Genomic DNA, 253592 nt, shown 5'->3' with positions numbered 1-253592 from the left:
ATGTTCCTACTGAAACCTTGTTTGCCCGAAAAATGGATGATATCTCCACTTATCCGATCAACGACGATGAAGTGCTTGTCGAATACTCTCCTGATGGGTCAACGGTCAGAATCATCGAAAACCTTTCCCTCGATACTCCTCTCACCCAAGATGGAAGTCTGCAATTGAGCTTAGACGAGCAATCTCAACACAACCGCTAAGGAATCAATGGATATTTTCGAGGAAAATACCGATGAAGAATACCTGAAGACTAGCAATAAAGCTCAGGAATTTGCGCTGAAGGACGCGCAAAAGAAAAAGAAAACCTTGAAGAACTCGTTCCCTCATACCTCCATGATTTCGCCGACATCTTCGCCAAAGACGGTTTGAACAAACTCCCTCCCTCAGACCCGGAGTAGACACCGAATCGAAACGAAACCTGGCTATGTCCCGAAGTCAGCGAAAACTTACCCCTTATCCTTGAAAGAACCGAGGCTGTGAAAGCCTTTCTAGATGAACATATTTCGAAAGACTTCATCCAACCATCGAAATCTCCTCAAGCCAGCGGCTTCTTCTTCGTTGGAAAGAAAGACGGTTCCCTCCGCCCCTGTCAAGACTATCGTTACATTAATGAATGGACAATAAAGAACGCCTATCCTCTCCCCTTGATTCCTCCATTGATTGCGAAACTCCAGGTGCCAACTACTTCACGAAGATGGATGTCAGATCGGGATACAACATATCTTGATTCATCCCGACGACCTGGAAGGCCGCCTTCACAACTCGTTTGGGCTCTTTGAGCCGAAGTCATGTTCTTCGGTCTTTGCAATTCACCAGCCACGTTTCAGGCATACATGAATCAGACATTCAGAAAAGAGATAGACGAAGGATGGATGATAGTCTACATGGACGACATCTTGATCTTTTCAAAAACTCTCGAAGAACACCAGGACAGAACCCGGCCGTGTTCTCAAAATCATTCGAAGAGAAACTCTTTTCCTGAAACCAGAAAAGTGCACTTCGACGCTCAAGAGGTGGACTATTTAGGGATGATTATCAGACCAGGACAAATTGCGATGGACCCTGCCAAACTTTCGGGTATCAGCGATTGGCAAATTCCATCCTCAGTAAAGGAAGTCCGATCATTCCTCGGATTCTGTAACTTCTACCGTCATTTCATATCCCACTACTCCGACCTCGCACGACCCTTGATCGATCTAACAAAGAAAGATGCGATTTTCATGTGGTCAGAAGCCTGTGAAGATTCCTTCCGGAAACTGAAGAAATGTTTCCTTTCTGAACCTGTTCTCCGAAACCCCGACCCTTCGCGACAATTCGCTCTTGCCACCGATGCCTCCCTTGTTGCTACAGGAGCCGTTCTTTTGCAAACAGACGAGAATGGTGCTTATCATCCTTGCGGATATCTATCCCAATCCTTTAACCCAGCAGAACGAAACTATCAGATCTATGATCGGGAACTCCTCGCAATCATCCGAGCCCTGAAAGCTTGGCGCCACTATCTTGAAGGGAACCCACACCCTGTAGTAGTTTTCACCGATCACAAGAATCTTCTCTATTTTCGATCAGCACAGAACCTGACGCGTCGGCAGGCACGATGGCAGCTGACCCTCAATGAATTCGATCTAGAACTACATCATGTTGCAGGAAGCAAACTCGCCGCCCCTGATGCTCTCTCACGACGACCGGATCATTCTGCAGGCCAAACTGATAACACCAACATCACCCTCCTCCCTGATGAATTATTTGGACGACTCATTGATATCGACCTTGCCGCAGCCCTGAAACTCCAGAACCCCCTCTCGGATCCCATTATCTTAGCAGCACAACAGGCCCTAGACGGGCTCAATGCCCCTCCTATGAAATCAGCACTGTCTGATTGGCGTATCGAAGACAACACACTTTTCTATAAGAACCGAGCCTACGTCCCCGCAAATCTCCATCATCGCATCTTAAATCTTCACCATGACCATCCCACTGCCGGACACCCCGGACGCTTTAAAACTGAAGAACTAATTAAGCGAGATTATTGGTGGCCCGGGATGGGAACGTACATCCGGAAATACGTCGAAGGATGCACAATGTGTCAACAAATGAAGTCCAATACGCATCCCACGACTCCCCCTCTGAACCCTATTTCCTCCTCCACTTTACGCCCCTTCGCCCAAGTCTCAGTAGATTTGATCACCGATCTCCCACCATCGGAAGGTTTTGACTCTGTCATGGTCGTGGTAGACCATGGGCTTACGAAGGGGGTAATTCTTTCACCTTGCAAGAAAACCATCACTTCGGAAGGAGTAGCCAAACTCTTTTTCAAGAAAGTGTTCCTCAGATTTGGTCTATATGACAAGATCATCTCCGACAGAGGTCCCCAATTCGCATCAAAATTCGCAAAAGAACTTGGAAGACTCCTTGAATATGAAGTTGCCCTTTCAACCGCCTACCACCCGCAGACTGATGGACAAACTGAACGATTAAACCAAGAACTCGAAACCTATCTCCGCATTTATTGCCGGTCAAACCCCCAAGATTGGGTAAAACATCTTCCTATGGCAGAATTCGTCCATAATCACCGAAAACACGACTCCCGAAACACCTCTCCATTCTTCCTCATGATGGGCTATGAGCCTCGAGGAATTCCTTACGCTTTCCCCGACTCCGCTATCCCTGCCGCAGAAGACCGAGTAAAACACCTCCAGAAGATTCGAGAAGAAGCCCTTGCCTGCCATAAACTAGCAATGCAACGTATGGCCGAACGATCATTTGGAAGAAAGTTTGAACCCTGGAAACCTAAAGACAAAGTTTGGTTATCTGCTGCGCATCTTATCACCCATCTCCCATCAAAGAAGCTTGCGCCAAAGCGATACGGCCCCTTCGAAATTGAAAAAGTTCTCTCCCCTATCACATTCAAACTCCGTCTCCCAGAATCTTGGAAATCTCACCCCGTGTTTCATGCTTCTGAACTATCATCCTATCGGGAAACTGAAATTCACGGCCCGAACCACCCTGAACCACCACCTGATCTTATCAACGGACAAGAGGAATACGAGATAGAAGCGATCCTCGCCCACAAGGGAAACGTAAAAGGAAGACGCCGTTTCCTCGTGTCATGGAAGGGTTACCCTAGTTCAGAAAACTCATGGCTGCCCGAAAAGGAACTTCAGAACGCCCTAGAAATCCTGAAAACCTATAAAAACCGCCTCAAATTAGCCCGACTTCTCCATTGAACACTCGTCTCCAGAACCAATTCTAGCAGAACAAACCATGTCTTCGTCCTTCCAACTCGCTGAATACTTCGACCTCGTTAACGAGATTGACGCTGCCTCCCTCGTAGAATCCGCCCTGTTATCCCCACAACATGCTCTTGAAATAGAACGCATCCTCACTGAAAGAGAGGATGACACCACCTTTACCACCGTCAATATCATCCGCACCACTAGTCTCTTGGAAACCATCGCTGAAAATGTAGGCAATGCCGACGCTCAGCGCAGCATCCTCTATTGTCAAAGAAAAATACGGACCTTCGCTCTCCATCTCCTTCCCTTGTATTTCAAGGAGGATGTAACGCAAGCCATACAAACCATCGCAGAACGAGTCACAACCAAGGTCGCCATTCCTCCCCCACCTCCTCCTACTGCTATCCCCGTCACCCCTGAACCGACAATCACACTACCCATCCTTCCACCGCAGAACGCGCTCAGGCGTTCAGAACGTCGTAAAAGCTCCGCAAAGAAAACACCTTACAAACCCAAATCATGCTCCCCTCCAAAGAACAAAGACCGCTGCTCGCAGCCAGATATCGTAACCCCTCCAAAGTCATCCAGATCGCTACCACCCCCTCTTTCCTTCGATGACAACATCATTTGCCGCCACTGCAAAGAAATGGGACATCGTCACAAGAACTGCCCAGGATATTACTGCAGAGCGTGCCTCGTGTTCAAGCCTGGACACCTATCGGTCTTCTGCCGCCAACTCAACGGCGAAAGAGTCCTCCCCATGGAGCACAACGAAGACGGCTTCTATGACGCTCTTGCTAAATGGGAAGCGGACCAAGACGAACTTATCGAGCGAATTGAGCGAGAAGCAGAGGAGCTCGCCAAAAACGCACGGGGGACGATCTGTTGGAGTTTCATAACGCTGACGCGGATCTCGTCTACTACGACGATGCAAGGTTGGAAAGTTGCTGAAGTCGGTGACTTCAGACGATAAACAGGGGGTAATGTTACAGCGGCCCCATCATTTTTCTCATCATCATGCTTCTCCGATCTATTCCTGTTATCTCTGACTGCTTATCAACATGCACTGCATGAACACTCTAGATACTTCCGACTATTCTTGTTATCTTTGGCTGCTTATCAACATGCACTGCATGAACATTCCAGATAGTTCTATGATGATCTTCTTGACTCCTTTCACTTCCATAGTCGGCCTGGTCCGTGCCTCCTTTGCCCATTATAAATACCGCAGTAGTCACGCTTGTATTCTCTAACTTGAATCTACTTGGTTCTCTCTGATACTTGATTATCTTCTGAGGAAGATACTTGATTCCGATCTAGCTCTTATAGAGACTAGCCTATATTCGAACTTCACTTAGAGGGAGAGTCCCTCAAGTGTCTGAACTGAACGTCGTAACACGAAGAACTCCTTTATTGGATTAGTTACGCAAGAACTATCCAAGTCGTAACACAGATAGTGTGCACTGCAGAATCTAAGATTGTATCAACCACTCATGGCTAATTGTAGTGCACTTAAGAAACACTTTGGCCAGCTAGAGCCCTCTAGGAGGAATTATTTCTCAGATTTCATTGTGTCTTACGGTAATAGCAGATTATCTGATGATCTTGCTGAAGCTCTGTACAATTTTACCTAGAAGAAAAATGCTCAAAAGTTGGGCAAAAGCATTTTAATCAGGCAACTTAGGCTGGATCTTTCTTTTTCAGCCAAAAACAACTTATTGGATAGCATTCAAACAGTCACTCTAAAGTCTTTGCCTACAACTGCTGGAAAGATTGGGTTGTCTCTAGTCACTAACCATATTTTCGCATACTCCGCAGACCTCTTCTTCACATTAATTCCTCTAGCCTCCAACTAGTGGTGCATGAAACAGAAAACTGCATTATTAGAGATGCAGCAGATTCTAGCATCATTGCAGTAGTAATTCACAATTTTTGTGGTCATCCTGGAGTATTATTTTGGGTTGATGAAGTTGTCTGTGATGCAGTGCAGGAAAAAAACATCAGGGTATGTTGAATTTTTTAAATATAGTACAATAATCTCTAATATGACTATATGCTTAAGATTAAAGATCCAGGTGTCCTTGCTCAAATAGGATATTCAGCAGGATCTCGCTCTGCACTGAAATTTGACTAAATGCAAAACCTACTGTCAACCAAACTCTCTTCTAATGAGGTGGACGCACTGGACTTTAGTTCAAGTTTAGTGTTTGCACTGTTTTACAATGTGTGGAATGCTATGCTGCTCCAAGAAATTATTGATGATCTCTACAAGTTTCTGAAGGCCAATGATATCTGTCACATGGCTAGAGTGGCAAATTCCACTGACAATCTACACCCACTTGGCTGATAAGTAGTTGGAACAGGAGAAAATAGTGTTTACTATAAGTTTAATGAGGTGGAAATAGCACCTCCAGCTGATGTCTTTGCTTTAAATTATTCTAGGTATGTTTGGTTTTAATAGTTAATAAATCCATTAATTATTACACCAGGGCTACATATTCTGAGCACCAGCCCTATAAATTTACCATCTCATGGACAACCAACTGATCACCTCAAAGTATTGGTAGACATTGTTATAACTGCTCTCGAGGCATTCAGGTTGAAATTGCTCCTAATATCCTTGTGGTCTGGCAGCCAGGGAATGTTCATGGCACTAGTCTTCAAGTCTAAAACCCTAATGATCCTAATCTAGCCTTTGTCCATACTGGAATGGTCATTGTAACTTCAAACAGACTTTCTAATGCATGGAAAAAGTACAAGAATATCAATTCTGGAATTGCCTAATTGGAGTTGAAGCTGCAAGGAGAGGAGGTAGATGATATCCCTGACATTTAGCCTACTATAATACTGTCCTATGTGTATGTATTGAAGGATGTTGCAGTTAGTTGTGTAGTTGTGCCAAGAGTTAAAGTTCTGCCTTTAATATAAATATCTGATATTGCCCCCCCAATAAAACACAAAAAGAACACAATGTATTGCTGGCAATACTTATGACCCTTAGTTTCATCACAACAAAGCTAACAACAGATTCACTCAATATATGCACAAGTCAGCATGACCAACCACTCCCCAGTGCTGATTCTTGGGACCACAATGCCAGCATCAACACCTCCAATGCCAATGTCAATACCATCCTAGTACCCTGCAAGGTCCAGCATACAGCCACCAAATATGTCAGCAAATGACAACATATTGCAAATACAAACACATCTAATCACAAAGCACAGAGATAACAAAGAAGATGGAGAGCCCACACACTATGTCACCTACACTTGTCATGCAATGGCTTGAGAAGATTCTCGTGGAGTGGAGTAGGTAGGGTTGCAACCAGTTGGTTGGACAATGGGGAATGTGATAGTCTAGAAGAAAGAGTTGTTAGTGATTATTGGATTGTTGCACACAACTTACTTGAATTGATTGAATTGATGGTTATTATCTTCGACGATGGCCTCCATAATGAACTTGTAATCATTGATAGACACATCAGAGAAGATCTTTGGGATGAGTCAGTGTGCAAAATTATTGTGGGAAACTAAGCCTGAAGGCCTCATGCCTTAAAATCAGTGTTGGTGCCCTCAGGCTGTCTTTTGCCTCTAAGAAAAGAGATAATCTTCCCACTCAAAACTATCACAAAAGCTCAACGCAGGTTTGAATGCCTAAAGGAAAAACTGACCATTTTTTTTTTGGAAATCTCAAGTTTGGGCTCTTTTGCTGAGGAAGGTGTTATGAGTTGAAAACCATGGAATTTGTGGTTCAATGCTGCAGAATTTAAAGGCGGGATTGCAGCCAAATGGGCTGCTGGAGATATTGAGGTCTGTTTGAGGAGCTGAGGGCAATTCATTTCAAGAGAGATCTCTTTGCATGGTGCCCCAGAAATTGTTGCTCTGTGATTGGCATGGTGAGAGAGGCATAGCGTGCCTGATGTGGCATCATGGTCAACTACACTTATATATACACAGCAGAGCCCCGAGCCTTATCCATGATCGCAGGGGCTGTCACAACCAGCATTTTCTGCTATAAGGGATAAGTTTTATTGTATGTAGTATAGACACAAACTCAAGCTAATATGCTATTTCATGAGCAGGGTAATACAAAAACTTGTTGACATATGTCGGAAAAAAGTTCCCAGGGTTTTAAGGCCTTGCAAGACATTTTAATGCTCTATTTGGAGGGTGTCCTTATAAGGGCTTTTAATCGGATAAGATAATATTTTAATGCTCATTAAAAGGCACTTATAAGGGCCTTTTTGATGACCTTACATTGAGTTTTGCCTCGCCATACCTCAGAGCGGCCCGTTGAAATGCCTTGTAAGGCCCTTTTAAGGTACCGAGCCGACCTTGTAATCCGGCAGTATCACAATGGTACCTAACTTTTTTCCGACATAGTAGGCCAAAACAGCCAACAAAGAATCAGTGTGTTTGAGTGTGCGTGGAATGAATTGTGAGCTGTAAACACCTATCAGGTGTGCTACACACATTATACTGTCTAAGTGAATGATAGACACAAGTTGCTCCCCACTGTGGGTGAAAAAATAGGACTGTGAACTCTGGGAGTCACAAGGAAATATACCTTGAGAGGTGAGCTAGTAGAATCATCCCAAAGGGATGTCACTGATGCTAATCTCTCTAAATGATGAGAGGATTAAGAGCTGGCGGTAAGCCGAAGGTATGCGAAGGCTTACAAAGATGCACCATGTATATGTGATGTGCGTGTGTGATGCGCGATGTAGAGAGTCATCTTTCTACAGGCTTATATTGCATCATTCCCACATCAACCCCATCACTATCCGCAGGTAGGTGTGACCCTGTAGGGACACACACTGTATGTGCGACCATCGGTGCTTATCCGCATCACACATGCCACCTGTGCACCTTATATGTATATTTGCGCTCTACTCAGCATATCTTCACATGTCCTGTCCTGTCTGTCCGGTTCTGTTGGTGCATACTCTTACTGTTATTACTGTCACTGACCACATCCAGGTTTCATGACACATATGTTACATATTGATCTGCTTCCTTTGCGCTTCCGCACTGCCTATCCACTTCCCTTGTACTTCAGTATCCTGAGAGCGCATATAGCTACATACATATCTAGAGGACTTAGGATAATTTGACTTACTTTTACTTTCCCTGACTTGGACTCGGTATTTGTCTTCAGCCGAGTTTGCGTGCAGAGCGCTAAGATCATCACTGTTTCTGTCTATCATCTTTCTAGTCATATTAAGACTCATCTATCATATTCATAAGGATCCCTATCAGGTAAGAGGCGGCTAGCGCACAATATTAGCACTCTGCATGCAAACTCGGCTCATCAGGAAAATAGAAAAATAGAAAAATAGAAAAATCTTAATGAACCTTAGATAAAACTTAGCATCACTTAATAAATATTTTAAGTCAGATTCAGCAAAAAAAAAATTACAAAAATTGTGACTTGCCACAAGTAGGGTCTTTGGATGAATGTGACTTAACTACTCTGATTGCTGTGCTTATTATAGCTAAGCAACTTGAAAGGTACTACTAGTATGCAGTCAACTCAGCTTGAAGTGGTACTTACTACTAGTGGGGAGATTGTTTCAAAGTGCTTTCAGGCCCCAAAGTTTCAAAAGTCAAAATTAAGTGAAAAATGTATGGGTGACTTGGTGCTACTTATTGCATGTGCACCACTTCATGTACTTTATACTACTTTACCCCTTTCTGAGTGGTTCTGACTGAACTTGAGTGCATCCTTAAGGACACAAAGTGAGATAAGCTAAAAGCAGCATGTACTACCCTTCCTGATAGTAGTAGTAGCCTTCAAGTGGTGAGAAAGCATCTGTTCAAGCATTAAGTAAGGCAAAACAGCACAAACAGTGTCTATTTTCATATGGCAACTAAGTACAAAGCGAGTTGAGGTGGCAGGCAAGAGCAAATACTAAGCATGGCAAGAACTATCAAAACATGTCAGAGGTGTGGCTAGTACTAGGCTAGTAGTGGTAGGTCCATGATACTAGTACTAGTATCACCAGATAGCAGCAGCAGCTCTCTCCAACTCAGAGTTGGAGAGCCTGAGGGAAAGGATAGTAGCTAGTAGTAGTACAGTGAACAAGTGGAAGAAACTCAGGCTCATTTACACGCCGTGATGGCAGGAAGACTCGGTCTGGATATTAACACCAGCAGCAGCATTGGCCCACTAGCATTAAACATTAGCCTCGTAGTAGTAAATACAATGAAAAAAAAAAATCACTGTCTGCTTCAAGGAAGGTGCAAACCACGTTAAGGCTCCTACTCCACATCAGAGCCGCGGCCGTCATCTCCCTCGGACTCGGTGTCTGATATATCCACCAACTGAGCACGCTCATCCAGAAAGGTCATCCTCCATGGCAGCATCATCAATGTCATCACCAGGACGACAACTCATCTTTGAGAATTCCATGGCAGATGCAATGATGACTTCGAACTTGTCCTAGCGGAGGTTCTTCATGATAGCCTTTGCATAGGCACGTGTAGATGTACCCCAGGAGACGTTGTTGAATCATGTTTGCCGACAGGACACCTTGCCGGTAGACTGATTCATTGTCTTCGGCAATGAAATGCTAGTTTTGTTCTTCACAGCCTGAACCATTTTAAAGGTGAGCGTACGAGTAGACCAGAGGGCCAAAGCTTGTTTGACCTAGTTAAAACGGTTGGTGAGATTACAGAATAAATAAAATGACAAGTACATACCGTGGCACACGACAATGCAAGACCCTCAGCAGGATTCGCCAGTACACCTGGCTTGTCTACCCCAGGTATCTTCCGAGTGCCACGGGTTGTGGTGAAGTGTGCACCAAAGGTTTGCACAATAAATACACCTTGATAAAGGCCCCACAATTTCTGCACTAAGCATTAGCACAACGACAACTCAGTAATTGATTGAGATGGAAGGAGTACATACAGACTTGTCATTGCCATTCGCCTTCTTGTATAAGAACCAAAGGTTGCTGAGTGCGTACTCCGCAAATTCTGCACGATTGTCATTGGAGTCCCTCAGTGAGTCCTGAGATTTGAGGTACGCAATGACAATCACAATAGCCGCTGAGCCAATGTGGCTGTGGTAGGAGTCGGTGATTCGCTGGACAGCCTATATTGAAGTACATCTATATTAGTACCGCCATTGATAAAATTGAGTGCACTTACAATGTAGTAGACTGAACTAAGGCTTGTCACTGTGTGGGTAATGTTGGGAAAGACCACATCCCAAATCACCTGCATCTTCTCACACACCAGCTTGGTGGGAACCTTCCAGGGATTGGCCAATGTTGTGACATATTGGATGTATGTTGGGATAAAGACACGGTGCCAGATTGTCTGATTGATGCCTTTGGGGAGGTCGTCATTGCTGGGTTTCTTCACTGGTTCAGTTTGATAGACAGGGGAGCCTTTAACAAGAGCCTGTAGTAGTAGTCAGTAGTGAAATAAACACAATGTCAAAACAAACACTCACTGAGCTCATAACTCATTTTTTACCTTTGGGAGGGCTAGTGATCACAGCCTCATGTTCGAGACCGTGGGTCTCATCCTCATCAGAGAGTCCTCCATCAATGATTTCAAGGCGATGATTCTTTTTGGGTTCTTCGTTGATGTGAATCACTGGCGCTGCATGAGAAATCAAAATGTTGTTGGTCAGGACTGAATTAGATGATGATTGAGTGCTGCCATTGGTCAGGGGGGGAAGAACAGATCCACTGTGGTGCGAGGTTGAGCTATTTTTAAAAATGCTGGGCCGGCTAGTGTTGGCCTTACTACCAGGCTTTGTGTTCTTTGGGATGCTTGCGGCCCAATCATTGATGCCAGTTGAAAATTCCTTTATATCGGTAGTACTAGTAGAATCACTGAGAAAAAAAAAAAGGTTGTTTCATCGAGGGTGAGCATGATATTGATGGGACAAGTCACAACAGGAAAAGAAGAATGGAACTTCATACCTTTTCAGCTGAAGCGGTTTCTTATCACATTGTTGCTCGTCCTTCCCCTTCCCCTTATCATTTGGCATCCCCATTGGCATCTCCTTCCTGCTAGCACTTTCTTCAGTCTGATTATCACGAGGCTGTGCCTGAGGTGTGTTCTCATTGCTCAAGACCAGCATTGCCCACTGAGGCTTATCTGGGAGATCAGTAGTATCCATAGGTTTGTCATCTGAGTGATTAACCTGAGCTGGTGGGGCTGATTTTCTACTAGGAGCCTTCTTAGGCACATTCCAAATTGGAAGGTTGGTGACCATGACATCGTCATTGAGGCTGTCAGCTGGGAGGGCTGATCTTTTGGCGCGAGCCGGCTGAGGTGTTGTGTCAATAACCTGGACACTCGACTCTGTATGCAATTCAATACTTATTGTGCTGGCAGGTGGGGCTATCTTCCTCTTCTTATTCTTCTCCTGCTCATTCACCTCTTCAAGTTGCGCCACCTTGATTGCATCCTGTACCTTAGGCTTCTTAGCCTGCACCTTCGTGCCCTCCTGTTTGTCGACCTTCACCTTCTTTTTGGTGGCGATGCAGGATTTTCACTCAGCTCTGAGTCATCTGCATGGGAGTCAGTTGTTTCTGAGGCTTGAGATGGATCTGGATTGAAGGTGCTGGTGTCAGCGACGGTGTCGTCCATCTCGACATCAGAAATGAACATGTTGTCTTCCACAGGCAGTGGGGTGGGTTTGACATGAATCTTCTTCAGAATGGGCCTTGGATGGGGTTTTGGCTTTGGTAAGGCTGCAGCCCTTGGGGTAGCATCAATAAACATGTCCTTGTTGGCTTGGTTCTTCTCATATTTGGCAACTCATTTGATCCCAGCGCCTTTGGCACATTCCTTCTCTTCTTTGATGTCTAACTTGAACTGATGCTCAGCAGCTACTTTTGCTGTTTTACGATGTTTATTCTTCAGGACCACGTCTGGAAGACCAGGATACTGAGTTGCATTCTTGGTGCGGGTAACGTGGTGAGCAGACATATTGATGAGTTGGAGTGTTGAAAGGGGGAAGACTTGAAAGGTGAGCAAATTTCATCAACTTTACGATTGTGGTAGTAGTAATAACTAAATGGCTCAATTTGGGACTTAGATAAGTTCAGGGTTTTGCCATGCCTCACTAGCATGGCACATTGACATTGGACTCCGGGCCCAGTATGTGTTCGATGATACTCTATATGACCACTATCTCATTGATCTTTTTGACCTACAGAGCTGATTGATCATGCTTAGAGTTTAAAAGTCCGGTTAAGTCTGGTCTTTTGCCTTATTTGGAGGCAACCAGACCAGGACCGGTTGCCTTATTTGGCCAATATCAAAAGACCTGGACTGAAACCTGTAAAGGCCGATGTTTTGGTCTTTTGCAGTCCTACAACCAGTTTTAGACCAGTTCTGGTCGCAACCAGTCTAAAACCAGTCTAAGACCGGTTGTAATTCTTCCCACGATTCCAATGGTCTAATTTTTGTAGTAAATGGTGTCTTCTTACTTGAGGGTCTTATATAAAATCAGTGTAAAATGCAGTGACAATCACAACTACACTTTGATAAGACTTGAAGTTGCCAGCTCCTCAAGTTCACGGTCAACGGATTTTCTACTTCTCGGTTGATAATGTGTTGTTCGTGGGTGGTCAAAGAGTAAACAAGTTACCTCTATTTGTTTGAAGAAACTATATAGAAATGCAACTGTGGATTTGTCGTGAATAGAAATATGATAGGTATGTTTCACCCTAGTAGGTCGTGTTTCAACCTATGAAAGTCTGTTTCAACTTTGTCGTGTTCTCCTGTTTCGTGTCTCTCTAGCCGTAAAAGAGAGAGGTAATTGTTAAGTATACGTGGAGCTTAGCTCAATAAAATAGTAATAGCAAGCAACCTAGTTAATCGTATAACTGGAAGTTACTTTGTTGAAATGACACTTGCACCCTCACTATGTCTTGCCTTAATCTCACTCTCAAATAGTGGGATAGGTTTAGAGTGGAAGTTTAACTTAAATCGTACTTCACTGGCACTTTGACTATGTCTTGCCTTAATCTCACTCTCAAATAGTGGGATAGGTTTAAAGTGGGAAGTTTCAATGTCTTCAAGGCACCAATGGCCTGCACTTATGTGTAAAGTGGGAAGCTATATTCACAGGTGTAAAATGGGCTCCTTTTATACCTTTTTGGAGGCCAGATTACTAAGCATGATTCATCACATGGATTGGTAAGAATGTGCTTACAAACCATACCATTTGGTGTGCTGAGTCAGCTTGTTTACTAAGTACATTATAAATACAGTGTGTATCTTACAAAGCATGATAAATCAAAGGTATGAGTCATCTCATGGATTGGTAAGAATGTGCTTACAAACCAAGCCTTGTGGTGAGCTGATTCATCCTGTTTACTAAGAAGATTTTAAATACAGTGAAATCTTACAAAGCATGATCAGTCAAAGGCATGAGTCATCTCATGGATTGGTAAGATTGTGCTTACAAACCAAGCCTTTTGGTGAGCTGAGTCATCCTGATTACTAAGAAGATTATAAATACAGTTGCAAGTCTTACAAACCATGACGAATCAATGACAAAACATGATGAGTCAGGCTGAATCCTTATAAATCACCTTATTTCCCAGTCACATGACATGATTACAAACATGATCAGTCAGCTAGTGAGAAAGTCTGATGAATAAGCCAAGAAAAATAGAAAGATAGAGAAGGTCACAGAACAAAATAGAAATACATGGAAATCCCCGCATCTGACATGAGAAATGAAACACGAGAAACAAGGCTTCAGAAAACAGACTGATGAATCAATGGAAAATGATAGAATCACTTGGTGATATGGTAGAGTACAGTTCATTATACCTTCCTTATCTTTTGTATAGCACACATGTCATGGTATGAACTGCATACCATGCATTACATCCACCTGGCACAAGAAATTACAACTGTCCCCAGTTGTGTGCGTAGTAGATTTTTAATTGATCAGGTCGAAAAAATTTCGACGAAAATTGAACATCATGGACATAAATTTTGATTTGTGGTCTTTGCCGTTGAAGGTGCAATGGTTTAATCATCCGAAGAGAGGGAAGAATGATTGGATTCTGATGACGATAAATTTTCCTCAGAGTGTTGAGCGTCGACAAGAGTGTTGGCAATTTCACGTAAGGCAGGATCACTTCGGCTGACATACGGAATCAATCTAAAGGCAGCTACACCACGTCTAGACAGAGTTCCATTCATTTCTTGTAAAATGTAAGATCCTCCTTTGGTTTGTCTCTCAACAACAAAGGGTCCTAAGTATCTTGGTTTGGTTTTGCGATTCAATTCTTTCTCAACTTGAGTGTTTCAGACAAGGACAAGATCACCAGGATGGAATGATTTCTTATGCATCCTGAGGTGATATTTTTGTTCAAACTGAAGCTTAGACTTAAATCTAGCCTTCTTTAAGGTCTTTGCTGCACGTCTTAAGTCTTCAGTTCTTCTTTCAATTTGGCGTATTTGTAATGCGAGGAAATCAACGGAGTTGATAAGTCAGTCAGTCAGTCAGTCAGTCAGTCAGTATATACCCTAGCAAAAGTCGGTTGGCCAGATCACCCAATCAGTCAAGTCGTCAATCTATTCCATCCATCCATGTATAACAAATAATAAAAACTATAGCTGTCTAAACAGTTTTAAGCAAATCACAAGTTCTGATCTGTCTAGAAGCTCTCCTGGTTGTGTTAGACTCTGACGGCCTCAAGTCTTATCAGGCCGGGATGTACTCCATGAAGGAGGTAAAATGGAGAGAATCCAGTTGCACGACTGGTCGTAATGTTTTCGGCAAAGAGTGCCTGAGGAACCTTCTCAGGCCAACGTGAGATGTGTTTTCCACAACTTTTTACTATTGCTTCTCTGATATTGAAGTGTCCACGTTCAACTACCCCATTGGCTTGTGAATTGTAGGGTGAGATTTGAATATGTGGAATGTCCACTTGTTCAAGTAACTGTTGGAATGCTCCCTTAACTTCAGGGCCATTATCTGTGACAATCTGTCCAATCGCACCATATCGGCAATACAAGTCTTCCCAGAAGAACTTGGCCATAGCTTTGGCGGACGCAGATCGTAGTGCTCTTCCTTCTACAAATTGTGAGAGATCATCACGAGCTAACACTAGATGCTTCATACCATTCCCGGCTGGCATCTTGAGTATGTCGATATAGGTCTTTGTGAAAATTGTAGCAGGTGTAGAGACAGTGATAGGAATGTGCATCTTTTTAACGGTTCAAATTTGACAGTCATGACAAGACTGCACGTGATGCTTGACGTCGGTATACATGTGAGGCCAGAAAAATCTGTAACGTACAGTTTCAAAGGTTGATTGAATTCCTTTGTGGCCTAATTCTTCGTGTGCACCCATGAGTATAGAAATTCGTTTCTCAGGGTCGAAAATGACAAGTAAAGGTAGTCTGTCAAGTAGGTGTTTATACATTTTGCCATTCTGAACGAAAAACCTAGTGGTTCGCTTGACAAATTTCCTTCGTTTTGCAGTACTCTCGAAGGTTGGTGCTTCTAATGTGGTGAGGAATTTAAAAATGTCAGTCAAAGTCTGCTCGTGATCAGCAGCTGACAAGTATGCAGATGGTAGTGTGCTTTCACTATATGATTTGGTGGAAGAACTTGTGATAGATGGCAATAAAACAATCTCATCTAACCAAGAATCGTCTTCGGGTGTGATTTCTTCGTCTGAACCAAGAGGGCGTTGAGATAGGCCGTCTGGTCCTTTAAAATTGGTAGCAGGTACGTGATGAAGTGTAAAATCGAATAGTAAGATTCCTTGAATCCATCTGTTAATTGTGGCATTGGGTTGAAGATCGGGCTCATTAAGCATGCCCTTAATATATTTTGCATCAACTTCAACATGAAGATTTTGTACTCCAATGATGTGGAGTTGATAGTGACGTAATGCACGGAAAAGACCATAGAGCTCCAGCTTAGGTTGGGAATAACGTGACTCTGCTTCTCCCATAGGTAAAGAACCATAGCATGCTGGACATCTTTTTCCATCATCATCGATTTGTGACAAGATGATTCCCACAGCTATAAAGCTGGAATCAACAGAAAGGTAAACAGGGTTTGAAGAGGTGTAGTCAATACTTCTCATGGCAGGGGCTGAACATACACGCTCTTTGAAAGTTTCGAATGCTTCATTTTGTTTCTCTCCCCAAATGAAAGGGGTGTCTTTTCTCCAGAGCTGAGTAATAGATTTTGCTAGCTCAGAAAATCCTAGTATCCAAATACGAACAGTTCCACAAAGGCCCATAAATCCTCGAGCTTCCTTGACTGTGGAAGGGATTGGCCAGTTAAGAATTTTCGATATTTTCTCAGTATCAGGTAGTCTTCCTTCTGGTGTGCACCTTTGTCCAACGATAAGCACACTAGGAAGGCATAGCTGAATTTTTGTAGCTGAAAATGTTGCACCTACGTCTTTGATACGGTGCATTACTCGGTGAACATCGTTCGCGTGTTCCCAAATAAATAGTCTAATCCCTGGGTTTTCTTTTAAGACCATGGGATTTCCTTCATTGTCAGGGTAGATGGTTTTTGGTCCTTTGACAGGAAGATCATCAATAAAAACATTGGCTACTTTAGGGATTTCGTCCTGCAGTACAAAGCTCATACATTTCTGAAATTCTGCAGGCGCGTTCATATATCCCATTTGTAATGATGTCAATCGGAGCAATCCTAATGGAGTTAGGAAGGCTGTTAAATCTCGGCTATCTGGGTGCATTTTACGTGCATCAAAACCCCAGAATAAGTCAAACACGGTGTAACACTGAGCTCCAGAAAATGATTCTATGAAATCATCCACTATCGGAATGAGGCCAGCGTCTCGAATAGAAATTTTGTTTAATGGTTGGAGGTCATGAACTAGTCGAAGTTTACCATTTTTCTTAAGTACACAGAACCATCGTGAGCGGTAAGCAGATTGGCTCGGTTCATATACTCCTGCATTGATTTTTGACTTAAGTAGTTCAATAACTTTCTGATGTATCCCAGGTGGGATCAGAATATTCTTGTATTCCCAAGGCACGTGTGGAACAGTGGGAATAATTTATGGAGTGAAATATGATTCCTTGAGGGTTCCCCTGTCGGTTTCCTCAAAGGCTAGTGTTTCTTGATTTAATAGCATGACATGTTGAAAAAGTTTCTCCTCCTCAGGCCAAAGAAATCCTTGTGAGTTTAATTTTAGACTTTGAAGTCTTTCTTAGGTTAAGTGATCACTAGGAACAAAATTGGGAGGATATGGAGTCAAATGAACTAGATTTCATAGAGGGTCGTGCGGAAAATGACGATCCACGCGAGCTTCCTGAGGAAAGGTACCAGACACGGGCTTCACTTTCTTGTCAACTCGTTTATACATAGTAAGCATGGGGTTTTCCTCAGGTAAACAAGTAGTTTCGGTTGTGATAATAAGATCAGACTCGCTGTCCGAGTCATCTTCAGTTTATTGATAACACAAGTTTTGTGAATCTTTAAGTCTCTCATAGCATTCTGCAATGGTCTCATCCTCCAATAAGTCTTGGGGATAGACTAGACATTCAGACTCTGATACTGTGGCAGTAACATCAGAGACACTAAGACTTAGAATTTTGTTTTGAGTGAACTTAGAAAATTCACACAATTTTTCAGACCACAAAAGATTAGAATTACAGAACAGGTAACTCATATCTAATGCTATCACTTCTTGACCTTTTTCTCCTATACTTCGTAACCTACAAAGCACATGCAGAAGTCTGGATTTTGGATTTTTGATAAGGACAAACAAACACAAAATGGTAAGACAAAGCACGAAAAAGAAAAATGAAAGAATGATAATATAAATACATAGCTTTGAAAGAATAGAGTTGAGCATCCATATTTTTGTTGATAAGATGTTTTCGATGTGAATGAGTAGAAGTCAATAGAGGAATTTACACGATGGAAGGAAAAATGAGTTTGAGGCTGGAGAAATTGATGGTGCGAAAAACGAGGCTTGAGAATCACTAAAGATCGAAATGAGTATTGAAAATGGTATATGATTAAGAAAGTTTACCTCTAGAACACTAGAGAAAAAATTTCTTAGGTTTGTCTTTTGAGGGCTCCTCCTCCTCTTCAGCAATGTCCAGAAGAATGTACCCTTCGAATACTTCGGATCGAAAAGGGGAGGTAGCCACGATTACGAGTCCAGTGCGCGCGATCCTCAATATGAGGTCTCAATCAAACGCGAACCGGAGAATGTCGTGAACGGTCCCGACGTCGAGAAGACGAGACTCAGTGAGTGCGGAGATGGTGTCCTCGTCAGGGAACAGCATGAGTAAGGTGTCGAGGATTTTTGAGGCAAGTTCTGGCTCCCCATGAGCCTCGGCAATGGCTGAATAAGAGTTGAGCCGTTTAGTCTCACTTACTGAGAAAAACAGATTGACGTCCTCGTAGCGTCCGGCGTATGTTGAGTGCATGAGTCCTCCCTTAATATGTAAGGAATTATCACATTTTATGGTCCCGGCACGCATAGATGCCTCTGCGAGCATGCGGGTGGAAAGGATGGTTTCGACTAAGTGAATGAGATGTCGAGAATGTGCGCAATGGTCAATGATTTCGCGAACACGTTCTTGCCAAGTTCGTCCTGAACGCGGACCGCTGGTAGGGAGTCTGACTCCCCCGGAGATGACAGGATGTCCAGGGTAGCCGTCATGGAATAAATGGATGTTCCAATCGTTAGTGATTAGCTCGTCTTGACAGAAACAATACAATTTGATAGTGTGGATGATGTTAGGGATGTATACCGAATGGTAGTCATTATACTTAGCAGGCTCGGTTAGTAAAAAGCTCTCAGCTTCAGACTTGGTGAGCCCTTCGAATGAGATAGTAGTCTTGCTATCGGCACGAGGAAGACCGTGGTAGGGGATAGTACCGGAGGTCGGTACTTCGATAGGATCAGAATCATAATTCATGGGCACATCATTGTCAATCTGATCGTGTTTCGAGTCTCTCACATTAGACTCAATTGAAGTGGTGTTGTTAAGAATGGACTCGAAGAGACGCGATGGCACACAAGATGTATTGGGATCAAGAGATTTGATTAGGCTAGACTTAGAATTCGGCGGCGTGTGAGGAAACACGCTAGAAGAATATGATATGGTGCACTCGTGTGCGAGTACATAGGCGGGTTTTCTGGCATAGGGTGCACAAAGAAGACATCGAGCCTCTCGCTCGACTCCTCGATGTCTGGTTGCGTAGATTCATTATGGGTAGTCTCGTTAGGCTCATTGTTGTTTAGACGGCCTGTACATTTGATGATAGTGGTGAGTGCATCATGATGGATTAACGAATGCACATGCTCACCATTAGGGACATTAACGTTTTGTCGAGGGTCGTGTGTGCTCATGCCCTCGAGATTGGGGTCTAAGATGGGAGTGCGAGAGACATCGGCCTCGTCATTGAGTGCCGTGTCTGCGAGTAGGGTGAGTCCTGATTCGTCAGCGTGAGAAACTGTGTTGATGTTGAATGAACGGTCCTCCCTACCATAGTTCATGGTAGAAGGAGGCAAAGTCTCTGCCAGCAGTGACATATTTCTGAGAGTCTATGACCATCATGCAGAGAGTGATGAGAGGCCTTGTGAATAGCCCTTGAAATAGAGTTAAAAGGATTGATGCTGATGATATGTTTACTTACTGGTGTGAGAAGATGCTCACGGTAGAAACTCCATCTTGTGAAAGAATTCATAGTTGAAACAGTGAGCTCCCTTGCAAAATGCTGCCGTGGGTGTAAAAACTGCATGGTATTGTCCTGGTGGTTGTATCCTCGTAGAGGTAAGTCAACACTGATAAATGTATTGGTGATTGACTCACAACGTATCACCCTCCTCGAGACTAACTACCTCTATATCCCAGTTGGCCTTGATCTTGTTGGGTTTTATGGGGGTGTCCAGTGACCCAGGTTCTGTGGTATACAGAGACTGCATTTACCCAGACTAAGCGCATGGCATTGGCGAAAATTGCGAAGGTCATCCTCTCCCACCCCGAGATCGCATGCATTCTGTTCATCCTCATATTGGAGCGTTCAAAATACAAATCTCCTACCGCCGATTCCGCTACTTATGGTGAAGCACTTGCGGATAAATCTGTCCGGCCATATACCTTCTTTGCACCAGAGCGGGAGCCAGACAAGCTATTTGGTCCCGTTCACGTGATGGATCACACCTGGATCAATGTTTCTAAAATTGAATATTTTGTCTGGATTAAGCCAGACGACAGGCCCATTGACATCAAATCTCCTCACACAGCATACGGAGTGAGTAATATAAATTTCAACACAATTAAGTTAGTATACTGATATAATCTTTTTCAGACCATGTTTCCGGATCTTAACATGGACCAGGTCAGCAACACCTTGAACACAGGCTTCAACAAAGTCAGAGCAGAGATGGCCAGCACTTTGGACTTAATGGAACCTGATGTCGATCATGCCCATGTGCTTACATCGAGTGACGTCGGATTCGACTGGGAATCGGATCTCACTTACTTGTCAGTTGCTGTCTACAGGACAGCCCACTTCCGGTACTGCGCCTGGTACCGTTGCCAATTCACTGGCACAAAACATCGTTGTCAAGACAGTGGCGCTAGCTCAGAGAGACCTGCAACCAGACAGGCGATCACATCTGAGGTTGATGAAGGGAGACCCTCAACCAGTGCATCGGCCAGTACTTTGGCCAGTACGTCGGGCAGCACTTCAGGGAGCACTTCAGGGAGCACTTCGGGTAGTTCTGTGGGTCGGATGAAAGTGATAGTGATGAGACTGAGGAATCTGCCTTCGTGCCCACCACAGACGTGTAATTCTAGGAACTTCATTACACGATACATTTCGTCATTATGTACTTTTACAAGCGGTTCTTGAGTCAGTACTAGGCTACACATGTATATTACCTACGAAGTGACAATTTTGTACCTGTTATAAGCGATCACTGAGTCTGAATTGACTTGTTCCCTTCAACAACTTCGACATGGCCAAGCACAAGAAGGTCGCTTCTGACGGTGAGCGTGCTTCTTTCTATCTTTACTTGCATGGCAGACCTCTCCTCATCTGTGGACACCTTGGTCAGATGAAGAAGCTGGAAAGTGTCCAGACGAAGGTGCAACGATCAATGAAAACAAATCCTGCACAGAAAATTTTGGACAGTCAATTGGTCAACATCATGGCACCAGAGGCCGCCAAACCAAAACCAAGACCAAGAGCAGTCCTGAAGAAGTCCAAACCGCCAATGAGGTTAAAATCGCAAGGTAGCAAGAATCAGCCCCCAGCGTCTGAACTACAATCACAGTCTCTGAGCTCACCGGAAGAGGATATGCCCAGATCCCAGCTTCGTGGTCCTGACTCGCGGTTTGGTTTTGTTCCCCCCGATGTGATCGCAGAGGTAGACAACACTGTGGAGGATAAGGATAGTTCAGAAGACTCAGAGTAGGAGGATAAGAATGGTCCAGGCGATGACGAGGGTGATTTGGATGACGGCAACAACAATGTAGATGATGCAGATACTGACAATGTTCACAGTATGTGCCTTGTGTTTTTTTTACCTTCGTGCTGCTCACTCTTAGCGTGTTGTTCTTCGATTCAGAGGCTTACAATATTCATGGTATGTGCCCCATATATTTAACTCCCTCATTCACATTTTATTCTATGAAGCTAATGGCTTGCAGATGACATCGATGACAATGAAGTCCAGTCCCTTACCCACAGCACTAGTGGCTTGTGCACGAAGGATAAGCAATGTGCACGTCCTCTCTCTCCGTTTTGGTCCGAGGATGACGACACCATCCCGTCCCCTCCCCGGCGCACTAACAACTCTCCAACGAAGAAAAAGAAACATGCACGTCCAACCTCTCCATCTCCATCTACTGATGATGGTGCGATGTTGTCCCCTCCCCGTGTGAAAAAACAGACACACGCACATCCTGTCTCTCGATCCCAGCCTGCAAATGATGGTGCCCTATCTCATCCCCAACGTGCTGACAACTTATCTCGTCCACAACGCGCCAACAACTCCCATGCTCACTCTGTTTCATCAATGGATAGTGGCATCCCATCTCCTCCAAGGCGTCATGAAGCAGCTAACAACCAAGATCGCGCTAGGAGCCAGGATCAGCTGGTGGACAACAGCCCTAATAACGCTGGTTCCATACGCGATGTCCTTGAGGACTATCATGCAAAGAACCATCGTCCTCGCCCACCCAACCCAGATAGACTCAAGCATCTGTGTCAACAGGCAGCAGATGAATTATCTGCTAACAAAGCGGACCAGGTCGTAGACTCATCCAAGAAGTCAGCTAACAAAGTAGCATCTCGAACCATCAGGTTTTATCCCTACTCCTGGAAAGATGTCTTGGAGGCTTCGAAGAAGAAGTCATGACTAGGGTTGGTCATGGACGGCACCGTTTCGAGCCGCAAGACTTTTATCGAGAGGACAGGTATTGAATATCTCACGGAAACACTTGACAATTTTGCAGCGGATGATATCAGCGTCGAGGACGGCTACTGGGATAGATATAAACGTGACATGGCAATTATCGTACGTAAACAGAGTCTCTCATAGTCGATACTAATTGTTTTTGTTTGTTAGTTATGGGATGACCGAGCTACAATGCGGTCCGAGATGAAAAAAGCTGCACGGCCCCTTGCTGCCACCAAGTTTGGCATCCTACCATCGGACATCGACAACGACAACGAGTTTGAGGGCCATGTCAGTCGACGAGTCACAGAGTTATTGGATGGCGGTTATTTCTTGCAGAACGGTGTTGACGAACAGGTGAGTTTCTAACGAGATGCAATTAAATGTGCTGATTATCCTCACTAGGGGAGGACCAACAACCTCGCCCATGACGCACTCGGCGAGTTGTGTACTACCGTTTTCTACAAGGGCGACAACGCACTCGTGAAGGTCTTCCCAGATGTATTTGCTGAGGCTGTTCCCGAGGGTGCCGTGGCACTTGCAGCAACCGCAGTAAGTGTTAATCCCCTCATCTTTTTATTCAGCGCTCACTTCCACTAGCTTGCTGCAGCCATCGACGAGTACAAGACTGGGGTCTATCTGCCGACAAAATTCGCTGCTGATTTATATCATCCTATCTACGATAACGTTGTCGAACTCTACAAGACAGTGCGCCTTGACCATTATCACTCAAAGAAATGCCAAGCGGTTCATAGGAAGTGGGCATGCTCTGTTGTAAACTCAAGTCTGCTGTACCTCCACTGTGTTGCTCTGTTGTACTCTGTACCTCATACATTCAGCCTCAGTGGCACTTCTGTACCATTCTGTACAAGCTTTCATGTACTTGGTACAGCCCTGTATAGGCTGTATATGTGCTCTGTACAGCCCTGCATAGGCTGTATATGTGCTCTGTACAGATCTGTACAATTATGTACAGGCTATCTATGTAATTTGTACAGAGCTGTACAGAGAGAACCCCTTCTGTGGGCTCTTGTGACTCTGTCCAGAGTTGTCCAGAGTTGTCTAGTATATCCCTAGTTTGCTGATGAATGTCTCCATTTCAAATCCGGATGAAGATCCAGGTTTGCGTTTATGGGGGCTGGTTCACCCGTGACAACCTCACCCAACTCCTCCGAAGGGCTGAATTCTCCAAGATTGCTGGTGGAGAGATTGAGAGCTGGCCAGTCAATGTTGCCACTATTGAGACCCGCGATGTCAAGGTCATGACAGAACTTTCATGTATTGATCCCACTACCTCTTCAAACAATGCTCCAGCGCCCTCCACCTGTTTCGCACCACCCATAGACTTACCTGATGACTCCAAAGACCTCGTGACTGATGTCATAGGGGTTCATGTGTCTTCATTTTCAGATACTGTCAAATGGTCCAGTGGGTTCACCACTATCCTCACACATCATTCATATACATCATCATGATTGGTCCTCTAGACCAGATGAGCTACGTGATCTCATTGCGAAAACTCTGTGTGAAGAAAAATGCATCGTGATTCGGGGAGCTGAAAAATCGAGGTTTCTCGCGGTTTATGCGTGTTGCTATACATGGTCAGTATTTTTAGGTACATCTCCCACATCAATCTTACACGGTCCAACAGACATTGAAGTGCGCACCAGGGACTTTACATACCCCCAAGTTGAGGGAACAATAAAAGAGTTCATTCTCAACTTGGACGACCCGAATAAGATGCAGTTCATCCTCGACATTCCATACACAGGAATGGGCATCCCAGAACACTTGCAGTGAGTAAATGTCCGGCGTCCTAAACCATTCCTTCAACCCTCGATTTCCTTAGACTACTTGATCATGGCATTGTTCATGGGTGGAATCAAACCATAGCTGAGTATCCCATTGTCGATCCAGTCGATCCCGATAATTTTCTTGTCAATGGGTGGGCTTTGGCCCATCTCAGCCTGCCGTCCTGACGAATTTTCACCATGACTTAGACGGAGGCATGACTTTCGTTCAGTCAGTACTGGGAGAAAAAATGTGGATTCCGGCTTTTCCAAAAAATCCAAAAATTTCGCAGACCAAATTCTTAGAACATTCTCTAGAGTCGCTGATGGCTTCTTAGTGGTGGGGGTCAATGTGATCTGCAGATCGGGGATGGTGAATATTTCGTTAGATGAGATGCGACCAGGTATGATGTTGATCATCAATAGAGATCGCTTGTACTGGATGCTACAAATTGCGCTCGAGAGTGCAGATGTGATCTCGCTAGTTGTTTGGTCATGAATTGGGTGCGGAGAGTATATGACGAGGGTCATCGTTCATGGAAAATATGTCATCCTATATGATGTTCAAGTTGTTAGTTATTCGTACATTTACAAACAATGTAACTAACTTTGCAAGACAGTACAGAAAATCCCCTTTGTTGCTGATTGCATCCAGCACCATTGCAAACTCGTGGTAAGGGACATTATAAAAACATATTGGCTCTAGTTGTACTTGCTGGAGAGCATCAAGGATGACCTCGTTGGAGTGGTCTGGTTGATGGTTCAAATATTATTGTTGTATATGGCGGCTACCAACAAACCTGATGGCATGAAGACACTCTTCAAACCCTCCAGCACAATTTGGATGGCTTGAACTTCGACTTCAAAGTCGTTGGCCGGGGCTGAAAATCACAATTAAATATCTAATATAACTGTGACAATCAGCCACGGTCAGCATACCTGATTGTGCGATAATGTCTGTAGATCCGCTAAGCGATGGAGCCTGTGGAGAAGGACCTTGCGCTTTGACTCTGGATTTTGGTTTGGTGCCATTGGTTTTCAACCAAGCGCTTGTTGGGGATTCAGATGGCATCGTCTTTGTATCGTTGTCGGCCTTCGCGTCTGTTTTTCTTGCACTTGCATGTGTATAGTAGAATGATGGACTGGTAGATGTCCCAAAAATTGTTGCCATCTCACAAGTACAATGGATACGTGTCAAGACAACAGCACAGGCAGTGACAGCCTAAGTTGAGCGTTTGGTGAGTGTAGTGCTCTCACGATCTGACAGCGCAAAATTTTGGATTCCATAGGTCATCACATCGGCAAAATTACAGCAGAAGAAATATCATCACATACCGTCAAGACCACTCTTTGGCCATTTGCAGGATTTGTCTGCATTGACTATGACTGAATCGTACCTGCCATATGGCCAGTCCTTTGAAGGCGGTTCAGCAAGTAGCGCTTGTGAGGGCTCGAGTCGTTCTGTGCTGTGAAAATTTCTGGATTGCATTCACATCTTGCACCAGATCTGGATCCGTTTGAACGGGAGGGGACAATCGGCATGAGCTCGGCGCCTGCCACCAACGGGGAAGACATCATGTATTGAAGCACAGTCCAAATGATCAGAAATTGCTGGACAAAGGTCAGGGAGCAAGAAATGATGGGCAGCTGTGTCAACAGTCATTTTTGTGAGGCTGGGGTTATAGCCAAGACTGTAAGCTGCGATAGGAGTCGAGAACGTGCGATAAGGACGGGGCGCCTGAGGATGCATACCATCAAGGAGTTCACATGCATATGCAAATAGTCTTTGACAGAACACCGGACCATCCTGCTATCAATATCTTCATCGTCGCTGTCGTCGCCAATATTAGTGCAATCTTCCAGCTCACGAAGTTGAAGCACAAGGTCGAAGCAATCTACTTTATCATGACGATCCAGGTAGCGGCAAACTTGTGCATCGTGGTCATGGTTGTTTCCAGCTCTTGCAGGCTCCTTCACGACAGTGATATGTGCGCGCTCAGTTGGATCTGCAGACCACTGCACGATGGCACCGTGTGAACGAATACTCGGTACCACCCCTTGTAGCAATTCGAGTTTCGGAATTGTCCAAGGTTTAATTCCACCGCCCTTCCCTTGCCGGGCACCGGCATCAATAATAGTTTGCTTGTGCCGATGGAAGAGTCAAAGAGATCCATCTAACTCCAATAATTTTTCGTCCGTGAACCACGGAGCTTGAGCAAGATATCTAAATTCAACGAGGGCCCGGATGGCGGTTGTGAATTCAGCAGGGGCAGCATCAGCAATGACACCAATGATATAGCGCTGGACATTGCGATGGTCTCGTCCCAAGGTTTGCTTCAGATTAGAGATGCCTTCCCCAAAAGCACAGTACCCGATGCACATTTGGAGTAGTGCGAAACGAAAGTCGATTTCCTTGGTGCCAACGACTTTTATGCACCACCTGAGGTCGTGATCCCAGAACATCTTGTGTAGGTGATGGAGAAGCTCGGGTGTCAGGAATGAGGAAGGGTCTGTGGTGAGCCAAGCTGACCAGAACGGTGTAACGACACCATTTAGGAAATATTGCTTGCACTCTCCAAAGAACGCCATGAGATCAGAAGGCGAGACGAAACCAGCAACGGCTCTGATATTGGCAAGTGTAGATGATCCTTTACGAAGGGGGTGTCGAGTCGGGTCACCGAAGTTGACACGTGTGGCCATAGTGACAGGCGATGCATTCATCATAATGCATGCGATTACGAGCTCCTCGGGAGTATCGGCTACATATGCGACAAGGGGCGTGAAGCAATATCTACTAAACCCTGCTGGGTCACTCATCATGACACCCAGGCGTGCGGCTTGCTTCAGTGGCTCGACGACAATGCCAATGCATTGATGGAGTAGCCGGTCCGCCAGAACGCCGCGCATGCGTTGATTCCCATGGATGAACTTCGCAATGGGGAGCAGAGCGATGGGGATATATGCTGCCAGGGATCCTTTGCCACGTATCTCAGAGTTGATATTTGCAAGAGAGATGAGGAGTGGATGAGCATAGCGATTGCCAGAGAGATTGCTGACCTTAGTCTTGTCTGAGGACAAGACTACGCCAAGAAGAGTCGCACCATCAGGGAGGCGTTCCTGCGTTCTTGGTTAGCAACACTAAGCAAGTGAATTGAGAGGCAAACTTACCTGAAGTTCCCAAGCACAATCACCGGTCATGAAACCGTGGTAAATACGAACTGCACGTTCAGCGGACTCGTAGACTTTCCGTGGGATGAAATTGAAGCTGTCGACTAACAAGGGGTGACTAAGAAGCGACTGTAGGCACTCGATGGCATCGTGGTAAAATATATGGAGGGTCTTTGTTGTTGGGAATTCAGTAGTGACGATTTGGTGCTTCCATCGAGGAGGAGGTGGTAGCATTTCCGCACGTCCTTGGAGCTATCTTGAAGAGCGAAACGAGAGGGGTAATTTTCTGGTCTAAAAACATGAGTTCAGACATACCTTCAGTAGAAAGAAAATGGACTTACAAATTCAAGATGAAGATATTGGTCAATATCCGCCATGCTGAGCTCTGACCGAAGAAGAAATGCTGCCATCTCCCAGTCTGGTTTGCTAGTGAAAGGGAAGTAGGGATTGTCCACCCTCTCCGCAGCATACTCATCAGAGTTGAAAGTCTTCATAAATGTCATTCCAACACCATATCTCTTTGCTGCACCATCATAAACCTCTTCATTTCCCCCAAAATCTGCCTCTACACCAGCATTCCCATCTTCACACACGCCCACATCCATGTCCACGTTATTGTAGATGGCTGCATCTTCGTTGAAAGCCAATTCGTCTTGGGTAGTTTGGTACCAGTAGAATTTGGAAGTCATGATGGTGGGCCCGAGATTCGAACCAGGTTGTCACTCCAACTGTAGCATCGTGATATAGGCTGATTCAAGTGCTGTAGCACACCTCGACCGTCCTTGAAATGTTTGCCGCAGGATGGGCACCGCATGTCCTGGACACGAAGTTCAGTCAGTTTCCAGCAGTAAGTACTAACGGAAATTTCCAGAGCAACCTTCAAAATAAACCACAATGTACCCAGAGCGACTTTAGCAGCAAGGTTCTGCAGCTTCAAGTCCCACTTGCCTGAGATCTCATCCTCCTTATGGTGTGTTCTTGTTCTTGACTAAAATACCGTTGGATTTTGCTCATAGACTCTAAATGTGAATCAGGCAACTCTGAATGTTCGGTTCCATCACCTGATAAGGTGAGTCATCTATTTAGGTTACGAGGCGCTGATACAGACTTTCAGCAGAACTTGAATGCAGAAATTACTTCACCAGAGAGCGCTGAGGAAGCAACCTACTTACTTCAGATGGCAAGAGCTGATTTGGAGGTTTGACGTGTCGAACAAGACCTTGCCGAGCAACTTCTCCACCAGCTTCATATACGCACGCATTATTGGCGACTTCAACTTCAAAAAGCAAGAAAAAAATTCGGTGATGCAGAAATGCATGTAGGACGCACACGCGCTCTCGTGACGAGGAGCAGCTTGACGTGCTCAGAGCGAACACTTTGGCGTTCAAAATCTGCTTTAATTTCTGGTCGTGGTATGTCCTTCATTTGTTTACCAAGTGTATGTAGCGCCAATTTAAATATTTTTCAAGTGCTTCAGCTCAAAGACTCGTTTTTGTAGAATATCTAAGAATTTTGTAGTACTGTCTATGTAATCATGTTCCTAGTCAATGCACATTTTCCAAGACTTCGTTTGGTGCAATAAGACTTTGTGTCGTTAATGTACTTATTTATTTATTTTGTTTTTCAAACAAAAAAAAAGGCAGAACTTTCTGTGGGTCTCTGTGAGTCTGTGAGTCTGTGTGGTGTAACACTGTTCACGCTGTGTGGCTCTGTACCGGTTGTAATACTGTGTGAGTCTGTGCGGTGTAACACTGTGCACACTGTGTAGCTCTGTGCCGGTTGTAGTGCTGTGAGAATCTTGTATCCAAAACTAGTAGTTTGCTGATGTTTGGAATATCTGTGGGGGAAGCTCGAGCCGGCTGACAGGAGGAAAATACTTTGTTTGTTGGAGAAAGGTCTATGTTGCTACCATCTCAGCAATCATATTGTCTACCGACCATGTGTGTTTGAATGGTCCACTGCATATGTTGTTGCCATGCTTACAGAAAACATCATGCATCCATTGGGGCCTTACTGTCATGTATATCAAATCAATGTATATTAATACTCAAGGAAGACAATCAATGAAATACATATGGTCATAACCCCTTTATAAATCTTCTTACTCAAGAAGTGCTCCCACATTCGCTTGATTTCTTTTCTGTTTTTAAATTCATTTATGTTCATTGAGAGGTGCCTCTATGTAGGACAATATGTTCTAATCTTAAGGACTCGCTTGATCGTCTTTAGCACTGTGGCCTGCCTGTATGCTGTAAATGAATTGTTCTCCAAGGCAAGAGCAAAATAGTAGTTAATATACGCCAATCTCCATTTCTTTGAAGTACTCAATGGATCAGTGTGGGCCTTACAATGGAAAGCACTGATAATAGATGCAAGATAATGTGTGGTGGATAGGTTAAATGTGATATATCTTCATCGGCTGCGTCAGGTTTCAGAAGCATTCTGAGCTCCATGCAAAATAGCGGACCTATGGCCATCTTTTGTCTTGGCCATTTCAGTGGTAGCAAATGCTACTTCCTAACTTAAAGGTCAAACTCCAGTTGTTGATTTTTTGTCTGGTGATTTGTATCACGCCATTGGCAATTGGAAAGTGGCATCAGGAATTTCTGCTTGAGGCATCCAATGCCTCAGCCAAATCACGACATCTCTACACTCTCTGTATAGGCTGGTGATGCAGAACCCTTACAGGACAATGCTCCATATAGAAAAGATAACTTTTGCTGATGATGTAGGACACCTGCAGGTTCATGCCTCATATAGATAATGATATTTCTATGCTACTTATTTTAGTCACCATTTATATTATCCCATATGAGATATATTTTTCATTACATGAGTGAGGTTGGCTAGACCTACTCCTGTATGGAATCTCATTTTATATTAAAGCATTTAGGACAGCCTGCATAAATATTGAGGTCTACCTACACTCCTTATCTCATATGGGATAATATAAATGCTAACTGAATAAAAAATACAGTCTACCTACACTCCTTACAGGTGACTAGGGAAGCTGGCTTAGTGAGCCAATATGTTATCAATAGGCCGGCTGGCCATGGCCTACATACTGCACAGACTGGCTGGCCCAATGGGCCAATATGATATCAGTAGCCCAGCTGCCCATGTCCTACATACTGCATATACTGGGTGGCCCAATGGCCCAAAAAGTGTTCAGTAGGGTGGCCGCCCCTGCTCTATATACAGCATAGGGCAGCTGGCCCACTAGGCCAATATAATACCAGTAGGTCGGCCGACCATGGCCTACATGCTGCACAGACTGCCTGGCCAATAAGCCAATAAGGTATTAGTGGGTTGGTCATTCCATCTATGCATACTGCTAAAGTATTGTTAGTGCTAACATCAATGTTACTCAAAAAGACATGAAAATTCAAGTGTATATGACATCAAACTGCAAAAGGGGAATTTTAAGGTATTGTGCTAATAATGATGTCTTAGTTTTTAAACTCCTTTGAAGCTACTCTGTCTCAGGCAGAGCGATGGGGAGGATCAGGAAGAGCAGATGTCTTCACCTTTTTCATGACTGAATCATCCACATCTGTTGCTGGGTGTTTACCCTTTCCTTCTCCTCCAGTGTTAGTACTGCTTGCCTTCTTTGATGTGGGAGCCCTCTGATCAGTCATCTAAGATGCCTCAGCAACCCTCTTCTCCTCAGAAACCTGCACCTCTTCAGCCACTCTCTTTTCCTCTGCCACCTGTGCCTGCTCTGCTTTCCCCCTCTCTTTTACCTGCCTTTTGTTATCCAGATGCCTCATGTGAACTTCTTCCCCCACTGTCATCTGCTTCTCATTACCATCTGGCAGCATTGTGTTCACCTTCACCTGGATTCTGGTAATGGCCTCTTCAACCTTGTCTCCCACCTTGATGCCAAGGATGGAGTCGCCCAAATATTGAGGCATATCATCTCCAGCCTCATCTGTTTCATACTCCTGAGCGCAGCAACACTTATGAAGGAGGAGTCCAAAGCCCAGGACAACAATAATACCCAAAACACGAGATTTGATGACATAGTTGCCTAGTTCCTCCAAAGCCACAAAGGAAGCCTGAATATCATTGTGTATATTTTGAGGTAGATATGCCTCAGACCACATCCAAGATGCCCAGACAGACAGATGTTGCTTTCTAGCCATGCCCTTAGAATCAGGAGTTTGCTTTCAACAAAGAGTCAAATTTAATGCTATATCACAAATGTAGTGAATTTTTTTGAACTGTGGCCAATAGACGATGGTATGTTGGGGGGATAGAGGGGGATTGAAGATAACTGACTGTGTCACCACCCATATGGAATTTTGGGCAGTAATTGGAAAGAGATGAGGTGTGGCTTTCCAAGTCTTCATCTTTGTCAGAAGAACCATTGGCTTGGGGGGCATTCTTCAGTACCCCATCCTCGTCTGATGATACTTCAACATATTGTTGGTTCTTCCTTGATTTTTTTCCTACATCCCCCTTCTTAGCCAGTCAATCATAGAAGTCGCCTTCCTTATACACAACAAACTGGACAATTAGTTCATTACAGTACGGTTAGCATGATATTTCCAGAGTGAAAAAATCATAGTGATGGCTTCCTTCTGTAGGTGAGAAGGATCCTTGATGATGACATTCTGAGGGGTACAGTCCATGTCAAGGTAATGGTCTGGATCTTGGGTAATACGACCCCAGTGGACTGCAGCCCTAGGGTTTGTTTGAGATGACCATTGTTGAATGTAAGCTGTCAGAAAAACACAGTACTTCAAAAATAGAAATGAATTACCATGAGCCTTTTGAAATACCTTTTGTATGACCTTCTGCTGGTTCTTGAGCATGAGTGATTCAAAGCCTGTTGGTAGGCAAGGATTGCCCTCATCATCTACCTCCACTGTTAAATCAGGCAACTTCTCATCTTCCTCATCAGATTGGTCCTCAGGGTCCAAGCCTGTTGCTAGATCATTAGCAATTAAATAAATTACTGTATCCAAGACTTACGATACTCAGCTTCATTCAGCCAGTCAGCAAGTCAGTCTTGCGACTCTCCAGCCCATTTCTTGATGTCTTTGTCCCATTCACCCCATTCATGTAATCAATATCATCTAAACATTTGTTAGTTTAAATTTGCACTACTTGTTTGCACGTTGGTGTCCAACTCTAAATTTCACTGCCCCTGCCGCCTAGCGCCGACACAGCTGACATGGCCCTGACCCAACCTCACTGTAATACTCTGATGACATCGTCAATACGTAGTCAGTCAGTGTGAATATGACCTTACATTTTGCACAAATATGACAGGTACATCGGATCCACTCGGGTCCACTGAACCCCTAAACATCAGATCCACTTCACAGTTCATCTCTGTCTCCTGTGATCCGCCTGACAGTTCATTTCTGGTCCTGCTTCTATTCTGTTACCCCATTTGTATAGTCCCTTTGTCCTAACCCCTATATGCCCAGATCTGCTTGACAGTTAATATCTGACTTCATTCTCGATCATATCTCCTATGCCCGGATCCATTCAATACTTCATCTCCATCTCCATTCTCAATTGTTCCTGTATTATTTTCTTTGCGCCTGTCAGTTTAACCTTTGCGTATGTTCCTCTCATTGACCCGGATCTCCACTGACTGCATTCCCGTTGCACATGTCCCTAGTATATAATACATTGTAAATTCATAGTAGTTTCCTCAGTTCAAATATCACCTTAGATCACACTTATTGCTGTTTCCTAGGATCCATATCCATTTCCATGGGCCTGAGTCCACTTCCCTGTCCAAACTCTGAGTCCTCGGATTGATTCCTTGTGATATATCTCCACCTCTACCTTAGGGTAGTCTACCTCTGTCAGTTTCTACTCTAGACATTGTCTAGTGTAGTCTTACCTCTAGCTTCCGCCTTCTTGGATTCCTGTCTTCCTGTCTTTCTGTCCTTACACCTGTCTGTGCTGTCCGCTGTTTCCGCCGGACTAAAGCCCCTATTTTTTGGTGGACTCATCTTCTATTTTCCGCCAGAAAAATCCTCTCCTGTCCAGCGGACTAATCTCCTGTTTTCCACCCACCTTTCCCTCTGTAGTTTTGTTGGACTAATCCCCTATTTTCCAGCAGACTAATCCTCAGTTTTCCACCAGCCTTTCCCTCTGCAGTGCTGTCGGATCCATCACCTATTTCCTGCCAGACTAATCCCCCATTTTCTGCCAGACCAACCCTCCATTTTCCACTAGACTTTCCCTTTAAAACCCACCGGGATTTACTGTATTCCACTGCTGGGCTTTGTTTCTAGCCTTCGGAAATTAAGGGCATGTACTTGGGTAAGGGGCGCAGTGCACAAGCTGAAGCCAAGCCCTTCGGATCCACCCCTGGAGCACGGTCTTAACACCAACCCACCATGGGCCCACATTACTATGTACGCCTTGATTATGGGAAATATTGATGAAGGTGGAAGGTAACATTGGCCGGGGATCATGTGGACCGGTGGGGGAATATTTCAGGCACTTGGGGTGCTGACACAGCCAACATTCTGCCACATTTTAAATATTTCATGGTCAAGATACCATTTTCTTGCTTTTTACCCCTCTTACTTGTGCACTAAGAAATATTGATGAATATGAGAGGTAACATTAGCCCCAGATTGTGTGTCCCAGTCGGTGAATATGCCAGGCACCCAGGGCACTGACACCACCGACATTCTGCCGCACTTTACAGATTTCATAGTCAAGATACCATTTTCTTGCTTTTTACCCCTCGAACTCGTGCACTGAGGAATATTCATGAATATGAAAGGTAACATTAGCCCGGTATCATGTGCCCCAGTCGGGGATTATGTAAGGCCCTTGGGGTGCCGATACCGGCGACATTCTGCTGCATTTTACAGATTTCATGGTCAAAATACCATTTTCTTGCTTTTTACCCCTCTGGCTCGTCCACCGGGAAATATTGATGAAGGTGGAAGGTCGGTGGTGGTTCTTTCCTATCATCCTAATTTTATCTGTGGACTACAAAGAACAGTGAGTAATATCACACTTCAATGTCTATCTGAATTGCTAATGAATTGTATCGTTAACTATGTAAGATGTGTTATGTCACTAATCCAAGGCATCAAATGCCTTTGGCCATGTCCGGTCTATCTTGTTCCGATGTATACAGGAGGAGGAGGAGGAGGAGGAGCGGAGGACATCTAGACAAGAAGGGTCGATGGTGTATGACATGGTAGCGCAGACTAGCTGCAGGGATCCGGACTTTGTGTCGACAGGTTAGGGGAAGCAGGGCAGATCCTGCTGAGGGGTATGTCCAGTGGAGACTGGGATGCGGAGTTATCCTGCCAAGGGGTAGGGATAGGGTTAAGGTATAGCTTGGCTACGTTTCGGAGGTCCGGACATTGTTTGTCGGGAGAGATGGGATATGATTCAGGGGCTCAGTGTACAGTATATGACAGAAACACTCCAAGGTGTCATCCATCGTGTCAAGGCTCTGCGAGCTGATGATGTTGCAATGAGCGATGTAGATGAAGTCAAGTAATGCTTGCAAAGCCTGTACCATTTCTGTGCGGACGTGACCCTCAATAGCAGGTATGTAGACCTGTGCAGTAAACACACATTAGAAATATTAGTACTAGTAGTACTGTTGCTATGAAAAATAATAGAATATCAGTACAGACCTTCATAAGTGCTTTTGAGTCATCACCAGTCCACTGTTTGAACCCTCTACCCTCTGGAAATCATCGAAGGCCTGCAAACACTGGAGCTAGAGCAATGCTAGTAGTATTATACATGTTCAGCAGCAGTAACCAAGTGAATTTGAAGATAAACTTACCGACGGTCAATGTCGTCTAGTATCTTGTTCGCGTTGGCTTCCTTCAATCTAGCGCCTTCACCACCACTTCTGATTTCTCATCAGCGCCTTTCCTACAAGGCGCCGGGATCACAGTCTCCCCTGATGCGCGCACCCTGCAAGACACAGGGATCACAGTTTCCCCTGATCCGCGCAACCTGGAAGACACCGGCACCACAGTCTCCCCAACCGCACAGGACACCAGCACCACAGTTTCCCCATCTCCCTCTGACCACACCAACAACTATGTTGGGACCTTAACTGTCCCCAACTTGCCCTCCATTGTAGCGGCATACACCAAAACCATTGAAGACTCCATCACGCCTCATAGCGCAGAGACCAAACACATGCCCAGGACTTTGGGTAGCTATGATAACTCATTCACGCCTACTCACACTTCATGATTACTGCATGTCATCATTGCATTGCACAGCTCTATCATTATCCCTTGCAGCTGCATCTACTAAGCTACATTTCTCCCATCATTACTGCATAGTGCTGCATGTTACTGCTTACACTGCTTGACATTGTTTGCACTGCTTGTGAGTCATGGTTGGCTATGCCTAGTCATCATGAGTCATAGTTTGTCATGGTTATTGCCTCAATTTATCATCTCCATTCCCTATGATACTACTTTCCTATGCTTTCTGACTCATTCTGTTCTATTTTTTTAGTCCTGCAGTCTGATGAGGATTCCAAAAGCAACAATGATATGGAGGTCAGTCAGCATATGCAAACACTAGTTCTGTTTTTCAAAATTGATCAACCTCATTCCAGGATAAGTTGCCAATCACATAGGAAAAAAAGGCAAAGACACCTGGAATAGTGAGTATGCTAGTGTCTACTGCCATGATAACACTTGCCTAAGGAAGAAAAAGTGTACATAGATTAAAAAGTACATGGTGATAGTGGGTTACATACCAGAGTGCTGTGCTTTATGTTATCGTTATTGAAGTGGTCTAGGAACTTTCTGATATTAAGCAGATTGACAATACTGTCAACATGAAGTTTTTCAATGTATTCCAATACTAGTACTGGAACACCAAAACATAGCAGCTGTTGCCAGCAAAGATATAAACCGGATATTTTGTTTTTGTTCACTTCCTTCAATTGAATGGGTCCACATCAAACAAGCTTTAGGCAAACTATAGTAGTTGAGAAACTGGTGATAGCCTTCCCTGCAAATTAAACATAAATTTTTGGAGTGTTGATCCTGCAACTTACATAGAACATTCCATATCCTTCCTATTAGTGTGGATGAGTCATGGTTGATTTTTTGATGAAAGATGCAATTGATGTAAATGCACTGAGCAGCAGTGGTGTTATAGTGAAGGACTCCAGGAGATTCAATATGAATGGGCAAAGACGAAGGTGAAGGTTTTCATTTCGGAGAAAAGAAGAATATTTTCCTAGAATGAGCATCTTTGCTATCTATGACATTCTGGTAGGGACGGTGTATGAACCGTTTGAATAGGGAATTAAAGGCAGATTGCACACTTTGTTCCTTTAAGGATCCATTAGAGTTAAGAAGGTTTTCTACGCAATTCTGTTTAGAAAAAGGAGAAGGTTATACAATGTTATAAGATGTACCAAAGCTAATAAGGCGAGCGATCACTTTCTCTATTTAGTTGGTGCTCCAAAACAATGAGGCTGCAGTTGATTGTTCTAGAGTCAACCCCTCTATCATTTGTGCTTTGTCTCAGCCATTGGTTGACAATTAATGTGCTTTTTACCTGCTAGAAAACATTCTAAGTGAGCTTGTAGCTCAGTGGCATCAGAGGATTGCATACTATAATGCCTTAGGAAGAAATTAATGTGCTTCCTGCCAAAAACTCGTGTCAGTATCTCAGAAGTTCTGTTCTACCTTATCATCTGGTTCTCACCAAAACTGTACCTCTAGCTCCAACCCTGACACAATCATGGAATGATAAATTTATTCAGAATGCATTCATCAGGGAATAGAACCTACACTTGTGGTTCCACTCTCTCACAAAGGCACACTCCTGGAATAGAAGGTCAGCATTGAACTCCTCAAACCAAGCAATGATGCGGGCATCTGGGACCACGCAATAGTATTCATAGTAGTCTTTGTCTTTTTTTGTTGCAGGCTCGACGACCATATACCATGTGTCTTCCTATAATCGCCTGTGAGCTGTGTCTATCCAGTTCTGAAGATTGTTCAATTGATTGGAGATATATTTTTTATATTGCTTCCTGTATATGTTTTCTGTCTCACTCAGACTGTGAGATACGGCAAAACAAAATTTTTACTCATGGCGAATATTTACTTACCATTGAGACATTGAAATAATACAATACCCCTGAGGGATGTACAATTCCTTCCCAGACGCTGTAGCTTTGATTCTTGTGTAAATCATGAGACCATGTATTCAGTTTGGTTCAGTAAGAAAAGAAGTAACTCATCCCACCTAAAGTCATCCACTTGCTTGCACTTGATGGAGTAGTTGGCACTAAGTGCAGAATCACTAGTAGGTATCATGAAGAAAAATATTATGGTGACTTGGACAGGCCCAGGTAGGAGTCCCAGTCAGGCTGGCACCGCGAATGTGCCGCAGTCAATTTGCACCACATTATAGTGACAAGTACAATGATTCCAGGAGGAAGAGAAGAAAGGGCAACACCATCTCCATACAACTCAGATTCTGGCAGAGGCTAAACTTAGCTAAGCCCTACTCCATGTTGGAGGCACCAACAAGGACTTTGCTGCTGGACTGCAGATGATTCACCAGCACTACAACTGTCATTTAATAAACAGACTATGATGCAAATAAAGAATAGCCACAGCTCAATCAGGCTCCTCAATCACTACACAAAAAATGCAATGTCCATTGGAATCAAGAGGTCATACATCATCACAAACTCTCTCATGGAGATGTAAGCAGGCCAATATGAGAACTTTATCTGATATACTGATGAGGCAAAATATCCTGGTACTGAGATGATTCTGTTCAATAGCAATTACAAATGGACATACATGACCAACAGTTCCACAACTATTATCAGTCCTTAAAGGGGGCAACAAGGAGTGTGGAGGCCCATGATCAGGATGAGGCAAAAGATCATGTAAAAGAGATGTTTTGGACCCTGGCTTAGTATGGTGAGTTGGTTGGAGACATTATCATATGTGTATAAGGAACTTTTATTATAAAATTGAGGCGCTTCTATAGATAAAAATGTCGGATCAACACTTTGCGGATCAATTTTAAGGCATGTACCTTGTCAATTCAAGGCAAGTCTGGAATGTAAGATCTATATTAATTATAGATACTTGTGCAAATCAATTCTAAGGCACGTACTGTTTAAATTTAAGGCGAGTCTCGACTCTAATATTAATTATAAACACTTGTGCAGATCAATTCTGAGGTATGTAAGTACATAGTATTCATTGAACAACTGACACACACATTTGCACAGGCTCAATGGCGACAGTTTGAGGAGAGAATAATCATCATAACAGTGTAAGTGATGGTAAGTTGGTCTTGATGTAACCTAGCATGTTGACAAGTGTTCAGTGCATGTGGGAGGATGGGCACAAGATTTCCAGGGGGAATGAGTTCAGAGTTGCCAAAGGATTGGCGCCACTTGTTCACCAGCCCATTTTGTGATGGCACCGGGGTCTACTAATGTTGCTGGCAGAGAAGAGGGGGCAAGAATTAAGGAGAGAGTAGAACAAACCCATCGAGATAGAAAGGGTGCTGGGGATTAATGATATGTAAGTTGGGGATGCATAGATATCAGATGCACAGGAGAAAGATCAATTAACCTATATATCCACTCATAATTTTGTGACAGGGGAGACAAGCATCAGCACTCACCCACAAATAAATTGAAGCTAGGAATCAGAATATGCATAAGCCACTTAGAAGAGTACTGAGGACACCAGACCTTACATAGATCATTCTTGTAGTGCCCCAAATCTTACGTAGTTCCACCCGCAAAGGCTGGACCCATCTGCACAAATGATGTTCAACACAATCATCGACCCAAGCTGACAAAATAGTGTGGTGGTGGTTGAGGATGAAGGAGAAAGCAATTGATATCTGTACATGACACAGGTGAGCCCATGAACTGATGTCAGCATATGCATGCACTAACTAAGAAGCCAGTTCTTTTTGTGACATTCAGGCTAATGCTGGGCCTCTTAGAGTTTCTTGTCTCGCCCATCATCTTTTCCACAGTGGAACACGCTAGCCTTAGATACCTAACAAAGGACTGCCAGATTATGGACCTCAAAAACAAAAAGGAGCTCTGATTAGTTCTCGCTGTATTGTATAAAGAGTTTCTGCCTGAGTTAATGGCAGAAAGCAATGCACTGCTGAAAGGTTTGCTCAAAGGCCTCATAATAAAGGTCCTGGACCTAGAATTCTCAAAGAACATGTTAAATCCCATGAGTCTATATGGTGCAGTGGAAAACAAAGAGGTCTGTATGTATCAGTTGGCCTTGCAGGCCTATTATTATAATCTTAAGGCTGCCATAGAGAAGGTTAGCAAAGCCGAATTGCTGATATATATCAAAAACACTGTTCAGAGATAGATAAACTGGAAGCTTCAGAAGTCTGATAAAGCAGTGTCTGCAGCAGCTAAGACTCTCCAGTATCGAAAAGCTTCTGCAGATGCTGGTACTAAACAGCTCAGTATGAATCACTTAGAAAAGGCTATTTTTAAGGAAGAAGGTGATATACTGACTGATTCAGAGGATTCAGCAGGGTAAGTTGTTTATGATTTTATCTATTAATAGCATACTCACTAGTACGGTCCAAGAAAAGAGTATATTTGTCATTTCCCTGATACTCACAAATCTAATGAACATTCTACTCCACACATTTTAGAATCTCTCTAAAGAGAGATGACTCACTTAGTCAACTCTGCCAGCAGAGGTAAGACTATTATCCTCTGTTTGTAAATTTATTATTCTAACTATTGTTAGTAACCTTTAACAATTTTGATTTTGGTAAAAAATTGCAAATCAAAGACTACAGACATCCTTAAAGATGTCAAAGTTTGGGATAATAATCATCTCCACATTGCAGTTAGTGCAGATGACATTGAGGTTGTGGCATATTTTACAAATGTAATCAAATCTGCTACACAGGTAAGTGTTGTTTTTTTGCAGTTTTCAATGGTAGCTCATGTTATATGATAGAAGAGGATTGTTCAAGATCTTCATGATTTTGCAGCTACTGTTCTCTTATCTGTGCACAAAACCAAAATATCCAAAAACAAACCTGACAGTATCTACAAGAAGATTCCTGGTCAGATACATAGGAAACACCACCCTATGAGAGATTTACATGCCTTAGGTCAAAATGTATATTTAATTTTTTTATGCTAGCATATGGTTTTAATAGTTGACTTTTGGGGCATTAATAAGTTTGGTTCTGGTGTAGACACAGTCAAAAACTTCAATGTAGTGATGAAACTGAAGCTCAAACTGAAGCTTCTCATTCATCGGGTTAATGTTCTGATGAAAACCTTAGACCCTACTCATTATCAAGATGCTCAGAACCTCAAGAAACATTACATAGACATGCATCCTAGCTATGCTTCTCTTGAGGTGCTATAGAATGTTTGGTCCTAACTCTACTGTGATTGCCAGGATCCAATATTCTTCTGGGCTGCATTGTGTATCTTTAGTGGCACCTTCACTAGGGGAAAGCTATCCATGCTTAATTTAGAGCTGCAGGTGTGCATACAGCCTGGTGACATTGTTCTCATCGAAGGCAGGGTTATCCAACACTGTTTTGAAGAGTGGACTTGGGGACGACAGATCTCTATCCTAATTTTCATTTGTACTAGTGTCTGGAAGATAGTGAAAGAGCTTGCTGACTGCCTGTGATCAGATGAAGCTACTGGTGATGATTTATCACTACTAATTTGACAGTACATAGTTCATCATGTAGTATGGTATACTACATCGTAGCGGTGTCATGCACCAAGTCCCCGACTCTACTGTTGCTTAGACCCGAAAATCATTTGAATAATTTTACATTATGATGAATTCTGCACATTAGCCAATCAGTATGCGTCCTCAGACGCCCCAATGTGCACCACCTGTGATTCCCAAGCTGTGTTGCTGACTCATCTGTGACACCACGATCAGTTCACAGCTTCAACATTTTTCCTTTTGGAATTTGAACCAAAGGAAGACCTACCAGTAGGCATGGATAGATAATTAAATCTGTAGAGTGGTGAGCCACCTTCTTTTGTTTCACCTCTGTGGCTTGCGCTTGCACTGCGCTGTTGCCTCAAGCACCCACAACACTTGGTATGGCCCATTCCTGCCCCAAGCTGAGTGAGCGTGCCTCAAGCGCCCCTGCCGGCCATGAGCAAGCGCACAGAGAAGGGGGGCTTACCTTCAACCTCCCACTTACTGATCTTTTTTAAAATCACGCAAGGGCCCCTCAAAACTCCAAGCTTGGCCAGCATTCTCCTTCATCACCTTGACTGACACGGCTTTGCCCTCCCTTCCTCAATGTCCACACACGCACCACACAAATGTATGCCCATTCAAACTCTTTGCATTCCAGAGTTTCTGCGACTTGGTCTTGCCATTAAGTCAGTGTTGAGTGAACAGTAAGCTTCATGAGAATCATAGTGCTGCCCTAACACAATCCCATTCACAGATTCCTGACTTCAGACCTTGCGGACCCTTCCACTACGTGCACTGGGTACTGCACCCAAGGCATGTCCCTAGAGGACGTGATCATCATGCGGCACTGCTCTCATGGCGATGAGGATCGCAACCGAGATCCCAACGTAGAGGAGATCCTTGAGCACTCCACCGATGGCATGGGGACTACAGAACTTGCTTCCTCCACATGCGGCTACACTAAGACAGGGTGAGTTTCTCATTCTCCCTTTGCATTCCTTTGATAAATCACTGCCAGCAGGCAGCTCAAGCAGGAGTTCTGCAACTACCAAGATGCTGCCACCGGCTCCAACAAGAAGCCAAGGGTGCACAGCATGGAAAAAGCTGATCACAGTGCCCTGTCACCGTGTCAAGACTCCCATCTTCCACAGCTGGTGCCCTCCGCTGTTTCTAATGGTTTGGTGTCCAAGTCCATGATTTTCATCACTCCAGGCATGGACAGCATCACAACCCCCCCCCCCCCCCTCCTTAGAGGAGTGCAGCATGTCAGTCTCACTGTCCATCACTGGTCGCACCACCTCAACATGCCGTAAGTCAGTGGGGAAGGTGAAGAGGGATGCAAGGCGACAGAAATTCCAAAGGCAGGACCACCGGAGAAAGGTAGAAGAGATGAATTCTAATGGGGATGTTGATGCACTTTGCTTTAGGGTTTCTACCATAGGCTGGCAAGGGACTAACTATGCGTCAAGCGAGGAAGGCAGGGTACTTAGAAAGGAGTGGTATGAGTATTCTATCCTGTTCTGCTTGACTGAATTTGAAAGAGTTCCCTACCAGAGGTGAGGATGCAATGCTTCCTCACACAACTAGCTGATCATCCACGCCAGGCTCAAAACCTGTGTAAGGGATTCTCAGGGGCGGTTGTGGCTTGTATGAACATTCATTGGGCCACACATTGAGGAACTTCTTCTGCTCTTTCAAGAGGATGCAGCAATGTTTGTAAGCACTGTCAAACAGAACAATGGCAGCTTCAGTGAGAGTGTGATGGAAGATCATGGGAGGGGGCACCGCTGGTTCTCTATATGTGGGCATGACCGAAATTCTAAATCAGTAAGAGCTGCACCTCTGAGATTTCAGCCTTCTGAATTCCTGTTCCTCCAGAAACCCTCTCTCAGTGCATGGCACCTAACTAATCACAAAGCAATTGACCAGCTGTGGACCCTGGCAGGCGCCATGTCTCAGATAAGGTAAGTTTCAGACACATAGCCCATACGCAAAGGCCAAACCTCACTCACACTGCCCAGTTCAATGATGAACACAGTGTTTCAGGAAGAATTCCCCCTTCTTGCAAGAAGATACAGAGCATGTGCTGAAGCTCTAAGAATTGAGCCGCTGTATGGACATTTTTTCAATTTCTGTTTGAACTCTGCAAGAGCTGGGGTGAGGCGAGTACACTGCAGTCCTCATGTGGATTGGAAAAACATTGCAATAGGTATCTGCATCATATTCATATACGGTAAGTCAGTCTCACAGAGCTTGCAAGAGCATGCACCTGAATCAATTCTAGGAAATTTCAATAGCAAAGAGCGCTCTTGGCTGGTCATCTGGGAGGCAGGATTGGTGATTGAGATGCCTGCCGGCATTTTTGTGATGTACTCATCCTCGCTCTTTTTCCACTTTAATGTGGATATGTGTGGTAAGCTGGGAAGATTCCAAAGACTCATGCCTAACATAACTAATTGGCAATCAAAATCTCCAGTTTATGTGTACCAATGGTGCACTTCCTACTGAGGAAAATTCATCTTGCCTGGACGGAGGAGACGGGAGAGGGTCCTGCGTGTGGTTCAACCAGGCCACGATGTTCCAGAGTGCAGAGCTTGGCTTTGCCACTGTCGCAGATGCGCAAAAGGCTGGTGCTCCTTGCACGTCTGATGCTTCCTTGCTAATTCACCAAGGTCATTTGCCAGCACTTTAAGAACCCTGACCCTGGTTATTTGCTTCATAGTACAAGCTTATTGCAAAGCCTCGATCTGGTCTTGCACGTATGTGTCTGTGCCCACCCTCAATCACAATATATGTATTGCTGTCACTGCAGTTGCTAAGTACGTGGTACTTCTAGGAAATGTTTTTCATCGCCAATTCCATCAATTTACCTTGCTCTGACTTATATGGCCTGTTGTCTTCCTTCCTCGCTTCACTTGCCAGGTAACGCACCAGTTTATCCGAGTCTGCATACACTATTGCCACTGACATGTCATTTGATATTGAGCAGATCATACCTGTTCCAATATCAATAAATAGTTCATCTTGTTGGATCGCACTTACTGGCCATCATATCTGGTTTTGAGAACAGGATATCAGACACGTAAAGGACGCTTGCATTCATTCTCGTTGGAAAGTGTCTATTGCTTGCTAGAATTTCAGCACAGGATTCAATGTGAAATCTGGGTTTGTTGTCCCCCACCCGTTCCACTGGCAATATGTCAGTTGTTGAATGCCATACACAAGTTGGCACAATCTTACTGAACAAGAAAGATCCCTGATTGTCGAAGATCTGCATAAACTCAGAGACAGCAGGAACAATCATTCCTCTCTGTGATACAGTAGTTGGGCACGGATGGCTGGGGTGAATGTATATAGGGATCCAACACCATTAAATAAATAAGCACCAGCCTGCGTGCCCTTGTGCGCATGACTATATGATCTGAGACTGGGCTCTCGATCATTTGCAAACAAGTATATTGATCAAATAACAATCGAAACCAGCACCAGACATGGTCGTGCAGAGCATTAAGCCACGCTACCACAAAATGTATCGTGAAATACTTGCATGGGACCATAATTATTGTACATTAGATAAAATAGTGCTCTTTGGCGCCAAATTGAACATTGTGGTGGATGAGTCTCTGGAGATTTGCATCGCGTAGGCATCCATGAAGCGATCCCTGCCTTTGGTCCCCTCAGCATCATCGGTCTGTTCTCCATCGCACACTTTTTTCGCTGAATGGGCGTTGTCTCCTTCATCCATTGCCTTTTGTTTGCCTTTTTTGTCTGGAAGACCATTCACCATAGTGCTTGCGGTGATAAATGCGACTGGGAGAACCTTCAAGCAAGTCTGAGAGCTTGTGGTCCCCTGTTTTGCTTATGTCAGACATATTCCGTGTAAGATCTCATTAAGTACCATTAGTTGTTGTGGAAGGTGAGTTACTTCCACCTCCAGGAGGCCCTCCGGCTTTAGCAGCTGCTCTAACTTTGGCTGAAGCAATTTAGAATTTATAAGTTTTGAGTGGTAAGAGATGTGCGATGGCTGCTTACAAGGGCTGTACATGGAGTCCCCCTCTGTAGATACATGTGTGTGCATGAGCGATCACGAGACGTAAAGTTAGGGCAGGACACTTACTGCCAATGTCACCATGTTTGAGACGCAGCACAGAAGAATGTGATGGGTCAGGGATGTTCTGAACCAGGGGGTCAGTCGTAAGTGTGATGGAGAAACATTCGTTATCTGCGTCCGGATAGTGTTGCCAGAAGGGCACACCACGAGGGTAGACAGCACTTGAAGGTAAGACTGTTAATGTCCATCAGCTCCAGACTGACACATGAAGTTTCATACCATGTATGTGCGTTCCTCACATCTTCAGCTTCACCATGGAGGATGTTTAGCATATCCATGGCCGCTGAACTGCACTTCATCACTTCCTCCAAATACTTTTCATTGCCATTGTTTTTGAGAGGGTGTACCTCGAATTGAGCGCGCACCTTTTTCCGATGCACCCAAGTCAAGCTAAAATTCATGTGGAGTATGTGAGTAATGAGGTGATCAGTAGTACTTTGCACACATACTCCAGTTCGATGGTCGACCACCACACCCGCAGTCGCAATTTGCAATGTGATTGTCAAGCATTTCTGGACCTGACTGAACTGACTGACTAATCCCTCAAGTGTAGACTTGGTAGTGCGGTGATCTCACAACAGCCAATTTTCAAAGGTCATAGCTAATAAAAAGACAAAGGATCACCTCAGTATGGTCGCCACATTTGTTCCCTACAGACTTTCATGACTTGACTCACACAAGTCATTGAATTTCATGACATTTATTTGCATCTCATCCAAAATGGAAATACTAATCAGCAAATGTGCAAAGGCCTGTCAACACCTGGTTACCACCTGAATGTCCTGGGAGCAACCTGGATGTCCTGAAGGTTTGGTAGGTATTTCATTATCACGTACAACACGCACGACAAATGAACCACCAGCAGCAGAACTGTTATTTTCACAAACAGAATCAGAACATTTACAACAGTAAGGGGGGAAACAAGTAGAATGTTAGTTATATGATCATTCACCTCTACAGTATGCTTTTCTATCCTTTTCATGGTATCTATACGTACATATTCATTACCTATATTTCTCTGACCATTCACTCACTTTCCTGACCTCCCTAGGACTTGTCTAGGTCGAGTTATCCCTTACCTTTGTGTTATGGCTTGTCTGTTTACATTTGTTTACCATACATCGCCCATATCCCAGAGTCCAGTGCTCCCTGCCTCTTTGGCAACTTACTCTGGACTCTAGGTACTGTATACCTTTACTATGCTTGAATACATTGGCAACTTACTCTGGACTCTAGTCCTGATCATCTTTGGTCACTCAGGAGCCTCTAGAAGCGGCCCATTCAGTTCCCATTGCAACAGGTTATGAGCCCTGCGCTATAGCCGCTTCAAAATTGTCATAGCTCAAGATCTACTGAAGATATCGACTTGATTCCTTCACCAATCGATTCCTTGCCCTCGATTACCCCCATCTACGTCTTCCCTACTCTAATCAGCTCTCAGGAGGTCGAGTTTATCTCCCTTCTTTAGATCTGACACATATCCCCTATCAATTTCGACTTCCTGCCCTCATATCTCTCCACCCTTTGACCCGCCGGCTTATCGGTCTTCACCATCGTCTTCTGCGACCTCAAAAACCTCCTGGAGAGAGTCTGAGGTGTTGTAGAGCGTCTGGATCATCAGGGATAAGGAGATCAGTAGCAGATCAGTCAATTTTGGGCCCTTAGTGCGCCCCTTTCCACATCTTTGCCTCATATTGAGGTCTATTCATCACATATCTGACTCGGGGTGTTGCCCATCGCATTCTGCGCCTTCAGAAGCCCCCATCCACATCCCTGTATCGTCTATTGGTCGAGCCTATCGCTCCCAGTACACCCATCTTGCTATCCATCCCATATCAGCAATCAGATCTCTTATCAGTCCCCTATCTAAGGGTCTCCTATCCACTATCCATTCATCCCCTCGTCCTCTGCTGCGTTTCTGCACCTCCTTTCATCGTCTGCAACCCATCCCCACCATCTCTGAGCCTTGCATCGCCCCTACTCCATGTCTACTGAGACCACCAATACCAAGTCACCTTCTGTGTTGACAGAGGCCAACTACTCTACCTGGAAGGGTGAGATGAAGGCTTATCTTCGCACTAAGGGGCTTTGGCTGCTTGTCTCTGGCAAGGAGACTCGCCCTCCAGACTCTCAGGCTGAGGAGCAGGCCAAGTGGGATCAGAAGCAGGACAAGGCTGCAGGTGAACTCTTCCTCCACTGTTCTGCAGACCAGAGGCTGCACTTTGAGGACGTCCAGGACGACCCTGCCTTGATCTGGACTACCCTCGAATCGACCCATGTCCAGCAGCTCCCTGCCACTCGCTTTAACGCCTGGGACGACTTCTTCACCATTAGGAAGCGCCCTGATGAGTCCTTGAGCACCCTTATTGCCAGGATTGAGGAGGGCATGGCCAAGATTCAAAGACTTCGCCCCCAGGACTCTAGTAAGCCCTACAGTCTCCCTGATCTTGATGCTGAGCTCGTCTCTATGGCCATGATCCGTGCTCTGGGCGAAGACTATGCCCAGTTTGCGTCGAGCCTCATCCTACTCAAGTCCTTGGACAAGAAGGAGCTCAAGGCTGCTTTCCTCGCTGAGGAGACTCAGCGCCGTCGACGTGCTGATGCTCTTGGAGTATCCTCTAGCGATTCTGCCCTTGCCTCTGCCACTGGGGCGCCTGCTAGTAGCTGTAAGTGCGATGCCAATGCTGTCTGCGACTTCTGTGGTAAGCCAGGCCATTGTGTGCACAAGTGCTTTGCTATGCAGCGTGCTAGGGATGCACATAAGACTAGGCAGGCGCCCAATCAGTCTGGACAGCAAGGTAGGCGGCCTAGGAACGCTAACAAGGCCTCTGAGGCGTCCTCTACCACATCTCAGCCCTCCCCATCGTCCTCCATCGTCCCTGCCTCTGCACACGTGTCCTCTACTGTCCAGAATGTGTCCGAGTTCGCTGGTAATGCAAGTCTTCGCTCTTTTGACTCCTCTAGTCCTCTATGCCCTCTCCAGCTCGATGCTGACGCTGATTGGAATGCAGACACAGGGGCCACTTCTCATATGACCCCCCATCGCCACTGGCTTCGCAATTATACCCCAAAACGCGTGCCAATTCGACTTGCCGACTCGACCATAGTCTACTCAGCTGGTGTGGGGTCAGTGGTCTTTAATCCTGTGTCTGTGGGCGAGGTAAAGAGTCTTAGAGCGGTCGAGTTCACTCGAGTCTTGCATGTACCTGATCTTCGTAACAATCTCCTCTCAGTTCTGTATCTAACTCGAAATTGCGGCTTCTACGTCGATATATCTGCTTCTCATATGACCTTCTGTCGACCTAAGGGCTCCCCACTCTTCTATGCATCTATCAACGCCCACAACGCCGCATTTCTGGACGGTACCACCTCTCCTATCACCGAGTTCGCTTCTCCTGCCTCCACCTGTCCCTTGGACATCGCTCTCTGGCATCGGAGACTAGCTCATCACCATATAGCTGGTGTTAGGACGCTTATCGACCACAAGTTGGTCACTGGACTTAGGCTGGACTCTAGGGCGTCGCCAGACCCTGTCTGTGAGCCTTGCCTTGCTGGTAAGATGCATGCCAATCCCTTCCCTCCTAGTGAGTGGAGGGCGAGCCGTCCTTTGGAGCTTGTGCACACTGATGTCCACCAGCTCCCCTACCGCACCTTCAGTGGCTATCGCTACTGGGTCACCTTCATTGATGACTATTCACGTTATCGCTTCGTCCTGCCTGTCAAGGCCAAGTCAGATGTCTTTGAGGCGTTCAAGACGTTCAAGGCTTATGCTGAGAACCAATCTGAGCGAAAACTCAAGACTCTGAGGGATGATAAGGGTGGTGAGTACATGTCCAATGCTTTCCTTGACTTCACTACCCAGAGTGGCATTGTGCGTCAGCACACAGTCAGGGCTCGTCCGCAGCAGAATGGTGTTGCAGAGCGAGCCAATAGGGTCTTAGCTGAGCGCATCACGACGATGCTGGACGAGTCTGGCCTTCCGAAGGCCTTCTGGGGTGAGTGTCTTGCAGCTTTGGTCCATGTCTGGAACAGGTGCCCCACTGATGCAGTGGATAATGCCACGCCTTATGAGCTGTGGCACGGGCGGAAACCTTGTTGCAATGGGAACTGAATGGGCCGCTTCTAGAGGCTCCTGAGTGACCAAAGATGATCAGGACTAGAGTCCAGAGTAAGTTGCCATTGTATTCAAGTATAGTAAAGGTATACAGTACCTAGAGTCCAGAGTAAGTTGCCAAAGAGGCAGGGAGCACTGGACTCTGGGATATGGGCGATGTATGGTAAACAAATGTAAACAGACAAGCCATAACACAAAGGTAAGGGATAACTCGACCTAGACAAGTCCTAGGGAGGTCAGGAAAGTGAGTGAATGGTCAGAGAAATATAGGTAATGAATATGTACGTATAGAGACCATGAAAAGGATAGAAAAGCATACTGTAGAGGTGAATGATCATATAACTAACAAACCTGATGTCTCCCACCTAAGGGTGTGGGGGTGCACTGCCTATGTGCATGTGCAGAAGGACAAGCGCTCTGCGCTCGAGTCCCATATGGAAAAGTGCGTATTCATTGGTTATCCAGATGGTTACAAGGGCTGGAAATTCTATAACCCCACCTCCAAGCGCACTGTCATCTCAGAGCGTGCTGACTTCGACGAAAGGTATTTACTTCTCTCAAAGAGGCCTTCTGGTGCGCTTCAGCCCCCTCCTCCATTGCCCTCTGTCGAGTCTAGGGTGATTCCAGACTCTGATGATGATGATTCTGACGAGGCACTGACTCATGGGGGGAAGAGGCGTCCACCAGGTCCACCAGTCCCACCTGCCATCGCTCCAGTGCCCCCTGCATTGGCTATTATGCCTGCAGTTGACCCAGCTGTCCCAGATGTCCATCCTGGTGATAGACCTGGCGTTCTGAGGCCTGATCCAGCGCCTCCTCAGCCTCCTGCCCACGTACCAGTTGTGCCAGCAGCCCCAGCTGCTCCTCCTCCCGCTTCTCCTGTTGGCATTGGTGCCAGACTGCCCACTCGAGCCAGACGCCCTCCTCGTGAGTGGTGGAAGCTTTCTAATGCGCAGTTAGATGATGAAGTCGATGATGAGGAGGAGGAAGCTGATGTGGGCTTTGAGGTATGTCACTCTGTGGCTACCCCTGCTGAGCCAATGTCCTTTGCAGAGGCCCTGCGTCGTCCTGATGCAGAGCAGTGGCGCCAAGCCGCGCTTGAGGAGTTGGCTGCTCACCAGAGCAATGGGACTTGGAGACTCGTCGAAAGACCCAAAGACCGTAAGGTCATAGGGTCGAGGTGGGTGTTCAAAGTCAAGCGCAATGCTGATGGCTCCATAGAGCGCCACAAGGGACGCCTTGTGGCCAAGGGCTACAACCAGCGCCCTGGCTTTGACTACCTCGAGATCTTCGCTCCCACTGTACGTATGCCCACCATCCGCATTGTCCTTGCTATGGCTGCCATTCACGATCTCCATCTTCGCTCTGTGGACGTGTCTCATGCTTATCTCAATGGAGAGATGGACTGTGAAGTCTACATGGAGCAACCCGAAGGCTTTGCTGAGGGCGATCCTAAGAGACTGGTATGTCTTCTTGACAAGTCCATCTATGGCACCAAGCAAGGGGGCAATCGCTGGAACAAGAAGATGAGAGCTGTGCTCGAGTCTCTTGGGTTCAGGCAGACATACTCTGATGCAGCTATCTATGTCTACTCTCGAGGTGATGACCGCATCATTCTCCCTGTCTTTGTCGACGATATGACCTTTGCATCGAAATCCCTCACTGCCATCGACCAGATCATCTCCCAGCTCTCTCAGCACTTCAAACTTCGTGACCTGGGCCCCACCACTCAGTTGCTGGGCATCAAGATCGATAGAGACCGTTCCAAGCGCTCCATATCCCTCTCCCAGCGTCAGTACTCACTTGACATCCTCGAGCGCTTTGGCATGGCTGATTGCAAGCCTGTCACCACTCCTATGGAACCCAACCTTCGTCTCACTCGCTCCCAAGCGCCCCAGACCACTGATGAGGTCTCTTTCATGCGTGGTGTGCCCTACCTTGCTGCTGTTGGCGCTCTGATGTATCTAGCCACCACCACTCGTCCTGACATTTCCTATACTGTTGGCGTCCTTGCCAGATTCAACTCGAACCCTGGCATAGTGCACTGGCAGGCTGTCAAGCACCTCCTTCGCTACATCAAGGGATCCGTCGACCACTCCCTTGTCTATCAGCCTGACCCAGACTCCACTGAGTTGTTCTCTACCTTCTCTGATGCTGACCATGGTGGTTGCAAGGATACTGGTCGCTCTACTGGTGGTTATATCGTCAAGATTGGCACTGGTGCCGTCTCTTGGAGCTCCAAGCTTCAAGGGGTCATTGCTCTGTCCACTACTGAGGCAGAGTACATCGCTGCAGTCGAGGCAGGTAAGGAGATCAAGTGGATGCGCAAGCTGCTGTTGGAAATGGGTTTCCCAGCGGGCGCTTCGTCTGTCCTTAGGATTGACAACCAGTCCGCTATCTCTGTAGCCAAGCACCCAGAGCATCATGGACGCATGAAGCAGCTGGACTTGTGCTTCTACTGGCTGCGCGATGAGGTGGACAGACAGGTAATTTCGCCTGTCTTTGTCCCCACTGCAGAGCAACCTGCAGACATTCTGACCAAGGCCCTGCCTCGAGTCAAAGTGGACTTGTTCTGTCGTATGATGGGACTTGTGCGCTTAGGGGGGAGCTCTTGATTGTGAGAGGTGCACAATCAGGGGGGAGTGTTAGTTATATGATCATTCACCTCTACAGTATGCTTTTCTATCCTTTTCATGGTATCTATACGTACATATTCATTACCTATATTTCTCTGACCATTCACTCACTTTCCTGACCTCCCTAGGACTTGTCTAGGTCGAGTTATCCCTTACCTTTGTGTTATGGCTTGTCTGTTTACATTTGTTTACCATACATCGCCCATATCCCAGAGTCCAGTGCTCCCTGCCTCTTTGGCAACTTACTCTGGACTCTAGGTACTGTATACCTTTACTATACTTGAATACATTGGCAACTTACTCTGGACTCTAGTCCTGATCATCTTTGGTCACTCAGGAGCCTCTAGAAGCGGCCCATTCAGCTCCCATTGCAACATAGAATTGGTGCAATAAAGACAAATGCTTTAATATTAAATATGCAAGTAGTATCTATGAAATGGAGGAAATGAAAGAATCACAATACAACATCAGCATGCATGATCATTGCCGTGGCATGTGTTGAAGGTATGTTCCGAAACCTTTCTCATCAGTCACTATCTTATTGATGCAGCTAGGATTTGGGTGCATGCATAACGAGCGCTGTGATTATACTACCCTACTAGATGTATTTGTGGTTTCTACAATAAAAATTGATGCCTGTTTCATGTCTGATATGAGTCTGGTTAGTATCTGGTATGCATCTGGTTTGCATCTGAATGCTGTCTGATTCCAATCAGGTTCCTGAAAGCTTGCCTGACACTGACAGGTTCATCTGTCACCGGTACTCCGTCTGCGAGCCTGGATGGTCTGAAAAGACAGCCATGGACTTACGAGGCATCGTAAAACATGCAAATTCTACTGGCAGTTGAGCGCCATCAACAACAAGAAAAGACAGGAGAGGGTGAAAGATGCAACTAGAACTCTGACACGACAACTAGCCACAAAATCAGGTTCAGCTAGTCAATGTAGTTCATGTTATGTGAGTCCATTTGTGTTTCATCTGATACTGTGGAAAATCAATACTAAAGACAATTTCAAAATTCTAGAAAATCCCGCCCATTGGCAAACATGCCGTTGAAAGTGGCCCAAAACCTATTGTTCCATGCAAACCTTCGTCAAGCAGGTACCAACTCAGATCAACGACTCCGAGTCAGCTGGCATGTTTGTCAGCTCCGAAGGGCCTATTGACTCGGAGCACTTCTAGCAACGGCCTGGGTCAGAGCAGCCGCTGCCCCAGTTTCAAGTTCATACTGGTGATGGGTTTGACAATGCAGTTGATCCCAACTTGAATGTTTGTGGTATGTCTTTGAGTTACCCCCACTAGTCGACTGATAACTTACTTGCTCTGCTCTTCACTCTTCAAGACAATTCTTTGCACCCTTCAAGTCTAACACAATGAATACCTAGACAGTTTGAGGATGTTCCTCTTTCCAACAAGGGCACCAATGATTTGGATAATGTCGATTCTTCTGGACGTTCTCGAAATCCAGCCCCACCTCAATCTAGGATCCGGAGAGTCCTATTGACGTTACGAGATACACTTCAGACAACCGTCAAGTCTTTAGGAATTTATAGCCCCGCCACTAGAGACTGATCCAGACATCCTCCCACCTAGAGCGAGTATTTGACGAGTTGTATGCCTCTGACTCTTGGCTGGATGCCCAAGACCAGGTGCAGAAGCTCCCAAGGGAGCCTGGATGTACACTGGAATGGGTGGTTGCCGGTCTTATGTTTTTTTCAGATGCCACACATCTTGCAAACTTTGGAACAGTGAAGGCCTGGCCCCTCTACATGTACTTTGGAAATCTGACAAAGTACGCTCGTTCTGCACCCAAGTCCGGCGCCTGTCACCTTGTGGGTTTCTTACTGTCGGTAAGTTTTGTTGCTGTACTATTAAGAATCGCTATCAATATTGCCTATCAGCTTCCTGACAAAGTCAAAGATGTTCGGAGCAGCCTGCCTCACATATCCAAAAGTGGCATGGCTGCCCTTCACACTCACTGTCGGTGCGAATTATTTCATGCATGCTGGGATACATACTTGACTCGATCAAGATTTTCTTCATGCATACTGCTATGGTATCATCCTCAAATGTGCTGACGGTGTGTTCTGCAGAATATTTCCTCGTATATTTACATACTCGGCCAATTATCCCGAAAAGTGGGTTCTTTCTTTCTGCAAATATGGGCAAGATACTCAACAAGGTTCAGGGTTGTGATCGCCACCATCAAAGACATGGGCTTATGGCCGTGTCCACGTTGTCTCACGCCGAAAAGTATATTCCCTTATCTAGGGCTCCTTCAAGATATGAAGAACCACATAAACAATCTTCAATTCTACATCTTGACTAATATTATCAAGGCACAAGAACAGAGATCTATATGTTGGGAAATACTTTGGACAGTGTGAGAGTTGAGGAATTGCTGGGAGAGGGCTCATGGGTGCCTGTTCTGGTAAGTGTGAATTTGTCCGCTGTTCTTCCACACCGGCTTAGACGAGTGACTCGCAGAATGTTTTTGCCCAGAAGTTGGGAGTACTAGGCCTTCATCCATTTTGGATGCTTGTTGTAGATTTCATGCATGAGTGTGAGTTGGGCACTTGGAAGGCGCTATTCACTCACCTCGTCAGGATTCTTTATTCGCTTCCAGGGGGGATAAATTTGTGGCAACCCTAGATGAAAGGTAGGTGAGGTTGGAACAGTCTCTCCACGTCATAAACTCCGTCCGATTACAGATTTTGTCAAGTTCCGACCTTCGGTAATGGGGTGATTCAAATGTTTGCAAACAACACATCTGAGATGAAGAAACTGGCAGCACAGGACTTCAAAGACATATTAGAGTCCGTTCGGGAGGTCAGATTGAGGACAACTTAGCTAACTTTTTCTAACTTCAAACCACATTAAGCAAGCTTGCCGAACTGCCGGTCGATGTTACCAACACATGTCACACAAGTACTTATCCTATCAATCATGCCCGCAACCTGACCTTCATCCAAACGCCTCCGTGTATGTGCTAGGACCACTATGGTCAAGGGAAAGAGGAGATCCGCTCAAACCGACGAAACGGCCGAAAAAGAATCCCGCTGCATCTGGACCCAGGCGGATGAGAGTGCCCTCATCGCATACATCGCCACCCATCGAGCCAAGGGTGGCGATGGGATGAACTTCGACAAATTGTTCTGGGTCGCCGCAGCCACAGAGATGGCGGATAAGGGCACTCCAGGGGTGGGTGCCCCTAAAAGCCCTGATGCATGCCATCAGAAGTGGGGGCGGGTAAGTATTCTATTCATCTCCAGTGGCACTATGATTACTGATTACCTGTTATGACTGTGTTCAATGGGTCGGACCGGAGGGGCTTAGCTTCAGCTCGTGCGCTGCGCTCTTTACCCGAGTACGTGCCCCTAATTTACAGGGGGATAGATATCGTCGGCCGAGGGGTAGGGATAGGCCGGACAACAGAGGGAAGGCTACCCGAGACTTCGTCCGGGTATAAACTAACAAGGGTCGGACTACCCGAAGGTAGAGGCGGAGGGATTTAGCCTTGGGGATATAATCCCGAGGCTCGGAGGGTCGGACTAGGATGACAATCCTAAGAGCCGAGGGAACATGAGGAATGAACTGAGTCTAAGATGATATTTGAACTAAGGAAATACTACGGGTTACACAGGGTTTATATACTATGGTAAACAAGTGTAAACAGACAAGCCAGAACACAATGGTAAGGGATAACTTGACCTAGACATATCCTATGGAGGTCAGGAAAGTAAGTGAATGGACAGTGAAATAAAGGTAGTCGATGTGTTGGTATAGAGACCATGAAAAGGATAGAAAGGGTTCAACGCTGGTAAGTGGACAGTGGTGGATCCAGGACCATTCTTGGGTAGAGTGATAGTTTGGAAACTACATGTCTGCCGATGAGGGGCCCACAGTTATTTTCCCCATGGGAAATTTTTCTGGGGGAGAGTGCTACCTTCCTGACCTCAATATCAAGTTATTGTGAGTAGCCAAGCACTTTACTGTCCTAACATTGACTTATCTTCTTTCGTCACTCATCATATGAGGTATTGAAAGATAACCCTGCTGGATGGGCTATGGATCAAGCAGGAGGTAAATTGAAATTTGATGTTGGCACTGCTGCGCCCTCCACATAGTTTAGTTATAGGTTATAGCTATTGAGTACATTACCTCCAATGTGACAATGTTGAATCCTTGACGCTCAAGGGATCATATAAATTCAATCATGCAAGTCTGCATCTTGCGCCAGGTTTACACACAATTTCTTGCAGTAAGTAGCACAGGAACACAGTACCCATACCCGACAACATTGTACCTGTGCAGGTAGGGTAAGGTATAAGTGTACTAACCTGCAGTATAGCAGTACTATATAGGTGTAATACCCGAACTCAACAGTCTTAGGTTGCAAACTCCTGTTGCCTTAACCACAACTGCCACTATAGTTTCTTCTTAGGTAGTTACTAGCCACTACAATGTTTAATTTAACTAATAGTTATAATTGCCTAAAGCAAGCCCAGTGTACATATGAAAATTTTTAAAGGAAGTAAAAATCAGTCCCTGGAACTTCAATTGATAGAGTTCAACATACAGTCGGAAAATTTGACTTTGAGCAGACCGAAAACAAGGAACAGTTCAATCTCCCTTACTGAAGATGTCAGATGTGTTAATATACTACATCAGACTGACCAGGACTGTATACTTAGATGCACGGGAAGATATCATTCAGTGGGATGTACCGCAGAGACCAAACACCTGTTTGTAACAGTTGAGCTACTGTCCTGGCTGTGATTGGGGTTTCAGAGGGAAACCACTAGATGATGAGGGGCTGGTCGGGGTGTACCAGACCTCATGCAGATCTATGTGATGGTACACCTTAGCACCGAAATCTCATGCAGATTTCTAGTGGGTGCGCCGAAGTATATCAATGTCAGACGCCCCTCTGTCAGCCCAATACAACAGCCCAAGGCCATATTGGCTGCACACATTTACTGCATGGCGATGATTCATTTAAGATATTCTCCATCAGAGATTAACACCGTGATCACCACTCAGCCTCTCCAAAAGACCACATTGTGCTCTGATGATGAGCCTATCACCAAACAATAGCAGTGTGAATTGAGGCAAGGCATGTGAGTACACAACAAAGAACACAGTATACTTCAGCGGCTGTGTCCATATCTGTTGCGCTTGAACAAGCTGATCGTGTCCATAGTTGAGAGGAAGCATAGACCCAGTGGCCAGGAACATGGGGAAGAACATGCAGTCCATATATGTCAATAGACGTGGTGCAGAAAACTGCAGTACCAACCTGTGATTCAGACATACACATTGTATCCTCCCCAGTGCATTGTGGAGCGAAACTGCCAGACATTTCCAATTAGTTGTTGACCTAGGTTAACACTTTTTTTGGTGTCCAATTGGACGGTGACGGGACCAGGGGTATACTGGAGTATACTAGCAGTATCTGCTTACCCAGGCTGCAATACCTAGGGGGCATGCAAGCACACCCAACCAATTGAGACTGTGATGGCGGTCCAAACAAGGACTTTGGCAAGACTTTGATGATGGGGATTGAGGAAGAGGAGAAAGGTATCACATAATGCCAGATGATGCTTATTTGTAGGGAAGAGCTTTGCGCCATCACCCATGCAAACAATGTGTCATGGGAATTTGTCACGTGATATAGGCTTGTTCAGGACAAATGTATTGGTATAAAGGCGATATTTCTTCGCAATGTGATGACCTTGTTATTTAAATCAAATTTAATAACCACCGGTAAGCAAGTGCGCAACGTACTATGAAAATTAGGACACAAGAAAGCATTGACATTTACATAGATTGTGTACTATGCAACCACTAATAATATAAAGTACAATCCCAGAGAACAGATATTGAGGCTGCGGAGATGATAAACTCCTCTGCAAGGCAAGCAACAAAACTACCTTCCACAGTCCCCAGGAAGGCGGTGGGGATTGGAACAGTTAGTTCCTGGCAAGGAACAGGGAAGGCCAAGAACCTGGCCTATGCAGAAAGTAAAGCCTCTTGACGGTAGGGGAATAGCCTGCTTGAATTGAATAGTGTATGGGTGTGTGGCGTGAATCAGCAATGAATCTGGTATGACTATGTCTAAGCTTTCTAGCAAAGTCAGGGATACAATGGCTTGCATTGCTGTGGGATCCAGCAGTGATACAGTAAGATTGCGAAGGAATGGAAAGTGGTAAATGGATTGTGTGGAGCAGTTCATGTGAGCAGGGTTGTCGACTGTGAGCATTTCAGCTTCAGTCTCAGTCATGCTCCTTTCCACTGGTCATGGACAGAAATACAAGCAGTGGTTCCACAATCACAAGGCACACAAGGTGCCGACAATGAGGGTGCATAATGCACCCCCGGCCCACCAAAAGGTCATCTGCCACAGCTGCAAACACACCACCTGAACAAGCCAAACTCGGCTGTCCCGACTTCTCAAAGATCAGCCGAGGTCCACCAGACAAGCTTACATCAGTTCCTCCAATGATGAATCCCCTGCCAGTAATGTGTTTCTGGCCCTGGCAACCAGTCCGAGTTGGATGACTGACCACCAGCCAAGAGTGTGAGGAAGACCACCAGAGTTGATCTTGGCCACAGCTTCAGTGGCACCCACTGATTCCATGTCACAAAAAAGTTCTGAAACCCCGATTTGGATCAACAATGTGGAAGTCACACGGCCAATGCCAGAACTGGGCCATTTGGTTTCCTCTTATCTTACGAAGTTCATTAAACACCCGAGTTTTATTATTTTCATCTTATAATAGTAATACTTGACATGCTGTCCAAATGCAAATCCAACACTGCTTTGGTGCTCGCCGACGACAATGTGCGCTACAAGATCAGTCACATCAAATCCTTAGAAGCAGATGGCCGTGTGGTAGTTGACAGGGTGCATGATGTCGCTCGGATTGTGGTGAGTATTTTCTTTTCTACTTCAGTTGTATTCATGTGATGATTTTTCCAAGTCTCAAGCACTGAAGGAGCATGGCTGGAATGCCTCGGTCATCTCCCTGTTCCTGCTGTCTGCAGCAGCAGAGTGGCGCCTGAGATGATCCCCAGATGCAATCACATCAGTTTTTTTTGTCAAGACCATTCATTGGCTATGGTAAGTGTTGCAATGGGAACTGAATGGGCCGCTTCTAGAGGCTCCTGAGTGACCAAAGATGATCAGGACTAGAGTCCAGAGTAAGTTGCCAATGTATTCAAGCATAGTAAAGGTATACAGTACCTAGAGTCCAGAGTAAGTTGCCAAAGAGGCAGGGAGCACTGGACTCTGGGATATGGGCGATGTATGGTAAACAAATGTAAACAGACAAGCCATAACACAAAGGTAAGGGATAACTCGACCTAGACAAGTCCTAGGGAGGTCAGGAAAGTGAGTGAATGGTCAGAGAAATATAGGTAATGAATATGTACGTATAGAGACCATGAAAAGGATAGAAAAGCATACTGTAGAGGTGAATGATCATATAACTAACAGTAAGTCAGTCATATTTTTCTCAACATTAGCAGCTTAACATCTTAACAGTCAAAGGTGGTAAACCCACCACCCGAGCTTCAAAAGAACTCTCTGTTCCGCTCATTGATTCCCTTCCCTCCATGTTGACATGGCCCAGAGCCTGCATCAGACTGCAACAGATCCATGAATAACAGATGATATGTGTGTGTGCTGTGTTCACTCAGATACCACATTACTAATACCCACCTGGGGTTTTCCAGATGGTCATGTGATAGCATCACATGACTAATAATTTTTCATTTGCGTTTTCATTTTCCTAACATTTCACTGTCCACTGTCTGATAGCTTGCGCTCCCCTTTAGACTGCATGTGACAAGGAAGAAATGCAGAGTGCAGGGTCTGGAGAGCTGATATGTCTTCGGCTAGGCTGCCAGTCTCAGGTTCATCCTCGGTACTTACTATCCAAGTCTGTCCATGCTTTTCTTCGCCACTGAACACTGCTGCATGAAGTGAGTGCTGCCATGATGCTGAGATTTTGCCTGGCTCGTTTTTTTGCTCAGTCGAGGCAATTAGTAAAAACAATGTATTTTAGGCATGTTCCTTCCTAAAATCGACTATGGAGTTCACTTATGTATCTATGGCGCTGTACAGAGGCGCTGTGTTTGTGCTTCACACACCGTAATACTAGGAACACACTAGCTTTGTTGATTGCAACACTCTCATGCACTTCCATTATGGACTTTTGGGGTTGGTCAAGTATACTCTCATGAGGTAAAGCCCTGCCCTATTATGCTGATGACAGCGCAACAGAAAATGAATCCGTGGAAAGTGGGGAAACACTCAGTGAAAGCACACACTGGCATGGTCCTGCTAACAATGACAATGACAATGAACAGGATGACGATGGAATTCATGTTGGGGTGGAGGAGTTTGGTTTTTTTGACCTAAGAACTCGATGCCAGCACAGAGTCGCTCACCCAGGTGCTGGATGAGATGTTTACAACTAGCCATCCATTTGACTACAAGAATGAAAGATATCACTACACTACCTTATTCACCATGATAACCTTTGTAATACCCTTACTCCTTCCTGATGCACATTTGCCGCATTGCCAATCCCTCCTACTTGCCCTGGCACTTCTTTGCAGTCCCTCCTACTTGCCCTGGCAGTTTGTTTTATGTATTGCCAATCCCTCAACTGGCCCTGGCATCATGTCCTTGTCACATTGCCAATCCTGGTGTGCCCTGCTGATTCCTGGTGCAGCATCAATAAAGTCCAGTGGTTGAAAGTAGGTGGAACAAATCCATATCTGAGTAGTTATTAGGGCCTCATTTGGTGCTATTTCCTCCATCTTCCTGGTCTCTCCATACTAGCAAGATGCAAATACCGGCAGTTCCAGCAACTTGTCCAATCTATACATATGTGTAGACAATCAACCAAATTCTGAGACTTCTGCCCATTAGGGTAAGTACAATCTGCATTGTGGATCATCCACATCATCACTGATAGCCTCTTCCTGAAGAACTAGGAGGTTCACTATTACCAATTAGTGGTTGTTTTGACTGACTCTTGTCTTCCAGCCTTTCTATGGTCTGTCTGGCCATTTCTTAGTCATGCGATACATTGAGCATGCACATCAACTCTTGCCTATACATGTAAGGTTATTGTTAAGACCTTGTTCAATGGGTCGGACTGGAGGGGCTGGACTTCAGCTCGTGTGCTGCGCCCTTGACCCGAGTACGTATATGCAGTATATACCTCCTTCGTGACGAATGCAATAGTGAAGCACCTGCCTTGGTAAAAGTTAACGCATCCATGGTCGAACATACGCGCCTTCCAGCTACCATCAAGTTCACCAGGGAGCACGGTTATGATATTAGACCAGGAGATATGGTTAGTGTATATATCATCAGAGTGGAAAAGAAAGGTTTCTGTGCAACACTGTACAGTCTCTCCAATGATGATTGTATTGTCGCTGTGCATGGCCAACTGCACATGACTGCCAAATGTGCCAATGTTGCGACTACATGACTTATTCTCTTGCTTCATTTTTGTCTCATAAGGTTTACATATCTTAGTTATGGCTGCCAATTGAATGGTGCAATGCTCCAATGGCAGGATTTCACTGCCTTTTGTGACATGCATAGGAGATCTCACATAGCCCCACCGGCTTGAAGTGTTACGCCTCCCCCTGAGAGAATAATCCCTGTTGATGCCGGCCCATCCATCCCCTGGGCTTCATGGTCAGCCATGGTACTTGCTGCCTTTGCCACTCAAATGGACAACACCGGCCCTTCAAATCAACCCAAAGACCCTTGGACGGTGAACCCCAGCGACACCGTGCCCACAGTTGAACCAGCTCAACATAATCCACGCAGTGAGTTCTTCAACAAGATGTTATAATTTAATTTGATGCTTACTCTTATTCCAGAGTCGATTGGTTAGCTGAGGGAGTTTGCATTGCAATTTTACAGCTATCACACCCTCTTCAACGTCTCAGCAGGCTTCCAGGGCAGAAAATTGATCAAACACCTAGCTAACAGTCACTGTCCGGATCCTTTCTGTGGGCCCAATGGCATCGCTCCACCCAGTCACATCGCAGCCTGGTGCACTGCCAAAACTGCAGGTGGTGCTTGAATGGACTACCACATTGCCATATCATGCACATTGTTGGTGTTGTGGTAGGGATTGATGTATCTGATAGATGGACAGTGTACACCGGTTAGTTCATATTTTGTGTCAGTCATCGTTACTTGATCATATAGCTGTCACTGAGTGTTCTTCACCCTGTGCCCTAGGCCAACATTGATATGAAGTTAATGTCGACTAAAGAACTATGTACATTACGCAAATGTCCGCTGCCTCCGCCCCCACCTGCTATCACCACCATTGGCTACCCAGTGGACATTATTGGCAAAGTTATGACATTCCATGGTGGGTGGCGGATTACAGCCATATCCATGAGTACGTTCCTCCTTTGCATCTTTAACTGTGACCTCACCTCATCCCCAGAGGGCTGCAATTCTACCAATGATCAATGGAAGCACGTTGTCACCGTCGTTGGACTTCACAAGTCCAAATAGTCAGTGCCAAAGCCCTTTGAGATACCAGTAGAGATGGACTCAGACATATTGCAGAATTCCATCAAGTGTCCATCCTCACGTCTGATGCACAGTGTGGCCTCCCGTCCATCAACTTTCATTATGCCAGTAAGTACTTTGCTGTATATTAGTCCTAACTAATTCATTGTTGTGCAGGATCAATTTCTTCATCCTTCTCAGTTGTGGATCGCTGACATTACCGACAACACCTTTCAGTTATACCTCAAGCATCACATCCATAATGCACCTGGCAATGTCTGTGATATTACCTCTCCAGCATTTACCCTCTCCCATCTATGCCGGATTCCCAAACTTGCCCTTCTAGCTAGTCGGGTTGTTCATGCCAAAATGAGGCAATGCGCTCAACCGCATGCGCATGCTGCTCAGACCTGCAACTCCAACCTCCTGCGGGTCAGGATGAAGCACCTCTTTATGTGGGTGATCCTCCAGCTTTACGAAGAAGGGAGTATTGTCCTCTGCAATAAGCCTTTGATGTCCATAAGTTTGTCCCCCCATCTGCACCAAATCTCCCTTCAACTAACCTCACCAATTCCCCAGCTTCCTGTAACACTCAGCAGTGTGTCACATCTGATGATGAGGCCTATATATCAGACCCACCACCGCTTGAAGAAGACAAGGCCTACATCCCTGTGACTGCCACACTCCTCTCTCAGCCTGTGCAAGAGATCATGTCTGCAAGAGGCATTTGAGGAAAGAGTGCCAGGGTTAGAGCTGAGGATGTTCTCAGCGATCTGAAACAGTTAGATTACTGTTGGGTGTGCATTGATTTGCAGATTGTCAATGAAGCCACTGTCGACTACACCATTTGACAATGTCAAACCTTCGATGCTCAAACATTTGTTATAATGGGAAGTGAGTGGACAACTTCTCGAGGCTCCTGAGTGACCAAAGATGATCAGGACTAGAGTCCAGAGTAAGTTGCCAAAGAGGCAGGCCAATTAATCTCACCAGCCCGCTGGATTAGGGTTAGGATTAGATGATGCACCTTCATCATGTTCATGCATGTGGTCTCATCTGACAAAGTAAGATGTGCTGGTGTTGTATCAAGAAGCCTGAGGTTCTACCTTGACTTCATCGCCCACCCAGAAATCTCGCTCCACATCTTGAAGAAAGTCTTTTGAAAGAGCCACCAGACTGGTGGTCCACCGCTAAGACCATCCCAATCTCCAAAAAAAAATTCTCCCTGGATGAGATGCATACAATCACCAGCTTGCAACATCTGCATGGAATATGTAATTTCGGTTTTCTTGACGAAGTGAAGGGCGAATCCGGACTGGAGATGGAGGCAAATATTGTCAGGGTGAGGAACATATACCTGTTCAATCATGTAGCGATGAACATTCTTCTTGAGTAGACCACCATAGTATTGTTAGTTATATGATCATTCACCTCTACAGTATGCTTTTCTATGCTTTTCATGGTCTCTATACGTACATATTCATTATCTATATTTCTCTGACCATTCACTCACTTTCCTGACCTCCCTAGGACTTGTCTAGGTCGAGTTATCCCTTACCTTTGTGTTATGGCTTGTCTGTTTACATTTGTTTACCATACATCGCCCATATCCCAGAGTCCAGTGCTCCCTGCCTCTTTGGCAACTTACTCTGGACTCTAGGTACTGTATACCTTTACTATACTTGAATACATTGGCAACTTACTCTGGACTCTAGTCCTGATCATCTTTGGTCACTCAGGAGCCTCTAGAAGTGGCCCATTCAGTTCCCATTGCAACAAGTATTCCTCCCCTTGGCCAGAATGTGAGATCTGTCAGACAGCGCAACCAATCCTTTTGGTATAGGGTACGGGAAATCCCTGGGCAGAATCAAGACCCTTAAGAAGTTGTTGGTCTGGTCAGGATTGAGCAATGTCGCCTTTGTATTTGCTGAGTTTGATATGTACCCAACAGGGATCGGGAAGTTTGAGGTGGTTGGCGCAATTGACTGATTCTGATTCCTGTTCACTGATACGATCCCATTTTGTAATGCATGAAAAGTGGGAGTGTTTTGGGGCTGTCAGACACAACATAGAGCTGCTACCCTGAGGGGACCAAGGCAAGACTCTGACAGAGAAACCTTGCTTCTCAAGGTGATCAGCCACAAACTGTGTGACAGTTCCTGTAGAGTATTGAGTTTATCACTCTAGGAAAACCAAAATAATGTACATCCTGTTCTGAATGTGGGTCTCTGAGGACCTCTGGTAATGCTATGCAGTTGAACAATGCTGTGCTCGGATACCATGACCTGCTGTCATTGTCATTCTGTGACACCTGTAACAATCATTTGTGGCTCCTGAGCCTCGAAGTGTTACTCCTCCTCCTGAAAGGATGGCACCCTCTGTTGGTCTCTGTGGCCCCTCGTCTTCTTCCTGGACTTCTTGGTCTGCTAATGCGATGTTCAACCATTCCCAAATTGATATTTCAACTGCTGGTCTGAGCTCAAAACTTCTAATCTGTGGGTTGTCAATGCCGACGACACCCAGGATGCCATTAACGCTGCCATCCTGAAACTCTCAGACAAACCTGGTAAGTCTTGAGCCCACCTTTCACAATGTTTAACTCAGTTTGCTGTCATCCTGGTTGAAGGAGTTTGCCCCTGTGTTGTTCATTTATGATGCATTCACTCTTTAAGGTGTTGGGTTGGTTTCCAGGGAGGGTAATTGGCCAAGTGCCTGGTCGTTGTTGTCCTGGAACCACACAAATTCTCCTGAGACCCACAACGCCAGCCCGCTTCTACCGATCAAGTCTCCAATGGTGACCCTAATGCAGTCGCCAATCTCTATAGACTTGGCCTCCTCTGGAGGGTCGACATATTGGGCAGCTGCTGAAGTGCCTTGCAGAGTGCAATTTATAGGGCGATGGTCCAAGTAATACTTGGAGACTTTGATCTATATATTATATTAGTTAGAGTATTGAATTAATAATACAATATGTACCTCTTCTTGCGTGCTGGACTGGCAAATGGTAAAGTTTTCGTCGTACTTGAGCATGATGTGCCCTTCCACCCCTGAATAAACTCCTACGACAACCCTAATTTCATCCCCAACATCGAAGACCTGCACTATTTCAGCAAGCGTGGCTTTTATTTGTTTTTGGCAACCATCCAAATCGAATTCCACGGTGACTGAACCGCTGAAGGAATGATGTGTTGCAAGGATGGTGTAGATCTACCCAGTTTGATCAGGCGTACGGAGGCAAACACAATCTCCAGCTCGCAAGGAGAGTTTGGAGAAGGTGATTTCAGTTTTCTTTGCGTATGAGGTGTCCCATCCAGATTGGAGATGGAGACAGATATTGTTGGGGTGGGGGATGTGAACTAACTCTGTTGTGTACCGATGGGATGTTGTCTTGAGAAGGCCGCCCTAATATTCCTCCCCCTTATACTTCTATCCAATTACTTCTCCTTTACGAAGGATTTCCAATGGGGAAATTCTGGTTGGAAGGCGTGAAGGGTCAAAGAGTGCAATGGATCCCTTTGGCATGATGTAGGGGAAGTCCCTGGGTGGGATGAGCACGGTGACAAAGTTATTGGATTGTTCGCACTCAAATAGGTATGTAATAGCATCCCTATACTTACCCCGCTTGATCCTGAGCCAGGCAGGGTATGGGAACTGCAGCCGCAGCATGTTCACTGCCTCCTGTTTGTCCTCTTTCACTACATCCCATTTCTTGATTGATGATTGATATTGTTCAGGGAACGTCGAAAGAATCGTGCGGGGACTGTCAGAGGTTATGTAGATGTGTGAGGGAATCCATGGTGATATTATAATCTCAAGCCCTCGGTTCTCGGGATGCTCGGTGATGAATTGCCTGATGAATACTGCAATCTATTAGGCGGAGTAGATACATAGATAATATGCATACTTACCATTCACAGTAAATACATACATCCGTCTGTTTGGGATGAAACCAACCGCCCAAGGAGGAGGGAGTGATACAAGTCACTGAGCATAGATGCTGCCGCTGTGGTTGATGCTCTCCTCAATCCTGGCGACTGCATCAGAGAGTGTGTGTTTTCTTGATGGGAGATGCATGACTTTGGCCTGCCCAGGCTCAAAGTCTATAAAGGGATTCTTTGACTTTGCATGATGAGATAGAACTATATGTTTAAAAGATTTAACTTACTTTGTGTGATGGACGAGAGCATGATTTTGAGCTGGAGCTTGGAGTAGACTGTACTTTGTTGATGTGCTTGCGCTTAACAGCAAGCAAATTTGATAGGGAGAGTTCATTGTCGCCGTCGCCCGAGAACAGGGCTTGTCTCGCCTCCATCCAGTCTGATGGGTCATGATGATGACCGAGATACATGTGGAACTCGGCTTCCATGTTCCTGCAGGTTAGATTGGTTGTAAGGAAGTGTTCCGAGACATCCCAAGCCACAGTATCCTGCGAGGCTGGTGTATCTTGGAGACAGGATGGGGATGATGGGTGCACGCGGGATGAACTGGACTCTGTGACCTGCGCCTTGTCAAGTACTATCACCTCATTGTCATCCACTTGAGGCTTGGATAAATGAGTATCAGAGTATACGAAACAGGACGGAAATGATACTAACCTAATACCTCACTTCCTAATTAACTGACTCGTCTCCATCAGATAAAGGTGATACTGGATCGACGTAAGTACTGACAGGACACAACACAAATTAAGGACTTACTTTGATTTCTGGTACATTTCGCATTGGGCTCGTCCAAGGATGGGCTTGCAGCGCGTTTGGACATTCCTATGCGTGAATTGAGCAAAGTTCTTTAACTAAGGTAATACATACTCTAAGGTTATATCTAGTATGTGATGGATGAGATGATGGAAGTGGAAAAGAGGCCTGTAATTGCGAAGGTCAGCCTTTTATAGGGATGACCAATTTGGGTTGCTTACCAAAGTGTTGGGCGGTGGACACAACAATGGCTAACACAACAATGTGTGGATGTGACTGTGGATGTGACGAATGTGGACAACAATGATTAAAGTCCACAGCGAGCACGCATTACTACTTTTGGTAATCATGTCGGCCACACATCAATCCTAAATATAATTGTGGAATTCTAATTATACTTTTGTGGAAGCACATTTTCAAGTGGGGTAAATGTCTATTTTAAAGAGCAAGGTGTGTCTATTTTAAAAATACAGTGTGAGTCACCTAACATTACTTGTAGATTTGATGGAAGGACTTGACAGTTCACGCGGCCCAGTAAGTAAGTATGTCCTACACTGGTAATATTATTGACAAGTTTCAATAGAAAAATACTTACGGCTCATTTGAATCAGCCATGGACATGGACGGCAACACATCCCCCAGCAGCTTGTCAGAACTTCCTGAAGATGTCGACAATGACATGTCCTCAGCACCATGTCAGAGCTTTCTGAAGATGATAATGACATGCCCTCCCTCCCCTCGTTGTCTGAATTCTCAGAGGACAATGATGGTGAAGTGCATGAGGTCATTACTGATGGCAGGCTCGTGTTGCAAGCAGCAGCTGCCATCAAAGGTGAGGACAAGAGCAACCTTCACAAGGTAACAGAAGTACTGCATCCCAAGACGATGCTTCTGAAGCCCAGTACTTGTCAATGCATGTCTGGCAAAAGTAAGTCTGGCAAATGCAAGTCTGACAAACGTACTTTGGGCAAGCACAAGCAGCAGCAACGCTTGTTAGAACACATATATCATGATTTGCAGTACTGGGCAGACAAGGTGCCGGTCTATAAGCTTCCAGGTGTCAACCTGCAGAAGCTGCAGAGCCGAACCAAGAATGCACCAAAAGACAAAGAGCAGGTGCGGGCAATCATTGGAGAGATGGAGTCATGGGAGAGCAACGGAGCATCAGGAGTTTTTCAAGATGAAGTGGGGAATACCCTGGTCGCCTACTTTGGACGGCGTGGTTGTTGACCTAGGGTAGCACTTAGTCGGTGTTCAATTGGACGTTGACATGTGTGCGGGGGTATACTGGAGTATACAAGCACTATGTGCAGCCCAGGCGGCATAAGCTAGAGGGTGCGCAAGCACACCCAACCAACTGAGGCTATCATGGCGGTCCATGATGGTGGTTGTGAAAGAGGAGAAATGTATTACATAATGCAAGATGAGCCTTGTGTGTAGGGATGAGCGTTGTGTGAGCCAACTCATGCAAACAACACGTCATGGGAATTTGTCACGTGATATTGACTACATCGGGAAGCAAGAAGTTGAGATAGGGGGGTCTTCATATAAGAGGTATCCTCTCACCTGATGTCCTGGATGTGCAGCTTGTTCTGGACGAATGTATTGATGTAATGGTGATATTCCTTTGCGAAATCAGATTTAACAAACACCAGTTAGTTAGTGCAACATACTATGAGAATGAGGACACAATAAAGCATTATGCATTACATCTTCGCGTAAACTGGCCAACTCTGGAAGTACAACACGGTAGTACATCTAACTATTGTATACACAGTGTCTGACTGGTGCCTATCCTACAACGATCATAAAGTACATGGCAACTGAAGGTCCATGAGAGCAGTGCGAGTCCATGAGTATTCTACAAGTTCACCATCCTCTTGTTTGTTTCGGCCAGCGCATCCACCCAGTCGATCTCTGAAAACTCTGGAAGGGATGATGCAAAAGCAATCAAGAGGTCAAAGACATTCAGGGTAGCTCTGGTGGGGAGGGCCATGAGAGGCGATGACTTGAAAACCAGAGGATGAAGGAGTCAATGTTCTGAACAACAGTGTGGTAGTTGTGCTTGCCAAGCAGTCCAAATACCACATGTTGTAGCGCTGGGATGCAGAAGATGAGATACAGGATTCTGATCCAGATGTCCTGGAGAGCCTCACTGTCGCAATGAAGTTCCACAGGATGGTGAAAGGTCATATAGCTGCAACAGGAGAAGCACAGGATGCTGGTGTTCACGGCTTTGTGCATGGCCTTGTGGAAAACACTCTTGTAATTAGTCATGTCAATCAGATCGCAGTGACGGAGGTCTGAATGCTGGTTGATGAATGTGAGGGAAGATGATATTACAGGAAGGGCTTTACTCCCAATATATGACTGCACACCACTGCAATTTTGTTGAGGAAGGCCATCATTTTCACCTCTACATTTTCTGTCCAGTGGTAGAGGGCTTGAAGATTGTCTCATTCTTGCTCAACTTTATTGTATAGCAGAGGGTGTTGTACCTCAAAGGTTGTTATGAGATCACCAAATCACCAGGTCAGTGTCTTTGGTGTTTTCAAGGAGACTGAAGCCTACTCTCAAGTGCAGATCCCTTTAGACTCAGCCAAGACCCCGAAACTGGGAAAGAGATGGCACATGAAATCGGTGCTTACATCCATGATGCATTTGCCAAGTTCTAGCTTGACCCTCACATCATAGTTATCCCTGACAATCAAAATTAGAATTCATATAATAGGATCGAACCTGAAGTAGTTGCAGATGTGGTGAGTTGAATTGCAATAGTCAAGTCAAGGCAGCACTAACTTTTAGGTAAACTTGCATTGCCATCTGAAAGGAAAATAAATCAAAGGCTCTGTATCTCTCTCACATAAACAGAGAACATCACTCACTCTCTGGGGCATCATGGCTCAATCACTTGTTTTGATAAACTGGAGAAAAGGCTTGTTACAGACTCGAAGCTGACAGTTTCAGAATATGGGAGGGCTAAGGGCCATAGTGTGCACCTTTTTCCTCAGCCCACTTGTCTCTTGTCACCAATACACTCAATGAAGTTTTTCTCTTGTCCATTCCCTGTTACCACTGGTCTTGGTCTTGGTAGTTCCTGAGTTGGGGATAGGGCGGAGTCATTGGTGATGAAAGGGTGAAGTTGGGAGACATGAAAGGTGGGAGTCAAGGGTGTAGGTTGATACTGTAGGATTAGTGTCCACTATTTTTTATGGGTGATTGTAGCGTGGCATAAACTTGGCAACACGACTGTCTCCCTTTTGCATGTAGTCTCGTCTCTTTGGTGATTCTTTGTTGTGAGAAGTACAAGGTCGTCTATGGTGAATGTCTTCTCTTGGGACAGATGTTTGTTTGCTGATGTAGCTTGAGCAAGATTTGTTGTGCATGCATTCAGTGCATGAAGGAATGTAATATTTGATGAGGTCGCATATTAGACCATTAATAGGCCAAATGTAAGGACATATAGGTTTTGTCTGCCCCAAAGTGCCCTGCTGCATCGTGAGCTAAACAGAAGAAATATTCTCGCAGTTCATCCACACGAGGGACCACCAGTCGTTTAGCAACAAAGAACAAACACCCAGGCAATCCTATCAATCAATCAGAGCTATTATCCTGCATATTGCCTTGTTTAAAAAGTTTACCATGCCAGTGCCCTATCAGTGTATATAATCACCTCACTCTGACTGAAGAACTTCAATTTAGTTGTGTAGCTTACTTGTCAGAACAAAACACACATCTACAACACGACACGTCTCCTGCTACCACAATCAAAAATGTGATCGCGAGAAGTGTAAAAGCTGCATTGAGATGTGTGTTAGAACCCCAGGAAGGAGGTTTGAGACACTCAAGCTCTGAAAATTAGCGTGGTATAGCATACAATGTGACAGTCCACAGGTATATAAGGAAGGTATTGGAAGAGAGCTAATTTACAGAGAGCCATATATGAAACACTGCCCTGTCAGCCTGTGAGAGGGGCTGCATGAATGGTGATATGGAGATGGTTGATCAGAATCCATCAACCTCAAAATGGCCATTGCCATAGATCAGAATTTGAGATTGCTTCGAAGATGAGCCAGTCGGGAAGGTCAGGGATGCATCTAATATCTTATTTTTAGCACCACCACTATTAATGAGATGCTGAAAGAATAATAAAGGGTAGGGTTGAGGCCACCATGCGCGTTAACCCCAGATTAGCCCACAAACAGATTTTCCAATTGTGCACAGCCTACCAAGTCACTTTGCCTACAGAAGGCTTGACAACTCGGAAAGATGTTGAATTGGAGGATGGGGGAAGTATACAAACATAATTACTTACAGCAAGAGAGGTTCAAGCTGAAAATGTGTTGCATCAACAGTGAACCAATCACTGACAGTGTTCCTGTCTTCATCCTTGAACACTCCAGAAGCAGTATTACTCTCCCGAGCAAGGTTTGAGGAGCTAGATTTTTGGGTGGGGAACAGTAGTATTCTTGTGCAGCCTGCACTTCTCAAATGCATTGAGACAAGTGGCAGCTTGTGACATAAGTGATGTGTCAGTTATCATCACAGGCACTTTAATAACGCCCGCTGGAATAAGCTGTCTTCAACAGCTTTCTGATGGATGCCAATAGGGCTGGTATACAAAAACATTTTGAATTCCCGGGAGGTTGATTGGTGCTCTTTACATCACTCCTGTATGTGTCTGGCAACTCTTAAGGTAGGTGGGGTACCTTCTCAATACACTGTGCTTAAATTATGCAGTCTCACACTTATGCAAAATGCTGACAGTATGGGCTGGCCATCTACAAGACCATCCTGTGAAGGAATGGTGTTAGACACCCAACAACTTTTTTGCAAAGCTCACGATGTGCTTTCTCATAGCTTGAATACAGATGGAGCCTGTTTAGACTATCTTTGCTCAGGCGCTGCAGCTGCTGTAAATGTGGTTGAGTTAGATTATGATACATGAGAGGAAGCCTTGTCTTTGATAGATGACAGTATAGAGACTTACTTCAATCTTCCCAAGTATAATGGTCTTGTGTGGCAAAATGCTTTGAAAGCTTGCAGCTGAATTTTTGTAGTACTATCATAATATAGTAGTCAAAACACCACCATATCCATACCAGGGACCACCACACCTGTGATAATATTTATTGAGTAAAGTAAAAGACATCAATCTAGCATGAGGTGTTGTGTAGAGCCCTGTGCATTCACTGATATGTCATTGTCACATTATAAAAGTCCATCTTAGAGTGCAAGCACATTATGCTATAACTGTGTTTGCTCCAGGTGTATTCAATAATGCATATCAATCCCTGTCATCCTGACTAGGAAAGGGGCTACTATTTATGCCCCTCAGTATGAGAAACATGTGGATACAATTCACCTACAGATATGAGTATTCTGCCAAACATCCTTGTCCACCTTGCTGCTTGATAGATGATGCTATAAAAATATAATGAAAAAAGGATTCTATACTTGCCAAGTTTGGTCTTCCATTATATTGTAATCTTATTTCAAGTATCAGAAGAATCAGTCTTGGTTATCAAATACTATTTTTGTTATTTTTTATCATTATTTAGCCATGTATATTATATCTATGTAGTGATAACTTATTCAGTTTTCTAAGGGCTAAGAACAAGATGTAGGTTTTTTGTCCTAAAATTAGTGCATCACCTGAGTCACACCTAGTAATAAGGTTAAATACCTCACTAGTTTATATGATAATTAGAAATGTGTTATCTTGAGTAACATATAGTGCTGATGTAAAAATGATGTTTTCACAATATAATCATAGGTGTCTTGCAATTTGCCTATATATAGTGTAATCAAGGTCATATTATGGAAGAAGTCAGTTCTAATGACTATTTAATAAAAATCATTATTATGTTTGTCATCTTAGCAAAAACAATATTTACTTTAGAGTCTGTTTAGCCAGTATTATTTATATAAATTAGTATTTGGATTACTTATTTTTTTTTGGCTTCATAATCATACTGTACTGCTGTGTCACACTGTGACACACCCTAATTAACAAATCGGTACTGGCAGTGAAAATTGTGAACCTGTCACTTGAACAACAATCCATCTGTTGCTACAATTCTCATAGGATGTCAGTGTCACACGGTGTAGTGACTTCCTAGTTAAGCTTACTTTACCCCTATCTGCCTTGCTTATGTTGGCATTTGCTTACATAATCATGTTGGTCTTGCCCTTACTATCACCTGGAGTGACTTTGAATGCAATTCCCTTATCCCTTCTTTGTCTCTGAGCCTTAAGTCTAATTCAGAAACCCTTTAGGGTCTGACACTATCATCTTGACATAGCAGCTAGGCAGCAAGATTCAACACTTTCTTCTCTTCAGCAGATTTGTTGTAACCACAATGGTCGAAAAAGTGCTTGTGGTGGTGTAGAGCCGACAGAACCAAGGGATCAGTGTGTGTGGACAGAATAGAATAAAACTGCGCTCATTGAGTATATGATCATCAACCGTTCAAATGGTGATGATGGGATGAATTTTGATCACACATTCTATATTACTACTACCAAAATAGCAAAGCACCCTACTTAGGTGCAATCAAGACAGCAGTAGCATGTCAGTCAAAGTGGGGACAGGTATGTACTATATTACCCTTGGTTAGACCTTTACTGGTGAATAAGTTTTAGCTCAGAGCTACTTTTAATGTAGTTGACACAGTGGCCAGTGCTTCTAGGCTATTTTATAGCATGGAACATGGGGCTACAATTACACCAGAGTTGGAAAATATGTGGACTGATTTCGTCAAGGTAAAGTGGCTTTAGTCTGAATAACACTACCATGATAATAAGGTTAATCACTGTGTATACCTATAATAAAACCAAAAGTAATTTTGAGATTACCCACCAAGCTCTATGGTTCCTGGACAGCACCATCTACTTGGCCTTTTGAGCCATTGACATATGTAGAATAGTTTGCCAAACTGAAAACAACTCCTGAGCCTCATTATGACATGTATCTTGTTATTAATTCTGTACCATTGGTTGATGGTCATTCACCTGGAGCCATTATAAAGTTTTCTTCTATACATCAGAGTTGTCATTTAATACCAGACTTTTCTCATGGTGTTTATGCTGAATGGACTACTGATGTGGTATTAGATAAATGCAAAAGGTTTTATTGGAATAACTTTTCTAGCAAGCATTTTTATTAGACAATCTGATAGACATTTTTTATCTATTTTACTTTGATATGTCATAAAAATGCTGAAGGTAGTCAATGGCTTGATTAAGAGGTGTCAAGATCAGGCTGACCTAGATATTTTAAACATTATATACCATACCATGATGCCTATGAACAATTGATACTACCACATCAGGGACACTCATTACCCGATTGCCAAATGCTTGTCTGTACCGACACCCAATCACTGGGTGGGTGCCAACACATCGACATTACAAACAGATACCCAGGGACTGAATACCCACACCTGAGTGCCAGGTGCCACTGAACAACAACACCGAGTACCTGGTGCCATTGAATAACAACACCAAGTACCGAGTGTTCTTCAATTGCACCGACAGGTGCTGGATGCCATTCAATACCGACACCCGAGTGCCAAGTACTGGTAGCTGTAACCTCAACATACAGCTAAAGGTTCACTTTACGTGTATGGCAGCCAAACTATTTTTAAGAACGGCCACCCACAAGGATCCCATGGAATTTCCATGCAAACTCAAGGGCTACATACTGTCTGGTGGAATTACAGACTGGGGTAGGTATCCATTACCATACCATTCAACTTTACCGCTCATCAAATCTTAAGGTTCTCTCTCACTCATAAGGAGTGCATGAAAGTGGCAAAGCAGACAATCAGGAGTGGCATGCAAGCTGGGTTGAGTATGTGTCTCATCAATTTTGTGCCTCCTACAGTTCTGACTATAGAATCTAGACACACATTAGCCTCAGTCGTGATGGAACAGACTGTGATTCATATGTACCTAGACACACATTAGATACGAGCGTCCATTAGTATCTAGGTAAAGTGCGAATAAACAAAGAGCTTACCCTCAGTCGTGATGGAACAGACCGAGGGGATAAGGCTCTGTGAGACGATATATAACTAGTTGTTGGTATTCCTATGTTCGACTCTGATCGCCGTTGTTTAGCCGCGTCGATCACGTGCGTAGCATTGACACTCCTCCTCAACGCGGTAAGCAACACTCCTCCTCAATTTCTCACTGTAAACCGAGGCACTCGCGCAGGCGCTCGAAATCCTTTCGTGGTAAGGCCTTAGTGAAGATGTCGGCGGAATTGTTGATAGATTTGACATAATGTAATTTGAGTTGACCGCAAGCGACGCGTTTGCGAATGGAATGAACATCAATGTCAATATGCTTGACTCTAGAGTGGTAAGATACATCTTCAGTGAGAGTGATACCGCCCGTATTGTCGCAGAGGAGGGGGGTGGGTGATGGTTGAATGAAGTTGAGTTCCAGGAGTAAAGTGCGGAGCCAAGCGACCTCTTTAGATGTGTCAGAAGCAGTGATGTACTCAGCTTCACAGGTTGATGGGGAGATGGTCTTTTGCTGTCTTGCACCCCAGGTAACCATACCACTGCCTAAGGTAAAGCAGTACCCACTAACAGAGTGACGAGTGTTGGGACAGTTAGCGAAGTCACTATCTGTGAAACCTAGCAGACATGTGGGGTGGTCTCCACCAAGGACAAGTTTGATTTCGCGAGAACCTTTAAGGTAATGAACGACGCGCTTTGCAGTGTCCCAGTGAACGGGTCCATAGCAATCAAGGTGACAACATAGTTGTTGTACAGCGTGGGTGATATCTGGCCTGGTACCAATAGCTATGTACATAAGACAGCCCACGAGTGATTGGTATGGTGTTCAGGACATGAGATTGTGTTGTTTGTCTGTGGAAGGTGAGTGCATTTGACAGGATAAGTGTAGACCGGTTTCCATAGGAGTAGAGACTGGGACTGTGTCCTTTAATCTGAACTGGTGTATGACGTGGTCAATGAGCGCGGTTTGGGAAAGACTGATGGTGCAGGTAAGTCGGTCGTGTTCGAGTGCTATACCGAGGCAGAAATATTCTTCTCCTAGATCGCTGACTGTCCATTTGGGATGTAGTTGTTCTTTGAAGTGAGTGATCGCCGCCCTCATACTTCCTACAGTGAGAAAATCATCCACATGCACCGCTACGAGGAGTATACCAATATCGGTTTGTCGATAATAGATGCAATGTTCACATGCGAGGCGTTTGAATCCCCAGGTAAGCATGGCTTCATTCATGGTCCTTTTCCAGACTAGCCCTCCCTGCTTCATTCTGTATAACCCCTTCTGAAGTTCCCATACCCATTCTGCTGGATCCTTCTCCGCAAATCCTTCTGGTTGCTCCATATAACACACCTTGTCAGATTCCAGCAGGCCGTGGAGAAAAGCTGTCTTTGATATCCAGTTGGTCGATCTCCCAGTCCATGGCGGCACCTATGTGAGTTAGAATATGAAAAGATTTGAGTCTTGCGGTAGGGGCAGAAGTTTTCATATAGTCTTGACCCCAGACGGCGGAGTAACCTCGGCATATGTAGTGAGCTTTGAAGCGTACTGGTTGACTATGCTGGTCGCATTTCAGTTTGAAGACAGGCCTTCCCCGCATGACTTTCCGGCCTGGTGGGATCGAAGATCAGGGACTAACTTGTAGACTCCAAGTTCACATAGAGACTGAGATTCTTCCTTAAGCGCAGCTGTCCACTTGCGGGCGTGTTCTGATGCCATGGCTTGAGTGTAAGTCGATGGATCATCAGGCATTTCGTGCTCGAGGGTGTCTGGCATGGTTGCGAAAAGGTCAGTCAATTCGGTGAGTGTTGCTGTGAGGGCGTTGGTATCTGTTGTGACTTGTGGTGTAGGGTGCAAAGCTCGAAGTCAATCGGCTGCAGCGAGAGATTCCAAGACTGCGCGCTGAGTAGGAGACACGTAAGGCTTACCATCTGCAGCACACTGATGTTCCGAAGGTTTCGAGGTGCGATCAGAGTGTCTGGGTGGAAGAACAATTGGTGGAAGTGGTGTTGGTGGCACTGGTGTAGGAGGGGGGGCTGTGGATCGTCTTCGTCGGGAACATATTTGATGGTGACTGAACATGGAGGTGAAATGAGTTGCACAGGAGGTATTGAAGGGGAAGAGGGTGTTGAAGGAGGCGGTGAACCACATTGATGGGATTCTATGAAAGAGACATGGTAAGAGGTAAACACTTTGTGAGTAGAGCGGTGGTAACAGCAATAAGACTTGGAATCAAGGGAATAGCCGATGAGAACACACTCAATAGAGCGACTATAAACTTTCGGGTTGTGTTGATTCTGAATGAGCACAAAAGCTCTACATCCAATTTCACGTAGGTGTGATAGATCAGGTCGAGTACCGTTACAACACTTGAAGGGTGTGTGACCAGCTTGAGACGCAACAGGAGTACAGTTAGAGAGGTAACAGGCCATAAGAACAAACTCATCCCAGCAGTTGACTGGTACGCCGCATGCAGATTTCATCACATGAGCTTTGCCCATTAGCATACGATGAAGGCATTCGACCCGCCCATTTTGAGCAGAAGTGCACGGAGCGGTGAACTGATGTTGAGACCCATGCGAGAGGAGCCACTCTCGCATGGACTCAGTTTTAAGCTCACTGTTGTCTGAGTGGTAATTTATTGCCAGCAGCCAATACAGTGTCAGGATGCTCCATAAGGTCCACATGGACAATCCCCAACTTTCTAGTAGCCCTACTTCCCGCGCATGTCTTTGGGATGGTGGTCCTCGTCTGTTTTCCGAGGATGCGATCATTACACTTAGGGGGGATGGTAGAAAGATTAATGGGCATACTGATCGTGTTACCAGAGCGTGCGAGGTCATAGACCACACAATAGTTCACGTGTCCGAGGTGGCAATGCCAGGATTGGAGAGTGGGGACTTGGTGGGTTAGGAGGGCGTGTTCAGCCGAAAGTTGCCCGCCGGAGAGCGCATAGAGACGTCTGGACGTCAGAGTACCCGAAAGCATCCTGGTGCCACTGTGGGCTTGGACCCAACAGTTGGTGGCATCAAAGGACACAACACACCTATGTGCCGCACAGAGGGCGGAAACGGAAACGAGCTGTACCATAGCAGCAGGAATGAAAAGCACATTTTCCAGAGTGATGTGGATGCTGCGAGCTACAACAAGGCGGAGGGTGCCTATGCCGATAGCCTGGATTGATGAACCGCTGATGCCATTGACTGAATGAGGGGGAATGGGTCATAGACTGAAGAAGTCCGACTCCTCGTTACTGATATGGATGGAAGCTCCACTGTCGAGGAAGAAAGGTATGATGGAGGGGTCCATGATGGTGCATTGACGTTGATTGGGCGCGCGGTAAGTTAATCCGGCAAAGTCGACGAGGTGCGTGCAGTTTTGCCAGTCAAGATTGGTGTTGAAAGAGTCAACGGCAGCGAGAAGTGTTGTATACTCGTCCTCTTCACCCGCAGACAGTTCACCAATGAACGCGGGGGTGATAGAATCACTAGCGAGGCCCACAAATTCGGTAGAGGTAGATGGGGGAGCAGGTGAAGGCGAGGGTTCAGCCATGTAGATAGCCTGGTTGGTCTCACTATCGAGTAAGTACGCACGCCCACTGGTGTCATAGCAAAGGCTGCCAGGTTTCCCAGTGGCAGCTGCAGGTCAAGACGAAGAGGGTTTGTTGGCTGAAGGATTGTTTCTGGCTTCCCTAGCTGCACATTTACACGCCAAGACTTTGTTGCACTTGCCTTCCATGACCCCCCCTTTACCAAAACAGTCTTTGGTGGGATGGCTCGTGTTACCGCAGTTACCACACAGCACACAATCGCGATTGTAGGTGTTGCCTCCTTTGTTGGTGGCTGCCATCGCAATATCTCCTCCTTTAGATGCTTCCGTATCAAGTAGTTGCTGCTCTACGTCCAATCGGGAGCGAATGTTCGAAGTGCCATATGGGGTGGAGGAAGTGCTGGTGGTGATGGCATCGGCGATATGGTTGCGTATGTGTGGGAGATCTTCTGCCATGGTGTTTAACATCATTATAGTAAGAAAGTCCTCTTCCTTTGGTATGCCTATGGTGTATATGTGCCACACAATGCCACTGAGCTGTGTGCTCATGGAGGCAAGGTGTTCTGAGCGGCGATATCTAACCGCTAGCACCTGCTGAATGAGCAATATTTGCCCGATGGGACCACCTTTCTTGTGACGAAGCTTGAGCGTGTTCCACGTGAGGTAAGTGTTTGTATACCTGCGAAGAAAGTTGTTTTCCTCAGAGCTAGAACACGTGCATAAGGCCGCAACAATACACAAGTTTTTTACATCCCAGTGGCCGGCGCTGGAAGGATCAATTGATGGATCTAAGGCTCTGCGAGACGATATATAAGTAGTGGTTGGTATTCCCATGTTCGACTCTGATCGCCATTGTTTAGCCGTGTCGATCATGTGCATAGCATTGACACTGATCTATGGTGCAGTTGAAATCACTGGCAAGATGGATGTCTATTCCGAGTATCTACATTATGAAGCTGCTGTAGTTATAGTCCAAGAGCATCCTGTGAAGGTGGTGGGGTGGAATCACAAGCACTGGGCCAATCCAAGCAATCTTAAGGGAGGCATTGAATCACTTGAAGCACTTGCTAGTGCTGTGAAAGCAAAGACCTGCAAATTTGTGAAGATCAACATGAGTGAGGCTGAAGAATGCCTTACACGCATTGCTGCAGGAGAGGTTCTCACACCTAACCTTGACAAAGATTTAGCACCAGCACCTGCCATATCTTCCATGTCACCCAATTCCAGTGCTACTATTACCCAACCAATGTCTTCTGCACTTTCGACAACTGGCGGCTCACATGTTCCTGTTCCAAGGGCACCAACACCTTCCACATCATCCACTCCCAGTGCCACTACTGCCCAATTGATGTCCTCCGCACTTTCAACAGCCAGCGGCTTGCATGTTCCTATCCCAAGGGCACCAACACCTTCTGCATCACCTACTCCCAGTGCTACTACTACCCAATCAACTGCCGCCATATACCCTGAAGTACCTCATATTCTCCCTACACCTTCACTTTCTGACTCTTCCAACAACCGGGAACCCTCAAGCATAGTATTTACATCTGGGAGAAAGTGCGCTGCTCCATCAGTAACTTCCCACACTCTGGACAGACCTGCACAGAACAAGACAGCGCACCAGACACACAGCTTAGTCCCTACTACCTAGCTCACTACAGTAGCACCTTTATTTGTCAACATCTGTACATACACTCACAGACCCACCCAGAACATACAAAATACGTCTACAATAGCATAAATTTTCTCTGTATATGTCTGTACAGAGTCTCACAATTTCACAAACCCGTGCAGAAATGACTTCTGTAAGCTTCTGCACTGGACTTCATCTAAGAATAGCACAATCAAAACCATAGATTGAATCACATGACACTGGACTGGTACGGACTGCAAGGGAAACCAAGGCCAAACCTCTATAGCAGGAGGCGATGGCTCTAACTCTCGAGGACTGACTACAACATAGAGTAGCGACTACCTATGAACCAGGACTCCAGCCACTGTGCCAGGACTCCCGGCACTCCCATGAGACCACCCTGGTCCAACACTGACTAAATGATGATGAACAAAACATACTATCCCTTACACTCCATTCGTGATGGTCCTCCATTTCGTGAGTCACACTCATGTCACAAATAGTAACAGACAGTCACACTGGCCGTGCTCACGTGCTCATGGATTGCAGCTGCAATAACACACTGTAAAATTTAATGTCTGACATCGGCAGCCACAGCAGGTGACACCAAATCGGGATGTTTGCTGCTGTCACACTGAAAACACGATCTCCACCATTTCTCAATGGATTTGTTTCGTTTCACTTGGAATATGCTAGTATATAGTATATAGAATATACTGAGTGAACTAGCTAAGTAATTACTTTGAAGTTGAGTGCTGCAGACAAAAATCATGAAATTGTGGACCATCAAGAATAGAGCGTAAGGGATAGTATAAAATGATATACGAGGATACTAGTAAGCACGGTAAATACAATGCTCAATCAATTTCTGGACACAGAGTGGCGGCGCTTTGATGGGTCAATGCCATCGAGCTTACAGGACTCGGCCCTTGAGAGAAAAAAAATTGTCAGTGCCAAAAATTGTAAAACAGATCTCGAGACTCACCATCCAGCTTCAGCCCATGCACAAAGCTGCAGCACCAGCCTGGGACCATGATAAGGATCATCCATAACTTCGCGGAGAAGTTGCAGCATTGTAAGATAGATAGGTTTGTACTCCTTAACTGTGAAGTTTGGGAAAGATTTTCAGTTTCTGTTCTTAACAAGGCCATCAAAGACGCAATTGAACTATGAAAAGTGTCAGCAGATCAGCAGCGCACCAGTATCAAAAAAATACTGTTGTGCAGACGAGAGCGAAGCAAGTCAATGGTATCTCCTTCCGAAAGATCTCTGGTCGCCTACGAGCAATACAATAAGACCCGGTGTAGAGGAAAAGTATGGTGGCCTCGCGAAGCCCAGGGTGAGCAAAGTTCCTGGTCTTCCCCAGCTTGTCTACTCCATCACGAAGAAACAAGGAATCATCCAGCCAATCCATAGCGGTGTTTTTGAACCCAAGCTGTGCGCTCCTGAACGGGGATGGTGGCTGGGGGGACAAGACTGTACACAGAAGGTGTGATGGTGATAGCAATCTTTTTTTTTTGAGGTTGGAACACCATGTTGCTAAATCATCATACAACTAAAAAATGATATAAGGCACAAGGTGCACAACAACAGAGATGCACACCAGCCTTGACATGTCAGACTTGTGAGCAGGCCACACATCTAGTAAATGCCCTGGTTAGCATAATATCTCGAAAAAAATGATGACATACCAGCTTCAACCTGACTGCCATTTTTGAGCCATTGTACGAGGGACACTGAAAGAGATTTGGTGACAGTGTACAGCAGATCCTCAAGCTTCAGGAAGGGGTTGTCTAATGCTTGCTGCGCACGACACTCTACCTTGGCGTCCTCGAGAAAACCTTTCCAACAAGGACCATACCAACCTAATTGTGTAGCATTAGGCCCTTCAGATGCCTTGGATTTTGCTGCAACTTTGACTGCCTGCATGTTTACCTTTGCAGTGCTGGTGTTTGTTTCAGCACATTGGAGAAGGTCCAAAAGTTTGGGATTAGGCATTGGGGATGGCCATTCTTCTGGTGGAGAAGGTTTAAGACATCGTCCAGCTTGAAAGGGGAAAAAATTAGCGCACTCCATTTAGCTGGTGGGCATATACCTTAGGAGTGATCCCGTCATCCACTGATGCACTACTATCACTCAAGCCGGTGCCAACATATAAAGCTTTCTCCGCCATTTGATCATCTTCATCATATGAATATTGAAATTCAAAATCTGGGGGAAGAGGGGACACAATCCGAGGTTGGGATGGTCGCTCTTCCCCAGAAAAACCTGGCACTCGTCAGTGTGATCATGAATGGTGAGGGCGAGGACTTACCAGGGTGTGCGCTATGACACCCCCCCAACTGCCCCCCAACCAATCTGCTCATCTTTGTCATTATTATCAGATGACTTGGAACCATCACCCTCACCAGAGTCGGAACATTTGGATGCTGTACTTTGTGATCCGGTTGGCCAGAGGGTAGGGTCCAAATTCTGGTAAAAGAGGGTGTCTGCTACTGTAGTTGAAGTCGTCCTCGAGAACACTGGTTGCGACAAATCTCCACCACTAGCGAGACCACTGGCAGAAGTTGTTGCTCCCTGACTTTATGCTCAGGGGAGGAGCAACAGTCTGCATAATAATGAATTGATTGTTGATAAGCCATGACCGAAAACTCACCTTTGTTTTCGGCTGTGCTCTGGGAATTGTGGTGTCGGGAATTGGAGCATTGGGAATTGGAGTGTTGATCGTCATAGTGTTTGGAATTGGTTGCACTGAAATGTTGTATGGGGGAGGGGGCTGCTTTTTCTGCTAGATGATCAGTACAGTTACCTACAATTAAGAAAATCTACCTTTGAATAACTGCCACAACCCTTGCAGGGCTGTTCGGGAGCAGCAGGGTTTGCAGGAATAGTGGAATCAAGAGAGTTAGAGCCTTTGGGCTGGCTAGTCCATGCTGGAGCATCCGAGGTAGTGTTTAATCACTCTAGTTGAACATTGCTGCCTCCCTTCCCTGCACCTAGACATCCCGACTGTCGAGTTTGTTGAGATTCATCCACAGTAGAAGCCATGACCGAGGGTGGAGGTACTGAGTGCTGAGCCTGTGTTCTCTTTGGCTTGGCAGCCTTGAGATTAATGTCGGCAGCTTTGCGCTTGGTACACTTTTTCTTCGGGCTATCAGGCATGACTGAAGAACATGAATTGAGCTCTCAAAGTGACAATCAATGAAGACTCACCTTTTAAGTCCTGGCTGCTGAGCGCAGATATGAGATAATAATCAACTCATGGCGCAAAACCAACTCAAGTCCTCTGATGTGATCCGAGAGGCAGCATCAAGAAAGTCCTTGTGTGTGACAGTGAGTCAGAATGAAAGGCACCTCCTGTGCAAGGGTAGAGCATGATTCTGACTTTAATCTTTGCAAACTTCATGTCCGAATTATGTCGTCCGATCTGACTTGAACAGTGTGGGAATCTACTCAGCTGACTGTAAAATCTGACTCAGACAAGACCAACAAGATTAAGAAAGACCGTAACTATCATGCACATCATGACATACAAGTGAGAAGAAAAATACACATTATGTAGTTCTGTTCTGCTTGGGCTGCAGTGTAGGTTCCCACCTTGCATTGCCTGCAGCATTGTGACCTCATTCAAGGCATCATCTTTACTCCCAAGAACCCAATAATCTTTGATTATATATTCTTCGTTGTCCCTCTGTGCGAGATAGCAAACAGTACCATGACCAACAAGCCCCTGAGTATAAAATATGACTTCAAGAATGTTGTACATGTGATCGCGGACTCGGATTCGGCCGATTGGATTCGGAAGAGAAACACAAAGAGTATTGTCAGGGATATTTAGCTGATGCACAGGACGAGGATCATCAGGTATATCTTGCTGAGAAGGGTTGATCTCGGGATTGCTTTGGGGGGGGGCTCACAGGTGCATCATCGATCTGGGGGAGGGGAGGGGCATACTAGTGGTCTCAGAGACATCTTCAGTCTTGGGGAGGGGGGGAGATGCCCTCTATGATGCCTTCCATTGTGTCCAGTGCATGTGATCTGTTTATACTGGGATGGAGAAAAGTCAATATGCTTTCAAGTTGGGCAGGTCACAGTGTCTTCGTGAAGATGGTGATCGAGGGATCGTACCCCAGGCACTCAAGTTTACCGAAAACAAGGAACGAAAAGATGTGCAAGTAATTTTTAGGGTGGGTATCAATATTGAGGGGAGGTGTCACAACAGCACCTGAGTGGTCATACATATGGACTCAAAGTTCGTGATACTCGTTGCTCATGGACATAAGCAAAACAAACTGTCTCCATGGCTGGCGTCAGAATAGAAGGTATGCTTTGTTGTCCAGCGTCTTTCCTATTGTGCTCGTAGCTGAGTATGGTTGCAATGTCAGCTAGCAAACTGCCTTGATAGTATCCCATCGAGATTCTACATCATCCAATAATGCAAGGTCGGGCTTTCTTGCGACTTCTTCATCTTTCACAGGGTGTGTAGCATTTCCCGCACTCCACATGTGTGGTACTGGGGTCACATTGGTCGCCTGTACAATCAATCTTTGGCACCTTCTGGGTGATTGCAAAACAAATAACATTGAAGAACATTGCAAAGACTCCCTTGAACGGTGGCGGTGTGTGTCCGGTGTATCATTGTCTGCCAGCTGCGACCCAGAGGTGGGTTCTTCCTCCAAGGATTGACCACCATCATCTCCGCTTCCAGACTCCGTGCCCGCCATGGTGCTCTGCTCCTCCCCATCTCCAAGGCTCCCATCACCAGGGAGCAACCAGCGCTCAACCTTATCACGGTGTGATTTTGGGAGCGGCCTGAAGCTTAACAAATGGAAGTTCAGCATCGGGTCCAGCTCTTCTAGGACCACCAATCGCATGAACATGGTGTCCAGATGTCACCTCATGGTGAAGAAAATCAGCGAGAGCTTGGTGAAGGTCTGGTAAGTTGAACATGACGGCGGTTTCATTGACGCTAATATTCCTAATGGAAGGATCATATGCGAGATGGAGGGCAGTGCAGCCAACAATGAAAGAGTGTAGTGGGACAGGTATTGATTCTACTTCCTCGTGCTGTAGCATTTTGGTGATTGTGAAATAGTCTGTGGCAGGACGCGGCTGACCAGGTTGTTGAGTCTTGGACAGAGAATCCACAGGACAATGTCTGCGTCCGCATCCGCGTCAATGTAGATGTCATCATCTTTGTGTTCCTCTTGGACAACCTCCAGATCCTTGACGCTCACCTTGTGGTCCAAAAGACTGGTGGCAAGATCAAGCCTATTGCACTTATCAGTGCGGTCAAGAAAACGACATATTTGCGGATCATAATTATTGTTGTTGGTCGATCTTGCAGGGTCTTTGACCTCTGTGATGTGCACATGTTCGGTGGCATCAGCAGACCACTGTCCTATAATGCCAGATCTATGGATGCTAGGAACAATGTTCTGCATTAGCTCGAGCTTGGGTATGTGCCAGTTGTTGATGGCCGTATTGCCTTTCCCCCAGTGAATGCCAGCGGTGATGATTGCATGCTTACTCACATGGAACTCGTCCAATGCAGCCGAGATGTGGGCAAGATCATTGTTGTAAATGTGTGGTGACTGCACAAGGTAACGGAAGTGCATGAGTGCACGTACAGAATCATAATACCAGGAGGCATTGCATCCATGCTGAGTGCGATGATCAATCACTGAATGTCTCTATGACAGGGACTGGTAACTTGTTTGAGCTTCAATATGCCTCTGTGAAAATGCCGGTAACCAGTAGTGGGCTGTAAAATTGAGAACCGAAAATCTAATTCGGAATCTCCTACAGTGCTGGTAATCCATTGGATGTCATGGTTGTAAAACTGCTTGTGAAGGTGGTGCAGTGATTCAGGTGTGAAGAAACGGGATGGTTTGGCTAGTGGCCAGTCACTCCAGAATGGTTTCTCAACACCATTCAGGTGGAACTTCTGCGCTTCATGGGAGAATGCCTCAAGGTTATGTGGGTCAGCGCATGAGTGCACAATGTCCAGCTGTGCAAGAGTTGTTGATTTGGTCCTGGGTTCATGTTGAAAGGCATCCCCAAACTGCTTGTACATGGCCATAGTCACTGGTGATGTCTTTCCACCAACATATGCCAGCATCATCGCTTCCGGGGTATCAGCGATGTAACTAGCAATTGGAGTGAAGCAATAGTGTTTGTGTCCGATCAGATCTGACATCATGATGTCCAGCCGAGCAGCCAACTTCAGTGATTCTAGTACAACATCCAAGCACTGGTGAACGAGCTGATCCTGCAACACGCCCTTCATCTGTTTCTTCCTATGAACGAATTTTGGCACCAGAAGCAAGGCAGTGAGGAGGAATGTGTTCAACAATGATTTCAATTAGTGTTTCGAAGTCCAGTTGCTGGACTGAAAAATGACCAGCAACCAGACCGGACCCTGGGCGGTTGCAACCGTTCCCACAGTCCGGTTGCCTCCATTTCAGGTCGGTCCGGTGTCTTCTTACTTGAGGGTCTTATATAGAAGTGTGTAAAAATGCAGTGACAATCACAACTACACTTTCATAAGACTAAAAGTTGCCAGCTCCTCAAGTTCACGGTCAATGGATTTTCTACTTCTCGGTTGATAATGTGTTGTTCGTGGGTGGTCAAAGAGTAAACAAGTTACCTCTATTTGTTTGAAGAAACTATATAGAAATGCAACTGTGGATTTGTCATGAATAGAAATATGATAGGTATGTCTCACCCTAGTAGGTCGTGTTTCAACCTATGAAAGTCTGTTTCAACTTTGTCGTGTTCTCCTGTTTTGTGTCTCTCTAGCCGTAAAAGAGAGAGGTATTCGTTAAGTATACGTGGAGCTTAGCTCAATAAAAATAGTAATCGTGAGCAACCTAGTTAATCATATAACTGGAAGTTACTTTGTTGAAATGATACTTCCACCCTCACTATGTCTTGCCTTAATCTCACTCTCAAATAGTGGGATAGGTTTAAAGTGGGAAGTTTCAATGTCTTCAAGGCACCAATGGCCTGCACTTATGTGTAAAGTGGGAAGCTATATTTGCATGGGTGTAAAATGGGCTCCTTTTATACCTTTTTGGAGGCCAGATTACTAAGCATGATTCATCACATGGATTGGTAAGAATGTGCTTACAAACCCTACCATTTGGTGTGCTGAGTCAGCTTGTTTTACTAATAATACATGTATCTTACAAAGCATGATAAATCAAAGGCATGAGTCATCTCATGGATTGGTAAGGTTGTGCTTACAAACCAAGCCTTTTAGTGAGCTGAGTCATCCTGGTTACTAAGAAGATCATAAATACAGTTGCAAGTCTTACAAACCATGACAAATCAGTGACAAAACACGATGAGTCAGGCTGAATCCTTACAAATCACCTTATTTCCAAGTCACATGACCTGATTACAATCATGATCAGTCAGCTAGTGAGAAAGTCTGATGAATAAGCCAAGAAAAATAGAAAGAAAGAGAAGGTCATAGAACAAAATAGAAATACATGGAAATCCCCGCGTCTGATATGAGAAATGAAACACGAGAAACGATGCTTCAGAAAACAGACTGAATGATAGAATCACTTGGTGATATGGTAGAGTACAGTTCATTATACCTTCCTTATCTCCTGTATAGCACACATGTCATGGTATGGACTGCATACCATGCATGACACCGGTTGCCAGTTGCCTCCCTCAGGCAAAAATCGAAAAACCAGTAAAAACTGGTCTGGATCGGTTACAACTGGTCTTTTGTAACCCTAACCCTATCCTATGTCGTAGTACTCGTCTAGGCAATTCTATTGGTGGTCTGAACTTTAAAATTGGTTGAGATTTGGGAAAGTTACAAGCATTTTGAGAATGGCTCGCATAAATCTGTGGGCTGTGTTTATAGGCTTGTTGGCACTGAACCAGGGATTGATTTCCAAGCTTAAAAACCTTTAGAGTCAGTTTGGAAACTTGCACGTTGGGAAAATGTTGGCAATATTTGATGTTGAGGCTGTGCGAGTGGTTCGGCATGAATCCATCTGGCAGACGGAGCTCAAACCTTCCTTGAGTACTGCCCAGCACCACGACTATACTACAGTATGGAATGTCTCAATCCCCATCTCCGTCAGCTGGTCTACTCATCGGTGGTCGCTGTTGTTTCTATCTGCGGTCAATTCACTACTGTACTGATGGCCACTGAAGCACCTTCCGAGCCCAAGGCCCAATGGAATGCACAAGAGACTGATGCACTCCTTGCCCATCTGTTCAGCAATCTCTCTGAGGCCGGTGATGGCAACAATTTCAAGGCTGCAACATATACTAGTGCAGCGGCAACCCTTGCCGCAGCTAACCTGCTAACCGCAGGCCCCCCCAAGACTGCAAAATGTTGCAAAACCAAATGGATGTCGGTAAGGGCATTACAACTTGTAGTATCTACTAATCTATACTGATTAGAACTTAATGTAGCTTAGGCAGATGTTTGGCAACATCAAAAACTACCGCTCTCTTTCAGGCGTCCATTGGGATAGTGAGAGGGGAGCTGGAATTGAGGGAGAGGCCACATGGGCTGTATGGAACACATATATCCAATCGAGTGTAGGTGCACTTGTATCGGGTGCGTTGTGATATTGCAACTGATACACTGCCAGCAATCCCGTGGTTTGATGCGCCAGTACCACAACGCTGGTTGGCCATTCTACTCGCAGGTGCAAGCCATTTTACCACACAGTCACAGCGCTCAAGGCCATCACGCCTTTCATCCAGCTGTGGCTGCCCCAGCTCCTCTGGTCAATAATGAACCCAACAACGAAGCTCTGAGTCAACTTACTGTTGCTGGCATCACGCTCCATGATGCCTTGACATCGGTCCCCCATATCTCTACTACTGTTGATTCTTCGACTGCCATAGGGTCTGCGAGCATTAATTTTGCAATTCCGCATCTTCCCGTTGGTCCTCCCTCAATTGCAGGCTCTAGCCTCAGCACAGGCAAACGCACTCACAATGATGCATTGCTTGAGGTTGAAACATCGTTGTACATCTCAAGCCATCCATCATACTCAACCCCCGTTGCATCTAGCACATTGGTGTCAACCCCATCCGCTGCAAAGAAACCACGATCTGCACGTGTCACTAGTAGTTGCGCTACTAGCAGCTGCATTGTTGACAGTACTACACACTCGCTCATGACCAGTGCTACAAAAGCCTCCAAGCTCACCACTGCCACTGCCGTGGTGGGGATGCAAGGATCTATTAATCGCATCGGCGACATTTTGGAGAAGGCAGTCACCACTGCCCAAGCCCCTGCTCCTGCCCCTCGCCCCATTACCCCCCCAGCCACTTCTGAAATCAAGGAATTATCTGTCATTGAGCGCGCCATGCACATTATGCAGACGGAAGACGCAGATATGCCAGCGGAGGACTTGGGCATTCTGATGTCTATCTTCAGTGCTGTCGACAGTGACCGAACGATGGCGATCTACGCTATGAGCTCACACGCTGAAGCACGTCACTCTTTCATCAGGGGTCTCGTGGCCGCTCACAAGGCAGCACTGCAGGCACTGCAGGTGTGAAGTCTCACCTGCCCATCATGTTCATGTTTGTGTCCATCGCTTCGTGTGTCCGTTGCTTCATGTGTTTGTCACTCGTGTGTCATTGTTGTACCTGTTGTACTATCGCACTGTCCTGTCCGAGTCCACTTGTAGTTGTTGTAATTGTAGCTCACACTAGTACTATGTCCTGCTCGAAGTCATGTAGCCATGCGTGTATGTGATTTCAACCATCTATACATCGAAGTTTGTGTCTGCATCCTCGTCTGTGCCCTCGTTCTCGTCAAACTCCAGCAGTAAGTCCTCAATATCGAGATCCTCAACACCCGCTAGCTCTCGTTCACGCACGACTTGCTGATACTGCTCCCACATGGCTCCAGAAATACAGTTACGAATGCCGCTCATTTCATTGCGGTCCTGCACATCATCTTCGTCATCGGTCACTGCCGCTGGTTGCTTGACACCGTCCTCATCTGGGGGCTCGTCAGCATCCGGTAGGGGGCCTTCCTGTGGGTCATGAAGACATATAATGTTATGAATGGTACACAGAGCTGCTGGGATCTGGGCCTGAATTTGTAGATTATATTTTGGTGATAGAATGAGTATATGAAACCGATGTTTCAACACGCCAAAGATCCGCTTGATTACGTTCCGTGCCATAGTGTGGCGAAGATTGAATAGTTCCTCTTTATTACATGGTCTGAAATTGTAAGATTAATGGCAGTCACAAGGGTCAGAGCAAAGCACTCACCTGACGCTTGCACGTCCCCACTCAGCAAGATGATAGCGCACGCCGCGGTATGGGATGAGCAGTCCACGACGTAGTGGATAACCGGCATCAGCGAGGAAATATTTCGCTTGAGGGATATGAAGATCCTTCACACAGGCATCTTTGTAAACACGTGCATCCGTGGCCGATCCCTCCCAGCCGGTTAGAGAATAAGTAAACTTCATGTCGAAGTCACACGCGAATAGGCAATTTTGAGAGACGAGACCCTTGCGATCACGGTAGGCAGCGCGTTTGAAGGCAGGAGGTGTAGCGTGGATATGACTGCCATCCAGGGCCCCAATGGCGTCCTTAAAAAAAGGCCAAAACTTCGGGTTTTGGTGGATTTTCTGGGGAACTGATTCATCTGGCAAGTGCACATAGGTCGAATAGAGTGGGGGGCACGAAAAAACTACAAGCATCCTTCGAAAGTAACTAGTAGATGTCAGTATTCATGAGACACAAGTCTGATCACAAAATATAACACTTACCAGGAGATCGTCTCGTTCGAGCACTGGAACCTTTCTCCAACGTGCCTGATTGAGAGGCCAGTGACAGCAGTGTACAGAAATATAGCCAATTGTTCCTCAAGCGAGACAAATTTTGAATCAGAGCATCCGAGGGCACAAAGTTCTAATATAATCTGTGCGAAGACGTGGGCATGCATTCCCAGCTCACAACGAATCTGTTCTGGATGACCCATAAGTAATTCTATTACCCACCCTTCACCAGAAAGTGCAGAGGTATGATAAGGCACCGGGTCTCTGGGGTACAAAGCTGCGACTAGGGCCCCTGATGCATTGATGAGGATGCTAAGTAAAAGTATTGCATACTGTATGATCCGTTGATGGGCCTGTGGTAGATCTGGCCGAAGGCAAAGCCCCGGAAGGACCACTGGTAGGAATTCCATACAAAGGATGCACAGCTAGTAGTATGTAGGAGTATGTACGTCGGCACACGCCGTGGTTGCATTCGAGCTCCATCTGCCGGATGGATTCATGCCGAACCACTTGCACAGCCTCAACATCAAATATTGCCAACATTTTCCCAACGTGCGAGTTTCCGAACTGACTCTTACCAGTGTGTTCATAGACCTCAAAAATGATATGGAACATCAAATTTAGATAACTCTTGATGATTTATCATGCTCCAAGACTAGCACAAAGATCAGACATGTTAGAACGGCAAGTCAAAATCAGTCAAAATCACCAATTGGCTCATAACTTACCCAAACCTTGAGTGTTTGACAAGATATGTGTGGCTATAGACTTGCCTAGACTAGGACTACAATTAACATTAAGACACCTAAGCCTTATAACAACTTTTATTTTTCAAAGACAAGCCTGATAACGATTTTTTGTCAAGCTTATATCTTGCTTATATCTTACCCTATTGACAAGATAAGACTAGCTATAGTATCGCCTTGACTAGCAGCACATATTTTGTCAAGACACCTAAGCCTTATAACAACTTTTGTTTTTCAAAGACGTTGGTGAAGTTGGTGGGTGGTTAGGATGAAAGGAAATGGTGTTCTATCTAGACCCTCAACCATTTTATCACATTTTCGCTTATTTCTGGATCTGTTCTCACACTCATATCATCAGATCAGATACTTGGATCGTGGGCTCGGCCCTAATGGGGGGAGGATACTGTCATATCCCACATTTCAGCCCCTATCTGGTCCGACCTTCCATTGGATCTGGTCCAGACTTCATATCTGCCCCTGCTTCTACTTCCATTACCCCATTTGTATGTTCCCTTTATTCTGACCCCTATATGCCCGGATCTGTTTGACAGTCAATATCCGGATCCATTCTTGATCATATCTCCTATGCCCAGATCTAATTAACAGTTAATATCCGACTTCATTCTCGATCACCCCTATATCATTTTCCTTGCACCTGTCAACTTAACCTTTCCATATGTTCCTCATGTTGACTTGGAACTTTGCTGCCTATGTCCCCGTCAGACATTTCTATAGTACATAACATTGTGTAACATGTAGTACATCCTCAGTTCAAATATTATCTTAGACTCAGTTCATCCTCATGTTCTCTCGGCTCCTAGGATTATACTTCCCGGCCGATCCTCTGAGTCTCGGGATTACATCCCTAAGACTAAACCCCTCTGTCTCTAGTGTTTTAAAGTCCAGTTGCCAGACTGAAAAAAGACTGCAGACTAGACTGGACCAGGACCGTTTAGGACTGGACTGCAGTCCAAGGTTGCCTCAGATTGAAGAAATTTGGGTTGCAGGTTGCCTCCCTTCACGAAAAAATGAAAGACCAATAAAAACTGGTTGTGACCGGTTGCGACCGGTCTTAGGGTTAGGGTTAGGATTGTATGGTTGAAGCACTCTATAAGGGGGTTCCAACGGTGGTCCAATCATGTCAAACGGTTAAAATATGACCACGATATGAGCATTTCAAACAAGGGATACAAAAATCACAGGATGTCAGCGTGAAAATCAAAGATTGGCTTATTCCTTACCCAAACCTTAAGTGTTTGACAAGATATGACTAGCTATAGACTCGCATAGACTATGACTACAATTACCATTGAGACACCTAAGCCTTACAACAACTTTTATTTTTCAAAGACAAGCCTGATAATGATTTTTTGTCAAGCTTATACCTTACTTATATGTTACCCTATTGACAAGATAAGACTAGCTATAGAATCGCCTCGACTAGTAGTACATATTTCATTAAGAAGCCTAAGCACGATAATGACTTTGCATATTTGACTCAGATACAGGGCGCTATTTTGTAACCCTTTCTTGTAATGCTCATAACTTGCTCAAATCTTGACCGCTTTTACAATTAGACCACCGTTGGAATCCCCTGAATTTGTACTACATTGCTATAGGACTGGTCTTGGTTGAAACCAGTCTAAAACCGGTTGCAGGACCACAAAGGCTGAAAATATCGGTCTTTTGAGGTCTAGTCCAAGGTTGCCTGATATTTGTTACAGTAACATGGCCCCCCTATCTTTTTCTGATCCTTTTACCTCTTCACCTCATCATGATGTCACACCATCACCTCTTCATGATTCACCGTGATGCTTGATGCACAATTCCTGATCCCCGCCAACCCTGACCTTCTGTGACAGAAGCTAGATGCTTCCCTTGGGACCCTTGATTGATGGCCTCATGACCTTACTTCCATTTCTCTTGATGTTCCCATAGACCTCCATCCCTGACCTCATGGACTCCTGCCTTGACCCCACCTGCCTGATATGTCTTTCCTGACTCTTGTACGATTAACAGACCTGCCCTGAACACTGTAGTCATTCCCTATATATAGTTGATCCACTTGTACTATTATTCCTTAACTTGATTCTACTGGGTTTTACCTTGACTTGTATATTCTCTTGAGTTAACTCTCTTGAGTCTGATCACGAACCTGCTATACTCTTGGATCACTATCCTTGAGTCGATACCTCTTTTCTCTTAGACTATTTGTCTTTGAGTTGATACTGATCCCTCATCTAGACTTAACCATCGAACACGAAACCCTTCTTCAGCTCACACCTTAGAAGCTTACCTCCCCTTTCTGTCATAACCCGACGGCTTAGGCTACCGGGTATACTGACGTTCAAACCGATACCAACTGATAAATTAGGAGTGTCCTCCTTTGTTTAACCACACCAGTCCAACTACAACCATTGTCGGAACAATATTGTGGGAATCAGGCAACCGGTTGGGGTCCGGTTGTGTCCAATGTCGGAAATTTGCGAAACCTGTTTCAATGCTCCATTGTTGACATGTCGTTGAAATTCTATCGGCACGATAATCTAAGATTGCACGCTGAGTTTCAATACATCACAAGGTGATTGCAAGCGCTTGCAACACGTCATTCCTTGTATTTGCGCTCCCACCAGCTGTATGTTTCCATTTCCTTGCTCACACTGATTCTGTAGATACTTCTTGTATATCTGCCAACATTATGGGCTCCGACAGGGCTAAATTCTGTGAAATCTGTGAACAGAGCATCAAACCATGTGGTTGGGCCACTCATCAAAAGGCCTGCAAGAAGAATGCTCAAAAACGAGCACAAGATCAACGTGTTGCGGAATCAATCAGGCGGCAAAAAGGTGCATTTTGAGTAACTCTAAATAATTTGACATCTAAACCTACCTAGCTGCAGCAGGCCATAATCGTGATGTTCCTGATCCTGGACCAAACACTGTACTCGAGACACAGTGTAAGTCTCGCCCTTTATATCAATGCACTGTATCTGTTTTATTTAGTTCAAATATGTGTTCAGTTGCAACAGGCCAGCAAGTCCCTTTACCAAGTTCTCGTGGTGCGGAACAGATTGACCCTATTTTCAGTGAGTTCGATGATTTCAGTGATTATTTTTGTTGTATATTGTTAATATGGATGTTAGAAGATCAGGCATCTTTCCCCGCTGATGGCAGGGACCTTGAATACCGTGAATTCCAGCTCAATGATATCAAAGTTGAACATCACCCAAACAGTGGGATCTTGACCAAAGTTGAAGCTTTTGGCGATTTCAAGTGCCATCCAGCCCATCATTCCTTGTGGTCTGTTCCTGAACCCGACGCACAGCCTTGGCAACCCTTCAAGTCTCATTTAGAGTTTGATGTTGCTGAAATTGCCCTCGAAGCAGCCAATATTTGCCACCGCTGTGCACGGCGGTCAGAGAAATTCACCTTCCGTAACCACAAGGATGTTCGCGCTAAGTGGGATGCAGCATCTCAGCGTCTAACAGGGGTTGTCTCACCTCTTGCTGGATGATTCATGTTGGACTGATCTTTGGCCTCAGTTTACAAAAGACGTTATTTCAATACCCTTCACTGATAAATCTTGGGACTTTGATGTCTACTATTGTGATCTTTGGGAGTGGGCTACCAACCTCCTCCACGACCCTTATCTGTTTCCTAATTTTCATTTTGATGCTCAGCGCATGTCAAAGTTCAATGGCCAGTTGTTCAAACAATTTGTAGACGAGCCCTTTACAGCTCAACACTTCTGGGATGCTCAAGTATGTACCATTTATGTACCATGTATAGTGATTTTGATGGCATTTGAATGTATTCTGTAGTCACAGCTGCCAGGTGAAGCTAAGCCCCTCACCTTCATTTTGTACGTGGACAAGACAAAACTATCGAGTTTCGGTAGTGCGAAAGGCTACCCTGTTGTTGCACGATTAGCAAACTTACCCACTAACATTCACAACAGTCAGGGAATGGGTGGCGGTTATATCGTTGGCTGGCTTCCTGTGGTATGTCTGAATCACATCTGTTATTACTTTGCACTAAGTGTATTCATACAGGTGAAGGAAGACAAACAACACTCTGGCAAGCCAGCATGGGCTAACTTCAAGGTTACCGTATGGCAGAAGTCATTTGAAAGGATACTCTCTTTGCTAGCAGCAAAATCAAAGATGGGTCAATGGTTGGAGTGTTTAGATGTTATTCAGCGCTGGTTTTTTCCATTAGTACTAATTCTCTCATCTGATTTTGAGGAACAGTGAGCTTTGAACTTTGAGCTCGATCTCACTAACTTACCATGTTTCAAGATTGACGATGTCGCTTACTCGCGGTGTCAGGTCCCTGTGGCCTTGCCCAGTTTGTCTTGTTCTGCACGACAAACTTTCTGATACATTGTGTTGCTATCCATGTTGCACATCTCGTGACTCACAGGCTATCCTAGCGACTGCATGAGAGAAGGAGACTGCAGAAGAAAGGGAGGAGGTACTAAAGGCATATGGACTTCATGATGTCCTGGTGAGCTTATCTTTACTATCTTACTGTGTTATTCTAATGTCATCATAGAATTCATTTTGGGCGCTGTCCTCCACAGATGTGCATCGTGCACTGTCTTGGGACAAGCTACACTTTCACTCGGGTGGTGAATGGTCTGATCACCTATGGGTTGAGCTTCAGAAGCATATTAATGGTCTCAGATGAGACAATGTGTCTCGAGTCGACAAGAAGTATGTTATTTTCTTTCATATTTTGATTCAGACTCGAGCTGACAATTAACACAGCTATCAAGCATTCCCCCGCTGGTGAGATCAGAAACATCCGAACCAGGTAATGAATATTGCGTTTACGGACAACTCAGTGCACAAAGACATTTCGAAGGTTTGTCGTTTAATTTTTTGCACTACCCCGAGTCTAACAGATTCCTACTAGATGATTATATATGCTACTCACGACATTCTGACAGAGGCGGTCTGTCCTCTCCGTTACCTGCTCCTCCGCTGTGTCTGTCTTTACTTAGAACTTGACATGTATGCCTCACTTGAGGTTCACACAAGCGAGACAATTAGTAGTGGCCGACATACACACTGCGCGTTTTCGGCCCTTTTGCAGGTGTGTTACATGTATCTATGCCACCAACAGTCAATTAATTTTTATTATAATTAGCGATATATCGACAAAACAGCGGACGAGAGCAACAAGAACTGGAATTTCCCGAAGTTACACATGGACGTTCATATTTTTGACGACGTCAAAGCAAAAGGAGCAACATGGAATTACATACCACACAAAGCCAAATGAGAAAATGCATGGCTCACTTAAGGATTCGTATTTGCTGTGCACTAACTTTTGTGATGTAGCAGAACAGGTGCATTTTATTAGAAAACTATTTACTAATACTTAGTATGTATTCAAATGTCACAGATCCTCTGCATCAATACATGGCAAGTAGTCGCTGATTGTATACACCGCCGGTTATTCAAATTTGACGAGCATCAACATCAAGTACACAATTCAGAAGAAGACTTCCTTGTCAATGTCATTGATTGCCCTATCATCTCAGCAACCAACGTCTTTCACGTGAAACTTGGATCAAAGCAACAGTCGCAAACCTTTGATGTGATCGAGGTAGCTCATCGGGACGACCAAGCCTTTGGTGATTTCCACATCAAGCTTAATGACTTCCTTAATACTCTTTTACCCTCGTTGAACGTACCACTACCCAGTGGCAAACATATTCATCTCCGAGGAACTGATGAGGTATGTTTGTCTCAGCTCATTGTTTTCGCTGTGCTAACATGTACATGCAGATTACAGAGTACTGCTTCATTCACATCAACTACAAATCAATGGTTGATTGGTGCCAGCATACCAACTATCTTCGTTGTAGTCCCCTTTTCTTTGGTTCCCCGCGCTTCGACTGTGTCTTCATTCGGCTGACAGAAAACAAAGTCATTCTTGGCCGGCTGATCTTTTGTTTTGAATGCCAAGTTGAGGACCGCAGGTTTCCCTTGGCTCTTATTCATCCCTTTGATTCTCCCACTGGTTTGTGCCTTCGAAAGGACAAGGATCTTAACTTTTTCAGAGTTCGAGTGGGGCCACGGGCGCAGGCCTGGTTTTTCCATTAGATCAATCATACACGGAGCACTTCTGGTACCAGACGGACCTTATGATTATCTCATAGTTGATACTGCAGATACTGACATGTTTCTTCGTGTCAAGATGAGGCATCTGGATGCAGGGCACATTGTGTGTGTTTGATGTTGATCATCCACTGTCAGTGACCGTTTCAGTAAGTCCAGGACACCAGAATGCACGCGACACAATCATCTGACTCGCAATCTACAGCAACCACGAAATGGTTCAGATCCCATTCCCATGAGATGCACAACTGAACCTGAATCAATTTTCGACCCAACAAGTAGCCCCTCCCCACCGTGCAACACCCCCACTTCCTGCCAGCAAATAACCAATCATTCAACCACCGCAAATATGATCCTGTAAGATTTGCCGTCTCAGTTCTCTCTTGTCCATCATCAACTGGTGGCTGACCCCCACCTACCCCCACCTACCCCCAAATCTCCAGGAGACTATATTTCCACATCATCAACTTCTCCCTACACCCATTCAATGTCTTCTAGTTTCACCCTTTCTCCTGGCATGACCAACAATTCTCCCACATCATCAGCATTATCCAATAGCAAACCTCGCAAGGATCCCAGCAACAATGATTCAGATGCATAATCTGATGCAGATCTCCCTTGTCTACAGTGTTCTGGCTTCCTCCACATTATCTCAGGCAAGTACAATATCATCATATGCCTCTGGACACACATTCCATAAACTCCTCGAGGCCTTGAGACGTGCCTTGTTTTCCTTGCCCCTAGCTCTTGTACATCTCCAATATTTTATATATTATGCCTATGCCTTCTACACCAGCCTTCTTAAGGAGCCCACCCTGCACTCATTCTGATCCGGCTGGCTTGAAGCTCTTGGAGACCTTGCGTGCTATCGCATGGCTGCGGCCCCAATGGTTACCAACAACCAATTGAAAGGCTCAGCACTAATCACAGACACTGTTGCGAAAGTGGCTGCAGCATCCGCAGATAGCAAACCTGTGACAGCCAAGAGTGAGTCACAGATTGTCTCACTGCCCAGGTAGACACTCACCAGTTCTGAGCATTAGTGTTGTTGCTGCGCAGATAATTGATGTTCTCAGAGCCAGAGAAGGAGTGCTGGTGAAGTATCGCAAAGGAGTGGTAAGTCGCTCAAGGCCAGCACCCCAGCCCATTCTGAGCATTATTGCAGGCTATCTTAGTTCAATCTCAATGGCACACAGCTCAGATCAACTCGTGCAAAAAACTTGGTGCGTAAACTTCTTTCTCTTTGCCAAACTAACCCCGACTCTACTCTATACCCTATTAGTTCAATCTCAATGGCACATTGACATGGCTCTGATCAACTCGTGCAAAAAACTCGTACTTAATAGGCTGGATACAAAACGTAAGAGACCAGCCATATTGCACGTTGATTATTACTTGCGTGCTGATTTCATACATTGTAAGGTCAGGCAATTATGCCTTCATTAGTAATATGCAGTCGGAGCATAGACACATTTTCTTCTTGGCGCTGATACATTGCTGCAAAGCTCACAAGGTACGCCGCAAGGCATTTACATTATATACTATGCTGTTGCGCTGATTCAGACTGCTCTCTTGCCTCCCCAAGTTCATTTAGCGTCATGTCTCATCTCTCTAGGAACATATCTGACTCGGATGATGAATGGGACGGAGAACCCACCATCGAATCTGTTGCAATTCCAGGGCTGAATGCCTCGAAGGGAGACCTCATGGATGTATGTTCCAGATGTTAGACTACATTACCTGTCTAACTCTTCTCTCACTCTAGGCACTTAAGGCGCTGCAAGTTCAGGTCCAGAAGCTCATTGAGGACAATCGCACTCTTCGCGAGGAAAACAAAGTTCTTATTGCCGAGAAGCCCAAACGTAAACGTTGGGCGGAAGCACCTGATGAACTCCTGGCCCATGAGCAAACAATAACACTTTATGCTCGCAAATATGGCATGACCGTTGAGATGTTCCCCAATGCTGAACTTCTCAGCAAGCAATGCCCTGAGAATCCGACTCCTTTCAACAGCCGAGACCGGTACTTGACGGCAATAACCCAGGAATCAGTGTTTCTGGATGAACTATTCCAGCACTTCCCTGGTCACTTACACAGTGTCATGGAAAGTTTGTATTTTAGCAATCTTGTAAGTACTATATGTTTTGATACATGTTTTATTAATAACTAACATTCATCCTGCATGGCCAGGTAACAAAGTCCATTTCTGAGGCTCGCTCATCGGAGATCAACAAACTACGTGGCATTGTGGGAGAAATCTTCGGCCTTCCAGGAATGTACTTCAACAATACCAGCTACTGCAGAGCTGATGTCGCAATACGGGACATGCTCGGAGTGTCGGCGACAAATCCAAAGTACAAGACTTTCCCGCCAGTCCTGTTTCTCGGAATGTGGGAAGACACATCCTTGAAGAACGTGTTCGGAAACTGGGAGCTTTTGGCTAAGGTACACTTTTCAGCCGACAAGTGTCTTATTACAGACGGATGACAATGTATTAATTCCCTGAATAGATTCTGAAGGTCGCACTACGCGGCGTTACTTCACTTCACCAAGGGACAACTGGCGGACCAAAGACAAATGCACAGAGATGGAACTTCAAACACATCACATCAGGATCTATTGCATGGGCTGCCGTCATTGTGAGTCGTCGTCTATGCTATGGTTAATGGTGTTGCTCAGCCAACACCGCAGGCAATTTTTCTGCTATTGCCTGACACCGAATTTCAGAAGTCCGGCTTGGGAAAGTCATCTGGTATTAACTACAAGGATCTATTCTTCCACTACAAGAAGCTCTTGCTCACAAAGTGGGATAGCCGTCGCATTCAGACCATCTTGCAAAACATCAACCAAGATGTTTTCGGCTCCGCAAAATCTTCGGCTTCTGCAGCGAGTCAGGAAGATCACTCCAGCGAAGTCATTCGTGCCATGAACGCACTTGATATGGATAGTGATAGCGAGTCAGATGTATTTGACCCACCTCCTGCAGTGCAGGGTGCTGCTGCCCCTCGGTCCGACATCATTGAGGTGGTGCAGCCTCCAGAATGCCCCACACCCACTCTCAGCACTATCTCCGCTCTCAGTGCCACCTCCATAGGGCATGCCGAAGTACCTATTCAGGGTGTTGCAACAGGCCCAGCGGCCACTGCTACAGTCGTAGCGCAGGATATTAATACGGATATCGGACAGCAACCAGCTCGAGGTAGAGGGAAGACTAGGGCAAAGAAGCCTGCAGCTGAAGGTGTTCGTCGTGGTACTCATGCTCGTCAGGTGTAGATAAATTAGTCACATTTCATTTCGTACTGTTGCTCTTAAATTTGATGTCACTTAGTTCAAACTTGCACTATGTGTTGCAACCTTAAGATAAGACTTTGAATGATTAGCAACTAATACCTTATAAGTAGCAAAAGTAGTCGTTATATACAATGAGGGTTCCATATATACAAAGGCCCTTTAGTCTAACAGTTTTACCGTGGTAAGTCGCAAGCATCACGTGACCTTAAGCTAAAGCAATAGGTAGTCGAGCATTCAAATCCCACCAAGTACAGACTAGACAACTTAAGTAAGTAATCCAATCCTAACACAATATGATAGTAAACTAATAAGCATAATAGGAAACCTAATATAATATGATAGCGAACTAATAAGCATAATAGGACTTGAAACATAATAAAACCAGTAAGTAATGCGAATACAAATGTAATATGATATCACTAATAATAATAAGCACAGAACAATAGGAACTGAAAGGTAATAAGATAACACTGTAAAGTGATAAGATAACTACGGTAAGTAATATGAATACAAATGTAATATGATATCACTAATAATAAGCACAGGATGGTAAGATAACACTGTAGAATGATAAGATAACCATGATAGCACAAGATGATAAAAGGGGCTTGGGAGATAAGGCTGGTATTCCAAGGGGCTAATTTTATCACAATTACAGGGCATTCATTGCAACCAGTTGCGGTACAAACAATACATTACAATGACTAAGATTGATTGTAACTAATTTCAATGACCGTTGTAATGATCATTGCAACTGTGATTGTAACGACCATTATAAGACGCACTCTATTATTGGAAGGCATTTCAAGCGGAGGTTCGTATTTCAACCTTTCAATGCTTTGTAATGCATTGAAAGCTTAATTAGGAATTTCCAACAAAATTAGGCCAAAAGACCAGACCAGACCAGACTTTTAAACTCTAATTGGGTTGGGTATGGACTGGAAGACAATGAATGGCTCCCCCAGTGGGACTTAGAGGATTGCGAAGTGCTAGATGTCTGGGAGAAAGAAAGATCTCAAGGATAGTTGAGGGGAGGGGGGGGGGGGGGGTGTAAGCCTAGGCTTACCACATGTGACTGCTTGTTGATTGGACATGCTGAAGTATGATGTGCTTGCGCTGATATTGGATATAAGCTGTTGTTGATTGTATCTTATCTTTACCTCTTACCTCCACATTGAATCTAACTCTCATCCATGTTCCGTATACCATCTGAGCCTTTAGTGTTCTACCCTCTGGGTAGCTTCCAAAGTGTCACTAAACTTTGATTACCATACTGGTTCTCTGTTTCTCTTCTTTGCTTGTGCACAAGATGTTTGTTGAAATCACAACACATGCTTTACTCTTCCATTACTCAAAAGGACAAGTGTGAACAACATTTGTTTTACCACTGCATGTCATTACTTTCTCCCCCCTGTATCTCAGCTAATGAAGGCCAAAATCCATCTTGCTTGCATCCTTGATTAAAGTGCTCTTGCCTCTCTCCATTAAGAGAAGCTGCTGCCTTTCTGAAGGTAGCCTCAGCAACTATTGCAGCTTCATCTACACCCTGTGTTGTATGTGGGCTTAATGAAGGCACTGCCAGGAGCCCTGCCAAAGAATCCGAGTTACTTGCTGTCGATGAGGCAAGTTCCTGCATATAAAATGTAGAACAAATCAATGTTTTCTGCTGCTCCTCAGTTCGAAACAGCAAGAGAACGGCTGCTAGATATGGACGTAAAAGGGTCTCAGCCGAATGAATGGAATTGCTGCGAAGAGGCATTGAGATATACAGGATGCCTTAAAAGAATTGAGGTGCTGCTAAATATGAATTGAATTTTCAACCATACCTTTTCCAGAAGGGGCCGACATTGTACCTGGACCAGTTGTCATAACATGCACAGTGGAAATAGCCGATCCCTCTTCCAACGATCCCGGCGGAAACACAAGAAGTGAAGAATCCGATGCTTCCGACGTTCCCGAATTCTCAGTGTCTGACAGTAAATTTATTGGCCCATCAACGATTGCGATACACCGTGCCGTCGCAAATGGCCGCGGGGAGCTGCAGGATGATATACTCGGACGGATTATATCCGCTAGGGTGCGAAGGTGTCCTGGTAGAAGAGTGGCCGACGATATCAGGCATCGGCAATGAAGGCGGTCTGGAAAGTCGTCAACTTCAACAGCGAACCGGGGTAGATCTGATGTCAAAACGGAGTATTCTGGCTCGACGGGATCGACAGACACGACTCTCGTAACAGATCGTCCCAAAATATAAACACCTCCGCTCACAGCAGCTGCGCGGCAAAAACCTTGCGCGATTTCACCCGAGCCACCGTAGTAGCCTACGAGAAATGAGGACGACCCATAGCGACCGGATGCCTTCAGGTAATCGCGGATACGATGTAGAGCGGGAAGAGTTGTTTCTGACACAAAATAACAATATCCCAGGGCATAAGTGATGGCGCGAGCGGTTGCCTCACTAAGCAGGAATTTCTTCTGCAAGAAATCGAGCAAGGGCGAATTTTCTTGGCCGTGCAGCTCCTTGCTATTCTCGAATTCACCACCAGCAAACATAAGGAAACGCGTGACCCTCCTCTTCTCTAGGAGACTCATCGCCTTGCTCTGAAAGATATCGTCCTTGCTCTGGGGAACATCTTTCAATATGCCGCCGTCATAAATGACAACGCGACCAAGGAGCTTGAAAGATCCGTATCGAGAAACGCCGGACGCAATGAGGGACGAAATGAAAGGGCCGATTGATGGAATAACCGAAGGAGCCAATGAAACTGAGTACTGTCTCGCATGAGGCGGAAGTTCACCATAATGGGTGACGGAATAATTGTCCTCTTTGTGATGATCAACCCACTGCGCGAGCTCATCTAGTGAGAGGGATGCTTCGTCGGCACCATAATATGGGTTGGGATCAATATGTGCGACTTTGAAGCCAGCCTTGGAGAGAGCACTAATAGGTTCCTACTGAGCATAAAAAGATGGTGCGCGAGTGTCAATTTTGCTCACGCAGCAGTTATAGACTCGGTCAGACCAGTGCCAAGCACGATAACGTCAAAATGATTGTCCATTGCCGCAGTGATGGAAGAAATTGATTTAGACATTGCAGTCTGCAGAGCGTTGCAAGTCCTGAAGCAACCTGCCCTTAATCAGAATGGCTCACGTGCTTATCGAGCCAAAATTTTGGACTTCTTGCTTTTGCAAAATCCGTATCCCTCACTTGTACGCCATGGCAAAATCAGACAAGAAGGCTGACAAGAAGGTAGCAGATAAGGCTAAGGCTGCCAAGCCAGCCGCCGCTTCCCCCGCAAAGGCAAAGTCGCTAGCGTCATCCAAGGAAACCCTGGCCAAGGCTGTATGTTTTTCTGTCATTAGTCGTCCCCTTCTGATCGTTTTTACTCAACAGAAAGTGCTCAAAGCATCGAACGGGAAGACTCCCGTTAAACGTGCCAAAGATGAATCGTCCGACGAGTCATCAGACTCCTCTTCGGGTGAGGAACAACCCAACAAAACTGTGCTCACGTCGGACTCCGACGATTCACCGGAAGAAAAAAAGCCTGCTAGTGCCCCAGCTGCCAAGAAGGGAAAGGGTAAAGTGGACAGTAATGATTCTTCTGATTCATCATCAAGCGACGAGAGCTCGTCAGACGAGGTCGGCGACAAGGATGTAGAGATGCAGGATGTCCAACCTGCCAAGGGTAAGTGATTGATGGCGCAGGTTTCCACCTGAATGTTCATCGTTGTGCCCAGACAAAAAGGCAGATAAGACCAAGGCAGCAAAATCAACCGCCTCGCCAGCAAAAAAAGTCAAATTGCCAACGTCATCCAAGGACATTTTGGCTAAGGCTGTATGTATTCGTTTTTTCAGTCTTTTGCCCTTCATTCAATATCTGTAGGGAGCACTCAAAGCATCGATTGCAAAAGATTCCGAATCAAGCGACGACTCGGACTCCTCTTCCGAGGATGGACAACCTAAAAAGCCTGCACCCGCCTCAGACTCCGATGACTCATCGGAAGATGAAAAGCCCGCCAGCGCCCCAGCCAGCAAAAAGGGGAAGGGTAAAGACAGTGGTTCTTCGTCCGATTCTTCCTCGAGCGACGAGGGCTCTTCGGATGAGGATGGGGACAAGGGTGTCGAGGCACAAAATGTTCAGCCTGCCAAGGGTAAGTTATTGATTGCACTTAGTCCTTCATCAATCTGAACGGTCTACAGGCACCAAGCGCAAAGCAGAAGCAGAACCCTCCGTTCCCCCCAAAAAGGTAAAATTGGTCGATGGTGATGCAGCTCCTAGCGCATCGACTGAGGAAACGAAAAGTATTTTCGTCGGTCGACTATCATGGAATGTCGACAACGACTGGCTTGCACAGGAATTTGCCTCCTGCGGCGAAGTTGTCTCTGCTCAAGTACAAACGGATCGGGCGACTGGCAAGTCACGCGGTTTTGGCTATGTTCACTTCACATCCGCAGATGCGGTTGAAAAGGCTCTCGAAATGAACGGCAAGGAGATTGACGGACGAGCTGTCAATATTGACAAAAGCACGCCGCCAGATAAAAGCGCTGTCCGTGATAACCGGGCAAAGTCTTTTGGCGACACGCAGAGCCCTCCATCGAGCGTTCTCTTTGTTGGGAATCTTAGCTTTGGTGTCAGCGAGGAGCAACTTTGGGAAGTCTTTGGCGAGCACGGCGACGTTAAAAGCGTTCGTGTTCCAACGGATCGTGATTCGGGCAGGCCGAAAGGCTTTGCCTATGTCGAATTTAGTGCTTTGGAGTCCGCACAGACGGCCCACGGGCAGCTGCAGGGTTACGAGCTTGATGGCCGCAGCCTTCGCTTGGATTATTCCCAACCAAGAGACAACTCTGGGGGTGGACGTGGTGGAGGTCGTGGAGGATTCGGCGACCGAGGTCGCGGACGTGGTGGGTTCGGTGGTGGTGACCGTGGGCGTGGACGTGGTGGGTTCGGCGGTGACCGTGGTGGGAGAGGACGCGGACGAGGCGGTGACCGTGGTGGGAGGGGTGGCGGCAGAGGTCGAGGGGGCGCACGCACTGGAGCCGTCACTCAGTTCGAGGGGTCCAAGATCACTTTCGATTAGGCATGTTGCGATGCCATTCGAAGCTCATATGCACTGCTACACATCACTACCCCAAAAATGATGACTTGGCACTTTTCTTGTGGCTCAAGTCGTTGCATATATTTCGTATATACAATATGCACAATGTTCTATCACTGCCAACGGTTGACAACTTCATCTATCATATATTTCATTAACTGTGAATTCAAGGTAAGAAAAAAAACAAGGAATGGTATCGATAAGTAAGTTATTATCATAAGTCCATGATAACTTCGTATCCGCTATTTCTGATTGAGATCAACCCATTTTTCCCTCTTGAAACGCCTTGCGATAGGGATTCTGACTCGGAGGTAGTGCCCCAGTCTTCTCCAGACGATCAAATAACACGAACAACTTCTCTGCCTCATGTTCCTTCTCTTCATCAGTCATGTCAATATTATTTTCAGAGGGATGCTCGACAGTGCCAGTGATGGGGTTGATGGGTAAACCTGACGCAGTGGTTGGTGGTGCGCCTGAGGCTGCGCTGACAGGCGGTGCACTGACAACGCCTTTGTGAAAAAGGAAACCGGCAACATTGCCGTATCCGAAATAACCAGCAAGGGTCGTAGCTGGATCTTATTCGTAAATATGACTGTTGGGAGGTGCATATGACATACCGTTTGAATCACACATCGCGTATAACATTTCTCCCGTAGAGTCCTTCAACCTGCTGTGGTAGACGGATGCAAGAAGTCTCAAGCACCGACCTAAAAGATCTCCTCTCTTTTCCAAAGGATGTGTCCTGTCCAGGTTCTCAGGCACTAGCCACTGTCTTATTCTTGTCTTGGCATCGTCGTCACCAAGACAGAATCGTGTAATAAGAATAACGAGGGGGCACACGATTTCATCCAGGGACGTGTCCCCATCGATCTTGCACAGGTCTCGCACTGCAGGATCGTCAGGATCGATGTCACCTGGAAGGAAGTGCGAAAGGGTCGTGTCCAGGAGTTCATAAGCGCGTGAGGCGCAGTCAGCGGTGGAAGGTGAGGTAGAACGTGAAGAGCGGCAGAGCGACCGGCGACCGGCTGAAATGACGGACGATATGGCGCGTTCGATATGCCTGGCCTTTGGCTCCTTAGGCGTTGGCTGGTTATCATGACTTGAACTAGCCAAAGGAGGAGTGGCGGACTCGGGGGAACTGGGCTGTGGGGTGGACGAGTGTGAATGTGGACGAGTACCGAACCATATCGCTCGGGATGACACGTCGACAGGGATAGTAATTAAGGAATGAATTATATGAGTCAACGGCGATGTAAGAGGATTTGGAGAGGAAAGGGGGATGGTCTGAAAAGCACGAACAAGGGTGGGTAGGATGCTGCAATACCATATGAGATACTGCTTGGATATCGTCATAAGGCACTCACCCGTCAAGCCGCGAATTCCAGAAATCTCCCATTACCTTTTGGTCATGAGGAGAGCAAGCTAAGGCGGGAGATTGCACCTCGGAAGGGGCCAACTATAATGCGACTGAGAGTTTGTAATTGTGGTTACAAAGGAAGTGACTGACTTTGGGATAGTGTACGAGGAGATTGAAGGTGAGCTTCAAGAGATCTGTCATGGCATCGCGGGACATCTTTACTCCAGCTTGCATGGATGCAATTAAATCATCCAACTTGAGGGCGATGACATCGATTATTGTTCCATTTCCAGGAAAATGGGTACGGTTTGTCTCAACGATAGATTCGATGAAGGAAGCAGACTGTTGAGGGGAAGCAGTACAGAGGAAGAGGATCCTTGATGAGAGAAAGGTGTTTTCTGGTGTTGTAGATTTCTATAAAAAAAATGGGCTTAGATGTATGACAAACAGGATGACAGGGCTCTGACTTGGAGGAGGTCGACACATATATTTCCTCCATCAATGTCTTGGCTCAGTAACCTGGTGCGAGCAGGTTCACTGAGGAGTAAGGTGTTGGCAACGCACTTCAAAGCTTCGTTTGAAGCATCAGGAGCAGCTTCGAGTTTTACGGCGAGCGTTATAAGACGTTTAAGGTTAGGAACTGTTGCAAGGACCTGGGCACCATGGGGTATTCTACCAAGTCCCTTGACTGCAGAAAGGGCGGACAATGCGTCTACGATTAACATGGGATCAGCGCGGAGTGTATAAATCAGATAGAGTGAGCAGACCGGCTCTGGTTAAACGGCTGGAAGAGTCATCGATAATGGCAGCCTGAAGATCATCGAGGATAAGCTGAATGAGTGCTTTACAGGATGGTGAATCGATAGGCGGAGCACCTAAAAATTAGATTGAAGTAGTCAGCAATTAATTAGGGATGAAGACATACCAGCGATTGACTGAAGTGTGTGCGATATCGTAGCTCTTTGCGAGCTCGATGACAAGGAAGAGTATGCCTGAAGAAGCGACATCGAAGCAAAGAAGCGAACGTCAAAGTATGACAGTATCTAGCTGTTTTATTATCTCAAGCGTCTAGTACTACCTTTGGTCCTTTGGCGTCACTAGGCGATCGGCGGTTGCTTCTTCCCCACAGCCTTCCTCGGTTAACTTCGGATCTAAAACATGTACAAATAACGTATCCCATGTTGCACAGCTTTTGGCGGCCCGCTTCTCGATCTCAGCACTTACCACTTTCCCGACATGCACCCGTCTGTTAGAGTACTAGCACATAAACCGCTCATCAGCTTCGTTGGAAAGCGCGTATGGCCAGCCAGTGCGTCGCGTAACTCCTTCTCATTCATATAACACCTAAATATCATATCAGCTGCAGGTCCTTCTCACCCTCATCCAGCTGCACCTCCAGAATGGCAAAAGTCCTTTTCTGAAAAGGCTGATCCTTCCCAAGCAACGCAGGATCATCCTGTTTTCCTCGAATTCTGGGAGGCTCCGGCACGCTTCTCCAAACCATACTCGAGGTACTTGGAGCAAGCAGAGATAGATGCCATACTGGTTAGTATTATTGTGTGATAAATGATTTAGTACTCATAGTCGTGCAGAGTGGGGGAGCTTCTCTGCGATAAAATAGATAAATCTCATAGACACCATTTCCAACTCATACTGCGTCACCTCAGAAACTTATTCAAACTTCACCTCCCGAGTTGCAGCGAGCAAATGATCAATTGACATGTGCAACGATTCCTAATCCTTTTCTGCATATGCCAGCAGGTATCTTTCTACCTCGGCCTCATCCATCACACGCCACTCACCACGAGTTTTGGGGTCCTCGTCCTCAGCAGTCGATACAATCCCGATCTCTATCTCTCCAGCCTTGTAGTCCGTCGCATGAACAGTTGACATGGCTTCTATCGCGATCTAAACAATGCTCAGCTTTCCACGTCAGTTTGTAATATAGCGTTACTCACCTCGATAACCTCCGCTCGACTGAGCTTCTTGCCTGCAGCTGCAGCATCATCTGCTCCCTTACCCTTGTCTAGCTTCTTCCATTTCTTTTCCAAGTGGTTCATCGCTTCTTGCTGTTTCTGTCCAGCGGCAGTGGCATGGAACCCAACAAAGTAGCCTGCAGGGTCTAATTTGAAACACTGCGGCCCGTATTCTGGGTCAATGCCAATCAGTATCATAGCTATAAGAAGATTATCGTTGTCAGTTGCGAATAGATAGTGAAATAGGTGGCCTCACAAATTCCTAGTGGCCGCATGCCAGCCCGTTGCGTATAGACTTGATTGATGTTTGCCAGTCGTCGTGCCATAGCATCCGGAGTTATCTCGTATCCATACTTGTATCTCCACTGGACAGCCTCTTGCTGAGCACGTAAAACTTGAGCACGAGCATCAGCTGCAACCTACGTCAGCGCAAGTACGAGCTATTCCACACCAGCAGTTTTTCTCACCGGCAAGGCCAGTCATGACACACCCAATGGTACGTGTGATGCTGTAGAGGTGCGTAACAGTCGATGCATCCAACAGCTTGTCCTGATTCGAAAGTAAATATCATCATGACAGCCGTTTCGTAGCGAACGTACTGGAATCTTCTTTTGGGTAATAACTACAGAGGTATCATGTCCTCTGACGGAGACTGCTGTGTGTCCAGAACCAGAGATAGCTTTGAATGCATATTCTAGAGGGGAGTTGTATGAGCACGCGTCATTACGATCATGTCCAATAATCATCAACGCACCGACTTGGTACAATCGGCCCTCGGGCGAGAAAACAGTGAGATATCTGCCAAATAATTCATGAGCATGCAGACGGCGGAACTAGGGATTACTCGAACCTATCGTATGATGTTCTCGACATGGTTTGGATGCAGGATATGATTCAATCGCAGACACGCGACGCGCAAGTCTCATCACGGTGTCACGCAATTATGTCACTTAGTCACATGCATATCACGTCACGCATTGATCCCGATTCATCCAAAACTTGCCATTGACGTCGAGCTCAAGCTTTTGTATATACAGACACTTTGCTTGTGCTTTGCGCATGAGTGACAAGCGTCGTCACAAAACTCCCCGAGCTAGTTTCTTTTATTAAATCCTTTGCCATGAAGGAGACAGTACCTTCCGAGGCACCAAAAGTTATGTATGTCCAATCCCCTCCTCCAGTTTCCCTATATTGATTGACGCAAGAGCCCATCAGAAAACAGCTACAGTTCAGCTTGCTCAATGCCCAAGATACAGTCAAGATCTCCGAGTTCCAGGTTACCCATCGCGACTTGTACACGCCCACCGATCGGCTTCCCGTCAAAGATGGCGTTTTAGATCGTCGGCTGGTGAGTTGCCCATACCTTCCCACATACCAATGCAACTGATCGCACTCTTAGGGGACGACAGAGAAGAATGCATTTTGCGAGACATGCGGCCTCAATTCTGTTGATTGCGTTGGTCACTACGCATATATCAAACTGGTGGTCCCAGTATTCCATATTGGCTACTTCAAACATACCATTGCCATCCTCCAGGCCATATGCAAAGTAAGCTGGCAGACTTTCGTATCTTTCCTGCTTTATAACGCGTTAAAAGACCTGCGCTCGCTTGTTACTGGAGGAACCCGACCGGCGGACGTACCTCAAACGCTTCCGCCGACCAGGTCTTGAAAATATCCACCGGCAAGCATTGTGCAAACAGGTCAATACTATGGCACGAAAGGTCGTGTACTGCCCTTACTGCTCAGCAACGAATGGCGCCGTCAAAAAAGCAGGAGTGCTGAAGATCATCCATGATAAATTCCGCGCAAAGAAAACAGCAGACGAGATGGAAAAATGGAAGCGTACATTTGCTCCGGCGGTAGAAGCGCAGAAGGAACTTGGGATGTACTTGAACAAGGCGATCCATGAAGATCTTAATCCACTGAAAAGCCTCGATCTCTTCAAGAGAATCTCCGATGAGGTCGCATTTATGTTTAGCTTCATACGTTCACGGGGCTAACGTCTACTTCTAGGACTGTGAATTACTTGGTCTACGACCCGAGTTCGGTCGTCCGGAAGAGTATATCTGGCAGTATATCTCCGTTCCACCGGTTTGCATCAGACCATCCGTTGCCCAGGATGGAGCCTCCAACGAAGATGACCTCACTGTCAAACTCACGGAGATCGTTTTCACCAATGCTCTCATAAAGCAGGGTCTTTCTAAAGGGGCGCCCACTGCACAATTCATGGTAAGTGATGAACATCCACGATGCTCACCGTTACTCAACTCAAGCTTAGGAACACTGGGAGTTCCTCCAACTTTCTGTCGCCATGTATATCAACTCCGAACTTCCTGGGGTGCCCTCACAAGCTGGCCAAAAACCAATGAGGGGTTTCGTCCAGCGCCTGAAGGGTAAACAGGGTCGATTCCGTGGTAATCTGTCTGGGAAACGTGTCGATTTCTCCGGCCGTACTGTGATCTCCCCTGACCCAAACTTGCGAATCGATGAAGTAGCGGTCCCAGAGCGTGTCGCAAAGATATTAACATACCCGGAACGTGTGACTTCCCACAATATCGACGGTCTCAAACAAGCCGTTCGCAATGGGTGTGATATACACCCCGGCGCTAACTACGTGACAGCGGGCAGCAGTGGCTTCAAGAAATTCCTAAAGTTCGGTAACCGCAATGCGGTTGCTGACAGTCTGAGAATTGGGGATGTTGTCGAAAGGCACATCATTAAAGGTGATATCGCTCTGTTCAATCGGCAACCCAGTCTGCACAAGGTCTTTTGTTCCGTAGGAGCTTCAAACTTTTCACTGACTTGGTGCCTTTCAGCTCTCGATTATGTGTCACAGGGTCAAGGTTCGTCCTTGGCGCTCCTTCCGTCTAAACGAATGTGTTTGCGGTCCATACAATGCCGACTTTGATGGCGACGAAATGAATCTTCGTCAGTTGTCTCTCATGCTGACTGATAACTTTCTTAATCATATCTGGTGTAGATGTTCCTCAGACAGAGGAAGCAAGAACAGAGGCGCTTGAGCTCATGAGCGTGAAACATAATCTAGTGACCCCTCGAAACGGAGAGCCGGTGATCGCCGCCATTCAAGATTTTATCACGGCTTCCTACTTGATGACTCGTAAAGATACATTTTTCGACCGTCGCCAGTTCACGCAAATATGTTGCTACTTTGCCGATGCCGACTTACAGATTGACATACCTCCGCCGACGATCTGGAAGCCCATACGACTATGGACAGGCAAACAGATTTTCAACGTTCTCATGCGTCCTAACAAGCAATCCAACGTATTTGTGAACGTTGAATGCAAATGCAATAAACCGGAAAAGCTAAAGCCTGAGCATTATCCCTCCATCAAAGATCCAGCCCCTGATCTATCTCCGAACGATGCCTGGCTTGTCATCGTCAATAGCGAAGTTATGTGTGGTGTCATGGATAAAGCCATCGTCGGCAGCGGGAAGAAGAAGTCCATATTCGGAATCATCATGAGGGACTACGGCCCACATGAGGCTGCCGCCGCCATGAACCGTGTGGCAAAATTATGCGCTCGTTGGTTGGGTGCGTCTTATCGTTAATTAGGTTTGTTTCACAATTAAATTTCCTTACAGCCAACTTCGGTTTCTCTCTCGGAATCAACGACGTTATTCCAGGGCCTATCCTTGCGTCGAAGAAAAACCAGATGGTTGAGGCTGCGTATGCTGAATGTACAAACCTTATTACGCAGGCAAAGAAGGGGAAGCTGGAGAACAAACCTGGGTGCGACCAAGAACAAACGCTTGAAGCTATGATATCTGGAATCCTTTCAAGAGTTCGGGACAAGGTCGGAGACATCTGTATGCAGGAGCTGAGTCGACATAACGCACCTCTAATCATGGCGACTTGTGGCTCTAAAGGTTCGTCCTTCGGGTTTTCCTTCGTCGATGTCGCTAAATGTTCCAAGGTTCCGTGATCAATGTTTCTCAAATGGTTGCCTGTGTCGGCCAGCAAATCATTGCGGGTCACCGTGTCCCAGATGGTTTTCAAGATCGCTCTCTCCCCCATTTCCCGAAGAAGTCGAAAGAACCTCCATCCAAGGGTTTTGTTAGGAACAGCTTTTTTAGCGGTCTCCTACCAACCGAATTTCTGTTCCATGCTATCTCCGGTCGTGAGGGTTTGGTCGACACCGCAGTGAAGACGGCTGAAACCGGTTACATGCAGCGACGTTTGATGAAGGCACTGGAGGATCTGACCACACAATATGATCTATCAGTGCGGAACTCCACAGGTGGCGTTGTACAGTTCAGATATGGTGACGATGGCTTGGATCCTGCATGCCTTGAGGGTGACGCGCAGCCAGTCGAGTTCGAGCGGGCATGGACACATGCTTTGGTATGTGCTAATAAGGTTGTATATCTCATTCAAGCGTCTCATTTGTTTGCAGGCAATAGGAAATCGTCGTGGTCGCGGTTTGCTCCCCTTCGAGATCGTGGAACTTGTTGATCTAGAGCTCAGGAAACAAAAGTTCACTAGCGAGTGCACACCAGCATATCTTGATACTATACGAGAGTTCGTCGTTCAGAATATCGCTCATCATCTCGCTACCATGCGCAAAAGCCGGGGAATGTTCGAGGCTCTGGAGCGCTCAGATGAGTGGGATCGTGATACCGACTTGTCTATGGGAGCTTCAGGTTTGCACAGAAAATATGTTTGCGCTCTTTCCTCTGACATATTTCTTAGCCGCTTCCAAGGCCATCGTAGATAACAAGGCCAAAGTTACTGAGTCCCAGCTCCAGCGTTTTCTTACCTTGTGCTGGCAAAAGTACGTCAAAGCCAGGATTGAGCCCGGTAAGTGGAGTCTATGCAACTTGCCTTCAGGTGGATTATGTGCAATCCAGGTTCCACTGTGGGTGCAGTTGGCGCTCAGTCCATTGGAGAACCAGGGACACAGATGACCCTCAAGACCTTCCATTTCGCCGGGGTTGCTTCGATGAACGTCACGCTTGGTGTGCCACGAATAAAAGAAATCATCAACGCGTCCAAGACTATCAGCACGCCCATTATTAGCTGCAAGCTCGTCACTCCCAACAGCGAGCCTTCTGCACGTATAGTTAAGGGCCGTCTTGAAAAAACTCATTTGGGCGATGTAAGACATTTCAGCCTATGATCCTAGGATGGTATTCTGAATCTTACACAGATTGCTGCTATTTTTGAAGAGGCATGGGCGCCAGAGTACACTTATATCGGTGTAATTGTAGACACGAATACCATTCGGAAGCTTCAAGTGAGTCCCTTAACATATCACTCAATATGTGCTCACATGTCACATTAGCTTGAACTTACTTTGGATGATGTTAAGTGGGCGATCGTAGCCACGAGAAAGCTCAAGATTAAACAGGAGGTGATACCGTGTCGTGAATATATTGTCACAAAACTTACTGTAAACAGTCTATCACTGTTATTCCTCGCAGAAACCGCTTGCGCATCTATATTGATGGAACGGACAAATACTACAAGCTGCGAGAATTGAAGCGAGTTTTGCCGGATGTGGTAGTGAAGGTCGATCGCTTGGTCTTGTCCGTGATCATTCTCTGAATCATCTGCACAGGGAGTGCCGACTATTCAGCGTGCCGTCATTAATATCAAAGAGAAGGACGACGCCAAGGGAAAAAAGGGAGATAAGGAACTACTTGTAGAAGGTTACGGACTACAGAAGGTCATGATCACAGAAGGTAAGCTTTTCTGTTCTTCAATCCAGTTACTATGCGCTGACCTAGATGTAGGGATTGTTGGCGAGGCCACGACTTCCAACCACGTCATTGAGTCAGCAAAAGTCTTGGGGATTGAAGCAGCAAGACGGACCATCATCGACGAAATCCAGTATACCATGCAGAGCCACGGAATGAGCATTGACCCTCGTCATGTCATGTTGCTTGGCGATGTTATGAGCTACAAGGTACGAGTATGGTGTGATACCGATTTTTCTATTAATTAATCACTGAAACAGGGAGAGGTTCTGGGTATCACTCGCTTTGGTGTCGCGAAGATGAAGGACAGCGTTCTCATGCTTGCTTCGTTCGAAAAGACGACGGACCATCTGTTTGATGCAGCGGCCTTCGGGAAGAACGACAGTATTGCCGGTGTATCAGAAAGCATCATTATGGGCAACGCAGCTGCAAACTGTGGAACTTCTATGTACGTATGATCACTGTCTGCGACTCATTTATACCCTAACAGTATCTTTCCAAGGCCTGCTTTATTTTCACCCTCGCCTCACATAACCAAACCTCGAAGATTGTTGTTTGAAGATGCGTTGTAGAAGTTATATTTCTCCATCGGGCTACCTTATTTGTCTATATATCTACCAACGCTTGGTAGGAGGAGAATGTCAGTGATAAACTCTTTACAGTAAGATCCTGTAAGAACCTGTCGGGATTGCGTGCACAAGCTAAGGCGTGGCTTGTGAAAAATTAGGTAGTACCAAAATGCTTGCGAGGCTTGTCTGGCCAACTAAAACTGCACGAGGTTTATATCATTAATGAACTCTCATCATTCATAAGCAGGCTTCCAGATGGGTTTCATATGTTGAATTCAGTGCGTAGCACAAAGCGGCGTGAGGAATACAACGCAAGATGTAGAGAGTGAACCCATGCGGCGTATGCAGTGGATCGGAATAACATAATAAAGGAAAACCGAAGATTAGTCGAACAACCCGAAACCCTGTAAACAAGCGTCAGCGCCCCGTAGTGGCTGACATATATTTGGGCGCGTACCATGTCGTCGTCTGACTCCTCTTTTGCTTCCTCCTTCTTTTCTTCTTCTTTCGGTGCCTCGACAGCGGCAGCACCACCAGCGGCAGCAGCAACGGGTGCGCCGACGGCCGGTGCACCTCCACCAGCACCGACGTTTGATAGGAGGTCCTTCACATTCTTCCCCTCCAAAGCCTTAGCAAGAAGAGTTGCCCAGATGGGCTCTAGCTCGACCGAAGCGGCGTCAGTCAGGGCGAGTATTTTGTCAGCCTAGAGGTGTTTCTTGAGTTCCGAGACATGGATGTGAGACATGAAATATGCGCACGGTTATTTCAATGCCCTCGTCGGCGAGGATAAGTGCGGCGTAAGTCGCGGCAAGTTCTGAGGAGGCCTGTGCATTGCAAAGGGAGAAACACAACGTTAGCGATTGTGATGCAAGGTACATCCTATGTGTGGGTCGTCAATCCACCGTTTGGACTCGGATTGCTGGTATTCCAAACCAATCCTACGGCGGATCCTGACTGTAACATGCGGAGGGCAAACTTACCATTGCAGAGGGCGATTATGTCGTGAGCTTGGGGACGTCGAGGGCGATGTGGACACTAGTAATTGTGGTGGATGAGGCGGCTGCAAAATTCCGATCACGTGGATAGCACTGCCACCATTATTCTGCAAACTCCATGCAGCACCAGACCGGCAACATACTTATTCACTCATAACATGGCGGCAGCAACGTAAGTTTGGAGTTTCCAGGATTCGGGCTGTCAAGTTGAAGATTTTTTTCAGTATACCAAAAACTTCCTGGGCAGATGATGTCGACGAACTTGGTGAATACTTGTCTTTGTGTCCACAATCATATCAAAGTCTAACGTTCTCAAGTAGATCAACCAAAGATTGAGGATTATGTAGATGAGAATGGACTCCGTGTCACCACTGAGTATGCTATAAATGATGAGGGAAAGAAGGTCAAGGTACGTCTGCCCCATCATCCAGTGGTCCGCATGATATTCCTCATCTGTACCATCTGCCATATCGGCGTTTTTTTCAACACCATATACTGATAATTTTCTTAAAGATAACCCGTAAAATAAAACGGACGCTTCAAAAATCCGTCGTCGAGCATACAGTTGCTGAACGGAAGAAATGGGCCAAGTTTGGCAAGGAACGAGGGAACAAGGAAGGGCCAGATCGAGCGACGACCACAGTGGGAGAGAATGTGGCTTTGAAAATTAGCGCAGGAAATAAGGTGCGTTTGTAATATACATTTGTTCTTGGGTCAGACTGACAGTCATAAAAGACCTCCGAGCCGGAGGTAACGCCCGAGCAAAATATCAAAACCGAACTTGCAAAGGCCGGTGCAGGCAAGGTTATCTGTCGTCTTTGCAAAGGCGATCACTTCACCGCCAAGTGCCCATACAAGGACTCTCTAGCCGGTCTTGAAACCGCTGGTTCGTATTTTTCCGCGGCATGTCGTATCTACTTCATGCTCGATCTCGTTGACACGGATATGGACAGACCTACCACCTGCTGATGATGCGGCCGATGCACCTGCACCTGCAGCCAGCGGCGCGACTGGCGGCAAATATGTGCCACCATCAATGCGTGGTGGCGCTTCTCGTCCTGGTGAATCCATGGGACGCCCAGGCGGATCTCGCGAAGACCTCCCGACACTTCGTGTCACCAACATATCTGAAGACACGCAAGAAACCGATCTTCGTGAGCTTTTCGGCACGTTCGGGCGTGTAGCGAGGGTCTACGTCGGCCGTGATAGAGAGACGGGTATCGGCAAAGGCTTCGCATTTGTGTCCTTTGATGAGCGCGCTATTGCGCAGCGGGCGATGGAAAAACTAAATGGCAAAGGCTATGACAATCTCATTTTGAGCGTACAGTGGTCACGTGAGTATTGATTTTTCAACGAAGTATGACTTCTAATTTTTGTGATTATCAGAACCAAGACCGGACGGTCGCTGAGCGCCGAGCCCCAGTGAGAGTCGACAAGAATGAGACGGGAGTGTAGCGATATATATCAACCAACGATAAGGCTCTGGATCTCATCGACTCGTTTCGAAATTTTGAGAAAAACCGGGCACTTTTTGGAAAAGATGAAGATCGAGAGGTGATATTCTTGCTCGGTTTGTGTGTCGAAAAGGCTTCGGTCTCTAATGCAAATAAACCGAAATAAGTATCGACGGGTAGGTTATTTGCTACTCGCCTTGTCTCGCCCGCCACGGTGCATGCACTACAGGAAGCTTCAAATATTTGAGCTTATTTCCGATAACAAACGAGAGAGAGAAACCGACGATACACCAGACTTTGACGCGCTTTTACATAAATTTGTCGACGGCAAAATATCGACGGATAGAGATTATTTCTGACGATAAGTCGATGATTTTCGAATCATTGAATTATATCGGCGTCCTTTTCTATACTTTATGCATGTAAGCTGCTACTATGAGGGTGTAGTCATTCTCATCCCAGTATTCCGCCGCGGCAACTGGGATGGAATCGTTATAGTCGCCAAAGCAGTAATTAATCAGGTTACACGGTGTCCGCACGTTGGGCATGTAAATGAGGTCCTAGATGCGTTCACGAAGGTCCGAGTCAGGTAGTCTTCTTCACTGCTGTATCGAGTTGTATTGTTGAAACGAGAAATATATCACACATGCTAGGAGTAGACTAAAGAAAGGCGTCTGATGGAGAGCTCATTTATATTTTGGGCTGCAAGAATCGACCGGCGGTCATGATAGATAGCGTCAACCTATATATGTACACAAGTAGTCTCCCCTAGAGTAATCCCCGACTCGTAGAGGCCCTCGGTCAAAAACCCTGTCAAGAGGAGCGTACGTGTGCGAATATCCATCGACGGCGGACTTGAAGTCAGTTCACCTCGGTAACTCGACTTAGGCCCCCGTAGGTTCCCCAAAATTTGACGCTATACTGAAACGTTGTTAATAAGTATCGTGCATATTGGACAATAATTATGGAAGGTCGAGCAACTTGTTCTTGAGTTGCGTCAAGAACGTTTTGACGGTGATATTCTCACGCTTTCTAGTCAGGTTTTCATCTAACAGGTATCATGGAGAATCCACTCTGAGGCCTGAGGTCAACCCCGGTTAACGAGTTACGAGTCGATGACCAAGGCACGTCCACCCACACGATTAATGATCACTTACACAGTTCAGCCTTTATTAGGATCGGACCCACCGATTATGCACTATCAAGTGCACTAGTGTCACGGTCTTCCCGTGAATTTCTTCTGGATGAAACAGAGGCATAATAATATTCCTATAATCAACTTTTGGATCAGGATGATAATTTATCTTCCTTCTATTGGTCTACATAGGGGAGATTGGTAGGACGGTGATGATGATGATGACGATGATGACCACATTATCTCCTGTAGTGCTCCCCGTGCCAAGGTAATCATTGAGCCTGTTCGTGTCAAGGTCATGTCGCTTATCTGCGACTAATCTCAGTAATTGACACAGTGCTGCTGGCAGTCACGAATACTCACAGCATTGTGTTATGATGGCTCCTGGCATGGGATACGCAGCAGAAAGAATGACGATGTATGTGAGTGCGCTGAAGAGAAGAGAAAGTTGTATATATGGGTCATGAGCTGAGTGGCAACTTCGTTGCGAAATTTTCGAGAGGGCTTTTCCCCCTGCTCCTCGGTCCGCCCGACCCATCTAACCTTGCCGTAAAACGAGACGCTTGCGCACATCCTGCTGCTCTCAAACGTATGGCCGACGCGGTGCTCTGAGGGATCTCAAAATCACTCATGCCATCCCAAGCGTTTTGCTCGGAGACCTGTGGCACATGCGTTATGTTCGACTCTAGCGCTCTGACAAGGCGGAGAGACTTAACCTTCAATCATCACGATTCATTTTCCCATCGTAGGTTGACGAAACTTTAACAAATGTACTTGATGACCACAAGAGACCCTGCAATGACGTGCTGTGGCATAACATCATTTTTTCGAAGTAAGTGTTCTTCCGCCAGGTGTGCACTCAAATCACCTAAACAATAAGCCGCGGCTGCTCATGCATAACTGACGTGGCAGCTCCTCGCACACTGTACCAGTGATTGGGCAACTGCCACGCAACTTATCACGGCTATTTCCTTGAACTTGTCTACTGGTCCTAGTTCTGGGATCCTAATTGCTGTATGGTAGCGGTGCCACACCTTGAAGCTCTCGATAACTCCTGGTTGAGGGTCCGCTGGCCCCGATTTGAAAGGGTATGTAATCGTGTCGTTTCGAGCGGATCTGTCAGGATTTATAAAGAGTCCTCTCGAATTTCCAGTATTGACTCAGTAGTCACTTCACTTCTCTTGCTCCTAAACATGCAGCTTTCTGCGATCTTTAGCGCGCTCGTATCTTTCGTCATTCTCGCTGCAGCGTCACCCACGCCAAGAGCCATTGAGCAACTTTCCTGTGAGCATTCATGACCATCAGCATTATTATAGTTACTCAAATGCCTCGATGTATCACTCAGCTAAACGAGAGGAACTTGACACGAACTCTCAACGTGATCTCCTAGAAGAAGGTAGGAAACTCGACGAACTTGAGACCAACTCCGTGACTTATATTTCGTACGTTACACGCGATGGCCTTGTTATTCCTGAAGGTGGGATACACTGACTTGCCATTTATTCATTTACGTATCAACTCTTTTGCACCAGGTATCACTAAGAAACGCGAGGAGCTGGATACTGGCACTATAATATATGCTTGGTACGACGGTCCAGGAGGTGGAGGTGAGAATACTGCTATTTATTCATTTGAGTATCAAACCTTTTGCACCAGACAAGAAGCGCGAGGAGTTGGAAACCAACTTCGTAGACCATGAGCCGCGCGAGGAGTTGGAGACCAACTTCGTCGGTTATATTGGTTACAACGACCGGCGCGAGGAGTTGGAAACCAACTTCGTAGACTATGACGCGCGCGAGGAGTTGGAGACCAACTTCGTCGGCTACATTGGTTACAACGACCGGCGCGAGGAGTTGGAAACCAACTTCGTCGGCTATATTGGTTACAACGACTAGGACAACAGACTAGTACTACATAACAGAAACAGACGGGCGGGAGAAAAGAAATACACCGATAAATGACGTCGGTAGATGACTACTAGAACAAATATTCATATCAAGCTCATATGTCAACCACTTTGAGCGTCCAAACGCAGACTTAGATCCACCTAGGCAGCTGCAAAATATTTCTCCAACACTCTTTGACACGACATGCTTCGGGCATCTATGTCCCGTCCATGTTTCAAATTGCACACAGCCCTGCTCCAGGAGCACCTCAACCCCCATAACTCCCGCCCAGTTGGGAGCTGCACTTTTCGCGAGCATTAGAAGGGGCGTCTCGGTAGGTTTGTATGTCATGTCCACAACCACGCCATTCGCTGTCGCGTCGAACAGCGCCAGCGGAAGAAGCACGCCCCCCGGGCTAGTGCCGCTGGTGGTTGTCGCACTCACTGGGACGGCGGATACAATGACAGTTAGTGCAGGCCCTCCTGCACCAATAACGAGGGCGGCAGCAGGCGCACCAATGGATGGCGCACGAAAGCGGATGGATTCACTAATGCCGAGCCAGTCGGTGTTATGCAGGGGATGCAGCTTCCTCGCCTGATGACCGGTATGATGGTATTACAGCCCCGATAGCTTCAGCGGCTGGCGAAAGCTTGGCAAGCAGTGATATAACATCGGGTTTGAAGGGAATGGTAACAGAGGCGCCTCCAAAGTCAGGAGAAGCCAAGGTAGTTTTGAATTGTTCACCGACATCAGCTGTCTCGAGAAGACCTTGAGTGTGAGGAAGCCCGAGGACCTCAAATCCAGTGTTGTGCAAAGTCAGGGACATGGAATGAGCAATGGAATTTCCGAGCAAGTAGCGTCTCGCAGAAAGCTGGCCCAGCAGGTTCAGCGCTTTCTGAATCTGGGCCACCCAGGTGCTGCCTTTGAGAGGAGAAGTGGGTGCGTCACGGGGCTCAAAGTAGCATCATGCAGTATGTGTGACATCGGCCCCCTCCGAGTCCACGCCCATGTTGATCGCAATGATCGGTTTTGCACCCCGCTGCAGGTCAGCCGTTGCAACGAATTCATGCCTGCCTTTCCGACGATCTTGACAATATCCCCGACTCCCACGGTTAGTTGGAGAAGGGTTCTGTCAGACGCAAACGACCAAATTCTCTGTAAAAGTTTTGGCACTTATGATGCCACGTTGATTACTCGTCGGGCTGTTGCTTATGCGATGTGAAACGTCTTTCGAATCATCGCAGTCCATTGAACGAGGTGACTGGGGGATTTGGCAGGGCTGGCAAGGCTAGACACACTTTTTTAGTCTTGAACTACTAATTGATTCCTGATCAGAATCATAAGATCCAGCAAGGGAAATTGAATGGAATTGGCTATGAAGATGCGGCACGATTGAATCTACATACGTAGTAACAATTGTGCCGGATCTAACCGACAGCGGAGTCGGGGACTTGGTGCACGGCACCGCTACCGTAGATCATGTCTTTGACCAGTAAATCGCTTACTAAGCGATTCTACTTACCTTTTCACCTTTGCGATGGCTTCAGATGCGTCACCTATATCAGTCTTATTCGCTCGTGGCCTCCTAGCACGCCTCGCGCTATGGCCAGCTCTTCGTATCGCTGTGCACCAAAATTGGGGAGGACCGCAAAGCGCACAGAAACAGCGCTGGCTAGCGGGTGTCATCACAGATGAATTCGAAGCATCCCTTCCACCAGTATCTGTTTCATTGACGGCTTTCGATTCTCATCAATCAGCCTCCATGCATCCATCACACACGCTCCCTGAGCCTGACACCGAGTATATAGAAACGATGCTGCTCCAGATCATGGATGACGAATTCGAGGTTGCGCTCGAGGATGGAAGCGCGTTCGACATTGCTAGAGATGTTGTGCGCTTGTGGAATGATGCGAAGGAGGGCAGGGATGGATATGTTAAAGACTTGGAGATGCAAGCAGATCGGATGAAAGGAAAAATGCCACAATTCGAAGTTGAAGCAGGGAGTGCAAGTGATTGGGAAGATAGCGACGGTGATAGCGAGGATGAGAGTGGAAGCGACGGCGAGGATTACGGGAAGGAGGTTGTTCCACAGCTGCTCGACCATGCAAAGGAAGCACCAGATACTGACGATGATGGCTTTACGATTGTGAAGAGGAAGGGAGGCAGATAAATACCGAGATGTGCTCAAACATTAATGATTAGACAAGAATAAGACATGCAACCACTAGTCGCTATCCGAACTATCATCACCATCCTGCTGCTCCTCATCAGTCGAACTCTCGTCCTCGCTGTCCTCGGCCACTGCTGTACGCTTCACAGCTCCTCCACGCATCGCGGCCATCTGACCGGCCAACGAATCCTCCTCAGGATCAGAAATTTCATCCTCTGCTGTTTGCTCTTCTGCGTTGAGTGCAGATATGTCATCGATTTTGAGCTACGTGCTACATCAGTCACTGCAACACCGCAAAGATCAATGGAAACCCACCGAAATGTCCTGGCACGACTCCTCCCCCACGAGCGTGTCGCTTATCAGGTACACCTTCCAAGTGAACAAGCCCACGTTGGGGGGAGCCTGGAACTGTAATTTGTAGGAGCGGTAGTCGCGTTCCTTCCCGGGGCTCGACGCGGGCACGTCTGATATCTTCATTGGGGGAACGACAATCCTATTTGACTTGTCATCAGCAAGGACGAGCCACCAGCCTGGCTTGCGCAGCTGTATTCCAGTTAGAAATGCTTAGATGGCACAAAAGGAAAAGACAAACCCCTGGCCAGTGAGGTGCATGAGCCCACGCAGGTGTGGTCCCCTCGACATCCTCAGCATCCTTCCGGCTGTTCAAGAATTTGTCGTCTTTCTCCCTGTCCTCCCGAATGGCCTTGGCAGATTTTTCGGAAACAGATGAGGGTGCGTCGCTTTGAAGTGGCCGGCGAAGACGCAGTTTAATAAGGAGGAACACGATGGATGACGGTGTGACCAAGCGTTCACCGATGACTGGAGTGGAATAAGTACTGAGTTGATGGTCACGAGTGAGAACAAACCCTTGAAAGACATATCGACAACATCCAACCGGCTCCAGCCCTCGACAGCCTTTCGTGCTTCCGTTATTCGAATATCACTCTCGTCCTCCAGACGCGATATGAATGAAGCAAGGTCTTTCCCTTCTGATGCATCAGCATCGCCATCAAAGCCAGGTAATTGAGCTTGTTGTGCAACAGGTTTTCCAGGGACAAGAGCCTGCGTGACGTACGCGTGCAGACGCATCACCATCAGGGAGGGAGACAACCAACTCCGTGCAGCCGAGATTCCCAGAAGCGCATTGAGCAGCATCGGGGCCTGCAACAGCAACTTGGCTTGTTCTAGACACAAAAATGATCAGAAACGACATCCCGTCCTGGAAGTCAAACCAACCTTGCTTGAGCGCCTCGTTGCTGATCTTTAACCTTAGGAAGTGTGCGTACAGCAGTACCAAGGCCCGCTGTTCAGTCCCTTCACACTTTCCACCAGGAGCCACGAGATCCCTCACCTCCCTCCATTGGAGGCCCATCGTTTCATCAATCTGTCTTTCAAGCTCCTCTAATCCTACTGCATTACCCGCCCATGTGGTCTCCCAGCGATATGCCTTGCCCAGCGCACCAACGACCTCATTCATGCCACTATTGTCTGTGAGCGCCTTGAAGAATGCTGCGGCTGTCTTTACATTAATTCCGTCTTTTGTTTTTTGGCGATTACCGAACCACCAGCGACCCTACGTTGCGTAAAGACCAATCAAAGTAAGGTGATGACGGGGGACATACCACAAGTGTGGGCAGTGCACCGCCGAAGAGGATGCCATATACACCGAGGACCCAGATATTGTTTTTGCCTTCGATAATCCACTTTGGCAAAGCAATACCCATTGAGACTTCCTGTCGGCCATCGGGGTGTCCGAAAAGCTCCCAGTTGCGGCGAATGGTCTCGTCTGTTAACCTTAAAACGGTGTCAGCGGGATCGCACCTGGCTGCGAACTCGATGTACGACGTACGACTTGTATGCCTTGGTGATGTCCACGAAATGGTTGGCAATGTCCTCTACTGTCTGATTGATGCTTGCTTTGACTTTGTCGGGATGACTGAGAACGATGAGTTTGCAAGCTAACAAAAGAAATCAGACGCGTACTATAATTTTGAAAGTTTCTTGAAATGCGACTTGATCTCCTTCTCAGTTGCTCCCTGCATGATATGAGCAACCAAAGAAAGTGGATATATCGAGCTGTACATACCGTGCTGATGCCAAGGATCTCGAATGGATTGTAGACTTTGTTTTCTAGCTCTGCATGCGCAACTTTGAATGAGAGGAACGCGACGGCAGCCCAGCCCACAGTGATTAATAGTGCCCTTTAAGAGCGTGAGCTGAATTCAGAACCGTGCAGATGTCGTACTTTCTAGTAAACTTAGGTCGGAGCAGAGAGCCACGCTGACTTCTCCTCACGTCGGCTCTGCGGTGCAAACAGGGCGTGCACTGGCATCCACTATCAAGCTCTGGGTGTTCTGGGCAAGATTTAGTGAAATCCACAAGAGCAGAGAACATGCTCACTTGAAGACACGCTTAAAAGTGACGAGAGTGTAGCGGGCAGCAGAATAATAACAAGAACAGAAATGAGGAAGTAAGCTGCCATATTACCTGCCTCATCATAGTGATAGTTCGCCATTGCTGCAGACTAGCGAAAAAGCCAGCCCGTGCAAAGGTAATGGGAAGAAACGAGTTTTGGATGAAAGTCAACGTGGCTCGAGGAGAAGTAAGTACATAAAGTAAATGCACCCGTGGGATATCTAGAGTACGGTCATCGACGGCCATCTGCTGCCGCTGCTATCATTCATGCGTCTCAAAATCTCGACAGTTCATCCGGTGAGCCCATTCAAAGCATGGTTTGCGCTCGAAGCTCTCGATGATGAGGTCCACACAATCGCGCAACTTAAACACGCGTTATGTGCACGGCTGCCCATTAGCATGGAAGCCGATAACATTACTCTCGTGATGGACGAGTATGACCTTCTGGACGAAAGTCCCATATCCATTTTACGTGACGGAGAGGTTGTTTGGTGAGCAGAAAATGGCCCATTAACTTCGGTGATCTTATGTCTTTCAAAGCATCAAACGCGCAACAGCTCCATCCCGACCTGGGTTGTCGAGTAACAAGGTGTCCTTTCCTGCCACTCAAAAGCGTAAACGCCATGCATCTACGTCCTCTGAACCTTCCTCCAGCTCGTCCTCGAGTTCTAGCTCATCAGACTCCTCGGACGACTCATCCAGCTCATCAGACTCCTCGAATTCGGACTCGGACTCGGACTCTGATTCAGACACGGATGCCCCAGAACCCTCACGGAAACCCTCTGGGAAGCGTGTTGTTGCCACTACAAAATCAAAAACTCTGCAAGAAAGGTTCGAGAACTGGTTTACTCTCTTCATCGCTCACCCAGATCCACTAGCATTTCGTTTATCCCCCCGGGTTACGGTAAGACTTCCACCCGCAATCGCAATCTCCGCAGACGGCGAAAACGTTTGGCGGAGCACAATCATCCCCCTGACCAACCTCTAGCACCCACCTCCGGTGCCAATGCCGTCCTACCCCTTCCTATTCAGCGATCGTCCTTAGCACGTACCTCCTCCGAAGCTTACGTTGCTGATGCAGAGCCCGAGTCTGAGCCCAACGTGATGATGGCGTCCCTGCGAAACAAAAATAAGAAAAAGAATTTCCGTCAGCTCATGGATAAGCCCCTCCCTCCAAAGATTGTGTTTGCGGAGCTTGAAAATGTCCCCGCACAAGCTGAACCTCCGGATCAACATACACCTACTAGAACTTCTACTTCGGAAAAAGTTTCAGTCCCTCCCGTTAAGCACGCAAGGCTGATTCCTCCTTCGGAACGGAAAGATTTGCCGTTGAATATATTCATAACGAGTGTAGATGTAGAAGAGGGTACACGGCCGAAGAAAAAACGGAGAGCGAAAGAGGAGCCCGTCACCACTTCCTACGACGATGGATCGCGCACTGCCAATATCACTCTCGATTACGGTTCGGCTGAAGTACCAATGGCAAACCCAGCCGAAGCACTTCACCTTCGTGCGGAGCAGCAGTGGGACTTACTTCCAAAAATATCCAATGTGTCACAAGTGAAAGCAGACAACATCGTTGCATACAAAGTGGGTTTCTCTGACTAGTGAAGGTGCTAGGGAATGCTCATCGGCGCGTACAGGCCCTTGCCATCAACCCCGTGACGTGGACACCCGAGATGTTGATGACAGTCGCTCGCGTGATATGTATTTCTTCCACGCACATCATTACTTCACCTTTACAGCGCCCTGCCCAAGTCTCTTTCGGTGGACTGACGGAAGTTACAGAAGTTGACGAAGAGGACCAGACACATACCTGGGCAGATGTTCTGTCCCAGGACTGGCGTGTCGTACGATGAGGCCGAAGTACAGGTGAAATAATTAGCGCCTGTTGTCTGTAGTACGTGCTATGTAGCGACATGTCGTTTGTGCGATAGACACGGTGCTTCGCACACTTGTTAGTGACTTGCGTCTGTGTTCGGCATGATGTATGAGTCACGGAAAACCGCGGGGTGCCCCAACCCGACATCACCCGACTGGCAATTTTTACTTTTATTGGTGGAAAATTCATTTGATATCCACGTTTCCCAGCTAAGTGCTAACAACTCCTTTGCTCGTCGCCCTCGACGACCACCAAGCCTGAATCGCGCGACTTTTAGCACAGGCTCGCAATCGCGACCATGCTGCCCAAGGTCGCTAATCACATCTTTCTGCACACTTCTCGTGCAGTAGCCGCCGTCCAAAACCAAACAGGCCATACCCTCCGTAACGTACTTCAGCTTCAGTCATCTGCACCAAGCGCGCCTACAACATGGACTGGCGCCGGCAGCTCAAGCTGGGGCAGCAATGGCGCTGGCCCGGGTGGAGCAAAGTTCAATGCAGGTAGTCGGTTCTATAACGGGTATACGGTTAGTTCCAGCGCACTTTTGTGTCTGATGTGACCCTAATGTTTTACAGGGAGCCGGGCGTGCTGTGACACAGGCTAATGCGTCTACCTCACATGACGGTAACGCTGAACAGAGCGACGAGCGCGATGAGATTGTTCCCAAGCGCGTCGAGCCCCACTCTTCCAAGCGTGTTGTTACCCGTCGGCACAGTCTCTCGCTTGGCTCACTTAGTGAGCGCGAGCATGGACAAACAGAGTCTTTAGGCGTCTTGCACACTGTCCAATTACACGTTCGCTCACAACACACGTTTGCTGCATCCGGCGAAGCACTTGACGAATCTCCCTCTGATTCTTCGCGGCCTCCCCTCACACGGCGCAACTCTACAGCTACGCTGAGCGCATCCGATTCCATTGATGATTTACCCCCGCCCCCGGTCCCCTCTGCATCTGGCAAATACATACCCACCGATCCCGCAGCCCCACAATCTGTCACAGACCCAGCCGCAGACGACGAGAGTGACAAAGTCTCCGAAATGTACCAATCTCTTCGTAGGGCAGCGCGGTCTGGTGATGGTGCTAGTGTCATCCACGAAATCCACGTCCTCCGCACAGCTCACAAGAACCCCATCGTTTCAGAGTTCAACATGGCCTTATCTGGTCTCCACGAGACTCGTCGCCCTGGTGAACCCCTTACACTTTTGCTCGAGACATACAATGACATGATCCAACGTTCCCTTACGCCAAATGTTCGCACCTACATCACTTTAATTCTCGCTCTCACCGAGCGCGATCACGAGGTCCACAAGTCTATTGGAGGTCTTGATGGTCGAGTCAAGCGCCGTAAGCTTCTTGGTCGCGAGGAGGTCGCTATGGATGAAGCAGATGAGAAGCGTATCCAGCAGCTCATGGCAGAGAACAACTTTGTCTCTGCTATGTCTATGTTTGACGCAGCGATGAACATTGGCGCACGCAACAAATTTCCCATCGCGGTTTACAACAATCTTCTCCGCTCATGTGCATTCCAAGCTGACGTGGATGCTGCTATTCGCATCTTTGCACAGCTGGAATCGCGCACTGACTTTCTCCCTGGACCTCAAGTTTTCTTACATCTGCTCTCTGTATATGCCAATGCAAATGACCTGCAGGGCGCTAAGGAGGTCTTCCAGGAGTTCAGGGAAGCCAGCAAGGCAGGCCGCGTCAAAGGACTTGATTTCTCCGCCGCTCCTGAAGCAGCCGTAGCAAGCTCGATCACTCGGGGGCAACTTCTTGTCTGGAATAAGATGATCGAAGCTTACTTCCGTGGTGGCCAGCCCGCAGGCGCTCTCCGCCTCCTGGAAACCATGATGGACAGCAACGTTAACCCCGCTGAACTCTCGCCGGAAGTTCCTTCACCCTCTTCGTCCACATTCTCATCCATCATTGCCGGTTTCTGCCACTCCGGAGACGTCTCAAGTGCTCTGTCCTGGTTTGACCGCCTGCTACAGCAGGGTGAAGCAGCACGTCACCCACACGAGTCTTCCCTTGTTCCCCCTCGCCCCGATCAGCTTGCATGGAGTGTGATGCTTGACTTCCTCGCTCAGGAGGGCATGATCGCAGATCTTAATCGGCTCTACGATGTTCTTCTTGAGTGTGCCCCTCGTGACGGCCTCGAAGTCCGCCGTGTAGATCACACCCTTGTTCTCGAAGCCAATGTCAATTATCTCCAGTCCGGGACCATCAATAAGTCCGGAGCTAAGAAGAACATTCCGGCTTTTAAGGATGTGCTCAGGCTTGTCCGACTAGCGAACAATGTAAATTCCCCTCTGAGCAAAGAATTGGCAGTCCTTTACCTACACACCTACATGTCGACTTGCAGCCGCGGTGACATGACACAATACGGTGTTGGCCTCCGTGACCATGAGGCACTCCTGTCCAGTGCCCTCGCCATCCTCCCAGCAGAGACCGATATGGAGCAGATTATTCCGATCAAAAACTACGCGTACAAGGGCATTGTTCCCCTTCTTACTGCGGTTTCAAAGCAAAATCTACAGTTATCCAAACTGAAAGCCAGCCTCGTCTCCAATCTTTCGGATGCATTGTATGCTGGCTACTCGAAGGAGCAGCGGGATGAATTTTTTAAAAGGGTGTCATCCAGCTTCCGTATCGCACTCGAGAAGCCCAGCGAGTCGCGCAACGCGTCACCTAACCCTGTGATGCAGATGTACCCTCCAATCAAGGACGTCATTGTTGATGGTACGCTCAGCCGCCATGTCGATGATTGGTTCCCATCCCACCCAACCGTGACAATTCATGAAGCCTACCGCCGCCTCCAAGAGGGAATTGTCAATAGCAAGTATGTTCACCCCTCTACTCTCGGGCGGCTCATCAACGGCTACGGACGTGTCGGTGATCTCGATAAGGTGCACAGCCTGTATGATATCGCGCAGATCGTACTGTCCTCGATCGATAACAAGCATTGGCAGTCTCAGGCGTGGTTCCAAATCGAAGATCAGATGATCATCGCATGTGCACATGCCGGAGACATGGAAGCTGCGTTCCAACACCGCGATCGTATCACATCTAACGGTGGAATTCCTTCTGCTGACGCCTACGGCTCGCTCATAGAGTGTGTCAAGGACACCACAGATGACACCTCGAACGCTATGGCTCTCTTCAGTGAGGCGCAGATGCTTGGATGCACACCGAACGTCTACCTCTACAACACGATCATTTCCAAGTTGGCCAAAGCGCGCAAGGCTGACTTCGCACTTGAGCTATTTCAGCAGATGAAGGCTACCCCTGGTGTGCGCCCATCCTCGATCACATACGGCGCCGTCATTGCTGCTTGCGCCCGCGTCGGTGATGCTCAGTCCGCCGAGCAGTTGTTCTTGGAGATGTCTTCGCAGCCCAACTTCAAGCCTCGCATCCCACCCTACAATATGATGATGCAACTGTACGCGCACACAAAACCTGACCGTGCGAAAGTGCTCCATTATTATGACCAACTTCTTCTCGCTGGTGTCAAGCCTTCTGCCCACACGTACAAGGTATGTTGTATATTTTCATTATCTGCCATTCTTTAATGTGCGTTTCAGCTACTCATCGATGCATATGGAACTATTGAGCCCGTTGATGTCAGTGCTATGGAAGGTGTGTTCAAACTCCTCCGAAACAACAGGTCGGTGGTGCTGCAGGGCAGCCATTGGGCCGCCCTTATCAACGCCTACGGTTGTGTGAAGAAGGACTTGGAGAAGGCGATCAGTACATTCGACTCCATCCCAGCACCTGATGCTGTTGCCTATGAATCTCTCATTAATGTCCTCGTCACCAACAAGCAGATGGCTCTTGCACCCAGTTACATGGAGAAGCTGAAGTTGTCTGGTGTACATATGACGGCGTACATCGCCAACCTCCTGATCAAGGGTTATGCTGCCACCGGGGACATTGAAGAAGCTCGAAGAATATTTGAGAGCTTGGTGGATCCTCCCAGTGGCGTTGCAGCGTCAGGTAACCATGTCCCTCATGAAGGCTCCAACCAGCCTAGGTCCTCATCGCCATCACCGTCGTACCGCGAGGTGAGTACCGCTGCAAATATACATGGATGAGATTTCACCCTACTTTTCAGCCATCGACGTGGGAAGCTATGTTCCGTGCAGAGCTTGGTAATGGTTATCGTGACAGAGCGGTCGCACTGCTGGCACGGCTACAGGAAAGGTACATCTATATTCCCTGGTTCGTATGGTCGAAACTAACTTTTGTCAAGACAATTCCCCGCCGCAGTATACAACCGGATACGAGGAATCATGATCGATGATTCCGTCTCACCATGGGCAGCATCGCCCTGATCCCACTATCATGAAGATGTGTCCACTGCTTGATTATCACGGACCCGGCAACACTGGCTAACCAGCAGAAGGCGCAATATTTTTCTAGACGCCATGATTGGATTACTAAAAGTATCTGCTCACTAATCATTCATCCATTGCGACACTACATCATGCATGACACTTTTGTACACTATTGTCTATATCTATACATCTGTATCATATCCGCGATACAACTGCAATGAATCCTTTGCAAGCTGCTGCTTATCCGATGAAACCTGTGTTAACATGGGTGAAATGATTGTGTGTAACTTGGACGAATCCTGCTACAACAACATTGCACACTGTAAGTAAGCACAAGTCTCCGAGTCCCAATGTTACATCCCCTGATGCGGCACGCCAGCCAGTCATACAACACAGATGATTGGTTCTTTTAAACTTCCGGTTTTGAGAATCAGTGCCATTAATATTAGCATTTGAATTCTGGGGCCACAACTTGTTAAATAGTACCTGACTCAAATCTGACTAGACGACAAGCCATCAAGATAACTATGATATATAGCCGCCTGCTGCAAGTTCAATTCAATTTATCAACGACTATACGATGAATGGTTCACGTACAGTAAGTAAGTGAAGCTTTGCAACTTCTGTTCCATGTGCGCCACATATCCTTCGCGCGCTTCTCATGTCCTAAGCCTCAACACCGATTATACGCGGGCATTCCATTCTGCAGCACCGATCGCGAGTATAAGGTCCTTTCGGGTACTCTCTGGGTCATATTTCGGTGCAGCCCCCTCTTCAGCGCAACCCGTGAAGGCTTCATTGCAGTAATTGAACAAAACACTGCGTGGGATAGGATGTTCTTCTGCTAACTTAATGATACGGCAGCCATCCAAATGTTAATTGGATAGCCGTCCGCGGGGTGAAAAGCGACCTCCTAGCGCCCTCGATCGTGGTAATTATCGTCATCACAGGGAGTATATACTGTTGCCCTGTAAATCCTGCCTGCCCTGGATGATCTGCATCCAACTTGAATCTTGAAATTGCCCGATACATTGCCAAAGGGGCTGTATGTGATGTTTGATGGGGAGCACAGTCATGTCCAACTCGAGCGCCAAGGAGTGAATATCTGCTGGATTCTCTTCTCGAACAACGGCCAGTCTGTGTTGCAGAGCACGCTGTCCTGGCCACTTGTTATCGTCAAACTCGGCTGCCTCGATCAATGCAATAAACGGCAGACTTGACCTGCGAAAGGATATTTTTGAAGGTCAGCAGCGAGCCCCACAACGTTGAATCGTGCATAGCATGGACATAAAGGCGCTGAGAATCGATATATTGTGCGCATGGACGTCGAGACAAAATACGAACGGCTCTCTCATATATTAGCGTCCCTCCCAACTGTTCCAAAATCCTGATGTCGCAATCCAACCACCTGGACTTGTGCAAGCGATTTTCCGAGGGGAATACACAATTCCGTGGTGCAGCCATCCACGATACATGCGTAAGTGAGCAGTAGTATTTCTCCCATGACTGTCACAGAGGCTGTATTGATCGACGAAGTTTGACCCTTGATGAGGGAGCCAACGTATGTCGTCAGCTGCTCTGTTTGGTGCTGTACAGTCATGTTCAGCGCGGTAGTGACACGCATGCTGTGACTCATGAGTTGAAACGTTGACGAAGGGAAACCGAAACTCGGGTGCTTCGATTTTTGGCCTTACGGTTAGGCTTACCGACGATCACGCAGTCTCCCTCCTGGTAAATTCACGTTTGAGTTCGAGAAAAGTATACATGAATTAATCCAGACGACCACCCTTGATGTACCTATGCTCAGACTGCAGATCTGTATCATCATCCAAAAGTCTCTTGATCGCCATAATGACCGCTGCCAAAAATCCAAGAATCAGCAGGACGGCCATGTACGGATGGGCGATGATGAAATCCTCAGTGCTTGTGAGACTTGAGTTGAAGGCCTTTATGTAAGGCGTTGTGAGTGACGGAGCTGATACTGATTTAGTAGTAATGCATACCCTAAGAATGCGCTCCATGATATTCTCAGAGTGCTTGGAACGTATTTTATTGTCGTAAACTCCTTCAATAGCAGAGAATATGCTGACGGCGTTAAGTTGAATAGGCTGCCCAGTGGTATCCCTATCCCAGTAGACCAGGCGCTATGCAATCATTAACAACGGCGCATAACAGGGAAACCGATCTACTTACATTATGATCTGCAACCACCACCTTCGGCTGATCCTTGACCTTCACACCATACATACTCTTCATCCAACTTCCCCATTGATCAGCGTCCATCCACGTGAATATTACATCCTGTCTCCCAACACGGTTCTTGCGCAGGCGCCACTTCTTTGCGATATCGTTTAACTTCGATGAGACATCATTTTGGATGTCGTTGGGCGTCGCAGTGATTACAACGAGTGGGTTATGTGGAGCATGCATTACCTGTTGGAACACATCACGTGAGAGCTCGATGGAGGTTGGGAGGCGGTTGGCGAAGAGCCAAGTGCTAAGCTTGTCAGAAATGGATGAGTCGAAGACTGAGATAGGTTCCTTTGGGTCATTATCTTTGAAAGACAGGATGACCCAGGATTCTGTCGTTGGGATATCATAGCGGGTAAAGAGTTCCTTGGAAGATGATACAAAAATCGGGGGTGATCCGAGAAGTAATTGAGAGTCTTTAGCGACCTCATTCTGAAACATCGTCAGCGCAAAACAAGGTGCACAGAGTGGGGTACACATACCATAATTTGTTCATTTGATGAAGAAAGTAGGAGGACATACGCAACAGGATTTTCATGAACCACCTTGTCAAGATCATGAGCACTTATTTGTTGCATCGTCCTGTAGCAGATATCAAAAAGTGCCTTATAGCTCTGGAAGAGTTTTCCTTACGGAGATGCTGCCTTGTCAGCGAAAGCCACAAGTGGCTCGTATTTTCTACTTCCTGTGTACTCCGTCTTTGCGCCGTGAGAATAGTAGAACAGCATAGGATAGCCTGTAACCCCTTGCTTCGAGCATAGCGACTTAAACTCATCACAGTTGACTTCCGCGATATTGAGCTTATGCTGCATGCGACGAGCAACCTGCATCCACGTTGGAGCGAGTTTCTTGCAGTGTCCGCACCTAATAAACGGATGTCAAAAAAATTAAAAGTCTATAGTCGATGCACATACCATGGCGCAAAGAACTTGACGAATGTAGGCGCCTGGGCCACAAAATTGTCGAATGTCTCACTAGTTAAGGATACCACCTCTCCTGAAGGGTTGGATTCCACCTGCGACGTTTGAATTACCAAATTCTCGTCTACTGGAACAATCTCGGCTGCCAATTCCTCCTGCTCAACCGTAGTAGAGGATGACAAGAAATCCGCAACAGGTTCAGCACGCGCAAGAAGGAAGTCTACAAGGATATTGAAGTCGCGTTCGTCAGTGAAGGTCTCTACGAACTGTCCGTTCCGGTAGAGGTTCATTTGAGGGTATCCTGTAACACCATTCTCGGTGCACAAGTCTTTCGAAAATCGAATAAGTCTGTTAGTGGCCAAGGAAACTTGGTGAGCTGGCTCACCCCCGTTCAGCGCACAATTAACCTGCGCCATATGTATCCCTAGATTGGGTTTCTTCTCAAATTCATCTACTACACGGTTCCATGTCGGTTCAAAGTTCCGACAATGACGACAATATGGGGAAAAATGCTCGATGAACCTATTCTGCTTGTTGAACAAAAAGAAGGCTCTCTTTGCAAAGGACGCACCAAATCCCATCTGCGACAGTCTCCTTAAAATCTTGAGGGGTCAGGACCTTTGAGCCTGCCGCCGCGGCCGGAGCGGCAGCGGCTTGAAGCACGAACCATGTTGCGAAAAGTGATAATGGTGAAGGTAACATAGTGAATCTCATGCCAGCATGGACTCTAGACTACCAGAACTAGTAGTCCTCAGTCAAGAATATGTATGAATCGATGATGATGGTTGGGAGCGAACTTGTAGTGGGGTGTTAAGCGCTTTCACTCAGTGGCAATGTAGGTCCAAGATTAGCTTGGGCTATGTATTGTTTATAATTTGGTTCTTGTTCACTGCTACGGTCAATGGAGACATACTACTACTCTCAATTCAATCACGCGGTCGTCCATGTCGCTTTATTCGATGATGTGACAAACGCCGCCGCCATCAGGTCTCGCATCGTTCAAGCCGCCAGAAATCTTGGTGTCGATGGAAACACTGAGCGTGAAGCTGTTAACTTTGCCTTTATTGATGCACGGCTGGTAGGAATCTTAACTCTAGTCTTGATGCATGATCTTACTGACGACGTGTCAGATATCAAGTTCACTTCACCTTCAGACAGCAATTTATCAGGCCCTTTTGTCAGAGACGCAGGGCCAACTTCGGACTAAAACTGTCCACTCAGAAATACTATGGGCACTGAACCCCACCAATAACGTACGCGTAACCATCCGCTGAATAATTGGTTATTTTCTCATTGACAAACGACTTTAGATTACTGAAGCCATCCGACGATATGGGGTATCGGATGCGTCGACCACACTCATTGTTGTCCGCGTAGACGTCTCAGATACCCCTAATATACAGCGCCGTATGTGTGACATTATCCAAGGGTCCATGGTGCCTTTTCGAGTGCTGGGTCAAATAACGGATTGGTCGATTATCAAAAAGGTGGGTCGCAACAAATCAATGTGATATCAAGAATCTCATCTCCTGTCCAGCATTATAAGTTAGACTCAGAGTCAGCCTTGAAAGAGGTGCAAGGGAACCAGGATCGAGAGTGTTCCATCATCGACAATATTGTTGTAAGTTCAGTAGCAATGAAGAATGTCGCGGCATGAATTCGATTACTGGTGACATCCAGCAAGTCATCCATATCGCCCGATAATGTCAGGGTATGACATCGATATTTTGACACGCCATGACGGAGTATAAAGGCTGACATGGTTGGCGATACAATGATGGTTGACAGTGGTTGACGATACTGGTAGGAAGACTGTCAGCCTCCAATTTCTGGCATAACTATATAAGTGCACCTCCGCCCCCTTGAACACACAGTGTACTGCTTTCATCTTGCGATTATCTTACTGCTTTACCATGGCTCCCACATCCACTCTCATGTTGCTTTCTGCAGTGCATTCAACCACCATCCTCTCGGGCCCTTTCGTCACTCCTTCGACCACTCCGCCCCCCGGCACGACTGTCCTTACCTATGATCTTTGGAAAGGCGGCCTCGTGTGCTTTGCGGTCGCTATCGTTTCCGTGGTGGGATATTTCTATCGTCGTCGTCGTAAAGACACTATATCCAAGCCCAAGCTACCCGGCATTATGCTACCAACTATTTTGCCTCGTGATAGCTCAGTGCTTTGCTCGCCGTCGGATACGCCATACGATACATCTCTGAGCTGCGATCGTTCAGTACTCCAATCTGGAAGTAATCAACTGGTCAAGCATGTTGCCTCCACATGCAGCGTTGAAGTAGTACGTGGCTGCTCTCTTATCGTCACAGCTTTGAATGAGGCTGACATTATATGGTTCCAGGTTCCCATGGTCAAAACCGGCACTGCGGAGATCAACCTAATTAATCAACTGCGTGTCGGAAAGTATGGGGAGGTAGACGTTACGGAGGCAGACTGCGATTGTGGAGTCCAGGTGTGTAATGTGGTCTCGCATCAGTATACTCAACCGCTCAATCTTTTCGGCATAGCTTTCGGTCCCTACTATCGCTATAACTGTCGCCGACGAAGATTTCGTCAGTCCATTGGTGCGTAACTCGGCCTCTTTTCGACATCAGTGGCTGACTGCGGTACTTGTACAGTCTTTCCAGAGCGCTTTAGGTCTGTTCGACAAGAACGAGGACGGACCTAAGCATGAGGAATTCGATGACGATATCTCGATTTACTCTTCGGAATCGGCAGATGCCTCTCTTCATGATTCCCTGCTGTCAGAGACTGCCGGACAACACGTAAACGTAACCGTCCCCGAAATCACCTGCGAGTATTACATGACTGTCGTTGCATGCGAGTGGCCTGCTCGATCGTACAACTTTGATATATCAGTCGTTGGTACAACGCTTCGCGGCGGTGCCTTCCTTGCTCTACCAGGTTCTCTACCCTCGCCCTCTACCCTTCCTGCTGGGCCACGTTCCCCTGATGACCGCCGACACGGTCTTGTTGAAATGTCCGAGTTGGCCAATGCACTCGCCATTCAACTCGATCCTCCTTCCTTGGATATCCTGCTTCGGGCATCCGATATGTCTTCCGTCGCTCCCATTGCCCGTCGCCATGGTCACGTGGATTTTAGCAAGTACGCGGATGTCCTCAACGCGGAAAGCGGTTTCCCCTTGCGATGTCACCGTTCTCTTGTTGAAACGCATCTCTTCGGCGAAGAGGAGGACTATCAAGAGATCAACTCCCGCCTAATGGACGATCTTCTGCAGTCTATCGATGAGGAAGTCGAATTTTACAATAGCTTCATCTGTGATGATGAGTGCGACGGCATCTCTGACGACACTTGTTCAGCATGGAAACACGCTTCTCCGACACGGGACTACTTGGACTTCGAGGACGATACTCGTGCTTTTAACGCCCATGAAGATAACAACTTGCCCCTGCAGGTAAATGGCTGCAACGAGCAGCTTTCTTCAACGCCCGACTATCCAGAATCTCTAGGTGACGAAGAGCAGATCTTTCTAGGCTCTTCCGAGGGCTGCGTCCTACGCTCCTGTTCAAAACAGGGTGAGTACGGTTCCGACGACAAGCTCACATCAGATCTTCAGCAGCTCTCGGCGGTCGAGTCGGAAACATATCTCAACCATGTTTCTGGTGGTACTTCAGAGTCCGCGATTCTCGACCTTATCCGACTTCTTGACGAACAGACTGTTCATCACCAACAGCCCGTTCACGATTCGATCCCAGAAGTCAATAGCGATGGCTTCGACCTCCTTCGGTTCGTCAATGAGGACTTGCGGCTTTCTACAGATGACAAATATCCAATCGTCGACTTCGACTGCGACGATGATTGCGAAGACGACAATTACCCCAGGTTTGTCGCGACCGCATCCGACTCAAAGTCCTCGTTGTCGGAAACTGAAGACGAATCTATCGACGACTATGACTCGGCTCCCTCCCTGGCTTCCGCCTCGGACATAGACTCAGAGGATGAGGAAGTCATCATTGCTCCAATGACAGGTCACACCAGCACCAGCCCCTTCCTCTCCGGTTCTAATCATCGTCGCTCACCCGCTGGATGCTTCTTCGTTACCCCCGCCACCCCGACTCGATGCGGCTACCTGATTGATGCATGCCCATGTATCAATGTCACTGATGGTGAACCACGAACGCGGAGTTTCTGCGAGTCCTTCGTTGAGGTTCCGTTCACCGACGAATGTTGGTCTGGGATCCCGCTCGATGTCAGTCTCGCGTACATGGGACTCTCGAAGCTCGACCCTGATCTTCGATTCAGCGGCAATACCATAACGCCGCAGAATCTTGTATCGAGGTCGAGGAGCTCTTCCGGAACCGGATCGACAGGGCGATCTATCAAGGGCATATCCCGATCTCTGGACCTCCATATCTCCACTATCGACTTCACCTCCCAGTTCCAACCCTAACGCAATATTCCTTCCAACACATATCACTTCCCTCATCTTTCCAGCAGCAGTTTTTCTCGGACTTGCATCGTATTGGTTTCTATTTGCATCTCAATCTCGATCTCAATCTCGGTTTTTATCTTGATATCACACAGAAAACGACAAAACCCTATAATCGCATTCTTCCTATTCCCTTGTCTTCATTTTTGGTCTTTTCCTACATCTTCTCCCCCCCTCCAACGCTTCCGGACGATTTTATTATCCCCTTTTATTTTTTTTCTTGACTTGTTGGTTTTTTTTTGGCAGCATCACAAGATCCATTTATCCCTGATTTCGTAAGATCTCTAACTCTCCTCTCTTTACCACCTCGCTCACTGCCTCTCCGATTTTGCAGTATTTCATCATATTCCTTGCGCACTTGCGTCATCATCCTTGTAGGGTTTCTGAATTCTTCCGCTTCTATGATCATACTCACAATCCTTTCACGCTCTGGTTCTTGGCAGTTCATTTTTGCAGTCGTCAGTTCATTTTGCAGCACCCCAATGTTTCCGCATACATCCTCGCGTCATCATCTTTGTAAGTTTTCCTAGTCCTCACGCCTTCTATGATTTACTTGTGATATCTTACCCAGCTCCGGTCATCTCCAGTTGACAATTTCGGTTTGCAGTAGTATCCAAACACCATACCTTATCATCCTCGCAGATTCTGCCCCGGTTGTCCAAGGCTCCCTTTGCAGCCCTGATTAGTTTTGCAGCATCCACAAAACATGACAGGCCTCCCTTACGACGACAACATCGTGCGTGATGTTTCCGCGGCCTTGCGATAATCTCTTGCAAAGTTCCAGTAATTTTCGGTCATCGTTGCAAGCTGGTCTCTATTCGCAGTTCAGCACCGCATGATATCTCAGCCCACTCCTGCCTTCTGTCGTCTATGCGTGGTCCCAAACGCTCGTGTCTCTTACGAGCTTACCACATTTTCTTGCACCACTTCAGTTGGTCGTGGATATTATCCTCTTCTTCTGCGCCACAGTTTAGCACCACATGATACCTCAGGCCACCCTTGCCTTCCGTCGTCCTTGCATGGTTTTAAACGCTCGTGGTTCCCACGAGCTTACCACACTTTCTGGCACCACTTCAGTCAGTCGTGCATATCACGCTCCTCTTCTCCCGCGTTGCAGTTCAGCACTGTATAATATCTCAGCTCACTCTTGCCTTCCGTTGTCCTTGCGTGGTTTCTAACGCTCGTGGCTCTCACGATTACCACATCTTCTTGCACCACTTCGGTCGGTCGTGAATATCATTATCCTCTGCTTCTGCGTCGCAGCTTGCCATCGCACGATAGCGTATCCCATCCTGGCTTCTCTGCCCCCCCCTTTGTTGCCAGCATGCAACACCTGGCAACGCTTCCTGCGCGTGGTGCAGTCTTCTTGGCAACTATACATGTCTGCTCTCGCCTCCGGGCCTTCACCTCCCACCACACCAGATGACAGTGGCCTGCTTTGACCTGCGACGCTCACTACCACTGCCATTTCTTGACGGTGGCTCATGACATGTCTTCTACGCTCGTGGCGACTTACGGAATTGCATGATGCATACGACCGGCCGCCACGACCCTTCAAACTTTGTTATGACCTTTGACGGCTTTGCTCCGTTACTAAGGCCTTCACGACCTTCATGACCTTCATGACCTTTACGACCTTTACGACCTTTACGACATTCACGACCTTTACGACCTTTACGACCTTCATGACTTTCACGACTTTCACGATCATCACGACCTTCACGACTTTCACGACTTTTACGATCATCACGACCTTCACGACTTTTACGATCATCACGACCTTCACGACCTTTTACGACTTCTCACGACTCTTCACGACCTTATCCAAATTGTTCACCAAATGTCGAGACCCCTATCCCCTTGCATGCCTTGCGCCCTGCTTGAGAATCCACGGAGATCCTCGCCAACGCATCCTTCCTGCCGCGGCCTTTGTGTGACGAGTTGCTCAGCCACAAGCGTTTTATGACCCGCCGACTTCAGGACCTCCACAACCTCTCATGACTCTCGAGACCGTTCATAGCCTACTTTGCCCCTCTCATCCACTACGGCCTGCTGCAAACACTGGTACGTGAACAACTATACTATCTAATCTGCTTTTGATTCACTGCCTGCATTTCAGCGAATTGCGCCCCTTTCTTCAACTTTATCTTGACCCCCGAGACCATTCATGGCCGATTTTGACCACTCTATCCACTATGGCTTGCTGCAAACACTGGTACGTGAACAACTACTTTAATACCCGATCTGCTTTTGATTCGTCACCTGCAGTTCGACGACTTGCACCCTTTTACTTCCACTTCACCTTCCACTTCACCTTCCACTTCACCTTCCACTTCACCTTCCACTTCACCATCCACTTCACCTTCCACTTCACCTTCACCTTCACCTTCAGCTTCAGCACTTTTATAACTTCTTTCGGCGACTTGCCCTCTTTACTTTCATACCTTCTTTCTGTCTTTGTTCTACTCTTATGGCAGCACCTTTGTAATTTTGCGAATATGATCATTCTGCTGCCAAGTTATAGCGTGAATGAGTTTGTTCGTTTACCGAGTTCTTAATATTTGGCGAGGGAAACTTCAATATGAGACCCAACTCAGTAAGGTGCCTTGTGACTTGAAGCGTCGAAAAATCATATGTAATACACAAGTAATGTACAAACGTAAAAGACCCGGAGGGTTTCAGTCATGGACTAAATGCGGAAACTCGCACCAGCTTTACAACCGCTTTCCACCTAACATGGCGAGGCGTTGAAGCATCGCAAACCAACCGCCCTTTGGCACGGCAGGGCCAAATAACCACCCTTGCAACCACGCGGCAATTCCACCTAACAACTTCATAAATATTGATGGTGCTGCAACAATACAAAAATGTACCTTTCATTGGTCCCAAAGGCCCAAACCCAACTATGCGGAGAACCATGAAAAGAAGCCCTTCGGCAAATAGCATGCTAAACACAATGCCCGAGAGGGCCCATACGAGCTGCGGATGCTGCTCGCCAACGTCTCCTGTACCATCGTTTAATTTAAGTTGTCGACGGTCATTTAGTCGTGACGTACCGATGGTCACAACAACATGTTTGACACCGGACTTGAGAGAACTGGTGAGGCTTCTAAGGAGTTCCTCGCTTGCTCCGACCTTGATGGCGACGTGTAGAAAAATCTCCTCGAGACGATCAAGAACCGTGTTGATCATGGCCATGCGCTTCTCATGACCGGGAGCCTCCTCGGGTGGCGGAAACTGCTCTTTCAGCTCTTCAAATAGGGCACTGAAGGCATTTCCAAGTTCTTGTAATATGGAACGGAGAGGAATGCCGCGTTGTTCTGCGGCTCCTTTGACGACTTGGTGCAGGTTTGTAGCTGTGCTGGTGATGCCATCCACAGACTTCCTCAACTCTGTCATCTTGTTGGAGGGATGGAATTCCTTGGCACGCTGGAAGAATTCGTTTGTACACCCTTGGATATTTGGACCAAGACCTGTGAATTTGTCCCAGCAGGACTTTCCAGCATTTGGAAAATGCAATCCACCATACAGCGTCTGTGCTGAAGCAGGCAATGATCCAAGTTTTTCTCCCAGGCTGCTGACGGCAGCAGCGCCTTGATGAATGAGTGGGTGATCAACTTGACTATACAACGCGCCCGCCACTTGCGATGGCTTGTCAAACAATGCTGTCGATAATTTCCGACATCAGTACATGATTCAAAAATAGTAGTCATGGCTGTACTCACACTTTCTCACTACTCCCCATCCTTTTCCTAAGTTAAAAGTTGAAACACAATGTTCGTCATGAGATAAGAGTGCGACATACCTGTCTCGACAGCGGCGGTTTTGTCAGACTCGGAGGAATCGGTGCTTTCTACAACATTACTGGAAATGACTGGTCGCAGCGACGATGCCAGAGTAGAGAACCACTGCATCGCGGTATAGTGCTAAGACAGACGTCCGTTGACTCGCAATACTGGACCTATATAAGGACCTACACGATTCGAATTTCGATTCACCAAGTCACTTATGTAACAAGTTGATTATCGAACACGATGGACTCGGAGGCTTTCAGGATGTAAGTATACAGGTGGCGTGCGCGTTGCAATTAATATTGTGATTAGCGTATTCAATGATAATCTGAGGGTACAACATTGCGCGTACGCGGCGTACTTGACAATTGCAGGTCAAATCGAGGCTGCAGCGATGCAGCAATGATGAGAATCGAACAATGTTCAATCCAACGCCGCGGCATTTCAGGTTACTGCATTATTCAAGTTCAATGTCAGCGACATCTCTGCGTGCGCCTTACATAACACGGCAACAGCCTCACTGATAGACCGTCGTATGTTCCCATCTGCTTTTCTCTGTTCACATCCTTGTATCTGGTCTCAGTTGTTTACATCGAAGAATGCAGCTCTATTCATTGCAATTGGGATCGATCATCAGTTAACTTCCATCACGAGAAGCAGAGGCCCCCAACAACGGTAGTTCCACGCATATGACCCACTTGTTGCCAAGTCGTACCATGAATGAGTTCACTCGTCATCTGAGCTCTGATCTTTGGCAACGAGAGAAATCTGGACATGTGACCCTTGCTTCCTAAGGTGCGTATGCCACGTTGTAAGTTAATAAGTCAACCAGCTTGCTTGTCTTATCCACTAAAGATATCTGCCTGGTCCGAAAACCGAAAAGCTCCAGGCATGGGTCTGAGCACTTGGCGCTGGGCTCAGCGTTATGGAGATGGCGACGCTCCCGAACAAGGACATTTACGAAGCGAAATCTGAAACACTTCAAGCTCGTCATGAGGTATCAGTATCTAATCGCAAACATATCAGACCCAGGGATCAAACACCTCCAGATTCCAAGAACTCGCGCTAGCATGCAAGCCAATTAAAGCTTTGCACCTCTCATGGTTAACCGCTGAAGTACCGCGAACCAGCTACGCCGCGGAACGGCTGCGCCAAAAAACCACGCTTGCAACCATGCAGCAGCAGTCCCTAAAGATCATATGATGGGTTGCTCAGTGCCGCAACCATACAAAAAACATACCTTTAACCGGTCCCGATGCCCCAAGCCCAAATATGCGGAGAGTCGTGACAATAAGCCCCTGTGCAAGTGTGCCAGTCGCAATGGATGAGAGGGTCCATGCGAGCTCTGGATGCTGTTCATGAATGTCTCCTGTGTCATTTAATATTGGGTCATCAACGTTTTGGAATGATCAAATACTTGTGACGTACCGATGGTCACCACAATATGTCGAACACTGGACTTGAGAGAACTGGTGTGATTTTTCAGCAGTTCTTCGGTCGCTCCGTACTTGATGGCAACTGGTAGAAAAATCTCCTCAAAGCGATCAAGAACCGTGTTAATCATGATCATGCGCTTCTCATGACCGGGAGCCTCCCCGGGTGGCGGAAACTGCTCTTTAAGCTCTGTGAATAGTACACAGAAGGCACCTCCAATTTCTTTTAATACCGAGTCGATAGGAATGCCACGTACGTCCGTGGCTCCTTTGACGACTTGGTGCAGTGCTGTAAGAGTGCTTGCGACGGCATCTACAGACTTCCTGAACTCTGCCATCTTCTCGGAGGGATAGGTTTTTTTGGCATGCTGGAAAAGTTCATCTGTAAACCTTTGGATATTTGAACCTACCATTGCTTGTGAATGTACAACCTACGTACGGCCAGTTCAACTATTTCACACACAATGCACAGAATACACAAAGAATTTTCACACACATTGTCGCGTACCGTTGCCGAGACGTATCAGGATGTTTTGGGGATTAGCGTGACTTCACGTTTTGGTAACACCGCACGGCGGCAAAATACGAGGACAGTGAGCTCAATCACTCGCCCGATCCTTCACCTTTTCATTGGTTCTTTTGAGGGAAAAAATCATGATAGATGTATTACCTATAAATTGCAGAATGCAACACACTAATTTCATTATGCAACCCGCAGTTGACGTATCGATGTTTTGAATGGGCGGCGGGGGAGATGCATAGCCTACGAGGTGCTCGCCTACGTTATCATCGCATGAATGGGTACGATTTTTGGAGTCGATGTCTTGATCTATTATGACGTTGTTAGCTTTTTGTAGGGTAGGGGCGTGATCTGGATGAGAACGCAAATAACTGAACAAGCCAAATGGCATAACTCGCCTCTCTCGAGTCCGGACTGTCAATTATGGTCTGCGGAACAAATAACTTAAATACATATTACGACGAAATATTTGCGAAGACCTATGTCTAGATATCCTTGAAATCCACTCTGCACAACCAAATAAATAAGTACCACGACGACACTTGAAAATCAAGAAAAAACCCAAATTCTCCTGCTCCCTGCATAGCACCAGATTACTGTCAACTTCATCGAGCATCTCCCGTGCTATACGCCACTGCCTGTCGATATATGCACGCGCGCCTGGAAAGCGATTGAGGTCATGCCGGTTGCTGCATCAGAGTCAGCCACGAGCCGAGCGTGATATTCTCGAACGCTTAGGATGAGGCGTGGTCCTAGCACAAAGGACTGTATGACTCCCAAAATCTGAGCAATACCATAAAGAATCTGAGCTTCGAGGGAAAATTGGTCCTATAGAAATGATGAACCGCGGTCGCATGCAGAGGTCAGCAAAAGATTGACATACCGCTAAGATCGTCGGAGACAACTCAACAATGAGGCTGAAGCAAGATACGGCAACATAACTAGCGTGTTCAATCATTCAGCGGAAAAGGGAAGCATAATCACAATATGAACTCACCTCGCAAAGTAAAGCACATGGGATTTTATCAACACCGTGAAACAGTCCCCGATAATCCCTCCTGCCGAATGTTGTCGCAGTTCACGGAAGTGTTTTACAGCAATCCAGACTGCGAGACACAGCGTGAAGACCTCCCAGACAGTGTTGAGTATCCAACCCATGGAATTCAGAAGTGGGATATTGTCCGCATAGACAATCGTGCACGCATAGGTGCCAGAGAGAATGAGTTCCTCTGGTATTCATCAATGAGCGCCATGCACGGTTTTCATTCACAATAAAGTGTACCTGCTGAAGTTTGCCTTGTTATTATGGCATTGACCACTACGTCGAAAATGTTGACAGCCAAGGACACGACGACAAGAAATATCAGGATCCTTGTGGATCGTTGATACATGGCATATAACCGAGTGATCATGATGACTGCAACATGTTTCGGTCAAGTCAATATCATAGGTCTTGTTTCTGTACAACTCACCACAGAGCATTGGAATTTCCACAACATTCGTCCATCTCCACACGAGGTACACAATCCGGCCTGAGAAATCCGGTTAGTGATGGGCCTTGGGTGGATCACACACCACAAACAGACTCACATCTGTAGCAGTCATGATAGTAAACGAAGAAGCTGGTCAAGAATGACACTCACCCCTACAGGGTGTCGCGGTTAATTGAATGGGAATAACAGGCATTGGTGCAGAAGACTCACTGCATCTGTCAATAAAATCGTCGGAACATTGACTGTATGCCACTGGTCAGAAGAAACAAACAAGGTGAATGCGAGAAGACATACCCGGTATGCCCAGGCTGAGTTGTGAGAGATAGCAGATTAGCACGACACCAATTGTCAAGCCTTCTGAACATACACAATATAAAAAATGCCAAGATAGCGCACCTATTATATTGTCAAGTCAGCAGAAATTCACAACAGGCAAGGTACATACACTCAGATAGAGAACGGTCATCATGGACCGACGTTGTCTCTGTCGCAAATCAATATTGTCCTTCTGATGTGGAACTGTGCTCACCCAGACCAGTTCGACCTACAAACAAATCTTAGCGAGATGGCTGCTCAGGTCATAGCATCAACATACCTCTTGTCCGAACGTAAGGGCTGGAAATACTGGTGAGAAATTAGCAATTTTCTAAGGTTATCATGCTCACCCCAATCATACGCTACTACAGCACCAGCGGCAACTGGAAAGCCACAATCAAGGTCAGATCGAGACATCAGCGCCGAAATCTGACTGCTCTTCACGAACCTACAAAATAGCTGCCAATACGCCAAGTGTTGATGAATGGCCAATAACTAGGGTCGTCTGAGACTAGTGTCATACTGTTAGAGGATGGATGTGAGGGAGCGGGAAACTTGGTGGACATACGACGATGATATTCGTGCTAGATATACTAGTACTACCATCCAGTGCTTGGATGACCGAAATGCGGTCGAGAGATGATATCCGTTGCTGTCTTAATAGATACTAGTCACGTTCGAAGTGATGTAGCGGGCCTTGAATAAAAGAGATTTGAACAAGATATGTACACACTTGCCAACGCACAACCTCAAATGAAAACTGCAAAACATGCCACCATAAATTCACTATGCAGTTGATGCGAATGCAGGAGTCGAGCTCTACTCGCGTTATTCGTAGGGTAGGGACGTGGATTGGATTGAGACAACGCCTGTGCTTAATCAGATTTACATAAAGATGTGGGGCAGCGTACATGGGCGGAACACTTGAACACAGCAAAAGATGAAAGAACGTAACTAGTACTGTTCGTGATTCCGACACCTTGTTTCCGACGCCATTCTCAGAATGTGTCCGATGATCATGACAAAGCAATCAAGTGATCGTGCCTTGGGCGCAATTGCACTTGTGGTTAGCGGCGTTAGCCTGCATCCCCAGTAAGAATCGGTCAGATGCCCTCGGACGGAGAACGACGGAAATCGATGGAGTCTGAAAAGTATGATGTCCGTCGACGAGCGTCGACAAATGGCGCGTACCGTCGATGCTCAGACGACTCACAGCAACGCTGATTGATGCCAGTCGACGAAACATCGAGTAGTTAGATTTCCGTAGATTTTAATATATTACTTGCATCCATTGGTTCTCAGATTTTGTCAACGCAAATTGACGGAAAACAATGCATTTATACGACAACAAATCAACAAAAAACACTATAAAAATTGGCTACCCGCCCGCCCATTCGCACCAGCTCCTCCGTCCTACTATCCACCCCCGCTGACGATACGCAGCGCCGAGCTAATACAGCGTGCCACCGGAGGACTTCGCGAGAACGTCGAATGTGTTCGCGGTCCACACACAGTCAGCAACCTGGATAGGACACATGAATAAGTGCACAGCAAGAATAGGATCGGTACTTACCAGATTCGAAGCCTCGATGTCGTAGCTCTGCAGTAGTAACCATTACAATTAGTAGACCAGAACACAATAGAAGAAGAATGAAAAAGATACCGCTTGACAGGTTTTCTCGAGTCCCAATATATCTTGAAGTCTTGCGAGTATCCGTTTGGCATGGTCCACACACAGTCGGCAACCTGGATAGAACACACGAATAAATGTACAATAGGAATAGGATCAATGCTTACCAGATTTGAAGCCGAGAGAGAGAGGCTGTCGTCCACTCTAGGCCGTTTCGGGTTGGATATCAACACTTTCCAAGTTGCTGCTCGTGGAGCTTGTAGTTGAAACACTGAGTCGAAAGAGTGACTATATGCGCCCTATTTGTAGTGTATAGGAGACGTTTGGGCACGAAAATGAAGCAACAAACTCACGTTATTATGCAATGCTGATTTACTGAGTGGTCGTCGGAACAATGGTCCATGTTCTGCCAGTGATGTGGAAGTCTAAAACCAAAGGATCAGTGATTTTCCTGTGACTTGATGATGCTACAAAATTTGGAAAAGGAACTCGCCATTGCCTGAGTGTCATTTAAACTAGAGTATGAGTGTGTAGAAAGGGTGTGATGATTTAGAGGCATGAAAATCTGAAAGACATGATGATGGTACAATCAAGAGAAGTGAATACCGTGATATTGTTGTGCTGCCCTGCGTATGTCATTCAAGCTGTGATGTCATGGGAGCCTTTGGATTGATTTCGGGTAGCCTCAGTTTCGACAAAGTACAAAATCAACATTGCTCGAGACTCGTTGAACATGTTGAGCTGCGCAGCGTGCAAGAGAATTCCGCGTGCACAGCCTTATCAGCTCAAATCAAACACATGGTGTTCAACGTTTTGTTTGCATAAGTTTAGATTTCCATCAATCTAGGTCTACTGACTACTCCAAACCTACAAATCCCACCTGTGACTCCCACCTACGCACGGTAACTATAGGAGATAATGCACGTGTGTCGCACCTGTAAGATCAGGCGGATATAGTGAATCAGAGCCTCCTCCAATATCTCCTGGATAACGAAGGACTTTATATACAGCTGTAGGTAGTAGGTACGTAGTTGTGTTATTGTTATTACCGTACTATTATTAGACTCACGTGATGCGGTTACCGTGCGTCGCTGTGCCTAACGCCGCATAGTGATGGAAACCTTTGAGCTCGCTGTGCGACACGATGAACTCAAGTATCTCGCTCAAAAGTGGTCGGATTGACGGCGCGTTTCGACTAACAGCGCACCAGTAATAATTGCGATAGTGTATGGAATACATGCATGTTCAAGGACGTGTAAATGACCAGTACTACTCTTCTTCAGCGTCATCATGAATACCGAGGTGTGAAAAGTCATCAGCAATAAGGAGAACATCGTGCAAACTTCTAGAGGCTTGTTCCACTACCTCGTCCTCTTCCTCCTCGTCATCCAGGTCATCCTGGGTGTCTACGTCTAAGGGGGATGCGGTGTGATCAACAGGGAGGGGTGCAACAAGCATCTGGGTGGGGATCTGTGCGTTAGCTACACTCGCGCTCTCCCCGGGACTTGTGTCAGCGCTAACACCAGGGGTTAGTGTCCCACTGAAACCCGGAAGCTTTGATATGTCGTAAAGCCGTTTAAGATGTCGTGAGTTGAAGCGTCCTCGAGTGTTTCGGTGGATGGCGATTTGATGTGCGAGTGCTGGGCTGGTGTCTTTTAACTGATTCTCACATTCCCGTAGATACCTCTCTTCATCACGTATATAGGTCACGAGGCGTCGTACCTCAGTATCGAGGCGCTCAATCTCTTCGCGCGCCCGACACATTTTGAAGTGGAGGTCCATCGCGCTACGAGCAGCAGCCGATGACCAAGGGTGTCGAGAAACGTCCGCACGTGTATCACGTAGCAAGTCGAAGTCTGCGAGGAACGCGTACTCTACGACCTCGTCCCACTTAAGTGTCCGGCGGGGAGGGTGCATTGACCCAGCGATAGCGTTGTATGTGTTGAGGGCCGTTCGGATGGCGACGGATCGTGTTTGCAATGCCTTAGCAATATGCTTTCGCAGTTTGTAGCCTGGCTTAGTGTTAGAATCGGCAAGCAATATACCACTTTTTACTCACCTGTGCCCGCACGGTTCATCCTCGTCAGCTCAAATATACGTGCAACGATCAATCCTTCGAGTCGATCCAGCGCACGCTGGTACTTCCGGTTGGCCACGAGTCTTCCAACCCTCTGCCACTCTGCATCGTGAGGAGTCCAGCGTTTCTCGATCTCGAGCCTGCACTCAAGTGCTTGAACGAGCTTCAAATACCTCTCATGGTCCTCAAGAGCATGCCGTCGGGCACTCTCAGCATTGCGAGTATTCTTCGCCTGCACATCATATGGCGCAGCCTCGAGGTGCGATGAGCCCTGGAAAGCTGTTATTGCAGCGTCCAGAGTTTCCCTATGTGAATTTTGTGTCAGCGAGTACAAGGCCCGTACATCAACATCTAAACTCACTCGCTCGCAGTAAGACTAACCAACCTTTGCCAATACTCCATGTGCAGTGTTTCAACCTCCGGTTCTCGTGTCAGACCTTGAAGGTATACCTTTTCTTCCTCCAGCCAGTGCTCGAACACGGTCTCGTCGGTAACTTTGAGATCTCGCATCAAGTTCGGTAGGGTCGCATCCCCGTCATTCAAAACGTCAAGCGCTTGCTTGTAGTTGTTATATAAAAAGTCGGCTAGCAAACAGAAGGATTTGTCAGCACAGGATCGAGTTTTGACAAGACAGCTTACAAAGATTAGCGTACACTTCAAAATCGTCGTTGTGCTCGAAGTATGTGTCGATGGACTGTTGTCTATGGAATACACTTGCGTACCGTAGCGCAGACGCTAATGAATTCGATTTTGAGAATGTTCGTTCACAGGTTTCCAGATCCTCGAGGCCCAAACCTTTGATGTAAGTAGTAAGCGAGAAAAGTTGGCACAATCGCCTGTGCGCATGTCCATGGAAGGCACCGACAAGGCAAGTGTGATGCATAGACCGTGCAAGGGGTCCGAGGGAGCTGTTGTCAAGTGTGGTCTTGAACTGACAACCGATGTCATATCCGCCACCCAGATTGCTTCCAAATACGTCCAGCAACTTTGAAACAACGGCCAGAGGATACTTTGCGCTGTCAAATAATTGTTAGTTCACAAACAACCTATCAAAAAAAACTTACAGCTCCCCGCTCTGTACCATATCCGCAACAAGCAGAGAGAATCCATGGCGGCACACGGCCACAAATATGCCCGTTTCATCATAAATGCCCCATGCTTTCTTCGTCTTTGTATCGTCCATATTCTTCCAGCGTCCCTCGCACGTGTTCTCGAGATGTACATCCTAATAGATGTATTAGCCATCACCAACCCAGATCAGAAGGCACCCCTCACCTCATCACCTGCAGTAGTAGAGTCCCGCGCGAATTGGTCGACAAAGGTGCGAGATAGGTAGCGGTCGCTCGCCAGTTGCTGCCCTGTTGGAAGTTCTGAAGATGTACTGAGAGAATCATCAGTATCTAGAGATCTGCGAAGGACTCTTTTTAAAGAGTCGTTGCCATCCATGGCGTAGAGCAAGCTAAATGTTAACTGTGGTTCATCTGTTAGTGTATATGTACATGCGGGACAAGCATGTTTCAGGCGCCAATCGGGTGAGTCACGTCGTAGTGATTCGGCTACCATGGCAGCCACCGAACGTCGAACTTGAAGATATAGGTCGAACGCAATAGAGAATTGACGAGATAGGTGTCTGTGGAAACCAACCTGCACGTGAATCAGCACAATAAGAGCGAAAGAAATCAGAAGACATACACCATGCAAGTCGCACATGGTTTTGACGAAAGCCTGGATAGACAATTGAGGACTTCTAAGATGCGCTACACGGTATAAATCCAGAGCTTCAGTAGTGATTCCGACAGTTGGTGATATGGGTGAACAAGGCATCAGGCCTTGACGAACGAGCGCAGTGCTGATAGTGGCATCTGTTGGCAAGATTCGAAGATTGACTTTCTCAGCATCTAAACAACAGCCCAGACATGCCGTCACATCAAAAAGTAAGCAAACGAAAACAGACCGAATCACTCACAGAACACATCTATCACGCTGATTGGCCATTGACCGTAGTCAGAGCCACTATCCAGGTCTTCTCTCTCCAATCTCTCAAAAAACCCTTCCTTACGTCTTGCCAGGCTCCACGCAAGGTACGCATCGGTTATCACTGGCATCTGCTCAGCAAACGCCTTGTTCCTGCGGAGGACACGATCACGACGTGTGCGGTTATCCACACGTCGAACACGATTGTTGCTGCTCACAAAGGTAAGTCAAATGTCAAGGTAACAATAAACTTCACTCACATTCTCCAAAAGTCTCCTAGAACCTCTCTTGCGAGGTCAGTAAACTCGCCACCAGCATGGCTGATGGCGAGCGGCTCCGTTCCATTGCAAACATCGCCAAAGCTGAAGTCATCGCAGTCCTGCCAGTCAAGGATGGTGGTATTATTGCCCTCTTTCAGCGCTTCGAGTGCCCGACGCTCATCCAAACTCATAACTTTACAACAGGTTATTTTTTCTTCTTCTTCTAAGTGTTGAATTAACATAGCATACCTTGTAGACGTGCTTGCCGCCGCTCATTGGAACTTGCCGCTTGCTGAACCAACTGTCTGTGCTTGAGTACTTTGGACATGCGATTGGCTGGCAATCCATTGTTGTCCCTCGGTGCCCTGATGTGCCGAATGGATCGCAGCGAAATGTTGGTGCGGACTCGCTGGCGTGCTCCACTAGTCCGCGTCATTCAGACGCATCTTATGTTTGTACTACTGTAAAGGTCTGATCTATTTTTCACGTGACTGATTATCTGTAGCGCTCCGACCAAGTCCTTAGTGAGATCGCTCCTATGTCAACACCATCTAGTAGCCGCCCTACCCAGGGTGATCATGTTCGAGATTTGCACAATTTGCTGCAAGGGATGACACTATCAGGTGGGTGTTTCACCCATCCAGAAACTAATACACTGACACTCGATAATAGATTCATCATTCGATACCGTCACTTGGAGCCGCAAGACAACAGAAGAATCCATCATCCTATCAAAATCATCCCTCACGCCATCCACGCTCACCAGCACTCGTTCCATTCCAAAGAAAGAGGCACCCATTCCCCCTTCCACTACAGCTTGCTCTACTGCTACACCATCCCACCCTCGGCCTCAGGCTTCACCAGTGGTTGCGCAGACACCCTGCCAAGTCACGGCCGCCCTTCCAATGCCTAGCGACATCCATCCTCCACGAGCCGATCAGACACCCGAGGGATTCTGGGTGATAACGGTTGGGCAAGAAGTTGGCGTGTTTTACCGCTGGTAAGTGTGACATGTCTGGGTATCTGTTGGCTTGCATTGGCTAAGTCTTGACGGTGTTGTCAGGGCTGATGTTGCTGAGCGAACAAATTTTGTTAGCGGTAATGTTCAAAAACGATACAAGTCGTTTCAGCAGGCGTTAGCAGCATATAAGGCCGGGTGTGACGAAGGCAGGGTTCGGGCAGTTCCACTGGCGGGTGGCCCTTTCTGGCCATCCTCTCCAGAGTCCTCGCCCAACCCTCCTTCACCTACATTGTCTGTGGGCTCATCTGCGAGCTCAGACTCATATGACCTATGGTTGCAGGTCGAAGACTTGACAGAGACAATGAGCCAGCTTTAATATAGTTTACATTGTGCGCTGTCATGTATTTAGAATAACAAAATGAAATTGCGCAAAGCGCCTTACTCGTTATACCAGCGCCATACATTTGTTGGAATATTCACCGTGCAAGGGTTGTTGAATGGAAGGGACGGGATTCATTTTTGACGACCAGCATTGGGCAAACAATTGCATCATGCATCAACCGCTACATACAGCCCTGTCATAGTCATAAATGTTCCGCACGGAATCACCACCACATTTTTCAGCTTCGGGTGAAGTATGCATGTCTGCCTCTGCCTAATAAACACCTTACCTTGTTCAATATTTTTTAACAGTGTTGCATTCGTGAGCCCGAGCATCCGTACACTCGAGTTCGCTATCCATTCGCTATGGGTTCGCTATGGGTTCGCTATATACGCTATGAGTTCGCTATATACGCTATGAGTTCGCTATATACGCTATGAGTTCGCTATATACGCTATGTTCACTATGTATTCACGACAATGCTCAGACTGACGGTTGCCTAGACTTCGGGTCAAGTAAGCATGTCTGCCTCTACCTAACAAACACCTCACCTTGTTCAATATTTTTAACAGTGTTGCATTCGCGAGCCCGAGCATCCGTACACTCGAGTTCGCTATCTGTTCCTACCCGTTCGCTATGAGTTCGCTATTGTGATGTTCACTATGTGTTTGCTACAATGCTCATGAGACAGCCTGGAGTCGGGCACGCGTGCTGATAGTACCAGTCATTATAGATTGAGTATGATAGTACCTATTTACAATGTTCATTATCTAGTTTCACCTCCATGAATTTTACCTGCGAAACCACGGAAACCAGTAAATCGTATAGTAAAACACTGTCGTACTTGAGACGCTCCCTGCAATAAGGGCAACTGGTGTGTACAATCCCCCGTATGGCTTCCAAGATCGTCCTCCCCTCCAAAGCATGCATCGCACATTGATCAAGGAAAATATCAGTCTCATGTGTCCCCTCCGTGCGAGCGTGCGCGAGCGCTTCCTCGTATGCTTCTCCCCATTTGTCTTCTGACACCAACCACTCCTTTCGCCACCTCTGGAAGATTCTCTCGGTGGAATCTAGAGTTTGAGAGTCACAGGGGCAGGGCAGATCGTTGTCCATCGTGAGCACTGAATCATCATTGGCGTCCCAACTAACATCGCGGGACAGGTCTTCGCAGTCGTCAATTGATTCGTGGGACAGGTCTTCGCAGTCGTCAATTGATGATGCGATGGGTGCTGTTTGATCGTCGGTTAGTTTTTTTTTCTTCCTCCTGTAGATCCGTTGAGTAAATGATACCCATGGCGATATATGAGTGCTTACCTTGCCCTATTTCTAATTAAAAAAACATTCGTGTGAGCACGAACAGTAGAGTTGCATGGGGGATGGACTCACAAAGCTGCTCGAGCACGAGCCTTGGCGTTTTGAGCTTCTCGAACTCTGTCCGGGGCCCGGGGGTGGTAAGCAAAATTTCAGTGACTCAAACGATTTGACCTACCCTGGTTTGGAGAGCCAACGTTGTGTAGCTGTGCGCTGCCTGGATGATGAGCTGCAGGATCTCCCCCGAGTCGGATGTCCCTTTGAATGCATAAGTGAGACAAGCAGATTCAAATGCGAAGAAAGATGCTTACCATGGTTTGGGGGAAAAGGAATATTTGCGAGACAGCCTGCCGTGAGACATAGATAACTGATGGTGATGACAGCCTGCTGTGAGACATAGATAACTGATGAGATCAAAATAATATGATCAGACATCAACAGCTGGCAATGATCGAGATGATCGATGATATGTTTTGTTAAACATTAAGCGCTTGTTAGCAGAATGTGCTTACCTAATGAGTTGTTGGTCCAAGTTGAAGCAGGTCTGCTTCATTGTCTTGCTTTGGCATGCTGGAAATGCGACCGCGGCCAGTAGAATACCAGCACCCTAACTCAACAGCCAATGGCTCATGCCGTTTATGCAGGTGCAAGTCCGCATGGGGACCCGAGTCATGCAACATGTACATTGAAGGTATGCCTCGATCAGCACTGCTTTGCACTGCCGTTAATATGTTGCCTGAGCGGTTTCATGTCAACCTCAAGATCTTACACCGTTTTATGCCTTTTTTTTTCAAAAAAAAATTGGTGTTAAATGATAGGACGTGCACAGCGTGTCGCGTGTCGTTTATTGGCGAGATCTATATGATCCATCACACGCCAAACTCTGTGTTGAATGATAGGACGTGCACGGTGCGTCGGCGGTGTCGCGTGTCGTTTATTGGTGTGATCTATATGATCCGTCACACGCCAAACTCTGAAGTTGGGTCCCCGTCTACGCTTTGTCTACCCACTGCTCCAAGTATGAGTTATCTCTACACGGCTGATGATTTTGATGCCAATGGCAACTTTATCTCGACCGGAGGTCTTTCAGGCGACGGTTTTGATCCGGTCAGCAGCACTGGCAGTGAACGGGTTCCCAACATCAATCAGATTGACTGGGATGACCCGTCCCTGTACATTATGCCGCTTACCAACGATGAAATTGCAGCTCTAACTAAGGACATAGCAGCTACGAATATCCCAACTATTCCAGAGCTCCCCACCCCCCCTGCTCGCACACCATCACCTCAGCCAAGTCCCACCGAAGCAGTGGACATAGCAGCTACGTATATCCCAACTATTCCAGAGCTCCCCACCCCATCTGCTCGCACACCATCACCTCAGCCGAGTCCCACCGAAGCAGAGGTGCCGGACACCATTGTAGAGATCCCAGAATCAATCCGTGAGGCAAACACGTCCTCTTGGGCAGCGCGGAACCCAACACGAGCGATTATCCGCCCCCGGACACCGCCACCTCGACTAACGGATGCCCAGAAGGCGTCTCGCAAGATCAAGCGGGACCAGAGGCTCGAGCGAACGAAGAACTTACACGACGCGGTCGCTGAATACTTAAATGCACAGAAAACAAAAATCGAAGCACTCTCGCGGGCTCACCACGTTACTCCCAAGCACATCAATGATATCATTGGCAGTCAGACGCATTATCGAACCTCGCGCAAAAGTCAATTAATCAACGCACTTGTTCATGCCAAGGCGAAAGAGATGAACGCAGGTAAGTCGGATCAATTTTTACTCAATTGTATCACGAAGCTTATCATGCATTAACTAGATCGACCCGCAGGCTCTCGGTACTCGTTGGCCGAACTTCGTGAGATGGTTGCGGCTGACCCTGAAACAAAAGGCCTTACCAGGCAAGAAAAGGAAGGTTACATTGCAGCTCTCGAGGAGCATCGTCAAAAAAAGGTTGTTAGTGTTCGGGCGAACAATCTGGCGGCTGCGCGAGACGTTGTAGCCACAACAGATAGGATCGTGAAGGAGGTACGTTTGAATTTTGACAGCAACTAACTAAACTCATTTTTTTGAAGCTGGATGATCTGCGAGTTCGGACTGGTGTCTACGGCACACTATTTGTCGTCCGCGGTCACATCAACGACACCATTCAAAGTGCGATGCACGGCACAGATAATTCCGAAGATTTTTGGGAGGATGTGTACGAGCATCCCATGGCTGACTTTCTTAGGCAATACGAACAGTGGGCGTGCACCCAGAATCAAAGTAAGTCCTTCGCCTCTTTACGTAGCTCGGGTACTTATGCAGCTCCTGTAGACCTCAATGAACGTGACTCTTTGGAAGCTGTGAGAAAGCAGGTACGCAGACTGATCCTCCGGGGCCTAGGTGAGTATCAATGTGTTCTACACACGCCGCCCCCTTCTAACATTATTCACAGTTGCCGTGACTGGCAAAAAAGATATTGTAATGAATTACAATAACTACGAAACATCTGTCATCGAAACATATGGAGTGCGCCTTGTGGGCTGGCCCCATGGTGTCAAGTTCACCAGCCCTTCGAACATCGGGACCGTCGGCGACATTCGCAAGCTCCGTGATGCTCTCAAGGCACGTACGTGCTACTGGACCGTTTTATCACCGGCGGAGGTCAAAGCTCATGCGTCTGAACTCGATACACGACGTTCAGCTGGGGAAGTTGTTCGGAAACCACGAAAAAAGCGTTCGGATGCTGGAGTACCTCGGAAGCGTAAGGACGGGTCTAGCGCAGGACGGGCAAATAAGGAGAATCATAGACCATTGAAGAGAGCAAAGAAGAACCCTGCCCAGCTCCAGGAAGGTCCTAAAAGCGCTGAATTTGTGGAATCTTCTGACGAAGAGGAGGGGGATGAATAGTAGTCTTACATTGCCTTAGTCTACTTTGATGGACCCATAAGACTCGTATACGTAATGCAATTATTACTGGTGTGCTGTTCGTCGAAACGCGCCGTCAATCCGACCACTTTTGAGTGAGATACTCGAGCTCAACGTGTCACACGACGAGCTCGAACGTTCCCGTCACTATGCGATGTTGGGCACGGTAAGCGCATCACGTGATTCTATTAATAGTACGGTAATACTGACAACCCTCTGCGTACCTACAGCTATATAAAGTCCCTAGCTATCCAGGAGATATTGGAGGAGGCTTTGATTCACTACATCCGCCTGATCTTACAGGTGCGACACACGTGCATTATCTCCTATAGTTACCGTGCGTAGGTGGGAGTCACAGGTGACAAATCCATCAATCTCCGTCCGAGGGCATCTGACCGATTCTTACTGGGCTGCATCAGTGAACCGATGAACCGATGAGAAAGTTACACTGCCAAAAATGTTAGAGCATTCTTCGTATATCTGCTGACTTTTATCATTCACATTTCGATTCAAGTCTTGCCTGAGGGAAAACTCCGAAACCGCCAATGTGCCGAGAGCGTTGGTATGTACATCGCAGGTGATTATAATAACTTGAATCCTGAGGGTCGCGGTCAAGACTCAAATTCATCTTCTGAATCTGACCTGCATGAATATCCAGTGCACAAGTGTGGGAGCTGAAGTAGCTGAAGTGATCGTTACCCACGAGAACACGCGGTGCTCGTCGTTTAATCACACGACGTTGGCGCGGACGTCTATCGTCAAGTGTGCTGCACGCGGCGGTGAGTGACAGCAAGCAATAAAATTGATCACCTCGTGCTGAACTAGCTGGGCCAGGACCGTGGACGAATAGCGTATACAAACCTAGTCTCAGACGCCTTAATGATACCACGCGTATACTTCCTTTCTTGCGGCTGAGGCTTTGCTGTTCAGGTGCCATTATATCTCATTATATTCCAGTTCCATTTCACCAGCTTCTGCTCCACAAATTCCTTAGATGGCTACAGACTTTACCCTCAGTGAGGATGCAAATGCACTCTCCCCGCAAGATATGCTCACCCTTCCTCGGCCTGGTGCTCCCTTGCCAAACGACATCGGCGATCTTGCTATCGTACCCATCAGCACGTACTCTTTCCAAGATCACAAGTACGCTCCCCCTTTTTTCTTGTTTCTATAGTCGTAAGACTGTCTGGCCCTTAGGTCTCACATGTCGCTCTCCGTCGTCGCTCTCGGCGATGGTCATATCTATGACATTCCTTTGCCCGACGGTGGTGATGCCTTCTGGCTTGATTCCCGCACCATCGCACACGTCGTGACAAAAGATGACACACAGAGCCTCTACACCATTTCCATCACCACTTCACCTCTCACCTCTGACACCTCCTCCCTTGTAGGATCCTTCCCCATCACCACCGCAAGCGCTTTCCGTTACAGTCCCAGCGCTCAGCGTCTCGTGTTTTCCGCATACGTGTATCCTGATGGCCTCCTCGAGACCGTAAAGGAGCAGGACACGGCGTATGAGAATCGGGGCAATTCTGCCCTGGTGTATGATCAAACTTTTGAACGCCAATGGGGTACATGGGTCAGTCCCAAGAGCAAGGCTCTCATTGGGGTCAGTCTGGCAAACATAGGTGCGAAGTGGGTACTGGGGGAAGCTTACGTGAACGCGCTGAAGGGGACGGGACTTGTGAGTGCTTGATTCAGCTCTTTGGGCTGGTGGTGAAATCGAATTGAGCCAGTCTTCCCCCGTGGAACCATTCGGTGAGGCGGATGACTATGATATTTCCAAAACGCATATCATCTTCACTGCAAAGGACCCACAACTCCCCAAGGCCATGCACACCAGGCAAAATGTGCGTGCGCTTTCCTCTTTTGACCCTTCTATGCTAACATGCCATGTAGATCTACCTTGTTGCACATGACGGAACAAACCTCAGGCAGCTCACCTCGGGCACCCAAGGCGCGACGCACTCTCCCGTCTTCAGCCCCTCTGGCGACAAAGTCGCGTGGCTGGAACTTCCTTTTGATGGGCAAGAGAGTGATCGGTGGGTCATGCAGCCTATCCGCGTGCTATCCTGACTTGAATTCACGCATGTACCTCTCACCCGCTCACACACACACTTCCGCTCCACCGCTTCTTCTTCCTGCACTGTCGACCTCACGTGTGCAGCGCCAAAGTGGTAATCTACGACCTCAACAAGGATGTCCAGTTCACCATCACGGAGGACTGGGACCGCTCCCCTGGTTCTATCATCGTGAGTCCAGCTGTCGTGGTTCTCTATAATTCCTTCACGCGTTTTACACCTTCCTCACATACTTGTGCTGTTGTACTAGCCAACTAACCCAATTCTAGTTCTCCCCTTCCTCTGCCCTCATTTACGCCACTACGGGCGATCACGCCCGCATCAAGGTCTTTGCGCTGGCAATTCCGCCAACACCTCCCTCCAACACCACGTACACCACTCAACCTACAGCCCTCACCTCCAGCGGTTCTATATCTGGCTTCAAGCCAATCCCAGGCGGCAGGGCCACCTTTGCGCTTTCTAGCCTGACGTCCCCGAACGAAGTGTATGAGCTTAGTGGGCTTGATGTCGCCGAGGAAAATCTCTTAGCCGGAAGAAAAGTAGATGTGAAGGCGACGACTATTACACGCCTTACTTCATTCGCTACCCCAGGGCTCCAGGGAAAATATCTTTCCCCGGGGAAGGATTTCTGGTTCAAAGGTACGGCTGAGGGGCAGGACACGCATGGTTATGTCATTACTCCACCTGGATTCCAACGTGGGGTCAATAGGAAGTGGCCTGCGGTGTTGTCTATCCATGGAGGCCCGCAGTGGGCATGGTTTGATGAGTGGTCGACGTTTTGGAACCCAAATGGTACACATTTTTCTTTTGTTGGGTTACAAGGAGTGGGCTAATGCTGGGCTGCGTCTGGTATAGTCTTTGCGAGCCAGGGATACGTGGTCGTTTCTATCAATCCAACGGGATCCACTTCATTCGGACAGAGTGTGTGGTACTCTCTTCTCTTGTCTGCTCTTGTGCTGACGCAATATCATAGACTTCACGGATGGTGTCAGTAATAACTGGGGAGGCCGCCCGATCCAGGATTTATTGATGGGGTGGAAGTATATCCTTCAAGAATACCCAGAGGTGAGGTTCTGCGCCACGTCTTCCCCTCACTCAACACATCCTGAAGTCGACTTCTTCGCATAGATTGACCAAAGTCGCACGGTAGCTGCTGGTGCGAGTTATGGTGGGTATGTAATCAAGTGCGTGTTTTTTCCTTCTTGTCTTTTACATCATTTTGCATGTTGATTTTCATTCTTCATAGCTGGATCCAAGGCAACCCGGACTTCGGATTTGGGTTCAAGGCACTAGTCTGCCACAATGGTGTGCGTTTTCCCTCACTCGGGCTACATGAAAGAGCGAAAGGATTGAAAGGTACTGACCATCGGCATGAAATAGGTATTCGACAGTACTTACAGTAGTTATGCCACTGATGAACTGTTCTGCGTGCGTCTCCCATCCCTATTGCCCAACCCTAACCACTAAAAGCACTGTAGTTCAACCACGAATGGGGAGGACGCCCATGGGAACCCGCCGCAATCGAAACATCGCGGAAATACAATCCCGCGTACACCGTTGCTAAGTGGTCCACTCCGCAACTGACGATTCATAGCAGCAAGGATTACAGGCTTCCTGAAGGAAATGGCATTGCGGCTTTCCATGCATTGCAGCAGTACGTTTTTATACTCCTTTCGTTATTTTTTGCCTGTTGTTTCTTTTTTGCCTGTTGTTTCTTTTTTGCCTGTTGTTTCTTTTTTGCCTGTTGTTTCTTTTTTGCCTGTTGTTTCTTTTCAATCTACCGTTCCTCTCCCTCTTGTTCTTGATACTGCTATTTGGCGGGTGATTCTTACTCATCGACACGCATATAGGCTGGGCGTTCCGAGCCGCCTTCTGATCTTCCCCGACGAAAACCATTTGCTGCAAGATGCTGCGAATAGGTGCGTACACAGTTCCACACACTGGACATGAGCTGATGCCCTGACTGGGACAGTTTGAAATGGCACTATGAGGTGTTTAGGTGGTTTGATCAGTTCGTCGGGCTTTCTTAGGATATGTTTTGGAAACAAATCGGGGCAATTGTAAGATATAAGTTATCATATAACTATACGAGGGAGCCTTCGTGATCGCTCCTCGCGTCCCAGATGCTCATGCACGACAGCCCCTTTCCCTATTAACAACATCTTAAATTACAACTATAAGTTGTATGCACAAGGATCTGACTAAGAAACGGGAGTCAGGGCTTCCGAATGAAATGAACAGCGTCCCCGTCTCGCTTAACTCGGCCTGGGGACTTGAGTCTGCGAACGTAAATGCGAAAGATATGGTAATGGCCTAGGGTTGGCCTAGGTCTGACTCAACACCTTGTCCTGTGTCTTTCAAACATTCTGCGGAACAAATAACTCATGTAAATATATATTACGACGAAATATGTGCCAAGACCCATGTCTCCTTGAAATCGACTTCGCAACACCAAATAAATAAGCACCACGACGAAACTTGAAAATCAAGAAGAAAAAGCCAAATTCTCCTGCTCCCTGCATAGCACCAGATTACCGTTAACTTCATCGTGCACCTCCCATCCTATACGCCACTGCCAGTTGATATATGCACGCGCTCCTGGAAAGCGATTGAGGTCATGGCTGTTGCTGCATCAGAGTCAGCCACGAGCCGAGCGTTGAATTCTCGAACGCCAAGGATGAGGCGTGGTCCTAGCACAAAGGACTGCATGACTTGCAAAATCTGACCAAAACCAAGAAGAATCTGAGCTTCGAGGGAAAATTGGTCCTATAGAAATGATGAACCGCAGTCGCATGCAGAGGTCAGTGAAAGATTGACATACCGCTGAGATCGTTGGAGAGAAATTAATTACGAGGCCGAAGCAAGACAAGGCAACATAACTAACGTGTTCAATCATTCAGCGGAAAAGGGAACCACATTCACAATATGAGCTCACCTCGCAAAGTAAAGCACGTGTGATTTTATCAACACCGTGAAACAGTCCCCGATAATCCCTCCAGCCGAATGTTGTCGCAGTTCACGGAAGTGTTTTACAGCAATCCAGATTGCGAGACACAGCGCGAGGACCTCCCAGACAGCGCCGAGTATCCAAGTCATGGAAAACAGAAGTTGGGAAGTGTCCGCAAGGCCAATCGTGCACGCATAGGTGCCAGAGAGAATGAGTTCCTCTAGTATTCATCAATGAGCGCCCTGCACGGTTTTCATTAACGAATAAGTGTACTTCCTGAAGCACCCCTCGTTTCCATTGACATGACCACTCCGTCGAAAATGTTGACAGCAAAGCAAACGACGAGGAGAAATATCAGGATCCTTGTGGATCGTTGATACATGGCATGTAACCGAGTGGTCATGATAACTGCAACATGTTTCGGTCAAGTCAATATCATAGGTCTTGTTACTGTACAACTCACCACACAGCATTGGAAATGCCACAACATTCGCCCAACTCCACACGAGGTACAGAATCCGGCCTGAGAAATCCGGTGAGTGATGGGCCTTGGGTGGATTACACACCACAAACAGACTCACATCTGTAGCAGTCATGATAGTAAACGAAGAAGCTGATCATGAATGACACTCACCCCTACAGGGCGTCGCGGTTAATTGAATGGGAATAGCAGGCATTGGTGCAGAAGACTCACTGCATCAGTCAACAAAATCGTCGGAACATTGACTGTATGCCACTGGTCAGAAGAAACAAACACTGTGAATGCGAGAAAACATACTTAGTATGTTCAGGCTGATTATGAGAGATAATAGATTAGCACGACACCAATTGTCAAGCCTTCTGAACATACGCAATATATAAAATTCCAAGATAGCGCACCTAGGATATTGTCGAGTCAGCAGAAATTCACAACAGGCAAGCTACGTACAGTCAGATAGAAAACGGTCATCAGGGACCAACGTTGTCTCTGTTGCAAATCAATGTTGTTCTTCTGACGTGGAACTGTGCTCACCCAGACCAGTTCGACCTATAAACAAATCTTAGCGAGATGGCTGTTCCGGTCATAGGATCAACATACCTCTTGTCCGAACGTAAGGGCTGGAAATACTTGTGTGAAATCAGCAATTCTCTAATGCTATGGTGCTCACCCCAATCATATACCACTCCAACACTAGCGGCAACTGGAAAACCACAATCAAGGTCAGATCGAGACATCAGCGCCGAACTCTGACTGCTGTTCACGAACCTATAAAATAGCTGCTAATACGCCAAGCGTTGATGAGTGGCCACCAACTAGGGTCGTCTGAGACTAGGGTCATACTGTTAGAGGATGGATGTGAGGGAGCGGGAAACTTGGTGGACATACGACGATGATATTTGTGCTAGATATACCACCACCATCCAGGAGCATCCAGGGCTTGGATGACCGAAATGATATCGAGGGATGATATTCGTTGCTGTCGATGGATATGACATCATGTTCGAAGTGATGTAGCGGGACTTGAATAAAATACTGGTGATACGAAAGTGATCGTACGGGTTCAGATCTCCTCACATGATTGATTTTCCTAATAATAGTGTCATCAGTTGCATAAGATCAACGATCGATCAACAATGGCTCATTGCGTCGGCATGATGCCAGACCAACCGTTAGAAATAGTAGGGGAGATCCGCCCACCCAGGCTAGTAATACATCCCTTGAACAAGATAACACACTTACCATACAGCTGCCAACGCACACCCTCAACGTTCAACGCTTAATCAAATGAAAACTGCAAAACATGCCGCCATAAATGCACCATGCAGTGAGATGCAGTGGATGCGAATGCAGGAGTCGAGCTCTACTCGCGTTATTCGTAGGGTAGAGACGTGGATTGGATTGGAACAACGCCTGTGCTTAATCAGATTTACATAAAGATGTGGGGCAGCGTACATGGGCGGAACACTTGAACACAGCAAAAGATGAAAAAACGTAACTGTTCGTGATTTCGACACCTTGTTTCCGACGCCATTCTCAGAATGTATCCATCATGACAAAGCAATCAAGTACTTCCCACCTTCAGTCACTCGGCGAGGCAATGGTCCTTACAATTGGTAGAGCTTCTGCGAATTTGAAACGTGCAAAAATGATTTGTTTGATCCGCCACCTTGCTGCCACCCGTGCATATCTCTTTGCAAGCCTATACGATGCAAGTACGAATGATTGGCATCTTCAGCATGTTGGAGGTACAGTTAGAAGATCAGCGAGAAGCAGTTCACGGGTGATTCCAGGAAGTGGCAAAAAGTACACTTGACCAGTGCAAGGTCGCCAACATCAAAGCCAAGCCAATGAAGGGAGCGAATGCGAAGCGGTAAAACGGCACGAACGACAAAAGACGACAAAGCGCTGGTGAATATCTAATTATTTGCAAATTGTAGCGATGTAGAGATGTAGAGAACAAGGTGTGATTGCCATGAAGCCCGACTGCTTTTGGATTCTGGAACTTCGACCTGAAAATGTCCAAGCTCTCATTCACGCATTTCAGGTCACTGCGGCCCACCTTCCCAAGTCGCAGCAAAGTTCGATGCCAGCGTCAACCTCTCTGCGTGCGCCCTAACACGGCAACAGCACCTGGCAGACGTTGTTTTACGTCGGCGGCAGGGGATAGAGCTACTGTCAGGGTGGGTATGTTTCATCATCATACCTGCTCGCTGTCCTCAATAGCGAGCTCAGGCATTTTGTCGTCGCACGGTGTTACTAAAACGGGAATTCACGCTAGTCCTCAAAGCATCCTGATATGTCTCGGCAACAGTACTAGCACGCGACTGCGTGTAAAAATTCATTATGTGCGTACTTTGTGTGTGAAGTAGTTGAACTGATCCAGCGGTCTTGGTGCAGGTCTTAAGTTCGCGTACTTATTGCAGTGGACCAACAAGAATCTCCCCGATATGCCCAGACCGTCAGTCGTTCTTATTAATAGCTACTGCCCCGAACACGTAAAAGAGCTCAATCCTGAGCTTGGTCGGATCCGAGCATTTGGCACTGGGCTCAATTTCATGAAGATGTAATGCTCACAGGCAAGCGCATTCACAAAATGAAATATGAAATACTAGTACACTTGAGGACCTGGGGTATCAATAAATCACATCTAATGTACAAACGTAAAATTTCAATGTGATGCAAACGCCTGCTGGAACTCGGACAACTTCAAGGCCACTCAAATCTTCGCACCTATCATGGCTAGGCGCTGAAGCACCGCAAACCAGCTACCCTGTGGGGTGGCGGGACCAAACAGCCATCGTTGCACCCACGCAGCAATTCCACCTAAAAACGTCAGACATTCATATGCTGCTCAGTATCGCACCTATACAATAACATACCTTTAATTGGTCCTTGTGGTCCAAATCCGACAAAACGGAGAACCAAGCGAAGTAACCACCCCTCAAGCAACATTCCAATCAGAGGTACAAAAATCTCTGCAGTCGCAACGAACACGAGGGCATTGGCGATGTCGGGATGCTGTTCAACAAGGTCTCCTGTATCATGTAATATTATGTCGTCAATGTTCCGGAACAGTCAGGTGCCCGCTCGCGACTTGCCTATGGTCACGGCAACACGTTGAACATCGAACTTGAGGGAAGTAGAGTGACTTTTCAGCAGTTCTTCGCTCACTCCGAGCTTGATGGCGAACGGTAGAAAACCCTCCTCGATGCGGTCAAGCACCGTATTAATCATCATCGTACGGTTCTCGTGACCGGGAGCCTCCTCGGGTGGCGGAAACATCTCTTTAAGCTCTTCGAATAGGAAACTGAAGGCATCTGCCAGCTCTTCTGCAATGGAGTCGAGAGAAACACCACTTTCTTCAACGGCTCCACTGCAGACTTTGTGCAAGGCGGTAGCTGTAGTGGTGACGCCGTCTACAGAAACTCTGAACTGCGTCATCTGCTCAGACGGATAGAGCTCTACGGCGTGATGGAATTGTTCATCTGCGTATTCCTTGATATTTGGGCCGAGCTCTGTGATTTTGTGCCAGAAAGACTCTCCCGTGTCTGAAACGTGCAGTCCGTCGTACCACGTGTGTACTGAATCAGACAAAGAATGAAGTCCTTCTGTTAGGTTGTAAGCAGCGCCTTTCAGGGATGAGTAGGTGATGAAATTGACCGTGTATTGCGTCCGTAATTTTCGCTGACGTCAGGAAATAGTTGAAAAGCAAGTAGTCCGCACTCACATTTCACAGCTTCCCATCCTTTTCCTAGATCAACCTATGATGTTCGTATATAAGGGTGCGGCATACCTTCCTCGATACTAACGCTTTTGTTGGAGGACCGGCCATCTTCGATATAACTGGAGCTAGTAACCGGTGGTGGGGCTGCGGCAGCTGCCAACGTAATATACGCAAGGACAGAGAACCGCATCGCCGTACAATGACTAGGGTAGACGACGACAATAACGATTAATGGTTGGACCTATAAGGATCAACACGATCTATTATGTAATACGCTGAAGATTCGAAAATGATGGCAGCTTTCAGCGCTTCAGCCTACGCGGGTTCGCCGTTGTACATAGGGTACTGGCAAATTCAAACGTCACGCGTGCACTGGCAAGTGCTGATGAATCTAATTATTTGCAAATTGTAGCGATGCAGAAATGTAAAGAAGGTGTGATTGTCAAGCTCGACTGCTTTTGGAACTTCGACCTGAAAATGTCAAAGCTCTCATCCACGCATTTCAGGTCACTGCGGCCCTCTTTCCCAACTCGCAGCATTCGATGCCAGCGTCAACCTCTGTGTGAGCGCTTTAACACGACAACAACACCTGGCAGACGTTGTTTTACGTCGGGGGCACGGGATAGAGCTACTGTCGGGGTATGTTTCATCATCATAACTGCTTTCTTTGTTCACATTCTTGCATCCGATCCTAGGTATTTACGCCAAAGGCTGCAGCTCTATTCGTTGCAACAGGCGTTGGTTTGTTTTATTACTTCCGTTATGAGAAGCAAAAGCTCCTCGAACAACGGCGTACGTCCTTCGCATTCCTACCCAACAGTGTTTTAAAATATCCACATAGAAAAGGAACTCGAATCACGCAGCGTCGGACGAGCTCATGTCGGTGGTCCATTCACGCTGACGACTCACGAAAACAAGCCTTTCTGTGATAAAGACCTCCTGGGGAAATGGAACTTTGTCTACTTTGGGTTCACCAACTGTCCCGACATATGTCCTGCTGAATTGGACAAGATTGGCTCAGTCTTGACGTCCTTGGGTTTGTGTTCATACATTATTTCAGCCGTGGCATGCATTCACCACATCAAACACAGAGAAAGACTATGGGACAATCTTTCAGCCCGTATTCATCTCTGTTGACCCCGCACGCGACTCTGTCCCTCAAATGAAGACATATCTCACTGACTTTCACCCTCGTATCATCGGTCTCACGGGTGACTATGCAACTGTGAAATCCACCTGCAAAGCCTACCGCGTCTACTTCTCCACCCCGCCTGACGCAGATCCCAAGGGTGACTACCTTGTCGACCATTCCATATATGTGTACCTCATGGATCCAAATGGACAGTTTGTAGAAGCGTTTGGGCAGAGCAGTACATCAGAAGAGGTCGTTGAGCGGGTAAAGAAGGAAATTTCGGAGTTTGAGAAGGAGACAGGGAGGAAAGTGTAGAACTCCAGCATACAATAGCATCTTGCATCTAGCATATCACACCACTCATCTATCTCGTCGCATTGTTTGACGTCTCGAAAGCGATTGATAAGAAGCGTCCCTAAGGTCGTCTAGATGATAGCTTCGGTAGCTTCAGCAGCCTCCTCTACTTGCTGGTGTTTCAATTTTGACATTTTCTTCATCCTCCGCATCATGCTATAGAAAAAATGAGCATCATATGTTTTGGTGCGTAGTTGAAATGCCTACTCATCGTATTGGCACCTGTTGGTGTACGTCTTTCAGACCCTCAGCAAATAGAAAAGCAAAGAGTAACTCACTTCTCGTAGCCGTGACGCTCATTCTCACAAGTCCAGGGTAGATAATAGTTTTCTCTCCGGCAGGTATTCAAAGGTATCAAAAGTCTGAAGTATCACGGGCAACAGTTTTGTGGGTCATACGTTCTCAACCGAAGAGTAAAGTAAGTACGTACGCTGAGCACTGGTCTCTCCAAGCCAAAGGCACCTTGGCCGCCTTGAGCTCCTCCTGTGATGCAGTGAGTGATGATGGCATGGAGGATTTCAAGAATATGTCGAGGACCAATCGAGGACTCAAGGAAACGAACGGACTCGGAATGAGGTTAAAGTGGCTGTGCTATTTGTTATGAATATTCAAGTTTGTCCATACTACGCTCAAGCAAAAGCCGTTCGTGAAAACAGTGTAACTCAAAGAGAAAAATACAAGTGGTAATATGTAAGAGTACTACTGTCCCCCTTGTTCTTTTTCCTCCTGTTTCATACTCATCTGGATCGCCCGAGCAATTGCCTCTTCTTCATCCATGTCTTCGTCCTGCTCCTCACCCATGTCTACATCGTTGCGTTCGGACATGGCAAGAGCTTGAGCAAGCATGGCCTCGTCATCCTTGTCTCCGCCTGCTGACTCCGGCTGTGGCTGGGCATCGGTAGCCGGTTGACGTGTTTGCTCTTCCGCTGCTTGCCGAGCTTGTTCTTCTTCCATGGACATGCGAAGGGCCTGTACAAAAATATCAACAAACGGCGTATTCGACAGCATACTTAGAAGCGCACCATTGCAAGCTCAGGGTCCAAACTTGGATCAACACCGAATTCAAAGGCGTTGGTGCCACCTGAACCCGATGCACCACCAACGTCTCCCATCGCCTCTGGTGGTATCCCCCGGTCTTCCGACAGAATTGGGGAAGAAATTATCACATCTGACAGTAGGTGTGTACCAGGTGGTACAGACACTAAATGTCTGAAAAACCATGCACATCAATCTACGTACACATTCTGATGGGGTAACACACTCACGAGTTATCGCTATTTGCAGTATTGTCTACGAAAGCCTTGAGGACATTGGTATCCTCCTCAACGCCGTCGCCAAACGCAACGAAATCAACAGCAACATTGTTCTTCTTCAGCCTCTTTGCGAGCTTCACCATTTCCCGCTCATCCGCGCCCTGACCCTCCAGCGGAGATCCGACAAAGACTATTATCCTCTGGCGCAGATTCTTGTTCTCTCGATGCTTGAGAGCAAGCTGGGCAATGTTTATGGCAGTAGGAATGTCTATTGATCCGCCAATTTTCGATGATGTTACATGCAAGGCCTTGATAATCTGTCCAATGTCTTTCGAATGGGTCACGAGAACCTCAGGCCTGCAAGAAACGTTAGCAATCGTAGTTTTGCGCAAGCAACTGACTCGTACCCTTTGTTAGCCATGGTCATGACGCCAACAGTGTTCTCTGGATTTGAATCAATCTTGGTCTGGAAGATGGTCTTGACAGCATCTGACTGTGCTTCGAAGCGGGATGGGATATAATCTCCATTGCGCATGTATTCTGAATTGTCAATTATCATCATGGTTGCCTCGAGCGGCATCTTGGGCGAATGTAATTAAAGGAAGGAGATAAGCGTTGGTTGTGGATCGTGAAAGCGCGACGAGCAGTGACGCGTTCTGCTAGAAAGCTGTCGTCTGCGTTCGGAACCCTAACCCCAAGGAAGGGCTGCTCTTAGTGGCTGTGCAAGTTTTTATGGTGGTGACCGCCGTGGCACTGGCAGCACTAGTACTCTCACTGGAGCACAACTTGGTTATATAGTATACTGCACTCAGTTAGTTGCATTCGAATCCACAGCCGACATCGTCAGTCTTTATGAGAAGGAACGACTAGTTTCTTCTATAAATCTGGCTAGGACGGAATTGTCGATGCCATCCTACTGCCCATGACAAGCGGTCTGCACGCCGATATATGGTATAGCTAACACGCACTCGTGATCAGCCCTGATGGCACAGTGACAGGCCAGGTAAGACCACTGATCAGCGGCTGGTGACGAAGCGAAACTAATGAAGCCTGGTGCATAGCATACCAGCTCTCCCGGGTTATATCCCGTGGATCAGACGACACCGAAGTACTACACCGAAGGACTGAAGATCAAGATCAGAATGCGCGGGATGACAATATCACGAATCATGTATCAGTTTTTATCTGTGCCTGGAGGCAAATAAAGTTCAGTCTATACCCTCAGCCCATCAGAGATGAGTCACATCAACTTCTTGTTCTACTCAGTTGTTCTGTGGTTCCTGCTTTTACCCAGCAACCAGGGTTTAGATGTCCTATCCATCGTCTATGCTGATCACGTCGCAACGTACTATATAGATTGTTCCATAGGCATGTATTCGACATCTGCGTTACACCTCGATGCTTAGCACTCCCCTTCCAGGTCGCAGTCAGCATGAGTAACTTCCTGTATGCTCAACCCGACAATGCAGAGTTCCAAGTCACGTCCTCCGCCCCAATGTTAAGTTTCTCCGAGCTCGGCGAACACCGAAACCATTCAAGCGAGGTAGACAAGTCCCGTGAAAGCTATCTTGAACACCATCGTTTGCTCCTCCGGAATCACCTCATTTGGCACCGAGTCAAGGCCATCTTGAAGGCACTAATTCTTCTCTTCCTCTCGACCGGGTATTTGGCTTTCTGTTACACTGTTAATCGCCGTATCGTAACACTCAAATCTCTGGGACCGTATTCCATCACACCGAACCACTTTGGTTGGTCTCGCTCGATTTGCCCACGAAACATAAAGTATTGATGTCCATTTATAAAGAAACGGTTAAGAGTGCGATTACGACACTTAATATTGCTCTTGTCACTCTTGCTCTTTACCCCATTTCCGATATCTTATCAGAGTTGAAGGTGAACTGTCTTATATCACTACCCGAGTATGGTTAAACTGATTATCACAAGAGCGAAGAATTCTTCCGTGCACTTATTCAAAAGGGGACACGAGGGGTGCCTCTCTCGACAATTAATGCCATTTCTAGTCCGGTATTTGGAATCATAGACTCGATCCACGCAATAATAACTAGGCGATGTTCACGATTTTTTGTGGTCGCCAGTGTTGGATCTCTCATCGCGTTTGTAACTTCGGTCCTTGCACCTACTGCATGTATGTCTCGGTTTTTTCCCGCTGACCTCATTGATATCAACGATCGCAGTGAGCATTCAAAGTGTCCTTGCAGACGGTGACATTGTGGCAATCTCAGTTGGGGCGGTGGCAAATAACAGCGTCTTTAAGTAAGTTGACTGTCAACCTTGTTGTTATCATCATTCTTAGTCAAACGCAATAGCGGATCAGACGTTATAACCGAAATGAATGCTGAAAGCAACGCAGACTTCGCTGCTTCTATTCTGTGGGCGGAGACGATCCTTGGACTACAGTATGACTTTTCTGCTGCTGCCAGTCTTGAAGCAGATGTCTCGGCATTCATCGTACCACAACCACTCGATCTTCCGATGACTTCAACTGCCCGTTGGTTGACGGATGTGATTGGCTTGAGCCCATCTTGCACATGGGCATCCACGAATATAACCCAACCAATCATAGTGCTTGATGCATCAGATTCTTTTTCGCCAGTGGCGGGAGTATATCTGGAAGGCCTGGATTTAGATGTTGGCATTTCCCCCAATGCCGTTTCTGGTATGTCTCGATCAGATCGTTGCGTCAGAATCACTCACAACCGCGCAGGGTCGTCTCTGGCAAATGTTGCTGCCCAGGATCCCACATTGACCGTATTTAATCACACCACCCTCATGCGTCCTACAGACGGCTCGACAGTCTTCCTTGCTGGTCAATGCACCGAAGGCTGTTCGACATACTCCTCTTCCAACTATGTATGGTTGAATTTCACTGGGATACCGACGTTCTCTCTTCAACTCCCTCCCACGATGGTCTTTGGGACCGAATCATGGCAACTGGCTTTTCTTGTTTGCAAACCAAACGCAGTAATCGAGACTCGCGAGGTTCGTGCAGAAGGTAGCGCCATGTTGTTCGTCCAGCCTCCTAGCGACGGGAAGCAACTCACGCGTCAGGGAAACCTTTTCTCGCTCGATACGACGACCATGTTGTCCATCGCACTGGGTCATATGCTAGAAGCTGGACCTTCAAACAACAGTGCCATGTTGGGGCTTGGGTCTGAACCCCAAGTCAAGTTCCTGTTCGGTTCCAAACAGGTCGACTCCTGGCCGGGCGGGTATAGTGAAAGTGGCTCAGATATCGTGAATGCCTCATTTCTTTCGATCGCGAATCTTTCGACAAACTTTGGCCAAATGCTCCAGTCAGCATCGAAGGGTGCGCGCTATTTTCCTACTGTACTGCAGATAATTACTAACACTTTTACCATTGAAAGTGTACCTGTCAGGATACCTCGGGACTGCCTACGTTCCGGCCAGAATTTCAACTCTTGAAGTAGTCTTCGTATCTTCTTCGCCGCTTATTATCGTCTCCACTGTGACTTTCCTCCTCTTGTACATATTTCTTGGTCTTTTGCATCTTCGGACAAAGGGTGAAGAATTCAACTTGCCGGTGAGTGAGATTCAGAGTCCGTGGGTTTACCTGTATTCATGCGTGAACAAGAACGTCGCGAAAGTCGTCCATGGGTCGAATCTACCCGAAGCGATTTCCCGACTAACACAGGAAATCTCTGACGGGACCGGTAAATGCACTGAGCGGGATGTCCTTGGAAAAATGGGTAATCGGGCGATAGTTCTACAACAGCACGATGATGGCTCAGGTGTTCTCCAAGTTACTTGATTATTGCTAGGTACAAGATTCTACGTTTCTGATATTCCTCAGGGCGTTGATTTCAAGAACTTGGTGGTTCCAGCTGTTCCCATCCTGCTTTATTTACATGACGACACAAGCACTCATACCTCAACCCAATCATGCGAACGTGTACTTGTCTATGACCCAGTATTGACACACAGAACTCTGGCACTTGAAGCGAAATTTCACGATAAAGTTTGATGCGCTGCATGGGCACCTGCCAAGGCCTGCATCATCGGAAGCGAAATGCAATGTATCATTAGGGCTGCTCAATTCTTGGGCTCAGCCCAGCGGAGTCCACCTGTCAAATATCGACATTTTCAAGTAACACGGCACGAAGACCCTCATGCTGCCAAGGAAAAGGCAAGTGATATTGTAGGAAGCAAGCCCTTTTCAAGACTGATCACGCAATGATAGGCAATGATCCGGTCATTCCATCACTTCACGTGCCAACAAACACTAGCACTAACAGCGCCTCTTGTGCAGATGCTGTACGAAGATTTCTGATCAATCGGTTGGCAGTGACATAATGACAGCGTTCCATTGTGGTGTGCGGCGGCGCGGTGATATGTAATTTATTCTCCTCAGTGACACGAAACTTACATCCCTCGAATCAATAATATTGAACTCGAACATCCTGGCTTCTTCTGTCACCATGGACGGCTATGAACTGGACTCATTCTCTCCTGCGAACAGACTCGTGCCGAACCGCGCTCTCGGTGTATATCTGGATCAAAACTCATCTCACAGTGTAGCGCCCGACGGTAACCGATGGCAAGACCACACATCGCACGAGGGCAACCACCGAATTTTCAAGTACAAACAGCAGGTTCTAAGCCTCGTTGGCGGGCTACTGACAGTCGTGAAATTGTCGGTCCTCCCTCTCACAGCAGGTGCATACCTGGCGTTTTGCATTATTGCAAATAAACGCCTCATTATACTCAAGAGCGACGGATTTTATTCATTCACACCTGATCATATCGGTTGGTCAACGTTTGTCACTAGTCTGTTCTGAGATTGATTGCAATCAAAGCTACGATAAAAGTTGGGGTTACATCTTTGAACCGACTTGTCGTTTTTGCTGCCCTTTACCCGGTGACGGACATTGTGTCGAAATTGCAGGCAAGTATCCATGTCCATTGTTGTTGTATTTCTGCGTACTCATAGTGGGATCTACAATAAATCAGGGCGAGGAGTTTTTCCGTGATCTTGGTTCTCGTCGCATGCGAGGTGTTCCCTTAGCCATACTCGATAGGAAGTCAAATCAGAACTATGGCTTTCTGAGATCCCTGAACGACGCCTTTTCACGCACTTGTTCAATTTACATGTTTTTAGCTTTCTTCACAGCACTAATATGTGTAGCAATATCTTGGGTTGCTCCTGCTTCTTGTGGGTGGCTTTTAGTGCACTACATTTTGGCTTGCGTTTGATTGCTGATCAGTGAATGTTGCAACTGCCCTTGTCGAAAACGAACTTCTTGCCCTTGCTGTTGGGGCACTCCCTGCGCAAGGCGTGTATGAGTGAGTTGCTTTCCCATTTCACTGGTCTCCCGTTTTCAGACCTCTCTTATTGCAGTACCTCAATCACAACCCCAGGTATTGGATGGTTTGATGCATCCGAGAACAGTGTCCTCGCTTGCTCTGTTCTCTGGGCCGAGATGGTGCTTGGGGCAAATTACTCCTTCTCTGTTGCGACATCCGACGCAGAGTTTGCTGCATACATTGTCCCAAGTCCAATTGATCTGCCCACAACCGTCAGCGCACACTGGATGACAGATGTAGTTGGTATCAATCCGTCCTGTGAATGGGCTTCGACGAATGTTTCGACAATAGAACTCACAAAGAACCAAAGTATTTATTATTCTGCAAGCGCTAGTGTCCACCTTCAGAACTTGGACCTGGATGTGATAATGTCAACGAACGACTATAGTAATGGTATGTGTTTAGACAACATGTCCTCGCCACCTCTGATTGCTTTATAGGCGATCGCCAGGCGTTCAACATTGCCGTAAAACCTTTTTATGTTCTTTATAATCATTCTACGCAAGGTCCGCCGACAGACGGTTCGAGCGTCTTTATTGCTTCTCAATGTTCCACTGGCTGCATCCCAGCACCACTTGTCCTAAACCTGACGGACATCCCGACAGTCATTTTGGACGTCAACGCAACCACATCCGCCCAAGCTCAAACTTGGCAGTTTGCATTTCTTGCATGTAGACCCAATGCTGTGATCCAGACTCGTGAAGTGGTTAGCAACGGAACTGGGTTCTTGGAAGTCCTTCCTGTTCCACAAGGCAAAGAATACATATCTCAGGGCAATTTACACCCCGCACAAACACCCATCATGCTGTCTATCGCGTTGGGCGAAATTTCGTATGCCGGCCCGGCGAATCAATCTACTTTTTCTTTGGGAAGTGATTCTACAGTCCAGTCCAACTTCCTTTTTGGAAAAGAACAAATAGATAACTTGCCACCACCAGTGGGATACGATGGGCCACCCATAGTCGTGACCATACTTCCGACTGATACCCTGGCACGGACGTTCGCTGGAATGTTGCAATCTGTTTCAAAATGTGCGCGAGCTGAACTCCTGTCAAAGAATATACCCTGATATTGCTTTGCAGCTTATTTGGCGGGCTTTTCTGGGACCACATATGTTCCTGCGAAGGTGTTTAGTCCCAAAGTTGTCTTCGTCTCATCCATGCCTTTCATTATCACTTCTGCAATCATGTTCGGAATCCTTTTCATTCTGGTAACCATCATGCACTTCAGGCGTCATGAGAAAGCCTTCACGCTAGTCAGCGTCTCATGTGCCCTTCATGGTTCCAACCTTCCAAAAGACTTTGCGCTCGGGGGAAAATCGGAGGCTTTGGTAGCTGATGGCGATCAAAGAGTTGTTCTTCAGAAGGATGAGGATGGTACGGATGTCTTACAGATTATCAAACAGTAAGGAAGGGGCGGTGGCATAGGTCATCGGTCGAAGTTTGAAGGTGGTGCGATTCGACTACTTACACGAAGGGCTGGTCTTTAATTACGGCATTGCTGTAGAGTGTCAGTATGTACCCGTATGCTCGATGGTTTCCCCGGTTCACTGTGTGCGCTTTAATCCCTCCAATTACCCCTCCAGAAGTTGCTCCATCCTCGAGTGACGTTTTGGATGAATGTGCCGCAGTGCAGTCTGGCACTATCTCGCGGCAGTTCTCAAAAATCTCCAATGTCTTAAACGGCGCGATCGTTGACCTTGTTGGTGATATTTCGCACACTTCATCGCACATGCACGTTCTCTCCCCTGTTCCATCCGAAGCTCAGATATAATAGATAAATGAACGAACAAAAAGGCTATCAGACACAACCTGCATTTCAGCAATTGTCGGCACACCGAGAACACGATCATTACATCTGGACCAAATATTGTGGGTCAGTCTCATCGCTTCCAGGCTTGATTTGGGCTGTGTACGTTGTCGGTCATGCATTGAGAGATCAAGCATTCGTACTTGCATTATGAAGCGAACGACATACATCCCTCCATATGCAGTCTCAAACGTGGCGGAAAACAAACACGTAACGAGCATCCTTCTAATATTGTATGTGAGGCGGGTACATGCAATGATGGATGAAATTGGCGTTGACTATGACACGCATGAGTATGTGACGCTCTCTGAGCTTAGCTACGCACATTACCACATTTCTCATACGGCTCATGGCAATCATCGAAAGGCATTGTGGTAGCGAGTGATCTCAACACCGGAAGAGTGTGCAAAGGACAGTGCACTGGGCTTTTGAGACCGTGCTGTCACGGCTTCAATGGCATCAGACGCAAGGCATGCGCTGCGTACGATCTGGAGGACAAATTTCTCGAGTGTGAGGTATGCAGTATTGTCGATTTCCTGGCATAGGTGCCGCTCTTCAGTAAGACAGAAAGCGACAAGAGAAAACAAAGAGTACTCGCCTCCGATATTTGTTTGATGATCGCAATGTAGTCCACCTGGTGCATACCGGATTTCTCGTAGAATGTAATGTTCGTGATCACCCTCTGCTTTGCAAGGCGCTCAGGAGGATTGACGCCGATCAGCACGGGCAGGACAAGGCTTTTGATGACAACCTTTGCAGGTTGCTGTAAACTATTTTGCCCGCTGGGTGTAACCACCTCAACCTCAAAGTCTTCCGCAAGTAAAATGAGCTTCTTAAGGCCTACAACGACGCGCACGGCATCCGCAGTCTTTCCAGCCAGAGCAAATGCCTTCTCAGTGACCTCATGCACAAGCGCACGAACATTTGTATATGGTCCGGAGAGCGCTGAGATAGCTTTGGTGAGATGACCATAGTGGATGGAGTCTGCTACGTTGTCGGATTGCCCGGACACATCAAGGAAGGTGGGTTTGAGGTGGAGGTAGACGGAGATGGAGACGGGCTGGTCACGCGTGCGACCCCAGCAGTCTGAGCCAACGTTTGCTGTGAGCTGGACGGCTTCGACGAGCACGACATCGGTGGGGGTTGGTAAAGACATTGCAGTTCTTCGGCTGCACCGGGCAGCCTACAAGCCTTTTGTATACAGTCTATGGTACCATCCGAAGTACTAGATCGGCTCTCTACCGAGAGATGCAAAGTCGGATCCATCGATTACATCAGAGGCATTTGAAAGACCTCAATCACATTTTCCGTTCGCCCTCGCGTTAGTATACGTATGTACTATGAATCAACCTAAATTCTTGCGTCTTTGGTAAGATTCTGGGTAAGATGAGAATACAAGCGCTGAAAATGGCTTAGCGGTCCCGACAGCCGGTCCTGCCTTTCGACCTATTATAGGCGTCTCACGTAGTAATAGGTGCGCGGTGCAACCCAAGTGATGCCGTGCGATAATGCTGGACTGACAAGAAGCCATAGATTGTGATATCCACTCAAGGAAACGTGTCGGAAAACTAATGACAAACTTGAAGAGTAAAAGTAAACTGTAACATCCAGGCTTAGCGTATGTGAGTGCGTCTCAAGGTCGTAGAAAATCAAAAGCATTGCCATTCTAGAACACGATTTCTTTTCATTGCTTCTTTCATCATGTTTAGAAGCACTCTGTGATAGGGGCACTGAGAATGAGCGGCAGTGATATAGCGAGAGATACGCACTGCGGTGGACGATACCAGGACCGGACTCGTCGTACTCCTGCTTTGAACACCACAGGTTCTGGAAAGTCGACAGCGAAGCCAAGATCGAACCACCGATCCAGACCGAGTATTTCCGCTCAGGGGGAGCGACGATCTTGACCTAGAAGCGATTATGAATAAGAATTATACTTCGCGCTAAAAGTCTGACGCGAACCTTCATGCTTGACGGTGAGAGCGATGTCAACTCCTTCTGCATACGATCAGCGATACCGGGGAACATGGTAGTACCACCCGACATCACAACGTTGCCATACAAGTCGCGACGGATATCAAGATCGCACTTGAAGATCGAGTTGTACCTAGAAGGGGTGGTAAATCAGACACAGTTCCTGGTAAATTATGTGTTTTCTTACGTCGTCTCATGGATACCTGCGGATTCGAGACCAAGGAACGCGGGCTGGAAGAGAGCCTCAGGTGCACGGAACCTTTTGTGATTATATGAGGTGTGGTGACATGATCGATAGAGAATCATCTTACCGCTCATTACCGATGGTGATGACCTGACCATCAGGAAGCTCGTAGCTCTTCTCGAGAGCTGATGACTGTGCGGCAGTCTGCATCTCTTGTTCGAAATCGAGAGCGACGTAGCACAACTTCTCCTTGATGTCACGGACGATTTCACGTTCGGCAGTCGTCGTGAAAGAGTAACCACGCTCGATCAAGTTCTTGATGAGATAGTCGGTGAGATCACGACCAGCAAGATCGAGACGGAGGATGGCGTGTGGAAGGGCGAAACCTTCATAGATAGGCACAGTGTGGGTGACACCGTCACCAGAGTCCATGACGATACCGGTGGTACGACCGGAAGCGTACAATGACAAGACAGCCTGAATGGCAACATAGAATGCGGGTGCATTGAATGTCTCAAACATGATTTGAGTCATCTTTTCACGATTAGCTTTAGGGTTCAGAGGAGCCTCGGTAAGCAAGACGGGGTGCTCCTCCGGGGCTACTCGAAGCTCGTTGTAGAAAGTGTGATGCCAGATCTTCTCCATGTCATCCCAGTTCGTGACGATACCGTGCTCGATGGGGTATTTGAGCGTCAAGATACCACGCTTGGATTGAGCCTCATCGCTGGGTAGATGTGAGCTGATTGCGACTACGATCGCGGCGAAACATACCCGACGTAAGAATCCTTCTGTCCCATACCAACCATGACACCCTGGTGGCGCGGACGACCAACGATGGAGCTGTGCAATTACCATGAGTGTCCGGTGCAAGATGGTGATACAGAAGGTGAAACATACGGGAAGACGGCACGAGGAGCATCGTCACCTAGATAATGCAGTCAGTTGTGTGTGCCCAAAACATTGCGAATCGTATTGAATCACCAGCAACTGCGAGGAAGCTTATCAGACAGTGTAACAGATGAGATCAAGGATAACTTACAACCAGCCTTGCACATTCCGGAACCATTGTCAATAACCTGACAAGTTTGATCATGAGCTTGATAGACGACGACGACGGAATTGAACATACGAGGGCAGCTACTTCTTCTTCCATGGTGAATTATTTGTTGTTTAAGGGTAGACTTGATGGTTGTTGGAGATCAAGCCAAGTTGCGCATGTTATTCGAAGTTCTTTTCAGACATTGCCGCAGTCGCAAAATCGTTCTTCGCAGGACTATGCACATTGCAAGGACCATGGTCACATCCACCACCGCTTAAGCCTGTACTACAGTCGCAGGTCATGCTGCATGTGCACGAGCGTGGGTCTGTGACGGCGAGAATCGAATCATGGTAATACGCTAAGTCTAGTGTGAAATCCTCCGTGCGTTGGAGTTGACAGAATTGTCAGCCTCTTATTCCCATCTTGAAAGAAGGATGACAAGGTCTGGCTAGGACCAAGTTGAGCTGAGTCTTGAACAACTCTCATCTATCATGGCACCCTCCAATGGCACTAATACAGCTAGCTTCCCAGCTGCATCCACGTCCAGTCCTTCAATCCGCCCGGCCCAGGTCATTCAAGGCTCATTTCCTGTCGCAAGCATCATCATGCTCGCAATCTCTATAATTGGCATGGGTGCCCTCGTGGTCTTCGTGTTTCTCCAGCATTCGCGCTCATCAGCCAGGATCAAGCAAAGCTCATCGACGGCCCACAAAGACAAGACAAGCCCGATCGACAAACATTGGCCCCGTGTGCTCTCGTGGTTCTCAAAGATGCATCTCTGGCGTCCACAGACCAAGTCAGCCACCAAGCATAAGCAGGGCGACGTGACTACTACTGTGGGCGCGTCGCACGCGACATGCACCTTCGTCGCTGCTGCACCATCAAAGTTCCTCGCCCCTCCTGTCGTGACACAGTTCAGAATATCAGACACAGACAAGTTTGTTGTGCTGTGCTCGGTCTGTTGCCCCCTTTTGGCGCACCATACATGCGGCGATCCAAAGCTGACGGTGAGTGTGGTCTATTATTACAACAAAGCCTCAACTCACACGACTTAGGTGCAGAGTACTTTCGTCGACACTCCACATATAGCCCATCACTCAGAGCAGCTTCCCGTGAATAATACACCATCAAGTATTCTCGAGCGCGAGCCGCATAACGTCGACATCCCGCTTTCCGATCAGGGTCACTCGCGTACCATCGAGCCATCTGACCTCTCTCCGGCAAACCAGCCCCAGTCGTCGTCCATTCCACCAACATGGCCAAAGAGGACGCTTGCGCGAGAAGATCTCCCAGTTTTATGTGTAAAACCTACCTCAAGATAACATGTTGTACGCGCCTCGTGATATATTCGTTTCATTCCTTTTCCTATAAATAAGTTATGAGAGGATGTGACTCGGTGACACTCAAGGCTATCACCGGTCGTAAGCTAGGATAAACGTCGCTGCGGTCGGCACTATGTGCTACACAGGAGTCGGCTGAAGTCGGACGCATTTCTACTAAATTAATAAACTTAACGGGGGAGCGAATTTTACTCCCGCTCGCATACGCCTCGACAAAATATCAAAGATCCATAATTCTAGTGTATATATCATTACATACTACGCATTGCTATAGATCAAAATGTCTCCCCACTCACGAGCCCTCAATCCATGCATTGTGCCGTTTAAGCAATTCTTCGATGATGTCTTCCTCTATTTCCTTGGGATGGTTGGACGGTTGATGAGGATCGATTTCTATCCAAAATTCCGCATATTTAGGTTGAGATGCGACGGTTCCGTCCAATTTATTTGTAGCGCCTGCATGCGTCACGGGAGATATCAACACAACGCGGTGCTTGCGGTGGTGGAGATCGTTTCCGATCACCACCTGATGTCCATAACGCTCAAGCGCTTGCTGGGCTTTCGGTACCAGAATCGTCTCGTCAGTTTCGAGCTGAAAAAATATGTCGGTCGCATGGTGAGGTATAAACTGACACAGGCGTACCTTGAATGAGACGATGAACCCTTCTGGGTTCCATTCTGACACCAGTGGCTTTAGGATCTTTGGTACTTGATCCATTTCTATGGAGAGATTGCCTTTTCCAGATTGTATCTTATGTTCCGACTTTTCACCCATAAATCAACATCGTATATTGAAATAGGGTGGGATCACCTACCAATCTCTGCTGTGGCAAGAAGAAATCACTGACAGCGGCAGCAAGATAATACATCGCCTTTCTTCCTAGGACACTCATCTCACTACTGACCGCGCGCAGTAGCCAAAGATATTCGTTCACGCTGACGAACGAGAGCATGTGAAGGGTTCCTTGGGCATGCACTGCCTTGTATGCGCGGAGCACAGAAAAGAGCTTGGCGCGCTCAGCAGTGGTTACAGTGATTTGGGGTGCCGGTGTCGGCGGTGCAGGATCATTTGAGTATGGGAATGCCGAATCTATAGTCGAAGACGATGGTAATGCAGCATCTATCTCGAGAAAGTTGAGAAATGGGTTCGTTGAGTGGGAATAATGCCTGCTGAAGGGCTGTAGGCTGAACTGGCGATGCATGAATATGACGGCATAGCCAGCTTTGAGGAAATACTCGGCAGACGTTGCACCTCGGGTACCTTTCATGATGGTTAATTGAATACAACGAAAATTAAAAGTAGAGCATACCGGCGCTGAAGTTATCGAGGAAGCGGACGCTGCACATTTATTGGGCATGAGGTCAGTGACCTTGTACAGCTTGGGTGGTAGCTCGTTCTTACACATTGAGCTCCAGCGGTACGGTGGTCCCTCCGCTCTAGTTCGAGTTCAGGACGCATGACGCGAGCACTTCTGAGAACGACTCTCACCGTTACAAGCACGACGGATCGGTTAGCCTGTCGTTGCCGTTGGATAAAATCGTGGACAGCCTCTATGTCGGAGACGAGTGAAGGAGGTTGCGGTTGTGTTGCAAAGTATGATTCAGCAGAGAATGTCTGCGGTTCATGGGTCGTATTAGACATCCTGCGTTGAATCAAGAGATCTTGCTAGCGATCGTCTACGAAGAAGTGATGTGATGAGAACGGTACCTATAGCCAAATTAAGTAATGGTGTGACTACAGTTTTCATTTTTTATTGCCAGGTGCGCTATGAAGTCTTTTGTAACCAGGAGCAAAATCTGACCGAGGAACCACAGAGAGAAGTATGCACTTGAGGAAAATATAAGGTACCGTAATGTAGAGGATATGTTTCAACATCATGAACAACGTTATAGGGACAATCTTCAATGTCATCACGTGCAACGACGCACAGCCTTCTCGTGATGACCTGCAGGAGGTGTCATAGTCAGCAACCTGTCGGCTATAACTCAGCGAAAAATCGATGTGGTCCTGCGGGCACACAATGAAAAAGAAAGAAAAGAAACTAGACAGAACGTATAAGTCAAACTGCCATGTCTTACTTTAAAGTGGGCAATATCCAACTTGCCAAGAGCAGAGATATATCCACGTAATCAATGTTCCCACGCGACAGAGATTTTACAGACTACCACTTTTCTTGTTAGCCCACTGTGTCCGAGAACACTGTTCTGCCACTGTTCAGAGCTGAGAGGACACTCCTGGACGCTTTAGCATCGTAGAGTGACCAGCTTACTGTTTCACTACTAGATAAGGTATGTACCGAGGCTTTCGAATCACTGATTGACTTTGACCACTATGCAGGCTGCTTCTCGCCGCGACAACTCTGACCGTTTTGACAACGTCGGGTCATGGATACATCCTTAATCCCCTGACCTTACAGTATCATTTGTTTTATCCTATCATATATTCTCAGGTCCTCATGAGACTAATGCACCCAGTGAACTCCATTCCTCCTCACCTCAGTTATCGGCCAATTAGCCGAGCCCTGTGAAACCAAGGTACAAGCCCCCATCATGGGCCTGGCTTATGTGGGCCTGAGGCCAAGCCCATCACATTACCGGTCACTTCAGCGGCAGTCCGACTTCCAGGATTAACAATAACTTCATTATCTATCAGCGATTATGCGATTCGTGCCGCAATCATGATTTATCGTCACTGCCATAGTCTGCAAGCCGAGAACGGATCATTCCTCGATGGTCACTTCAGCCCGACATGCATCATTCAATAATGGCACAACCATTGCTCATTGCATTAAGGCTGCCGGCCGTCTCCTGCCAAAACCTTGTGCTGAAACACCTAAGCGCCTGGTGCACAGTCGGCACTGCTTAAGTCCCGACATATCACCAGTTGTATCTTACAGCGTGTGACCATTTATTTCAGACGAAGTCAGTCTGATACTCTCGCGCGGCCGCCGCCGGGCACTACAAGCCATCTGTATTTTCATTTCTTGTGCTTGAAGATTGGCCGAACTGCTGTGGAATCTTAGCACTAACACCTGGAATAAATTGGCTGTTCTGACCGCCCGAGTTATTTTAGATTCTGCCCGAGTCATGGTTTTTTGGTACGCCATCGTTCATTAACACGTTGGCGGATGGTTGCTAACTCCAGGAACAGCATACAAATGTCCGAGCGCTGGAGGTCACTGCGATGTTAGCGGCGCAATCACACGCCGATAAAGGTACTAACTGATTTAAACGGAAAAACTCAAGGCTATCTGCCACTGCAAGATAAAAAGCTGCCAAAGCATTATAATCGTGTTCTAAATTACACCACCCTCCTGGCGACATCATTACACCTTATCGTGAATAATCACGATGATTATTCTTTTACTCATCGCTTCTTTCATATCATCAATTAATGCCACATCTGTAGTATCTCGTTCACAATCCTACCCATTGTCTCAGCCCGCCGTACATGGCCCAAAGACCAGACTGACCATAGGTAATAAGGTCATCGCTCCCGATGGCTTCATACGCCCGTGAGTGTATTGCCACAGCACTCAAAACTCACTCCTGACCGTCGACAGAGCAACTCTTGTTGATGGCGTGTTCCCTGGACCTTTGATTGCAGCACAGAAGGTGAACTTGTGTCGACCTCCTTGTCATCCGCGCCAGTGCTGACCTCACAACAGGGAGATCACTTTGATATCGAGGTGGTCAACAAGCTTAAGGACGACAAGATGTTTAGGCTCACCAGCGTCGTAAGCAGCGTACTATCAACATTGTCAAAAAATTAACCTTGTGTACCGTAGCACTGGCACGGTATCTCCCAGAATCGGACGAACTATGCCGATGGGACGTCCTTCGTCACGCAATGCCCCATTACGCCAGACCACTCTTTTTTGCACTCTTTCTCCGCCCCGAATCAAGCAGGCACTTTCTGGTACCATAGCCATTATTCCGTCCAATATGCAAGTATCGCCCAAACTTGTACATGCAATGGAGCACTGACCTGTGGTACAGTGTGATGGTCTCAGGGGACCGATGGTAATTTATGATCCTCATGACCCTTGGGCATACCTGTACGACGTCGACGATGGTGAGTGAATAATTGGTTGAATAATTGGTTGATATTAACCCTCTGACCATCATGTGTTTCCAGCAAGTACTGTGATCACACTTGCCGACTGGTGAGTTTTACGAACGTTGGTAATCTGCCCGATTAAAGTGGGATCACTAGGTATCATGACATGGCCAAAGACTTGCGCGGCAAGATAGCTGTTGCGAACTCTATGCTCATCAACGGACGCGGTCGCTATGCTGGCGGCCCCGAGCATACACTCTCTGTTATTAGCGTCGAGCAAGGAAAGCGATATCGCTTCCGCCTGGTTCAAATGTCATGCGATTCCAACGTTCAGTTCTCTATTGGTGGCCACAACTTAACTGTCATCGAAGCGGATGGACAGCTGACTGAACGTCTGGAGGTAGATCAGCTCCAGATTTTCGCGAGTCAGCGCTACTCTGTGATTCTGGTAGCCGATCAGCCGGTGGATAACTACTGGATATGCAGTCTTCCTAATATGGCCAATGCGACCTGCGATGGAGGAATGAACTCTGCAATCCTGCGCTACAAAGGCGCCCCGATGGCCGACCCGACTACGGTCAACACTTCATCCATCAACCCATTGAACGAGACCAACTTGCATGCTCTAATCAATCCTGGTGCTCCTGGCACTCCAGGGTATGGGAATGCAGATATCAACATCAACCTCGAGGTTTCCGTCTCCGGCCTACATTTTCTCGTGAATGGTGTCTCATACCAATCCCCCACCGTTCCTGTTCTACTCCAAATTCTTACTGGAGCTGTAGACCCTTCTCACATGCTCCCAAATGGGAGTGTCTACATTCTTGAGCCCAACAAAGTGGTAGAGTTGACATTGACAACAACTGGTCCAGGTGGACCCGTACGTTTTTCTCATTCCTTCGACGCTTATGTGTCTAATATACATTGTACCCAGCATCCGATACATCTTCACGGCGTAAGTTTGCTGTGGTTTCCGTGGCATGTTTGGCTGGTACTGATGATTATCAGCATGCCTTCGATGTCGTACAGAGCGCGGGCTTCGCAGAAAACAGTACCCTCAATTATGCGAATCCAGTTCGCCGCGATGCGGTAAGCGCTGGGAGCAATGGGCAACGAATGGTGATACGATGGGTTACCGATAATTCTGGCCCCTGGTTCTTGCATTGGTATGACATCATTTTCATTGAGCTGTCCAGGCGGGTACTAACTCTAAACCAAAAGTCACATTGACTGGCACCTCGAAGCGTATGCTCTTCAATCTCCTCATTAACGAAATTGCTGATCTTTCACATCCAGCGGTTTTGCTGTGGTAATGGCGGAAAGTCCCTCAGATACCAGCACACATGTGAGCCCCGTGCCATGTAGGTCATATGTGAAGAGATTTCACTTCCATCGCTGAACTGCTTTACAGACGAATGGGATCGGCTTTGTCCAATTTACGATCATCATGAGAAAAAACCTCACACGCTACCTGCAGGAGGTTTAGATTCAGATTTGTGAATCGCTGATAGTTTTTTTTTCATCATGTTGACAAATTAATTGACCCGGTAAACGCGTAGCTTGCTCATAGCTTGTTGAACAATGAAAAATGCTTTCAGTTATCGGGGATCAAGACATCTTAGTCCTTGCAAGAGCTTGCAAGCGAGGTCCTCATCCATAAATGTTTCAGACAATCCAGGAGAGACAGACTCTTGTCAGACCTGACCTGCAAACCCAGTTTTCCCAACGTGTGCAAACAAATTTCTAAATGTTCAAAGCCCAATACATTCAAGCCAGCAGGAGAAAATGTGAAGGATGGGTCCGCAAATATCAGAGTGAATTCACAATGAAGCAGTCACACTCTTTGCAATCAGACGAGCCATACAACGGTGCCTTGTCTGACGTGCCCCACTCAAGCATGCCAGCGGTCGAGGGTCTTGGACTGGTACACGCGCAAAGCAACGACTTCAGGTATACAAACGATTTCAGGTGAGGGCTCGGTGAACTTCCCCGATAGGATAGGCGAATTCGCAGCACGAACGATAACTTAGGCTTGAAGTTCAACTTGAGTTGAGTCTCGAGCATCTCACCTTTTGTGTTCATGCAACATTGAACTGACGGAATGCAAGTTCAAGAGTCAACACGTATATATATATAGCTTGAGAGGCCCGGTGACCTTACCACGATGCTGACCATTGACACATCCGTGCAACACACAATTCATGTCTCACCACTTCGCAACTTTCCCTGTAAGTATAATTTGATTGCTCGAGATACCTTCAGAATACAAGTAATTCAATTATCAGCGATTCACAGGTCTGAATCTAAACCTCCTGCAGGTAGCGTGTGAGGGTTTTTCTCATGATGATCGTAAATCGGACAAAGCCGATCCCATTCGTCTGTAAAGCAGTTCAGCGATGGAAGTGAAATCTCTTCACATATGACCTACATGGCACGGGGCCCACATGTGCGCTAGTATCTGAGGGACTTTCCGCCATTACCACGGCAAAACCGCTAGATGTGAAAGATCAGCAATTTCGTTCATGAGGAGATTTACAAACATACGCTTCGAGGTGCCAGTCAATGTGACTTTTGATTCAGAGTTAGTACCCTTCTTGAAAGCTCAATAAAAATTATGTTATACCAATGCAAGAACCAGGGGCCAGAATTGTCGGTGACCCATCGTATCACCATTCGTTGCCCATTGCTCCCAGCGCTTACCACATCACGGCGAACTGGATTCACATAGTTGAGGGTACTGTTTTCTGCGAAGCCTGCGCTCTGTACGACATCGAAGGCATGCTGATCATCATCAGTACCAGCCAAACATGCCACAGAAACCACAGCAAACTTACTCCGTGAAGGTGTATCGGATGCTGAGTACAATGTATATCAGACACGTAAGGCTTAAGCGTCGAAGGAATCAGAAAAACGTACGGGTCCACCTGGACCAGTCGTTGACAATGTCAACTCTATCACTTTGTTGGCCTCGAGAGGGATGACGCTCCCGTTTGGGAGCAGGTGAGAAGGGTCTGTACCAGTAAGGATTTGGAGTAGAACAGGAACGGTGGGGGGCTGGTATGAGACACCATTCACGAGAAAATGTACGCCGGAGACGGAAACCTCGAGGTTGAGGTTGATATCTGCATTCCCATACCCTGGAGTGCCAGGAGTACCAGGATTGATTAGAGCATGCAAGTTGGTCTCATTCAATGGGTTGATGGATGAAGTGTTGACCGTAGTCGGGTCGGCCATTCGGGCGCCTTTGTAGCGTAGAATAGCAGTGTTTATCCCCCCCTCGTAGGTCGCATTGGCCGCATCAGGAAGACTGCGTAACCAGTAGTTATCCACTGGCTGATCGGCTACTAGAATCACAGAGTAGCGCTGACCCGCTAAGATTTGGAGCTGGTCTACCTCCAGAGGTTCCGTTAGCCGTCCATCCGCTTCGATGACAGTTAAGTTGTGGCCATCAATAGAGAACTGAACGCTGGAGTCGCATGACATTTGAACCAGGCGAAAGCGATATCGCTTTCCCTGCTCGACGCTGATGACAGAGAGTTTATGCTCGGGGCCACCAGCATAGCGACCGCGTCCGTTGATGAGCATAGACTGGGCAGTAGGTATCTTGCCAATCAAGTCTTTGGCCATATAATGATACCTAGTGGTCCAAATTTAACCGGGCAGATTGCCAACATTCGGAAAACTCACCAGTCTGCAAGTGTGATCACAGTGCTTGCTGGAAACACATGATGGTCAGATGGTTGATATCAACCAATCATTCGCTCACCATCGTCGACGTCGTACATGTATGCCAAAGGGTCGTGGGGATCATAAATTACCAGCGGTCCTCTGAGACCATCACACTATTGCATAGGTCAGTCATCCACTGCGTGAGCAAGGTTCGAGTGATACTTGCGTATTGAACGGAATAATGACTATGATACCAGTAAGTGCCTGCTTGGTTCGGGGCTGAGAAAGAGTGCAAAAACGAGTGGCCCGGCGTAATGGGGCATTGAGTGACGAAGGACGTCCCATCGGCATAGTTCGTCCGATTCTGGGAGATACCGTGCCAGTGCTGCGGTACACAAGGTTAATTTTTGACAACGTTGATAATACGCTGCTTACGACACTGGTGAGTGTAAACATCTTGTTGTCCCTGAGCTTATTGACCACATCGATATCAAAGTGATCTCCCTATTGTAAGGTCAGTACTGGCGTGCATGCCAAGGAGGTCGACACGAGTTCACCTTCTGTGCTGCAATCAAGGGTCCAGGGAACACGCCATCAACAAGAGTTGCTCTGTCGACGATCAGGAGTGAGTTTTGAGTGCTGTGGCAATACACTCACGGGCGTATGAAGCCATCGGGAGCGATCACCTTATTCACTATGGTCAGTCTGGTCTTTGGGCCATGTACGGCGGGCTGAGACAATGGGTAGGATTGTGAACGAGATACTACAGCTGTAGCATTAATCGATGAAAGGAAAGAAGCAATTAGAAAAAGAATAATCATCGTGATTATTCACGATAGGTGTTATGCTGTCGCCGGGAGAGTAGTGGAATTTAGAATAAGATTGTAATGCTATGGCAGCTTTTATCTTGCAGCGACAGATAGCCATGAGTTTTCACATTTCAAAGCAGCTAGTACCTGTATCAACGTGTGATCGCGCCGGTAACAGCGCAGTGACCTCCATTGCCCGGACATTTAAACTTCACCGCTATACTGCTCCTGGAGTTAGCAACCATCCGCCAGCGCGTTAATGAACGATGGCGTACCAAAAAAAACCATGACTGAGATAGAATATAAATAACTCGGGCGGTGAGAGCAGACGATTGACCCCATGTGTTAGTGCTAGGAATCCACAGCAGTACGGCATGTCTTCAAGCACTGGCAAACAAAAATGCAGATGGCTGATACATAGTACCCGGTGGCGGCCGCGCGAGAGTATCGGACCAGACTTCGTTTGAAATAAATGGTCCCATGCCGTAAGATACAACTCGTGATATGTCGGGACTTGGCAGTGCTGACTACGCACTAGGCGCTCAGGTGTCTCAGTACATGATTTTGACAGGAGATGGCCGGCAGCCTTGATGATAGTGAAGGTACGATTGTAATGAGCAATGGTTGTGCCGTTATTGAATTCTGCATGTCGGGCTGAAGTGACCATTGAGGACTCATCCGTTCTCGGCAGGCAGGCCATGGCAGTGACGGTGACTGCGGCCCAAATTGCACGACCGCAGATAGATCGTGAAGTTAATGTTAATCCTGGAAGTCGGGCTGCCGCTGAAGTGACCATAAGTTACTAGCGATGTGCTTGGCCTGGCCTCATACACACATAAGCCAGGCCCATGATGATGATGATGGAGGCTTGTACCTTGGCTTCACAGGACTCAGCTAACTGGTCGATAGCTGAGGAAAGAAGCAACGAAGTTCACTGGGAGCATTAGTCTCACGAGAACATGAGAATAGAGGATAGGATAAAGTAAGTGATACTGTAAAGCCAGGGGATTAAGGATGTGTCCATGGCCCGACATTGTCAAAAAGATCAGAGTTGTCGCGGCGACTCGGAGAAGCAGCCTGCAAAGTGGTCAAAGTCGATCAGTGATTCAAAATCTCGATCCATACCTTATCTAGTAGCGAAACAGTAAGCTAATCACTCCGCGATGCTCACCTCACGCACCCTCTCAGCGCTCAGCTCTGAACAGTGGCAGAGCACATTGTCAGTGTTTTCGGACATTGACAGTACTGACAAGAATGTGATAACCCATGGTAGCCAACAACAGAGCCTGTCAACAACGTCCTCGGTTGTCGTCCGATCATTAATGCAGTAGATTTGTCGAGTGTGGATATCATTGAAGACTAGTATGCAAACGTTTAAATTTGTCGTAACTTGTTTCTGCGGTGTGCGTTCAAATTCGTACGTGACAAGGACACGACGCGTTAGACGTGGCAGTGTTGGGTCACATGCGCGGGATTTCAAATGGTTCTCTTTCTTCCCGCACGAATGTTCCTTCTCATGATCAGACAACGCCGGCGGCTGGTTTCCAGTCTTGCTGTCGTATCATTGTCGTATCAAGTACTGGCATGTGGCAAACGTAAAAGTCGACAACGGCGTGGGCCAAACGTGGGCTCTGAGCCATTGCTCACTTCCTCACCAGCAGCCCGATTTCTAGAATTAATAACAACTCCACTGTCTGCGGTCGTGCGATTCGTGCCACAATCACCGTCGCTGGCATACTAGCCTGTCAGCCGTGAACGAACTCTCGCTGATGAGTTCTATATGGTCACTGGAGCCGGACTTGCGCAATTCGATTATGGCACATCCTTCGGTCATTGTGATCGCGCCGCAACCATCATCAAACCAACCGCCTCCTTTCACAATTCTGTGTCAAGACACCTGAACGTCCGGTGCAGTTGCACAGTCGGCCGCCGCTAAGGTCCCGCGGCCACAAGGCTCCAATCCTAGCTACGCCGTTTTAACCGACCCGACACGCACTTATTGGCGATGCTTCGTTGCCGACTTCCCATCTTGAGTTCATTTTAGGCAAAACCGTTCTTATTTGGAGTCATCGCATGTGTCTTCAATCCTCGACGAACAGTCTCTGCTCTGGATACCGCCGTCGTTACTTCAAATGACATAGCTCAGTCCAATGACTCGATGTTGTTAATCCCTCTTGCGTGATTTTGGAATGCATGACGCAACACTGACTTGGTGTCCGTGTGGGTGTGGCGGTCCAATGCAACACCGGAATCGTCATCCCGACCAGTGTTTTCCTCAGGTCTGGTCAAGAAATATATTTGTTTTTGGTTGCGAGCTAATCCGTTCCATACTATTTATTCTACCAATGCCAGTGTGTACAATCTTGCAATTGCCACACGATAAGTGACCGTTGTGTCAGTATCTCCGAAGGTCTGCAGCAAGCTGATATGCGCATCTAAGCAGGTAGTATTGGCGCTAAGCATGACTTTAGCATCGATGTTTCTCAAGTTGACCTATCCGTAATACGAGAAGCTCTTGATCATTACTGAAAAGAGAACGAGGCCACAAAGTATGCACAGCATGCTCTGTTCCAGGACTCTCCCGCGTCACTGCCTCAGGCTGGTCCCGCGTTCTGACAAAATACACCACTCGCCTTTCCTTCGCATCACAGCGACAGTGTCGGTTAAATACCGGCATAAAACATCCGTGATTTCGCCGGAACTTGCAAGGTGATCATTTTTATACATATTGCTTAACATAGATGCCATCGATATTTGCTTTGATCGGTTTCAAGACATGAAGAGGTCGGCACGCAGCTTCCTTGCAGCGTGTGACCATTCCTTCCAGACAAAATCTAGTCCGATTCTCTCGCACGGTCAAAACCAGCCATCTGCATCCTTCTCTTCCTGTGCTTGAAGCGTTCCCCCAAACTGCTGTGGCATGTGGCCGTTCTGGCCGCCTGAGTTATTTTATGTTATGTCCAAGTCGTGTTTTCGTGGTACGCCACCGTTTTTCGACGCGCCGGCCGATAGTTGCTAACTCCTGGAGCAGTACACTATCGATATTCAGATATCCACTGCGCTGTAGTCACTGAGCAACTGTTTGCGTGAACACACGCTGGTAATGATCAATCGAGAAACACTAAAGGCTGCTGCAAGATAAAAGCTACGAAGAGCGATGTGTCGCCTCGTTATAATCTTACCCTATACCCCACTACTCTCCTGGCGAGAGCCCTGTCTATCATGATGTTTATTCCTATTCTTATCGCTTCTCTTATTTCATCGATTAATGCTGCAGCTATAATATCTCGTTCCCAGTCCTACCCATTATCTCGGCCCGCTGTGCTCGGCTCAAAAACTAAACTGACCGTAGCTAATAAGGTCGTCGCTCCCGATGGCTTCGAACGCTCGTGAGTCTATTGATATGGCACTCAGCTGAGCTCATTCCTGATCTTTAATAGAGCAACTCTTGCTAATGGCGTATTCCCTGGACCCTTGATTGCAGCTCAGAAGGTGAACTTATATCGACCTCCTTGTCGTTCACCAGTGCTGACCTCACAACAGGGAGATGATTTTGCCATTGAGGTGGCCAACGAGCTCCAGGACGACTCAATGTTCAAGGTTACCAGTGTCGTAAGCAGCGTCAAATCATCGACGTTTGTTTACCTTTTAACTTTGTTTGCTGCAGCACTGGCACGGTCTCTACCAGAATGGAACGAGCTATGCTGACGGGACTTCCTCCGTCACACAATGCCCCATTGCGCAGAACCACTCTTTTGTGCACTCTTTCTCCGCCCCGAACCAGGCAGGCACTTACTGGTATCATAGTCATTATTCCGTTCAATATGCGAGTATCACTCGAACCTTGATCGCGCAGTGGAGAACTAATCTATGCAACAGTGTGATGGTCTTAGAGGACCGCTGGTAATTTATGATCCTCATGACCCTTTGGCATACATGTACGATGTCGACGATGGTGAGCGAGCAACCGGTTTGTATTAGCCCTCTGACCACCATGTGTTTCCAGCAAGTACCGTGATCACACTTGCCGACTGGTGAGTTTTACAAATGTTGGTAATCTGTCCGACTAAAGTAGTATCACTAGGTATCATACTGCGGCTACCGTCTTGCGCTACGTCATAGGTAATACTGCCAGCTCTACGCTCGTCAATGGACTCGGTCGATATGCTGGCGGACCCATGTCTGATCTTGCTGTAATCAGTGTTGAGCAGGGAAAGCGGTATCGCTTGCGCCTGGTTTCAATATCATGCGATCCCAACTTCCAGTTCTCCATCGATGGCCATAACTTGACCGTCATCGAAGCAGATGGACAGCTGACCGAACCTCTGGTGGTAGATCAGCTCCAGATTTTCGCGGGTCAGCGCTATTCCGTGGTTCTGGTAGCCGATAAGCCGACAGATAACTACTGGATACGCAATCTTCCTAATACGATGAATGCAACCTACGAGGGAGGAACGAACTCTGCCATCCTGCGCTACAAAGGCGCCCGAATGGCCGACCCGACTACAGTCAATCCTGCACCCAAGAACCCATTGCAAGAGACCAACTTGCATGCTCTGATGAACCCTGGTGCTCCTGGCATTCCAGAGTATGGGAAGGCAGATATCAACCTCAACCTCGAGGTTTCCGTCATCGGCGGAAACTTCTACGTCAACAATGTCACATTCAAACCCCCCACCGTTCCTGTCCTACTCCAGATTCTTAGTGGAGCTCAAGAGCCATCTCAACTGCTCCCGAATGGCAGTCTCATCGTTCTCGAGGCTAACAAAGTGGTAGAGTTGACGTTGACAACAACCGGTCCAGGTGGTCCCGTGCGTCGTTTCATTTCTTCGACGGTTATGTGCCTGATATATTTTACCAGCATCCTATCCACATGCATGGCGTAAGTTCGCTGTGACTTCAATGGCATGTTTGGTTGGTACTGATACGATCATTAGCATTCCTTCGATGTCATACAGAGCGCGGGCTTCGCAGGAAACAGTACCCTCAATTATGCGAACCCAGTTCGCCGCGACGTGGTCAGCGCTGGGAGTCTTGGGCAACAAATGGTGATACGATGGGTGACCGACAACTCTGGCCCCTGGTTCTTGCATTGGTACGACATCATTCTCATCGAGCTTTCAAGAAAGGTACTGACTCTGAACCAAAAGTCACATTGATTGGCACCTCGATGCGTATGTGTATGAATCTCGTCACGAAAGAAATTTCTAATCCCTTATATTCAGCGGTTTTGCCGTGGTCATGGCTGAAAGTCCCTCAGATACCCGCGCACATGTGAACCCTGTGCCAGGTGCGTCATCCGCGAAGAAACTAAACTTTTACACATAGCTGACCTGCTTTCCAGAAGCATGGGATCAGTTATGTCCGACCTTTAACTCTCTAACACCCGAGCAGTTAGGAGGCGGGGGTCTTAAGTCTTACGAAGCAGCAACTAATATTTCCACACTCCTTTACCCACCACCACAACCACTCCCTTCATTGATATGATACTGGATATCCCCATCATTTTCGTTTGCATGCGAACGAATTTCTTACAGAAACCTGGTTATAAGTACTGCTATAATGCACTCATTGCTCCATCATAATACGGTACTGGCTGGTACTATGACCGTTAATCTTAGTTATGTCCTTACTACGTACTTAGTGCAACAGGATACTCGAGCGCCAATTAAGTTCATATTTCATCGATACTTGAAGCTCATCACATTGCGTTCTAGTGCGCCCTCGACGTCGAGACGGCCGAGCATATCAAGGACCCAGCTCTTACCGGACCTATTATCTTTTGAATTTGAGCACGAGAACCTGATATGGCTGTAAGTACTAGATATTCAGTCACCTTGTACACAATTGTACGTCGACGCAGATCTTCGTGTCAGCCTCCAGTCCAAAGCCATATTAATCCACGTCACCCACCACCCACCCTTTTCCTTACACTCCACCAAGGTATTCAAGCAGGACGTCTTTGATTGCCAACTTCCAACTTGCCAATCCGATCTTCCCTACCTAACGCAATACCATGGCCCCTTCGAGCAGCACCACTTCCCCTACCGCGACTGCCACATCCTCCGTCACCGTGGACGAGCCACACAAGCGTGTTTTCCCATTCGCAGCCCTCGTTCTTCTCGCCTTGTCCGTCACTTACATCGTCAGTTACCTCGTCTACCGCCGCATCCTGAATTCTTGGACCGCTAAGCAAAACGCGCAGGAGAAGTTGCAGAACTTCCCACACGAGTTTTTCCAGAAGAGACCGAGAGGTGTGTTCGTCGTTTTGTCAGCCGCTTCGTGTCGAACTCACGAGATGTGATAAACACGAAGGATCGCCTCGCTTCACATGGACCCAGAGCATACGGAAGAGCAAGGCTATCGGGGAATACGGAGAATCAGCACCATATGTGTGTAGCAGCCTGATCATGCCTGCATTTACTCACCGATTCTGTTCCAGAGTTCCTTTTTGAGCTCCCCTGACGGAAAACCCCTCCTTTCGCCACCGCCTGTAGCCGTGATCAAAGAAGACACATTCGGTAATTCAGCTATCACCCAATCGCACAGGGATATCCGCGCTGCATTTCCCAAGCGCATTGCAAGAGCTGCTAGGGAGAAGGGATCACGGGTGCTCTCGCGCGGTCGTGTGACAGAAATCAAGGCTGATCCAAAGCTCGCACCTGTGCAGGGGCCACTCAGGCCACTCTCTATCTTACTGTCGAGGAACAAGGAGTGAAAAGTTAGAACGGATTTCATTGAATTTGGCATAAAGTCTTGGATGAAGTCGACCTCAAGTCGACCTGTTTGTTTGTTCGTTCATTTGTTGTGTTTTGTTTGATTTTATTTTGTTCTTGGGTACCTCCCGCCTCCCAAAACAAGTTGACTCCTTTTACATGTACAGTTGAGGCTAACGTGTCTGCCAACTTACTGAGCGGGACAACGCATCAGCGCCAGGTCCATTGAATGAGCTTTGGTTTGTCCACCACTTCAAAAAATTGTCCAGTGGTTCTACATACAAGTCCAGTACAGTGGTTTCAACTCATACGAAGGTAGTAATTAAATTCATACCGGATGAATCATTCAAAACTAATGTGTGTATCGATAATAGGCAATGACAGAAAGGACGATGCAGTAGAATTCGAGCGACTCAACTCTTTCTCATCACCTTCACAAGTCGCATACGATGCGGGACTGGAAGTGTGATCGTCGAGCAAGTGGCGTTTCTCATCATCCTCCCACCCGCGAGGTGAACTTTCCCGAGGACGCGCGACCTCCGAACCCCTTCGGATCTTTGATAGCGTACTACTCCGGGTCATCCGCGCGATATCTTGAATGGGAGAGTCGGGCGCAGAACTTGAGTCCTCTGCGTTGGTGATGTATTCTGGGGGGAGGAAATCGTCGAAAGTCTTTGCGAGGCGCTTGACAGAGCGAGCACGGATGAGGGCAGGGTCTCTGCGTTCTACGTATGGAATTATGTAAGCACTTGGCAGTTGAGCCTGGGGGGTCACGAGCTCGCCTGTTATGGTCACCCTGCGACGAGGAGTGGCGGGTGCTGATACAGGTTTCAGGACGCCATATTTCTCTCCCGAGGAATTCTGGTAAAGTTGACCGGATTGGTCGCGGAAAGTGTACTTCTGGGTGTCAGCATCATACGCAATCCGCTTTACACCTTCTGGAAGACGGTATGAATCCTGGATCACGCAGATTAGTTGTATATCTATAATGATAATAATGTGGACTGCTAGTCCACCACCAACCTCGTCAAAGTAAGACATGAGATGGTGGAAGTTGAGAATAAAGAGGGAACTGACCTAGTAGCCCCAGATACTCCTATATCGAGCACCGCAGTCGGCACGTGCATGCCGACGAATGAAGTGGGGCTGTAGGTCACATCAAGTATGTCAAACTTTGGCTATGCTGATTCCTAGAGACCAAGGGAAAACGAGGTTGGTGCGTGACCATTTCGGTTTCTTATCTTTTCAGTTACCATGTTGGCACTGAGTAAAGCCCAGTCAGAAATGGATCCTTGGCGTGGAGCTATAAGTAGGATGTTGATACCCCGCTCAAATATTGGTAGGCCGACATTTCCTTACCCGGATACGCTCTGAAGGTGGTTTATCTCCGATTACATCAGGCCGCTCTTTCTCGGCTGAAGTTCTTGGATTCGCACTTGGTCTGGCAAAAGTCTGATTCGATTCTCGCAGTCACAGACCCACGCCGTGCACACGCAGCATGACCTGCGACTGCGGTACGAGCAGAAGCTTAGCAACGGCGTTAGATGTGACCACAGCCCTTGCATAGCCCTGCGAAGTTTTGCGGCTGCCCGACTGCGCATGTCTGAAAAAACTGTTCAAATATCGTGCGCAACTTGGCTTGATCTTCAACAACCATCAAAGACTATCCTTAAACAACAAATAATTCACCATGGAAGAAGAAGTAGCTGCCCTCGTATGTTCAATTCCGTCGTCGTCGTCTATCAAGCTCATGATCAAACTTGTCAGGTTATTGACAATGGTTCCGGAATGTGCAAGGCTGGTTGTAAGTTATCCTCGATTTCATCTGTTGCACTGTCTGATAAGCCTTCTCGCAGTTGCTGGTGATTCAATACGATTCGCGGTGCTGTAGGCATACCCAACTGACTGCGTTTTTCAGGTGACGATGCTCCTCGCGCAGTCTTCCCGTACGTTTTACCTTCTATATTACCATCTTACACGGGACACTCATGGTAAATGCACAGCTCCATCGTTGGTCGTCCGCGCCACCAGGGTGTCATGGTTGGTATGGGACAGAAGGATTCTTACGTCGGGTATGTTTCGCCGCGATTATGGTCGCAATCAGCTCACATCTACCCAGCGATGAGGCTCAATCCAAGCGTGGTATCTTGACGCTCAAATACCCCATCGAGCACGGTATCGTCACGAACTGGGATGACATGGAGAAGATCTGGCATCACACTTTCTACAACGAGCTTCGAGTAGCCCCGGAGGAGCACCCCGTCTTGCTTACCGAGGCTCCTCTGAACCCTAAAGCTAATCGTGAAAAGATGACCCAAATCATGTTTGAGACATTCAACGCACCTGCATTCTATGTTTCTATTCAGGCTGTCTTGTCATTGTACGCTTCCGGTCGTACTACCGGTATTGTCATGGACTCTGGTGACGGTGTCACCCACACTGTGCCTATCTATGAAGGTTTCTCTCTTCCACATGCCATCCTCCGTCTCGATCTTGCTGGTCGTGATCTCACGGATTATCTCATCAAGAACCTGACCGAGCGTGGTTACTCTTTCACGACGACTGCCGAACGTGAAATCGTCCGCGATATCAAGGAGAAGTTGTGCTACGTCGCTCTCGATTTCGAACAAGAGATGCAGACTGCCGCACAGTCATCAGCTCTCGAGAAGAGTTACGAGCTTCCTGATGGTCATGTCATCACCATCGGTAACGAGCGGTAAGATGATTTCTATCGACCATGTCATCACACCTCATATAATCACAAAAGGTTCCGTGCACCTGAGGCTCTCTTCCAGCCCTCATTCCTTGGTCTCGAATCCGCAGGTATCCATGAGACAACGTAAGCAATCACATCGTGTATCAGGAACTGTGTCTGACTTACCTTCCCTTCTAGGTACAACTCGATCTTCAAGTGCGATCTTGATATCCGTCGCGACTTGTACGGTAACGTTGTGATGTCGGGTGGTACTACCATGTTCCCAGGTATCGCCGATCGTATGCAGAAGGAGTTGACATTGCTCGCACCGTCAAGCATGAAGGTTCGCGTCAGACTTTAGCGTGAAGCATCATTTTTATTCATCATCGCTTCTAGATCAAGATCGTCGCTCCCCCTGAGCGGAAATACTCGGTCTGGATCGGTGGTTCGATCTTGGCTTCGCTGTCGACTTTCCAGAACCTGTGGTGTTCAAAGCAGGAGTACGACGAGTCCGGTCCTGGTATCGTCCACCGCAGTGCGTATCTCTCGCTATATTACTGCCGCTTATTCTCAGTGCCCCTACCACAGAGTGCTTCTAAACATGATGAAAGAGGGAATGAAAAGAAATCGTGTTCTAGAACGGCAATGCTTCTGATTTCTACGACCTTGAGACGCACTCACATACATTAAGCCTGGACGTTACAGTTTAATTCTATTCTTCAAGTTTGTCGTTAGTTATACGACATATGCATGTCCTTGAGTGGACATCTATGAGTTCTTGTCAGTGCAGCATTAGGCTGCAATGCTGCTGGCACAGGGCGAACAAACAATGACGAAATATTTTTTTACGTTAAGGGTGCCTCAAAAGGTGCCTGGCCCTGTGCAACCGAGACTGTTCAAGTTTTCACCAACGTCATTTGTCAAAATTTCAGAGTCTCGCAAAACAAGCCTTGGTGGCTCTCAGAGCGTCCTTTTGACGCGACCTGTTGAAGCAGCCCTGCGGGTGGAAACGCTAGGGCAGTTTCTTACGACTACGACACAAGCAACGTCACCAACTGGCAATTCTATCATCGTCCCTTCAAGTTCAACTTGTTGTCTCTAGTAGTGGTCAGCGATTTTCACCATCCACCGGCATCTACTTCGTTTAAATTGTGCTGCTGGTTGAGTCCATTGCTGCAATTTCGACGATGCAAATTCCCTGTTGCCAGGTCATTCGTAATGCGACCGTTGAAGCAAGCTGCATTTTTATTGTTCACGACGATCTACCGTACTTGCACTGCGACCGAAGTCTATTTGCAAGCTGCCGACGGCTCGCCGCTTTGTCCCCGCCATGCGCTGCGAACGGCGGTGGAATACCATTAGGTGGAACCTTTCTTTTGACTGAGGCATGTACTCAATACTAATCTCAAATTAGTCTCAATCATGTAGCTCATCGTGAAACTCGAAACACAATCTTAAAAGTTGACTAACTGCTGGTTATGTTCTTTCGTCATGCTCTACGTAACGCGCGTCCTCGACTGTTCGACTGTCAGTCTTAGGGACTGGAGGGTTGTCATGTCCTGTGATCAATCTGTCACAGACAGTGAGTAGGGTCGTCTCGGACTCCGCTCATGCGCAAGGTTTATAACGCGGTCCCGCGATTCCATCAGCTTCGCATCTATGGGATTGAAAATGTTGATCAAAGCTAACCTACTGGCCATTTTCCAGGCTTTGCTTGCGCTAGAAGCATTGGCGACGCCCATCGTCGACTTGGGTTATGCTCAGTACCAGGGCTCAGTGGACACAGTCACAAACACTACCAGCTTCCTTGGAATACGGTATGCAGCTCCTCCGCTTGGTACGTCCAGTTCTGTGTATTTTACAATATCAGCCCACCCACTAAGCACATAGGCGGCTTGAGATACCGGATGCAGCCGCCAATCATAAATGTCAACGTCATCGTTCCAGGCAGGGCTTACTTCAAAAATAAGCAATCTTCTGACTGGCTGACATCTCTCTTGCTCAGAGAGGTGCTTTCGAAAGGATTTGTTGAAGCGTTGCCCAGGGGTGCTTGATAACATTCATTTGGTTGCGTGGTAGCTTGCTGAATCCCTGACATGGTCGGTGGAGGCTGCGGATCTGCAGCCAGGCAACAACAGGTTAGACGCGCTGTCGAGATCGCTGGTTTCATCTCATCTGAGGAGGAGCAATCTCACGTGCACCTCTTGACTGCTGGCGAAGTAAGTCTTCATTTCTGTTTTACCAGCATGATTGCGTCGAATATGTTCTCTAAAAACCTTATAGATGTATCAGATTACTCGGACGAGGAGGAAGATCAATCTAACCGCCAGAGAGTCATTGTTGTTGATGCCGGAGGCGGAACTATCGATCTCAGTACCTACTCGATGAAGTTATCTCCGACTTCGTTCGAGGAGATTGCCACAGCTGAATGTGAATCCCGCTTTCCTGCGTTATTAACGGTGTATAGCTCGTTCAAATACTATGCTGTATCCTTCGAAACGTATTCTTAACACTCCGGATAGATCAACATTTGAATGTCCAACTGCGCACAGCCCCTGGAGTGGTGAAATCTTTTTGATCAAGCTATCCACGTTCTAGCACAGAAACATTCCTATGACGATTCACATCGATCGGGACGATGAAATCGTCAAAGACCAAATTGGAGGCTAAAGACAAGTAGGTTCTTTAATGCTGTACCATCAACCAATCCCACAACTTATCGTCCTGGTTTGATCCTGTTACACCCGCCAGGTAGTAGTGATATCCACCAATCACCTCTCCGTCTACAGCCTCTGCATTCTCAAATCTTGATCTTTAGTGGGTGTTCTGGGGGTGTTGGTATACTATGTAGTCCTGGTGGTAACTGGCTCACGTGAGATATTGACGGTATTCCATACCAGGCTACCCTACGAACAGCGAATGAAGAAGTCGACTTCATCACTCCAATCGGCATCGACTACATGATGGATTTAGTGTGGTACGTTTCGCATCGGGCTTCATTGTATTCAACGTTGAAGGTGTGCGCTGGCAGCTAGGTTGAAGAACAACAAGTCAGGCTTGATGCGGTCAGTAACGGTGGTTCCCACTCTTCTTTTCCCCCATGTTGCTATCTTGAGCTAGAGATGGTGTTGTATCTTCACCAGATATCAATCACGGAATTCCAACCATGATGTCTCTGGCTGTGAAAACTGATGCCTGTCACCACCACACCAACTCCATGATGCAAATTCGAAAATACTGCGCCCATCATGACCAGCATGTGAGAATGGCATCAGAACAAAGGTGACAAAATCACGAACAGTTTTAGATGTTCTTTCAACTTTTGCGGTGTTCATTGAGCCCCAGATCTTTAAATCATTATTTATTTGCTGATTAAGTACAGGCTGGCAGCACTGGCTATGCATGTAGCGAACGACTTCGATAGAAGGGAAGACACTGCCGCACCAACACTAAACGATTCTGCCGTTGGCGTGGGGTGCGGTGATCGCTGGCATCGAACCTTCGAAGCTTCAGTACCCGAGCACCTTCGCATGACCGGCATTTTATTCAAGGCCCGCTACATCACTTCGAACGTGACATCATATCTATTGACAGAAACGAATATCATCCCTCGATCTCATTTTGGTCATGCAAGCACTGTATAGTAGTATATCTAGCACGAATATCATCGTCGTATGTCCACCAGGTTCCCCGCTCTCTCACATCCATCCTCTGACAGTATGACCCTAGTCTCAGACGATCCTAGTTATTGGCCACTCATCAACTCTTGGCGTATTGGCAGCTATTTTGTAGGTTCGTGAAGAGCAGTCAGATTTCGGCGCTCATGTCTCGATTTAACCTTGATTGTGGTTTTCCAGTTGCCGTTGGTGTTGGAGTGGTATATGATTGGGGTGAGCATCATAACATTAGAGAATTGCTGACTTCTCACAAGTATTTCCAGCCCTTACGTTCGGACAAGAGGTATGTTGATGCTATCACCGGAGCAGCCATTTCGCTAAGATTTGATTGTAGGTCGAACTGATCTGGGTGAGCACGGTTCCACATCAGAAGAACAATATTGATTTGCGACAGAGACAACGCTGGTCCCTGATGACCGTTCTCTATCTGAGTGTACGTAGCTTGCCTGTTGTGAATTTGTGCTGACTTGATAATATCCTAGGTGCGCTATCTTGGAATCTTCTTTGTCATGTATGTTCAGAAGGCTTGACAATCGGTGTCGTGCTAATCTATTATCTCTCACAATCAGCGTGAACATACTGGGTATGTCTTCTCGCATTCACAGTGTTTGTTTTTCTGACCAGTGGCATACAGTCAGTGTTCCGACGATTGTGTTGACAGATGCAGTGAGTCTTCTGCACCGATGTCTGCTATTCCCATTCAATTAAACGTGACGTATTGCAGGGGTGAGTGTCATTCTTGACAAGCTTCTTCGTTTACTATCATGACTGCTACAGATGTGAGTCTGTTTGTCGTGTGTGATCCACCCAAGGCCCATCACTAACCGGATTTCTCAGGCCGGATTTTGTTCCTCATGTGCAATTGGACGAGTTTTGTGGCATTTCCAATGCTGTGTGGTGAGTTGTACAGTAACAAGACCTATGATATTGACTTGACCGAAACATGTTGCAGTCATCATGACCGCTCGGTTACATGCCATGTATCAACGATCCAGAAGGATCCTGATATCTCTCGTCGTCGTGTCCTTGGCTATCAACATATTCGACGGAGTGGTCGTGGTAATGATAACGAGGATTACTTCAGGGGGTACACTTAATTGTGAATGACGACTGTGCATGGCGCTCATTGATGAATACCAGAGGAATTCATTCTCTCTGGCACCTATGTGTGCACGGTTGGCTATGCGGACAATACCCCACTTCAGAGTGCCATGACTTGGATCCTTGGCACTGTCTGGGAGGTCCTCGCACTGTGTCTCGCAGTCTGGATTGCTGTAAAACACTTCCGTGAACTGCGACAACATTCGGCTAGAGGGATTATTGGCGACTGTTTCACGGTGTTGATAAAATCCCACGTGCTTTACTTTGCGGGGTGAGCTCATATTGTGAATATGCTTCCCTTTTCCGCCGAATGATTGAACACGCTAGTTATGTTGCCGTGTCTTGCTTCAGCCTCGTAGTCAATTTGTCTCCAACGATCCAAGCGGTATGTCAATCTTTCACTGACCATGACTGCGGTTTATCATTTCTATAGGACCCATATTCCATCCAAACACAGATTTTTCTTGGTTTTCTTCAGATTTTTACAGTCACACAGTCCGTTGTGCTAGGACCACGCCTCATCCTTAGCGTTCGAGAATATCACGCTCGGCTCGTGGCTGACTCTGATGCAGCAACCGGCATGACCTCAATCGCTTTCCAGGAGCGCGTGCAAATATCGACAGGCAGTGGCGTATAGTACGGGAGATGCTCAATGGAGTTAACGGTAATCTGGTGCTATGCAGGGAGCAGGAGAATTTGGCTTTTTCTTCTTGATTTTCAAGTTTCGTCGTGGTACTTATTTATTTGGCGTTGCAGAGCGGATTTCAAGGAGATCTAGACATAGGTCTTTGCAAATATTTCGTCGTAATATGCATTCAAGTTGTTTGTTCTGAAGAACGCTGAAAGAGACATGATGGGGTGTCGAGTCAGGCCGACCGAAAACCGAAGCGGGGGAGGCCTGGCTGCAGATGTGGGGATTTGAAACATGCGCATTGCGTATACACTCCTGGAAGTCAAGTGGTGGCCACTGCGTCAGGTGGGCTCCCAGTAATCGTGTATATTCACGGAGGAGGGTAAGTAACGTGGGAAATGATCCCCTGTTGATAAAATTGATTTTCATTATGTTACAGGTAATAGTATACTATTATTTTGCCTCAAACCTTGAGACGCACTCACATACATTAAGCCTGGATGTAACAGTTTAATTTTATTCTTCAAGTTTGTCGTTAGTTACACGACATACGCATGCATGTCCTTGAGTGGACATCTATGAGTTCTTGTCAGTGCAGCATTAGGCTGCAATGCTGCTGGCACAGGGCGAACAAACAATGACGAAAATAAATATTACGTTATTAAAGGGTGCCTCAAAAGGTGCCTGCCTGTGCAACCCTTGAATTGCAACATCATTTGCCAAAATTTCAGAGTCTCGCAAAACAAGCCTTGGTGACTCTCAGAGCGTCCTTTTGACGCGACCTGTTGTAACAGCCCTGCGGGTGGAAACGCTAGGGCAGTTTCTTACGACTACGACACAAGCAACGTCACCAACTGGCAATTCTATCATCGTCCCTTGTTGTTTCTAGTAGTGGTCAGAGGTTTTCACCATCCACCGGCATCTACTTCGTTTAAATTGTGCTGCAATTTCGACGATGCAAATTCCCTGTTGCCAGGTCATTCGTAATGCGACCGTTGAAGCAAGCTGCATTTTTATTGTTCACGACGATCTACCGTACTTGCACTGCGACCGAAGTCTATTTGCAAGCTGCCGACGGCTCGCCGCTTTGTCCCCGCCATGCGCTGCGAACGGCGGTGGAATACCATTAGGTGGAACCTTTCTTTTGACTGAGGCATGTACTCAATACTAATCTCAAATTAGTCTTAATCATGTAGCTCATCGTGAAACTCGAAACACAATCTCAAAAGTTGACCAACTGCCAGTTATGTTCTTTCGTCATGCTCTACGTAACGCGCGTCCTCGACTGTTCAACTGTCAGTCTTAGGGACCGGAGGGTTGTCATGTCCTGTGATCAATCTGTCACCGACAGTGAGTAGGGTCGTCTCGGACTCCGCTCATGCGCAAGGTTTATAACGCGGTCCCGCGATCCGTCAGCTTCGCATCTATGGGATTGAAAATGTTGATCAAAGTCAACCTACTGGCCATTTCGCAGGCTTTGCTTGCGCTAGAAGCATTGGCGACGCCCATCGTCGACTTGGGTTATGCTCAGTACCAGGGCTCAGTGGACACAGTCACAAACACTACCAGCTTCCTTGGAATACGGTATGCAGCTCCTCCGCTTGGTACGTCCAGTTCTGTGTATTTTACAATATCAGCCCACTCACTGAGCACATAGGCGAGTTGAGATGGGCAGCCCCGCAGCCTCCACCGACCATGTCAGGCATTCAGCAAGCTACCACGCAACCAAATGAATGTTATCAAGCACCCCTGGGCAACGCTTCAACAAATCCTTTCGAAAACACCTCTCTGAGCAAGAGAGATGTCAGCCAGTCAGAAGATTGCTTATTTTTGAAGTAAGCCCTGCCTCGAACGATGACGTTGACATTTATGATTGACGGCTGCATCCGGTAGCGTATACACTCCTGGAAGTCAAGTGGTGGCCACTGCGTCGGGTGGGCTCCCAGTAATCGTGTATATTCACGGAGGAGGGTAAGTAACGTTGGAAATGATCCCCTGTTAATAAAATTGATTATTATAATGTTACAGGTATATTTTAGGAGCTGCGAGTTTATACAATGGTGCAGAGCTGATTGTGGAGTCGAACTACGGTGTCATCACCGTCGTGCTCCAATACCGCCTCGGTTTGTTCGGTATGTTTTCATTACTGCTCCTGATTGTGAAACGTACTTAAGCTAGCTAGGTTTTCTGGCTGGAGAAGCAGTCAAAGAAGGGGGTGCGCCCAACGCTGGACTACGTAAGTGTGCATCAAATTTTGACAGTCCTTCAGCTTGGCTGAACTTAAATTCCAAGTCGATCAGAATTATGCTTTCCAGTGGGTCCAGGCACATGTGAGCAACGTCCTCTACTTGTGTGTTTTGTACCCTATCTGATAGGAAGATAGATAAGTAGCTTCGGTGGCGACCCTACGAAGGTCACGATTTGGGGACAGTCTGCCGGTGAGCCATGTTGAGTACTCTTGTCATCATTAACCTCGCTTACTATTTGTGTTTCAGGCGCCGGTTCTGTGATACAGCATGTTGTTGCTCACGGAGGAAACACGCAGCCTCCCCTCTTCCGAGCTGTCATGACGAGTTCCACGTTCTTGAACTCACAATACAACTATAACGACCGAATTCCGGAGGTAATTCTATTCATGAGATCCACGTCTATTGTGACCTGAATGCCACTACCAGATGCTGTACAGTATGGTTGTGGACGGAACAAAGCGAGTGCTTTCAAAGTTTACATTTTGCCGTTCCCGAGCTGACACCCTCAACTTACAGCTGTGGCTCAAATTCGGATACCCTCTCTTGTGTGCGAGCTGCAGACGTTAATACGCTGCAAACTTTGAACTCGAACATCAACCTCGGCGGCTATTATGGCATGCTCACATTCGTCCCTGTTGTAGATGGCACTTTCATCGTGGAAAGGCCGACCGTAACGCTCGGCAAGGGTCGTCTGAATGGTGTATGATCCATGAAATAATCTATCTTACAGCAATACTCATGCCCTTCTTTTAGAACTTCCTTCTTGCGGTAGTGAATACGCATGAGGGCAACATTATTGTGGACCAATCAATAACATTAAATGTTACTGATTATATCAGCACGATTTACCCGAACTTTGGTCCCGCTCAGATTACTGGAGCAGCGACGTTGTACCAGAACCTGGGAAGCAACGTCGATCAGGCAAATCTCGTGATGGGTGAATGTGCGTATGTCCTTCGGGGAATTTATTCCTGTGCCTGATTTCATGGGTGGATTCAGCAATGTTCGTCTGCCCCACTTATTATATGCTCAAAGCATTCGGAGAACGAGCGTGGAAGGTAAGCTCACTGTAAGTCGTAATTACGTATGCTTAACAGAAGCAGGGCACATTTGCCATTCCACCTGGTCTGCATGGAATTGATGTCGGAGAGTACTACACTTCGTATTTGTAAGTCGTTGTGTAGGGTCATTTCACTACCTACGCTGACACATACTGTTTCAGGACTGGTCCTATATACAATAATTCTCAGTTCATCACCGCGTTTTCGAATTCCTTCATGGCTATGGCCATATATGAGACTCCTAACCACCGATACACCCCAGGGGATATTACGCCTTCCTGGAAGAAATGGCGACAACATTTCACAGAAATGATCTTTAACAAGACTTCCGAGGGAGTGCCTCACGTTTACACTTCCACAACCGACATGGCCTTACTCGGACGTTGCGAGTGAGTACTGTGTCATATGTGCTATGAATATAGGGTGCTGAGCCAGACACATGTAGCTACTGGCGAAACGTGTCGGCGTATTCGGCGCAGTGAACGGGAGTGAAGCTCTGCTATCTGCTATCTAGGTTACATACTTAATTCGTATTGCTTCTAGCGCTGGTGGCCAGGCGCGTGAGCAGAGTGACAAACCATCGCCACTGCTCACATTCTTCTACATGTGTAACTATTGGTTTTCAGTGTCCATGGGGATCTACTTTTTCTGGATTCCCGACTTCTGAAATTTCGGTAAAGCAGATTCACTGATGGGCCAGCTGATTATTGAAGTCACAAGTGCGACCGCAATCCATTTGCCAGCAAACTGCACCTTATCGCTGAAATTTCGGAAGTCGATGCACTATTATTGCCAAGTCATTCAAGTGCGACCAAAGTGCATTGGCAAGCTGTTACTACGGCTCCCTGCCTCTCGCCACTCTTCCTTCATGACGGCACTGTGCTACGAATACAATGCTCAAAAGCCATCTTCTTTGCGCACTGCAGACATCAATACGTTGCAACTCTTAAACTCCTTCGTCACTGTTGTAGATGGCGATTTCACCACGGTGAGACGCTCCATGACGATCAACAAAGGCCACTTGAACATCGTATGATCTTTGACTACTATATCATAGCGCAACTAAGTCTTTCTCCAAGATCTATAGAATTTCATTCTTGTCATAAGCAATTCGCGCGAGGGTAGCAACTTCGAGGAGCCTCGTGGATCAATTGATGATATTGAATATTGCAGTGTCGGGACGCTTTCCCCATACTTCGGTCCTGCTCAGATTGCCGGAGATTAGTACCAGAACAAGGGAAGCGACGTCGACAAGGCCAATTTGTGATAGGTGAATGTGAGTATGTCCTGCAATTTCTGTTACTGATGCTCGTGAGTCGATTCAGCGACATTCATTTGCCCTGCTTGTCATCTGCTCAGTGCTGGAGAACAAGCGTGGCAATTTGCAAATAAGCTCGTGGTTAGACACGATTTAGGTACGTTTAAAAGAAGCAGGGCGAATTTGTAATTCCACCTGGGGATACCTACTTCACTTTGTATTTGTAAATTCTACCCAATGGCATACTGGCTCACACTAGCTCACACTGGATGAGAGATTTCTCTTCTCGTGATCATTGTCATGGCCCTCTATGAAGCATCTGACGACAGATACACTCATGGAGATATCACACCTTCCTGTAAGTCTTGGCGACATGGATTTACAGATATGTTCTTCGACAAGACATCCGAGGACCGAAACCTCACTTCCAAGACCGAAATGGCACTGCTTGAACGTTGCACATGAGTACTGTACCACGATGAGCACAGGTTGCTGATGTAGCTACTAGCAAAGTGTGCCGGAGTATTCGGCGCAGTGAATGTGTTGAGGGAGAGGACCGTGCTACCGATAATTAAGAATGTCAGGAAGTCAATGAGGATAACGTCTGTGACCCCGGTTGCGGAACGCTCCCAAGCAACGCGTTCTGAGGTAGTAAAATGAAAGGGGGAACGTGACTTGTACCTAGCCGCTCGCAACGGATAATTTATCACGTTTAGAAGGCATTGCACAACAAACCTTGCAGAGCAGATGGCGCTAACTTCTTAGAGCAGTGTGATCATTAGTAGGTCCAAATTTCAGCGAGTGTGCGTGACCAAATAGATGCGCCACTAACAAATTTGTTTCATGAAGGAATAACGTACAGTGATGACATCAAGGATTGCTGTACCTCTTTCCTCAGGCTCCGGTACGCCAATAGTGGTATTGTTGCGTACAGTCCTTCGCCACAGGTGGCCGCAGGTCCCCACCTGCAGTAAGTAGACATTACAATCGCCGCCGACGATTAATTCGGAGCCTTCCAAAGAAGAGCGAAGATGAGTAGTTCTCTTCTCCGAAATTATTGCACCGACGGAACATTCAATTATCCGTGATTGCGCAAAGGGTATGATGTAATTTCGTATAGACGGAGGACCTTATACCGTTGTGCTGAGGATAATAGCTGGCTGTTTCTCTTGAGTGGTATGAAATCAACAGGTACCGATGTGAGCTGTGTGTGTCGGTAACGTTGAGGTCTCATGTGATGCGCGTTAACTGTCAAGCTTTGAAGGAAATAGGCCCGTTGGTAGACCTGTGAATAACAGCGCTAGTAAAGGTCTTACAAGTTACCTGTCATCGGTTGTGTGTGGCGCCGCCGCCGCCTACGGAGGTTCAGATGTTCAAGTTTGTGAACAGCCGCATGCTAGTAGCTTCAAAGTACTTACATACACACTGCGCCGCAGCGTTTTCGGGGATCGGCGATCAATGATGTTTGTCAAAAGGAACATGGTAAGCTGCAACCACACCGCCAAGTAATAGATCACGACGTGTGACCCTTCGGTGCTTTGCATCTCCGGATTATTAATATTAATATCTCACATGTACCCGCACCGAACATTGTTGCGGAGTTTTAAACATTAAATTTTATTCATTTTCGTGCCGGCGGGTAACATCCTGTGACAGTCAAAATTTGTAATCTCCTCATGCACCTGCGCGCCGGCGGCCCCAGTCCTCGGCTTGAAGCAGGTGGGATGATGAAGCCAATTCAATCGTTCTTCAACCGGAACCACATACGAAATCAGTACATGTGATTCTCCCAGTCCCAGCTCCTACTATAAAGCTGGCAACTCCTTTCAGATCAAACGCACTTTGTACCATAATGGAATTACCACCTGGGATCATCTACCTCATCAGTTGCTTGCCACAACTCCTATTACCACCCGCAGTCGTTTATGGTCTAAATCGCATCTGCGATTTTGCATTTAGCGTCTCCTTGCCAGGATGGTCACAGATTCCTGCATATTTGTTATCTTTCCCTGCCATCTTCACTTGCAGCGTGCTCGCAGCAAACTATCGCGATAGGCGCCAGGCTGCGATGCATGGTGCCGTCCTCGCGCCCAAGTTCCCCAGCAAATGGCCTGGCGGTCTTGATATCCTCGCAGCCTTGGTAAAAAACTTTAAAGTCGGATACATGGGTAAGTCACTTAGCAGCTTCACATTCCTCTATTGATACTTACAATCGCAGGTGACTTAATGGAGGAGCAGTGTAACGAAATTGGACATACGTTTAACATGCGAGTCCTCTTCGAAAATAGGGCGAGTGCCTTCTTTCACACCCTGATGTTTTCCCTGACTTGTCACGATCAACAGATCTTCACCGACGAACCAGAATATACGAAGGTGAGTTCATCGGAGTGTTGTAACCCCAGATATTCATGCGTAACAGGCAATTCTGGCATCAAAGTTCACATCATTTGCGAAAGGTCGGCGATTTGATATGCGGAGTACTGTCCCGATCTGATGGAATAATTTTTTCAATCAACAGGGCCCATGTTTTGGGACCAAGCCAACTCCCTCCTTGGCACCGGAGTGTTCAATTCCGATGGTGAGTCCGTTTCCTGTAATCTGTCGTGTCAATTAATTTACTGTCCATTTTAGGGGATGTCTGGAAGTAAATCATCTATTTTCGTTCATCGTTCAACAGGCTCAATCCAGTGACTTACAGATTCCACCGCTCGATGACACGCCCGTTCTTCAGCAAAGACCGCATCAGTCATTTTGATATATTTGACAAGCACGCGGAAGACGCAATTAGTCAGTTGAAGACTAGACTCAGAGATGGTTACCCCGTGGATTTCCAGGTAAACATTATTGACTATTTTATTCTTCGTTCTTACTGACGTCACTTCAGGACATGGTCTCTCGCTTCACCCTAGACTCTGCGTCGGAGTTCCTCTTCGGAAAGAACGTCTGTTCTCTCTCAGCTGGGCTGATATACCCACCGTCATCGCCCCTTTCTAAAGACATCGCGTTTGAGAATCACCCAGCCAACAAGTTTGCGCATGCATTCAGTGAGGCTCAGATTGCTACCTCCTACCGCGGCCGGTTTGGCTCAGCGTGGCGCTTGTTTGAATTCTGGAGTGATAACGTTAAGAAGCACATGGATGTTTGTTACCAGTTCATCGACCCCATCCTCAAGGAAGCATTAGAAAAGAAAAAGGCGCTCAAGGAAAATTCTAACGAGAAGGTGGACAAAGAGGATATAGACGTCAAAGAAGGCGAAACGCTACTTGGTCACTTGGTAAATTACACAGAAGGTACGCAATGCAGTGTTGACGTGCCACCTCAACTGACATTTGTTTCCTCCCAGACCCCATCGTCATCAGGGACGAAACTCTCAACATCATGATTGCTGGACGCGATACAGTATGCACCTCTTGTGGACAGTCATTGTCAGATGCTAAGATCGCTCTTTCCAGACTGCAGCTACTCTGACTTTCGTCGTCTACATGCTTGCGCAACATCCCGATGTCCTCCTCCGTCTTCGTGAGGAAATTCTCGGCAAAGTAGGTAGCTCGAGGAGGCCTACCTACGATGATATGCGCGATATGAAATATTTGAGAGCAGTCATCAATGGTGAGTCCCATCCATAGGCCACTTTCACCGTTGATGTGACACGGGAATTCCAGAGACGCTTCGACTTTACCCGCCTGTGTGAGTATCAGGTTCGGTCACTTTCTTGTACTTTCTCTCATCGAATTTCTATTTTTCCCAGGCCATTCAATGTCAGGTAAATACTAGCTCCGCTAATGCGTGCGTCCATGTGCTCATGAACGGACTAGGACCAGCACAGAACCAACGGTGTGGCCGGGGGTTGACGGGGGGAAACCGATCTATATCCCTCCAAACACAAGGTGATCATTCTGAGAAACGGGCTGTTTGTTCAACTGACGATGCATCTCTCAGGACTCCTTACTCTGTATTCTTGACGCATAGACGAACGGACTTGTGGGGACCAGATGGTAAGCATGACTATCTTGTTTTCATCGTAACGAATATTTACTCACACATTTCTCGACCAGCTCAAGAATTTGACCCAGATCGGTTCCTTGACGAGCGCCTCCGTAAATACTGTACACCCAACCCATTCATTTTCGTGCCTTTCAATGCAGGGCCTAGGATTTGTCTCGGGCAACAGGTCTGTCGGCTACTCTTTCACAGTATTCATGCTGATATTCATTTTTCTCCAGTTCGCATATAACGAGACTTCTTTCTTCCTCGTACGACTTCTCCAGCAGTTCTCTTCATTCTCCTTGGCCACAGATGTCCAGACCCCCGCGCCCGCGGAGTGGGCCAAGTGTTCTGGCCGCAAGGCCATCGAAAAGATCATTATCAAAAGTCACCTCACCATCTATGCACATGTAAGTACTCTGCTGTGATTCTTTGACTCGTTGCTCATTTCATGTATAGGACGGGCTATGGGTTAGGATGGAGGAAGCCAGCCCTGTGGAGGTTGTGTAAATATAACGGACAGCGTATGATCAAGACGACAAACCATTTAATTATCTGTACTGTAGCTCGCCTCTGGAGGAAATTCGTACCTGCTGCTCTCTGTATTGGCCGTGGGGTTTGGACCATAGGTGATTCTTTGTCGGAATTTTGCAAAGCGAGGGACGATCATCATCAACACGAAGGGACTGTTGCCGCACATACGAACAACAACGCGTCGATCCTCGCTCGTGTCATTCTACTGAGATCGTAAGGCTGGACTCAGTCACGAGACAAACAAAAATAGGTTACTGATCGCAAGGGTTCCTGTCGTCCTGTCACGGCAGTGTGTTGGCTATTGAGACAACCAGACCCCCATAAATATAGGTTTCAACTCTGAGTGATCGACTCGGAGACAATGAGAATTACGGTACTAATCATGATATATCATAAGGAAAAACCTCAGCCCCGTTGAGGTGGCCAGGAAGTTTCAAGAGAGTAGTAAAGATACGATGCAAAACGGCTGTTTGAGACTTCCCGGCGCAGACTTTGGGCAGACTTGTAGTACCCCGTACGAACCAACTCTAAGAGATGGGGTTGTAATATAATAATACGGTCTCACAGACCTTTATTGATACTGAAAACTGAGTACTGATGTCTGAGGTGGTACGAACAAGTCACGGAGTCTGGCGCCGGCCCGCCTGCGTCCACAGTACTAGTACCGTGACACACGACGGGAACATCCCGGAAACCAACCGTACGGCGCCAAAAAGTACGGCCCAAAGTGCGGCGGATTCGGCGGATGCGGCGGCACAAGCAGTGACTAACAGTCGGATTTTATGTTCTGAGCCGTAGGGTTGGGTTTGGTGACTTTTACCACACGACGTACGTACATAGTGTACATAAGCGAGGACGAGTCTGAAATGGCCGGTCTGGGTGCAGGTCTGCGCAGACCTGGAGTCTGCGTCTGCGACAAAGTCTCGGTGTACACTTGGCACGGTTTGCGGAGTTTGAAGTCGCCAGCGGATGAATACCGCCGTATCACTGCCACAACCACCTGCTGCCCGCCGCTTCCCGCCCCTGCCCACACGCTGAGCACGGACCATGGACGTCGGGTCCATCTTTGTAGCCATGCAGCGGCCAAAGTCGACATTCTACAGCCTCAGCATCACACCATATTTGTCGTGGTTGCCCCTGAAGTCCTACCCCCCTCCATAAACACATCCCACAATCAGCATTCCTTTCGATATCGATATCGTGGGCGGCGGGGAGCAGGCAGGCGGGCAACGATGAGGTGGTGGGGGTGATGAGCGCATAGGAGTTTCATAATAACTCCGCTTCGATTTGCCGACGGCACCAAGACTTGCCGAGCGTGCACCCAGACTTTGTCACAGACGCAGACTTAGAGTCTGCGCAGACCTGCACCCAGACCGGCCGTAACTTACACATTCACACATAAGCAAGGTTTCTGTGCGGTGACTCTTTTCCACCAATCAGATCTGGGCTCACTCAATGGTTGAAGCCTGCAGCCGTTTTCTACGTAAATCACATACTGGAATTCATCGCCAACGCCGCTAGATTTTTTCCCTACGCTCATCGCAGTGCGATAGACGCAGCTCATACTCAAGCCGGAGAAAGTCGGAGTGTGTTCTCGAGAGCAACCTGGATGTGAAGTCGAGATAACATTTAGCTGCGCAGTAGCCTAGTGCGTGAGCGGTTCTCATCTCTGAATCCACAATGACGGGAAATTATAGACTGACGTAGAGTATGCTCCTATAAGAAAGGTATCGATCATGATGCATGATGCATTGATGGCTTGCCACGTCTGCGTTTCCCACCAGGTCTCAAATTGAATCAGTGCTCAGAAAATGACATTTGACCCTGGCCGGACCCCAACCACCTTGCTCGTGTTGATTTCCATGCTGTTGGCCTCTGCAGGCTTGCCCTCGTATCAAGGAGTATTCAGGTCTGTCTTTGCCAGCTCTTTCTCCTTCCGTTATGTATCGCACGATGTAATGCACGCTCCGCGTGATTCCGAATCTAGTGTAACCAATGTATGGGCTCTCCACAGTAGTACTGCTGCTGCACCTGGATGTCTGGCAATTATAATCTGACTGCTACAATGTCTTGCCTAGATAATGATTGGACAGCGCGTGTCGCCTACCGGCGGCCTACGCAAAACATGGGTATGTCCTTACCTTTGTCAACTTTTCCTCAAAAATCTTACCAATGTCTTATCCAGCCCTCGACATCCGTCCCACCGCCCATCCTATGACTGTGTCAAGCGTGCACAGCGAGTACGGTCTCGAGATATCTGTCATTCAAATCAATCAAGGGCATAGGTGACGCCGCACGGCAATTTATTTGGCTTGCCTGATTTACGTCCAGCACATTTCCCATAAGCCATCGTTCTTCGAATCAGCCCCGAGTCGTTGCTCATTAAAACATTAATTTTCGGGTCAGTGCGCTGGTGTGCTTGTACTTATACCCCCGGATAAAGCATTGTACAATTGATGTTGCTGTACCGCACGAATACGGGATTTTCATCCCATGTCCTGATTATAAGTTGAAACTCACTCACCATGCAGATTTTTCCTCGCAATAGAATTTATTACGGCGCTTTAATAGTACGAATTTGTGAGTGACCGCCCCGTTTCCAAACCATGAAATGATTCACATCTTGCAGGGATGTATGTCATTAGAATGACCGCATCGTTGAACACAATTCACTTCGATATGAATGGGCTCCGCGCTGTCACGGTTAACCTTGGCGTGCAGGCGCACCCTCATCAGTTACGTGAGTGGATGGCTGGTCCACCTGGGTAAAAAGGTTCTGTTGTCAACAGTGATCTACTCGAACAGACAACCACAATCCCTGGCGATCAACGACGCAGGACCTGCGATACTCTCCACCCGCGTTTGGGCCAAGACTTAGCTCGGTGTACATATCATAGGCTTCCATTGTCCATCTATATACATAAGTAAAATCGGCAACTAGGATGTTTGTTTTTATATGCCGTTGTCAGAACAGCCAAGCAGTGGTCGGGGGTCTGACAACTAAAAACAAAATGGGGATCCAGCTCAGATTGATCGCTCATCGGAGTCTTTCCATTGATTTGGGCCTTAGTGACACTGATACGAATGGCATTAACTTGCAAGAAACGGTTTTCGATGAAATGCAGCCTATATAAATATACATTCGAATGTCGAGCTCCTCAGTTTGAACCGCTCGGATGGAGATCCCACCTGGATTCATATTCCTCGCTCAGATCATCCCTCGGGTTGTGCTCCCACCTGCTATAGCCTTTGGGGCCAGCAATTTGCTTATTGGCAATGCGATTCCGCGCTGGCTGAGGATTACGGCTTGTCTCCTGGTGCCTCCTGCAGTCGTCTATCTTAAGGTCCTCGTCGTCCGGTACTCTAACCATCGCCAAGCGAAGAAGAGAGGCGCTGTTCTTCCTCCCATAGTACACAACCGCTGGCCTGCTGGCATAGACCGACTTGTAGAGCTCCTTGACAATATCAAACATGGTTATATGGGTTTGTCTCTCTTCTTGCCAGCTAGTCAGTGAATGCTGATTCGTAAACCCTCTATAGGCGAGCCACACGAGAAGCTTTGTCAAGAATATGGGCACACCCTCCGTCTCAGAATGTTGTTTGAGGATAAGGTGTGTATACCTGCAGTGGAGACGCATCTTTGAATTTCATGGTTAATCATGGTAGCATTCAGATACTCACAGCAGAGCCGGAACATGTCAAAGTGAGTTATAATCGTCATCTTGTTTCGTCGACGTTGACACCAGTATCTCCCAGGCAGTCTTATCAACCCAATTCAACTCTTTCCAGAAGGGTGAGTACAGTTTATTACTGCTTTTATTGACCTTATCATTCCTGGTTTGAAGGGGCTGTATCCTTCGACCAATTTGAGTCCTTGCTGGGCTCGGGGGTCTTCAACTCTGACGGTGGGTGCAACCGTAATGGTCCGTTTTTACCACAGCTCAATCTTCGATGACAGGTGACGTGTGGAAGTGCGTATGACGATTTGCATGCGAATATGATCCTTGCAGCTCATTAAGTGTTAGATTTCACCGCTCCATGACTCGTCCTTTCTTCAGCAAGGATCGTGTCAGCGACTTTGACATTTTTGAGAATCACGCAGACGACGCTATTAGTCAAATCAAAACCCGGTTGAGGGAGGGATATCCCGTGGACTTCCAGGACATGATATCCAGATTCACCATGGACTCTGCGACTGAATTTCTGCTTGGAAAAGATGTATGTTCTCTTTCCGCAGGCCTGGTCTATCCACCGTCGTCGCCCCTCTCCAAGGATCCGGCTGTCCTTCATCATCCAGCAAATCAATTCGCCCACGCGTTTCATGAAGCTCAGGTTTTCACTTCACCTCGTAGTACCGTCGGCCCGTTTTGGAGGATGTCAGAATTCTGGGGGGACAAAGTCAAGAAACATATGAAAGTCTGCCACAGCTTCGTCGACCCTATCCTGACGGAGGCACTGGAAAAGAAGAAGGCGTTGGGCAATACTAAATCTTTGACTGGTAGCTCCCAGGACAAGGACGTACAGGAGGGTCACACTCTGCTTGACCATCTAGTCAGTTGCTCGGAAGGTGAGGCATTTTGTTAATATTTTCTCCTGGTAAATGCGAATGCTCACGCTGTACAGATCCTGTTATAATCAGAGACGAAACCATAAATATCCTGCTTGCAGGCCGTGACACAGTAAGTGATCACAACTTGTCATAATCTCAGGCATTTAATAATCAATTATTCTTCAAGACCGCAACAACCTTGACTTTTCTCGTTTACTTGCTATCTCAACATCCCCAAGTGATGGACCGTCTTCGACAGGAGATCCTGAGCACAATCGGACCCTCAAGGAGACCTACGCATGAAGATATGCGCTCCTTGAGGTATATGAGAGCGGTGATTAATGGTGATCTTGTTTCCTTTCGAGAGTGCGACATGCATGCTGAAGCTATATGCAGAAACGCTTCGCTTATATCCACCTGTGTGAGTGAGTTCCAGTGCGCCATTTGCCCTGACACTAATTATTCGGGTTATACAGTCCTTTCAACTTTAAGTTAGTTCAACCAACGCTCTCGCCTTTTGAATTGTTGACGATAGATTTGAAGGACAAGCTGTGAAGCAACAGTGTTGCCCGCTGTCAACGGCGGTAGCCCTATGTTTGTTCCGGCCGATACTCTGTATGATATTCCTCACTTTGATTTAAATGTGTACTCATCAAATCCACGCAGGGTCATATATTCTGTGTTTGTGATGCATCGCAGGAAGGACCTTTGGGGGCCTGATGGTACGAAAGTTCTGAATATCTGAAGTACCTCGCGTCTAATGTTCCCTAGCTCTTGAATTTGATCCTGATCGGTTCCTGGATGAACGACTCCAGAAGTATCTCAGTCCCAACCCATTCATTTTTCTTCCTTTCAATGCTGGTCCTAGAATATGCCCTGGTCAACAGGTAATCCCCTTCGCGCATATTCTACCCTATTGTTTCTCATGAACCAAAGTTTGCATACCACGAGATGTCTTTCTTCCTTGTTCGGTTGCTTCAGAGCTTCTCGTCAGTATCACTGGATATGAAAATGCAAACCCTTCCACCGACGGAATGGGCCAATGCTCCTGGACGGAAGGGTGTAGACAAGGTTGTCTTCAAGTCCCACCTTACAACTTATGTTCAGGTGAGTCGCTCCTGATGTCGAGCTATTAACTTATTGCTCACATGTCCCTAGGGTGGCTTGTGGGTGACAATGGAAGAAGGTACACTTGCATAAGGAAACGTGTGGGCAACGCCAACATACCAAAGTAGTCCATGCACTTTGTGTTGGAATTGGGCAAGTGCACAGCGCCTACAGAGAACAACTTGAATCCGTTCTTTGTTGTATTCGAATTTTCAGCGATTCTTGCGACCACAAGTCCCAAATACAGCTGTCGTGTCTTGTATTTCTGTACGAAGAATGTTCATTATGTGTTGTATTTATGCACTCGTTGAGTCAAACGCGTACGATAGCGCTTGCAACAACTGAGCGAGTCGACTGACATCACTAGTGGGGTCCGACATTCTAGTAGGCGAGTGTAGCTGATCAACAATTATATGTGCAGACTACTCGACATTCTAACAGCGTCATGGCGTTAAGCAAGCATCCACCGCCCGTGATACGCGGGCGCAACTTGGCTTTGACAGTTAAAAATGGGGTTTGTAAATAATGGAACGGCATTTTCCGCATCTGATCTATTTCTCGTCATTTTCGGGATCAGTAGTTGAACCCTTTAAATTTGAGCCAAGCCTGACAGTTTCGCTTTACGCTGCTCTACAGAGTCTACACTGCTGGTCCAGCACGTCATGGGGTGCGTGTCTGGTATTAGTAGGCCTATCGACATTGGACCATATCTAGATCTTCATGATATGGCCGATGACGGTTATGATTCCCCTTTAACGGACCTGGAAGACAGTACTAGTAGTAGTAGCGGGTATAGCAGCCCAGAGGAGACGTTCAGTGAATCAAGCGGTAGTGAATATGGCGGAGAGACATATAGTAATTCTATCTTTTATTTCTCCAAGTGTCATTACTCAAGGCTAACTTTTGCTTTCAGAGCAACAACCCGCGAAGAAGCGCGTTAGGGCAGCTAAAGCTCCCGTCACGAGAGTAGCATCAGCAGCAAAAGGCTCTGGCAGAAAAAAGAAAACTCTTGATCTCATTGTCACTATGCCGATTGACATTCTCCTTGAAGTTAGTCAATGAGCGTGCACCTTACTTGTTATCTGACTTGCACTCCCAATTAGATCTTTAGCCTTTTGGATCCGGCAGACCTCTTGTTTCTGTCACGCACGACCAAAGCTTTCCGGAAGGTTCTCTTATCTAAAAATGCAAACTCAGTCTGGAAAGCTGCCCGCGTCAATCGTGGCAATGTTCCCGACTGCATGCCTGGCATGTCCGAGGTCAAATGGGCTAACTTGCTTTTTGGTGGTTCTCAGTGTTGTGTATGTATAGTCTCCATTCTCACCTTTCGCACTTTCATGACCACAACCCAGGTGTGTGGCACCAAGGGAATTATGCGAATAGACTTCGGCATCGGGCGCAGAGCATGTACCTCGTGCCTCAAGAAGAAGTGAGCATCACTTTATGATTATACCCGTGTGTGTCTAACGATTCGTCAAGCCTGGTCTATAAGCCCAACTTTCCATCAAAATTTCCTGACTTCGATCCGGTCATCATGGATTTAATACCATTCACTAATAGTGGGTGCTTTCTTACTGTGATTTGTCAGTATCTGATCATCCTGAGTAGTCGGTGGATGGGCTCATGGCAATGCCAGTGGAAGCAAGTTTTTTTGGTCAGACGACGTATTGAGAATGGCAGTACAGTTGGGGGTGTACCAGAAAGGTGTACACATGTTCAAACCAGGTGCCAAGAAAGCACTTGAAGACTTCAAGCAATCACGCAAGGAATTCGTTAATTCTGTTGTCCATGTAAGATTTCTGCAAGTGGTTTCACTAGATCTAACACCCTAGAAGCACACTGCGTTCTGTAATGCGTGGGCCGATAGGGACCGCAACCGCCATCTCTCGTCGGCTATCGATATTCGCAGCCAAAACAAAGTGCTGTAAGTATATTTTATTGACTCGTCATCTCATCACGTATTGATCCTATCCCAGGATTAAAGCTAGATTAGTCCATCTCGGCCACGATGCTGAGGATGTGAGGCGCATGTTCGATGATCGTGACTATCGTAACCATGGCGGGTGCAAGGAGCTTACCGATGCACGTCAGTGCTTCTACCACCATCGTAAAGATTTGTCCTCATACTTTTTCAATTTCCAGGGTGGAAGCGTTTGCTCCCAAGAATCGAGCGTTCACTTGCTGAATCGAAGGAAAAGTGTCGTCTCGACGACCAAAGATATGCATCGTCTCGCCGGAAGGCATGCCTCCTGGACATGTACGACGGCTATGTGCGTTTGCGAAGGGCTATCGCACCTCCTTCCAAAGGCTTCTTGGAGCTATGTGATGTCGCGGACTTTATCAACAGTCCACCTACTGTGGAACAAGGAAACGACACCGAAGCTTGTCGTGCTTTCGCCGACAAAATTCCCGAGTTGTGCGCCGGATATATCCATGAAACGAAGCTCGCGCTTACTCAACTCCTTGGCACCTCCACCGACGTATTGCAAGATACCCTGACGCTACAAAATCAGGGTGCTGACGTCCCTGACGAGACATCACTACAACTAGCCACTTCTATTTTCCGATGCACTCTCTCGCACCTTGTCCCTCTGATCACATGGGACAGTGTGCAGAATCACAAATGCTATTCTTTCGGATATCGCACAGCGTCTTGCACATTTTCGATCTCTCAGCCCGGGATTGCCGCAGCTCGCTCTTTATTAAGCTTAGTTGGTCTTGATGCCAAAACTACGACTGCAACCACAATGGATCAGCTCCAGTGTCACTTTTTTTGCTCCAACTGTCCACCCAAGCCAGAGAATGGAGGATCCTACCGAATGGCGATGGACTGGCGTCGGAGTGTTCGTTCCTGTTTTTGTGTCTTTTGACATTGTGCTCAATATTTATGCTGTATTCTAGGTCATCCATCACGTCGAGCAATCGCATGCAGAGCCTCGTTGGGAGCTCTTGAGTGCTGCGCAACTAAAAGACATCAAACATCCCGAATATCCCAGAGCTAGTGATCGAGTGTGGTGTTGTAACAAGTGCGATAGACATCGCGAAAACCCAGTTAACAAGGCTAATGTCATCGACCATGTCCGATGGTAAGACAACACCTTTTCTGTTACACTCGCTTTACTAACACCTCTGGTAGGCATGGAATCACCACTCCGAATCAAGGAGTCGACTTTAGCTATGACCAGGCTTCCGTAGGGCTACCGCCACCAGGAACGAAATTCTTCGTTACCCCCCCTCAGACTAGGCCAGCCTACGACCACAATAAATTGTCAAAAAATAAAAAAAACCCTCAGCCCGGCCAGCAGTATCGTTGCCAACCTTGCAATCGCCCGCGAACTTTCTTGTTGCACGGTATCCAGCAGCATCTCCAAGCCAAGTACAAAATGCATTCTATCAAGTCGTACCCTATTCATCGAATTGTCTTCAGGCACAAAATCAGCTCCCCAGTCGAAGGGGAGCACTTCTCTAAAGTCAATTAATCACTTCGTATATATCTTCATCACATATTGACCTTCAACACATCTCCAGCGGTCACGTACGCCGTCTGCTATTTGCATCCCCAACCCTAATATATCTGTACCTCGGTGTTTGATCTACTGCCAATGAATAAGAATTGTTGAATGCTGAAACGACAATCCATTAAGTATGTTGTATACGTAGATTACCGCCAGAGCGTGCCCGCCAGCTCGCTACCAGGATATCTATCTCTAGGCAACACCATTTCCTGTCTTCTCACTCGGGTTCCATGGTCCTGCATCGCTCAGCGAGCACCCGCCTGCACACTTGCACTTGCCACCTAGATCTGCAGGAAGATCCTCCGCACGAATGTCCTGCAACAACTTCTGCTGGTATGAACTCCCAAGAATTTCTATCTTCGACACGGTCACTTCATCCAACCAGGGTTTGATCAACGACCACACGGCAGAGAAGCCCCACGGCGCATTGATGATGTAAAATTTGCCCATGCATTCCGGATATCGGTCCTGTCCGATCTTTGAAGCGTCGTTCACGTAGTCTCTGACTTGGTAAAAGGAAGAGAGGGAAACGCCTTTCAGATCGAGGATGGTGCAGACTGTCTCGACGGGGTGACCAACAGCTGCAGAGCTTGCTGGGAGACGTTCTATGAGAAACTTCTCGTACTCGAGGATGAGGCGCTGGAGCAACCGTTCCTTTGTCGTGATGCCGTAGAGCGCTGGGACATTGAGTTTGCCGAGTCGCTCGATATATACCGGTCTGCCATCCTACAAAAGAATAGAGCACAACAGTTGGTGAGAGAACGCGTCTGATGGTTGTGACAGTTACCTTGTCTATTTTATGGTAGTATTGAGGATAGTATTGATCGACCTGCTCTTTCTCAGTGAAATCAAAGTTCCTGCGTGGGCGAGGTCAGGTTAATCGGCCCAAACCACAGGCAAGCGACGAACCGCACGATGTCATCGACTTTCATGTCCTGCCTCCACTGCTCAGCAGCCAACAACATCGCCTTTGCCTTTGGGACATCAAATTTGCGTGCCCTCAGAAATCTGCAGGCTGGGTCAACACAACGGCCAATCTGACATAAATCGCGGGTTTGCGACACAGAACGTATCGATAGACTCCCGGATTGCGGAGGTAGGACATACCGTAGCAGCATCGGATCATCCATTCTCTCCTCGACGAAATGACCTTCGTCGCGGAGCTGATTCTTCAAGGTCTGAAGGGCATGTTGTTGCGGGACGGTGAGATTTCCAACCCGCCCTGGCAGAGGACGGAAGTTAGGATCAGTGATGCCGTCTGGCATAGGGCTGGCGCTAGCTTGTTCGAGTGTAGACATGGTCAAAGGTGAAGTACAGGCGTTACTTAAAATTGGGGATCACAGTACTGCAACAGCCGCCCCACTATCACGGTGGCTATTACACCATTCCACAGCTTCGATGACATACGAGGAACAAAAACAAGACAAAGACCATAAATCAAGCAGCAATCGCATCATTATTTCCAGAGCCCAGAAACACGAGTTGAGTCGTGCTCCTAATGCGAGGGGGCTTGGGGGTAATCCATCTACTAGTAGTACACGATGCGGCTCAGCGAATAAATTTACGGAGCGACGCAGGTTGAAATGCTACTGTGTGTGTGAGGAATGCGGTAGAAAGTAGTATGCAAACAAAAATAAAAAAGACCGGAATGTTTTCTAAGGTACAACCAACCTGACAGCCAATATGATACAACATATCGATAGTTTTTCAATTTTTGATACCAAGAGATTTTGGAGAGGATATCAAACGATGTCCCAGAGCTCCTCCAGAGCACAACATAACTACCAGAAAATGAGAGTCCAGTTTAACATATTGCCACAGGCACTCACCTTGCCACAAGCGACGGATGCGGAAAGAGGATAGTCACTGATACTGATCTTTTCGTCTACAACATGATCGGCGAAGTCGTCGCGGCCTCGAGCCATAGCGCCCACAAAGACAGCAACCGAGTGCGTATCCGGAAGAGTCGGAAGATAACGGGAGAGTCTGACAGTGGGAGCATCACCAGAAAGGGCTAGATAAGGTATAAGGGGTGAGCGGGCATCCACGGGAAGTATGAGTTGACTAACTGAGTTTCATGGTATTAGCAGGAAGGTGGTCGGTCACAGGGTTCTGAAGCACAAGGTCAGGGGACGCTTGAAGGTCGGAGAGGATGCAGAACATACCTTAATAACCTTGAGTAGCTTCTCTGGGCCGTTGACACCGCGAATAGATAATTTATGAAGCAGTTGAACTCCAAACAAAATGAGTGACGAGTACAGATGAACAAGCGTAGGACAACTTACCCATCAATCCACTGAATCGCTTAAAGGTACGAGGAATTCTCACATGAGGGTTGACCTCAATGAGAACTCCTTTTGTGGTGTGGATGTACACCTGCAGCAGACCTGCCTTGTTAAGAGGCGAATCCAAAAGCGTCAACAGGCACTAAGGAACAAATTTAGTATCAAGGGGTCACAAGTCGTATCCTGATAGCGCGCACCTGATGTGTAATGTCCGGACGAGCATCCGCAATATCTCTTCCGGTTTTTGCGAGGATGCCCTGATGATCGTCGCAGTTAAGAAGAGTGTATTTGACATCGCCCTCCCTGCCGCCTTTGCCTTTGCCTCCACTTGACACTCTGTATGCCTCCAAGCAAGCTTGCTCTAGGATGACAAACAGCCTCCTCTGGCTCGATGCGATACCACCACGGGGTACGTGAGCCTGAACTGGTAGCATAGACGGGTTCGCAGGTTGCGGCATGGGATTGTTGGATGGATTTCCGGCCATTTTCCGAGATTTGGCAGGTAGAGGACGAGTAGGACGCTCTGGGCTAGAATTTCCTGGCTTGAGCGTGATAACTCCCCGTTTTTGAGCAGAGTGTGATGGAGATGAAGAAGATTGCTGAGTTTGTTGGCTAGTTGAATCGTTATCAACTTGCATAGTGGTTGTCTCCTTATCGGAGCCTTCCGAATCAGACTCGGCTGAATCGGACCTGCGTTGTCGTTGGGGTCGTTCGTCAACGGGAGTGGATTTTGGTCGTGGTGGGGGGGCAATCATAGCTTCATCATCTTGCTGCGCTTTGAGTAGACTGGCACGGACTGGTGCTGGCGCTGTGGTGGAACCAGAATGGCGGCGACGACGAACGGAGAGTTCTACTTGAACGTCAGACATATTTTGAAGAAGTCGATGTGGGAGGAAGAGAGGTGACTAGATGTAACTGCAGGTGAACCCCGGATATCAGATACGCAAGTACTTATTCAATTTAGTTCTGAGCACTCAGTATCCGCAAGTATCCGCGTGTCCGGCACAAGCAGTGAAAATTTTCACAAGGTGTAACACACTCAGATCTCACACAATCAGACACAAATATCATGAATAAATTGGAATTTAAATTTGTTCGCACAAGAACTGTTCAAGCTTGTTAGGGTCTTAAAAGAAGATTTTGATGAGCTGGAGATAGTGGGAAATGCGTTGTACCATTGAGCCATCCTCTCAATCAACCAACCATCAACTGCCATATCTCAGATGATGAGCGCAGTCTAGATAAGAGAAGTCACCTGTACGGCTGAAATGGTAAGTATTGAGTAGCCTGTAGGCCTGTGACACACCCATGAAGTCATGGTAGGTATGGTGATCTTCATCATCGTGGAGTTAAAAGTCGCACAACCGCTGCACAAAGCCACAATTATTTACGGAGATGGTATGTCAAGCTTTGTAGCTGGACAGAATCTTAATGAAGTCCAGATACTGAAAAGTAGGGGGAGGCATGACAAAAGCCACTAAGAATGAATCTGTACGTGAGCTCGATGATCCATAAGAATGAATGAAATAGCCTTTGCATATTACATACTGTATGTGTTCCCATTGTATTTCTTCAAGCTCGTTTGAGAGATAAAATGACCACATCCATCATGTGGACTGCTTCCATGCCGTCGGGCATCAATCGGAAGTGGAGCATGGAAACAAACGCTAATGCCAGAACTAAACTCTCTTGTGATACCTTTGTAAACACGAACAGTAAAACTTGCGTGCTTCCCGGATGCTTGAATAAGGCTAATACGTGTTTATTAGTGTGGTATCAATTTAGAAAGATAGACGGTAAACAGCACCTTGTTAGGGGCTAGTCTTGTAGTTTGAGGCGGGGCATATACCACTGAGATAGATACTTGTGCGCAAAAAAAATAATCATACGAGGCCACTATCAACATCCGTTGGAACAGCAGCCGAACCGTGTATCTGATACAAAAGTAGCAAGACATGCGATCTTTTAGAAAAGCTCACTTAACCGTTCGCCTAGCAGACATGATATGGATAAGTAGAGAAGAAGACGAACCATCAATGATTAGAATAATACCGTGAAAGGACGTGTAAAATGTCGTTGCAGGTCGAAGTTCACAACGACCGCGATAACCTTGCCGGTTGGTTGAGTGATAACGCGGGAATTCGAAGTCAGATAAAATCCACCATCTTCCAGGCCAAGCCTCCGAGGGTTCACAAGGTCAAACGACCACTGCGAGGCACACCAAGGACGAACGCGCGGATGAAGGGAAGCTTTGTGGTGGGATCGACCAAGCTTAAGTATCCTAGTCTCACGTATGGAGTACATCAAAGCCCCATTCGTTAAATTCGCACCCACAGTGTGAAAATGTCGTCGCTGCAGGAGGTCTCGGATGAGTTCTACTAGTAGAGAATAGCGGTTTCTCTGGGAAACTTTCACAGACAAAACCAAGACTGACTTGAAACCCCAAAACCAATGGAGCCGGGCATCGCGGAGCATCAATATGGAAAGGAAAACCTTGATTCGAATAGGTTGCATTTTGATGAAGCCATTGACAGCGCTTTATGCCCCAGGGGATGACAGGGACGAACAATCTTGAGACGGGGTGGCAGTCTGTGGCACTAGTCCTGACTCATCTACCATAATAATGAGTATGACACTTAGGAGGTTTACGGACCTTACCTCACTCTTTGAGCGCTCGCAGCCTGCTCAGCATCGGCTCTTTCGCTCTACCCCGACCTTGTGAGTCTCGGACGTGAGGGTCCAATTGAAGTAAAGAAACAGGTCGACTACATCAAGACCACATCTTAAAGGGTAAGTAATATGGTATGCACGGGTCCAGCTTAGCCTCCCAAAAATTTCGATTCTTCTTTATGGTAGATTTGGCCGCTGGAGCCCAGCAGCACTCAAAGGAGCTAATTTGCTTGTCTTCAAGGAGCAAGTGCGGAGGCGCCACAGCCTATTGACCTAGGGAGGAAGTTTGGACTTGGTCAATGATCAAACCTTGGGCTCGGAACAAACTCGGAAAGTGAGCCAAAATCAATGCACGTGATCTGTCGCGTCAATACAAGTAAACAGGCACTAAAAGCCTATTCTATTCTGCGGTTGACACCAAACCACATTTACGATTACACGGACTATACAACCACAGCTAAGATGAAACCACTCTCTTTACCAGACAAGAACAAACTAGCTGCTGCATATGGTCATGCCCTGAGAGCAATCACTGCATTGCTCACACGGGCGGGCGTCTTCCTCATCTCTCTTGGTGTTGACGGTCATGCCGTGTCGAGGGGCATCGCCAGTCTTACTGATGCATTGACAGAGCTGCAGGGGACAGTTATAAGGATAGAAGACTGGATCGAATGCATGGCAAATAGCCAGGTAAGTACTGCCTTCAGCCATTGCAGCCGATATCGGTAATAGTATTGATATGAAATTCTAAGACTGCCCAGGCGAATCCGGTAGAAGATAGGGAAACTGTGAAGCATGACATGACCTCACCTTGCACCCCACCACGCAGCACTCACCTGAGTCAATCTCCGTGTATGGGACCTACCTCCGCCTCGCCCAGCCCCGCAGCCCCATCCCGAGCATCTACACCGTGGTTGGCGTTTCCGCAATCTTCACCTCAAGTCACGTCGCTGTTTCAACGTGACATTCAAAACACTCCTCTAGCCATTCGAAATGCGCCCGCTCTCTTCAATCACATGCGGGCAGTACCTATATACCAAACACCTCGCACGCTTGGTGTCTTCGGAAATACCATGACCTCCCGTGCAACGACGCCACTTGCATACGGAGTACATCATCCTTCCATCGATACTCCTCGCTCAATCCCTTCATTCTGGCGACCGGCACCAAAGGCACATGCGATCAAACTGATGATACCAGACAGTGCGAGGCATAGAAAGAAGCCTGGTAAAGAAAACGAGGGAGAAGTACCAAACGCCTCTGCAGTGACCATGTCAACACCACCACCCTTTGTGTAATTTTTTTTCTGTCCAACTGAGGCCCGCAGGCGCTCCTCTTAGACGACATGACTAGCACTTAGCGAACGTATATGTACATTTATCACGAGCGACTTCTTGTAAATTATTGGTCTAGTGACAATATCGCCTTTACAAGCTCACTCATTTAACATACTAAGTCAGATGTCCAGCCAGCAAATAGGGCAGGTAGTTGACGAAAAGTATGGGGATCAAGGACTTGAGTGCTTCATGAAAGTCATTCGAGTGTACGTAATTGACGTTACTCGTTATTCTTCATTCGCAATATCTAGATCCATGGTCAGTGATGATAAAAAACAACATGCGCAGCGAACGCACCTTCGTTCCCCAAAGTCACCCAGACCTGGAATAATATAGGATTTTTCATTGAGGCCCTTGTCTATCCATCCGGTGATCTGGACGATACATTACGTTGATAGTTTTGTCCTGGTAAATGCCTGCTCACCACGCGTAAAGCAGGGAATCTACCACAGAATCTCTTCAAACCTTCTGGTGCTGCAATCTAGACGACAATGAAATGCTTGTTGTCGGATGAAGCTCGAAGAATAACAAACCAAGTTTATGAAAATTATTCGCTCTTCTGGAACGCCTTGCTCCATCAAAACATCAACTGCCTTCATAGCGGAGCCTCCAGTAGCTTCGATATGTCCATGAAAAAGGGCGTACGTCGCAAGAGAAACACGACATACCCAACATTGGATCAAGGAGTAGTACGTATCGGGATGCGATGTCTTCAGGAAGCTGCAGTCCCAAAGCAGTCAACACAATGCCTGTCGCAAGTGCGCATTATCTACCTTAGAATAAAATAGCTTCGGAAGAGCAGTCTCCTCATCCTGGATGAAAAGTCGTTATTTATGACCAGACGACAAATATATGTGATCTTACTCGCTGAATCAAAATCTTCCCTATGCGCACGCTACGGCACACTTCTCGAAGACCAGCTTCCATGGCCTGTTATGTTCAGCATTACGAACTGTCAGTTCATGTGCCACTCATACAATGATGACCGACATACCTCACCAGCGCGCAGGATCGATACTCCACAAATCTTTCCCTCGAATCCAACACCTTCATAAGTGGCGCCCTTCAGTGGAAACACGTCAATATAGGGGGTAAATTGATACAGCTTCTTCCTCAACCCAGTCGTTCCAAAACAAAAAGACATACAGTTGGAGTCTTCACTGTTTTTGGTATCACAGGGAGATGATTTAAACTTTCTTCAACGAGTAGACGAATGATCCGGTCAGAGTAAAACAAGAAATCTCCTCGATTTGTGGTTTTATCGCGAATGATGGTGTACAGGGCCTCGAGTTGTGCAGTTTGGGGGAGAGTGAACACAGAAGGTGGTAGCGAAGCTGGGTGCGTTTGAGAGGTCGGCGCCGTTGACGCTGCCATTGCTCAATGCTGGCACTGATGGAGAGCTCGACGATTGTGGTCAACCTGCTTGGCGGAAGGATCTGGTCACGTGCGCGCGCTTGTGCCATATAAAAATATGGGCTACCAAGTAGTTCCTTCTCACTGTCGGCAATATTGAGCATGTGGACTTGCGCAGTTAAGTAAAATATCATGCACAGATGACCAAGCCCGCTGAACTAGCTGATTGTGCAGATGTATAATTTGCTTCATGTTACGTTCCAGGTCTGTTCTATCCGCATGTACAAGCGATGCATGTCTATCATAGACCCTGTACTGAGTCCTGACAGCAACAGCCATGATCGTCTCACATGATGGTGTGTTGTGTGAAAAGCCTACATGTCAGTGAATCATTATTGGTTCTCACCACCAACGACTCGATTTTCAGTAGTAACCGTCAGCCTCTTCGACGTCACCCGCCAGCCATCCTTGAAACCATCCCAGTTCTCAAATGAATGACTTTCATTCACCTCTCTCATGGCCCCTGCTACCAGTAATGTTCGAAACATACCTTCCGTTCATTTAACTTCAGTCGCCCCTTCGCCTACTTTTGCATCCTTCTACCTCACAGATGGGCTGTCGGGCTCTGGGATCCCACAAGATGCTTACTTCAAAGGTGGCTCCTTCTGTTTCTCTGTAGTTGCATTCTCTGCCATTGGATATCTCTACCGCTCAAAGAATAAAGCCCGAAAGCCGAGGTCTGGTCTTCACGATCTGCTTCTCCCCGCTGTCGTCACCCATGATGACTCTTTTGAGGCTCCAGCCAGGCCTGCTGCTAAACGGCTCACGACGGACATCTCTACACCCTGCCTCGTGTCTTCCACCAACGCTGCCTTGGACCCTTGTTATTTCGAGAGCCATACTCCCCATCAACTTTATTCTTCAGTCGAAGTGTCCCCCATCGAATGCCTTTCCATGGTGGATTTTTCTGATACTTGCAGCGGCACATCCGATACAGTATTCATCGAAGTTAGCCTGCGGCATCTTCATGCGGTATACCAACTTTCATAGGCAGTTGAAATTGTAGCTTACTCTACTCACTCAGTCTACGACTTCAATGGAACACAGCCCGCCGCTTCCTGCTTCAAACAGTAGGATTGGAGAGTTCCAGCATATTCCAGACATGGAGTCATTTTACAGGTCTGATTCTGCGGACTCTGAACATCATTCCTATATTCTCTCAATGCCAACCATTCCGAGGATCGCACTCGAGGACCTCTCCGACGACAATACCACGTCCGTCAAGAAAACATACGACTTCAATATCACGTCTATTGGTGCTTCTGTCCGTCAAGGAGATTTCTTGAAACTGCCCGATGGATCTTGGCCACGCGCCTCGCTTTCTCGGCTATCGTCTTCTCCTCGGGGCACTCGCCGCCGTGGTGTTCAAGTTGTCCATATTGCCAAGTACACTGACGCGCTCTCTACTCCTGTTTGTCGGCTACCTGCCTTCGAAGTGGCGCACGAAGACTCTCCGGAATCTAGGAAGGAGAGCGAAGACGAGACTGGGAACCAGGCTTCCAATACTCTTCTAGATTTCATCGAAGATAGCAGTCGATGCCAGCAGTTCGATATTAGTTGTGTGAGCAAGGAGAATGAAGGCGGTACCCGCGCACCAGGAGCCACTTCACAGTCGGACAGGGTCCTCATGAAATCATCGCCTGTTTACCCAGGCCTGGAACTTTCTCCCGTCGTTTACTTCCACGGTAAACACCGTCGCTCCCGAGCAGCTTCCTATCAGATCACCCCTGGGACACTGACCGAGCGCGGCCAAATCATCGATACCCTCCCATGCTCTAGGAGATCAGGAGACTCGCGGTGGGCGCCCAAGAATGGTATGATGGTCATCAAAGTCTACATCCCCTCTACCGACGACATTTGGGCTGCGTACGTCCCCACTAGCGTCACCCTCTCTACGTTCACGTGTCGATGGCTGTCCAAGTTGAGCCTTCACCTTCGGTTCAGCGGGAGTGCGATGGACACGCCGGAGTACCACTTCGATAGTGATGAGGTGTTTCAGTACTGGGTAAAACGCCGGGTCCGGCATGGCCGCAACCTTCCCATCGTTGGTCACTTGGACTATTCGGTCCTTCCGCTGCCCTTTGTACCGAAGGAGGCTTAGACCAATTTCTTTCCCTCTGGACATCCAAGCTTTCTTATTGCTGACGTCCTTTTCCCACTGCTCACGTATTTTCAACTCTGGCCACTACTATTTCCGCCCGATGTGTTTATCGATTTACTGTTTTCATTTTGTGGGATCTGCTCGTCCTTCTTGGTGAGATGCGAGGCCGAAAGGACACTTGAGTCGACGTGAAGACCAATTCATCATGCAGGGTTAGTACGTCCTCGCTTTGAGAAACGTGCGACATTTCACCTTGCGTTGTCGGGTAATACTGGCGCATACGTCTCCTTAGTCTGTCACGGTGAATAAGATATCGGAGCGGGCTCAGGCTGCTGTATCATTCTACCATATTATTTCCTTCCCTACAAATGTTTTCCAATCCGCAGAACGAAGCATTGATCAAAAGGGATGCGGTATTACATAATCGAACGCGATGGAGTGCGATTGACTTTAATTTGAAACTTGTCCCGCAAACACCAAAACTGCAGCCATGTCCATGCACATATTCGGTAACGAGGTAAGTCTAGCAGGTTAATGACCTCTTGTGCTCGACGTCACTAGGTTTTATACAGGCAACAGAGGAGAAAGCTGAAAATGCCCGTCTATCCTCCTTCGTCGGCGCCCTCGCGCTCGGCGATCTTGTGAAATCAACGCTCGGGCCAAAGGGCATGAACAAGATTCTGCAATCGGCATCCACGGGAGAAATCAACGTGACCAATGACGGTGCAACGATTCTCAAGTCCATCCAGCTCGATAATGCAGCTGCCAAGATCCTCGTCAACATCTCGAAAGTCCAAGATGACGAAGTCGGGGATGGAACGACGAGCGTGTGTGTGCTGGCAGCAGAGCTGCTGAGGGAAGCAGAGAAATTGATTGCTATGAAGATACATCCCCAGACGATCGTGGAGGGGTACCGGGTCGCGAGCATCGCTGCGCTTGCTGCACTTGAGAAGGCAGCTGTCGATCACGCGTAGGTTTTCATGTCTTTCGCGCCTCTTTGATATTTCTGATGGAACCGACCTGATTTGTGCTCCCAAATAGCTCTGATGCTGTCCAATTCCGTCAGGATCTTTTCAACATTGCTCGTACGACCCTGTCATCAAAAGTCTTATCACAAGATAAAGATTACTTTGCCAACCTAGCAGTGGATGCTGTGCTTCGATTGAAGGTACGTTGTAAATTGCTGTATTTGACGCTGGTATTAACTATCTTTGAGGGGTCAACGGATTTGGAGCACATCCAGATCATCAAAAAGGTCGGAGGCAAACTCACAGACTCATACCTTGACGAAGGTAGGTTGAGAGACACTACTAGTATTGCTTGTCTTACGAGCGTTCTCATTCAAGGTTTCATTCTCAACAAAACCATCGCTGTGAACTCGCCCAAACGGATGGAGAACGTGAAAATCTTGATCGCAAATACCTGTACGTGTGCGACCATCTCGCATTGATCTGGGACTAATGCCCGGTCCCTCAAAAGCGATGGATACTGACAAGATCAAGATCTTTGGAGCCAGAGTAAAAGTAGACTCGACGGGAAAACTTGCTGAGCTCGAGCGGGCTGAACGGGTACTTGCACGCTTGCTTTTCCTTCTTGATTTCTAACGACGCACGCGCTACAGGAAAAAATGAAAGAAAAAGTCGACGCGATCGCCGCACACGGCATCAACTGCTTTGTCAACCGGCAACTCATCTACAATTACCCCGAGTCTCTCTTGACAGAGAAAGGCATCATGGTGATTGAGCACGCCGATTTCGAGGGTGTTGAGCGGCTATCACTTGTCACTGGCGGTGAGATTGCAAGCACGTTCGATAGACCAGATCTGGTAAAGCTTGGGAAGTGCGACTTGATCGAGGAAATCATGATTGGCGAGGACAAGGTTAGCGCGATCGTTGTTTACTCGGTGATCCTGCGCTGACCAGAAATTACAGCTCATAAAATTCTCTGGTGTTGCTGCGGGCGAAGCCTGCACTGTTGTGCTTCGTGGTTCAACTAATCAGATGGTTGACGAGGCCGAGCGCTCATTGCACGATGCGCTTTCTGTCTTATCGCAGACAGTCAAAGAGACACGGATTGTCTTGGGCGGCGGATGTTCCGAGATGTTAATGAGCTGCGCCGTGGAGGAGGCCGGGCGGAAGGTCAAGGGCAAGAAGGCGATAGCTGCCGAGGCATTCAGCCGTGCGCTGAGACAAATACCGACTATCCTCGCGGACAACGCTGGCTATGACTCGAGCGACCTCGTTGCCAGGCTAAGAGCAGCGCATTATGAGGGGCAGTCAGATGCCGGACTCGGTATGATTGTATGCTTTTTCGGGCTGAGATTGCGAACTTATAGGGTCTTTAGATATGAACCAGGGCAGCATTGGCTCGATGAGACAACTCGGTGTTACGGAAAGCTATAAACTGAAGCGGCAGGTTGTGATCAGCGCAAGCGAAGCAGCGGAGATGATAATAAGGTATGTAGTGCACCTTCCGGATCATGAGCTGTCCTTTGATCGTGATGTGCACAGGGTGGACGATATTCTACGTGCCTCGCCTCGGAGACGTGAAGCAGTGTAACCAGAGTAATATTCTTTTCAGGAAGTAAACAAGGATGCTCGTGGTGATCATTAAAGCAAGATCTCGTTATCTCCAAAGAGCTTGTTATGAATGACCCAGAAAACGAACCCGAAGCCGATATATAAGTAAAGCACTACGAACAGGCCATAGTGCTAATCTCTGCCCTGTCGCCCCGTGGCACTGTTCAATCTAGCTTCTGCGAAGTTTGGTTGGTAGTCGCCAGGCTAATGAAATGTACCTCAACCTCAATAACCCTGGCTTTGTTTTTTCAACACACCCTTGATTTACGTCCCACTGACCCATCACCCAGCCTCATCTTGTCATTGCTCTGCTATCTCGTTCCGCGAACGGAGTGTTCACTTCACAAGGTTGCACTGGCTTTCTATCTGCGATCTCCCCACCAAAGATTCTTCCATCCGAGTGCTACCAAAGCAGTCACGCCCATGGACCATCAAGCAGTCTAAATTCCACAGGGGACACATCCCTTCCCTAGCTGTCTCCTTTGACAAAAAGGAGAACGCACGTTCTCAACGTGCGAAGAAGCCCCGTACGAGGGAACCTTCGTGGTCGCTCCTCGCATCCCAGATACTCATGCCCGACAGTGAATATTCAATGACTGACAATGTTCAACCTCTCCCCATGCACGTGCACCGATATTAGACCCAAAGATTAATATTTACGCCACGCTGATTTCTTGCACCCCATAATGATTGTCCCGGTCTGACTCGACACCCCGTCACGTCTCTTTCAAAGTTCTGCGGAACACATATCTTAAATAAATATTACGACGAGATATTTGCATAGACCTATGTCTAGACCTCCTTGAAATCCGCTCTGCAGCACTAAATAAGTAAGTACAACGACGAAACTTGAAAATCAAGAAGAAAAAGCCAAATTCTCCTGCTCCCTGCATAGCACCAGATTAACGTTAACTCCATTGAGCATCTCCCGTGCTATACGCCACTGCCTGTCGATATTTGCACGCGCTCCTGGAAAGCGATTGAGGTCATGCCGGTTGCTGCATCAGAGTCAGCCACGAGCCGAGCGTGATATTCTCGAACGCTAAGGATGAGGCGTGGTCCTAGCATAAAGAGCTGTATGAATTCCAAAATCTGACCAAAACCAAGAAGAATCTGGGTGTCCAGGGAAAATTGGTCCTATAGAAATGATGAACCGCGGTCGCATGCAGAGGTCGGTGAAAGATTGACATACCGCGAAGAGCGTTGGAGACAACCCAATAATGATGTTGAAGCAAGACACGGCAACAAAACTAGCACGTTCAATCATTCAGTGGGAAAGGGAACCACATTCACAATATGAGCTCACCTCGCAAAGTAAAGCACGTGTGATTTTATCAACACCGTGAAACAGTCGCCGATAATCCCTCCTGCCGAATGTTGTCGCAGTTCACGGAAGTGTTTTACAGCAACCCAGACTGCGAGACACAGCGCGAGGACCTCCCAGACAATACCGAGTATCCAAATAATGGAAGCCAGAAGTAGGTAATTGTCCGCATAGTCATTTGTGCACGCATAGGTGCCAGAGAGAATGAGTTCCTCTTGTATTCATCAATGAGCGCCATGCACAGTTTTCATTCACAATTAAGTGTACCTCCTGAAACATGCCCCGTCATCATGACAGCGGCCGCTGCGTCGAAAATGTTGACAGCCAAGCACACGACGACGAGAAATATTAGGATCCTTCTGGATCGTTGATACATGGCATGTAACCGAGTGATCATGATGACTGCAACATGTTTTGGTCAATTCAATATCATAGGTCTTGTTACTGTACAACTCACCACAGAGCATTGGAAATGCCACAACATTCGTCCAATTATACACGAGGTACACAATCCGGCCTGAGAAATCCGGTTAGTGATGGGTCTTGGGTGGATCACACACTACAATTAGACTCACATCTGTAGCAGTCATGATAGTAAACGAAGAAGCTCGTCAAGAATGACACTCACCCCTAGTGCAGGGTGTCGCGGTTAATTGAACGGGAATAGCAGGCATCAGTGCAGAAGACTCACTGCATCTGACAACAAAATCGTCGGAACATTGACTGTATGCCACTGGTCATAAAAACAAACACTGTGAATGCGAGAAGACATACCCAGTATGCCCAGGCTGAGTGTGAGAGATAGCAGATTAGCACGACACCAATTGTTTGGCCCTCTGAACATACATGACAAAGAACATTCCGAGATAGCGCACCTAGGATATTGTCAAGTCAGCAGAAATTCACAACAGGCAAGCTACGTACACTCAGATAGAGGACGGTCATCAGGGACCAATGTTGCCTCTGTCGCAAATCAATATTGTTCTTCTGACGTGGAACTGTGCTCACCCAGATCAGTTCGACCTGCAAACAAATCTTAGCGAGATGGCTGCCCCGGTCATAGTATCAACATACCTCTTGTCCGAACGTAAGGACTGGAAATACTTGTGAGAAGTCAGCAATTCTCATGTTATGATGCTCACCCCAATCATATACCACTCCAACAGCAGCGGCAACTGGAAAACCACAATCAAGGTCAGATCGAGACAAAGGCGCCGAAATCTGACTGCTCTTTACGAACCTACAAAATAGCTGCCAATACGCCAAGCGTTGATGAACGGCCAATAACTTGAGTCGTCTGAAACTAGTGTCATACTGTTAGAGAATGGATGTGAGGGATCGGGGAACTTGGTGGACATACGACGATGATATTCGTGCTAGATATACCACCACCATCCAGCGCTTATATGGCCGAAGATCAAGGGATGATATCCGTTCCTGTGAATGGATAGTATTACTATGAATCATGTCACGTTCGAAGCGATGTAGCGGGACTTACCGTGACGACACACATCGTCAACGTTGCAACGCTTAACCAAATGAAAACTGCAAAACAGGCGGCCGCGGAACGTTGAAAGAATGTAAAGAACTGTGTTCGTGATTCCGACACCTTGTTTCCGACGCCATACTTCCGAAGTTCCCACACGTGCTGGTGGTGGGCGCAAAGAAAATTTCAGGAAATTTGCCAAAGAACATCAGGATTCGATGAAGCGGTGCACGTAGCTTCGCAAGAAGTTTATCACCGTGATTGACCTAGCGTGTTGAATAATATTGCGACTGTACTCGCCTGGTAAGCTCTTTGGGATGCTCAATTCTAAAAGTTCGAGCGGTTTGACCCTTCTGGCGTCTCCCCCACTTCCTGAGCCCCGCCGCCCTTTTTTCATGAGTTAATGAATGAATGTACATAAAAGGGCACCTCGTCTAGTGTATATTCGGGCAGCAAAGACTGTCCGATCAAAGATGATCATAACCATTCGTGTGTATGCCCTTTTCTTTACATCCTCTACTACCTCCGCAGATAAGAAAACTGGTATGATCGATGGCATGGGAGGTATGATATGGGCTCACTCCTAAGGCCTAAACCCCTGGGTTATCTGTACGTCAATAGGTGTCATTGTATCAAGTGGATGCTGGTGAAGCTCTTTTGGGTCCCCATTGTCGACGCTTCAAGTCGATTGATTTGGAAGTGAATAGCTAAGACCCGGAGGCGGGTGATATGTGAGGCAGCCTGAGGAGTACTAGTGCTGCTCCTGGACGTTCAGTGTGCTTAATGAGGTGCAGTGGACATGGAGTAATTGGAACCATGGTTTTGATCGTAGTTTAGATAATATTGTGAATAGTCTTGAAGCTGCAGCGCATCTCACCCGAACGGCTCCTGGGCAAGTGCGGGATTGTGAGATGGAATCATCTCGATTCCAGGCCGAAGGTGGCTTCTATGGGCCGAACGGCGCCTGGGTGTGGCTGGCTCAGGCTGTTGGGAAAAAGGAAGCGAGGGTCAGGCCTTTGCCTACTGGCAGCGATCAGTCCTGCATGCGTGCCATAATAGTTGTCCGCAGTGAATCAAAATCGTGGTAGCAGCCGCTATCTTAACACACCTTTTGGGATTGATGTGGAAGTATATCATTAATATTGCAGCGCAATGCTGCCTATATCTGTTGATCGCTAAATCGGATACCATCCAGGATAGTCAGTGATTGAAGTAGCCCGGACGAAACAGAATCATACGGACTTGCCTTTTTCTGCACCGACACATTAGGACGAGCCGAATTGAGGCCAGTCACTGGCAGACATATTAGGACGTCCAGATGGCCGATCGCCGATCGGACATGGCCTGAATAGGCAACTCTTCTCAAAGTGTTGCCTAATATAGACAACGTTGAAGTATCGCACTTGAACTGACTATACCAGAAGTCTCAAGTCTGCATAAACGACATACATATAAATATGGAGCATAACTTGATGTTCTCATCAGCACCTCAGCCAGGAGCTCATCATGTCCCCCCATCTTAATCTTCCTCCGACCTCTGTCAGAGGGCCTAGTCTTGCCTACCAGTCCAGGGATGTCATGCCCCCATGGTCATCCTCATCTCATCATTCAAATACTATGTATGCACCTGCATCCCCTCCCACCATAATTCGTCGTCTGTCGCTCTATCATGATATGGACCGCGCAAAAAGAAGATTCAAGCCTTACGAGAGGGATGGTTCCACTACGTGGGCCCCCCGCTTTGCTGAGGGCCATATTACCCCAGGAAACACTGATACCAGCCTCACGGATGTTCAAAACGTATGTCAATCCATGTCCTTCCACGCATTGCTTATTGAGGGACATCATATCAGGGCAAACATCTACTACATCGTGGCTTGAGACACCTGTCCAGCGAGGCCATCGCTCAAGCCCTCCTCACGAAGGAAGCTGATCTTGAATGCAGGCGCCTGACCGCATTGTTGACCGCTTGGCGAATTGAGGCGTCCGAGCGACACACAAAGTTCCTTTCCTTCACATCGTTCTTGAGTCTGATGCCAAAACCTATGCTACCGTTGCTTCAGAACCTCTCGGAACCTCCCTTGAAACCCTTGTTGACTGCAGCAAGGAGGAACTCCAAGACCGCACGGACTTTGGTGTCGTCGCATTTAACCATGACGCGACGTCGTTAGCTGTTGCGGACGAACAGATGACTCACATGGAGAATTTCGCTTGTGAGCGCTATCACTGGGACGAAGAAGAAGCTGCTGCGGATTGCAGTCAAACGCTTTCCGCAGACTCTGACACTAGTGACACGAGTTTGGATCAGGATTTCTATGAGGATAGCTATGAGTTTAGCTCTGAGGACAGCTCTGAGGACAGCTCCGAGGACGGCTCCGAGTCCGTGCCACGTGAATTCACGTGGAACACTTTTGGGTCCTGAAGTGATTACCATGTTCATCTTCTCCTATCGCGTTCACTGATCTTATATCATAGATGATATATGCTGTACTACTAAGTTCGAGAAACTTCTTTGTTGATATGTTCACCTTTCCTTGTAGAATCACTGAAGACAACTGTATCATGGAGCACCATATCTCTTAGTCCCCATGAATCGGCAGGCTTGTCACCTTCCACCTCTCATTATTAATTGACCATGGATACGGAATGTCATTTTAGTGCCTTGCCGGGAACTAGTACTCAACACCAAACTAAATCGCACCGTTGGGAACGGCCCCCCCTCGGACGGCATAATTAAACACGTCTGCACCAAATTTCTGAACAGTTTCAGTGCGATTGGCTAACCCAACATTGATTTGATATTCGAAAGGATATGTGAAGACGGCCTTTCCGATCGAGATCAACGTCGATGGACGCATGCACCGCCGGGACTCCGTCGTCGGTGAAAATTACCGAGCATCAGGTACTATAATTCCTGAGCGCTGAGCCACGAGTCTCAGGGTGTATCTGCAATGGGCACGCAATCGCAGAGCTTGTATCTGATCTGATCGTGATGCCCAATATGAATCAAAGTGGCTTTCAGCCTCTCCCATCCGCCGCCCCGCCAACACCTCTCTCGCTCGATATGATCGCCCCTTTCTGTTTGGTCTATTGATCCAGAAGTCAAACAAAGCACCTAGTCAAGCATGATCCATACAACTCCAGACCACCCCATCTCACATCCATCCCCATCCCTACAGTGCGTGCTTTCCACATTACTTCAACCATCCGCCTATTGTGAAAGGTCATCTCGCCTCAGGCTCCTTGAAAATTAGATTCGATGGTAGCAAGTCTGCCACTTTCCCGGAAAACCCTGTCACGCACGATGACATGACTTTAGTGTGGAATATTATTATAGCAGAGCTCCCAGTAGAACAACTGCTGTCGGAGGATTGCATATGGCAAGCAAGGGAAACATATAGAAGTACACAGAGTTCTGTATCTTACCGGGCTCCCTATATCTACATCTGATCGCTATCGCAAATCATATAGCTGATGGGATATTCGATGGACACGGCGAGACACAAACGCGATATCGGTAGTGGCGGACTGTGCGTCACTGTTTATATTCCTCCACGATATTCGTACAAGCTTAATCTTCATCTGGAAGCTGCCCAGTCTTCTCGACGTCAATGAGAATTGCCTTCAACATCTCATGACAAATGGTGGCTTTGAGGAAGAGATCACATTGACTGAGAATCAACAATAAATGTATCGCACAGCTGCGATCAAAAAGGACGACATACCCGTTATATCCTGGAGGTGGAGGAGGCTCAGTTCGTCTTTCATCTTCCCACATGCTTGCCAATCGTCTATCAATCCATATTGAACTAGGAATAAACTTCGATAGCCATGGTAATTCCAGGGAGTCGGCTTCACTGTGAAGCATTGCATAACGTGGACCAAGAGGAGGGGGGAACATGGGACTGTCCGGATTGAATCGTCGAGGAGACACGAAACGGACGATTTGTGACTGGCGATTGCCGATGTAGCGGGAGTATTTTTGGACAGCCCAGGTAATATCGAGGGGCCCACGTATATCCACAGAGGCAGCAGCAAAAGAGCGAAGGAGAGAATAGGCTTTTGCGAGCTCAGCCTCGGTGTTCACGACGAGTCTACATAATGGATGCTCCAAAGGCAGCAAGTCTGGGCGGTAGTCACCAACTGAAACAAATACGTCTCGCGCCGGCACATCCATCTCGGTCCGTGACCGATGAATGGGGGAACTTGCCCATTGCAAGGCGATGAACCCACAAAATCCGAGTAAGGGGATGACCATGAGGAGTTTCTCCCAAAATGAGTGAGTTGAATACATGATAACTGAGCAGCTGATCAACCATGCGATGTACTCCAAGATCGAGAGCTCTATGGCACTCTCAAGTGTTGATGCCATATGTCTGGGCAAAACGCTTGGAACTGCCAGGAGAGGCAGCACAGTGATATGGCTAGTGAACAGGAGTACGAGCACCGTTATGATGACTGGCTGCCATCCCGCTGGGACTAGAAAATAGCAAAGCCCCGTAGCAAACGCGGCATCTAGGAGAACATCCATGCTCATCGTCAAGTTGTTTGTCCTTGCTAGAAATTGAAGGTGCTGGTAAACAGACACAAATACGTCGAGCTATTTATGTACAATAGCGTCCGCAAATTTTCATCTCTGATAGTATATCGGTCAGTACACCCGCCTGTCATAAAGCAGCTACGCGGGAAAGCGGAGTTCGATTCTCCGTCAGAGAGACATTTTTGAGTGTGCAACTTGCCATCAGGCAAGTAGACTGTTGTAGACTGTTTTGCTCGTCGTGTTGTTGTTGAAGTATGATACTTAGATGCGTGCCAGTTTTGCGGAAGAGTTTAATGAACGACGTGCCACAGGTTGGATAGCCTATAGTGTAGCACTGATGCATGCCAGCGTGACCACGACTAGGTGCTACAAAGTTGCGAGCAGGCACTTTAATGCAAGGGAGTACTTCAGTGATACACAACAATAGCCCTGATGTGATCATACAGAACAGCCAAGGAAGTTAGTTCAGTCTCTCCAAAGTAGAGATTCGTCCGCAAGATAGCCTTCCAGAGAGAACGTAACCCCCTCCTTTTCAAGCATCTCCATCTTTCTATTGCACTGCACCCCAGTATTCTTCTGTCCGCCTCTAGCGTTTGCGCCTGTGCCCCACTCACCAAAGAATCCACCAATGTACAGAGTTGATGCAATGATGCGGTGGCAGGGCACAAACGGGGCAAATGGGTTGTTTCGAAGCGCAGAACCAACTGGGAAATGAGGTGATGAGAGCAGACAAAGGGATTGTGTTGGAGACGCGCACCTGATCGCGGCGAGCCTTGCCCGAGAGCGACGGAGATGTCCTTGTATGTCGTGACACGACCACAAGGAATTGTTCTGGTGAAGTCGTATACTGCCCACTGATGCGGAGTGACGCGCTGGGAAAACCATGATGGACTCAAAAATAGTCTTGCGTAGTCTCAATGCATGTTGCTTGCCTTGCCGTCACGCGTCTTGAAGGTGTTACGTTCCTTTTCACTCAAGGGATAATGCATCTTGCCTGTGAAGACAGTTTCATGAGAGTTGTGTGACATGGGTGATGGTATCGAATGACACCCGCGCTTACAATCTGCCAGGTCCTGCATTTCCTCTCCAACTATGGAAGCCCTTGAGATTATCGTCTTATGTGTGTCGATGGCGCCGTTCGTTGAGCGCAGTTGTGTCCTGACGGCAGGCATTCTTCAACAGAGAAACTTTCAAAAAAAACTATACAATTGGGATGTGCAAAACACTGAGGTGGTACAAGAGTGAGCTCTCGTGACAGGGGCTCCCACGCATGATTTTGATTCAGGGCCGGCAAGATGGCGGCGCTCGTCCAAGCTCAACTACGTCCGCGAGATGCCACTACGGTATGTAGGGGGAAAGTATCTATCTAGGGCATGTCCCTAAAGCCCATCAAGTACTGCATTATCTGGAAGGCGGCCTGAAATCATCGGTCTCTGCGTTAGGGCGCATCTGCATGACAACATTGTCGACTTACTACTGGCGCAAATTGCGGAACCCTACAGAAGACATTAGAAACGAGACATTGTATATTGCGAAGGACTCACATGTGTCCACTCAAGGCTACTTCGTAATAGGTGAGTTTTCTCTCTGAGTGCATCGTCCCATAAGCACCCACACCATCGACAATAAAGCTGTCTTTGGCGATAGGCTTCTGGAATCCTTGCAAACCATCCCCTTAGAATATAATGAGTGACTAGTGGCGTACATCAAACATTACTAGTCACGCACAGGTCATGCTACAAATCATTCCTATCAATTGAGGGAATAGATATCACAGCCAAGAACGCACTTACTTTTGAATGGCAATTCTTGTTCTATAAAGTCATCGAGCCGCGCATCAGAATATACGAAGTGCAAGGCTTGCGAACGAAATCATACCCGTCAGCAATGAGAATGAAGTCCGCAAGACCGTGCACGATGACAGTCCGCTGATTCTTCTCGATAACCTTCGGTAATACGGTGAAGGCAGGGGGCAAGCTGCTGTCTCCGTTCGGGAAGACATTGATATTGGGGCACACCACCCAATCAGTGTCGACGGGCGCGTGAATGGCGATCTTCACATCTGTTCGGTTAAAGTATATGGGAGACTGCGTCGATGGGAATGAACCTCTGGATATGCGTCAGCTGAGTTGCATCGAGTCAATAATTGAATGGCGAACGGTAATCCTAGGACATCCCATAGAATCGGATACTTGGGCGGAGAAGAAATGAGCGAAGTACTGGTCAAATTCTGTTCGACTCACAGTATCCCAGATGCGATAGACATTAAAGGCGGGGTTGATAATCAGTGCGGCATTGAAAATGTCGTCCCAGACATCACAGCCCTCGGCCGCCTCAACCGAGTCCCCTGGCAGAGGAAGAAGGCCGGCTGGAGGGTATGTCACGTACTTATCCATGTAGCCAGTGTAATTGCACTTCGCGGCCTTCTTCTCGAGGTGTTTTGTGAACGTTTGACTGGATCCTATCAGTGAGTAACCTGCAAACTAGGTTCGAGTGAAATGAACAGACTTGAAAGAGAAGAGACCAGCATATTTGTTCACGAAGTCCACTGCAGGAATCTCCTCTTGTACCACCCACCACGAGATTAAAGCTGATATCTATGTGTAAGTCCTCGAGAGCAAAGCAAGTTAAAATGTTGCTCACGATCATTCATCCATATCCCTTGCAACGCGAGGTCTAATAGAGTGGGGTTCTCGTAGATATAGTTCGCGATATCTTTGTTGGTCTTTCAGATATGACCAAAGAAAAGTGCTGATCAACTGACAAGGGATGTATGTTCCAGCGTACTGGATACAGTGAGCGCAATTTTTGAACAGACTCTCCGAGGGAGACAAACTTACACTTTCACCCGTTAAATACAGCTTCTTGCCTTTTAGTTCCGAAAAGACCTCGAGGAATTGCTGCATGAAACCGACAAGTTGAGCAGCAACATCGTCCTCATTCTGTGCATTTGGAATGCCTCGAGAAAACCCTGTGCCAACAGGTTGCTCCACCCAAAGGACGGAAGAGAGGTTAGTCCAGCTGTGTTCATTCACCGTTGGTTTGGCTTGACCCAAGGACCAGCTGAAAGGCTTTAAGCTTCTCAGTTATACGAGTCTTTCCGTCAAGAAAGAGGCTTACTCCATTCTCTTGCAGCAAACCTTCGAGGGAGGAACAGCCCGGGCCGCCGTTTGTCCTTCAGGTAGAACATGTCGGGTCAGTGGCGAACACTACACCGCTTCTGATGACATACCAAAAAATTAAATCATCAAGACTTCCTTCGGGACCGGGAGGGAAAAACCAGAAATAGAGCTGTCGGTCCCGATGTCAGCAGAGGCCATGCATAAACCGCTCATATACACACCTGACGCGTCTCGTTAGGACTGTTGCTGATGGGTAGAAGACCTGCCCAGCTAGGACCAACGTCGAAGTCAACCAGAGGGAGTGATCTGCCATCGACGTAAAATTCTGACGAACGTAGTAGATCAGGCGTATTAGATGTCTACTTGTGGCACTTCATTCACCTGAGGCCTTTGGGTTCGTGAATGTGATATTCTGAACACCATTTCGCTTTAGGTTTTGAGGACTGCTAGTCTGCCAACGCTTTGCTGCCTCGAGTTGGCGTTCACTAATCTCATACTTGGTCATCCTACGAGCGCTGACGCCGACCGCTGCGAGCAGAGCCGCAAACACAATGAGGAGACGCATCAACGCCGAGAAAGCCAACTTGAATCTGTGAAGGGAAAATAGCGAGTCATCCGGTGTCGTACATGGGGTTTTTATTCAGATGAATCATATGCATAGTACATACAATGAGGATCACCATGGCAGTCAATGTATAGGCCATCACTTGTACTTTTAGCGCCCAGCCCATCGGATATAGTGTTCGTGATAAAATCAACCGGGCAAATATTAACCAGCTGTTTAGCCAGATCTTGTCCCCAAATTGGGCCGGGGGAGATTAGGGAACTAAAGTGGATGGGGCCGTAAATGTGATTAACACGTATGTACGGCATACCTTAGACTGAGTCCATTACTGCGGTTCCGGACTGATCCAAGGTTGTTGTCGGCCAATATTTGAGCAAACCAGTACTCATGGATGAGCTGTGACTTATTGATTGCATTTTTATTCAACGAAAGATGGACTGGAAGTGCTTGCGGCAGCGAAACGCACAATCAGCTGGCTACAGCTTTAAATTTTGCGGCGAACATAGGTTTGCGGGGCGTACAGCCAGGAACAGCCTCGTGTCTTGGGCGTCTAAAGGTTGAGGCTGTGAAACAGAACAAAAAGGCTGAGCAAGTCCACGGTTGCATTCAAGACCATCTCCCACCTCTAGCAGAATGGCGGAAGCAGAGCCTATCCTTCGAGTCACCAAGCACAGTCAGATATTTCAATTTCGTGCCAATGATGAAGGCAAAGTCTCGGCAGTCATAGTCTTCAACGATGGACGCCGAATGGTGACGTGCTCGTCTGAGGACACATTGCCTCGTCTGTGGAACTTAGAAACTGGTGTTGTGTTGAAGGGTATGGAGGGGCATCGCGACTCGGTACCAGTAGTTGCGGTATCGAGAGACGGGCAATTGATAGCAACTGGTGATGTAAGTGGAGAGCTCATGGTCTGGAACAGAGACGGCGAATCTCTCGCCCAACCCATCGGAGTCCACTCCGGAATGATCACATCCCTCAACTTTTCTCCAGATGGCGCAATGCTTGCGAGTGGCTCAGTGGATACCACAACGGAGCTCTGGAACACAATAACATGGCAGGTGCAAGAAAATCCAATCAATTGTCGTGGGCCAGTCAGCTGCGTTCGGTATTCCCCGTCTGGTGAACAACTTGCCATCGCTACAGAACAAATTATTCAAATATGGAATCCAAGCACAAAGGAATGCACCGCATCCTTTAACTCGGTTGAGCCACTCAATCATATATTTTCACTCGCATGGACGCCTGATGGCACACGGCTTCTCTCAGCGACTAATTGGTGCAATCTCACCATACGGGAGTGGGACACATTGACCTGGGGGCAGGTTGATCAACCATGGAAGGGCCATACTGATGGCGTCAATGCCATTGCCGTGAACCCTACAGGCACCCTTGTTGCCTCCGCATCCAGCGACCACCATGTCCGCCTCTGGCGGCTTTCGGATCGACGAACCATCGCAATGTTCAAGCACTTCCACAGTGTGTACTCTGTCACGTTCTCCACGGATGGGAAGTACATCCTCAGTGGAGGTATAGAAGGGACAGTCACAAAGTGGGAATTACCCAAGGACGCTTTGCTGGAGGACACCTTCGAGGAACAGGCTTCGCAGGTAAGTGCCTATTCATTTTCTGTCCCCTCCTTATCACATTTCATCCAAGGACACGTTGCCGGAGGACGCTTTGAGGGAACAGGTGACAACCAATGTGAGTTAACCCCGTCCATTGCCCACTCGTTCTTTGTGCACATTAACAATTTTCATGCCAAGTCTCAAGAGCCTGCTTATCAGGTATGTTTCTATCCTTCCTCAATAACACATTCTGACCATGCGTGATGTAGATCATCGCGATGAACACCACAGTCCGCGATGCATGCATAAACGGGGACTTGCCTACCGCTGACAGGCTCTTAACAGAAGAGATCAACGCTGATGGAAATAGCTACAACTCTTATGCGAATCGCTCGTTTGTGATGGCGCGAAAATCCGACTGGGACCGCGCACTTCAAGACGCACTTAAGGTGACATACACAGTCACATTTTGACCTCGCTATGATAGGCTAACTCACATGGTGGCATAGAGCATGAGCATTCAGCCCTCGTTGACAGGCTGTATCTCCAAGGGTATCTCCCTCTGCGGAACAAAACAATTCAGCGGCGCGATGAAAGCATTTGATCTCGCTTTAATGTTCGTGGACAGAGATCCGAATGTCACTCATCTTCTGCTCTTGATTAAGGTGCCTCGATTTCTGCTTCACATACTCCCTGCTTCATGATGTCTCTCAGGCTATCACCCTTTTCAATGCAAATCAACATGACGAGGCAATCATGCGCGTCCGACAGCTGGCCTCAACTTTTCCGAATGCTAATACTCTTGCCTGTCGTAACGTGGAAGTGAGTCCTCTCGACTCCGTCATGTCCATATCCATGCGTTGACACTGATCCTCGCTTTGCTCATTAGGCGTATATGCGTGTTCAGCTGGGACTAAATGCATTAGATTGCGCGTGTCACACCGAAGCCGCTACCCATTTCACCGCCGCTGTAAAAATCATCGCTTGCTCATCTAAATGGGACCCTCATTCTCAATGTCAAGACTTTGCCGTGGTACGTCGATATGATGCAACCGAACATGCTATTCGTGCCCAATAGTGCATTCTCCAGCTCTTCGGGTGGCATCTAGAGTCATTGTGGGAAACCGCCAACCAGAATCGGTGCTATGCACTCCTCCGTGCAGGTAGAGCTAGAGAAGCCCGCCAATCGTACCGATACATGATGGATATGAGTGATGGAACTACGACGGCTGGGTTCTTTGATTGGTCTACTGGCAAGTTGTCACCGATGTCACCAGGATACAATTCTCCTAACCTGCGTTTCACTAGCTTTCAAGCAAGAGTACAGCATGCTCTATACTGCAGAAGGAGTTGCTGCCATTGCTTCAAAGGGAGATGCTGCATTGGCTGCGAGCGATCACGACAGAGCTATCGAGCTATACTCAGCAGCAATCGACCTGGATGTTGCAACTGCTACCGTCTTTGAAACCCGCAGTAGGGCGTGGTCAAACAAAATGCTATGGGAAGCTGCACTTACCGATGCTCAAAAGGTGCGATGTTATCAAATAACTCGCACCCAGTGCTCACATTGATGATACGTAGGTCATCGCACTCGACTCTCGCTCTTATCTTGGATACCAGTTGAAGCATGCGGCGCTTCACGGCGCGCAACGTTATGATGAAGCAATCGAGGCCTTCCAGGTCATGCTTTCCAAGCTGGATAGTGTCCCTGACACACAAGTACGAGGTAAGGCCCAAACTAACACATGACTTAAGCTTGAATCTTTCTCTAGAGCTGCGCCGGCAGTATGTCTCACTATCCGAAGCTGAGGGCGCTGTCCAACAGATCATCCATGCTCAACTCGACAACGCCCCCTATCGTTTATTCGACACCTTCACCGGGCGCTTATACGATCGAGGGGCGCAGACTGATGCATTCAAAACGAGCACGGAGTACAAGGAGCTTTTATCGTCAACATTGACTCATGTAGACCTTCAAACCGAACGCATCAAAGACGTGGTGGCGACATACTTCCGTTATGTCATGCTATCACATAGGTGGGAAGGGAGGGAACCGCTGCTGGGCGACATCCAGGACAAGGTTGTGTACGACTTGAATTCCGTTGGCGGCATTGCCAAGTTGCAATCATTTTGCAAAACTGCCCGTGATATGGGGTATCGCTGGGCATGGATTGATACGTGTTGTATCGACCAGAAAAACAATGTCGAGCTACAGCAATCGGTCAATTCTATGTTTATCTGGTATCGCCACTCAGCACTTACCATCGTCTACCTGTCGGACGTTCCACCTTCGTCAAAACCAGGCGCACTAGCAAGGAGCGCTTGGAACACGCGAGGATGGACATTTCAAGAGTTCCTAGCCCCCAAAATTGTCCTCTTCTATCAAAAGGATTGGACTCTATACCTCGGGAATCGTTCTCCCAACCACAAGAATTCCGTTCCGATCATGCAGGAAATGGGATACGCAACGGGCATAGATGCAAGGGCACTCGTTGCCTTTCGTCCGGGAATGAGGGGCGCCCGAGAGAAACTCCAATGGGCCTCAAAGCGTGTCACTACATGGCAGGAGGATGTCGCTTACTCGTTGTTTGGCATATTTGGTGTCAATTTGCCTGTTATCTATGGCGAGAAGAAGCACAACGCGCTTGGGCGGCTCTTGCAAGAAGTCGTGGCTCAGTCAGGTGACATCAGTGCCCTGGACTGGGTCGGCAAATCATCCGAGTTCAACAGCTGCTTGCCAGCTGACATAACTCTGTACGAAACTTCCCCACGCTCACTGCCATCTATTCCCGAAGATGAGGTGCAGAGGTTGGTCTCGTCGCTGCGAGAAGTCAATGTCGTAGAGTTGGCTTCAAGATTGTACCAGAAACTGGATTGCCTCAGTGCGCCTCGTTTCGCGAACCGCCGTTTGCATCTGCCTTGCATCACATTCCTTGTCACCACAGTCAAGCGGAGGCGCGACGACGACCAGGAGACATATTTCGCGTATAATGTCCAGGCAGACGGGGTCCATGATTTGCTGATCACCACAGAAGACAAGTTGATGCTGTTCTCGGCAAGGCCTCCTGCTTGGCAGACATCATTGCTCGTCCGTCCCTGGGACCGTTGTCTCCTGGAGCTTCCCGAATTTGCGGACGATATGCAGAGCGTGGAGGATTGGACTCCGCCTGGGTCTCCGTCACAAGATTCACCCAGTACATCTCCCATTGAGCAAGGGCTGGTTGATTCGGAATTTGATTCGCGAGCGTTGCGCTTGGTCGTTCGCCTTGGGCAGCCTTTCAGCGCATTTTTGCTAGCGCGGCAGCGCGATGGAGAATACAAGAGAATCGCATCAGACCATGATATCATTGCACAAGTCAAAGACATTTCTTCTGTTCACGACATGATGGACGTTAGGACACTCGAGATATTGTAGCTGTTTGTATGCACCTTATAGATCTCAGCAATTTTCATTGTTGACAAAACACACGTATGTACAACAGGCTATTGTACTCGTATTCACAGTTTCTCACTACCACGGGAAAATATGAGCTGAATCTCAAATGATTCTCGTTGGTGGCCGCTGATCAATTTTGCATTTGATTACAGTTATCATGTAGGTTCGTTGAGATCAATTCGGATGATCTTGGCGATGCGTCTCGCTCATTCATTGGCTGTGATTTCGCAGTTGCATCCGAGCTCTGTTGTGGCATGGGGGCAGTTTGCAGGCGCTGTATATGGTTTTGATAAAGGTATACTCAGTGGTGCGCGACCACAGTGTGCACCCGTGAGGAAGTGCAGAGGCAGTGAGACGGACACTTTCGAATTATTGGTATTATACTACCGATGCTAGACAATGCTATGCACCACTTACTAGTGCGCTGGATATTATAGACCCACACTCAAGATAACCTGCAGAGAAAATGCACTGAGCGAGTACATAACGATACCAGTGGAACAAAGAAACACTAGTGCAAGAGGCCGGACATGCAATAGGCAGCTGGAAGATTTGACGAGATAACCATACGAGGTCCATGATGATGTCGCCTCAACAACGCCGCCGGAAAGTTTCCTT

The 253592-nt window shown here is 47.1% G+C and overlaps 85 protein-coding genes and 1 non-coding gene across 86 annotated transcripts; 44 read left to right on the top strand and 42 right to left on the bottom strand.

Annotated features, from left to right (window-relative positions):
* Positions 1-7551: 7551 nt before the first annotated feature.
* Positions 7552-7749, bottom strand: DEU56DRAFT_735375 (uncharacterized protein; the record flags this gene model as incomplete). Its single annotated transcript, XM_041348452.1, has 1 exon — positions 7552-7749. A coding segment is annotated over one exon (198 nt), but the record flags the coding sequence as incomplete, so codon positions are not given.
* Positions 7750-9569: 1820 nt separating this feature from the next.
* On the bottom strand, positions 9570-12190 carry DEU56DRAFT_912055 (uncharacterized protein; the record flags this gene model as incomplete). Its single annotated transcript, XM_041357365.1, has 9 exons — positions 9570-9677; positions 9768-9884; positions 9938-10087; positions 10149-10334; positions 10391-10632; positions 10721-11085; positions 11176-11560; positions 11755-11994; positions 12046-12190. 9 exons carry the CDS (start codon positions 12188-12190, stop codon positions 9570-9572), a joined length of 1938 nt encoding a protein of 645 aa, XP_041209320.1.
* A 6228-nt stretch (positions 12191-18418) lies between these two features.
* Positions 18419-19737, bottom strand: DEU56DRAFT_912053 (uncharacterized protein; the record flags this gene model as incomplete). Its single annotated transcript, XM_041357364.1, has 3 exons — positions 18419-19325; positions 19364-19487; positions 19548-19737. 3 exons carry the CDS (start codon positions 19735-19737, stop codon positions 18419-18421), a joined length of 1221 nt encoding a protein of 406 aa, XP_041209319.1.
* A 446-nt stretch (positions 19738-20183) lies between these two features.
* DEU56DRAFT_912052 (uncharacterized protein) lies at positions 20184-20982 on the top strand (the record flags this gene model as incomplete). The annotated part of the gene is made up of 3 exons (XM_041357363.1): positions 20184-20495; positions 20553-20675; positions 20734-20982. The coding sequence occupies 3 exons, from the start codon at positions 20184-20186 to the stop codon at positions 20980-20982; spliced, it is 684 nt and encodes a 227-aa protein (XP_041209318.1).
* Positions 20983-21204: 222 nt separating this feature from the next.
* DEU56DRAFT_912051 (uncharacterized protein) lies at positions 21205-24122 on the top strand (the record flags this gene model as incomplete). The annotated part of the gene is made up of 10 exons (XM_041357362.1): positions 21205-21615; positions 21664-21751; positions 21817-21834; positions 21899-22520; positions 22577-22617; positions 22667-22767; positions 22819-23004; positions 23053-23199; positions 23248-23355; positions 23763-24122. 10 exons carry the CDS (start codon positions 21205-21207, stop codon positions 24120-24122), a joined length of 2082 nt encoding a protein of 693 aa, XP_041209317.1.
* A 375-nt stretch (positions 24123-24497) lies between these two features.
* On the bottom strand, positions 24498-25509 carry DEU56DRAFT_912050 (uncharacterized protein; the record flags this gene model as incomplete). Its single annotated transcript, XM_041357361.1, has 4 exons — positions 24498-24918; positions 25046-25187; positions 25238-25318; positions 25377-25509. The coding sequence occupies 4 exons, from the start codon at positions 25507-25509 to the stop codon at positions 24498-24500; spliced, it is 777 nt and encodes a 258-aa protein (XP_041209316.1).
* A 1322-nt stretch (positions 25510-26831) lies between these two features.
* DEU56DRAFT_693238 (uncharacterized protein) lies at positions 26832-28120 on the bottom strand (the record flags this gene model as incomplete). Its single annotated transcript, XM_041347175.1, has 3 exons — positions 26832-27554; positions 27606-27671; positions 27947-28120. Coding segments are annotated over 3 exons (963 nt in total), but the record flags the coding sequence as incomplete, so codon positions are not given.
* A 3123-nt stretch (positions 28121-31243) lies between these two features.
* DEU56DRAFT_755530 (uncharacterized protein) lies at positions 31244-33580 on the bottom strand (the record flags this gene model as incomplete). Its single annotated transcript, XM_041349918.1, has 9 exons — positions 31244-31771; positions 31887-32020; positions 32140-32328; positions 32371-32538; positions 32785-32812; positions 32863-32994; positions 33215-33236; positions 33290-33410; positions 33469-33580. The coding sequence occupies 9 exons, from the start codon at positions 33578-33580 to the stop codon at positions 31244-31246; spliced, it is 1434 nt and encodes a 477-aa protein (XP_041209314.1).
* A 390-nt stretch (positions 33581-33970) lies between these two features.
* DEU56DRAFT_755529 (uncharacterized protein) lies at positions 33971-36444 on the top strand (the record flags this gene model as incomplete). The annotated part of the gene is made up of 10 exons (XM_041349917.1): positions 33971-33988; positions 34366-34406; positions 34457-34534; positions 34586-34589; positions 34678-34791; positions 34835-34927; positions 35415-35775; positions 36087-36130; positions 36211-36237; positions 36397-36444. The coding sequence occupies 10 exons, from the start codon at positions 33971-33973 to the stop codon at positions 36442-36444; spliced, it is 828 nt and encodes a 275-aa protein (XP_041209313.1).
* A 3364-nt stretch (positions 36445-39808) lies between these two features.
* Positions 39809-41393, top strand: DEU56DRAFT_755528 (uncharacterized protein; the record flags this gene model as incomplete). The annotated part of the gene is made up of 9 exons (XM_041349916.1): positions 39809-39853; positions 39881-39916; positions 39968-40140; positions 40263-40310; positions 40468-40525; positions 40577-40685; positions 40782-40987; positions 41030-41116; positions 41334-41393. 9 exons carry the CDS (start codon positions 39809-39811, stop codon positions 41391-41393), a joined length of 822 nt encoding a protein of 273 aa, XP_041209312.1.
* Positions 41394-41905: 512 nt separating this feature from the next.
* DEU56DRAFT_755527 (uncharacterized protein) lies at positions 41906-43994 on the top strand (the record flags this gene model as incomplete). Its single annotated transcript, XM_041349915.1, has 9 exons — positions 41906-42006; positions 42057-42272; positions 42324-42611; positions 42730-42858; positions 43002-43018; positions 43131-43266; positions 43349-43385; positions 43512-43535; positions 43779-43994. 9 exons carry the CDS (start codon positions 41906-41908, stop codon positions 43992-43994), a joined length of 1164 nt encoding a protein of 387 aa, XP_041209311.1.
* An 867-nt stretch (positions 43995-44861) lies between these two features.
* On the bottom strand, positions 44862-45814 carry DEU56DRAFT_912045 (uncharacterized protein; the record flags this gene model as incomplete). The annotated part of the gene is made up of 4 exons (XM_041357360.1): positions 44862-45152; positions 45201-45358; positions 45420-45574; positions 45633-45814. The coding sequence occupies 4 exons, from the start codon at positions 45812-45814 to the stop codon at positions 44862-44864; spliced, it is 786 nt and encodes a 261-aa protein (XP_041209310.1).
* Positions 45815-61892: 16078 nt separating this feature from the next.
* Positions 61893-63453, top strand: DEU56DRAFT_755525 (uncharacterized protein; the record flags this gene model as incomplete). Its single annotated transcript, XM_041349914.1, has 8 exons — positions 61893-62019; positions 62074-62082; positions 62347-62363; positions 62441-62606; positions 62655-62724; positions 62818-62851; positions 62900-63245; positions 63302-63453. The coding sequence occupies 8 exons, from the start codon at positions 61893-61895 to the stop codon at positions 63451-63453; spliced, it is 921 nt and encodes a 306-aa protein (XP_041209309.1).
* Positions 63454-65389: 1936 nt separating this feature from the next.
* Positions 65390-67483, bottom strand: DEU56DRAFT_912041 (uncharacterized protein; the record flags this gene model as incomplete). The annotated part of the gene is made up of 8 exons (XM_041357359.1): positions 65390-65650; positions 65699-65929; positions 66161-66582; positions 66631-66656; positions 66708-66841; positions 66888-67265; positions 67342-67370; positions 67420-67483. 8 exons carry the CDS (start codon positions 67481-67483, stop codon positions 65390-65392), a joined length of 1545 nt encoding a protein of 514 aa, XP_041209308.1.
* Positions 67484-68109: 626 nt separating this feature from the next.
* Positions 68110-70091, top strand: DEU56DRAFT_755523 (uncharacterized protein; the record flags this gene model as incomplete). Its single annotated transcript, XM_041349913.1, has 11 exons — positions 68110-68248; positions 68319-68344; positions 68437-68532; positions 68664-68751; positions 68857-68869; positions 69056-69155; positions 69194-69228; positions 69314-69389; positions 69514-69717; positions 69900-69948; positions 70000-70091. 11 exons carry the CDS (start codon positions 68110-68112, stop codon positions 70089-70091), a joined length of 918 nt encoding a protein of 305 aa, XP_041209307.1.
* An 8063-nt stretch (positions 70092-78154) lies between these two features.
* On the bottom strand, positions 78155-79446 carry DEU56DRAFT_912038 (uncharacterized protein; the record flags this gene model as incomplete). Its single annotated transcript, XM_041357358.1, has 4 exons — positions 78155-78192; positions 78255-78644; positions 78696-79079; positions 79149-79446. 4 exons carry the CDS (start codon positions 79444-79446, stop codon positions 78155-78157), a joined length of 1110 nt encoding a protein of 369 aa, XP_041209306.1.
* A 376-nt stretch (positions 79447-79822) lies between these two features.
* On the top strand, positions 79823-80641 carry DEU56DRAFT_912037 (uncharacterized protein; the record flags this gene model as incomplete). Its single annotated transcript, XM_041357357.1, has 1 exon — positions 79823-80641. One exon carries the CDS (start codon positions 79823-79825, stop codon positions 80639-80641), a length of 819 nt encoding a protein of 272 aa, XP_041209305.1.
* A 1107-nt stretch (positions 80642-81748) lies between these two features.
* On the bottom strand, positions 81749-82621 carry DEU56DRAFT_912036 (uncharacterized protein; the record flags this gene model as incomplete). Its single annotated transcript, XM_041357356.1, has 4 exons — positions 81749-81790; positions 81840-82178; positions 82227-82264; positions 82315-82621. The coding sequence occupies 4 exons, from the start codon at positions 82619-82621 to the stop codon at positions 81749-81751; spliced, it is 726 nt and encodes a 241-aa protein (XP_041209304.1).
* A 64-nt stretch (positions 82622-82685) lies between these two features.
* DEU56DRAFT_912035 (uncharacterized protein) lies at positions 82686-82989 on the bottom strand (the record flags this gene model as incomplete). The annotated part of the gene is made up of 2 exons (XM_041357355.1): positions 82686-82891; positions 82938-82989. 2 exons carry the CDS (start codon positions 82987-82989, stop codon positions 82686-82688), a joined length of 258 nt encoding a protein of 85 aa, XP_041209303.1.
* Positions 82990-83168: 179 nt separating this feature from the next.
* DEU56DRAFT_912034 (uncharacterized protein) lies at positions 83169-83785 on the bottom strand (the record flags this gene model as incomplete). Its single annotated transcript, XM_041357354.1, has 4 exons — positions 83169-83231; positions 83280-83408; positions 83453-83556; positions 83620-83785. The coding sequence occupies 4 exons, from the start codon at positions 83783-83785 to the stop codon at positions 83169-83171; spliced, it is 462 nt and encodes a 153-aa protein (XP_041209302.1).
* A 1626-nt stretch (positions 83786-85411) lies between these two features.
* DEU56DRAFT_912033 (uncharacterized protein) lies at positions 85412-86912 on the bottom strand (the record flags this gene model as incomplete). The annotated part of the gene is made up of 3 exons (XM_041357353.1): positions 85412-85690; positions 85741-86286; positions 86337-86912. 3 exons carry the CDS (start codon positions 86910-86912, stop codon positions 85412-85414), a joined length of 1401 nt encoding a protein of 466 aa, XP_041209301.1.
* A 1789-nt stretch (positions 86913-88701) lies between these two features.
* On the top strand, positions 88702-90171 carry DEU56DRAFT_912032 (uncharacterized protein; the record flags this gene model as incomplete). The annotated part of the gene is made up of 3 exons (XM_041357352.1): positions 88702-89010; positions 89069-89197; positions 89251-90171. 3 exons carry the CDS (start codon positions 88702-88704, stop codon positions 90169-90171), a joined length of 1359 nt encoding a protein of 452 aa, XP_041209300.1.
* Positions 90172-95294: 5123 nt separating this feature from the next.
* Positions 95295-98271, top strand: DEU56DRAFT_871106 (uncharacterized protein; the record flags this gene model as incomplete). The annotated part of the gene is made up of 12 exons (XM_041355680.1): positions 95295-95648; positions 95701-95919; positions 95980-96159; positions 96211-96407; positions 96457-96569; positions 96603-96664; positions 96713-96836; positions 97110-97255; positions 97310-97393; positions 97437-97511; positions 97568-97903; positions 97954-98271. 12 exons carry the CDS (start codon positions 95295-95297, stop codon positions 98269-98271), a joined length of 2208 nt encoding a protein of 735 aa, XP_041209299.1.
* A 2379-nt stretch (positions 98272-100650) lies between these two features.
* Positions 100651-101253, top strand: DEU56DRAFT_707160 (uncharacterized protein; the record flags this gene model as incomplete). The annotated part of the gene is made up of 3 exons (XM_041347433.1): positions 100651-100731; positions 100797-100925; positions 100978-101253. Coding segments are annotated over 3 exons (486 nt in total), but the record flags the coding sequence as incomplete, so codon positions are not given.
* A 1610-nt stretch (positions 101254-102863) lies between these two features.
* DEU56DRAFT_856606 (FAD/NAD-P-binding domain-containing protein) lies at positions 102864-104779 on the bottom strand. The gene is made up of 3 exons (XM_041355270.1): positions 104575-104779; positions 103404-104518; positions 102864-103353 (listed from the first exon to the last, which is right to left on the bottom strand). The coding sequence occupies exons 1-3, from the start codon at positions 104667-104669 to the stop codon at positions 102959-102961; spliced, it is 1605 nt and encodes a 534-aa protein (XP_041209297.1). The 5' UTR covers positions 104670-104779; the 3' UTR covers positions 102864-102958.
* On the top strand, positions 104760-106822 carry DEU56DRAFT_800125 (uncharacterized protein). The gene is made up of 5 exons (XM_041353069.1): positions 104760-104920; positions 104972-105263; positions 105316-105413; positions 105462-105729; positions 105779-106822. The coding sequence occupies exons 1-5, from the start codon at positions 104795-104797 to the stop codon at positions 106654-106656; spliced, it is 1662 nt and encodes a 553-aa protein (XP_041209296.1). The 5' UTR covers positions 104760-104794; the 3' UTR covers positions 106657-106822.
* On the bottom strand, positions 106823-109135 carry DEU56DRAFT_800118 (guanine nucleotide exchange factor). Its single transcript, XM_041353068.1, has 7 exons — positions 108957-109135; positions 108799-108906; positions 108499-108743; positions 108182-108445; positions 108039-108130; positions 107292-107989; positions 106823-107243 (listed from the first exon to the last, which is right to left on the bottom strand). Exons 1-7 carry the CDS (start codon positions 109036-109038, stop codon positions 106933-106935), a joined length of 1800 nt encoding a protein of 599 aa, XP_041209295.1. The 5' UTR covers positions 109039-109135; the 3' UTR covers positions 106823-106932.
* DEU56DRAFT_800117 (uncharacterized protein) lies at positions 109135-109880 on the top strand. Its single transcript, XM_041353067.1, has 4 exons — positions 109135-109340; positions 109392-109576; positions 109624-109792; positions 109861-109880. Exons 1-3 carry the CDS (start codon positions 109268-109270, stop codon positions 109645-109647), a joined length of 282 nt encoding a protein of 93 aa, XP_041209294.1. The 5' UTR covers positions 109135-109267; the 3' UTR covers positions 109648-109792; positions 109861-109880.
* DEU56DRAFT_871102 (20S proteasome subunit) lies at positions 109766-110880 on the bottom strand (the record flags this gene model as incomplete). The annotated part of the gene is made up of 7 exons (XM_041355679.1): positions 109766-109939; positions 109990-110207; positions 110264-110419; positions 110475-110556; positions 110607-110701; positions 110762-110805; positions 110858-110880. The coding sequence occupies 7 exons, from the start codon at positions 110878-110880 to the stop codon at positions 109766-109768; spliced, it is 792 nt and encodes a 263-aa protein (XP_041209293.1).
* Positions 110881-111001: 121 nt separating this feature from the next.
* On the top strand, positions 111002-116409 carry DEU56DRAFT_800109 (uncharacterized protein). Its single transcript, XM_041353066.1, has 20 exons — positions 111002-111165; positions 111223-111355; positions 111407-111556; positions 111606-111971; positions 112024-112239; positions 112289-112774; positions 112827-112938; positions 112991-113566; positions 113617-113901; positions 113949-114376; positions 114429-114675; positions 114725-114832; positions 114883-115130; positions 115182-115268; positions 115317-115385; positions 115433-115543; positions 115593-115716; positions 115768-115940; positions 115992-116179; positions 116234-116409. Exons 1-20 carry the CDS (start codon positions 111128-111130, stop codon positions 116301-116303), a joined length of 4215 nt encoding a protein of 1404 aa, XP_041209292.1. The 5' UTR covers positions 111002-111127; the 3' UTR covers positions 116304-116409.
* DEU56DRAFT_800106 (60S acidic ribosomal protein P1) lies at positions 116410-117361 on the bottom strand. The gene is made up of 4 exons (XM_041353065.1): positions 117281-117361; positions 117059-117124; positions 116758-117003; positions 116410-116704 (listed from the first exon to the last, which is right to left on the bottom strand). Exons 1-4 carry the CDS (start codon positions 117281-117283, stop codon positions 116684-116686), a joined length of 336 nt encoding a protein of 111 aa, XP_041209291.1. The 5' UTR covers positions 117284-117361; the 3' UTR covers positions 116410-116683.
* Positions 117362-119190, top strand: DEU56DRAFT_800101 (eukaryotic translation initiation factor 3 subunit G-domain-containing protein). Its single transcript, XM_041353064.1, has 7 exons — positions 117362-117467; positions 117520-117560; positions 117616-117704; positions 117809-117979; positions 118031-118181; positions 118249-118629; positions 118682-119190. Exons 1-7 carry the CDS (start codon positions 117454-117456, stop codon positions 118702-118704), a joined length of 870 nt encoding a protein of 289 aa, XP_041209290.1. The 5' UTR covers positions 117362-117453; the 3' UTR covers positions 118705-119190.
* A 1887-nt stretch (positions 119191-121077) lies between these two features.
* On the top strand, positions 121078-121779 carry DEU56DRAFT_912021 (uncharacterized protein; the record flags this gene model as incomplete). Its single annotated transcript, XM_041357351.1, has 4 exons — positions 121078-121168; positions 121230-121361; positions 121417-121491; positions 121541-121779. 4 exons carry the CDS (start codon positions 121078-121080, stop codon positions 121777-121779), a joined length of 537 nt encoding a protein of 178 aa, XP_041209289.1.
* Positions 121780-121923: 144 nt separating this feature from the next.
* Positions 121924-122148, bottom strand: DEU56DRAFT_717695 (uncharacterized protein; the record flags this gene model as incomplete). Its single annotated transcript, XM_041347625.1, has 1 exon — positions 121924-122148. A coding segment is annotated over one exon (225 nt), but the record flags the coding sequence as incomplete, so codon positions are not given.
* A 190-nt stretch (positions 122149-122338) lies between these two features.
* Positions 122339-122779, bottom strand: DEU56DRAFT_912020 (shikimate dehydrogenase substrate binding domain-containing protein; the record flags this gene model as incomplete). Its single annotated transcript, XM_041357350.1, has 2 exons — positions 122339-122722; positions 122774-122779. 2 exons carry the CDS (start codon positions 122777-122779, stop codon positions 122339-122341), a joined length of 390 nt encoding a protein of 129 aa, XP_041209287.1.
* Positions 122780-123262: 483 nt separating this feature from the next.
* On the top strand, positions 123263-124002 carry DEU56DRAFT_800082 (Pre-rRNA-processing protein TSR2-domain-containing protein). The gene has a single exon (XM_041353063.1). It carries the CDS (start codon positions 123308-123310, stop codon positions 123938-123940), a length of 633 nt encoding a protein of 210 aa, XP_041209286.1. The 5' UTR covers positions 123263-123307; the 3' UTR covers positions 123941-124002.
* Positions 123995-126583, bottom strand: DEU56DRAFT_856579 (translocation protein sec63; the record flags this gene model as incomplete). Its single annotated transcript, XM_041355269.1, has 11 exons — positions 126341-126583; positions 126186-126294; positions 126027-126141; positions 125924-125976; positions 125790-125876; positions 125563-125734; positions 125177-125513; positions 124807-125124; positions 124533-124759; positions 124256-124483; positions 123995-124204 (listed from the first exon to the last, which is right to left on the bottom strand). The coding sequence occupies exons 1-11, from the start codon at positions 126453-126455 to the stop codon at positions 123995-123997; spliced, it is 1971 nt and encodes a 656-aa protein (XP_041209285.1). The 5' UTR covers positions 126456-126583.
* On the top strand, positions 126584-128317 carry DEU56DRAFT_800076 (uncharacterized protein). The gene is made up of 4 exons (XM_041353062.1): positions 126584-126846; positions 126896-127186; positions 127234-127945; positions 127999-128317. The coding sequence occupies exons 1-4, from the start codon at positions 126623-126625 to the stop codon at positions 128212-128214; spliced, it is 1443 nt and encodes a 480-aa protein (XP_041209284.1). The 5' UTR covers positions 126584-126622; the 3' UTR covers positions 128215-128317.
* A 102-nt stretch (positions 128318-128419) lies between these two features.
* DEU56DRAFT_800074 (uncharacterized protein) lies at positions 128420-132822 on the top strand. Its single transcript, XM_041353061.1, has 5 exons — positions 128420-128763; positions 128813-131767; positions 131816-132295; positions 132346-132434; positions 132484-132822. Exons 1-5 carry the CDS (start codon positions 128536-128538, stop codon positions 132563-132565), a joined length of 3834 nt encoding a protein of 1277 aa, XP_041209283.1. The 5' UTR covers positions 128420-128535; the 3' UTR covers positions 132566-132822.
* Positions 132823-134293: 1471 nt separating this feature from the next.
* Positions 134294-136634, bottom strand: DEU56DRAFT_800068 (thioredoxin-like protein). The gene is made up of 8 exons (XM_041353060.1): positions 136310-136634; positions 136124-136260; positions 135733-136066; positions 135452-135682; positions 135301-135400; positions 134762-135250; positions 134572-134712; positions 134294-134514 (listed from the first exon to the last, which is right to left on the bottom strand). The coding sequence occupies exons 1-8, from the start codon at positions 136450-136452 to the stop codon at positions 134338-134340; spliced, it is 1752 nt and encodes a 583-aa protein (XP_041209282.1). The 5' UTR covers positions 136453-136634; the 3' UTR covers positions 134294-134337.
* On the top strand, positions 136616-137794 carry DEU56DRAFT_972389 (kinase binding protein CGI-121-domain-containing protein). Its single transcript, XM_041359484.1, has 4 exons — positions 136616-136816; positions 136869-136991; positions 137049-137225; positions 137276-137794. The coding sequence occupies exons 1-4, from the start codon at positions 136640-136642 to the stop codon at positions 137393-137395; spliced, it is 597 nt and encodes a 198-aa protein (XP_041209281.1). The 5' UTR covers positions 136616-136639; the 3' UTR covers positions 137396-137794.
* Positions 137369-140228, top strand: DEU56DRAFT_942506 (uncharacterized protein). The gene is made up of 4 exons (XM_041358952.1): positions 137369-138035; positions 138096-138206; positions 138262-138318; positions 138373-140228. Exons 1-4 carry the CDS (start codon positions 137652-137654, stop codon positions 140164-140166), a joined length of 2346 nt encoding a protein of 781 aa, XP_041209280.1. The 5' UTR covers positions 137369-137651; the 3' UTR covers positions 140167-140228.
* Positions 140229-141847: 1619 nt separating this feature from the next.
* On the top strand, positions 141848-142650 carry DEU56DRAFT_302767 (uncharacterized protein; the record flags this gene model as incomplete). Its single annotated transcript, XM_041345561.1, has 3 exons — positions 141848-142269; positions 142325-142420; positions 142474-142650. A coding segment is annotated over one exon (324 nt), but the record flags the coding sequence as incomplete, so codon positions are not given.
* A 174-nt stretch (positions 142651-142824) lies between these two features.
* On the bottom strand, positions 142825-144272 carry DEU56DRAFT_800065 (uncharacterized protein). Its single transcript, XM_041353059.1, has 5 exons — positions 144011-144272; positions 143931-143957; positions 143262-143870; positions 143079-143210; positions 142825-143029 (listed from the first exon to the last, which is right to left on the bottom strand). The coding sequence occupies exons 1-5, from the start codon at positions 144117-144119 to the stop codon at positions 142920-142922; spliced, it is 987 nt and encodes a 328-aa protein (XP_041209278.1). The 5' UTR covers positions 144120-144272; the 3' UTR covers positions 142825-142919.
* A 445-nt stretch (positions 144273-144717) lies between these two features.
* DEU56DRAFT_942500 (uncharacterized protein) lies at positions 144718-145842 on the bottom strand (the record flags this gene model as incomplete). Its single annotated transcript, XM_041358951.1, has 3 exons — positions 144718-145184; positions 145237-145365; positions 145425-145842. 3 exons carry the CDS (start codon positions 145840-145842, stop codon positions 145078-145080), a joined length of 654 nt encoding a protein of 217 aa, XP_041209277.1. The 3' UTR covers positions 144718-145077.
* Positions 145843-149077: 3235 nt separating this feature from the next.
* DEU56DRAFT_800025 (uncharacterized protein) lies at positions 149078-150203 on the bottom strand. Its single transcript, XM_041353058.1, has 4 exons — positions 149881-150203; positions 149741-149812; positions 149331-149686; positions 149078-149279 (listed from the first exon to the last, which is right to left on the bottom strand). Exons 1-4 carry the CDS (start codon positions 149944-149946, stop codon positions 149174-149176), a joined length of 600 nt encoding a protein of 199 aa, XP_041209276.1. The 5' UTR covers positions 149947-150203; the 3' UTR covers positions 149078-149173.
* Positions 150204-150205: 2 nt separating this feature from the next.
* On the bottom strand, positions 150206-153889 carry DEU56DRAFT_942490 (uncharacterized protein; the record flags this gene model as incomplete). Its single annotated transcript, XM_041358950.1, has 10 exons — positions 150206-150582; positions 150753-151399; positions 151447-151769; positions 151826-152048; positions 152104-152480; positions 152529-152689; positions 152740-153108; positions 153157-153362; positions 153431-153648; positions 153699-153889. 10 exons carry the CDS (start codon positions 153887-153889, stop codon positions 150538-150540), a joined length of 2760 nt encoding a protein of 919 aa, XP_041209275.1. The 3' UTR covers positions 150206-150537.
* A 708-nt stretch (positions 153890-154597) lies between these two features.
* On the top strand, positions 154598-155035 carry DEU56DRAFT_735417 (uncharacterized protein; the record flags this gene model as incomplete). Its single annotated transcript, XM_041348455.1, has 2 exons — positions 154598-154698; positions 154762-155035. Coding segments are annotated over 2 exons (375 nt in total), but the record flags the coding sequence as incomplete, so codon positions are not given.
* A 756-nt stretch (positions 155036-155791) lies between these two features.
* DEU56DRAFT_912005 (uncharacterized protein) lies at positions 155792-156753 on the bottom strand (the record flags this gene model as incomplete). The annotated part of the gene is made up of 5 exons (XM_041357349.1): positions 155792-156308; positions 156359-156370; positions 156431-156475; positions 156534-156613; positions 156667-156753. 5 exons carry the CDS (start codon positions 156751-156753, stop codon positions 155792-155794), a joined length of 741 nt encoding a protein of 246 aa, XP_041209273.1.
* Positions 156754-157534: 781 nt separating this feature from the next.
* On the top strand, positions 157535-159256 carry DEU56DRAFT_735573 (uncharacterized protein; the record flags this gene model as incomplete). The annotated part of the gene is made up of 4 exons (XM_041348460.1): positions 157535-158075; positions 158184-158392; positions 158440-158629; positions 158802-159256. 4 exons carry the CDS (start codon positions 157535-157537, stop codon positions 159254-159256), a joined length of 1395 nt encoding a protein of 464 aa, XP_041209272.1.
* Positions 159257-159859: 603 nt separating this feature from the next.
* Positions 159860-163499, top strand: DEU56DRAFT_800010 (alpha beta-hydrolase). The gene is made up of 16 exons (XM_041353057.1): positions 159860-160053; positions 160109-160204; positions 160269-160417; positions 160472-160958; positions 161011-161124; positions 161174-161316; positions 161442-161526; positions 161625-162147; positions 162211-162276; positions 162329-162420; positions 162484-162539; positions 162602-162662; positions 162736-162783; positions 162834-163009; positions 163206-163274; positions 163328-163499. Exons 3-16 carry the CDS (start codon positions 160269-160271, stop codon positions 163383-163385), a joined length of 2127 nt encoding a protein of 708 aa, XP_041209271.1. The 5' UTR covers positions 159860-160053; positions 160109-160204; the 3' UTR covers positions 163386-163499.
* A 418-nt stretch (positions 163500-163917) lies between these two features.
* DEU56DRAFT_912002 (uncharacterized protein) lies at positions 163918-165666 on the bottom strand (the record flags this gene model as incomplete). The annotated part of the gene is made up of 11 exons (XM_041357348.1): positions 163918-164121; positions 164177-164234; positions 164291-164522; positions 164576-164710; positions 164766-164825; positions 165081-165094; positions 165153-165181; positions 165231-165329; positions 165381-165409; positions 165451-165483; positions 165549-165666. The coding sequence occupies 11 exons, from the start codon at positions 165664-165666 to the stop codon at positions 163918-163920; spliced, it is 1011 nt and encodes a 336-aa protein (XP_041209270.1).
* Positions 165667-167014: 1348 nt separating this feature from the next.
* DEU56DRAFT_799974 (uncharacterized protein) lies at positions 167015-168108 on the bottom strand. Its single transcript, XM_041353056.1, has 4 exons — positions 167882-168108; positions 167663-167818; positions 167183-167606; positions 167015-167130 (listed from the first exon to the last, which is right to left on the bottom strand). The coding sequence occupies exons 1-3, from the start codon at positions 168063-168065 to the stop codon at positions 167500-167502; spliced, it is 447 nt and encodes a 148-aa protein (XP_041209269.1). The 5' UTR covers positions 168066-168108; the 3' UTR covers positions 167015-167130; positions 167183-167499.
* A 220-nt stretch (positions 168109-168328) lies between these two features.
* Positions 168329-168873, bottom strand: DEU56DRAFT_302362 (uncharacterized protein). Its single transcript, XM_041345560.1, has 3 exons — positions 168577-168873; positions 168513-168528; positions 168329-168457 (listed from the first exon to the last, which is right to left on the bottom strand). The coding sequence occupies exons 1-3, from the start codon at positions 168695-168697 to the stop codon at positions 168370-168372; spliced, it is 225 nt and encodes a 74-aa protein (XP_041209268.1). The 5' UTR covers positions 168698-168873; the 3' UTR covers positions 168329-168369.
* A 111-nt stretch (positions 168874-168984) lies between these two features.
* On the top strand, positions 168985-169954 carry DEU56DRAFT_912000 (SCO1/SenC-domain-containing protein; the record flags this gene model as incomplete). Its single annotated transcript, XM_041357347.1, has 4 exons — positions 168985-169146; positions 169203-169299; positions 169349-169543; positions 169599-169954. 4 exons carry the CDS (start codon positions 168985-168987, stop codon positions 169952-169954), a joined length of 810 nt encoding a protein of 269 aa, XP_041209267.1.
* Positions 169955-170064: 110 nt separating this feature from the next.
* DEU56DRAFT_735535 (NADH-ubiquinone oxidoreductase B18 subunit-domain-containing protein) lies at positions 170065-170503 on the bottom strand (the record flags this gene model as incomplete). Its single annotated transcript, XM_041348459.1, has 4 exons — positions 170065-170149; positions 170201-170215; positions 170272-170355; positions 170424-170503. 4 exons carry the CDS (start codon positions 170501-170503, stop codon positions 170065-170067), a joined length of 264 nt encoding a protein of 87 aa, XP_041209266.1.
* Positions 170504-170575: 72 nt separating this feature from the next.
* On the bottom strand, positions 170576-171969 carry DEU56DRAFT_972385 (uncharacterized protein). The gene is made up of 4 exons (XM_041359483.1): positions 171654-171969; positions 171259-171603; positions 171016-171202; positions 170576-170962 (listed from the first exon to the last, which is right to left on the bottom strand). Exons 1-4 carry the CDS (start codon positions 171824-171826, stop codon positions 170693-170695), a joined length of 975 nt encoding a protein of 324 aa, XP_041209265.1. The 5' UTR covers positions 171827-171969; the 3' UTR covers positions 170576-170692.
* Positions 171970-172627: 658 nt separating this feature from the next.
* DEU56DRAFT_302261 (uncharacterized protein) lies at positions 172628-174765 on the top strand. Its single transcript, XM_041345559.1, has 7 exons — positions 172628-172994; positions 173051-173139; positions 173191-173392; positions 173442-173520; positions 173574-173923; positions 173972-174576; positions 174633-174765. The coding sequence occupies exons 1-7, from the start codon at positions 172679-172681 to the stop codon at positions 174693-174695; spliced, it is 1704 nt and encodes a 567-aa protein (XP_041209264.1). The 5' UTR covers positions 172628-172678; the 3' UTR covers positions 174696-174765.
* A 743-nt stretch (positions 174766-175508) lies between these two features.
* DEU56DRAFT_302258 (uncharacterized protein) lies at positions 175509-178134 on the top strand. Its single transcript, XM_041345558.1, has 7 exons — positions 175509-176031; positions 176082-176170; positions 176236-176437; positions 176490-176568; positions 176624-176982; positions 177030-177620; positions 177672-178134. Exons 1-7 carry the CDS (start codon positions 175704-175706, stop codon positions 177995-177997), a joined length of 1974 nt encoding a protein of 657 aa, XP_041209263.1. The 5' UTR covers positions 175509-175703; the 3' UTR covers positions 177998-178134.
* Positions 178135-178371: 237 nt separating this feature from the next.
* On the bottom strand, positions 178372-179678 carry DEU56DRAFT_799962 (uncharacterized protein). Its single transcript, XM_041353055.1, has 2 exons — positions 178997-179678; positions 178372-178934 (listed from the first exon to the last, which is right to left on the bottom strand). The coding sequence occupies exons 1-2, from the start codon at positions 179552-179554 to the stop codon at positions 178755-178757; spliced, it is 738 nt and encodes a 245-aa protein (XP_041209262.1). The 5' UTR covers positions 179555-179678; the 3' UTR covers positions 178372-178754.
* A 79-nt stretch (positions 179679-179757) lies between these two features.
* DEU56DRAFT_799960 (actin) lies at positions 179758-181718 on the bottom strand. The gene is given in 11 exon segments (XM_041353054.1): positions 179758-180114; positions 180168-180306; positions 180361-180505; positions 180560-180631; positions 180684-181280; positions 181328-181396; positions 181454-181481; positions 181538-181543; positions 181584-181585; positions 181598-181632; positions 181686-181718. 11 exon segments carry the CDS (start codon positions 181707-181709, stop codon positions 180104-180106), a joined length of 1128 nt encoding a protein of 375 aa, XP_041209261.1. The 5' UTR covers positions 181710-181718; the 3' UTR covers positions 179758-180103.
* Positions 181719-182048: 330 nt separating this feature from the next.
* On the top strand, positions 182049-183034 carry DEU56DRAFT_302217 (uncharacterized protein). Its single transcript, XM_041345557.1, has 2 exons — positions 182049-182588; positions 182642-183034. The coding sequence occupies exons 1-2, from the start codon at positions 182087-182089 to the stop codon at positions 182713-182715; spliced, it is 576 nt and encodes a 191-aa protein (XP_041209260.1). The 5' UTR covers positions 182049-182086; the 3' UTR covers positions 182716-183034.
* Positions 182968-185076, bottom strand: DEU56DRAFT_799946 (DNA/pantothenate metabolism flavoprotein). Its single transcript, XM_041353053.1, has 7 exons — positions 184644-185076; positions 184425-184578; positions 184338-184372; positions 184246-184274; positions 183751-184196; positions 183579-183698; positions 182968-183527 (listed from the first exon to the last, which is right to left on the bottom strand). Exons 2-7 carry the CDS (start codon positions 184575-184577, stop codon positions 183228-183230), a joined length of 1083 nt encoding a protein of 360 aa, XP_041209259.1. The 5' UTR covers position 184578; positions 184644-185076; the 3' UTR covers positions 182968-183227.
* Positions 185077-186229: 1153 nt separating this feature from the next.
* DEU56DRAFT_856541 (laccase) lies at positions 186230-188505 on the top strand. Its single transcript, XM_041355268.1, has 12 exons — positions 186230-186450; positions 186499-186550; positions 186604-186672; positions 186724-186873; positions 186935-187010; positions 187074-187101; positions 187152-187875; positions 187930-187950; positions 188004-188161; positions 188217-188240; positions 188292-188356; positions 188407-188505. Exons 1-12 carry the CDS (start codon positions 186287-186289, stop codon positions 188493-188495), a joined length of 1620 nt encoding a protein of 539 aa, XP_041209258.1. The 5' UTR covers positions 186230-186286; the 3' UTR covers positions 188496-188505.
* A 714-nt stretch (positions 188506-189219) lies between these two features.
* On the bottom strand, positions 189220-191542 carry DEU56DRAFT_886277 (laccase). The gene is made up of 12 exons (XM_041356198.1): positions 191322-191542; positions 191222-191273; positions 191100-191168; positions 190900-191049; positions 190762-190837; positions 190683-190710; positions 189912-190632; positions 189830-189850; positions 189619-189776; positions 189540-189563; positions 189424-189488; positions 189220-189373 (listed from the first exon to the last, which is right to left on the bottom strand). Exons 1-12 carry the CDS (start codon positions 191483-191485, stop codon positions 189285-189287), a joined length of 1617 nt encoding a protein of 538 aa, XP_041209257.1. The 5' UTR covers positions 191486-191542; the 3' UTR covers positions 189220-189284.
* Positions 191543-194563: 3021 nt separating this feature from the next.
* DEU56DRAFT_302000 (laccase) lies at positions 194564-197194 on the top strand. The gene is made up of 12 exons (XM_041345556.1): positions 194564-194862; positions 194914-194965; positions 195017-195085; positions 195141-195299; positions 195353-195428; positions 195480-195507; positions 195558-196284; positions 196335-196355; positions 196411-196568; positions 196624-196647; positions 196699-196763; positions 196818-197194. Exons 1-12 carry the CDS (start codon positions 194696-194698, stop codon positions 196958-196960), a joined length of 1689 nt encoding a protein of 562 aa, XP_041209256.1. The 5' UTR covers positions 194564-194695; the 3' UTR covers positions 196961-197194.
* Positions 197195-198350: 1156 nt separating this feature from the next.
* On the bottom strand, positions 198351-199467 carry DEU56DRAFT_799912 (uncharacterized protein). Its single transcript, XM_041353052.1, has 3 exons — positions 199213-199467; positions 198972-199146; positions 198351-198914 (listed from the first exon to the last, which is right to left on the bottom strand). The coding sequence occupies exons 1-3, from the start codon at positions 199228-199230 to the stop codon at positions 198532-198534; spliced, it is 576 nt and encodes a 191-aa protein (XP_041209255.1). The 5' UTR covers positions 199231-199467; the 3' UTR covers positions 198351-198531.
* Positions 199468-199870: 403 nt separating this feature from the next.
* On the top strand, positions 199871-201629 carry DEU56DRAFT_799903 (actin). The gene is given in 11 exon segments (XM_041353051.1): positions 199871-199903; positions 199957-199991; positions 200004-200005; positions 200046-200051; positions 200108-200135; positions 200193-200261; positions 200309-200905; positions 200957-201028; positions 201083-201227; positions 201281-201419; positions 201473-201629. 11 exon segments carry the CDS (start codon positions 199880-199882, stop codon positions 201481-201483), a joined length of 1128 nt encoding a protein of 375 aa, XP_041209254.1. The 5' UTR covers positions 199871-199879; the 3' UTR covers positions 201484-201629.
* A 926-nt stretch (positions 201630-202555) lies between these two features.
* Positions 202556-203394, top strand: DEU56DRAFT_911985 (uncharacterized protein; the record flags this gene model as incomplete). The annotated part of the gene is made up of 3 exons (XM_041357346.1): positions 202556-202721; positions 202775-202930; positions 202994-203394. The coding sequence occupies 3 exons, from the start codon at positions 202556-202558 to the stop codon at positions 203392-203394; spliced, it is 723 nt and encodes a 240-aa protein (XP_041209253.1).
* Positions 203395-207580: 4186 nt separating this feature from the next.
* DEU56DRAFT_301808 (Alpha/Beta hydrolase protein) lies at positions 207581-210190 on the top strand. The gene is made up of 15 exons (XM_041345555.1): positions 207581-207897; positions 207951-208128; positions 208187-208264; positions 208322-208425; positions 208476-208529; positions 208586-208623; positions 208677-208731; positions 208789-208916; positions 208969-209000; positions 209059-209242; positions 209296-209485; positions 209542-209600; positions 209646-209710; positions 209765-209992; positions 210049-210190. The coding sequence occupies exons 1-15, from the start codon at positions 207672-207674 to the stop codon at positions 210083-210085; spliced, it is 1656 nt and encodes a 551-aa protein (XP_041209252.1). The 5' UTR covers positions 207581-207671; the 3' UTR covers positions 210086-210190.
* A 2338-nt stretch (positions 210191-212528) lies between these two features.
* Positions 212529-215461, top strand: DEU56DRAFT_799860 (cytochrome P450). Its single transcript, XM_041353050.1, has 17 exons — positions 212529-213029; positions 213080-213150; positions 213205-213234; positions 213281-213317; positions 213380-213439; positions 213493-213505; positions 213560-213695; positions 213746-214151; positions 214205-214260; positions 214314-214470; positions 214524-214548; positions 214610-214624; positions 214677-214748; positions 214801-214856; positions 214917-215032; positions 215085-215255; positions 215305-215461. The coding sequence occupies exons 1-17, from the start codon at positions 212714-212716 to the stop codon at positions 215353-215355; spliced, it is 1788 nt and encodes a 595-aa protein (XP_041209251.1). The 5' UTR covers positions 212529-212713; the 3' UTR covers positions 215356-215461.
* Positions 215462-216705: 1244 nt separating this feature from the next.
* On the top strand, positions 216706-217843 carry DEU56DRAFT_799846 (uncharacterized protein). Its single transcript, XM_041353049.1, has 6 exons — positions 216706-216792; positions 216845-217027; positions 217077-217376; positions 217458-217508; positions 217565-217664; positions 217726-217843. Exons 3-5 carry the CDS (start codon positions 217191-217193, stop codon positions 217595-217597), a joined length of 270 nt encoding a protein of 89 aa, XP_041209250.1. The 5' UTR covers positions 216706-216792; positions 216845-217027; positions 217077-217190; the 3' UTR covers positions 217598-217664; positions 217726-217843.
* A 612-nt stretch (positions 217844-218455) lies between these two features.
* DEU56DRAFT_799830 (cytochrome P450) lies at positions 218456-221445 on the top strand. Its single transcript, XM_041353048.1, has 16 exons — positions 218456-218862; positions 218920-218990; positions 219053-219082; positions 219136-219172; positions 219225-219284; positions 219338-219350; positions 219405-219946; positions 220003-220058; positions 220116-220272; positions 220325-220349; positions 220405-220419; positions 220472-220543; positions 220595-220650; positions 220700-220815; positions 220865-221035; positions 221087-221445. The coding sequence occupies exons 1-16, from the start codon at positions 218556-218558 to the stop codon at positions 221126-221128; spliced, it is 1770 nt and encodes a 589-aa protein (XP_041209249.1). The 5' UTR covers positions 218456-218555; the 3' UTR covers positions 221129-221445.
* A 315-nt stretch (positions 221446-221760) lies between these two features.
* On the top strand, positions 221761-224514 carry DEU56DRAFT_911980 (uncharacterized protein; the record flags this gene model as incomplete). The annotated part of the gene is made up of 11 exons (XM_041357345.1): positions 221761-221890; positions 221949-222085; positions 222139-222336; positions 222388-222464; positions 222515-222594; positions 222644-222825; positions 222871-222959; positions 223012-223121; positions 223178-223878; positions 223937-224121; positions 224172-224514. 11 exons carry the CDS (start codon positions 221761-221763, stop codon positions 224512-224514), a joined length of 2232 nt encoding a protein of 743 aa, XP_041209248.1.
* Positions 224515-224742: 228 nt separating this feature from the next.
* On the bottom strand, positions 224743-225848 carry DEU56DRAFT_735376 (CRAL-TRIO domain-containing protein; the record flags this gene model as incomplete). Its single annotated transcript, XM_041348453.1, has 4 exons — positions 224743-225276; positions 225338-225407; positions 225460-225558; positions 225658-225848. 4 exons carry the CDS (start codon positions 225846-225848, stop codon positions 224743-224745), a joined length of 894 nt encoding a protein of 297 aa, XP_041209247.1.
* Positions 225849-225961: 113 nt separating this feature from the next.
* DEU56DRAFT_799821 (Alpha/beta knot methyltransferase) lies at positions 225962-227878 on the bottom strand. Its single transcript, XM_041353047.1, has 6 exons — positions 227033-227878; positions 226836-226977; positions 226716-226783; positions 226620-226662; positions 226380-226564; positions 225962-226331 (listed from the first exon to the last, which is right to left on the bottom strand). Exons 1-6 carry the CDS (start codon positions 227702-227704, stop codon positions 226293-226295), a joined length of 1149 nt encoding a protein of 382 aa, XP_041209246.1. The 5' UTR covers positions 227705-227878; the 3' UTR covers positions 225962-226292.
* Positions 227879-229967: 2089 nt separating this feature from the next.
* Positions 229968-230803, top strand: DEU56DRAFT_911977 (uncharacterized protein; the record flags this gene model as incomplete). The annotated part of the gene is made up of 2 exons (XM_041357344.1): positions 229968-230195; positions 230258-230803. The coding sequence occupies 2 exons, from the start codon at positions 229968-229970 to the stop codon at positions 230801-230803; spliced, it is 774 nt and encodes a 257-aa protein (XP_041209245.1).
* On the bottom strand, positions 230792-232332 carry DEU56DRAFT_799808 (uracil phosphoribosyltransferase-domain-containing protein). Its single transcript, XM_041353046.1, has 9 exons — positions 231989-232332; positions 231837-231905; positions 231707-231772; positions 231616-231654; positions 231511-231562; positions 231376-231458; positions 231267-231323; positions 231140-231216; positions 230792-231089 (listed from the first exon to the last, which is right to left on the bottom strand). The coding sequence occupies exons 1-9, from the start codon at positions 232214-232216 to the stop codon at positions 231077-231079; spliced, it is 684 nt and encodes a 227-aa protein (XP_041209244.1). The 5' UTR covers positions 232217-232332; the 3' UTR covers positions 230792-231076.
* Positions 232333-233081: 749 nt separating this feature from the next.
* Positions 233082-234489, top strand: DEU56DRAFT_799801 (uncharacterized protein). The gene is made up of 2 exons (XM_041353045.1): positions 233082-233227; positions 233280-234489. The coding sequence occupies exons 1-2, from the start codon at positions 233150-233152 to the stop codon at positions 234354-234356; spliced, it is 1155 nt and encodes a 384-aa protein (XP_041209243.1). The 5' UTR covers positions 233082-233149; the 3' UTR covers positions 234357-234489.
* A 337-nt stretch (positions 234490-234826) lies between these two features.
* On the top strand, positions 234827-237223 carry DEU56DRAFT_799800 (chaperonin Cpn60/TCP-1 family). The gene is made up of 10 exons (XM_041353044.1): positions 234827-234873; positions 234929-235326; positions 235398-235524; positions 235573-235648; positions 235703-235780; positions 235836-235924; positions 235978-236235; positions 236288-236648; positions 236701-236812; positions 236867-237223. The coding sequence occupies exons 1-10, from the start codon at positions 234847-234849 to the stop codon at positions 236913-236915; spliced, it is 1575 nt and encodes a 524-aa protein (XP_041209242.1). The 5' UTR covers positions 234827-234846; the 3' UTR covers positions 236916-237223.
* Positions 237224-240218: 2995 nt separating this feature from the next.
* On the top strand, positions 240219-240833 carry DEU56DRAFT_755469 (uncharacterized protein; the record flags this gene model as incomplete). Its single annotated transcript, XM_041349912.1, has 2 exons — positions 240219-240309; positions 240607-240833. The coding sequence occupies 2 exons, from the start codon at positions 240219-240221 to the stop codon at positions 240831-240833; spliced, it is 318 nt and encodes a 105-aa protein (XP_041209241.1).
* Positions 240834-241087: 254 nt separating this feature from the next.
* DEU56DRAFT_301097 (uncharacterized protein) lies at positions 241088-242029 on the top strand. The gene is made up of 2 exons (XM_041345554.1): positions 241088-241545; positions 241599-242029. Exons 1-2 carry the CDS (start codon positions 241252-241254, stop codon positions 241914-241916), a joined length of 612 nt encoding a protein of 203 aa, XP_041209240.1. The 5' UTR covers positions 241088-241251; the 3' UTR covers positions 241917-242029.
* Positions 242030-243060: 1031 nt separating this feature from the next.
* DEU56DRAFT_799760 (uncharacterized protein) lies at positions 243061-244317 on the bottom strand. Its single transcript, XM_041353043.1, has one exon. It carries the CDS (start codon positions 244280-244282, stop codon positions 243317-243319), a length of 966 nt encoding a protein of 321 aa, XP_041209239.1. The 5' UTR covers positions 244283-244317; the 3' UTR covers positions 243061-243316.
* Positions 244318-244378: 61 nt separating this feature from the next.
* Positions 244379-244461, top strand: DEU56DRAFT_t57. Its single transcript has one exon. It is a non-coding gene; the product is annotated as a tRNA-Asp (tRNA).
* Positions 244462-244564: 103 nt separating this feature from the next.
* On the bottom strand, positions 244565-245519 carry DEU56DRAFT_799755 (6-O-methylguanine DNA methyltransferase). The gene is made up of 4 exons (XM_041353042.1): positions 245346-245519; positions 245218-245279; positions 245043-245157; positions 244565-244989 (listed from the first exon to the last, which is right to left on the bottom strand). Exons 1-4 carry the CDS (start codon positions 245455-245457, stop codon positions 244751-244753), a joined length of 528 nt encoding a protein of 175 aa, XP_041209238.1. The 5' UTR covers positions 245458-245519; the 3' UTR covers positions 244565-244750.
* Positions 245520-245648: 129 nt separating this feature from the next.
* Positions 245649-247912, bottom strand: DEU56DRAFT_799750 (Alpha/Beta hydrolase protein; the record flags this gene model as incomplete). Its single annotated transcript, XM_041353041.1, has 16 exons — positions 245649-245702; positions 245760-245781; positions 245830-245936; positions 245998-246001; positions 246079-246099; positions 246164-246394; positions 246445-246476; positions 246529-246739; positions 246794-246875; positions 246929-247000; positions 247050-247071; positions 247126-247356; positions 247406-247460; positions 247518-247576; positions 247629-247732; positions 247789-247912. The coding sequence occupies 16 exons, from the start codon at positions 247910-247912 to the stop codon at positions 245652-245654; spliced, it is 1428 nt and encodes a 475-aa protein (XP_041209237.1).
* Positions 247913-253592: the final 5680 nt, after the last annotated feature.

The sequence above is a fragment of the Suillus clintonianus genome, assembly GCF_016758775.1.
Source record: "Suillus clintonianus strain FC179 chromosome Unknown DEU56scaffold_29, whole genome shotgun sequence".
NCBI lineage: Eukaryota > Fungi > Basidiomycota > Agaricomycetes > Boletales > Suillaceae > Suillus > Suillus clintonianus.
The sequence above is the reverse complement of the archived record's forward strand: the minus strand, read 5'-3'. Positions and strand labels throughout refer to the sequence as shown.

Excerpts from the sequence above, each read along its gene's own strand:
- DEU56DRAFT_972389 (XM_041359484.1), top strand. The coding sequence starts at position 136,640 with ATGGAGACATACTACTACTCTCAATTCAATCACGCGGTCGTCCATGTC. Across the intron at positions 136,817-136,868 it reads CCTTTATTGATGCACGGCTG|ATATCAAGTTCACTTCACCT; the intron begins GTAGGAATCTTA and ends ACGACGTGTCAG. Across the intron at positions 136,992-137,048 it reads CACTGAACCCCACCAATAAC|ATTACTGAAGCCATCCGACG; the intron begins GTACGCGTAACC and ends AAACGACTTTAG.
- DEU56DRAFT_301097 (XM_041345554.1), top strand. The coding sequence starts at position 241,252 with ATGTCCCCCCATCTTAATCTTCCTCCGACCTCTGTCAGAGGGCCTAGT. Across the intron at positions 241,546-241,598 it reads GCCTCACGGATGTTCAAAAC|GGCAAACATCTACTACATCG; the intron begins GTATGTCAATCC and ends ACATCATATCAG.
- DEU56DRAFT_302258 (XM_041345558.1), top strand. The coding sequence starts at position 175,704 with ATGGACGGCTATGAACTGGACTCATTCTCTCCTGCGAACAGACTCGTG. Across the intron at positions 176,569-176,623 it reads CCTGCGCAAGGCGTGTATGA|TACCTCAATCACAACCCCAG; the intron begins GTGAGTTGCTTT and ends CTCTTATTGCAG. Across the intron at positions 176,983-177,029 it reads AACGAACGACTATAGTAATG|GCGATCGCCAGGCGTTCAAC; the intron begins GTATGTGTTTAG and ends ATTGCTTTATAG.
- DEU56DRAFT_800101 (XM_041353064.1), top strand. Across the intron at positions 117,980-118,030 it reads AAATTAGCGCAGGAAATAAG|ACCTCCGAGCCGGAGGTAAC; the intron begins GTGCGTTTGTAA and ends CAGTCATAAAAG. Across the intron at positions 118,182-118,248 it reads AGCCGGTCTTGAAACCGCTG|ACCTACCACCTGCTGATGAT; the intron begins GTTCGTATTTTT and ends GGATATGGACAG.
- DEU56DRAFT_800068 (XM_041353060.1), bottom strand. The coding sequence starts at position 136,452 with ATGAGATTCACTATGTTACCTTCACCATTATCACTTTTCGCAACATGG. Across the intron at positions 135,401-135,451 it reads GCTGACAAGGCAGCATCTCC|GACGATGCAACAAATAAGTG; the intron begins GTAAGGAAAACT and ends TATCTGCTACAG. Across the intron at positions 134,713-134,761 it reads TGGTGGTTGCAGATCATAAT|CGCCTGGTCTACTGGGATAG; the intron begins GTAAGTAGATCG and ends ATGATTGCATAG.
- DEU56DRAFT_799912 (XM_041353052.1), bottom strand. Across the intron at positions 198,915-198,971 it reads TCGCAGGGTGACCATAACAG|AACGCAGAGACCCTGCCCTC; the intron begins GCGAGCTCGTGA and ends TTCCATACGTAG.
- DEU56DRAFT_799800 (XM_041353044.1), top strand. The coding sequence starts at position 234,847 with ATGTCCATGCACATATTCGGTAACGAG. Across the intron at positions 235,925-235,977 it reads AGCTCGAGCGGGCTGAACGG|GAAAAAATGAAAGAAAAAGT; the intron begins GTACTTGCACGC and ends CACGCGCTACAG. Across the intron at positions 236,649-236,700 it reads GCAGTCAGATGCCGGACTCG|ATATGAACCAGGGCAGCATT; the intron begins GTATGATTGTAT and ends TAGGGTCTTTAG.
- DEU56DRAFT_301808 (XM_041345555.1), top strand. The coding sequence starts at position 207,672 with ATGCGCAAGGTTTATAACGCGGTCCCGCGATCCGTCAGCTTCGCATCT. Across the intron at positions 208,129-208,186 it reads GAAGATTGCTTATTTTTGAA|CGTATACACTCCTGGAAGTC; the intron begins GTAAGCCCTGCC and ends TGCATCCGGTAG. Across the intron at positions 208,732-208,788 it reads GATTTGGGGACAGTCTGCCG|GCGCCGGTTCTGTGATACAG; the intron begins GTGAGCCATGTT and ends TTTGTGTTTCAG.
- DEU56DRAFT_800010 (XM_041353057.1), top strand. The coding sequence starts at position 160,269 with ATGGCTACAGACTTTACCCTCAGTGAGGATGCAAATGCACTCTCCCCG. Across the intron at positions 162,421-162,483 it reads TCCTTCAAGAATACCCAGAG|ATTGACCAAAGTCGCACGGT; the intron begins GTGAGGTTCTGC and ends TTCTTCGCATAG. Across the intron at positions 163,010-163,205 it reads GCTTTCCATGCATTGCAGCA|GCTGGGCGTTCCGAGCCGCC; the intron begins GTACGTTTTTAT and ends ACACGCATATAG.
- DEU56DRAFT_972385 (XM_041359483.1), bottom strand. The coding sequence starts at position 171,826 with ATGCCGCTCGAGGCAACCATGATGATAATTGACAATTCAGAATACATG. Across the intron at positions 171,203-171,258 it reads ACTGCAAATAGCGATAACTC|ACATTTAGTGTCTGTACCAC; the intron begins GTGAGTGTGTTA and ends ATGGTTTTTCAG. Across the intron at positions 170,963-171,015 it reads TGGACCCTGAGCTTGCAATG|GCCCTTCGCATGTCCATGGA; the intron begins GTGCGCTTCTAA and ends ATTTTTGTACAG.
- DEU56DRAFT_942506 (XM_041358952.1), top strand. The coding sequence starts at position 137,652 with ATGGCTCCCACATCCACTCTCATGTTGCTTTCTGCAGTGCATTCAACC. Across the intron at positions 138,036-138,095 it reads CCACATGCAGCGTTGAAGTA|GTTCCCATGGTCAAAACCGG; the intron begins GTACGTGGCTGC and ends ATATGGTTCCAG. Across the intron at positions 138,207-138,261 it reads ACTGCGATTGTGGAGTCCAG|CTTTCGGTCCCTACTATCGC; the intron begins GTGTGTAATGTG and ends TTTTCGGCATAG.
- DEU56DRAFT_302217 (XM_041345557.1), top strand. The coding sequence starts at position 182,087 with ATGGCACCCTCCAATGGCACTAATACAGCTAGCTTCCCAGCTGCATCC. Across the intron at positions 182,589-182,641 it reads GGCGCACCATACATGCGGCG|ACGACTTAGGTGCAGAGTAC; the intron begins ATCCAAAGCTGA and ends GCCTCAACTCAC.
- DEU56DRAFT_856541 (XM_041355268.1), top strand. The coding sequence starts at position 186,287 with ATGATTATTCTTTTACTCATCGCTTCTTTCATATCATCAATTAATGCC. Across the intron at positions 186,673-186,723 it reads TGTTTAGGCTCACCAGCGTC|CACTGGCACGGTATCTCCCA; the intron begins GTAAGCAGCGTA and ends TGTGTACCGTAG. Across the intron at positions 188,241-188,291 it reads ATTGACTGGCACCTCGAAGC|CGGTTTTGCTGTGGTAATGG; the intron begins GTATGCTCTTCA and ends TTTCACATCCAG.
- DEU56DRAFT_800025 (XM_041353058.1), bottom strand. The coding sequence starts at position 149,946 with ATGCCTCTAAATCATCACACCCTTTCTACACACTCATACTCTAGTTTA. Across the intron at positions 149,813-149,880 it reads TAAATGACACTCAGGCAATG|ACTTCCACATCACTGGCAGA; the intron begins GCGAGTTCCTTT and ends CTTTGGTTTTAG. Across the intron at positions 149,687-149,740 it reads AATCAGCATTGCATAATAAC|GGCGCATATAGTCACTCTTT; the intron begins GTGAGTTTGTTG and ends CACTACAAATAG.
- DEU56DRAFT_856606 (XM_041355270.1), bottom strand. The coding sequence starts at position 104,669 with ATGTCTAAATCAATTTCTTCCATCACTGCGGCAATGGACAATCATTTT. Across the intron at positions 104,519-104,574 it reads ACCGAGTCTATAACTGCTGC|TGCTCTCTCCAAGGCTGGCT; the intron begins GTGAGCAAAATT and ends GGAACCTATTAG. Across the intron at positions 103,354-103,403 it reads GTCGGCCCCTTCTGGAAAAG|GCATCCTGTATATCTCAATG; the intron begins GTATGGTTGAAA and ends AATTCTTTTAAG.
- DEU56DRAFT_886277 (XM_041356198.1), bottom strand. The coding sequence starts at position 191,485 with ATGATTATTCTTTTTCTAATTGCTTCTTTCCTTTCATCGATTAATGCT. Across the intron at positions 191,169-191,221 it reads CCTTGATTGCAGCACAGAAG|GGAGATCACTTTGATATCGA; the intron begins GTGAACTCGTGT and ends ACCTTACAATAG. Across the intron at positions 189,489-189,539 it reads ATTGACTGGCACCTCGAAGC|CGGTTTTGCCGTGGTAATGG; the intron begins GTATGTTTGTAA and ends TTTCACATCTAG.
- DEU56DRAFT_799962 (XM_041353055.1), bottom strand. The coding sequence starts at position 179,554 with ATGTCTTTACCAACCCCCACCGATGTCGTGCTCGTCGAAGCCGTCCAG. Across the intron at positions 178,935-178,996 it reads TCATCAAACAAATATCGGAG|GAAATCGACAATACTGCATA; the intron begins GCGAGTACTCTT and ends CACCTATGCCAG.
- DEU56DRAFT_799801 (XM_041353045.1), top strand. The coding sequence starts at position 233,150 with ATGGTGGATTTTTCTGATACTTGCAGCGGCACATCCGATACAGTATTC. Across the intron at positions 233,228-233,279 it reads GCCTGCGGCATCTTCATGCG|TCTACGACTTCAATGGAACA; the intron begins GTATACCAACTT and ends CTACTCACTCAG.
- DEU56DRAFT_800118 (XM_041353068.1), bottom strand. The coding sequence starts at position 109,038 with ATGTCGCTTCTTCAGGCATACTCTTCCTTGTCATCGAGCTCGCAAAGA. Across the intron at positions 108,446-108,498 it reads TATGTGTCGACCTCCTCCAA|AAATCTACAACACCAGAAAA; the intron begins GTCAGAGCCCTG and ends TTTTTTTTATAG. Across the intron at positions 108,131-108,181 it reads TCCTCGTACACTATCCCAAA|TTGGCCCCTTCCGAGGTGCA; the intron begins GTCAGTCACTTC and ends GTCGCATTATAG.
- DEU56DRAFT_799830 (XM_041353048.1), top strand. The coding sequence starts at position 218,556 with ATGGAGATCCCACCTGGATTCATATTCCTCGCTCAGATCATCCCTCGG. Across the intron at positions 219,173-219,224 it reads ATTCAACTCTTTCCAGAAGG|GGGCTGTATCCTTCGACCAA; the intron begins GTGAGTACAGTT and ends CCTGGTTTGAAG. Across the intron at positions 219,947-220,002 it reads TCTAGTCAGTTGCTCGGAAG|ATCCTGTTATAATCAGAGAC; the intron begins GTGAGGCATTTT and ends CACGCTGTACAG.
- DEU56DRAFT_799808 (XM_041353046.1), bottom strand. The coding sequence starts at position 232,216 with ATGGCAGCGTCAACGGCGCCGACCTCTCAAACGCACCCAGCTTCGCTA. Across the intron at positions 231,773-231,836 it reads CGATCCTGCGCGCTGGTGAG|GCCATGGAAGCTGGTCTTCG; the intron begins GTATGTCGGTCA and ends TGAACATAACAG. Across the intron at positions 231,563-231,615 it reads CGAAGCTATTTTATTCTAAG|CTTCCTGAAGACATCGCATC; the intron begins GTAGATAATGCG and ends TTGGGACTGCAG.
- DEU56DRAFT_799946 (XM_041353053.1), bottom strand. The coding sequence starts at position 184,577 with ATGTCTAATACGACCCATGAACCGCAGACATTCTCTGCTGAATCATAC. Across the intron at positions 184,373-184,424 it reads GATCCGTCGTGCTTGTAACG|AGCGGAGGGACCACCGTACC; the intron begins GTGAGAGTCGTT and ends AACTCGAACTAG. Across the intron at positions 184,197-184,245 it reads CCTCGATAACTTCAGCGCCG|GTACCCGAGGTGCAACGTCT; the intron begins GTATGCTCTACT and ends CCATCATGAAAG.
- DEU56DRAFT_800125 (XM_041353069.1), top strand. The coding sequence starts at position 104,795 with ATGGCAAAATCAGACAAGAAGGCTGACAAGAAGGTAGCAGATAAGGCT. Across the intron at positions 104,921-104,971 it reads AGGAAACCCTGGCCAAGGCT|AAAGTGCTCAAAGCATCGAA; the intron begins GTATGTTTTTCT and ends TTTACTCAACAG. Across the intron at positions 105,730-105,778 it reads AAATGTTCAGCCTGCCAAGG|GCACCAAGCGCAAAGCAGAA; the intron begins GTAAGTTATTGA and ends AACGGTCTACAG.
- DEU56DRAFT_800074 (XM_041353061.1), top strand. The coding sequence starts at position 128,536 with ATGCTGCCCAAGGTCGCTAATCACATCTTTCTGCACACTTCTCGTGCA. Across the intron at positions 131,768-131,815 it reads CTTCTGCCCACACGTACAAG|CTACTCATCGATGCATATGG; the intron begins GTATGTTGTATA and ends TGTGCGTTTCAG. Across the intron at positions 132,435-132,483 it reads CTGGCACGGCTACAGGAAAG|ACAATTCCCCGCCGCAGTAT; the intron begins GTACATCTATAT and ends ACTTTTGTCAAG.
- DEU56DRAFT_799755 (XM_041353042.1), bottom strand. The coding sequence starts at position 245,457 with ATGCCTGCCGTCAGGACACAACTGCGCTCAACGAACGGCGCCATCGAC. Across the intron at positions 245,280-245,345 it reads AATGCAGGACCTGGCAGATT|GCAAGATGCATTATCCCTTG; the intron begins GTAAGCGCGGGT and ends CTGTCTTCACAG. Across the intron at positions 245,158-245,217 it reads TCAAGACGCGTGACGGCAAG|CGCGTCACTCCGCATCAGTG; the intron begins GCAAGCAACATG and ends TGGTTTTCCCAG.
- DEU56DRAFT_800076 (XM_041353062.1), top strand. The coding sequence starts at position 126,623 with ATGCGTCTCAAAATCTCGACAGTTCATCCGGTGAGCCCATTCAAAGCA. Across the intron at positions 126,847-126,895 it reads CGTGACGGAGAGGTTGTTTG|CATCAAACGCGCAACAGCTC; the intron begins GTGAGCAGAAAA and ends TGTCTTTCAAAG. Across the intron at positions 127,946-127,998 it reads ACAACATCGTTGCATACAAA|GCCCTTGCCATCAACCCCGT; the intron begins GTGGGTTTCTCT and ends CGGCGCGTACAG.
- DEU56DRAFT_302362 (XM_041345560.1), bottom strand. The coding sequence starts at position 168,697 with ATGCGGTTCTCTGTCCTTGCGTATATTACGTTGGCAGCTGCCGCAGCC.
- DEU56DRAFT_799821 (XM_041353047.1), bottom strand. The coding sequence starts at position 227,704 with ATGTCTGACGTTCAAGTAGAACTCTCCGTTCGTCGTCGCCGCCATTCT. Across the intron at positions 226,663-226,715 it reads AGCTACTCAAGGTTATTAAG|AACCCTGTGACCGACCACCT; the intron begins GTATGTTCTGCA and ends CTTGTGCTTCAG. Across the intron at positions 226,332-226,379 it reads CATCCGTCGCTTGTGGCAAG|TTATGTTGTGCTCTGGAGGA; the intron begins GTGAGTGCCTGT and ends ATTTTCTGGTAG.
- DEU56DRAFT_799960 (XM_041353054.1), bottom strand. The coding sequence starts at position 181,709 with ATGGAAGAAGAAGTAGCTGCCCTC. Across the intron at positions 181,281-181,327 it reads CAGAAGGATTCTTACGTCGG|CGATGAGGCTCAATCCAAGC; the intron begins GTATGTTTCGCC and ends ACATCTACCCAG. Across the intron at positions 180,632-180,683 it reads ATCACCATCGGTAATGAGCG|GTTCCGTGCACCTGAGGCTC; the intron begins GTAAGATGATTC and ends TAATCACAAAAG.
- DEU56DRAFT_302000 (XM_041345556.1), top strand. The coding sequence starts at position 194,696 with ATGATGTTTATTCCTATTCTTATCGCTTCTCTTATTTCATCGATTAAT. Across the intron at positions 196,285-196,334 it reads CAACCGGTCCAGGTGGTCCC|CATCCTATCCACATGCATGG; the intron begins GTGCGTCGTTTC and ends ATATTTTACCAG. Across the intron at positions 196,648-196,698 it reads ATTGATTGGCACCTCGATGC|CGGTTTTGCCGTGGTCATGG; the intron begins GTATGTGTATGA and ends CCTTATATTCAG.
- DEU56DRAFT_799903 (XM_041353051.1), top strand. The coding sequence starts at position 199,880 with ATGGAAGAAGAAGTAGCTGCCCTC. Across the intron at positions 199,904-199,956 it reads AAGAAGAAGTAGCTGCCCTC|GTTATTGACAATGGTTCCGG; the intron begins GTATGTTCAATT and ends CAAACTTGTCAG. Across the intron at positions 200,262-200,308 it reads CAGAAGGATTCTTACGTCGG|CGATGAGGCTCAATCCAAGC; the intron begins GTATGTTTCGCC and ends ACATCTACCCAG.
- DEU56DRAFT_800065 (XM_041353059.1), bottom strand. The coding sequence starts at position 144,119 with ATGCAGTGGTTCTCTACTCTGGCATCGTCGCTGCGACCAGTCATTTCC. Across the intron at positions 143,958-144,010 it reads AACCGCCGCTGTCGAGACAG|GAAAAGGATGGGGAGTAGTG; the intron begins GTATGTCGCACT and ends CTTTTAACTTAG. Across the intron at positions 143,030-143,078 it reads GCCTTTGGGACCAATGAAAG|GTGGAATTGCCGCGTGGTTG; the intron begins GTACATTTTTGT and ends TGAAGTTGTTAG.
- DEU56DRAFT_800109 (XM_041353066.1), top strand. The coding sequence starts at position 111,128 with ATGAAGGAGACAGTACCTTCCGAGGCACCAAAAGTTAT. Across the intron at positions 112,939-112,990 it reads TGGCGACGAAATGAATCTTC|ATGTTCCTCAGACAGAGGAA; the intron begins GTCAGTTGTCTC and ends TATCTGGTGTAG. Across the intron at positions 113,902-113,948 it reads GGCGACTTGTGGCTCTAAAG|GTTCCGTGATCAATGTTTCT; the intron begins GTTCGTCCTTCG and ends AAATGTTCCAAG.
- DEU56DRAFT_799860 (XM_041353050.1), top strand. The coding sequence starts at position 212,714 with ATGGAATTACCACCTGGGATCATCTACCTCATCAGTTGCTTGCCACAA. Across the intron at positions 214,471-214,523 it reads TTTGAGAGCAGTCATCAATG|AGACGCTTCGACTTTACCCG; the intron begins GTGAGTCCCATC and ends CGGGAATTCCAG. Across the intron at positions 214,749-214,800 it reads TATATCCCTCCAAACACAAG|GACTCCTTACTCTGTATTCT; the intron begins GTGATCATTCTG and ends TGCATCTCTCAG.
- DEU56DRAFT_799846 (XM_041353049.1), top strand. The coding sequence starts at position 217,191 with ATGACATTTGACCCTGGCCGGACCCCAACCACCTTGCTCGTGTTGATT. Across the intron at positions 217,377-217,457 it reads CCGAATCTAGTGTAACCAAT|ATAATGATTGGACAGCGCGT; the intron begins GTATGGGCTCTC and ends TGTCTTGCCTAG. Across the intron at positions 217,509-217,564 it reads GCGGCCTACGCAAAACATGG|CCCTCGACATCCGTCCCACC; the intron begins GTATGTCCTTAC and ends TGTCTTATCCAG.
- DEU56DRAFT_800117 (XM_041353067.1), top strand. The coding sequence starts at position 109,268 with ATGCACCCGTCTGTTAGAGTACTAGCACATAAACCGCTCATCAGCTTC. Across the intron at positions 109,341-109,391 it reads AAAGCGCGTATGGCCAGCCA|CTGCAGGTCCTTCTCACCCT; the intron begins GTGCGTCGCGTA and ends ATATCATATCAG. Across the intron at positions 109,577-109,623 it reads CAGAGATAGATGCCATACTG|AGTGGGGGAGCTTCTCTGCG; the intron begins GTTAGTATTATT and ends ATAGTCGTGCAG.
- DEU56DRAFT_799974 (XM_041353056.1), bottom strand. The coding sequence starts at position 168,065 with ATGTTTCCGCCACCCGAGGAGGCTCCCGGTCACGAGAACCGTACGATG. Across the intron at positions 167,819-167,881 it reads ACGTGTTGCCGTGACCATAG|GAGACCTTGTTGAACAGCAT; the intron begins GCAAGTCGCGAG and ends TACATGATACAG. Across the intron at positions 167,607-167,662 it reads ACCACAAGGACCAATTAAAG|GTGGAATTGCTGCGTGGGTG; the intron begins GTATGTTATTGT and ends TGACGTTTTTAG.
- DEU56DRAFT_302261 (XM_041345559.1), top strand. The coding sequence starts at position 172,679 with ATGAGTAACTTCCTGTATGCTCAACCCGACAATGCAGAGTTCCAAGTC. Across the intron at positions 173,140-173,190 it reads ATATCTTATCAGAGTTGAAG|AGCGAAGAATTCTTCCGTGC; the intron begins GTGAACTGTCTT and ends GATTATCACAAG. Across the intron at positions 173,924-173,971 it reads TTCCCCCAATGCCGTTTCTG|GGTCGTCTCTGGCAAATGTT; the intron begins GTATGTCTCGAT and ends ACAACCGCGCAG.
- DEU56DRAFT_799760 (XM_041353043.1), bottom strand. The coding sequence starts at position 244,282 with ATGAGCATGGATGTTCTCCTAGATGCCGCGTTTGCTACGGGGCTTTGC.
- DEU56DRAFT_800082 (XM_041353063.1), top strand. The coding sequence starts at position 123,308 with ATGGCTTCAGATGCGTCACCTATATCAGTCTTATTCGCTCGTGGCCTC.
- DEU56DRAFT_800106 (XM_041353065.1), bottom strand. Across the intron at positions 117,004-117,058 it reads ACGAGGGCATTGAAATAACC|GCTGACAAAATACTCGCCCT; the intron begins GTGCGCATATTT and ends AAACACCTCTAG. Across the intron at positions 116,705-116,757 it reads AGGAGTCAGACGACGACATG|GGTTTCGGGTTGTTCGACTA; the intron begins GTACGCGCCCAA and ends GCTTGTTTACAG.